This window comes from Macaca fascicularis, chromosome 5 (assembly GCF_037993035.2).
Source record: "Macaca fascicularis isolate 582-1 chromosome 5, T2T-MFA8v1.1".
Classification (NCBI taxonomy): domain Eukaryota; kingdom Metazoa; phylum Chordata; class Mammalia; order Primates; family Cercopithecidae; genus Macaca; species Macaca fascicularis.
The window spans coordinates 53761261-54049618 of record NC_088379.1 but is presented as its reverse complement, the minus strand read 5'-3'; the positions used below and the strand labels follow the sequence as shown (position 1 = coordinate 54049618).

Sequence of the window (288358 nt, the reverse complement as noted above, 5' to 3'; positions counted from 1 at the left end):
ATAGATAGAAAAATTAGACAAATAGATAGATAGATAGATAGATAGATAGAGATATATATGAATGATTGAAAGTGAAGAAAATAGCTAAAAAGAAAAAACTTAAAGGAACTGTTAAAAGGAACTTTTATAGAATTGTCAAGTCTTTTGGTAAGATGAACTGCTAGAGTAGGGTAACATTCTGCTTTGATTATAGGTCTCTTCTTGAAAGAAGAGAACTATATTTTCATTTTTCCTATGAATTGAAATTTCTATGTGTTCAACAAAGCTTTAGAGGCATCCATCTAAATATTCGTCTAGTTGAATATTTGAGAGATAGCTAGGAGTAGAATCAATGTGAGTGTAGCATTTGCCAACTTAAATCTCACCACTGAATAAACAGATGGAGAGAAAAATTATTAAACGGTATAAATGTCACCTTCACTTTTTTGATACAAGCAAAGAAATATGTGCCGGCTTGGTTAGAAGATTTTTGCTGGACAGATGTATGCTCAGATCCAGTCTATTTATTAGAGAACACTCTCAGCTCTCATTTTCAATTTTAATCACTGTGTCAATTTTAAAAGGGCAGTTCTCATTACATAAACATTTGGAAGTTATAAAGCTGAAAGGTCAGGGTATAGTCAAGACAAAAGATAACATGCCACCAGCTGGCACAAACTTCCATGAGCAAAACTTTCCTCCCAGCAAGCCTAACCCTCAGACACCAAGATCCTAGCACATACCAACCATTGTTAAACATTTTCCTGTTTCTCCAACTAAGTATTTTATTTGTGGGGACATAGTTATACATATTATTCCACCGGAAGATTATGGAGGGTAGAATTCTTCAAAAAAACTTTATGACAATTAGTATCATAATTTGACTCAACCTAGATTAATCATAATTGCTACTGTTATTCAGCAATAACTCTGTACCAATTGTTCACTCTCTGTTATTTCAGTTAATCCTTACCACATCTGTGTGAGGTAGGTGTTTTTATCACCAACATACAGAAATGGAAATTAGGATTTAGGGAATTTAAGCAATTTTCTGAATTATAATTCAACAGGTGTGTGGCAGATATAACTTTCACCGAGATCTGTCTAACTTCCAAACATGGTATTAATCTCTTTACTAGGCTATCTCCATGAATAAGTGCAGCTTGAGTTGAAGGTTTTACTTTACATACCCTAAAATTTGTACTGGAGGAGTCAAGAAATCCTAAAACACCTGGGAGAAAAGAAAGCAGGAATCTTTCACATCACAGTATTTTTATCACCTTTATCTAAAATGGTGCAATATAAATTGAAAGTTCTAAAAAGTACTGGTTGGACTGTTAGTTAAATATAGGAGAATAAAGGTCTATTTTCTTATTCTTTTTCTTTGAAACTCATGAAAAATTATGTATATGTATAATTATATATATATAATTATATACTATATATATCAGGTATATGAAATATATAGGCAAAGATGAAATTTGACCTATTTATTTCTCAGATTTTTCCTTTTTTTTTTATTTTTGAGACAAAGTCTTGCTCTGTCACCCAGGCTGGAGTAGTACAGTGATGCAATCTCAGCTCACTGCAACCTCTGCCTCCCAGGTTCAAGTGATTCTCCTGCCTCAGCATCTGGAGTAGCTGGGATTACGGGATTACAGGTGCATGCCACCACACCTGGCTAATTTTTTTTTTTTTTTTTTGTATTTTTAGTAAAGACAGGGTTTCACCATGTTGGTCAGGCTGGTCTCAAACTCCTGACCTGATGATCCACCTGGCTTGGCCTCCCAAAGTTCTGGGATTATAGGCATGAGCCACCACACCCAGCTGACTTTTCTTAAAATTAAGAAGCATTGTCTTAAATGGCCTATATGAATATCCTTTGATTGTAGAGACAAGAACTAGGAATATATCTGTATCACATGAGAGAATGGATAAGAGCCTTGTATAAACCTTTTCTGAGATCACAAAATACAAATGAACATGGAGCTGAAGGGGAAACTGTGCTGATCACGAAGTTGTATGTTCATTGTGTTAGCAGATCAAGAAAGAAAAGTACAAAGTGATAGTAGCACAGAAAGCTGTGACCTAAAAAGCTGTCTTCAATAAACCTCTTACATTAACAACAGTAACAAGGACTGGAAAGTTGCCCCCCGGACAAAGGAAAATAGATTTATTGAGGATACTTGCAACAGCAATTCCAAGAAGGTGCTGACTGGCTCATTTTACTGTTTCTATTCCTCCCCAAGTGATTCTTCAACAAATAGCTTCATTGAAAGTAATAATGACAATCCAATTAGTATGAAACTCTTTAGGCGGGCAAGAGGATAAATAAAGAAGAATCAGAACACGAGGAAAATACAGGTGAAATATACAAGAGTAAATACACAAGGAAACAGGAAAAGAAACTGTAAGAATAGTTCTTTGTAGGTGTTGTATTTTTAAAAATAAAGAAAAACTACATTTTTTTTGAAGATGAAATTACTCAAAATCAAGAAGTTGAATTGGAACCAACAGACCTTGAAGACAAATTGTAAGAGAAAAACAAATACATTGAGAGAAGAAAAACACATTAAACACAACCACCACAAAATACAATCACAAAATACAAATGTAGGAAGTGATAGGTAAGATAGAGAAAATCACATAAAATGACATTTAAAGAGATCTTAGAGAGATCCTACTTCTGGTGATACAGGAATGCCTTGTATTGAATTAACTCTTTCCATGTAAAATAGTTATAAAAAATATATATAAACATTAACAACAGGCCGGGCACGGTGGCTCAAGCCTGTAATCCCAGCACTTTGGGAGGCCGAGACGGGTGGATCACGAGGTCAGGAGATCGAGACCATCCTGGCTAACATGGTGAAACCCCGTCTCTACTAAAAAATAACAAAAAACTAGCCAGGCGATGTGGCGGACGCCTGTAGTCCCAGCTACTCGGGAGGCTGAGGCAGGAGAATGGCGTGAACCCAGGAGGCGGAGCTTGCAGTGAGCTGAGATCCGGCCACTGCACTCCAGCCTGGGCGACAGAGCAAGACTCCGTCTAAAAAATAAAAAATTAAAAAAAAAAAAAAAAAAAAAAACATTAACAACAACATTTTGAGCTACTGGAATGACTAGAAATAGGCAGAAGCTGGAAGAAAGTGGAATCTTAAAAGAAGAAAGAACTGCACTGCTATATATACATTTAACACAGCTTTTTAACTGAGGGCATTTCCCAGTTCTAATAACATAAAGAATCTAAAACTTAAACAAAAACTCATAGTCTTGAAGAATCAGAGGACCAAATTTAGGGCTGCCACAAAATTTCAGAAAAGAAAATATAAAAATTAGTCTACCAATTCTGATTAAATCTTTGGTTAACTCAAAGTTGCAAATAAATGGACTGACTCCAAAGAGAGCAGAAGGAAACACTGCTGGAAGCTTAAAGAAACAAGTAGAAATTTAATTGCTTCTGGGAAGGAGAGACAAAGCTGAAAGTTTGAGTCAAGCCCAGTTAACTACCTGCTAGAACTGAAACAGTACTCTTCAGAGGAAGGTAACAAAATCTAGAGTCTCTACAACATATTACCTAAAATGTCTAGTATAATATAAACATTATGACACCTTAAAAAAAAAACAGAAAAATGTTCACATAATAAAGAGAAAAATCAGGCAATTGAAACCAAATCTTAGATGACCCAGATGTCAGAACTAGTATATAGGAATTTAAAATAATTATTACAAATATTGCCTAAGATCAAGTAAAAGAAAGCCATAATAAATTAATGGATGGACTACCTCAAAAGAGAACTAGAGACTATTTTTTAAAAAGCAAGTTAAAAATTGGAATCTAAATAAATATCTGAAATTTTAAATTCACTGGTTAGGCTTAAGAGCAGCTTGGGAATAGCCCCAGTAAAATTAATGATAGATCAATAGAAAATATTCAATCTGAAAAATAGAAGGACTGGGAAAAGCATGTCTCAATGGCCTTCGAGACAATATCAAGAAATCAATTATAAATGTAACATAGCCTCAGAAGATGAGAGTGGATGAGGAAAAATTATTTTTAAATACTAGCAATTTGGTAAAAAACATCAACTTACAGATGCAGAAAGCTGAATGAAACCAAGCAGTCTAATAAAAAATACAGAAAAAGAGAAAATACTTAAATTAACCAGAGAAAAACAACAAATTACCTACAGAAAAGCAATAATGGAAATGATAGCAGACTTCTCATCAGGAATAACAGAGGCCAGAAGACAATAAAATAAAATCTTTAAAGTACTGAAATAATTTGATGTTCATTTCTATTTTTTTTCAAAAAATGAAAGCATAATATAGACATCCTAGAAAAATGAAAACTTGGAGAATTTTAGCAAGATACGCTGAAAGTTCTTTTGGCTGAAGGCATGTGACACCAAATGAAAACTCAGAATTACAGAAATAAATAAGGAACACTGGGACTGATTATTACATGTATTTTTCTTTTACCAATTTTAAAAAATATGACTAATGCAAAAATTACAACATTATATTTCAGGGGTTATAATGCATATTTATGTTAAGATATTTGACAATAACACAAAGGATGGGATGGTAAATGGAGTTATACTATTGCAAAGTTTCATGTTTTATGTTATGTGGTAAAACATTAACTGTATTAATGATTTGTAATGTGAGTTCCTACATCAACTACTAAAACTATACTGCAAAAATTATACTAAAAAGGCAATAGAGAAATTGAAATGCAATATTAAAAAGTGTTTGGTTACCCTTAAAGAGGGTAAAGTAGATAGAACAAAAAACTGAAAGAACAAATAAAAAGAAAATAGCAAAATGGTAGACTTAATTTCAACTAAATGAACTGATTACACTATATGTAAAATGGTTGAACATTCCATTTAAATGTTAGAAATTGTCAGACTGGATAAAAAGTAAGATGCAACTGTAAGTTCTCCATAAATGATGCATCTTAAGAGACAAATAGATATAAATAAATATGAAAACACATACCATGAAGACAATGGGCATTACAAAATTGGCATGCCTATATTAGTATAAAAATTGACTTTACAGAATTTTATTAGAGATAAAGAGAACATATTTTATGGTAGAATAGTCAAATCATCAAGAGGACATAAAAATCACAGATATATGTGCACCTAATAACAGAATTCAGAATATGTGGGAGAAAAACAGAACTAAAGGAAGAAATACTTGAGCACAGCTTCATAGCAACTCTAACACCAATCTGTCAGCAATTGACAGAACAAGTAGTGAAAAACTCAAAAAGTCTAGAGAAAATTTGAATACTACTATCAAACACCTTACTTTACTTGCATTTAACCCAACAAGCGGAGTATATTTGCTCTCTTTTAGTGCACAGGAGATGGTCACTAAGATAGACCATATGCTGAGTCAAGATACAAATTTCAATAAATATCAAAAAACCTAAAATCTTTCAGAGTGATTTTTATTAACACAGTAAAATTAAATAAGAGATTGCTTACAATGATTCCTAGAGAAGCACAGATAGAAACAACACATTTCTAAGTTACCCCGGGTCAAAAAAGAAATAGCAAATAAATTAGAAAGTTAGAAAATATTTTAATTAGAAAATATCAGAATTTGTTGGCTGCAGTTAAAGTCATGAAAATATATTGCTTTAAATGCTTAGATTTAAAAGGAAGAAAGGTCTAAATCAATGACCTAATATTTCACCTTAAGAAGCTGGGAAAAGGAGAGCAAATCAAACTAAAAAAAAAAAGTAAAAGGAAAGAAAAATAAAATCAGAAAAGCAGAAATCAATGAATAGGGGAAATAACTATGGTAGGGACAAATCAACAAATTTAGTAGGTAATTCTTAGAAAAGATTAATTAAATTGATAAAATGCTAACAGGAGTGCCCAAAAAGTAAAGGGAAAACACAAACTACCAGTAACAGTGATGAAAGAATATACAACAGTGAAATCCTAGATATAACTTAGAAAGAAGAGACTATAGTAAAACTAGTTTATACCAACAAGTTTGACAGTATAGTTAAAATAAACAAATTCCTGAGAAAAGCAAAGGATTAATTTTGACCCCAAAAGAAATTGATAATATTAATAATGCTAAATGTATTAAAGAAACTGAATTCATTGTTTAAAATGTTTTCATTAGAAAGTATTTAATTCAGATTGTTCTCCAGTAAATTATCCCGAAATTTTAAGAAAAAAGAAGGTACTCAAATTATTTAAGAAATTAGAAAAAAGACACATTATTTTATGAGTCCCAGATAATTTTTATACTTAACTGAAAAGGATATGAAGAGAAAAAAAAAAAAAACCAGACGATTCTTTTCCGTAATGATAATTGTGAAAATTCTAAATACAATATTTCTGTGAGTAACTTCAAAAGTCTTCTTACGACTTATCTTAACTACATGGTTTATATAAAATATGACTATTACCTGCCAAAAGGAATAAAACAGTAAAATGTGTTTTAAAAAATAATGAATGTCTAAGCAAACCGCATAGGTTTTGATGTCAGAATGGCATTACATACACATGTGCACACACACACACATTGTTTGATAATACAGAGTCTATTCGGTTATCTTGCTATATGCTGTTTTTCTTAGTTCTAGAGATCCATAGGAAACATAGCAACATATCACGAAATTGCATAATATGACTTACAAGAAAAAAACAGTTGATCAAAAGTTGTTCTTGATATGCTGTTTACTCAAAAAAGAAAATATAAATAAGGAAAAATTACACGAACTCTGAAAGTTGCTACAAACCACAAAATATAATGGTGGGACAGGCATAGGACAGACAATTTTCATTCCAAAAGGGAGAAACAGGAAAGAATAAAGTAGTTACTGGTCCAAAGCAAGTTCAAAACTCAACAGGGCAAACAACACTAAGTGCTAAAGCTTGAGCGTAATATTTGACTTCATGTCCTGTCTTCCAGCACACTTGCACAGGAGTTGGAACCGCAAGGCCTCAGGCAGACTTGGTCCTATGCTTTGTGGGGCTTAGTCCATGCAGCAGCTTCTACAGGTTGAAATCCCATGCCCGCAGCTCTTCCAGGCTGGTATTGTAGGCTGGTAGCTCTACAGTTCTAGGATCTTGAAGATGGCCCTGTCCCCATGGTTCCACCAGGAATTGCCCTAGTGGGGACTCTCTGCAGTAGCTCTGCTCCTATGACAAGTCTGTTAGGGCTGCCAGTCTATCTATGACATCCTTTGAAATCTAGGTGAAGAAAGTCATGTCCCACCAGCTCTTGGAATTGATGTGCTTGCAGAGTTAGCACCACACTGACTGCCAAAATTTATGGCTTGTACCTTCTGGAGTTTGGGTTGAATCAAATTCAGGGCCTGTTTGAGCCATGGCTGAGGCAGCTGAGAAGGGCTGGCCTGGAATGCAGGGAGTTGAGACTTGAGGCAGTGCTGGGCAGTGAGCCCCAAGGTCCTGAGGGTACTCTAGGCCTTCCTCTTGACATATTTGCCTCCCCCAGGCCTCAGCACTCTGGGCCTCTGTTGGGAGAATCTCCTAAGTGCCTTTAGGATCATTCTTCCATTGTCTTGATCCATAGCCTCTCGCTTCATTCTATCCATGCTAATCTTCTTGTCCAATGGTTGCTTGGCCACATCCTTGGTTTCCTCTCCTGAAAATTCTCTTTCACTCTGTACCACAGGGCTAGGATGAGAATTCTTCCAATCCCTACATTCTGTCTTCTTTTTAATTTTAAATTTGTCTTTAAACCCTTTCTCTCTTCTCTCATTCTCCTATATGCGATTAAAAGAAGTCACACAGCACCCTAAATGCTTTGCTGCTTAGATATTTCCTCGGACAGATAGCCTAGCACACTGCTTTGAAATTCCACCTTTCATAAAGTCCTAGGGGACTGGTAGCAGTTCAGCCAAGTTCTTGGACACTGTAACAAGAATGGCCTTTCCTCCAATTTCCAAAACCTTGTTCCTTATTTTCATCTGAGATCTCATCAGAATGGCCTTTGTTGCCCATATTTCCACCAATATTTGGATTACAACCGTTTAAATAATCTCGAAGAAGTTTCAGACTTTCACCACAGCTCTCCTCTTCTGAGCTCTCATCAGAATCACTCTGCCTGCTCCATTCATAGTAATGTAGCCTTTTTTTCTCACCTGCCCTTCCAAATTCTTTCATCCTCTACTCATCACTCAGTTCCACAGCTGCTTCCACATTGTCAGGTGTTTGTTACAGCAACACCTCTATTCTCTGGTACAAATTTCCTGTCTTAGTCTACTCATGCTGCTATAACGGAATACCTGAAACAGGATAATTTATAGGGAACAAGACATTTATTTCTTATAATACATTCTGGAGGCGGGGAAGTCTAGGATCAAGTTTCCAGCATCTTGCAAGGCCCTTCTTGCTGTATCATCCCACAGCAAAGAGCAAGAAGAAGGGCCAAGAAAGTACACCGGAGAGCCAGAGAGCAAGAGAAGGCCAGGCTCACCCTTTTATACCAATGCTGATCCCACCCTTGAGGGTGGAGCCCTCATGGCCCGATCAACTCTCAAAGGTCCCACCTCTTACTACTGTTATAATGACAAATTTTACCAGAAGTTTTGGAGGAAGCAACATTCAAACCATAGCAGTTTACGTTTATTTTCTATTCCTGTGTAACCAATATCATAAGCTTAGGGGTATAAGACCACACAGATTTAACATCTCTCAGTTTCTGTAGATCACAGGCTGGGGGAACATCATGACTGGTTTATCTGCTTAGGGTCTCACGGGGCTGAAATCTAGGTGTCAGCTGGGTCTAGGATTCTCATCTGTGGCTCAGGGCCCTCTTTAAAGCACTATTGGAAGAATTACTTTTTGTTGTAGAACTGAGGCTCCTGCTTTTCTGCTGGATATTGGCTTACACCCACCCTTAACATCCAGAAGCTGCCCATGGTTTCTTGTCACGTGACCCTTCCATCTGCAAAGCCAGCAACGGAGGGTCTGTCTCACATCAAAGCTCTCTCATGCTTCAAATCTCTAACTTCTTCTGTGTCTGACCTCTACAGCCAGATTTAAAGGGGTCATGAGATTAGGTCAGGCTCACCCAGATAATCTATCTTTTTAAAAATTATGCCATAGAACATTATCTAATTACAAGAATTAAAAAAATCTATGAGATTCACAGTCCTAGGGACAATGTATCAAAATGTACACCAGGAAGTGGAAATCTTGGAGGACATTTTAGAATTTTGTCTATTACAGGGTTGTTTTAAGGATTAAATAAGATGACACAGAAAAACATATATCTGAATACCTAGTCCTTAATAGGGACCTAATAAGTATCATTTATTTTGAATATGATATGTGGAGGGATGGAAGACAGTTGACCTACCAACTAGGCATTGTCATTTCTATAGACTAAAAATATTAAAATATCAAAAATTGTATATGTTTATATTTTACCATGTTTGCTCAATATAGTATTTTACAAAACTGAAGAAACACCTCTATATTGAATTTTTAGTCAATAAATCATTCATTTTCTTCATTCATTCATTTTCCCACAAGTCTGAGCTAATACTTCATACTTAGTATGAAATAACCAATAAGTGAGGCAATTTAGAGCATACATAAAAGAGAAAGACATCATCCCTAACCCTCAAAAGTTTAAGATCTAATGGACTCTGAGTCCTCATAGATTTTAGCAGTGTAGTTGATATTAAACAAAGCTGCTTCTAACAGAGCTAAAAGAAGCAACACATATAGCAATTTCATGTGTCTAACCTCACATTGTTTATAATTCTATGACAAAAACAAATGGAGAAGATAAATTTAGAAGAAACTCTGTACTACACAGGCTCTGTGACAAATGGAGTTTACAGTCTTGGCAAGCAGCCTCCAAGGTTTTTCAGCGTTGGCTGGCATCCTACTTTGGAAATACCTTTCTTAGTTTCTCAGCAACAGTTCAGATATGACAAACAATTCTAGTGTCTCCTTTTTTGGCTTCAAATAAAATAGCATAAGCATATTTAAACATCCATCTTCTTCTGGCTTCTAAACTCTTTTTTCACAGGAGCACTTAATTCATAGCTTTGTGCACCTTACTTGTGTCCCCCAAGGAGAGTTTTCCAAACATCCCTGGACATGCAAAAGCTTCCTTTGTAAGGTGACTCAGAATTCCATCCTTCTCCAATTTGTTTTTTATTATTTCTTTGGTCAGAATGTGGGCAGCTTCTGCTGCAGATACAGTCTCCAGTAACTGCCCTGCTAATGGTGACTTGGCTGAGTTATACTGTGATATAAAGACCGTTTCCAAATCTCTGCCAATCTTCCTTGTGTTGATATAATTGCAATAATAAAACATACCACAGAATTTATCTTAGACACACTCTAGTCTAATCCCCATCATGCTTTTAATTCTTATTGCAATATCCTTAACAATAACACTCACTCTCTTCTTGAATACTGGGATCGAAACGGAATTCATTAGCAAAGAACACTGCTCCTGCTTCTAATCCTTAATTTCCAAATTGGAAAAGTTATTGCTGAATTTCTGGTCTTTTGTGTTGGTTGTGGATTGGCAAGCAGAGATTTCTCCAGTCTCCCCAAATATAAACAGATTAAACTCCTGATTTCATTAGTCAAGGACACAAATAATTAACAGGAGCCAGTTAGAAACAGATATAACTTCTCTTGATGTGAATTTTTCTAGGCCTGTAATTCCCTAAAAAGGCAGAAACTAACACATTTCCAGAATAGGATAATGTCTGATATGAGAAAATAATCGAATTTGCGGTATGACAAGCCTTTTATATTTGGGGTTTATCAACTGCTATAGGCAGAATTAGGAGTCCTCAGCCCCAAATATGTCCATGTCCTCATCCCCAGAACTTGTGACTATGTTAAGTATCCTGGCAAAGGAGCAGTAGGGTTCAGATAGAATTAAAGTTGTTCATCAGCTGATTGAAGATAAGGAGATTGGCCTGGATTATCCAGGTAGGCTCAATGTAATCACGAAGGGCCTTTAAAGTGAAAGAGGGAGGCAGAAGAGGAAGTCAGAGTGATATGTTGTGAAATCTACTACCGTTTGCTGGTTTTGAAGATGGAGAAAAGGGGTGATGAACTAAGAAACATGGATGGCCTTGGGAACCAGGAAAAGGTAAGGAAACACACTTTCCCCCAGAGTCTTGTAAGAGGAATGCACCTCTGAAACACTTTGGTTTTAGTCCAGTGACATGGTTTTAACCCATATTGGACTTCAGACCTACAAGTTAATGAATTTGTGTTATTTTAAGCCGCCAAGTTTGTGGTTATCTATTACAGCAGCAAATAAAAAACTAATAAACCTTCTGACTTGGGTTGGTTTTAGGCTCTGAAATGAGGATTCGTGTGAAAGTGTTTTAGTAGGAAGTGTTCCTGGGAAAACTTGTTCAGGGAAGTAGGAAAATGAGATCAGGAAGGAAAAGAGGCCAGGTATGGGTGCCGAGTCATGCTATGTTTCATGCAGGACTCAGACTCAATCCTATATGAGGCAACAATAATACATTTTACACTTAAAAATTTGATAAGAGGGTGGATGTCATGTTAAGTGTTCTTACCACAATAAAATTTTAAAGAAAATATTTTTAATCCCATAGGGAAGCTCTGGAGAAAATGTGGGTCATTTGTCAGTTCTCCAAAGTCAAATGGCAAGAAGATTGAGTTATTCGTCTCTGACCAAACACTGCTTACACACCACCCATGGTGATGAGGTAGTGGAGTAAATTCCTAGGCAATTTTAGATCTCCATACATGTAGAAAAATGGAATCTGAAAGTCTGAAAGCATCCACCTACCAAGAGACACAGGTGTTGGCTGTTAGGAATGAAAGCTGACTGGGAGCTTACACGGCAAAGAAACCTGACAAGAGATGGGTTGAATACTAACAGTATCTGCAACAGTTTCCTAATCTATGCACTTTTATTTAAATAAATGTTAACAGATTATATTTCTTATTGATTTTGTATTAAGTTCAGCATCTACAAGGCCACACACCATCCAGGGAAAGAAAGACGCAGCGCCCAAATGTTTCTGAAAAGTATCTTCACCTTCCCAGAGATCTGCACAATTCAAATAATCAATCATCAATAAAGAGTTTAAGTATTGCTGTGTTCCAGGAATAATCTCTGAGAATCTAGTAACATACTTCGCAGGTTTCAGTGGAAGTTGTGATAAGATTACAAAAATTTAAAAAATAATAAATTATCAATTATTGTTGAATGAAATTATTTCATTATTAATGAATAATCATTTCATTATAATGAATGAAAACAATCCAATCTTTTATTTTGTCTGTCATTGTTCTGAAAGCATGATATTATGTAACTTCAGTGTTTAAGAATACCCTGACTATGTCCAGCTTCTCCTTATTAACTTTGTGAATGGATCCATCACATCACAATCAGCTGCATCGCTTTTCTAAGTCAACAGTTGTCTTCAATGGACATCATTTTTAAGATTGTGTTCAAAAATGATTGTTTTCCCCTATAGCCTCTTTTCGCAACTTCTCTTCCTTTATTAGTAGCATTACTATTATTCCGGCCTCTCAAGTTAAATTTATTGAACTTTTTCTTCTTGGTCCTTTTCCTGTTTGCCCCGAAAATACTCGCTGGTGGTGCTCGTGGCTATAGTATTTACCTGTGATCATTTTGCCATGAAATATCTCACTTTTATTATTATTTTTACATTGCTCTAGTATATCAACTTTGGAAACAAAAGGCATCATTCTATTTATAGCATTATGTTTTTAATAGTGGTCTTTCCATTTACAAAATATAGTAATTCTCAACCGCTGTTAACGGGCGCGGTGGCTCAAGCCCGTAATCCCAGCACTTTGGGAGGCCGAGACGGGTGGATCACGAGGTCAGGAGATCCAGACCATCCTGGCTAACATGGTGAAACCCTGTCTCTACTAAAAAATACAAAAAACTAGCCGGGCAAGGTGGCAGGCGCCTGTAGTCCCAGCTACTCGGGAGGCTGAGGCAGGAGAATGGCGTGAACCCGGGGGGCGGAGCTTGCAGTGAGCTGAGATCCGGCCACTGCACTCCAGCCTGGGTGACAGAGCGAGACTCCGTCTCAAAAAAAAAAAAAATAAAAAATAAAAATAAAAGTAAAAAAATAAAATAAAATGTGAAGAAATTAGTACCTTCATACACTGCTGGTGGGAATATAAAATAGGGCAACCACCTTGGATAACAGTCCAACAGATCCTCAAGTGGGTTAAACATAGGTTGCCATATGAACCAGTTATTCTACTCCTAAGTATATATCCAACAATAAAAACATAACTTATTTCAAACATTTATAGCAGCCATATAGTTGAAACAATGTCTATCAACTGATAAACTGGAGGAAATCCATGTGGAATATTATTCAGCCATAAAAAATAATAAAGTAGTAATATATGCTATAACATGGATGAATCTTAAAAACATTATGCTAAGTAAAAGAAGTCATTCACTAAAGAACATGAATTATATGATTCAGTTTATATAAAATGGCAAGAATAGGCAAACCTACAGAGACAGAAAGTAGATTAGTAGTTGCTTAGGGCTTGGGGTGGGGGGGTGGAAGGATAACTAAGAGTTACAAGATTCCTTTTGGAGGTGTGTGATGTGAATATCGTTCCCAAACAGCTGTTGCCAGAAGATTCATTTCATGAATTTTATTTTTCCAAAATAGACAATTCTGATGATTCAGACAATTTTGATGTTAGTTCTATTTAGAAATAACTCCAAGATCAGTGTTTATATTTCATTTTCACATCGAAAAACTATCAGCTTTGTTTCAGCCTCAAAGAGTGTGTTTATGTAAAATTAAATGAGCACTGGCAGTGAATTGCACTTTTTTTTTTTCTAAAGGGAAAAAGGGTTAAACCTAGTTTCAAGTTTGTCATTAAGTCTTAAGATACTTCAGGTACTTGTTTTCTCCCTGTGACCACAACTTCTGAAAATCTAAACTCACTTTTTGTTTATATTGCTGGTCACCTAATATACTGATCCAGGAAGCCTATCAGAAAAACAAAAAATATCATTTTTCTTGTCACTTCCTTGGTCAAAAATCTGCAATGAATCACTTTTTACAGTATCAGGAAATATGACCAAAATATTAACATTTTATGCATGAGGGGTCAAAGCCCCGGTCTCCTTCTGACTACTGAATATTATTCTGTTTGACTTCACCCTGTTGGTTTCCTCTATACCCTTTTCACAATTTGAAATTACATTATTTGTTTGTTACTGATTATTTTGTATTTCTTTTCTATTTCTATTTGGCTACATCTAAACTATAAACTCTCCAAGGGCAAGAGATAGACATTTTTGTTTACCACTGTACATCCTGTACCTTCTATAGGCTACTTATTGGTACCAGACAAATAGAAGGTTTTCAATCAACATTTGTTGATTTAGTGGAGAAAGGAATTAAGGATGGAAGAAGGAAGATGAGAGGAAGGAATTATTTTTCGGTTCTTCTTGAATGACCATCCCACCTACTTCCTTCCTTCTCCATCCTCACCTCATACTTTAGGATAATTTTGATGTTTGCCTTTTCTTATGCTATATCTCTACCCTCTAATATCTGCCTGCTTTCTCTCCTGGTCAAATCAAGTCACAAGTTCTCTCTCATCTCCACTTTCTTGATTTCTGCACCCATATCCTTTCCAACCAGAGACATCTCTCATGTCTTAACTTCTGCTTTAGTTTCCATCTGTATAATTTTGAGCACTTGATTACATGTTTTCTGATGTTTCCATCTAATATTTTAGCATTTGGCATTGTTTCTACACATAGGTCTTCCAGCATTTGCCTTCTGCCTATCTGCTCTCAGACTCATTCACCAGCCTTTCCCTGCTCTGTCCTCTTTTATATTGGTCTACATTTCTGAGGCTTTCTACTCTCTGGCTTTCTAATACATTTATCAATGGGAGAAATTAATGGAAAATTAGAAAGAGGGAGGAGGAGAGAAGCTGGCATATTTCTGCCTGCAGTGGCTATTCCTGCAGCAATTGTGTTTTATCCATGGTTGTAGCTCCTGCCAGGCAGTCTGTACCATGGCTCTACCTCTCACCAGATGTCCCAGTTTCTGGGTTCTGGTGATAACATCTCTTCTTGTGATTTATCTATCCATTAAGAAGGTAAGAGTTCCTGGCTGTGGCTAATCTCTAACTTGCCTCAACCTTAAGCTTTTCAGTTCTTCCATGTCATCTATCAACTACTTGTATCGAATTTTTTTCTGTTTGAAAGTCTTAAAAAATTGTTTTATTTTATTTTTCCTGACAGAACACTGACTGATATGCCTTTTTAAGCCTCCAGGAGTATTTTAAATTTTCTATGTCCTTCCACAACTGGTCATATAAAAGTTACTTATGTATGTGGAATTTTTTTTATGAATGCTTCTTGCTTATATCAGAAACAATCTTCTGGAAAACACTCCTTGTTCCCTATAAACAAGGTTCAAACAGTATATTTTCCCACAATGTCTCACTGGAGAAATGGGTTTAGTTTTCTGCACAACTCACCCAATCTGGCTAGATTTTACCTGAGAAAAATAAAGGTCTTCAAACTTTGAGGTAATTTTTACTAAACCACAGACATGAAGGGAAAAAAAAGTGTGTTCTCTGCATTTAAGTTGGTGCAAAAGTAATTGTAGTTTTTGCCATTAAGAAATGGCATATAAGGTATAGCAATGACTATAAGGTAATGAATATAAGGTATAACATTAAACAATGACAAAAACTGCAATTACTTTTCCACCAGTGTAATACCATTACACATACAATGACCTTTCTACTTTCCCTATTTTCTGTAGAGTCACATCCCAAACATCTCTAGAAAAAGTGTTAGTTAAGACACTACAGATAGGAATTATAGTTCAATTGTGACTAAAATCACAGTCTATACTTTCTGGCTTAACAAATATAATCTGGGTATCAGTCAGTAGAGAAGATTCATTTAAATAACCACATCACCAGATATAAAACAACTTCAAAGCTATACCAGCACAAATGCTTTTGAAATGAATCTTTTTTTCTCATATCATCCCACTACTGAAAGTGAATCATATTATCATGTTTTCCACTGTCTTCTACTTTCTCTGATAATATAGTTAATGACTATCCAAGTGTAAGCTAGAACTATAAACTGTGAGCGGAATGAAAAACAAGGCCCTAGATGGACCAGAAAGATTGGTGGAATGAGTACTGATCCCAGTGCGGTCTTAAATAAGTCAGTGAAATGGCCAGTTTATTTTCATTTCCTTATTTTCAACATTCAGGGCTAAACTGAATGATCTATTATGACTCTTTCACTGTGTACAGATACACACAACTGAAAAAACAGAACTAAATGGTACTTCTTTTTTGATACCAGTACACGAACAATTACAAATCCTTTGTGAATGAAGGAGTATACAGGCAGAAATAAGTAATAGGAGATTCCAACAAGAAGTTTGTAATTTTTTAACCAGTTCTTTTATAGTCAACTCAACATTGCATAAATTGAGAAATAATCGCAGTTTATGTGGCAAGAGGTAAGCAAGTTTGTAATATTCAAGACTGAAGAAAATGTAGGTTAGTAAATGGTACTATGATTTTACAATTAAAAGAGACCTTAGAACACTTAGTTCAGAGGGTTTCTGTTTTTTTGGCCTTTTTAAGAAACTCATTTTCCTACTGGAAAATCATTTGAAAGCTATACAGTCTCTTTCTTGATAAAAACAAACCATATGCAAGGCTGGCACAGAAAGACAAGTACTGTATGATCTCACTCACAGGTAGATTGAACTCTTTATATGATTTAAAAAGTTTAACACATAGAAGCAGAGAAGAGAATGGTGGTGACCAGGGACTCTAGGTAGGGGGAGTGGGTTGGAAAGATGTTGGTCCAAAGATACAAAATTTTAGTTAGAAGGAATAAATTCGAGAGACCTCTTGTACAACTTGGTGACTATAGTTACTAGCAATATAGTGTATTCTTGAAACTTGCCAAAATATAGATTTTAAGGGTACTCTTTGTAAAATAGTAACTATATGAGGTAAGACATATATACACTAGCTCAACTGAGCCATTTCACAATGGATTCATATTTCAAAACATGTTGTACTTGATAAATATGTTTAATTTTTATACATTAATTTAAAAATTAGTTAATATATTTTTTTAAAAAATAAATATATGTCCTGAGATAATTGTGCATAAAATTTCTGGTTGTTCATATACCTGCTGAGGTCTATTCAGGCAAGCCCTGACCAAATCGTTCTCAGATAACAGGTAAGAAGCTTGATACTCAAAGAATTTAAGCAGATAGTCCAAAGACACCAGGATATTTATGTAAAAACTGTACTACAACCCAGATTTCTCACTCAATTACTCTTTCTATTTCTCACCGTCTCTTTTTTGGCTAGGATTTAAGTTAACATTATTTATCTGAAAAGAAAAAGTACTACTTGAACCAAGTGGTTAAATGTCCAAAATACAGTATGAGAAAAAAACAAACAAACAGAAAAGACTTGAAGCAGGCATACAAAAAGCTCCTAGAGAGTCTGCTGGACACATATTTTCCTTAAAAAAGAATAGCTCAGAAATGTATCAATCAAAAGATCAAATCAGCAAACAAAAGTTAATTTCAAAATAAGTTCTCAAGCTTTTTACTTAAATTGATTGAATATCATGATGTAATTCTATCACCATACTTTTTAAATTCCTCTTTTCTTACATAATACAGCTACAAACTCTCCCTGGCTTCACTCTTTCTGGAAAACTAGGTGAATGGGTCCCTTGATGATTGCAGACTCATGCATCTTGTCCTTTTTCTGTTATTTTCCTCCTAATTCTGCATCAGAAAAGCATACTACAGCAGGAAATAATTTGTAAGCCAGGAGAGAATGAGAAACAGAGTATGTAACATCAGTACTGCCTTTGGCAAGGACAGATTATAGAAATCATCAACAGTTTTCATCCACTAACAATTTTTTCTAATCTGTAAATGAAAGGAAGAAACAAGCATTCTTTTTGGAGCAGGAAAAAGGAAAAATAGGAATGAAAAATAAGCTTGGAGAGAGGATCTGAAGAAAACTTGACTTTGTCTATCTAGTATTGTCCCTATGTAGTATCCCTATGAGAGCAAATAAACCACCTGTATCAGGAGCCGCTTCCAAAGGCTGCAAGGAAATATTACTGGAAATAGACAACAAAATTATTTTTTAAGAAATTTACCTACGTTATCTTTTTTCTTTTTTTAAAAAACAGCTGTATTGAGATATAAAATTAATATGCTATACAATACATCCATTTAAAGTGGACAATGCTATAGTTTCTAGTATATTTAAAGATACGTGAAACCATCACACAGTGAATTTTAGAATATTTTTACCTACAAAAGAAATCTTTCTTTCCTTTTTTTTTTTTTTTTTTTGACATGGAGTCTCTCTCTGTCAACAGGCTGGAGTGCAGTGGCGTGATCTCGGTTCATTGCAAGCTCCACCTCCTGGCTTCACGCCATTCTCCTGCCTCAGCCTCCCGAGTAACTGGGACGACAGGCTCCCACCATCACGCCCGGCTAATTTTTTGTATTTTTAGTAGAGATGGGGTTTCACCGTGTTAGCCAGGATGGTGGTCTCAATCTCCTGACCTTGTGATCAGCCCACCTCAGCCTCCCAAAATGCTGGGATTACAGGCATGAGCCACTGCACGGGCCAAAAGAAATCTTATAACTCTTAGATATTTTTCCAGGTCTTCCAGCCATAAGCAACTATCAATCTACTTTCTGCCTCTATAGGTTTACCTATTCTTGACATTTCATATAAATGGAATCATATAATACATGCTCTTTAGTGACTGGCATCTTTTACTTAGCATGTTTTAAGCTTCATCCACGTTATGGCATATATCACTACTTTATTATTTTTTATGACTGAATAATATTCCATTATATGACTATCCCACACTTTATTAGTTGATAGACATCATTTAAACCTTATGGCTACTATAAATAAATAATGCTGCTATAAATATTTGGTACAAGTTTTTATTGTTGTGTTTCTTTGACATATGTTTTTATTTGTCTTGGTTATATACTTAGTAGTAGTATATATAGTGGGTTAAACATAGAGTTACCATATGTTATATAGTATATAACACAGAGTTATACCATATATCATATGGTAACTCTGTATTTAACCCACTTCAGGATCTATCAGAGTATTTTCCAAGGTGGTTGCCCTATTTTATATTCCCACCAGCAGTGTATGAGGACATCAATTTATCCATATCCTTCTCAATACTTGTTATTACTTGAATTTTAAAACTTGTAGCCATCTTGTTGGGTGTCAAGTAGTGTCTCACTCTGATTTTGGTCTGCATTTGCTTCATGACTAATGATGCCAAGTTTCCTTCCATGTGCCTACTAACCATTTTTATATCTTCTTTGGCAAAATATCTATTCAGATTCTTTGCCTGTTTTTTAATCAGATTGCCTTTTATTATTGAATTCTAAAACTTCTTCATATATTCTTTTTTTAATTTGTTTTTTATTTGAGTAGGTTTCTGGGGAACAGGTGGTGTTTGATAACATGAATAAGTTCTTTAGTAGTGATTTCTGAGATTTTGGTGCACCCATCACCCAAGCAGTGTACACTGTACCTAATGTGTAGTCTTTTATCTCTTGGCCCCCTCTTACCCTTTCCTCCGAGTCCCCAAAGTGCATTGTATCATTGTTAGGCCTTTTCGTCCTGATAGCTTAGTTCCCAATTATGAGTGAGGACATGCAATGTTTTGTTAGGTATTCCTGGGTTACTTCACTTACAGTAATGGTCTCCAACTCCATCAAGTTTGCTGCAAATGCCATTATTTTGTTCCTTTTAATGGCTGAGTGGTAGTCCACGGTATATTTATAACACATCTTTTTTTATCTGCTTTGCTTGATGGGGGGTTGGGCTGGTTCTATGTATTCGAAGTTGCAAATTGTGCTAATATAAACATGCATGTATAAGTATCTTTTTCATATAAGGACTTTTTTTTTCCTCTGGATGTAGAAGGATTACTGGCTCAAATGGCAGATCTACTTTTAGTTTTTTAAGGAATCTCCGCAATGTTTTTCACAGTATTTGTACTAGTTTACATTCCTACCAACAGTGTAAAAGTGTTCCCTTTTCACCACATCCGTGCCAACATGTATTATTTTTTGATTCTTTGATTATGGCCATTCTTGCAGGAATAAGGTGGTATTATTGCATTGTTGTTTTGATTTGCAGTTCCCTGATAATTAGTGATGTTGAGCACTTTTTCTATACGCTTGTTGGCCATTTATGTACCTTCTTTTGGGAATTGTCTATTCATGTTCTTCACCCACTTTTTAATGAGATTGCTTGCTTTTTTCTTGCTGATTTGTTTGAGTTCTTTGTAGATTCTGTATATTAGTCGTTTGTCAAATATATGGATGGTGAAGATTTTCTCCCACTCTGTGGTTTGTCTGTTGACTCTGCTGATTTCTTTTGCTGTGCAGAAGCTTTTAGCTTAATTAGGTCTCATCTACTTATCTTTGTTTTTTGTTGCATTTGCTTTTGGGTTCTTGGTCATGCACTCTTTGCCTAGGCCAATGTCTAGAAGAATTTTTCCCATGTTATCTTTTAGAATTTTTATGATTTCAGGTCTTACCATTTAAGTTTTAATCCATCCTGAGTTGATTTTTATATAAGGTAAAAGATGAGGATCCAGTTTCATTTTTCTACATGTGGCTTGCCAATAATTCCAGCACCATTTGTTAAATAGGGTGTCCTTTCCCCACTTTATGTTTTTGTTTGCTTTGTCAAAGATCAGTTGGCTGTAAGTATTTGACTTTATTTCTGGACTTTCATTCTGTTCCATTGGTCTATCTTCATGTATTATTGATACAAATGCCTAATTAGATATGTGATTTGCAAATTGTTTTTTCTTCTTCTGTAGATTATTTTTTCTCTTTCATGATGGTGTCCTTGGAACACAAATGTTTTTAATTTTGATGAAGTCGTTTATCTCTTTTATTGTTATTTGCATACCTAGAACTCAGTACCAAATTCGAGGCCATGAATTCAAGGCCTATTTTTTTTCTGAGAGTTTTATATTTTTAGTTCTTACATTGAAGTCTTTCATTCATTTTAAGTGAATTAGTATATATGGTGTGAGGTAAGGGTCCAACATCGTTCTTTCTCATGTGGCTATCTAGTTGTCCCAGCACTATTTCTTGAAGAAACTATTCTTTCCTCCATTGTATGGCCTTGGCATCCTGGTTAAAAACTAGAGTATAGGCACATGAATGTATTTCTAGACTCTCAATTATATTGTGTTAATCTTTATGCCTACCTTTATGCTAGTAGCACAATATGTTGATTACTGTTGCTTTATAGCAAGTTTTGAAATGGAGAAGTGGTGAATCCTATTTTGTTCTTTTGCAGCATTGTTTTACTATTCTGGGTTCTTTGTAATTCCACAAGAATTTTAGAATCAGCTTGACAGTTTCTACAAAGAAGCCAAATGAGATTGTGATATGCATTGCTTTGAATCTGTAGATAAACATAGGGAGTTATATTAGTTCAATATGACTGCCATAACAAAGTACTGCAGACTGGGTGGTTTAAATAATAGAAATTATTTTCCCACATTTCTGAAGGCCAGGTGTTCAAGATCAAGATGTGCTTAAATTCTTAGTGTATTTTGGATTCTGCAGCCTCTCCTATTGGCTTGTAGATGGCTATGTTCTCCCTGTCTTCACATGCTCTTCCTTCTGTGAGCATTCATGTCTTAATGTCTTCTTTTTATAAGGACACTAGTCATATTGGATTAGGGCCCACCTATATGACTTTTTACTTAATTACCTCTTTAAAGGCCCTATAACCAAACACAGTAACATTCTAGTGTACTGGGATCTAGGACTTCAACATACAAATTTGGTGGAAAGGTGGGCCAGAAACACATTTCAGCTCGTAACCAGGAGTATTGCCATTTTAATAATATAAGGTCTTCTAGTTTAGGAACATGAAATGCTATTCCATTGATTTAGATATTTAATTTAATTTGATACTGTTTTATAGTTTTCAGAGCATATGTTTTGTTATATTATTTAATTATTAAATATTTTATTCTCTTTGATGTTATCACAGATAGACTTTCCTTAATTTTATTTTTTGATTGTTCATCACAAGCATATCAAAATATATTTTTGTATGTTAATTTTCTACCCTAGAACTATGATGAAATCATTTATTAGTTCTAAAAGAGTTTTTATCTTTTTTGGTGGATTTTTTAGCATCTTTTTATACAAGATAATTTTATCTCTGAATAGAGGTTACTTTTTTCTTTTCAATCTAGAAGGCTTTTATTATTTTTTTTTCTTTTCTATGGCCCTAGCTATAACCTCTAGCACAATGTTGACTAGAAGTTGTGAGAGTAGAAGTCTTGTTTAGTCTCTTATCTGAAGGGGAAAGCATCCATTCTTTCACCATTACATGCAATATTGACTGTGGGTTTTTGTATGTGCCCTATACAGCATGCCCTATATCATGCTGAAGAAGTTTCTTTCTATCCCTAGTTTGTTCAGTGTTATTATTATAAAAGATGTTGATTTTTGTCAGATGCTTTTATGTAGTCTATTAAGATTAACATTTGCCTCATTTTTATTCAGTTGATATGGTGTATATTACATTAATTGATTTGGGGATATTAAACCAACTTACATTCTTGAGATAAATCACACTTAGTTATGGTGTATAGTTTATTTTATATGTTGCTGGATTTAGGCTGTTGGTAGTATGTTGAGAATTTTTGTGTCTACATTCATAAAAGAAACTGGTCTGTAATTTATTTTGCTTTTTATGTCTCTTTCTGGTTTTGGTGTCAGTATCATGCTGGCATCACAAAATGAAGAGAAAAGTGTTTCCTGATACTCTCCTTTTTGAAAGAGTATGTGAAGATTTAGTATAAATTCTTTAAATATTTTGTAGAATCCATTGGTGAAGCAATTTGAGACTAGGCCTTCCTTTGTGGGTAGTTTTTAGATTGCTAATTCAATAACTTCACTTAAAGGTCTATTGAGATTGTCTATTTCTTCTTGAGTCAGTCTCCACAATTGGTGTCTTTCTAAGAATGTGTCCATTTTTATCTAATTTGTCTAATTTATTAGCATGCAATATTTTATAGTATTTCTTAATAATCCTTTTTGTTTCTGTAGAGTTGATGGTAGTGTCCCCTCTCAAATCTGATTATAGTAATTTCAATCTTCTCTTAGTCTCTTTTTTCTTGAGCAATCTTGATAAAGTTTGTCAATATTATTGATATTTTCAAATATCTGGCTCTTGGTTTTACAGATTTTTCCTACTGTATTTCTATTTTATTAATTTCCACTTCAATTATTATTATTTTCTTCCTTCTTCTGGCATTAGGCTTAATTTCTTCTTTTTTATCAGTGTCTTAAGGTGAAAGTTTAGGTTATTGGTTTGGACTTTTTTTTCTGTTTTACCACAGACAGTTACAGCTATAAATTCCTTCTAAGCACTGCTCTACTGTCTCTCCTGAGTTTTTGTGTGTTGTTTCTTCATTTTCACTTATCTCAAATATGTTCTAATTTCTCTATGTTTTCTTCTTTGACATATTGGCTAATAAGACACATGTCGTTTAGAGTTCCCTTAAGTATGAGTTTGCCCATTTTGTTTCATTCCATTGTGGTCAAAGAACATATGTTGTTTTATCCCTATCTTTTAAGATTTATTAAAATTTTGTTTAATAATATGGTCTAGCATATGATCTACACTGGATAATGATCTACATGTTATTTGTAAAGAATATATATTCTGCTGTTGGGAACAGTATTCTATATATGTCTTTAAGCTTACTCAGTTTATATTTTCATTTTACTTTTATATTTTCTGGTTGATCCTCTACCTATTCTATCATTTATTGAAACTGGGATATTGAGATCATTAATATTATACAATCATTTATTTTTCCTTCATTTCTTTTTAAAATGTAATTTTATTTTTATTAGAGACAAGGTATCACTATGTTATCCAGGCTTTTCTCGAACTCCTGAGCTCAAGGATCCTCCAGCCTTGGCCTCTCAAAGTGCTAGGATTACAGGCATGAGCCACCACACTTGGCCTTCCTTCATGTCTATCAGTTTTTGCTTTATGTATTTTGGTGCCTTGTTAGGTGGATAATGAATTTATAATTATTATAGTCTTCTGATTTATTGACACTTTTCTTATTATAAAATTTCACTCTTTATCTCTAGCAATATTTTTTGTTTTAAAATCAATTGTGTCTGATATTACTGTAGTCACTGTAGCTGTCTTGTGGTTGCTCTTTGCATGACATCTTTTTCCATCCTTTTACTTTCAATATATTTGTATCTTTGAATCTAAAGTGTGTCTCTTGTAGAGAACATAAAGTTGGATCTTAATTTTTAAAATCCAGTCTGACAATCTATGCATTTTGATAGGATTATTTAATCCATTTACATTTAATGTCATTATGGCTATAGTTGGGTTTACATCTGTCATTTTAATTTTTGTTTTCAGTTTTGTACTGTTTTTGCTCCTCTATTTCACCTTTACTATGTTGTTTGCATTAAATGAATATTTTCTTATGTAGCATACTATTTTTAAATGATTTTTTACTACACATACTGAGTTATTTCCCTAGTGTTTGTTCTATATATATATTAATTTATTTGAATTAGCTTCAGATTTACATTAACTTGATTTCAATATGATCTAGAAATGTTATTCTTGTAGCACAATTTTCTTTCCTCTTTTGTAATACTATTGTTATACATATTTCATTCTATAAATGTCTCAAGTTCAACATTTCATGAGTATAATTATTATGCAATACAATTTAAGCATTTTAAAGAAGCCATTAAAGGAGAGGAGAGCAAGTATATATTTATAACTTTTGTTATACTAGTCTTTTTATTTATCATTTCTGGATCTATTTGTTTTTGTAGATTTGAGTTACCATATGGATCATTTTCATAGCCTAATTGAGCTGTGTTTCCACCCACTTCTTTTGTGCTGTTATTGGCAAATGTATTACATTCCTATATTCATTGTATACATTTTATTTTGTTTCATCCAGTTGCCTTTTAAATCAGTTAAGAGAATAAATACGTGTTTATACTCTTGTGATCACATAATTACCTTTTCAGGTACTCTTTGTTTATCTGTGTGGATTCAAAAAATGAGGTCAGACTTCTCACTGAGCTTCTTTCTGTCTGTTGGTGGAAGCTTATAGATTCATGTGAGCAGAGAAAATTCACAGAACTAGCATTACTTTTGCCTTCTGTCTTTACAGGAGTATATTTGGCTGTTTTGTGAGATATTGTGGTAAAAAAAAAAATTAGAAATCAAAGAAAAGAAAAATGAGGTCACTTGCTTTTAGCCTAAAAAATTTTCCTAGGTGTTTCTTGTAAGGTAGGTCTACTAACAACAAATCAGTCCACTTTTTGTTTATCTTTTCATGTCATTTTCCTATTTCAATTTGATAGTTTTGCTGTACATAGGATTCTTGGTTGAAAGTGTAATGCCCAGACCGTTTGTTTCCCAAAGAAGACCACCAGAGTCCAGAGTCAAAGCCAAGCGGCAAGGATCTTTTACTGCAAGTTCGAACTTGGTCCCTCCATTCCACAGCATACAAGAGGGCCCCGAACAACGCGAGTGCTTGCCTTTTATAGCCCGATGTAAATAGGATACGTAAAGTTACAGAGGAACAAGGGAATTCTTTTGGTTACAGCACTACAATTAGTTAACATTTTAAGTTATACATTTAGCAGTTTTCTATTGGTTCCCGTGCTTTCAGTAAAATCACGAACGGCTGTGTCCCTATCGGAGACTTTCCAGGTGGTGTTTTTCTAAAGTTGAGATATATGGTAGTCTCTGAGTTGAGAAATGTGTTTGTACTGGGCTCAGGAAGTTAAGAGATATATGGTGGGATGTGTTTGTACTGGGCTCAGGAAGTTAAGAGATATATGGTGGGATGTGTTTGTACTGGGCTCAGGAAGTTAAGAGATATATGGCGGGATGCGTTTGTACTGGGCCTGTTTGTGTTGAGTCCGGGGTTGAGGAATGTGCCTGTTTTCTTTCAAAAGCTTTGTTTTTTCCTTTGAGTGCTTTGATTGTGTTATCCATCCCTTCTTTACCTCCCTTCCCATCTGTGGCCTCCATTGTTTCTGATGAGAATTTACCTTTAATCTTCTTGAAGTTCCCTTGTAAATAACGAGTCATTTTTCTCTTGGTGCTTTCAAGATTTTTGTCCTTACCTTTGGCTTTCAGCATTTTCACTATGACTTGTCTGTGAATCTCTTTGCATTTATCCTATTTGAAATTTGTTGAGCTTCCTAGATGCATAAATTAATGTTTTCCAATAAATTTGGCAATATTTTAGCTATTGTTTCTTCAAGTACTCTTTTTATTCTTTTCTTTCTGTTTTTCAGATTGCATTATCAATCTATTTTTGATATTGCTAATCCTTTCTTCTGCTTGTTCAAATATACTGTTCAGCCTTTCTGGTGAATTTTTTATTTCAGTAATTAAGTTTTCAAATCCATAATTTCCATTTGTTTCCTTTAAAAAAATTCTGTCTCTATATTCTCTATTTCTTGCAACATTATCATCACACCTTCCTTCTTATTTTATCATAGTTTTCTTTGAATATATTTATAATGGCTATTTAGAAATCTTTGTCAAACCTGATATCTGGCCATTTACACAGGTAGTTTATAGTAAGTGAGGTGTTTTTCCAGCATATGAATCATATGTTCTTTTTTCTTTGTAGGTCTCGTAACTTTTGTTGCAAATCACAATATAGATAATATAGCAATTCAGGGTATTTGTTCATCCCCTCCAGGGCTTGAAATTGTTAATGATTTTTATTTGTTTAATGACTGACTGAATTATTTTAGTGAAGTATATTACCTACCATAGCCCTTCCTGCTTCAGGAAGCTTCTAATGCTGATTTTTAGCCTAAAGAGTCTATGATTGCACTGGAATGACAATAGTTTTGACAGATATCTCTTTGACTCTTTTCCTGACCACACCCAGCTGTTAAGCCCAATAATTGCCAGATTATTGTTCTATTGTTTTCAGCAATGTGCTGGAGTATGAATTTCTCAGCAGACTGATCCAGTCAGATGCAGACTTCTTTGAAGGAATAACTTCAGAGGTAGTGTTTGAAATTTGGTCTGGCCTACGAAGCGTTCCTCCATGCTGTCTCTTTCTGTGGCTCTGTTTGACAAAGTAGCCAGTCAACATTTTATCTTATATCCCCAAAGAATCTACCACTTTTCTCCCAATTGCCTGTCACTACAATCTTCACTATTTTGAGATCACACTTAGGCTTAAATTTTTCCACACTGTGTTGCAAATGAAGTCAGTTTTCTTCTGAAGAGATTCTGATTGTTTTTATAGCCTGATTCTCCCACCCTGGGCAAAATCTGTGAGCCATGGTTCTGGACCTGGGCATAGGGATAATGTGCATTTCTCTCGCTGAGTAGCAGTTCCACTGTTTTGGAAGCTGAATACTAAATAGAAGGGCACAGGCAGTAGCTTCAGGTATTCTCAGCTTGACTCTCTTAGCCTGGAATCTCTAGCTTACAAGCCAAGGGAAAGACAGGCTCCAATATTCTAGTGGAGTTATGCCCAAGGAGTTAAAGAGTCTATGTTCCACGCATGGGAGGTTTGAGGTTGTGGAGGTGGGAAGGAAGGAGCTCTCATCGCTCAATTATACTTACACAGAATTTAACCTCAGAACAAGTAGCTATAAGCAGGATAAGAAATGCTAATGTCCTGCTCTTCCGAGGAGAATAGCACTCTGACTTGGAGCAAGGATTAGAGGCAACCCTGTGTTATTAGCTGTACAAATCTGAAGTGGAGTTTGCATCTTGCTGACATGGGAGGGCAAAGTGGGGAGTGCGTCTTGGTTCAAATACTACAAGCTCTTACTGCTTTTGCCAAGATTTAGAAGATTTTTAAAATTAATATTTCTTTACTTTCTGTATATTTTTCATTGAGCCCAGGAGGCATAAGTTGCAGTGAGCTGAGGTAGCACCACTGCACTCCAGCCTGGGCAAAAGAGTGGGACTCTCAAAAAAATAGATAGATAGATAGATAGATAGATAGATAGATAGATAGATAGATAGAGATATATATTAGTCTTTGAATTACGTTGACAAAAAATCTTTGGGAATGAAACTTTTTTATTGTATAGATGAGAAAATTGTTTATAGATGAGAAAGTTGTTTTTATTCTACAGTACAAGTCATTGCTGGGAGAAGATTTGAATAGAGTTCTTAAAATTGCAGACTTCAAAGCCCCTTCTGTTAAGGTATTATACTAGTTCATTTAATAGCAAAAGAAGATACAAGAGGAAACTGATTACTTCAAAAAAACATTGTGATAATTTACTCAAGATTTTGAGGTACAGAGGACTATTTTAACAGGTATTCTAGAGAGCAGATGTTCTGTTTTGTTTTATATTCTTAGTATTGAGGGACTGTCTAGTAATAAAGATTACTTAATAGATTAGTTGTTGAATTAATACAAAATTGAATTCTTGAGGGAAAAATTTAAGACTCCGTCCTTTCTAGTTTTCATTTCAGGTGGTGATCATTTTGAGATAAGGCATAACTCTTTCACAGATGATAAAGGGAAATTCTATGTAGAATTACATGAGGGAAAGCCTGAAAGACAAGGATACATAGGTAAAGATAAATCAAGTCCAAGAGCTATTAAGGCAATAAAAACATACATAGACTTTATATTGACTTTTGATACTTCTAGGCAATTGAGAACACATAAATAAATAGCCAGCCTGCGAGTACTAGGTAATGGCTTAAACCTTGACTAATTTTTATTACCTGTATTTGCAAGTTTTCATGCAATTTTAAGGTGATAGCAAAGTTAAACTAAATAATAATTATTTTACTTAATATATAGTAATATAGCTGCTATATTTTCTATATAATTATGACATAGGTAATATACTACATATTAATATGTAATCATACCTAAATATAATCCATATTATAAAGAAAACATTGTGCTAAGGTTGTTGCACAACTTTAACGCTTAATATAACTGTATTTTAAGCAATATTCCATATAGTTATAATAATCATTTTATATATACTTTAGGGATTTAATTTATTTTGAATATTTTTTAAGGTAGAGTAACTTTTTGTTTTTGTTTTTCTGGTTTTTTTTAGAAAGCATATACTTTTAAATGTATGACCTCTACACATTTGGCAGTTTATGGTGAATGGCATCCTATAATCTGATGGCAGTTAATGAAATTACTAGCATAATATCTAGGACAATGTTTATCCAAATGTGATACTCAGGCCATATGCAAAAGAAATTCTAAGAGTCTTCCTTACAAGTAGACCTCTGGGCATCAACCTGTAGCTTTTCCATCAGAATCTCTGGCAATGTGGTTCAGGAATTTACAGTTTTTATTATGCATCCCGAGATGACTCTGTGCACTCTCATATTTGACAACCATGGGTCAAACAAATCAAATCCTAATAAATTTACCCTAAACATCCAACCTATTCCCTAAGTACTGAATATTATATAGAAGGACATAGGAAAGAACCACTGAAGAAATTTGATATTTCTGTTTTGACAATAGACCTATAAAGCATAATAAAGTAGACCTATAAACTATGATAAGCAAAGAAACTGATTCCTCCTTTTTGGGGGTTAGGTTAAATAGGTAATGGCATATTAAAGAACTAGAATTTGGCCAGGCGCGGTGAATCATGTCTGCAATCCCAGCGTTTTGGGAGGCTGAGGCAGGTAGATCACTTGAGGTCAGGAGTTAAAGACCAGCTTGGCCAATATGGTGAAACCCCTTCTCTACTAAAAATACAAAAATTATCCAGGTGTGGTGGCACGTGCCTTTAATCCCAGCTACTTGGGAGCTGAGGCAGGAGAATCGCTTGAACTCAAGAGGCAGAGGTTGAAGCGAGCTAAGATCATGTGCCACTGTACTCCAGCCTGGGCAACAGAGTGACACTGTTTCAAAAAGAAAAAAATATATAAAGAACGAAAGAACTAGAATTCATCAAAGGTCACTTAAAGCAAAGCACTATACTTATTCACTTTTTATAGATACTAATTATGTTTTCACTCGTGCTTTTCAGTATTTCAAAATAAAATGGCTCCTCATTTTCATGCCAAAACATCTTTACAAAAATTGTTACAGATTATTTCCAATACCTTTTGCTCAGCAATTTGGCATAAACACTATTCAGGCAACAACATTCATATGGTAATAGTTAAATTTGTTTTTCACTAGGGCCCTCTCAGCCAAATTTTTCATTTCCAGCCTGCACATGCTGATCTCTAGAAAATGTTGTAATTATTTTATTGAATATGGGTATTTCTAAATCAATTAATATCATGTATGTTGCCAATTTTTTTCCTGCTTAAAGAGTGTGCATTACTCTACAAATTTCTTTCTTTTAATCTTATTTCTCAGGTAACGGTTAGACTAGATTTGAATTTCAACTCTTTCTCTTCTTAGCTGCATGGAATTGCAAGAATGTTAACCTCTTCAAAGCTCACTTTCCTCATCTCTAACATGAAAATAACACTTTTCAATGTTGTCAGGAGTAAGGAAGTTGACTGAGATAATGCATGGAGGTGGAGCAGAGTACTTGGCACATGGTAACTAATTCTAGTTTTTATTGATGCCTAACAAATTACCCCCAACCTATGGAAGCAAACACTTTACTTTGTTCCTCATTTGTTAGGCGAGGACTTGGCTAGACCATTTACTCTATGGGGCTCTGAAATGGTTGTACTCAGATGTCAGCTGGGACTGCAATCATCTGAAAGCCCAACTGGACTTGGTGTCAAAGATGGCTCACTTAAAAGCTAGCATTTGAAGAGGTATAAAAGTCTGGGCCTCTTGTCCTAATTCAGGCATTGACTCCTGCACCTGAAGGAACAATAATCAAAGATCAGAGGAAGAGAAGTCTGCAAAAGAAGAAAATGGATAAAATAATGGAAGTGGGCACAAAGTATACAAATATGCAAATATCATGTCTCGCACTAATGCCCACTGGAGAACATTCACGACAGAATAGGAAACCAACAACCAACTGGACAAGATGACCCCTCCCTTGGGTGTCAACCTTCTTATTTACTCAGTCACAGTTGTGCTGACACAATGAGTCATGAATGAAATGGCTATTGACTCAAGGATACAGGATAACCCCGACATAATGAGATACAGGACTAAATGGGGATAGAGGACTAAAAAACATGGGCTTTTGCTTACCATAAATGATCTAGTTGCTGCCACTATAGAATGCCTTGACACTAGCAGCAATGTGACACCATCCCTGAGGAGACCATCCAACTATGTAATTTCAATTGGAATCTGGGTTTTCATTTCATACCTACAGAAAATTTTTCCAATACTACTATTATTTACCTGAACCATTAATATGGTATTACATACAACATTGCCTCACACTAGTAGACACTAACAGCAAAGGAGATGTAAGAATGTGTATATATCCACAGAATCTATTGGACCTATTAGACACCTCATCACCCAGAAGCAGTTAGTCTGATGAAACAATAGGATATCCTGTTAAGAGGCTTTGCAAAGACAACAGCTCAGGGATAACATCTTGTGAGGTTGGGATGCAGTCCCCTAGAATGTGGCTTGTACTCTGAATCAATAGCCCATTGCAAGTCCTGTATCCCCAGTAGAAAATGTACACAGGTTTGGAAACCAAAGGTAGAAGTGGGATTGGTGATTTTCACCACAACTCTCAGTGACTCACTTTCAGAATGTATGCTTCCGGTCACTGCCATTTTAGGTTGTATTAGAAGTCCTATTTCCTAGGATGGAATGCTTCCATCAGTGTATCACTTTAAGAGTTCTACTATGCTTGAAGCTATGACTATCACTGGTCATGTTGAGCTCATGATGCTGGAGGATCAGCAGACAAAGAGTTAACTATGCTGGGGATAATAATTGACCTTGATTTCCATGAGGAATTAGAATTGCTGTTATACATTGAGATCATGCAAGAATATATCTGGAAAGGAAGAGATTCACTGGGTTGTCTTTTGGAGCTTCTACACTCAGTAATAACAGAATCAGCAACTTCGGCGACCACAGTCCAGCAAGGGCAAGGAAACTAGGGCTTCAAACCCTTAGTTCTGGGATCTCTCCACGAGGCATACAATTAGACCAGCCACTGGACAAATATAAGGAAAATTCAAAATGGATGGTGGAAGAGAGAAAATATTGATCATGGCTTTAGGACTAGCTATGACTAGTGAGGACTGTAGTTCATTCAACTCTACTATTAGTTCAACTCTGTTATTAAATCCTTGCAAGTTTGGCCACTATCTTGAAAAAGATTCTGTGAAGGACTGGAGGGAATAAGAATCACTGAGAGGTGAAAAAGATGAACTGTAGGTAAAAGAAATGATACCTCTTGGGCTCTACCTAGAATCTTCTTTATAGCCTACTCCAAGACTGCGGTGTTGATCAGTTCTTTGAAGGTTTCAATTAGCCTCCCAAAAGTGCAACCTGACAGCACTTGACTCAGGCCTGGGCTAAATATCTCTCAATTCCAGCTGGGGTTTGTTTGTTTGGTGGTTATACTTGGTTTTGATGTGCCTGCATGGAAATTCTGCAAGAACTTATGCATCATTCAGAAGTGCAAGGGAGTAAATATCAGTGAGGTGTTCCTTGACCAATGGGACACAGAAGCTAAAGGATGGATATCTTCTCTACTCCTTTTGGACCAATTCTAAAGCGCATACCATAAAGCGCTTCACAGTGACCCACAGAACTGGGCACTGCTGGTGTGGCGGACTCAGTAATGCATTATTGCATTTGCTTTTCCTCTTTCCTATTCAATCTTTCACCATTTCTTGCTTTTCAAAATTGCTTCATAAATAAACTGCCTCTACAGAAGCTTTGTCTTAGAAACTGCTTTCAGAAAATGTCTAAAACAAATGAATGTTATGACTGGATTATTTCACTGGATATAAAACAAAGGGTAAATACTTGAGGAGATGAATGCCCCATTCTTCATGATGTGTCTGTTGTACATTGCATGCCTGTATCAAAACATCCATGTACTCCATAAATATATTCACCTACTATGTACACACAAAAATGAAATAAAATAATTTAAAATAGAAAAAAATATGTAAACAAGTAAACAAGTGACTATTAGGGAATCTAAGGTCACGGTAAGCCAAAATAAAAGAATTTCTGGAACATGAAAATATTAATCATGTTGATGCAGTATACTTCTACACAGGGGTGTAGGAAACTTTCCTTGTTTATTACATCACGAGTTGGCCCAATTAAGTTATGTTTGAAACTTTTAGAAAAGTAACTGAGGCCATTTAATTCTCATCACATCTAAATCTAAGCCTGGAAATTATCATAATATCTAGATCTAAAGAATTCAACACATGATGTATCCAAGTCTGGAAAGATTTCAACTTGACCCTCCCATTTATGTCATTGGGATGCGTGCATGAAGAGCCAAAGACAATGCCTGGCTGCCCTTTACACAAAGGGAAGTCTCCCTGCTATGGCAGATAGACACTGACACATGTCATTTCTGATTTCAAAACACTTTCCACTCATCTCTGAGCATTTCTCAAAAAGGTTGAGAATCTGGTCCCCTAAAACAGCAAAGAAGATGCATTTGGAGTTCACAAACATTGTTTTCAACTTCCTCTGCTTGGCACATTGTTTTGAGCATTTCACAATGGCATACATGCTTCCAGGTTTTCTTTGAATAAACAAATTTTAAAACCTCAAAACTCTGTGTTGACATATTAGTTTTAATGGTTAGATGAAGTATATGATTGCCAATATGATTATCAACAAACTTTAGTTATTGAGATTTTCAGATTTGTCACAATTCAAACATTATCATGCCTGAAAGTTAAACCTGAACATTTTTAGAGTTTGAAATAAGTTTTCCAAAAACTCCTCATTATCTATAACTCCCTTACTAAGTAAATTTGGAGGGTGCTGACATTTTTTGTGTTCTCAAACTAGATAGTAGTGACAACTGTGAAATTAATAACAGAAGTTAAATGCTATCATAAACATAAAACTTATTTTAAAATTAGTGTATTCTTGACCCACTAGAAGAGAGGCTATCATTATTTAAATGATATTCATCTGAATGAATTATGATGATGATAAAGATTATTATAGGTAGCACTTACTGAGGACTTTCTACGTCACAAGCACTTTGCTAAGTATTTTACGTATATTATTCTATTTAATTATCAAACAACTGTATGAAGTAGACTCTGATATCATCTCCATTTTGTAGGTGCAATGACTCAGGCACAGAGAGATTAAAAATTTTCACAATAACACCCAGCTTGTTAATTATAAAGCAGCAATGAAATTCATTTAAAGAGTCAAAGTAGAGGGGAAAAAATTGTCTCATGTATTTCTGAGATATGCATTAGTAATTGATTATTTCAATAAAGAGGAATAAGATAAAATTAAATAACAACTGAAACATACTTTCATTTTGTATTATGGACACATCAATAGTTCTAAAGGGTCATTTTTTTAAAAAACTGAGATTTTTAAAAAATGAGTCGCAATGTGAAGAATGACACTGAACCATTGAAAGAACCCTTAAAATATGGATTTCAATGATGAAAACACAATGAGAATGTATGTATTTTCTGCAGGACTTTATGCCCTATTGTTGTATCAAGAGCATCTGTTCTTAGGCTTTGGTAAACATGTGTATCATCACATAACCAAATGTTAAAAAATATACAAAACTTTAAGCCTTGTTTACAAAAGTGTTTTGCCCTGCAATGTGGTCATACCACTCAAACTTGCATTTTGTTGTTGTTGTTTTCTTTCTCCTCACATTGCCATTGTATTTGATAAAAGTAACCTCAGGATCCTTAAGTTCACTTGGTAAAAAGAGGATTACCAGACCCTCTGTAGAATCCTTGGGGATTTTTTCAGCCATCCCTTCCCAGCTGTTCCCTCTCCACATGGCTGTGTTCCGAGAAGATGATGCAAGGCTGTGAAAGGGGGCTATGCTTGGGATCCAGCTGACAGGAAAGCATGCCGGGAAGGTCACAGCAACTTCCATGTAAACAGAGCTCTGGTTTTCCTGGCTCTAAGTTAACAGGATAAGAGGTTCTCCTCCACAGAAGAGGGCACACAGACAAACAGCGCCCAGCATGTTCTGTTCCAGATGTTCTTCCTGTCATTTATGGCACATGAGGAGGTGTCTTTGATGTTTCCCTCCTTTCTTGTCAGTATGATTCCATGAGCTTCATTATAAATTATTTTACCAAGTGATGAGTCTTATTGTATTATAATCAAAGCAGGCCCTGAGCACAATTACAGACCAAGCCAGATTCATCCACTGAAGCCTCTTCCCTTTTGATGCTTTCAATCATCATCTTTTCCTTTTCTATTAGATTTTGAATATCCTTAAGTGGCATTCATCTAATGTTAAAGTGTCATGCCTTGTGCCATGCCTCAGCCTGATGTTCCTCATGACAGTGTTCTAAATCTTATCCCAACCGAAATTTACTTGTGCATTGCCGCTTCTTCCTTGTACTATCATCACAAAATCTGTGGTATTTAATTGGCATGTAGTTTCAATAAGAACTGATGAACTAACTAGGTTCAAATGTTGGGAAGGCCATCTAAAAATAATCGATTATGCCAAAAAGCAAAGCTAAGAGAGAGACTTCCAAGCCATACTTGATACTGGAGAAGACTGTATTTGCAGCTATTTCAAGTTTTGCTATTCCTTGGCCATCAATGCCTTCTTCACATTGTGATTATGTAATTATATATTTTCACTCCTGTAGGAGAAGCCTTAAAACATTTTTAAAAATTCTTAAGTTATTGTCCCTCTATTGCACTGCAATTTTGTCAGTTGCTTAGAATTTGTGATGGAAAAATTTCCTAGCACCTTGTAATCTAGGTGTCCAGTTTGCTCAGTTAAACCCCAGCTATAAGCCTACCTCCAACTTTTTCTTTACCACAATAAAAAACTAAATAAGGGCTGGTAAGGGTAAAGGGATCACTGAAAAGAGAAACAAATCCTATTCCCTTCAAAATTATTGGATTTTTTTAAAGTATGATTTTAATTAATAATCTGACTGGCTCTAAGGTAGTGTTCCACGTTAGCCAGAGATCATCAGTAATTTTTATGGAAAAAAAGAAATTTAGGCTCAGTATCTTAGCCCAGGGGAAAAGGTATAGAACCTAGAGTCAGAAAAAAAAAAAAAAAAAGACATTTAATTCTCAGCTCTGCCACTTTTAGCTATGTGGGCTTGATCCTGTTAGTTACCTCTATAGGTCTGTTTTCCTGCTGGTAAAGCAGGTAAAATAAAATCTACTCATCAGGATTGCTACAAAATTAAATCAAATTCTATCATATGTTACACATAAGGATCTTTGTTTATTAGCACATACTTAATTTTAAAAAAAGAAACACAGAAAAGAAAAAATAAATAATAAACAACCAGGCTGAAACAAATATATGGCCTTAAATCTTCTCTGGTGAATGGCATGTCTTACAGTGTGCATCCCCTTTAGGGTTGTATGATCTATCAAGAATAAAAGACTATCATTCTGATGTAATATTCAGAAACTTCTGTGATCCAATCTCTAGCCTCTTTCCAGCCTCTTCTTCCAAAGCTTTATTTTTTCACTCTAAAGTTGTGTCATTCACACTAAACTGCCTTGATTTGCTGAATTCCCCTGCCAAATCACATCTCATTACTTTTCCATAAGCCAGTCCTTCTACCTAGAAAATATTTTTCCATCTTCATCTCCTGCAGAAGAAGCTAAGACACAACTTCTTTCTGAAGCTTTATCTTCCTTCCCAACTCTCTCTCTCTCTCTCTCTCTCACACACACACACACACACACACACTCTAAATACATATACACTGCCTCACTCTTTCATTTGTGCCCATGCTATACCACAAAGATTCTAAAAATGTGGTTAAGCCTGTATGGATTCCATGAATGACCTGCAGGAAATCTAAACCCTCTTGAAATTGTACGTAATATTTTCTTGGTAAGTACCAGTGCACACTTTTTTTTTTCCTGGAAATAGGATTTTCAGCTTTGATCATATTCTCAGTAGGGTCTCTGATCCAAGAGAATGTAAAAGCCACTCTCACACCTTTACAATGGAAATCATTACTGTATAGCAATAATGTTTGCAGAGATCAAGTGTTATTAATCTCTGTTTTCCAAGCTTCTAACATTTACTAAATACTAAAAATATATTTGATAGATGATTAATTGCATTTGCAAGAAGAGAACATTCTCAGGGTACTGCAAATTATAGTCACAATGTAACATGCAACATTTAAGCTTGGTTGATGCAGTTTACAATTTGCTAATAATTAGTGCTTTTTCTACATACAAAATTAATTATAGCATAATAAAATCCAATAGCATTTGTTCTTAATTCTCCTCTGATCTGCATTCTGTTGTTTATTCTCATTTGTTCTGATAAGGTCCGTTGTCTCTAACGTTGCTTTCTAAAGGGTAAGAAATAAATCAATGGTACTTAGCTTTTCTAACCATCTGGTCTGGCAAACATCCCAAAATTAATGTTTAAATCTGGGTGCAGTTCATGTATTTTTGTCTTGTCTTAGGGAACATCTCTGGAGGTAGGGAATGAAGGGTAAGATTTGCTCTCTGATTTCACTGAGAAATTTGGCCTTTTTATTCATATCACTCTGTAAATATTATAGATTTCCATTACATGTTATGTGGTTCAGTTTACTCAGCAAAGGCCACAATCGGTTCAAAAACTTCCACTTAGGACACTTTCTTTCATGTTTTAAAGCAGAAGTTAGCAAACTTTTTCCCATAAAAGTCCAGATAGCAAATATTTTAGGCTTTGTAGGCCATAAAGTTCCTGTTGCAATTATTCAACACTGCTGTTGAAGTGTAAAAGCAGCCATAGAAAATATGTAAACAAATGGGCATGGCTGTGTGCTGATACAATTTATTTACAAAAACAGGCAGTAGGCTGGAGTTTGCTGATCCCTCTTTAGAGTAAAGCTTTTTGCAAAACCATTAATGCTTTCCTTGATAATTTCAAGTTTCCACTGTGTAGGTTTACTGGTTGTGTAATATAAAGGGAGCTGTGTAATGTTTTTGAGACCCAGTTTTCTCATTTGTAAATCAGCAATAAAAACACAACCCTGAAGGATTACTGGAAGACTGGGGAATATGTTTTAGCATTCATGGAATCCTTACTCATACTTAGTGCTTAATAAATAATGGTGAAAACATTCCATTAGAATCTCTCTATTTGAATCTGCTTGACCATGCTCATCAAAAACTAACAGCTCATATGTACTGAGTGCTTACCATAAGATGAATTAAGGACTTTATAAAGACTATCTCATTTAATCCTCACAACAATATTATGAGGTAGGCACTACTGTATTCCCATTTTCCAGAGAAGAAAACTGAGGTATAGATATATTGTATAATTTTTTCAAGTTCACACAGCTAGTAAGTTGCAGAGTCAAGATTTAAGGTTTTCAGGATGAAAGTATTAATTAGGTATAATTAATTAGTTAATATTCACTTGGGGGAAAGAGCAAAATGGACAAGTGTAATAAGCTATTCCCATTTTACTGCAGGAGGGACATTTCTTTCTAAATAACTGATAGTTCTTTGATACTTCTCCCAAGAATTTGGTGGTCTATAATCTCCTCCCATTGAATCTAGGAGGGCTTACAACTGCTCTGACCAATGGAGTATTATGGAAATGAAGCTGTGTCACTTCTGAGGCTAGGTAAGAAAAGGCTTTGAAGCCTCCTTCTGGTTCTCATGGGCGATCACTCTGAGGAAACCTGCTGCCATGGAAGAAGTCCAACCATGCAAGAAACACTGTACATAGTCTGTAAAGGCAACCATCCTAATTGAGTTCCCAGCAGCAGCCAGCAGCCAGCAGCCAGCATGTAGTTGAGCTATCTTTGATGTCTATCCCAACTTTGTCTTGAGGTAACTGCAGCCCCAGTCCTCATCTGACTGCCCCCGGATGAGAGACTCAAAGCAACTATCTAGCTAAGCCCTTCCAAAAATTCCTGACCAGGAATTCATGAGCAAAGTATGGCAATCATGCAGAGAGACAGTTTTAACTTCCTTCCTCTCCCTGATACTCACCTTCAGCTAGCTGTCAAGACTCTTATTTCTCTTCAATATCTTTTCATCAGTCACCCTCTCTCCATTTTCATGCTACTACTCTATTTCTAGCTAGTATTATCTCCTATCTCAAACAAATTCTGTTTTTATCCATACCTTCTGTTTTTATCCATACCTCTGATCTCTCCCCAATATCATTTAATTTGAAAATTAATTTTTCTAAAGCATGTGTGTTACTAAGATTCACTTTATTGAAAGAGTATTATTAGTCTATTTTCATGCTGCTAATAAAGACATACACAAGACTGGGTAATTTATAAAGGAGAGAGATTTAATGGGCTCAGAGTTCCACATGACTGGGGAGGCCTCACAATCATGGTGGAAGGCAAAGGAGAAGCAAAGGTGCGTCTTACATGGTGGCAGGCAAGAGAGCTTGTGCAGGGGAATTCCCGTTTATAAAACCATCAGATCTCATGAGACTTATTCACTATCACGAGAAGAGTAAGGAGGAAACTGCCCCCATAATTCAATTATCTCCACCTGGCCCCACCCTTGACATATGAGGATGATTACAATTCAAGGTAAGATTTGGGTGGAGACATAGCCTAATCATATCAAAAAGAATCAATGCTGTCTTGTGCAATTAAGAATATTACTCTTTAACCCAGATTTCTTTGTTAGATCATAAAAGGCTATGCCCCTTCTTCTGGTTCTCTGGGATTGCTCACTTTGGGAAGATTGTCACCATGTAAGAAGTCCCTGGGCTCCCCCATTTAATTAAAAATGCTATTCTTTAACCCAGAATTCCAGAACCCTCGTATTGTGATCCTAGACTGCTTTTCTCACCTTTCCCTACACTGTTCCCACCATGCATTGTCAGGTCCTATATTTACCTTCTGTGGCAGTGAAACTGATGAATATAGGCATGATAAGGCAGCTGCTGCTTGGTGATTCAGTGTATTTGGATAACAAGGGGGCAAATATACAATAAGGATTCTGGGATTTCATAGTGAGACGAATAAGATGTGATATCTCCAATAGAAAACCTAACATCAGATGAGAGAATTCATTTGAACAAAAACATGTATCTATCTAATATAAAACCACTATTATGAAAATCACTCTTTTGTGCACGTCTCAGTTCTCTTGCACCTCTCTCATTTTATCATTTTAGGCTGCAAAAACCTCAGCTGGATTAAGTTCCACTCTGATTACTCTGCACCTACACTCAGCTGAACATGGCTGGAAAAAAGTACCCAACTTAAATGTATATGCCCCACTGTCAAATGGGCCCCTAGTGTTGCTCAGAAACCACATACATTTCCTGAGTCTATTCACTCTCCCACATTTCTAGAGGACCGTTTCTAACTTCCTTCTCCATCCTCGCATATCAGCATCACCTCTCCCATGTTTACTTTGGCTGTTAATCTTGCTTCTTATTTCACAAGGGACATAAAAACAATGAAGAGATAGCTCCCACAAGCTTGCATGACCACATCTAACCACCTCTCTGCCTCCATGCCCATACATTCCTCCCAGATTCCTGTCATCCTGAAATTTTGTACAAATTGCTCCTATCAAAGGTCCCTTGTACCCTGGATTGTATGACCTCTTGCCTACTCAAGTACATAGCTCCATCAATTCTTTCTCTTCTTCTGCATCACAGTTTTCCCTCTGTGCTAAATAGTTTCTAACAGTGTACATGCATATTTTTATCTCTCCAATATTAGCAGAAGAATTCTCTTGACCTCCTGAGCCCCCTTACAGCTGCTTCTCCACTCTGGTCTTTTCTTTACAGGTTGTTTGTGTTCACAGTTTTTAATTTTCTTTTTGTGTGTGTGGAGATATTTAACCTTTTATTATTATCATTATTATACTTTAAGTTCTAGGATACATGTACACAACGTGCAAGTTTGTTACATATGTATACATGTGCCATGTTGGTGTGCTGCACACATTAACTTGCCATTTACATTAGGTATATCTCCTAATGCTATCCCTCCCCCCACCCCACGACAGGTCCTGGTGTGTGATATTCCCCATCCTGTGTCCAAGTGTCCTCACTGTTCCATTCCCACCTACGAGTGAGAACATGCAATGTTTGGTTTTCTGTCCTTGTGATAGTTTACTCAGAATTAAGATAATTTTAGACCAATATCCCTGATGAACATCAATGCAAAAATCCTCAATAATATACTGGCAAACCGAATCCAGCAGCACATCAACAAGCTTATCCACCATGATCAAGTGGGCTTCATCCCTGGGATGCAAGGCTGGTTCAACATATGCAAATCAATAAATAATGATCCAGCATACAAACAGAACCAAAGACAAAAACCACACGATTATCTCAATAGAAGCAGAAAAGGCCTTTGACAAAATTCAACAGCTCTTCATGCTAAAAACGCTCAATAAACTAGATATTGATGGAACGTATCTCAAAATAATAAGAGCTATTTATGACAAACCTACAGCCAATACCATACTGGATAGGCAGAAACTGGGAGCATTCCCTTTGAAAACTGGCACAGGGCAGGGATGACCTCTCTCACCACTCCTATTCAATATACTGTTGGAAGTTCTGGCCAGGGCAATCAGGCAGGAGAAAGAAATAAAGGGTATTAGATTAGGAAAAGAGGAAGTCAAATTGTCCCTGTTTGCAGATGACATGATTGTATATTTAGAAAACTCCATCGCCTCAGCCCAAAATCTCCTTAAGCTGATAAGCAACTTCAGCAAAGTCTCAGGATACAAAATCAATGTGCAAAAATCACAAGCATTCTTATACACCAGTAACAGACAAACAGAGAACCAAATCATGAGTGAACTCCCATTCACAATTGCTTCAAAGAGAATAAAATACCTAGGAATCCAACTTACAAGGGATGTGAAGGACCTCTTCAAGGAGAAGTATAAACCACTGCTCAACGAAATAAAAGAGGACACAAACAAATGGAAGAACATTCCATGCTCATGGATAGGAAGAATCAATATCTTGAAGATGGCCATACTGCCCAAGGCAATTTATAGATTCAATGCCATCGCCATCAAGCTACCAATGACTTTCTTCACAGAATTGGAGAAAACTACTTTAAAGTTCATATGGAACCAAAAGAGAGCCCGCATTGCCAAGACAATCCTAAGCAAAAAGAACAAAGTTGCAGGCATCACACTATCTGACTTCAAACTGTACTACGAGGCTACAGTAACCAAAACAGCATGGTATTCATACCAAAACAGATATATAAACCAATGGAACAGAACAGAGCCCTCAGAAATAATGTCACATATCTACAACCATCTGATCTTTGACAAACCTGACAAAAACAAGAAATGGGGAAAGGATTCCCTATTTAATAAATGGTGCTGGGAAAACTGACTAGCCATGTGTAGAAAGCTGAAACTGGATCCCTTCCTTACACTTTATACAAAAATTAATTCAAGATGGATTAAAGACTTAAATGTTAGACCTAAAACCATAAAAACCCTAGAAGAAAACCTAGGCAATACCATTCAGGACATAGGCATGGGCAAGGACTTCATGTCTAAAACACCAAAAGCAACAGCAACAAAAGCCAAAACTGACAAATGGGATCTAATTAAACTAAAGAGCTTCTTCACAGCAAAAGAAACTACCATCAGAGTGAACAGGCATCCTACAAAATGGGAGAAATTTTTTGCAATTTACTCATCTGACAAAGGGCTAATATCCAGAATCTACAAAGAACTCAAACAAATTTACAAGAAAAAAGAAAACAACCACATCAAAAAGTGGGTGAAGGATATGAACAGACACTGCTCAAAATAAGACATTCATGCAGCCAACAGACACATGAAAAAATGCTCATCATCACTGGCTCTCAGAGAAATGCAAATCAAAACCACAATCTCACAAGAAATGGGGAAAGGATTACACGAGTTAGAATGTCGATCATTAAAATGTCAGGAAACAACAGGTGCTGGAGAGGACGTAGAGAAATAGGAACACTTTTACACTGTTGGTGGGACTGTAAACTAGTTCAACCATGGTGGAAGACAGTGTGGCGATTCCTCAAGGATCTAGAACTAGAAATACCATTTAACCCAGCCTTCCTGTTCCTGGGTATATACCCAAAGGATTATAAATAATGCTGCTATAAAGACAGATGCACACATATATTTATTGTGGCACTATTCACAATAGCAAACACTTGGAACCAACCCAAATGTCCATCAATTATAGACTGGATTAAGAAAATTTGGCACATATACACCATGAAATACTATGCAGCCATAAAAACAGATGAGTTCATGTCCTTTGTAGAGACATGGATGAAGCTGGAAACCACAGTTTTTAATTTTCTTTTCCCTAACTCTTGAACTCCTTCTGACATTTTCCCATACCATTCTACTGAGATTGGTCTTCAGGGTCACCAATGGCCTCCACATTGCTAACTTCAATGGTGAATTTTCAACATTCATCTCACATCCCCCTCTTCAGTGTTTGACACTGTTCAAACTCTTTTCATCTGCCTTCCAAGATTTCACATTCTCTCAGTTATTCTCCACCTCAATGTCCACTTCTCCTTTGGCTCCTTTGCAAGTTTCTCCTTACCTCCTCAACCTTTACACAATGAAGTGACCCAAAGCTCAGTCCTCAGACAGAGGTCTTCTCTTTTCTCCATACACATACTACCTCTAGGATTCATCCAGTTTTTTTACTTTAAGTACCATCTCCATGATGATGATTCCCCAAGCTTACAATTCATTCCAGGAACTCTTCTGAACTCCAGACACATATACTTAGACTATTGCCTAATTTATATTTTCATTTTGATGTCTAACAGGTATCTCAAACTTATTTTATCCCCAAACCTACCAATTGTCAAAGCCTTCTCAGTCTCAGTTAATAGCAACTTGTTCCTTCTCAATCCTCAATTAAAACTTTGAAGTTATCCTTCACTCCTCTCTCTGTCAGTTGCCTCACATCTTGCCTGCTAGCAAATCCTATTGGTTCTACCTGCTAAATATATCTAGATTCTCACCCCATCTTCTTCCATCTATTGCTTCCACCCTTTACAAAGCCACTATTATCTCTTGACTGAATTATTGCAAGAATAATTAGGAAGAACTTTGTCTATACTTTTGTCTGTACTTTCACAAGTCCACATACCTTCCAGTCTAGTCCCAACACATCAACCAAATCATGTCAGTCCTTCTTGCAAAATTTTCCATTGACTTCCTGTCTCATCAGAGTCTAAGCCATCATCCTTAGAAAGGCCTACAAGACTTTCTATATCCTGGCACCATTTTCTCTCTCACCTCATTTCCCACTCTTCTGTCTCTCTGGCTAACTCTCTTACAGAAGGAGCACTGGCTTCCTTTGGTTTCATGAACATCCCAGACATACTTCTGCATCAGAGCTTTTGTACTGTTTCCATGCCTAGAAGGCTCTTTCCCTCAGAGAGGCTTACTCTCTGTCTCACTTCTGCATCAGAGCTTTTGTACTGTTTCCATGCCTAGAAGGCTCTTTCCCTCAGAGAGGCTTACTCTCTGTCTCCCTTCAGGTCTTTGTTGCAATATTACATTCCCAATTAGGTCTTTACTAATCACATTTTTGAAAATTGCACCCACCCCCTCTCCACACTAGTGCTCTTCTTCCTCTTCCTTGTCTTACTTTCCTCCATAGCACTTGGCATTAGCTAACTTTTCTGTCTCACCCTACTCCGTGCAGGCACAGATATTACTGTGTAGTCCTATCAGGTTACAACTGCACACCACTGGTTCCTGCCACCATGACTGGAGTAAAAATGTGACTTAAGAATATGTGAGGTAGGCCACACCCTAGAACAGATTACAATGGACACAACAGAATTTTTCATACCAAAAGCCAGCCTAGGTCTTACAAACTATTGAAAACACTACCTCTATGCACTTCTTAAAGTGATTGTGTGGAAACAGTTTTGAAACAGATTTCCCTTTGACCTAGCCCATTGGTTAAAAAATATATATATAAGTTCAGTTTGCTATACTTTCAGTATACAAGTGAAAAAAATATTTGACATTATTGATGTTTCTCTATACCCCAACCTGCCAGTTTGTTATGCCTCTGCAAAGGTGACCCTTCTTGTGAAGAAGCAAGAACATAAATAATTTTGGTAGCATGTTCAGTTATGCCGTGGTTGGGATGTCATAACAAATGAATGTTAAAACTCTATTTTAACAATTTGGTATAACCAACTAAATATTTTTAAAAAATCTGTCTCAATATGTGCATTGTATATTTACATGTTTTCAAAAATAAAGAGAAAATACATAATATTTAGGAATATGATATGAAAATCATTTTTACAAGTTGCAGCTGCCTGATAACTCATAAGTAATGGAACTATAAAAGGTCATCTCTAATGAGTAAAAACATTTGTGATTTCACACTTCCCACATCGTTTATAAGAATTGCCTAAGATGTTTTAACATTTAAAAAATAATAATAGTACTTTAACTATCAAAACTAAATAGATATATCTGTACAGCTTGGCAATGCTAAGCTTATCTAACAAAAAGATCCTTTGGAATCTTTTAAATTTGTAGCTGAAAAAATTTTGTGTAACTCAGATCATGCGTCATAAATTCTGTGTTTTCTTTTCTAATCATCATAAATGAGTCTGCCATGAATCTTTCCATATAACAAAATATTTTTGTGGGTGTAATAATATAATTGATCTCTGAATTTAAATATATATGTATTCATAAATATATTCAACTTTTAGGTCATTTTAGGGACAGAAATCAAAAGTAGAAGCATCATAAGTTCAAAAATATATTTTTCCAACTTAAAAATTCCAAAAATCACTGGGAAAGTTCAAATTTTAAGCTCACAGCATTCACATTAATTATGTGCACATTTAATCATACAATTTCACTTTCCATGTCAATATATTTACCTTCCTTAAAACTTTTTCCTAATATAAGGAAAAGTGAGAACTTATATTCGTTCAACAATTTACTATGAAACAGTACTTACAGTTATTGTTATCTCACTTTATAGTTGTTGAACTAAGTTTCAGAAAAGTTAAGACACAATTACTCATTTTGGTAAGAATCGTACTACAAGAAAAAAGATACAGAAAAGTAAACTGCTGAAATGAGCAGGAAGCCAAGGCAGCATTTATGGCATTTAGATGGGGGCAGAAGAGGACAAAAGGGATGGAGAGACCAGAGAAGAAGCCAGTTACTGGGACAGGGTGCAATCTGGGCGTGTGATTCTGACTTCATCAATCATGGCATCACATCCTATGGCCATAGTATATATATGTGTAATTTTTTATGCAAGGGCTTACAGGAACTCTTCCATTCCCATAAGGTCACTGAAATGGGATGACACGAACTCAAGGAGGCTGCTTATGACCATATCATTTGCAACATGAAGAAAGCTTATCTGGAGTGAAAGTAAATGAGACCAACAGAGATAAGAGACCCAGAGAAATCTTGGTTACACTGCTTGAATTCTGTCAGTCTTGTACTGGAGTCCTGTTAATACAAAATAATAGTAATAATCCCTTTATTTCTTATGTTTATGTCAACTTCAACAAAAAGAAACTTGACTAAGAGACAATATAAGCATTTAATGTATGATTAAGAAAGAACTCTCCACCATGGGGAATGTGAAAGGTATATGAGTCCCTTTCTACGATGCGATGCCATGTCTTTTAAGTAAGCCATACTGTATATTCAATAAAAAGAGAATAAGCAGGATTCACAGGAGAACACAATCCCGTTTTAACTGCTGGGAAGATACTTTTAGTCATTAATGACTGAACAACAATTTGGGACACATATATGGACATTGGCCCGTTTGTGATAATGTGGTTAGGCCTCTAAGTGACAAATTGTTCCCTGTATAGAGTGGCAAGTTCATTTATAAAATTGGCCATCATGGCTGTTAAATTTGTGAGTCTGGAGGTGTGCCTCTCAAACAAGTATTTGAGGGGTTATTATGAATAAAAACAAAATTAAAATTATTCTGCTGAGCTCTCAAAGGCAGAACTATTGAATGAAAGTTATAGGAAGGAAGGCTCAAACTCAACAATAAGAATGCTTCTCTTGCATTCCTCATCACTAGAAGTTTCCAATAAGATTTTTAGGAAAATTTAGAGAGTATTCTTGAATTGAGCAGGAGGATAACACAGAGATAATTCAAATGTGGTTTGATGAACTTCTAAAATGGTTCCAACTATAAACTTCAATTTTTCTAGCCTCCAAGACCTACACATAACTGTGCAATGTGCAAATTATTCAATAGTAACATAGAATTCTGAATAATTAGCATTTTCCCACTGTTTGATATTTGTATAAAGCAATCTTAGCAGTACGAATAACTAGAATACTTCAAAGCAATGTGTTTTATTGCTTTATATTTAAAGAAACCATATCAGACATTTAAAATGAATAGCTGCTATCAGGAAAATAGATCTTGAGACACAAGAAATAAATCACAATGACTTCCTTATTTGTGGAAAGTCTCCTTGTACTATAAAGGAAAAGTAGGAGTATGGGAAAATGTCTTCCAGAAAATTACGTTTTCCCAAGGGTTATTTTAAATTTTAATAATTTAATCAACTATCTGATTCTGATTTCAAGTCAAGTGTCACAGAGGTTCATTTTATTATAAACAACAAAAAAACTTTGTAGTCATGTAAACACTGGTGACGGAGAATAACACCACTAACTGTGCTGAGCAGAAAACAGGAGTCAAGTAAGGGAAAAAGATTCTTTATGTCACTCATCAATTTAAAAGTGTTTTTCACCCCAGGACCATCCTAAAGCCAAAACTGGGGAAACATTTACTACTTTTACAAACAAAAATATATATTCCATCCCTTGCATGACGTGTGTGTCTCTGACATTTGGTTTCTGTCTAAGTGTCTAAAGAAAGGCCTTATTTAGAGCAAAATACATTTTTGTGGGCATTGATATGAACTTCAGGTCTGGGTTATCAATGACCTAAATTGAGAAAATAGAGGTGCTGTGTGGACAAAGGAGAGAGAAGAGAGCATACAGCTGTCCTGTGCCGTTGCTCTGTTCACAGTGAGGACTGAGCCATTCTAATCCCTTTGGATTTTTTATCTACCAAAACAGCTTGGGCCCATCAGCAAATTGCAGTGGCATATGGTCCAGGTTTACGAGTAATCTGGCACATGATTAAGGCAAGGGGGATGTTATCTTTCAGCAAATCCTAAAAATATTGTGGAAGAATTTGGTAGGGTTTTTAAATTTAAACTGATAAAATTGTAATTATTAAATACTTCCCCAAATCAACAATTTGGATTTTGTCAAATTAAAACTTTCTTTATTTGTAAGAAGTTACCATGTGGAAAAATAATATCCAAGATATTAAGAAATACGAGTTCTGTTTCTCAACTTTAGAATCAATAGCTGATATGCTGCTGATTCAGGATCTGATGTAGCTACACACCATGCTTGTGTTTCAGGGTGGACCAAGTTTACATTTCTCTGCAGTCAGATTACCATTGTACCAACAACTATTCTACGGTCCCAGTGAAATAATTCGGACATTTCAAAAAGAGATAAGATGTGAAGACAAGTACAATAATAGCTGATGCCTAATATAACCTCATCTATGTTTCTCAAACTAAAGTAAGTATGCAGCTATAGCAATGGTTTCATTCCTGGATGCACTCTAGAATCATCTGGGAAAATTATAAAAAGTATCAATGCCACCCACAGAGATTCAGATTAATTTGTCTTCAGTGAGGCCTGGGCATTAGCATTTTTAAAAGGTACCCTAGTATTTCCACTGTTCACCCAGAGTTACAACTCACTGAATTAGAGCAACACTCTAGTGTGCCAGGTGGTACACAAAACCACAGGATAAAAACTAAACACATCTTTCCGGAAAATCCATCTGTCTCAAAAATTTGGGAAGAAAATATTTCGTTATTTTTTGTACCACTTAGATTATTATACATGTAAGACATAAGATATGCCTTATGTCTTATACATATAAGTCTAAGATGGATGTAATGAGTAGTAAAATATAAAATTCACAGGAAGTTCTCAGACAAAACCATGTCCCAGCACTCTAAGAGGAATAAGGACATTCATTCATCATTCCTTCCTTCATTAGACATTTTTGAAAAGCTAATATATAGGATACCATGCTTTCACTGAGACTACTTTAGTGTTTTAAATTTCTCCCATATGTTTACTCATACACAGAAAGCTAGTAACTACCTACTGAAATATGTATCTACTCATCAATTTTGGCATATGTATAAGTGTTCATTTATTTGAGCTTATCTTTTAACCATTGGGAAAACATTTTTTTAAAGGATCTTTAATGCTAGACTGCATTTATGCCTAAGTAAGTAGAGCAGTAACAAGTATGATCACACAGGCCTGGCATGGATTCTGATTTTTTCACAGATTATTTAATATTTATAACTATGAGGACCCTGAATAAACAATTCAAGTGGCAGAAAGAAAATAGGTAAAATTTTACCTCTCATTTTGCTTAATATCACAGTGGTCTTTAGAACAACAACATAGCACCAACAATTTTTCAAGTTTTCAGGGCATTATAGTCTTACTCTATCAAGCACTTTCTTATTTGATTAAAGCTGGTTAGTACCAAACAAAGCCATGACCATGTAATTCAATATGCATATGAGAGAATTAAATTTCCCTGAGCCGGTACTCTCAGCATCTATCATATGAGATAGGCCAAGTTTAACTTCGTTGTCTTCTAGTCTTTTGTCTTTGCAAGTGATGTAAGTACTCCCTTCAGAAGGATTCCAGCAATGACTTCTGCCAATAACCTTCCTCACTTTTCTCCCATTTTCTCTTCGGAGTTAATTAACCTAAAAGTACTTATTAATCCATCTAAATTACAGCTTGCAGAGGAGAAAAAAAATAGGAGTTTGATTTCACTCTCACCAAAGAAATTTTTGCAAAAACTCCTACTGGGTAAAATCAACCAGTGACTATTTGGCCAGCTGCAAATTCACCATAGCAACATTGTCACCTCATCATATCAAGACCTGTGCACTGCCTGGACTTTTAGGAGGGCTACTGTATGTAGTGCTACAAAGTGACACAGAGGAACAGACATGAGAGGTTCATGGCTATGCTCAGTTAGGGAAAATGTCTCATGCCTTAATTTAAAATATTCATGTTGAATATTTATATTATTTGGAAATCCCCACAATCATAAATCCTATGCATTGGAGCAAAGCTTTGAGAAGGCTAAAAAGTTCACTGATGGATGGGGGGGAAATGAGAGAACTAGTGGCATCAAGGCAGTTTCCCACAGTGAAAGGATCCAAGTTTCTTCCTCCATTTGGCAAAATGAAAGTGAATTTTAATGACTTGCATGGAAAGTTATTTAGGTGAGCAAGAACGGTTTGTGGTCTGGATTTTTAAAGTGAGAAAGCAAAAAGATCACAGCAGGAGGAAATTGCAGGCCGGGCCAGAATTAGTGGTAAAAGGTTTGGAAGTGATTTTCCTAGCTTCCCCATGAGTCATGCACATTCTAAAGGTATTAGAGCAAGTCTTGGAGAAGTGAGCTACTTGTCTCCAACAAAGATGTTTCCAGGGCTAATAGAGAAAGAATTAGAGTCAAACCATAAAGTCAAGAAAGCCAAGAGGACAATAAGACACAGGATCCTGCAGCAAGCCCATGGAAGGAATAAAATATCAGATGGAGGTAAGATAAAGGGGTTTGCTGATAGAGATCACACCCAGAGCTATCAAAGTTCTGAAATCTTAAAGTCTTATCCACTGTTTTGAATACAGATTCCTGTACTTCTAGCTATCTCATTTCTACTGTTTATTTATTTATTTATTTATTTATTTATTTTTTATTATTATATTTTTTTGAGACGGAGTCTCACTCTGTTGCCCAGGCTGGAGTACAGTGGCTGGATCTCAGCTCACTGCAAGCTCCGCCTCCCAGGTTCACGCCATTCTCCTGCCTCAGCCTCCCGAGTAGCTGGGACTACAGGCGCCCGCCACCTCGCCCGGCTAGATTTTTGGATTTTTTAGTAGAGACGGGGTTTCACCATGTTAGCCAGGATGGTCTCGATCTCCTGACCTCGTGATCCGCCCGTCTCGGCCTCCCGAGTGCTGGGATTACAGGCTTGAGCCACCACGCCCGGCCTCATTTCTACTGTTAACATCCTTCTTTCCTAACTTCAGTGAGACTTAGAATTTACTCACCTTTCTATTCTTATCCATTCATCAGTTTCCTCTTGTTCCCATTTCTCATGTGGACAATAACCCAGCATTGAATCGCCCCTTTAACTAGTCCTCAATTCTTTTGTCTCCTCCTGCTGCATCTGCCTACCATAACCTCAATCTGGCCAATACTACAATTACTACCATCTAAAATGACAGAGGTGGGAATAAAATGTAAAGCTGAGCAGATCTGTGTCACTGCAAGTTAATGATGTCAAACTAACCCTTAATACCAGCTAAAAAATCTTGTTGTGTGTTCCTACTCAGCTTGTCTCTTACTATCCAGACTAACCATTCCTATTTTACCCACTATTCTCAAATTTCCTATCCATTAATCTCATTCTTTACTCTCAGCAAAAGTTTTACTCTCATATTTTACAGAGAAAACAGAGACAATAAGTTGAAAACTTGCCCAATTTCACACCCACCCACCCACATATTTGCTATATTTGCTTTCTGCTTATTTTTTCTCCTGTCTCTTTAAAAAAATTGATTTTATTCCCCTTTCTGGAACTAGTCCTGCTATCCCCTCACCCTCCCATCCAGAAGTTGTTCGTTTATTCTTTCTTATTGTAAATTTCTGGACTTCGCCCTCTCCATTGACATCTCTCACCTACAAGACTGTTCAAGTCTCTGTCAGGAAAAACATTCTCTCTTAACCCTCTCCCCTCTATCCATCTTTAACTACCACTCAGTTTCTTCCCTTCAAAAATTACCTAATTCAAAAAATTGTCTATACCCAAGGACTTTAATTTCTTATCATTGACTTTCCTCCTTAACTATTGCTATCTACAGCCACTGCCTCTACCGCTTCACTGAAATAATTCTTCTAAATATAGAATGACCATCTATTCTGGTTTGCCTGGAGGACTCCTCGTTTTTACTTGTTGTCCTATCACAATTATTAATAACAATCATTTGCATTCTCAAATCTTTTCTATTTTAAATGATAATTTATATTATCACCCTTTCCACTTTCCAACGTTTAACTTGCTTTGCTGTGCTGTAGCGATTGCCTCTGTAACTTAGGTTCTTTCTTTAAATTCCCTTGACTTCAGGAAACCAGACCCACACTTCACCAGCTATTTCTTCAGTGTCATTTATTATCCACTCTTTTTCTACCTGCTTCTTGAGAGATAATCGTGCTACAAGTTTATCCTTTGGCCAATCCTTCTGGATAATCTATTCATGCTAATGGTGTCAATTACTACTAAGTATGCAATAATTCCCAAATATACATATGTTGCCAAGGTCTCCCTCCCCATCTCTAGAGTTTTATACATAACTACCTTTATATAAAACTACCTGTGAGAATTTCCACTTGAATGCCTAAAAAGGCACTGTAAATGGAATGCAACTCAAACTGAACCCATCAGTTTTCCTACCAATCTTTGTCTCTTCCCAGACTACTCTATTTAGGTGAATGGCAGCACCCATAGGCATCATTGAAAACATAGACGTAAATGTCATCTTTGACGTCTCACCTTCCTTTACTCTCTCATCTCTTATCAAATTTGTCATCAATCTCAATTAATTCTATTGCTAAAATGTTTCTCACATTTGTGACACTTATCTATGTCAACTCTGACTACCTTTGGAAACTTATTAGTTCTTACTTTGTTTACTATAAAAACTTTTTAACTGGTCTTCCTATATGTACTTGTAATCACCTTTAACCTACCTGCCACACTGCTACCACTTTGATTTTCTAAACCCTACAATGGCTTCACTCACAGTGACTTCAGGTAAGGCTCTTCATAATAATTATCTTTTTTTTTTTTTTTTTTTAGACGGAGTCTCTCTCTGTCACCCAGACTGGAGTGCAGTGGCACGATCTCGGCTCACTGCAAGCTCCACCTCCCAGGTTCACACCATTCTCCTGCCTCAGGCTCCCAAGTAGCTGGAACTACAGGTGCCCGCCATCACGCGTGGCTAATTTTTTTTTGTATTTTTTTCAGTAGAGACGGGGTTTCACCGTGTGAGACAGGATGGTCTCGATCTCCTGACCTCGTGATCCACCCACCTCAGCCTCCCAAAGTGCTAGGATTACAGGTGTGAGCCACCATGCCCGGCCCATAATATTATCTATCTGCCTAGTTCTTGCACTTGCTATGTACCAGTTATACTCAACTAAAAAGTACTGGTTGAGCCAAGCACTTTTGCATGTGCTTCTTCCTTTCCCTAGAAGGACTCTTCTACCCACTCCATTTTCCAAATTAGTCTCATGTGGCCTCAATATTAGCTCCCTCTGAAAGTCTTCCAGGTGGGTTTAGGTGGCCCTTCTTACAAAGCATCTCTTCTTCCTGCCAACACAGAGCTTCTCATCCTGTACTGTAATTGCCGTCCATCTCTACTACTAGACTATGAACTGTGAGACATCTTTGCATACATGGTGCCTAGCATGGGGCTTTACACAGAGTAGGCACTCGGTGAAGGTTTGTTCAAAATAATTTAATGGGCCAGGTGCGGGGGCTCACGCCTGTAATCCCAGCACTTTGGGAGGCCGAGGTGGGCGGATCACGAGGTCAGGAGATCGAGACCTTCCTGGCTAACACGGTGAAACCCCGTCTCTACTAAAAATACAAAAAATTAGTCGAGTACGGTGGCGGGCGCCTGTATTCCCAGCTACTTGGGAGGCTGAGGCAGGAGAATGGTGTGAACCTGGGAGGCGGAGTTTGCAGTGAACAGAAATCGTGCCACTGCACTCCAGCCTGGGAGACAGCAAGACTCCATCTCAATAAATAAATAAATAAATAAATAAATAAATAATAATTTAATGGATGATTATCAGCCAACTAGAAATAATTTCTAATATTACAGGTAAAATACATCTGAATAATGCAGTTTTTAAAAATAACATTTCTTTTTCATAGAAAGATTTGAATGTTCTGCATATTCACCCTGAATATGGCCTGCTTATTGGGACCTTTTTTCTCTCCTAACTTTCGTGTTTCTGAAATACTTTAAAACTAGATACTATTATGCAGACTCTCGGTATTATGTTATTTCCGTTCTTTCATACTGAAAGGATAGGCAATAGTTTCTCTCTTTCTTAGTCCATTTGTAAAATACAGTATTTTAAGTTTTGTTTAAAAGAAAAACAGTAAAAAAGAAATTCGATAGGAATCTATGATTGAGGCGAAGAAAATAAAAGCTTCCTGCTTTAGCCATGTCATCCCGATTGGAAAGGATAAAATGGCCTGTTGCTAAGAAAAAGTCTAAATAAGCATCAAAGAGAAGATCTGATATACCATTGAACAAATGTATGTCTCGTGATTATTCTCTTCCAATAACAAGAAAAAACACTGAAATATGACACATTCATATTTAAAATGAGAGAAACTCTCATTTATTATTATGGACTGAACATATATGTCCCCTAAAATTCATGTGTCAAAGTCCTAAACCCAAATGTGACAGTATTTGGAGGGGGACCCTTTGGGAGGTAATTAGATTTAGATGAGGCCATAAGGGTAGGGACTCATGATGGAATTAGTGTCCTTATAAGAAGAGAAAGCTAGACCAGAGCTCGCTCTCTCTCACCATGTGAGGATGCAACGAGAAGGTGGCCATCTAAAAGCCAGGAAGAGAGGTCTCACCAGAACCCAAGCATGCAAGTCACCTAATCTCAGATGTCCAGCCTCAAACTATGAGAAATAAATTTTTGTTGTTTAAGCCACCAAGTCTAGAATATTTTGTTATGCCAACCGAAGCTGACTAATACATTTATACAAAACTAACTCAATTTACCCCTATCAAAAGTTTAGGATGGGAGGAAAATGAAAGAATTATTTATCTTTTTACTCAGTTTCTGTTAATAAATTGCAGAAAGCTTTTTCTTGCTGCCAAGAGACTAAGAATCTCCAAAACTGTATTCACCAAGAATTCTGCTGATAATCCATGCCTCAAAGCCTTACATAATGGTATAATTTGGGAGAAAACCTTATATACTATAAAGTCAAATTTAAGACAGTGTGAAATGAGATAAAATATTTTAAAGGTATATCCAAAGATGCCTTAAAAATCTCACAACAAAGATTGCTTAAAGAACATTTTTAAATAAATTATAATCATATGAGCAGCTTTTAAAAATCTCATTGAGAACAGGAAAAAACATCTTCCCAAGTGTGACCCCAAATGTAACTCAAACAATGAGTCTTATGCCCCAAATCCATTAAGTTATCCCATTAGTCTTTGCAGAGTCAATATCTTAGCCATACAGCACATAAGCCATACAGCATTTTCCTCTCTAATTACAAACATCAGCTATTTCATCATGGAGATGTGGTTTATGTCAGTCAACACAGGATCCACTTAAGAGGTGAAAGTCACCACTTATATTCTGACGTCTGGTACCATCTGGTGAATTCCCAGGAATTTGAGAGCATTTTGTCTCCACTAAAAGAGGCTAGCCTGCAGTAACCATTCATACAAGCTCAAAAAAGAAAGCATATCTATGCCTAAGCAAGGACAACGCCAGAATGCAAATAGCCTACTCCTCCCAAAGCAAGCTATTCTTGTGCCTAAGGAGAAGTTCCAAGCTCATTATCAATTTAAAAGATTCAAACAATTTAACTTGATATAAAAGTGAATTATTACCCAATTAACTGACACAGGGGGTTGCTTTCCTTGTCAAACAAGCCCTCAGCGCTGCTGATATAAATGACATTGTAACTAGATCATGGCTAAGAAAACACTTAGGCATGTTGAGAGATTGTTCGTCTGACCAATTAAAAAGTGGTTACAAGGGAGAAAGGATGAAGACAGGAAAATAACTAGAAAATCTCCCAACTTGATCTATAGCTTCAATGCAATCCCAATCAAAATTCTAGCAAGTTTTTACGGATATCAACAAATTGATTCCAAATTTTATATGGAGAGGCAAAAGATTCAGAATAGCTAATGCAACATTGAAGGAGAAAAACAAAGTTGGAGGACTGACACTACCAGACTTTAAGAATTACTGTAATAGTGTGATATTGGTGAAAAAATAGACAAATAGATCAAAGAAATGGAATACAGAGTCTAGAAATAGACTTACATAAATACAATTAACTGATCTTTGACAAAGGAACAAAGTTAATATAATAAAGCAAAGATAGTGTTTTGAACAAACGGTGCTGGAACAACTGGACATCCACAAAAAGTGAATATAAACACAGACCTTGTATCCTTCACAAAAATTAACTCAAAATGGACATGGACCTAAATGTAAAATGCAAAATTATGAAACTCCTAGAAGACAACATAGATGAAAATACAGATCACCTTGAGCATGACAATGACTTTTTAGATAACACACCATGGCAAGACCTATGAAAGAAATAATTGATAAGTTGAACTTCCTTAAAAATCTTTTTTAAAAAACTACTTTGTAAAAGACAATGTAAAAGAATGAGAATATAAGCCACAGACTGGAAGAACATATTTGTAAAAGACATATCTAACAAAAAACTGTTGTCCAAAATATACAAAGAACTTTTAAAACTCAACAATAATAAGACAAATTGATTCAAAATGGGCCTAAGATCTTAACAGACACCTCATCAAAGAAGATGACAAATGACCATATGTAAAGATGATCCACATTATATGTTACCAGAGAAATGCAAAAGAGAACTGTCAACATTTCATCTGTAGGAGGTTGGATTTTAGGTAAAAATAGCAGATAGCAATCTTAACAATGAGATAGCACTACATACCTATCAGAATGGACAAAATCCAGAATGACAACACCAAATGCTGGTGAGGATGTGGAGCAACAAGAACTCTCATTCATTGTTGGTGGGAATGCAAAATAGTTCAGCCACTTTGGAAGATAGTTTAGCTGTTTCTTACAAAACTAAACATATTCTCACCAAATAATCCAGCTACTGTGCTCCTTTGTATTTACCCCCAGAAAGTTGAAAACTTATGTCCACACAGAAACCTGCAGAAGAATGTCTACACCAGCTTTATTCATAATGGCCAAAACTTAGAAGCAACCAAGATACCCTTCAGAAGGTGAATGGAAAAATAAACTTTGGTATATTCAGACAATAGGATATTGTTGAGTGATAAGATAAAATGAGTTATCAAGTCATGAAAAGCCATGAAGAAAACTTAAATGCATATTACTAATGAAAAAAAGTCAATCTGAAGGCTACATATTCTATAATTCCAACTATATGACATTCTGAAAAAGGCAAAACTGTGGAAACACTAGCAATATCAGTTGTTACCAGGGTGTTGTGGGAGTAAATAAGCAGAGCATAGCAGATTTTCAGAGTAGGGCAAAAAACTCCATGATACTATAATGATGGATACTTATCATAATACATTTGTCAAAACCCACAGAATGTACAACAGCAAAAGTGAACCCTAGTGTAATTTATAGACCTTGTGTGGCAATGATGTGTTAATGTAGGTTCATCAGTTGTAACATACGTACGACATTAGTGGGGTTGTTGACAAAGGGGAAGGCCATGCTTGCACTGGGACAGGGAATATATGAGAAATCTTTGTACTTTCCTCTTCATTTTGCTGTGAACTTAAAATGCTCTAAAAATATAAATTCTTTTAAAAATATTTTCTAAGAGTGAGAGTCCAAATCGATGATGTTTTTAAAGAGAGATTTTCATATGAATTCGTGACCAGACGAAAATTCCCAAACTGACTATTAACTTTCCATGATTCATGGCAAAATAAATTGGAAGCACCACTAGGTTGGAAGCTAAAATTTTTCCCATAATATTGCAAGAAAAACATGACTGATTACTTGATTTTTAATCACATTTTTGTATTGATTTATACTTTTTTGAGTAAAGAGATAGAAAGGTAAGTTGCTCAAAATAAGTGAATTATTCTTAGAAAAATATCCCAAAGATAATAATAAAACAATCCACATTTAATGTTTGAAGCCCCAACATAACAATGACAATAAGAAATATTAAGTCTCTAATGAATCTTAAGATTCATTAGAATGAATATTAAGTCTCTTACGATGATGCTGAGCTCACAAGCTTCTCTGGTGATTTCTAAACCCTTAACTTAGCATGTAGCACATGTTTACTGAATGAATGAATGAATAAATAAATCTATGGAGGTGTTTGCCTATACTTTAGTCATGAGTAACAACGTTAGGGCTCTTACTGCTAACATTTCAACCTCAGGAGGTTGGATTTTAGGTAAAGATAGCAGAAAACAATCTTAATAATGCTAAACCAGAGGGCAATTCTGAGCACATTTTCACCTTATTCACCTCTGAAGAAAAGTGTACCCAAGGTCAAAGAAAACTCCGAGAGATGACCAGTTTTCAAAAACTAGTTAGAGATTCCTCATTCTCCTTTATACATTCACTGGCACCTATGACTAACAATTTGCTCCAAAGCGAAATTCAGCATAAGGCAGGTCCATCTTGAACTCTATCCAAAGGGGTTTAATTACCGAATCGCCAAAAAAAAAGAATCTTGTTATAAAATGGATTTACCCAAAAGGCAGCCAGATGGCTTAGTTCCAATGTATTAGTAAGGATAAAAAGAACAAGAAACATATCGTCTATCCCCCTGCCCCCACCCCACCCAAGATGTTTGTTGTGTTGCTTACAGTCAAAATCCAGGTAATAGGGGAAGTTGATGCCTGGGAAAGGAGATAAAACTGGCTTTATGACATTCCCTCAGGAATGGAACAGAATCTCTGAGGTCTCAACAGGTATTAGGGACAGAAAGGTTCCTCTAGACCAAGATCATTGTTTCCAAAAAATGTGGGTGCAACTTGCCTCCATAAGCAACTGTATCTTAGGAACAGAAATTTTAATTGACTGAAACCCACTGTGTGAAACTTAGAATGGAAATTGGGTTCTCCACCTCCGCAGCACCTTTATTTTGGGCTATGAAGCTTTGGAAGGACAGCAGGGAATACAAACTGGCTATGGGTTGTCTTCTATATTATTCTTTTATGTACCAAAAAAAAAAAAAAAAAAAAAAGAAAAGAAAAGAAAAAAAAGGCAGAAGAAGAAAAAAAGAAAAACAAAAACCTTTCCAGTTCCAAGGGAGTCACACAAAAGGTAAGAGCACTGCTAGAGGAGACTTGTGTTTGTTGGCTTGTGAAGTAAAGAGACCTTTTGTATATTTTGTAATAAAAGCAAGAGCAATTGTGATCTGTCATCTCCAGGAAGTTTGTCACCTGTGAGATTTTTATTAGCCATCTTTACAGTGTTATTCAATTCTATGTATAGATCTCTCTGAGGGCAGGGACTTTGTCCTCTTCATTCCCCAAACCAGCACAGTGCCTGTCATTTAGTAGGTTCTCAATAAAGATTTGTGAAATGAATATCAGATGAATGAATGAAATGATGAAACCACAGTTCTATATATTTCAAAACCTCAAAATATGTAGGCACAGTATATTATAGTATAGAAAGGATAAAATGTTTTGCAGGAAAAGAACTAAGACATCAACAGGCTCATTGTCTTGATTTTTAAAAATAAGAAAAATGAGGCCTCCAGAAAGTTAAAATGTTATATTGACTAGAAAAGGAGTAATGAAATCTCAAGATTTTGAAAAACATATACACAGTATGTGTTAATTCCACACTATTTCAATGATATCTGCACTACCTGGCTCTTTCTTAACTTCCAACTCACTTCTGGGTTCTCCTCATGTACATTTATTTTCTCAAAAAATGCAAACTATTTTAAAATTAGCTTCAGTCAAACCAAATTAGGTAAATCATATACCAGAATGGATTCCAAAGATACATTTGAAAACTCCTTTCATACAGCAGTTTCTGAAGACTGATAGTACTGTAGTCAATGAGCCACCTTGTTTGAACTGTCTAGGTCAGATTAAAGAAGAACCACATTTAGAGGATCTCCAAATGAATTTAGTGGTGATGTGATGTTATAAATTAGCCAGGCAATCAGATGTAAAATGCTAAGTTTAGATAACCATCACCATATGTCAAGCAGGCAGTGATTACCGGGCAATGTGCATAGGAGAAAGTAGAAGGAGTGGTAGGTCCAATTCTTCATTGCATAGACTCCGTGTGCACAGCAGCAGCCTCACAAGAAGAGGAATAGTGTCCACTTTGTAGTGTCACCTGAGGGGTCTTCAGCGTAAACCATCTTCCCAAATAATTTCCTCAGATGCCTGAAATTTTATTTCAACACAAATAGCCCTGGAATACATTCTATGCTGATTGTCTTTTAGGTTGAAAGACTCACAGCCGTGGTGGTAGATAAGGGTTCTAATGTAGGCGTCATTACCACTTTCTAGCCGCAAAATCTAGGGCAAGTTAACAAACACTTTCAACCTTAGTGCTTTGGAAGTTTCTAAATCCATAAAATAGAGATTTGAAGTCCTACCTCTCAAAGTAATTGCAAGGCTTACACTAGACACCATATGCAAAGGGTTACAAAGTTGGTGCTTAAGGAAAAGAAAGGGGCATGAGTGGGGAGATGACAATTAGCTTAGCTTGATGGTTAAGCCTCCCATCATGAGCAGGGAGATGACAATTAGCTTAGTTTGATGGTCAAGCCTCCCATGATTAGATTATCAAATTCAAATCTTGTCTGTTGTGTAATTTTGAACAAGCAACCTACCTTCTCTGTGCCTTTGCTTCTTCATCTGTAAATAAGAAATAATAATGGTACATATACCGTAACTTATTATATAAGTTCAGTAATATTATAGCGGTAATGTGCTAATATTTGGGCTCAGTAAATTGAGCTCTTAACAGCAGAAATGCAGCAGGTATGAGTATTTCAGGAGACAAAGAGGAAGCATGCCCAAAGCACAGGGAGATATAAAGCGGCCTTAAAAAGAAATGTAAATGTATATCAAGAAGATAGTGCTTATTCTAATATTTATCCAGGTCTGTGTAGGCCTCATCTTTCTTTATTTTCCTGCACCTCTCTCAAAAAACTGTTAACTACTCAATCTGTTGTCTTGGACTTATTCATTGTAATTTGTTACATTTGATTTTGAATTTATAACTAGTATTGAACCACTGGCCTGTATTTACAATCAACAAGTAAAGCATAAAAGAATTGCATCTCCACCCTTCCCAGAGAGACTATAAAGCCGAACCGCCCTTCCCTTAATAATGAGGCTAAACAGATGAGGCTTGCCCTGTGGCCTAAAGTTTAGCATTCCCAGGCTGCAACAGAAAAACAACAGAAATGAGCTCCAGAATTGAAGATTCCCCACCCTTCTAGCAGATTTCAAACTTTAGGCCTAATGAAGGCAATGTGTTCTACCAATGGGGGGAATCATGCCTCATCACAGATTTCAGTCTTAAGGTCAGAATTTTCTGACAGTTATTGGGCAATTTTTTGGACTGAAAAAGTAAGAAGTATCCAGTCATTGAGCTAGGTCCATGCTCTTGGTAGAGTGAAATACTGTTGTCATTCGAGTCCAGTCCTCTGTGTCTGGGCCCAACATGGGCTCCCAAGTGAGTCAGATTAAATTACAGACTTCAATTCTGATCCCTTTAACATTTCAGTCAGACTATAAGGCATAATTACTCCTTATTTTTGCATTTCCCCCTTTATGCTCCTCATCACATTTTACTAGTAAATATATTTTTTATTTATATATCTTATGAATAGTAAAATGTACAGAGCTTACATATAAGAGTTGGAAGAATTCTAACAATAGAACATCTGTGTAACCAACACTAAATCAAGATAGAGATTTTCTTTACCAGTTGAAAGATCTTTTTCCAATCAATACTTCCTAACCCTTATCACTCCCTAAAACTTTTTTTTAAGTTTTTATCCCTATAGATTAGTTTTTATTATACTTGAATGTCTTATAAATACAATGATACCATCTGTACTTTTATGCCTATTTTCATCGGTTCAGCATATTTTTGTTATTCATCTATGATGTTGAATATATCAGGAGTTTTATTACTGAGTATTTTTCCATCAAGTGAATATAATACAACTTGGTGTCTATGCTTCTGTTGATGGACATTTGATTGCTTCCCATTATTGGCCATTGTGAAAAAAGCTACTGTGGGAATGTGTGCACAAATTTTTAGTGGACTCTTCTTTTCAATGTTGGGTAAATACCTAGGAGTGAAATTGATGGACTATAGAATAAGTATATGTTTAACTTTATTAGGATCTACTAAAATGCTTTTCAAAGCTATTTTAGATACCTCATATAGGCCAGTCATTTTTATTTTAACAGTTCTAGTGGGTATATGGTGGTACCTCTTTCTGGTTTTAAATCATATTTCCCTGATGACTAATGATGTTGAGCATCTTCTCATGTGCTTATTGACCATTCATATATCTTTTTTGTGAAGAATTCATTTACTTGCTTTTGTGGACCATATTGTATTGTTTTGTATCATAATTGTAATGCACATTGTACTATATTGTATTAGGTTGATGCAAAATTAATTGCTGTTTTTGTCATTACTTTCAATGGCAAAACCCACAATTAATTTCGTACTAATCTAATGTATTGAATTGTATTGTATATTTAAATAACAAGTAATACATTATATTATACATGTTTGTCCTGTCTAAAAACTCTGTGCCCACCCCCAGGCCATGATGATATTCCCCTGTGGTTACTTCTATAAGCTTTGTAGTTTTAGATTTTATAGTTAGGTCTATGATTATCTCTGATTCACTTTTTGTATATGCTGTGAGGCAGGAGTCAAAGTTGCTTCAACACCCTCCATCAAAAACATTGTCTTCCCTCATGAGTTTATTTTTCAATTCCATGCTTCCTCAGTTGTGAGTCCCTCTATGGTAAAATCTATGATTGATTTATCCTTATAATCTTAGAGTAGAGCATAGTGTCTGTCTTACATGGGAGCTTCATAAATGGACCCTGAATGAATACATTTTCTACGAGCTGAAAGAAAGCTAGGTTAACACTTGAGATTTTCCTATTTTTGTATGTTTTTTTCTTTTCTCTCTAAATAAAATCCAAATTCCTTACCAGGTGCTGCATGATACAGCCCACTCTTTTTTCTAACCTTATCTTTTCATATACCTCTGCTATAAATTCATATATTGAAATCTTCATCCTCGAGGTGGCTATATTTGGAGAGAGGGCTTTTAGGAGGTAATTAAGGCTAAATGAGGTTCATAAGGGTGGGACCCTAATCCCATAAAATTGGTGGCTTTATATAAAGCAGAAGAGAAGGAGATCTCTCCTTTTCTCTCTCCACAGACACATACCAACAAAAGGCCACGTGAGGACACAGTGAGAAGCTGGAAGTCTACAACCCAGAAGAGAGACCTCAACAGAACCTAACCATGCTGGTACCCTGATCTCAGACATCCAGCCTCCAGAAGAGTGAAAAAATACAATTCTTATTTCTAAGCAACCTGGTCTATGGTATTTCATTATGGCAGCCCAAGCTAATACAGCTCCCTATCCTATTCACCGTGCTGCAGCCACATGAGCCTCCCTTTTGTTCCTTAAGTTCATCAAATCCCTCCTAGCCTTAGAACTTGCTATTCCCTCTGCCCAGAATTCTCTTCCAGGTCTTTCCATCCTGTAAGTCTTGTCCTTTAGATCTAAATTCACATGTGACCTTCTCTGAGAACTGTCCTCTGAAAACCTATCTCAAAGAGTCTTCCCAGTTACTCTCTACCTTACCCCCAGTTTATTATCTTCACACCATTTTTCCACATTTGTAACCATTTACTTTTCTATATGTGTGATATGGTTAGGCTTAGTGTCCCTATCCAAATCTCATGTTAAATTGTAATCCCCAGGGAGATTACAATTTAGGGAGAGAACTGGTGGGAAGCGATTAGATTATCGGGGTGTGTTCCCCCATGCTGTTCTCGTGATAGTGAATGAATTCTCATACGATCTAATGGTTTTATAAATGGTAGTTTTTCCTGTGCTGACTCATTCTCTCTCCTGCTGCCTTGTGAAAAGGAGCCTTCTGCCATGATTATAAGTTTCCTGAGGCCTCCCCAACCATGGGGAACTGTGAGTCAATTAAACCTCTTTTCTCTATAAGTTACTCAGTCTCAGGTATTTCTTCATAGCAGTGTGAGAATGGACTAATGCAATGAGTATTTATTTATTTAACATTTGTTACCACCCCCCAATCACATTCACATAATTAGCCCCTTCAGATCAGAGATTCATACATTTACCATTTTATTGCTAGCATCTAGCATGCTTGGCTCATTATTAGGGCTCAATAACTATTTGCTGAGTAAATAAATAAATTATTAATGAATGAAAATTATGTGATATAAATAAGTTTCTTACTTTAAGAATTCAGTTTATTGATAGACTGTATTGAGTGTCAAAATGACATTAAAAAGGAAAGGATAATAATGTAAGAATTAGGATAACAGAAGATGGAAAGAGGGGCAGATAAAAATCTGCCAGTGGTTTCCATATGATCTTAAATAAGTTACTACCATTCTGGTTACCATTTCAAAAATAGGTATAAAAATATTTGCCCAGCCTATATCAAAGCGATTTCAAAACTTGAGTGGGGCTGTGTATTCAATAATATTTCATATATTACTTATAAAATACCTTATGATTATAAGGCATTGTTTTCTGTTAGGTACTGGACACATTAAGGAAGAGAAGTAATTTAAAACATGCTGTCTCCAGGATTGAGAAATGCATTGTTCAATACAGTAATGACTGGCCACATGTAGCTATTTATATTTAACTTGATACAAATTCTTAAAATTGCGTTTTTTATTTCTCAGTTCCTCTAGCCACTTTTCCAGTGCTCAATAACTACATGTGTCTAGTCAGTATTCTGCTGGATAGCACAGATATAGATTATTTCTATCGTAGCCCAGAGTTCTATTAAACAGCAACTCTAGAGTTTACGAGACACTTTAAGAGATGAAGTAAATCTCCTTGAAATTACCCAAAAACAATCAAAATTACACACTGTCAATCACAAAGTAATATCAAAAAGAAATAAAATAAAATACTAAGGAAACATACAGGAAAAGAAGGATGGGAGAAGAATCAGAATCTGACAGATGAGTTTAAGAAGACTCCCTGGAAGATTTGAGGTTTGAAATGTCTCTTTCAGGAGGAAAATCTGGAAAACAATAGATGGATTTCAGAGCAAAGAGAGAGAAGACTTATGTTAGGAAGAGAGACACCAAGGCAAGGGTTAGTACATCTGGCATGTGAATTTCTAAGTCTGGAGACTAATGGATACTTATTTTCAGGTACTGGTGCTAACTAGTGGAATGTAAGGTGACAGAAATATACTATATGGTTTCTATCTGTGTACCATAAGGAAGAGAAGCAGACAGGCAAAAAGGCATTTAACATACAAGGCCAGTGTGTGCCACACAATTGTAACAGAGGCTCTGAGGAGCTCTGCACTTTGAAACCAGGGAAGTGTTCATGAATGTGGGACAAATGAACTGGACTTTGAAGAGCAAGTAAGATTTAGGTAAATGTGAGTGATTTCAAGGGAAAGTAATAGAGAGAGGAAAGACAGTAGGGCAAGTTTCATGAAACCGTGGACAGTCCAGCTGGATGGAGACAAAGTGCATAGATGGTAGAACTGGGAGAAATCTGGAAAATATAGGTGTGAGGCACAGTGGCTAGAAAGACACAATTCTGACCCTTACGCCAAACAAGCAGCCAGAAATCCCAATGCAAGTTCTCTGATGAAGCAGTTGTTTTGGAAGCACATAGAAAGGAGTATCTGGCCAAGACTTGGGGTCCACTGAAGGCTATATTCAGGAGGAAATTTGAGGGATGATATTAAAAGATGAGTAGAAATTAACCAGGCAAAAAGTGGAACATAATATTCAAGCAAGGGCAAACACATGTGCAGAGATGAAAAAAAGAGAGAAGTGTGTTGCATTGAAGCATAGTATTGCAGTTAGTTTGGGGCTTTCAGTTTAAGGCTAAAAGTTTTGAGAGATGGTGCTGAGGAGGAAAGCAGGAACTAGTTCATGAGAGCGACTGCAATCCACTTTCAGTTATTTAGACTCAGAAAATGCTTAAAGATGTTTATCAAGGATGAGTCTAAATCCGTTTCATTTAGTTTCACTCCCTCCCTCTGCCTTACTGCAAAGTGGATTGGAGAGGAAGAAGAAAACCAGGGGGTCAGCCAGGAGACTACTATAGCATATTTGGGTGAGAGATGACAGTGGTTTGAAAGCAGGGAGCCACTATGGAAATGAGAGAAGCAAAATCAGTGAAGAGATGTTTAAATAGTACAGTGACACAATTTAGTTATTGATTGAATTTAGAGTTTGAAGAGAAATTTCCCTTGTTTTCTGGCTTGAGCAAAGTTTTCTAGGTTCAGTTTTGGATATGCTGAACAGAGGGTAACTGTGAGCCACCCAAATGATTGGTTCAGGGGCAAATGGATGCACTATCCTGGAGTGAGAAGAGAGACCACACTGGAGGTAAAGATTTAAAACTCTTTAGCACCTGGGTGATATTGTAAGAAGATTCAGGAAGAGTGTGGCTCAAGTACTTAAATAAACTTTTTCTTCACTTTCTAATTGGATTACCTTTTGAAGATGGATTAACTCAAGTGTTTGATATTATGGTAATTGCCATGCCATTACTTGAGGTAGTTGCTTTAATTTTTTGTTTTCCAAGTTCCACCTATAGAAGAGAGTCTAAAATCTTCTGCATGAAAATTTCAAAATGCCTATTGCAACTTCAATCCTTCCACTTAACTGTTTAATTTCTCTCTGAATGTTCCAGAGACCAGCTGATATTTCCATATTGAAGGACCTTGATCTTAGCCTTGTGAAATAACCAGGCTTACAATCGAGGAGGAGAAAAATTGTCAAAGACCTGCTCTCTGAAATAACCTTCTCAAATATTTTGCGTGATTTAAATTATTTTTATGTGTGCAAGAGGAGTTAGTTCATAATGCTTCAACATAGATTAGGATTCCACAAACAGCCATGTTGAAAAATTATATTCATTACAAAGTAGTGTCTGAACAAGAAAAGATGGGAGTAAGCATTCCAAAATAATAACATTAAGTAAGGTCTTTAAGATTATGAGGGACTTTTTTCTTCTTCACATTTTCTGTACTTTTATGACTTGTGAGTATTCTTTTACAATATAAATAAAGACATATTATTGATACAGTGGTTTTACTATCATATTGCATTACATTTGTACAAAATAATATTAGCATTGGTATTGTTTTTAGTGCTTTGAATTGTATTATCCAACATTTCTTTAAATGTCTTTATTACTCAATAATTCATTTTAATTTTATTGTAAGCAAAATGTAGTTCAGGTACAGATGCTTTAAAGATGACTTAATAAGCAGTGAACAAATCTTTCAGCAATCTGGTTCTATATCCATCATGAAACTGTAGCATTAAAAATGGCCTTTATCATACAGATAAAGCTAAGAGAATTCATGGCTTTACAAGCTTCCAGTTAGTGGCAGAAATAAGACTAAAGCTTTAGTCCTTTGTACAAAGGGCTGGAAAATCATTTAATATATTTTAATAAGTCAATTTAATTGACCATCCTATTTTCAGACTCAGTATAGCTGGCAAGTCAATATTATCAACAATAATCAAAACTGCCAGCTATATGAAAGAAATCAGTCTGATAAATTGTATACAATTAAACTCTTGTTTAAATGATTTTCTAAAATTATGAAAAATGATAGAAAAAAGGATGGGAACATTTACTGAAAGTGTAAGACATGCTCTTCACTGGTAAGACTAAATATAAATTCTGAGAACTCTTCTCTTTGTTCCTTCCCAATCAAATGCCATCATGTTTGCCCTTAATGAAGAATTAAAACTGGCTGGGCATGGTAGCTCACAAATGTAATCCGAGCAATCTCGGAGCCCCTACTTTGTACTTCATGGCAGTTTAAGAAAATGATCGAAAGAATAGAAAGAAATGTTCTGTGGGCTAGCCAACAGTGTTTGAGAGAACAGTGATCAACAAAATCTGTCTTATTTTTTAAAATAGTCAAGAACTTGTTTACAAATTTTTTTGTACATAAACCAAATTAAACATCCCCTAAGAGTTACCTAGTAACTGTTATAGGAGGGCAAATGAAAAATCAGATTTGAAAAGGGCATAAAATCATTTAAGTAATTTTTTAGTAAAAATTATTTATGCTTCTGTTTATCCTTCAAAACCGTGGGAAGAAATGGTATAACTATAGTATGTGATACCTAAAACAATCTCATTTATTTCATTTCATTCTTACTAGCCTAATTTTTTGTTTTGTTTTAATCTATAATGTAATATAGTGTTAAATAACATAATTTCCTGTATTATTTCCTGCATTAGTCATAGTCCTCCAGTTTTCTACATCAAATGTTGGTGGTCAGATGCATAACCTACCCAACTCATTAATATCTTTGCCTTGGAACACTTCAGAGACAGATGTGTTGGCTGGTTTCCATTTAACTTTAGTACTTCCTTATGGAGAAAATTATTCATTTAAAAATGAGTTATAAATAGTCTATCACAATGAAAAACAAAAAAAGTCATTTTATCTCAATCACATCTGTAACTTTAAGTGAATCTATATATGGAAAAATAAATTTTTCATGTGCAAATGCATCTAACGTCCTTTTAATTTTATCTCCATCTTTAGAACTTGTGGCTTATATAGTATATTTCTCATGAAACATCCAATTATTTGCATTTTCATTATCCATTTTAACATTGTCTAATAAGGTGTAAACGATAGTTTAGAGTTTGAAAACCTATTGAGAAGGCTCAGTATAGAAACCTCTAATGGAAAAGGGAAACACTTAAGCACTCCATTTAAGATGTCCTTTCTGACAGGAGCATGAGATAGAACACTCTTGAACTGCTACTTCCTCTTGAGCAAGTGATTAATGTTGTTAGTAGAAAGACATCATCACAACATACAGCTCAGCAACTCAGTCTACTGTACCAGATTTATGAAGCCTAGGTCAATATAAATTGTTGTAGGAGACTCACAACCTTGTAATTCACTAGGGAACAATGATCGAAATGAAAACATGGCCTTGATGTTGTCTTTGCTCACTATTTTCATTGGCAGATGTATAATTGAGTAAAAAACTATCTTGGCATTTAATGAGCAGGTAAAGTATGAGAAATAGCCCTCCTTGAATGCTGTCTTTAATCTTCAGTGATGGCTCAGGCATTGGAAACAAAGGTGAGTTTTACAGGGGCAGAGTTGACTAGTTATTCCCTAAGAGGACTCCTCAGCCAGTTCTCCTGGATGAGTTAAGGTATTTATTTTCATGTTTTTACATTTTGAGTAAGAAAAATTCGTAACATGTTAGAAAAACATTGTGCATATGAAAACAATGTCTTTCAAAAGTACATAATTCAACAATTCAACATAATAGAAAAAGTTCTTTGACTTTGAAGTTTATTTTAAAGTCAAATGGAAACAACCATCTACTCTATTATTCTCATATAATTTATATCCACCCAGGTGATTTAAAGGACCTTCCAGGCCATTAGGCTAAAATAACAAAATAACTCATAAGCATGGCATCAAGTGCTTATTATCACCCCGTTGTCATCTAAAGGGCTCATTCCTTTTATTACATCTATTTCTTACATTATCCTATTTTTAAAAAGCTTTTATGCTTTAGCAAAATTGTTCTCATCAATAAAAGCATTGTCTGAATTACATGGATGTTCTTTTAATGTGGTGTTCACTCTTTTCAGTTGCTCTATGAAATCAACTCCAGAATTTCAGGCATTCAGTAGGTGTTTTGAGAGGCACATACTAAATCCTGAATAAAATAAATAATATTTAGTTTCAGCTGCAAGTATGGAGGAGAAAGAAGAAGTAAGTTCAGAGTCTCAGATAAGACTTTCAAATGAAAAACAAACTGGAAATTTAGCAGATCATTGTGGTCATATCAACTTGGATTGATTTACAACATTTCATGTGATTTTTAATGTCCTCTGTTTACCATATTAACTTCTGAAAGTTAGTTTAATTTTCTTTCGTTTTTGTTTGTTTGGTGTTGGGTTTTTCATTTGTTTTTTGAGACAGAATCTTTCTCTGTTGTCCAGGCTGGAGTGCAGTGGCACAATCTTGGCTCACTATAACCCACCTCCCAGGTTTAAGCCATTCTCCTGCCACAGCCTCCTGAGTAGCTGTGATTATGGGTGCCTGCCACCACACCTGGCTAATATTTGTATTTTTAGTAGATACAGGATTTCACCATGTTGGCCAGGCTAGTCTAGAACTCCTGACCTCAAGTGATCCACCCACCTGGGCCTCCCAAAGTGCTGGGATTACAGGCATGAGCCACCACGCTCAGCCTGAAAGTTGGTTTAATTTTCTAATAACTGTGTTTGTACAACCTAAAAGTAAACAGTGCAAAATAAATATATGCGTTGTCTTATCCATTAAAGGAAAAAGCTAGATATTTGGAAACAAATGACTGGATGAATTTATTTTTCACTTGCCATCTGAAATGAGCAGCAAGAGTATGTAAATATATTATAATTTGAGTAGCACCAAAAGGATCCCTGTTTAACTGTATTTCCAACACAGGTATTTCAAACTGTGAAGAACGTTTTCGGAGAAAGTATCAAAGATCCTGATTAAAGTAAGAAAGTAATTCATTGAGCTATTAACATCTCATTACAAATCAGCATATGAGATTAGCTAAATAGTAATCTGATAGTAATGATATTAGCTAACACATAGAGTATGTACTTTATGTCAGTCATGTGCCTAAGAGCTGTATGTATGTAAATTTAAATGATCTTCCCAATACACCTCTGAGGTAGACACCCAGAGGGTAATCATTATTATTATCCCCAGTTTACAGATGAGGAAACTGAAAGATAGTATTAAACAATTTGTCCAAAGTGGTACAATTAGGAAATAGTAGAACTGGGATTTAAATCCAGGGAACATAAATCCAGAGTCTGTGTCTTAATCACTATGGCACAAATAAAGCACCACAGTGTGGATGGTGGTACAAAGTAGAGGGGATTCCTCCTTTGCCACACACACAAACGTGAATAGTAAACATAGTGTCTCACTGACTTGCCTAGGGTCAGTGATATATAGAGGTGGATGGAAAAATATGTTTATGCATATACAAATATGTGTATATATAGACATATATATGTATACACACATATATATACATATATACACACATATATACATCCATATACAGGTATATAGCTATATATACATGTATGTACCCATATGTGTGAAATGAAATTTTATATAAATATATGTGAATATGACTGAGACACTGGTGAAAATATGAGCTAAAAGAATAAGTGTCCTAAATGTAAGGCATTAAATACCATATCAAGTTCATAGAGCTCAAGTTCTAAATATCTCTTCCACAAAATTGCATTTAATTAGGTACAAACAGATATATCACATTTGTAACTTTTTTCAAGTTTTGCCACTCTTTTCAGAAATTTTATTATCATTAATTATTATTCATTGAGTAAATGGATGACTATTTATTAAGGGACTGGATTAATTATTATTTATTGAGTGCTCACAATGTGCCAGGGACGGCTGGCAGAGCATAAAGGGACACTGTCCTCGCCCTTGAATAATTCACCAGATAAAGAGAAAAGACAGATGCACTCAACCTTAGCCTTTAAAGGTGGTTATTGGTGTTTATGTTACACAGAGAGGATGCTTTTGTGTGTGCATACGTGTGTGTGTGTGGTCAGCCAAATAATATGTGACTTACTTGACTATTTCACTTTGTCGTCAATTCATAAGATTTGGTCTTAGAAAGCTGAAATTAAAGCCATGTATCAGGCCTCATTTTCCCCCACCATACAAAAAGAAATCGAAAGGTCCATGCCCCATGGCAGGGCATCAGGACATCTATCTGCTCTCTGCATCTTGTCCTGCCCCTCTGGGGGTCTTATTCTAGCACTGCATGCCTTCCCTCTCTACTAGCTTTTCTCCCCCTTCATCTATAAATATTAATAATTTAAGTCACCTTGTTTTGAAAGGAAGCAATAACAAAAGCATAATAAGTTCTTTTTATCCAACAAAGTCCCATTGCTGACCTTTTTAGCCAGCCTTCCATTTAACTTCTTAGCCTACTGCAATCCAGCTTCTATCAATCTAGCTTCAGTTCACTGAAACTATTTCTGTTAGGTCCCTAGAGACCACTTTATTACTAAATCACATGGACATTTTTCAGCATTTACCCTACTTGACCTTCTGCAGGATTTCGCAAAGTTGGTAAGTTCCTCTGAATTGTATTAATAAGTATTTCAAATAAATACAAATATACAAGTGCTTTAAAAGACACTCTTTACCTACTATTCAGGTAAAACAAATATTGACATTTTGCTATGTTTGCTTGAACTTTAGCTTATTTAAAAAAATAAGAAATACCTAAAAAAATCCCCATTATTTCCCCATTATTTTCCTCTCTAGAAGTAGCTTATAACCTGACATCAATATTACTGATGCCTTTTTCAAAATATTCTGATCCTTTGGCTTGTGTGCATCATTCTCTCTTGGTTCTCCTCACACATTTTTGACATATAATTTTTAAAATATTTCGCTAATATCCTGTTAACATAGATAGCTCTCCAGGTTCTGTTCTTGGTGCTCTTTGTCCACCCTCCAAATTTTCTTTGAGTGATTTCGTTCATTCTTATGGCTTCAAGCAACATCTCTCCTGAGGTATAAAACTATGCCTATAACAGCCTACTGAAAATTGCCACTTGTATATTTCACAGGCAAACTAGTGGGACCAGAACTAAGCACATTTTTTTTTTTTTTTTTTTTTTTTTGAGACGGAGTCTCGCTCTGTCGCCCAGGCTGGAGTGCAGTGGCTGGATCTCAGCTCACTGCAAGCTCCGCCTCCCGGGTTTACGCCATTCTCCTGCCTCAGCCTCCCGAGTAGCTGGGACTACAGGCGCCCGCCACCGCGCCCGGCTAGTTTTTTGTATTTTTTAGTAGAGACGGGGTTTCATCGTGTTAGCCAGGATGGTCTCGATCTCCTGACCTCGTGATCCGCCCGTCTCGGCCTCCCAAAGTGCTGGGATTACAGGCTTGAGCCACCGCGCCCGGCCGCACATTTTTTTTTTTTTTCTGTGTTAGAGCAAAGTTTACTGCTGTAGTAGACAGGCTCACATTTCTCCTATATTAAGGTAGTAGTTCCAAAATATGTCCACAAATTCTTTGACACACTCTCCTTCAAAAGGTGGAGGCTAATTCCGTCTCCTTGAGTGTAAGCTAGAGTTAGTGACTCCCCTCTAACAAATATGGTGTGGTGAAAGTGATGATGCATAACTTCCAAGCTGAAGGTTATAAAAAGTGTTCTCTCTCCTTTCTCAATCTCTCTCTCTCTCTCTCACTTGCTTTGGGGAAAGAAACCTCTTACGTCATGAAGACACTAAGAGAACTCTATCAAAAGATTCACGTGTCAAGAAACTGAGGCCTTCTACCAATAGCTATGTGAGCGAATCATCTCAAAAGTGATTTCATAGCCCCCGTAAAGCCTTCACATGACGGCAACCTTATGAGATATCCTAAGCCAGTACCACCAAGCCAAGCCACTTCCAAATGTCTGACTCCATAGATGCTATGAGATAATAAGTGTTTATTGTATTAAGCCAATAACTTTTCAGGTAATTTGGTATTGTATGGGGTAATTGTTACTATAAAAATAGAATATTAATAAGTAAGTTAGAACAAAATTAGCTGCTCTAATATATAAGCCTGCATTTTTAGTCACTTAACACAATAGAAGGTGAAGTGTAACAATTTCTGTTTCCTACCCACAACTTCATACTATGGAAGTGGGAACATGAATTTTCTAGAAGTTAGTTTTCTCAGACATACTTTCATTTTCCACATTAATGAATGGCATTCCCAGTCTTTTGCAAGCTAAATTTGCCAAAGTCAGAAATCTATGAAATGTCTTGATTTTCTGACTCTCTTCATCTTATACAGGTAATCCATCACCAAATATTGTTGATTCTAACTTTACAATATACATTTTTACAATCCATTTTACTTTCGATCTCTGCTGCCATTTTAGGATAAGATGATTGCAATAATTGACTTTCCTACAAATTTTGCACCCTTCAACGTATTCTCCACACTGCATGTTATAATCTTTCTTACCTTAATATCCAGTTATATCACTTTCACGTAAAAAATAAACAAATACAAAACAATACAACCTTATTAGCCAATGATCTAATAAATATGTTCTGTATACCTTAGATTGGGGGGAAAATGTTAACCATGACATTAAGATCTTTGACTGACTTTCTAAGTTCATCTCATGACATTTTCCTTACTTCAAATTTCAGTTAATTTTTGTATAAGATTTCAGCTACTCTGTACCTCCATGATTTCCTCCTAAATGAACAATGCTCTCTTTTGCCTCATTAACCTTATATATGCCTCTTCATCTACTCTTTTCTTTCTTTATTCTTTACTCATGAAGCCTCATTTCAAGTACTATCTTTCTCAAGAAGTCTTTTCTCAGCACCTACTTGGTATTTGTTCATTCTCCTGTAACATCCTGTGCACACCTCTCACTTTCTTTTCTTTACCATCAGACTCTTTGGAAGTTTGAATCTCCAGAATCTATGCCTGGGAACACTACAGGTTTCCCCTAAGTTAGAGTTTATTTTTATTATACTTTAAGTTCTGGGGTACATGTGCAGAACGTGCAGGTTTGTTACATGGATATACATGTGCCATGGTGGTTTGCTGTACCCATCAACCCGTTATCTACATTAGGTATTTCTCCTAATGCTATCTCTCCCCTAGCCCTCAACCCCTCAACAGGTCCTGGTGTGTGATATTCCCTTCCCTGTGTCCATGTGTTCTCATTGTTCAACTCCCACTTATGAGTGAGAACATGTGGTGCTTGGTTTTCTGTTCTTGTGATAGTTTGCTGAGAATGATGGTTTCCAGCTTTATCCATGTCCCTGCAAAGGACATGAACTCAGCCTTTTTCATGGCTGCATAGAATTCCATGGTGTATATGTGCCACATTTTCTTTATCCAATCTATCACTGATGGGCAATTGGGTTTGTTTCAAGTCTTTGCTATTACGAACAGTGCTGCAGTAAACATACATGTGCATGTGTCTTTATAGCAGAATGATTTATAATCCTTTGGGTATATACCCAGTAATGGGAGTGCTGGGTCAAATGGTATTTCTAATTCTAGATCCTTGAGGAATTGCCAAACTGTCTTCCATAATGGTTGAACTAACTTACACTCCTACCAACAGAGTAAAAGCGTTCCTATTTCTCCACATCCTCTCCACATCTGTTGCTTCCTGACTTTTTAATGATCACCATTCTAACTGGTGTGAGATGGTATCTCATTGTGGTTTTGATTTGCATTTCTCTAATGACCAATGATGTTGAGGGTTTTTTTTGCTATGTTTGTTGACTGTATAAATGTCCTCTTTTGAGAAGTGTCTGTTCATGTCCTTCGCTCACTTTTTGACGGGGTTGTTTGTTTGTTTTTTCTTGTAAATTTGTTTAAGTTCTTTGTAGATTCTGGATATTAGCCCTTGGTCAGATGGATAGATTGCAAAAATTTTCTCCCATTCTGTAGGTTGCCTGTTCACTCTGATGATAGTTTCTTTTGCTGTGCAGAAGCTCTTTAGTTTAATTAGATCTCATTTGTCAATTTTGACTTTTCTTGCCATTGCTTTTGGTGTTTTAGTCATGAAGTCTTTGCCCATGTCTATGTCCTGAATGGTATTTCCTACATTTTCATCGAGGGTTTTTATGGTTTCAGGTATTACACTTAAGTCTTTAATCCATCTTCAGTTAATTTTTGTATAAGGTGTATGGAAGGGATCCAGTTTCAGCTTCCTACATATGACTAGCCAGTTTTTCCAACACCATTTATTAAATAGGGAATCCTTTCCCCATTTCTTGTTTTTATCAGGCATTTCAAAGATCAGATGGTTGTAGATGTGTGGTGTTATTTCTGAGGCCTCTGTTCCATTGGTCTACATATGTGTTTTGGTGTGAATACCATGTTGTTTTGGTTACTGTAGCCTTGTAGTGTGGTTTGAAGTCAGATAGTGTGATGCCTCCAGTTTTGTTCTTTTTACTTAGGATTGTCTTGGCTATGTGGGCTCTTTTTTGGTTCCATATGAAATTTAAAGTAGTTTTTTTTTTCCAGTTCTTTGAAGAAAGTCAATGGTAGCTTGATGGGGATAGCATTGAATCTATAAATTACCTTGGGCACTATGGTCATTTTCACAGTATTGATTCTTCCTATCCATGAGCATGGAATGTTTTTCCATTTGTTTGTGTGAGTGGTGGTTTGTAGTTCTCCTTGAAGGGGTCCTTCACATCCCTTGTGAGTTGTATTCCTAGGTATTTTATTCTCTTTGAAGCAATTGTGAATGGGAGTTCACTCATGATTCGGCTCTCTGTCTGTTACTGGTGTATAAGAATGCTTGTGATCTTTGCACATTGATTTTGTACCCTGAGACTTTGCTGAAGTTGCTTATCAGCTTAAGGAGATTTTGGGCTGAGATGATGAGGTTTTCTAAATATACAATCATATCATCTGCAAACAGAGACAATTTGACTTCCTCTTTTCCTAACCGAATACCCTTTATTTCTTTCTCTTGCCTGATTGCCCTGGCCAAAACTTCCAATACAATGTTGAATAGGAGTGGTGAAAGAGGGCATCCTTGTCTTGTGCCGGTTTTCAAAGGGAATGTTTCCAATTTTTGCCCATTCAGTATGATATTGGCTATGGGTTTGTCACAAATACAAATTTAAGTTTTAGTGACTAAGCGTATGTATGAATGAAGTGACTTTATGGACCTTTATACCTGTGCTGTCCAATACAGTAGACACTAGTCACAGGATATGGCTATTTAAATTAAAATTAATTAAAATTAAATAAAATTGAAAATTTAGTTTATCAGCCCCTCTGGCTATATCTCAAGGGCTCAGTAGATATTAATAGAGGAATAGAATACACTGATTAAATTCAGCCTTCTAACTAGCTTACAAACGCAAACAAATCCCTGGGAAAGGAGTAATTTCTTATGTGATTAGCTAAATGTAACTTTGTATGAATGGGGAGGTTGGACCATTCCAGTGTAATGCTTGATCTCATTTTATTTGATTAGGCAAATTACAGAACAACGGCATGAAATGTATTACTATACCAATGTAAACTCCAAAATGTGAATCTCATTATAGCTGTGTGGCCTTGAGGCCTTTTAATGTTGAATCAAACTAACAAGTTCAAGTAGTTCAAAATAATGTTCACACATACACATATTCACACTCACACATGCACACACACACAGGTGTTAATTAACTCTTTTGCAAAGGAAAGCTTAACCCCTTGTGCTATAATTCATGGAAAAAAAGAGAAACAGCGACATCAGTCAAGTTGTGAAAATAATAAAAGTAATCAAGCCACTTCAATGTTGCGGCAATTTCAAACATACTTAATTGTGTGATTTGGATGTAGATCATAAGTGACAAGGTTGACAGAGAGCTAGACTCTAGACTACAAAAAACATTATATGTTCTGGCAAATATTTCATCACAGTTTTGGTTGTATAACATTTGCGTTCCAATCATATAATTCAGGAATTGCATCTCCTTATAAATCTAGGTGGAAGTCACAGCCTATGTGTTTGCTTGTGGCAACAGCAGTGTCTGTATCAGACTGGTCTACTTAAAAATTTTTTGGTTAGAGATCTGACTTCAAATATTTCCTACATATGTTTGCTTCCTCAACCTGGTATTTTATTCCCCACCCTCTGATCTTTCCTCTGTATCTGTGCCTTTCATGTCCTTTCATATGATTTTGCTAGGCTCAGTCACCCAGGTCAAAAAAGCAGGCTCAGGAAGTGCTGGCTTGTGGGCTATTTATATAATTCATTTGTATAGAATGCCACAAAGAACTTGACTGACACACCTGTCACGGTAAAGTCTTTGAATTTCTTAACCTATGGACAAACTGGAGTTACTGAAGGGCTACAAGTCAGAAACAAACAAAAATGTTTGAAATATAAAATGCTACAATCCCTTTGGGGGACAGTGTGGCAGTTGTTAAAAAGTTAAAATGCATCTATCATTGTCCCATTCCTATTTACTCAAGCAAGATGCATATGTTCACACAACTTAAACATACAAAGGCTTGTATACAAATGTTCATAGCAGCTCTATTCATAACTGCTAAAAACTGTAAACAACACATATGTACATTAACAGGTGAATAGATAAATTGTGGCATATCCCTACAGTGGAATACTATTCAGTAATAAATAAGATCGACTATATATGCTGCAACTTGGATGAGTGAAAGAAATCAGTCTCAAAAGTTTCCATAGTATTAATACATAATTCCATTTATTTTTCATTCTCACAATGGCAAAGCTATAATAATGGAGAGCCTGTCAGGTTTGGAAAGGGGTTTGTGACTTAAAGGGGTCTTTTGTGGGGGTGGTACTATTCAGTATTCTGACTGTAGTAGTGTTTATACAAATCTATAAATATATTATGATTCACAGAACTTCACACATACATGCTCACCAAAAATGTCAAAATTACTCTATAATACATTTTAAAACAATATTTTAAAGTGAAAAATAGTATAAAATTGAAAATAAAAATAATTCTATGAAATTTAGTCTTCTACGCAATATATCATTAAAACTTATTAGTAGAATGTTTATTTAACATTAGAAATATCATTTTTTGAGTTTCTTTTACCTTTTCATTTTGAGATAATTATATATTCATACATAAATAATAGAGGGAGTCTGTATATCCTATATCAGGCATCTAATGGTAACATCTTCTAAAGCCATAGTTTTTGAATAGTACAATATTACAACTAGGATGTCAGCACTAGGACAGTCACAATAGAGAGAAAATATTATTGTTTCAAGGATCTCTCCTTTTGACATTTTATAGCCTCACCTGTCTTCCTCTCTTTACTTGGTCCCTTAACCTTGGCAACAACTTTTTCATTTCTATCATTTTGTTGTGCAGTATGTAACATTTTGGGATTGACATTTTTCACTCAATATAATTCACTGGAGATTCATCCAAGTTACTGTGTATACCAATAGTTCATTCCTTTATTGTTATTGAGATGTATTCCAAATGACTATACTACAGATTGTTTAAAAATTCACCAGCTGAAGGATATCTAAGTTGTTTTCAGATTTTGGCAACTACAAGTCAAGCTGCTATGAACATTTATTTTGATTTATCTGGGATAAATGCTCAATTGTGCAATTTTCAGGCCTTATAGTAATGACCTGCTTTGTTTTATAATACTGCCAAAATGTTTCCCAGAGGAGCCTTACCATTTTACATTAAACCACACAATGTATGAGTAATCTAGTTTTTCTACATCCTCATCAGCATTTGATGTTATGACTACTTTTTAGTTTAACCATTCTGATAGGTGTGTAATAACATCTCATTGTAGTTCTAATTTGCATTTCTATAATGAATAATGAGGTTGAATGTCTTTTCACATGCTTATTTGCCCTCTCTGTATCCTCTTTACCAAAATGTCTGTTTTTTGTCCATTTTATAGTTGGATAGTTTCTTTGTTGTGGGGATTTTGTTGTTGTTTTACTGGTAACTTTTAAGAGTTACTTATATATTCTAGATAATAGTTCTTTGTCAGATGTGAATTTTGTAAATATTTTCTGCCAGTGTGTAGCTTGTTTTTTCATCTTCTTAAAAGGGTCTTTCACAAAGCAAAAAGGTCAGTTGTTCTATTACCACTTATTGAAAATAATCTCCTTCTTGTATTTCATTGCTTTTGTACCTTTGTCAAAAATGAGCCAGGCATACTTGTAGGCCTATTTCTGAGTTCTATATTCTGTTTCATTCATTTGTGTATCTATCTTTCTTCCAATACCACATTATCTTGATTACTGAAGCTAATAGGGCTTAATATTGGATAGAATAACTCCTCTCACTTTATCCTTCTTTTTCAGAATTGTTTTAGTTATTCTAGGGCCTGTGTTTTTGCATATAATTTTAGGTAAGATTTTGTATGCACACAAAAAAGCCTTTCTAGAATTTTGATAGGAATAGTATTAAGCCCATAGATTAGTGTGGGGACAATTGACATCTTTACTATATTGAGTGACATCTTTATTGAGTCTTCCAATTCAATAACATGTCTTTCCATTTTTTAGGACTTTAATTTCTTTCATTAGTATTATGTAAATTTTAATACACGAAGCCTGTGCATATTTTGTTAATTTTATGCCTAAGTATATCATTTTATTGAAGTAATTGTAAATCACATAGTGTTTCAAATTCCTGTTTCCGTATTTTTATTGTTAATATATACAAATACAATTGATTTTTGTATAATCATCTTGTATGCTGTGAAGCTACTTATTCTGTGAATTTACTCATCAGCTTCAGGAGTATTTTTATAGAATCTTTAAGATTTTCTACATTGACAATTGTGTCTTCTTAAGTATGGACAGTTTTATTTCTGCCTTCCCAATGTGTATGTCTTTTGTTTATTTTTCTTGCTGAGACTATGCTGAATAAGAAGAATGTCTGACAGTAGACATTCTTATCTTGTCTCTGATTTTAAGTAGACATTCAGTCTTTCACCATTAAGTGTGATATTAGCTATAGTTTTTTTGTGATTCTCTTTTGTGAAGTTCAGAAAGTTACCCTTTGATCCTAATTTGCTGAGAGTTTTCATCAGTAATAAATATTGGATTTGGCTAAATGCTTTATTTGCATCAATTGACATGAGCATATAGTTTTTCTTCTTTTGCCCGTTGATATGGTGGATTACATTAATTTTTTAATGTTGATAGGCCCTTGCACATCTGAAACAACTACCACTTTGTATGGAATATAGTTTTTTTATACATAGATGGGTCCAACATGTATTATTTTGTTGACAATTTATTACCTAAGTTTATGAGCGATAATGGCATAGTTTACTTTTTGTGTGTCTTTTTTAAGTACATTTTTGGTCTGGTTCTGTAGCCTCATAAAATGAGTTGGAAAGTACTTCCTTTCTTTTCTAATGGAACAGATTGTGAAAATTGGTGTCAATTCCTTATTAAATATTTGATAGTATTCACCAGTGAAAGGGTGTAGAACTGGATTTGGGGGGTTGGTGTAATTAAAATTCAATTTATTTAATGGTTATTGATTATTCAGATTCTCTGTTTCATCTTAGTTGAGTTTTGGTAGTTTCTGGTTTTTGAAGAATTGGTCCATTGCTTGTCATTAAGAAATTTACAAGTAAAGCAGTTCATTATGTTCTCTGATTATCCTTTCAATGGCTGAAGAATCTCCAGTGACATCATCTATCTTGTTTCCAACATTGATGATTGTTGTCTTTTTAAAAAATCTTTGTCAGTCTTGCAAGAGGTTTATCAATTTTGTTGATTCTTTTGAAGAGTCAGCTGTTTGCTTCATTTATTTTTCTCTATTGTTTTTCTGTTTTCAATTCCATTGCTTTCTGTTATTATTTTTACCACTTTCTCTCTTCTACTTGTTTTTAGTTTATTTTACTCTTTTTGTCCTAGTTTCCAGAGGTAGGAATTTATTGATTTGAGACTATTCCTTTTATCTAATGTAAGAATTTAGTGCTACATATTTCCCTTCCTGCATATCAAACTATGTGGGATAATGCAGCCTCTTAGGAAATGATCTGCTTCAATGAATGTTCTATGGGCATGTGAAAAAAATGTATATCCTGTTGCTATTTGGTAGTTAATGCTATATATATGTCAATTAAATACTGTCAGTTGATTGTGTTGTTCAATTTTATATTCTTATGATTTTTCTATCTAGCAGTTCTATCAATTGGTGGAATTTGTATATTTGAGTGTTGAGCTGTAATTGTGGATTTATTTATTTCTCCTCTATCCAGCTCTGTCAATTTTTGCTTCATGTATTTTGAGGCTCTACTTTTTTTTTGTTTTTGGCATGTGTATGTTTAGGATGTTATGTCTTTTTGGAAGATTGACTCTTTTATCATTATATAATATCTCTTTTTATCTCTAGTAATATTCTTTGTCCTGAAGATGATTTTATCTGATTATTAGTATCATCACTTTTGGTTTTTTAAAAATTTATATTTGCATAGTATATATTTTTTCATCTTTTATTTGAAATCTATGTTATTCTATTTGTAGTGAGTTTCTTGTGGATAGCATATTGTTAGGGAATCTTTTTTTAATCCACTCTGCCAAACTCTGTTGTTTAATTCATGTTTCAAGGTGGACAGCAGGTGACAAGATACACCTACTTAAGCTTTGAACCCATCAAGATAGGTTCTGTCTCGAGGGAAATGCTAGTGTCTGTGCCTGTTGACATTCCCTGTTGGAGGTCTCTGCAGTACCCTGTCTGAAATATGTGGAACAATAAAGAAACCCAGGATTCACCTTCATATTGTTCCTCATGTCTGAGGACCTTAAGCAGTCTTGACACATTTCAGAGGCTTCTTTTGTTGTTGTTGTTGGGTTATGTCCAACAACAACATTTTATCATTGTAAGAGGGAGGACCTAGTAAGAATGGGACTACTTTCTCTTGCAGAAACCGTAAGTCTGAAAAATAATTTTCCAGCTCATCAATATATTTATTAAGAGCCTATTATTTGCCAGGCATTCTGCCAGGTGTGTTGCTAAGTAAGTAGGAAAGGAAGGAAAAAGAAGGAAGGAAGGAAGGAAGGAAGGAAGGAAGGAAGGAAGGAAGGAAGGAAGGAAGGGAGGGAGGGAGGGAGGGAGGGAGGGAGGGAGGAAGGAAAAGGAAGAAAGGAAGGAAGGAAAAGGAAGGAAGGAAAGAAGGAAGGAAAAGGAAGGAAGGAAAAGGAAGGAAGGAAGGAAGGAAAGAAAGAAAACATGCACTCATTTTCCCTTTTGCTGAAAACTTTCAGCAAACATTTCATTGCCTTCTCTAAAGAATCTAGCCAGGCTAGCCCCTTTCTATTACATGTTCTCATCACACTTCTTAATTTCCACTTTACAGAACTAATGACACTTGCATCTTATCAGTGTCTGTCTTCACTTGCAGACAAGATTGTTCAGAATAGTTATCTTTCTTAGTTTCCCATTGTCTACTGCAGAGACTGGCACAAGATAGGCATCTGCCAATATTCATTAATTAAGCTGATAAATTCTCAAATTCAAGGCAGTTTCCTTTCTCTCTCCTTTGTTCTTACTGTTGGTCTTTATCCCTGGTATAATTGCTGCATGACTGCTGACCTTCTTGGTCGGTTTTTGGCTCCTTTCTATCAGCAATAAAACCAGACTCCCTGACCTATCATCTTTTGCTTATTTGGAAGGGTTTTTCACTTCTGGTTATTGAGCACAGCTAACTTCCAGGACTCCACCCCAGACACATCATTCATGCTATTGTCCAGGGGCTATCAGAAAATTAGAGAGCTGTGGAGGGCTGTAAAGTTGAAGTGCCTGGTATCATCCAAAGCAACATTTTTCTTTACCTGCTTTGTGTGGATCAATTGGTAAAATGAGGAGCACATGTTGATGTTAAAATGGAATAAATACCTGGGACAGTTGATTATCACAAGGTAAAACAGCAAAATATAAATCTATCTGTTCAATTTTCCATTGTGAAATAATCACTTCACCATATAATCCTTGGAAATTAAAACTAAGACTCTTAATTATCCTTTCACTGTCTTGGGTTTTCTTCCCTTTCTTGTCCAATGTTAACTGCTTCTACAGTTGTGATAAAGCAATGATCTCTATCAAAAGTTCCTTCAGCTAGCCCTGAAAATAATTTCCTGGGAACCCCCCCTTTTGGCTAGGAATCACGTAAACCTTCTTAACCTCATCATTTTTATGGTATTTTGTTTTGTTTTGTTTACCCTTAGGGGATATTAAATTTTTATGTGGCTTAACTTCTCTGTACATAGACCAAAGTAATGTTTTGCAACAAATAGAATGATTTAAAAGCACTTTGATTTCACGGGAAGGCTGTTAATGTACACTGAAAATTGTGTGGCAGCAAAATGAGAAACTCTCAGCCGCACAGAGTTTATCTAGGGGCGCCTGTGTAAAACAGGCCTCATTTAGCATTGAATCTCATTTTATGTGATCAGGGTTTCTTTTTAAATGGGCAACTCAGGATTCATGCTACAAGACTTTTTTACTGAGTATCAAGAGAAGGTCCTTTCACCCCCCCCCCCACCCATTCCCTTATAATGCAATTTATCACAAAATTTGCCTAGAGTTTGGCCAAATTAGCACTGTATACATCATGTGCATCTGGTATATATTTGTTAAATAAAAACAACAAAAAATATGTAAAAACACTTTGGAAAATTATAAAATAATATGTTATTAATGTTATCAAGCGATTTGCCTGGTTTTCTCTAAACATGTTAGGAACTCATTATTTACAGGTGTCAAATTTCTTCACATGAATAATCAGGAATAGCCTTAGGATCACAAAGTGCATGAAAGTTCATATTATGGGTCATTCATAGCATTTTCAAAGGTAATTGTACTTAGAAAGGAGTGTCTGTGTGTGCGTGTGTAGCTATGTAACGTACCAAAATATGAGAGATGTGGAAACTATTCCTATTGCCTGTATACAATAATTTCTTTCTAAGAACTCAAGGTGCATGGCACATAATGTTATGTTTTAGGGAAAATCTACCTCGAGAATCTGATCCCTTTTCCTTCTTTCATTTTAGAGTTTCTCAATTTATTGATGTCTTCTTTGAGATTACTACTTGAAAAATATTTAAAATGGGTGCTAGTTTTATTGAATTTACTTATTTTTTATTGTATTTGTTTTATGAGACAGAGTCTCACTCTTGTCGCCCAGGCTGGAATGCAGTGGCGTATCTCATCTCACTGCAGCCTCCCCCTCCCGGGTTCAAGCGATTCTCCTGCCTCCGTCTCCCAGGTAGCTGGGATAAGAGATGTCCACCACCACGCCTGGGTAATTTTTGTATTTTTAGTAGAGATGGGGTTTCACCATGTTGGGCAGGCTGGTTTCGAACTCCTGACCTCAGGCAATCCACCAGCTTTAGCATCCCAAAGGGCTGGGATTACAGGCATGAGGCACCACACTCGGCCTAGTTTTAATGACTTTAAAATCATTCTCCTTTCTTTCACTTTTTTTTTTTTTTTTTTTTTTTTATTCTGGAAAAAACCATTAGCAGGTGGGGAAAGCTTTTTAAGACTCATATGTCTCTTACTGATGTTAACATTAGAATATCAACTTATTTTGGTTCTTTTTCGCTGGTGGTGTTTCAATACCTTCTAAGTAGATTTTCAGTATGACAGAAGAAAATCCTACAGGGACTGACTCTAGGTTAACTTCTGGGCATGTGCAGATAGGCCAAGTAAATGCTCCAGAGGCAACAATAACCCGACACGTGTTTCTCAGTTTTGGACGAAGTTTTTCATCTGGCAAAAATCTTCCAAGTATTTATTCCCTGGCATTTTTCCTTTTCTGAGAAAAATCACAAGTAAAATATAAAGCAGTAGAAAGGAGACAAATGGAGTTACTAAAAAAAAAAAAAAAATCAGTGTAACAAGAAATTTGGATAGGTAAGGTTCTAAAGTAGAAAGCTGAATTCATCTTGTATATCTTCTTATGGTATCAGATAGAAGGAAACATTCAATAAAATGAAAATTATTATAAGCTTTGTTGTGGGCTGAACAATGGACCCTCAAGATGTCCACATCCTAATCCCCAGAAGCTGTTGACTGTTACCTTCTACAGCAAAAAGGACTCTGCAGGCATGATTATGCTACAGGTTTTGACACAGAAAGATTATCTAGGATAATCCAATTTGGTCTAATGTGGTCACAGTAGTCCTTATAAGAGGAAGGCAGAAGAGCAGCCACAACAGGGGATGTAATGTCTGAAGCAGAGCTTGGAGTGCTAGACTTCGAGGATGAAGGAAGGGGCCACAGGCTAAGGAATACTGGCAGCCGCTAGAAGCTACTTCAGGCAAAGAAACAAGTTCTTCTCTGTAAACCTCTAGAAAGAGCTAGTCCTCCTGAAACCTTAACTTTACCTAATTGAAACAGATTTTGGACTTCTGATCTCCAGAACTGTAAGAGAATACATTTGTGTTGTGTTAAGCAACTGTTTGTGGTAATTTGTTACAGCAGCAAGAGGAAACTAATACAAGCCCTCTCATCTCAATTTAATTGATGTTCAAAGTGTTCTTGAAAAGTTAGAAATCATAAACATATGCAGTAATGACCCTGGGTTGAGATTTATCAGACTGATTTTTGAAGTTAAGGAAAATATTTTAAGGCAAAGTGATACCTTCTGTTTTATTTACGATTTTAAAGGAATAATTTGAGGAGTATGCTATTTTTACTCTGCCAGCTCAATAAATGTTATAGTTTTTAAATAAATTGTAGATTGACTTTTCTCTATTGTTTTGAATTAGAATTTAAAAAAATCATTGATTTACCTATAAATTCACCACCTCAGAGCTTTTTCAATGTTGACAGTAATACAGAGATGCTGAGCAACCAATAATGTCATTGTAATTTTCTTTTTTATTTAGTATTGTGTTATTGTAATCATGTCACTACCTCTCAAAATGACAAAAAGTACACTGAATATTCCAGGTCATAATTTAGTCTTTGATATTCTTTGAAACAATTATTTAAAATCCTTTCAAACTTTCTGAGATACCTAGCTTATTATGAAGAATTCCAAAATGTTAAAACTACTACAATTTTTCCCCATTTTTTAAAACATTAAGAATTTGTTGAAGAATTTTTACACTTGAACATATTGTTTAAAATATAATCTTTCTTTCCATGTGACAGCCTCACACAAACAAAGTATTTACAGAAGCTGCAGGTCTGTCATTGCTGTTTAATTAAGGGAGACTTTCAGAACTAGAGGATATTAAAAAAAGAACTAAAAAGAACACTTTATTGTGATAATAATAATGGCTTCATTTCACATCAGAATTTCAACTAGTAAAAATTCTATTTACAGGTGTCATCTGCTAGAACTAGTCAATCTTGTTTTATATTGTGAGTTTTTCTTTCCCCAATTACTTATACAAATCAGATGGTGGAGTACATAAGCATGCTAAGAAGTTTAGATTTGCTTCTAATTTGGCACATGATGTAACAATTTCCTTTCTCTATCATTTATGACTTTGGAAGCTTTCAGTTTCTTTGTTTGGCATCTAAATTGTTTAAAATCACCTTGTCTTTTAGTTCATGGAGACAATGCATATCTTTTTCATAGTCTACACCCTAGAACAACCGTACCCAATATTTTTGGTACCAGAGGCCAGTTTAATGGAAGATAATTTTTTCATGGACAGGGGTGGGGGGGGGGGTGGGTATGGTTTCAGGATAATTCAAGTGGATTATATTTATTGTGCACTTTATTTGTATTATTATTACATCGTAATAGATAATGAAATAATTATACAACTCACTATAATGTAGAATCAGTGGGAGCCTGAGCTTGTTTTCCTCCAACTAGATGGTCCCATCTGGGGGTGGTGGGAGACAACAACAGATCATCAGGCATTAGATTCTCATAAGAAATGGGCAACCTAGATCCCTCACACACACAGTTCCAATAGGGTTTGCGCTCCTTGAGAATCTAATGTTGCTGCTGATCTCACAGGGAACACAGCTCAGGTGGTAATGTGAGCCATGGGGAGTGGCTGTAAATACACATGAAGTTTCACTTGCTTCCCACTCATCTCCTGCTGTGTGGCCTGGTTCCTAACAGGCCATGGACCAGTACCAGTCCATGACCTGGGGGATGGAACCACTGCTCTAGAAGATTAGTTCTTGCCTTCTTGCCAATTATTTCTAGTCAAACTGAAACCTACTTAAATGTACATTTTAATAACTTTAACAATTTATTTTGGACCACCCACTGACATTTACAATGTTGTAAATATAATTCATCTAAGATACAAATAACTTCATGGCAGTTGGGAAACCCTATTTAGGGTCCACTCTTTAAATTTTTGAATTCTTAGATCACAGTATCTTTCTACATTAAGACAACGCAAACTTTGTGAAAGGCGAGCAATTGTAACATACAATGGATTCTAAGCTGTGTTCAAATTACTCAGTATTTTCCACTGAATACTTGCTATGGGCAGCACAGGCATAGTAACTGTCAATTAAGACTTTTTTTTTTTTTTTTTTTTCCAATTTTGACTAAAAAGAGAGGAGTTTAGTAATTTTTCTTTCTGCAGTATAGAAAGTAACCCAATTATTAAAACTGGTAGCATAAATATCTCATAACAATTTCTGTGCTTCTCTTGCTAAACTTATGAACCAGAGTGAAGTACATGGATACATTTCCCAATGTTTTACCCATCTTTTTAAAGATTTCATCAGATATAAGCTTTAAGTTGCTTCTTTGACAAATTTTAGTTGTAAGAAATTAACTAAGATATTATTATGACTAATTATCAACATATACTATAGTTCAAGGTTTTTTTTTTTTTCCAACTGACAGTTTACAGAGCTAATATTACCACACACTATGTATAAAGAAGTCAGTCATATTGATATAAATATGAGATACATAAATACTAAAACCTCCAACCTAACCTTATTAATAGAAATGTAGTCAGAGCCCTGGTGCAGTAGCTCATGCCTGTAATCACAGCACTTGGGAGGCTGAGGCAGGAGGACCACTTGAAGCCAGGGGTTTGAGACTAGCCTGAGCAACATAGTGAAACCGCATTTCTACTAAAAATGCAAAGTTAGCTGGGTGTGGTGTTGTGTGCCTATAATTCCAGCTACTCAGGAGGCTGAGGGATGAGAATCACTTGAACCCAGGAAGAGGAGGTTACAGTCAGCTCAGACCACACCACTGAACTCCAGCCTGCCTGGGCGACAGAGCGAGACTGTTTCAAAATAAAATAAAATAAAATAAAAAATCTAGTCAATGCTGAAAGGAACTTTTGATATCTTCATTCCATCTTCAGTCTATGGTTGAGAGTTTATCTGTTCGACATCAGCAAGCTAGTTGATGGCTGGGTCTGTGGTCTAGGACCTCTCTGTCACCTGATCCCTAAGCTAAGGCTCTTTTTGAAAACACGTTGAGTTTCAACTCTCCTTCTGTTTCTCTCTCTGTGTCACACACACACACACACACACACACACACACACAAATTTACCTTAATATAGTTATTGTAGAGCAATCTAAACAAGCATATTTTTATATAAATTTACATGTTGTACTGTGTACTTATCAGCCTTTTCTTTTGGCAGGAGAGCACAAAAATAAAATACACTAAAAAACCAGCACAGGACCTCCTACATTATGGATTTTCAAAAAAATAAAATAAAATAAGTCTTTCTTTTATCCAATCAACTGAATTAGATTCTAGTAGGAGTGGAAATACACTAAAGTGTTCTCATAAATATGTCATAGAAATTCACTAAGCACAATATTAATTTAACTCTGAAACTAGAATGTGTGCCCGCACTGACTTTATTTCCTACAAATAGACAACGGTTCTCCAGCCTCACCTGCCTGTTTCTTTCCTTAACTATGTAACAGATGTATCAAGAGTTATTCTGTTTCTAGATTATGTATTTCCTTTCATATTGAAATGATGCATATATTTCTTTCCTGTGTACATATACCCACCAAACTTTTCTAGTAATAATGAAACTCTCAAAAACTTTCTAAAGTAATGTGATGCTATAGAAAATGCTAGTAAAAGCTAACCAACATACAATATATGCATGGAGTAGGAAGTTATAATTCCTTATACTTGTAAATGTGACCTGATTACATTCTGCCTTCTTAAATTTCAAAAATAACATACATAAGCTGGTCTATCAAAATGTTTTAAACACCTAATTATCCACAATATAGAATTTGTTTCAATTTAAAAATAAATAAATGTATCTGCCTCTAAGCAGTAAACAATGGTTAGTGATACTTAGATAATAAAGTTAAGTTCACAGAAACACCCAAATCTTACATCTAGTAAGGATTTATTATAACAAATATTGAATAATTTATTATTTAAATGGTTAGAATAAAGTTCAAGGGAAATATAAGCAACCTTCTTCTTTCTCTAACAATCTGAAATACATGGGGGTTTAAACCTTCTATATTTTTGTCAAAATAGTAATTAACCATAGATGACAGATGCTGCTCCCTAGTCAATGGAGGGTCTCAAATTTTACTCTGCATCTCATTGGGAAGGAAATATAAATTTTTAAAATAGAATTAACTTGGGGAAAGGCATCAGTGCTGCAACTCTTAGCACCAAATGTTTTTTCTTGGAGCACCAAATGCTCTAAGGAAAACATTCCAAGTATCAAAGTTTTCAGATAGATAAATATTTATGGATCAAATCCATAAAGAACAGACATTGTTATGAAATATATATAGATGCCTTCAAAACTTTCTTTCTAGGCAGAGTAGACACATAAGTTAGGAGTCATTTCCCACTTAATTGTTTTTGCAACCTTATGCAACACGAATGGTTTATGTGCAAGACTTACTCATTTTTACACAGAAAGTAGATCTTGACTGACATGATGTCCAGAAAATCAAACAGAAGCTATTTCTCTATATAAAATATAAAATGTCATTAAATTTATAGAAACGGCTTTATTTTAATCTTTTTCGGTTGAAAAGTATAGGGATTTTTGATCTGGTCTTTTGGTAAGAAAATAACACTCTTTAAAACAATTTGTTTTCAATTGCTAGTTAGTATAATTGGAGAAAAGTATAAAATAGATCTGGTTCATATCTTTAAGGGCAATGAAATTCCATCAGTCTTTGAACTTTATTAATGGTATTTTTTCAGTCTACATATAGACCATTGCCACTTCCTCTTCATTAAGAGCTCTTGATAGTAGCTATATAATAATCTACAGAAAGTTATTTTTCCATTTAAAGGCAGAGGTTAATTTACATTGTTCATGCAGCAACATGTAAGTATGCTACATAATTCTAGAGAAATTTAAAGTAGTTACCAAAGAAAGATAGCTTTAGCTTCTGTAGTATTCTCAATGATATTAAAATAGCAATTGGTGAGCACTCATCAGAAATGAAGCGCCCATTTAAGGAAGCTGCATTAGATCTTGTTCCAGATGCAAATGAAGAACAAAGGGATATAATAACTCATTGCAGAAAGGGTTGGGTATACTATATTAGGCTTCCAAGTTATACTTGCATATGCAGCTACTGCCAATAGTATCATCTGTGAACATGAGGGACATTTTGGAACTGAATAGAATTCCAACCCTGAAACTAAGCAGAACAACTGCATATTCAACCCAAGAAGGCATTAGCTTTATGTAGGCTTAAAGAAATGGTAGCACAGGCATAGGTAAAATTTTTATTTATGAATGTGTGGACACATGACTTTGGATCCAGCCAGCCAGTGACATAAATAAACTTGAGCAAAAGTTTCAAGCTAGAGGATATATATGTATAGAAAATTATATATTTGTGTGTGTGTGTAAGGCCTCTTGGAACAGTGCCACAAACCTGGACACCAACCAACAGAATACTCCCATCCTTTGAAATTTCCATTAAGAGCACAATGGGGGTAATTATACCAGGATGCTCCAATCGCTCTTTCCATCTTGTGCACTCGCATGCCCGCCAAACATGAAATGTTCGCCTTCTCCCTTCCAATGTGATGGTTGTTGAACTTATTTTTAGTGTCATTTGATAAGCCTTTGTGCTCGCAGAGAGACATCCCACTGACCCAGCCACTGGTCATTGTCTATACCGGTTCACATCAAAGCAGGCGCACTTTGTCAGGTTTCCAGTCGAATATCCATTTCGCATCTGAAGTACAGTATCGAAAGTGACTAGATCATTTGAGCTTTTTTCTTCAGCTGCTGCTTTCCTCCCCCACAGTGTTTCTGCTCACGCTAACATAATTTGGCATCGTCGACGTGACACAATGGTGGTTTTTCTAAAAAATTATAATACATACATCGTCAATGTTTTGTGATGGCGATCCTCCTGAAGATTTAATTTGTAAATTGAAGAAAGGAGGTCTTTTTCCTCTACTGAATCATAACCAAGGTAGAGTGCCCCTCAAAATCCAAGTAATGCGCATACAGTAATAGGTCATTCAATGTCAAAAGGCATAAAAAAGATGAGCAAAATCTTCACAGGCTGCTGCTTGCTGTTGCTTTTAATTATATTAATTAAACTTTGAAATTTTCATGCAAAGAGAGTTGCTGGCTTGTGACGCTGAAGAGCCCTTGGAGACTTGACGAAAGAAAAAACCCTGAGCGGAAGCTTTGTGGTGACTGCTTCCTTTAAATTAAAAGCAAAACGAACTTCTAGGTATGTTTATAGCTATTCATGCTTTATGCACTACTAAATCCTAAGCATAGGAAAAGAGGAATCTACCAGTTACAGGGACAAGTTTGCAAAGCACAAGGCCCTTGCACTTCACTCAAGATCTCTGGCTAGAGGCTGTCTTTCTGTGGAATAACGCTCTATTAATTTTCTTGTCCCGAGTGCATAATGAAAGAAAGGTGTCTTCGAAAACTAAAGGGCAAAATCTTGCTTGCTACCAATACCTTGAGGCATCTTGTCTACATTTTGTCATGCGTGTGCACTTTTCAGTGTTAGAATGACAAGATTTTCCAGTCAGAAACTTCCCGTAAGGCACACTGTGATAGGGGACTTGGAAGGATTCTGTGATCTGACATAGCTATAAGGCAATGGACTTCTTTATTTACTTAGCCTGGTGGGAAATTGTATACTCTGCCTATGGATAAAGATCTTGCCACATAAAAACACAAGTGCCATGTTTCCATGTAAAAAAACTCCTATCTTCCATCATGGCCAGTTGTTTTGGTATCATCTTCATGTTGTTGCTGTTGTTGCTTTTTCCTCTTCTACACATTCAAACAAACTTTCTTGTACAAACCATAGTCTGCAGGTCAGTGTTCCTCTTTATTTTCAATGTCATAAATCACGAGTTACCACTGAGTTTCATCACCTCCCATGTAGATGGCAGAACAAATGTTTGGAAATGTTTGGTGCAAGCAAAGCAGAAGGCAGAGAAAACATTTCCTGACTGAGAGGAATTAAGCTGCTCTTCCAAAAGCTTCTGAAATGCACTTGATTTTTTCCATTTGGTTGAAAATCAGCTATGTGAAAATGTGCCATCTTCGTACCGTCTTGGTCTTCCTGCTTCCGTTTTACTGAGATGGAACTCGGGAGAAGTTTATGCACCGGCCCTGAGGAAAGAAATAAGTCCATATTGAAATATTGAAGCCATTATTAAAAAAGCATGAGAACATCTAGTTTTCCTACCATGATATAATAAACGATTACCCAAGGAAAGTCATGTTAACATGAGACATGAAGTCATAATTTTTTTTTTCTTGGTTTAAAGCATGATGGTTCATTCAGATCTTTTCCACAGTAAGTTCACCTATGAGATGGTATGGTATAATTAATATGGAAAAACAATTATGGAAATACGATTTTGTTACTATTATCTAAAATACAGCATTACTATCAAGGCCATAAAAATATCAAAGACACAACCCGATATACTTCTTTATGTAATGAATTAAAATGAAAATATTCTCTTATGCAAGCTGGTGCTCCTAAAATGCATACATGAAGATCACATTTAGTAAGCAGTAAGAGACTGAGGATGAGGAATCCCAAAAAAGGGATTGTCATCTCTTTGTAATTCCATTTCATGAAGGGTTTTTGCAAAATCATGTCTATTGTTACTGACCATTTCTCACCACTGCACACCACCATCATGTGTTCATTTCAAATGGTGACTATTTGCACTTACACATTTCCAAAGAAGATTTGCCATTCTAATTTCTTAACACTTCTATGAAAGTTGTGTGGACACAGTGTTCCATGTGTATTGCAAATAATCCAAGAAATATTTGAAAACAAAGTTCCCAATGAGTGATAAAAGATACTTTCCTTTTATCTCTTTGGTATGATACTACTGATCCACTGTACCAACTAAATCATTCCCAGATTCCTCAACCAGCCAAAAGCTAGCATAGTGCTTTCTACATTAGGGTCAGGATTATCACCCTATTGAGATTATTTGTATTTCTTACAATAGCTGCTCTCAAAGCGTTTTAGATTTTAGAGTGTCTCTTTATTTCCCTCTAAATGTAAGTTTGTTTTTAATATCCAAAACATGCTAAAATTCAAAAGCAACAAAACATTGTTGAAAAAGAATGGTTTGAATGTAAAAGCAGAATTTTTGTCCATTTTACTCTCAAAAATGACTGCTTAATAAATTTGAAAATTTCAGAAATTAATGAAGAAACAGAAAAGCACAAAAACAAAACAGAACTAGGAATTTCCATTCATTTTTTCTAAAAGACAAACATTCATCACATTATCTGTCTTTTAAATACTTTTGGAGGCAACATTATTACTACAATTGCCAATTTTTATTACTTACTCTGCGTTAATGTCTACAAATCACATCAGTGCAAAAGGAAGTAGGAAAAAAGCAGATAGAGGATCAGATTAAAATGAGGTAAAAATTCCTTACTGATACAGGTCATAGGTCATGTACTCAGACTGTATTTTTGTGTTACCTAGAACTTTCAAACAACATTTTTAGAGTGCATATTAAGTGAAGAGGTGCTGTTCTCTAGATTAGCTAAGGGAGCTATGTATGTTGCCAAAACACAATAAAACAATAAAAGTGTTATTTTCACACACATCACGTTTCATGGTTAGAAATACTTTTTCAAGAGGAACAGGTAGGAAAATGACATCATACACAAATAATTGAGCCAAAAAAAAAAGCAGTGCTTCTAAAACACGGTAGTATATATATTCAATGAGAAATAGATTTGAACTATGCAATTCAACAGTGATGAACATTTAAAATATTATCTTCTGGCAATTTTCCAGAATTGAACAAATATATGAGGAATGATATTATGACAGCAAAGATAAAAATTAATGACATATTTTTCTTGTGTATTTGTAGATCAAAAAGTAATAGTTTTCTCTCTTCTGTACAATTTTGAAAATAATTGATTATCAATATCTATTTTCACTTATGTTTTATCACTTATTAAATTGATATAGATACAAGGATTCTTCTGTGACCACTTCTTTTCTATATGCCATATTAACTTTAGTGTGTAATGACTAGTAATGGTTAGTAGATTATTAATTTACTTGAAGCAATTGGATAGTTTAACAAGTGAGATTCACAATCTACTCAAATTCTCAAATTCACTTTAATACCTAAATTGTTCCAGAACTAAATTATTTCATTTGATGTGGTTTAATTAAAGATATGGAAACTTGAAGGAAGAAAACTCTGTTGATTTTGACTCTGAGGTCCTTATTACAACTCTTTCAAAGCTTGGTATTAAGTATCAATTATCAGCTGCCAAATGTCTCTAGATTTAAGCACCAAAAACATAAAGAAAAACCTATTAAATTCAATATACACCTATATGTTTTAACACACACCCGTTAACAAAAACAAGCAAATGCTCTTCCCCCCTTCTGATCATGGACTCAGTGCTTTTTACTTTTATAAACAGTTGATAATGTCTGGGTGTGATTTTATTTTTCAAAAATTTAAAAGGAGATAACTTCGGGAAATCTGTTCAAGAGTCACTGTTAAGCATTTCCCAGTTTTCCCAGTTATGGGGCTCCTTATCCCAAAGATCCCACTGCATCTCCACTGTAGCTGTACTACATCATGCCATAATAGTGTGCTCAAATATCTAAAAGGAAAGATAACAGTGGTTAAATCTCAGCAATCTAAAGATGGAGTATATCTTCCAGCCTCTGCCACTTCTTAACTGTGTGACCATGGGTGACTTATTTAACTACTGTGTACCTCAGTTCCTTTATCAGTAAAATGAAGATTAAAAAATGGGCCTATTCTTAAGGCTGTTGTAAAGACTAAATTTGTTAAGCTTTATGAAGCACTGAAAATAGTGCCTGACATACAGCAAACTCTCAGTAAAAACCCACATTGTCGGCTGGGTGTGGTGGCTCACGCCTGTAATCCCAACACTTTGGGAGGCCAAGGTGGGCGGATCACAAGGTCAAGAGATTGAGACCATCCTGGCCAACATGGTGAAACACCATCTCTACTAAAAAACAAAAATTAGCTGGGCGTGGTAGTGCCCGCCTGTAGTCCCAGCTACTCCAGAGGCTGAGGCAGGAGAATCGCTTGAACTCGGGAGGCGGAGGTTGCAGTGAACCGAGATCGCACCACTGCACTCCAGCCTAGTGATGGAGTGAGACTCTGTCTCAAAAAAAAAAAAAAAAAAAAAAAAAAAAAGAAAAACAAACAAAAAACATATTGTTATTATCCATATTCCCTCTATGATGTCATTGCATAGGTCTAATATAGAGCAGACTCAATAATTTCGTACTTAGAAACAAGTGAATGGATGGATGAAGAATGAATGAGTTCACGATCACATAGACCTCCACTGGTGGTGGAGCCAGATCTCAAAAATGAGAAGACAGAGTAAGTATGAATCTGAGGGAGAGAAAGAGGATTACCAAGGAGAAAAATAGTGGAAAAGGAGAGAAGAAAATATGGAGAAAATACATGAGAGTAGCACAAAAGAGGAAAAGGTAAGAAAGAAGAATCAAGAAAAATGGAAACTTTTGGCTAGAGGGAAATATTTTATTCATTATTCCATCAGGAATCTTACTTCCAGGCAATTATTTCATATTGGCTGCTGCCATCTGCTTACCGGAAAATTCTAAAAACAAGGCAACGCATCCCGGCTGTAAGTGACCATGATTAGATAGCATTGTCCTTCAACTATCCCCAATACTAGCTTGCAAAGCACACATTAGTGATAACGCTAATTATGTTTAAGGTCATGGATGTTGGGCTGCCATTTATATTACAGCAAGAAGTCAATGCCAGAACACTGCAGAGCAATTTTTATTTGCAGGAAATGGAATATGACAAGGCTTACAAGTCTGTCATATCCTCATGCTTATAATGTCTACACAATAAAGGTATGTTATCAAGGTAGCAAACAAAGCCATATAAAACAGCTTGAACATGCAACTCATCAAAGAACTGTACAGAATGGAAAGTCCCTAATGTTTCTTTTTTCTGAGACTATTTCACTTTTATAACAACTAATACAAGTGCTAAAAATAACAAGTTAACTAAATGGTGTAATAAGAAACTATTAAATTTAAGCTAAATATATAGAAGAATACATATAGACCTATATTTATTATAATTTTAATACTTTATTCTCTATATAGAGGCTAATACTAGTATCAGGTGACAGGATTACATACCCTCTAAAATAAACCATCCTAACGTTTTAATATGCCAAAATAGAGGAACATAAGATTTCCATGAGCAAGAGTTAAAGTGAATGAATGTATAATATTATGCCTGTATTTCTTTTTTTATTTTTTTGAGACGGAGTCTCGCTCTGTCTCCCAGGCTGCAGTGCAGTGGCCGGATCTCAGCTCACTGCAAGCTCCGCCCCCCGGGTTTAGCCATTCTCCTGCCTCAGCCTCCCGAGTAGCTGGGACTACAGGCGCCCGCCACCTCGCCCGGCTAGTTTTTTGGATTCTTTAGTAGAGACGGGGTTTCACCGTATTAGCCAAGATGGTCTCGATCTCCTGACCTCGTGATCCGCCCGTCTCGGCCTCCCAAAGTGCTGGGATTACAGGCTTGAGCCACGCGCCCCGCCTATGCCTGTATTTCACAAAGTAATTCGATAAACTGGAACTCAGGTGGCATAAGTGTTTAGAGAATAATATAACATGCAATATATGTTATTATTATAAAGAAAATATTAATTTTCTCTATTTTCTGAAGATTTAATTAAATATTCTTTCTAAACAATTTTCTTGATTTAAAATCATGCCCTAATCATGCATGTAAATCATGAGTAAAATCTAAATATACTATTATTGTAATGCTTTAGGTAGCACCCACACTACTTACTCAATTAGGGAATCAATACAACCAACTTGAATTTGATATCATGCCTTATAAATCACTGAATCATAAACTTTAACAATAACAACATTTAGTCAAAATAAAACTGAATTAAATTAGTATTTGCATTAGTTTAAAATGAACTATAAATATATTACCTTATTTTGGTTTGGGAATATAATACTCTGGATTCAATAAAATCATTGTTAAATTTATTAATTTTGCATGACATAAAAATTTAGAAGTAGAATTTATTAAATATTTATAAAAATTAAGGTTCGGCAGAATAAAGATAATTTTATCACTGACTTTATGCTATAGTGAAATACATTTAAAATACATTAATTTAGGAATCATAGTTATTCAGATATGTTGTAGTTGACCTTTATATATTACAGAATTAGGCAAATTAATCTAAATAAGATTACTCTGGGTATATTTACCAACTTAAAATTTGTATAGCCTATAAGAAGTGCATTTATATATTAATAATTGAATCATTAAATTATGATCTTTTTATGGCAACATTTTATTTGCCTAATATAAATTATGACTTTAAAGAAACAAAACTGCTTCCCTTCTGAAGAATACTGTTTTATGCAAACTTATATTGAAAACATTACATAATTAGTGAGTTTCTGTGGCAAGAAAAGAACTCTTGTGCATTGCTAGTGGAAATTAAAATTGTCAAAAACTATATGATAAGCATAGTATAGAAAAAATGGTCTTTAAAAACTTACATTCTTTGACTCAGTAATTTCACTTTAGGAATCTAACCTAATAAAATAGGTAGACTGAGATTTCAAATATTCACTATAGGATTTTTATATAGTCAAAAATATACTCAATTTGTATTTATTTCTGCCCAACAATCAGGGACTAGTTGAATGAATTCAGATTCATCTATTTTACTCTATTATGTAGCCATTAAAATAAGGAAACTTTCTAAAGATGAAAAAAATGGTAACTAAAAATATGATATGATTGTACTTATGCAGAGACTTTAATAGACAATACACCAGCATGCTACAGGTAATGGAACAGCATATGGCTTCTTGCATTCTATGTTTTATCTTTTCTGCATATTCAAATATTTGCTAACTTAAAACGTAACATTAGTTTTCAAAGAGTGAATTCATTCAGCAAACATGCAATCATTTTTCAACATCTATATTTATGTCTTTAAAAGTCAGCCCAAGAACTTACTAACTACTCACTCTCTGGAATCACCACCAACTTCCAGCTATGCCAAAGCTTTTCAGCACTGTATGTGCCCATAAGTTAATTCTTTTACTCATCTTTGAGTTGTATTTTACAATTACTATCCTGGTGTACCCACTGTAATGCAGTTCCACTTCAGAGCACATTTATATGGTAGAAGATTTATTAATAAATCTTATAATCTACCATCAGCATTTTCTTCTTATCATACAAAATTATAAGAGTTTCAATAAAATGCCTGTTAAAGCATTTGGCAAGGTCACAACTGGCTATCTAATTGTTAAAAATGTTTTTGTGTGTATGTGTATAAGTGCATGTCAGCACACAGGTACAACCTACCTTATGCCCTGCGCATGCTGGAGTTCATTACATTGAAATAAATATAAGAGAGGCTCTTTAATTTTCACACCACATCAAACTTTTAACCACATACCCAATATCTAGGGCATATAATTTCTCTATGCAATTAATATTATAGAATATTTATACCTCAGGTATTTATCTGTAATAATGTTAGAATCCTTTCTCTCCCTATCAGTTGGCAAAACTACTCTCAGTTGACTCTAAGTGGAATGCTAGCCATTTATTTCTCTAGGTCAATGGTTTTTTCATTGTGTAATCCATGAAGTCCTGTGGCTTTTCTGCAAGGTGCCTCAGAGGTCACTGTGGCTGGGGCAGTGCATGAGAAGGGAACAAGCAGGCACAACTGCAAGCCTCTCAAATCTAATGCTCCACTCTCATCTATCTTTTAAAATTGCAATTCAGTATAAGATTTTGTCTGTGCTAAAAATGTAGTTTGATAACTAATAGTCCAGATATTTTCACACCTGTGTCAAGTCAGATCACTAGTAAACTATCTGTATATATAGACTTGATTTCTTTTCTTTAGATCTTCTCATAGATCTACATAAACAATACAGCATTCTCTCTCTCTTTGGTTATATGAAGAGCCCTATGAATTCTGGTCATATGAAGAGAATTATTATTTTGGAAAATTGCTATTAAGGATACTGATATTAAGGGAATAATTCTCCTTGGTGTTTAGAGCCAGGAAAAAGTTTGTCAATTCTGGTAAGCTCATATGTTTCCCTTTTAATATATAATGACAACTATACAACTTAACCTCTTTCTCTTTATGTCTTGGCTTTTAGGAAGCTCAGATTTATAAGATGTCCTAAAAGCAATTGCTAGCCTTAGTGTACATTTTCTGTTATAACTATATCTTGACTTTGGCTTATTATTATTTCCCTATTTTTATTCTTCTGAGGTTTGACTGTATTTTTTTTCTCAATACTTCTTTAGAAGTAGACTAGGTACAAGCAAATGCCAACTAATAAAGGTTTCTTTCTTGATTCTTAACCTTCTCAGTCCTGGAGAATATCTGAACCCCTCTTAACCTCTACAATCCTCCAATAAAGAACTGCCTAAACCTGTACCTTATGCAAAAAGACCATATGCTTTCTATGTTGCTTTTTCTTATTCTCTTAGGGTTTAATGAGGTACTCTGTGGATAGATGATGCCAAATTATCACTAATTTGAACTTAACCTGAACTAAGTTGAAAAATTAATATGAACTTGAAGTTTATACAAGCAAGCATGGTGAAACTGTACTATTCTTCACATAATCCCAAGGTTCTTCTATGATAATACATCTGTCTGAAGACTGAAAACTTCATTTTCTTTGCCTACTAGGCCAAAGTAAGCACAATATAATTCTTTACAAATTGGAATGTATTAACAGTTTCAATTCATCACAAAGACTACCGTTCTGTGTGGAAGCTTTATTCTATTACAAATGTTTCTTCTGTAAAAGAAGAAACAGAATGTACCAAGGATATGACACAAACAAAAGTCTGATCATAATAAAGGCTAAACTCACAATCAGAACCTTAAACTTCACTCAAATAATTTTCAGGCAATGATTAGTATATCTTAGAGTGAGAAGCTTATTGACATTTTCCCAGAAATCATTGCTGGCAAAACCTTCTCATGAGCCTCATAGTAAGAAAGAAAGGAAAGGAGATGCCCTGAAGAAAAATGTCTGATATTGCATTACTACTCTGCAGTTAAATAAACCAAGAGGTGAAAATATGACAAAAGTAGGAACTGACATATTTGCTGTTGCCTAGGTATAGAGACCCCAACTCCACTGCAATATTTAAAACTGACTTCACTGTCTCATTTTCACCGTAGCTGGTAATAGCAGCATTAACCAGAGCAAGTGCCATGTCTCCCATCTCTTGAGCATTAAAATTCCACTGGCATTAACACTTGTAAGCTCCTTTACTAGCTATCTGCACAGGATGTATTTCACTGCTATAACTGTTATAGTATTATGCTCACCTCATAAATATCCATTGACAAGCTGAAGCAAACAACTGCACTTTAGTTTAGACTTTTCAAACACAGATAGTTGATTTATTTATACATCACTTCTAAAAAAAGCTTACTAAACCTTCATGTTCCGTACGACAGTAAAGAGTGTTTCAAATTTAAAATTGTATACAAAGCACCCATACACATAGACACAGAGACAAATCAAGAGGTCCAGGAAATCACTGATATAAGGAGAGACTTGAGAACACAATAGGCATTTTGAGCAGAGATTTTCTGTAGCAAATGGAGATACAGGACTGAAGAAAAGGCATATAGTATCACATCCTTCTCTCTGTCTCTGTCTCTCTCTCTCTCTCTTTCTCTCTCTCTCTCTCTCTCTCTATATATATATATATATATATATATATATAAAGAATCTGTGCTATCCTTTGCTCTAAATAAAACTGCAAAATTTTGAGCTGAAATATAAATTCCACATACTCTTTTCTAATGGAAGCTCAACCTATAAATGTCCAATTTTACAGTAAAGACCACGCACCATATGGATATTCAGTAGATGTCATGAAGAGAAGTTCTGAGTTTGGCTGAAAAATTTACCTTTAAATGTTTTTTGTTCAGTCTCTTTAATCTGTCATGGCACCTGAAAAATTTTAGTGACTCTATACATATGGTCAATATTTATTTTGCAAATATCTATGTTTTTAAATATGTGTTGAAATTCAGGCATACAGTTGGCAGTTAATGATACACCTAAACCACACCTCATAAGATGAAATAGATGCTTCCAAATTATTAATTGCAAGTAAGATACATATCTAGATGTAGAAATAGATACCTATAAAAATCTTTGTTGGAAATACCTTCTTTTCTTTCTTTTTTTTTTTTTTTTTGTGATGGAGTCTCTTCTGTCGCCCAGGCTGGAGTGCAGTGGAGCGATCTCAGCTCACTGCAAGCTCTCCCTCCAGGGTTCACGCCATTCTTTTGCCTCAGCCTCCCCAGTAGCTGGGACTATAGATGCCCGCCACCACACCCGGCTAATTTTTTGTATTTTTAGTAGAGACAGGGTTTCACCATGGTCTCGATCTCCTGACCTTGTGATCCACCTGCCTTGGCCTCCCAAAGTGCTGGGATTACAGATGTGAGCCACCACGCCTGGCCAGAAATACCTTCTTCTGTGCTTCCTAATAAGTCAAAATGGGAGGCAGATGCCCCAAAAGTATTAATAAAGAGATATAGACATAATCAGGACAGAATTCTGTATACCTTTTTAGTTGCTTAACATTTATTTTGTTATAATAGATATGTAGAAATTATTTTCTGCTTTCTAATCTCAATTAGAATACAGATCATTTCATAGATCTTAAATCAATAGTAAAAAAAATTTTTCATAATATAATCTTAAAGCAATAAAAAACAGAAAGCAATATATGCATATTGTAGCATTACTGGTGTTAACAAAAGATTGAAAATGATCCAAATGTCCATCAGTAAGAGACAAGTTGAATAAACTAAGATATAGATAGAAAACGGAATGCTATAAATAATATATATCTGTTAGAAAGAATGAGGAAAATTTCTATATACCATCATGGAGTGATGGACAGGATATCTGAAGCGGATTAAAATGAAGGAGCATATAGTATACACACTATAGCATCTTTTATATGACAAAAAAAGAAAAATACACTGGCATTAATATATGCTTAATTTTTAAAGAGAAAGAAAAAATCATTTGAAAATAAAATTGGTTAGCAACAGGTGAGAGGTACAGAGTAGACTGAATAAGAATGTAAATGAGATAAATTTCAATATATCTTGTTATATGCTATTAAATACAAACATGTAAATGTTTGACTTTAGAAAAACAGTTAAACAATAAAAAGAAATTCCAACAAATTAAAATAACCTTCACTAAGTGCAAGGCAGAGGCCTGCCAAAAGCACAGAATATGGCAGGAAAGCTGGTGTGGAGAGGTCCTATCACAGTATCTGAGACTTTCCTTGAGAGCAAAAAAGTAGTCAACTGAAGGCTGGGAGAAAGACAAGAAGGTAGAGAAATATTTCCTTCTCCAAAGGCACATGGAGCCTTCCCTAAGGGAACAGAAGCAGCTCACTGAAGGTTTGGAACATGGCAAGAGGAAAGAAAAAATATATAGCCCTGAGGGACCCAGAGCCTTCCCCAACCACAAGGTAGCAGCCTGCTGAAACCTGGAAGCAAAACTGAGAAATATCCCACTGAAACTGATGGGGCCCTCTCAGATTGCAAGTCGTTGGGCAGTCCAAGTCTGCAGGCAGAAAAATCAGTTTGAAAATGGGTCTTCCAAGCTACAGAAAGTTTGGCCAGGTAAGGGAATTGTGGCAGTTAGAGAGAAAAGAGACCTCCGCTGCAACTTTAGAAGCTTGCAGATGAACTATAATGGAAAGAGAGAGAGAGAGAGAGAGAGAGAGAGAGAGAGATCACTCTCTACTGAAGGGAAATCCTTAATCCTATCCTCAAATTCATGAAAGCTACTAGTGAACTAAAAATAAGTAAGAGTAAAACTTAACTACAGATTAGCAACATGACAAAGAAGGTGGTATGTACTTTTCTAAGGGTAAATGTTACCTAGATGGGTCTCTTTTTTAATTCCCAATATCTAGCATAAAATTACAAATTGCGGTACACACAAAGAAGCATAAAAGTATGACCCATAATCAATGAAAACACAAATAATATAGGGAAATCTACAGATGGTTTAGATGTTGCAGTTAATAGACACGGACTTGAAATAGCTATGATAAAAATATTAAAACATCTGACCAAAAAGGTAAATAACATGCATAAAGATATTGGGAACATCAGAAGAAATGGAAACTATAAATAAGAAACTGTAATAATAGGATACCAAAACTAAAGAGAAAATATACTATATCAGAAATACAGAATGTATTTGGTGTTAAAGTAGAATGGACACAGCAGAGGAAACACTCACTGAATTTGAACGTAGGAGAATAGATAATGTTCAAATTAAAAAATAAAGAAAAAAATAACTAAGGAGAATCTGAGCCCTATGGGACAATATCCAATGGTTTGTCATATAAGTAATGTGTCCCATAAGGAGAGGACAAAAAATGGGGCTAAAAATCAACTTAAAAAATAAATGCTCAGAACTTCCTAGAATTGATGGAAGACACAAACTTACAGATCAAAGAAACTCAGTTAACCCTGAGAAGGATAAATACATAGAAACGCAGGCAATATAGAGTTAAACTTCTGAAAACCAAGAATATCATGAAAGCATAACTTTTTCCCCTTCCCCTTCCCCACAATAAGATATAGAGAATGGTGATAAGCATGACAGTTGACTTTTTATTAGAAACAATGGAGGACAAGAGGCTATGGAACTCTCTAAAATAGTAAATAGGGAAAAATGTCAATTAAGATGTCTACATTCAGAGAAAATACTCTTTAAAAATGTGGGCAAAATAAAGACATTCTCAGACAAACAAATTCTGAGACCATTTATCCACAATAGCTTTTAACAAGTGCAAAAAGTTCTTGAGACTGAAGAAAAAAGACACTATGGGGATGGAAGCTCAGGTTTGCAGGAAGAAATAGAGAAACAGAACAGTAAATATGTGACTAAATACACAAGTAACATAAAGAAAATAAATCTTTATGACACTATTACTTAAAGGAATAAATAATAACATAATGAATTCATAACATATGTATCAGTAGAGTACATGACAAGAGCATAAGGAACAGAAAGAAAAAAATGGAAATTATACCACTGCAATGTTTGCATATTGTTCTTTAACTACTTTAATATTATTTGATGTTATATTGAAAATTAAAGCATATTGTTATTTCCAGAGCAATCAATGAAAAACAAGACAGAGAAATGGCTATAAAGATAACAGGAGATAGAACATAGAAGAAAAAAAATTAATGTTAATCTAAAAGATGAAAAGGAGGAACAGAAGAAAAAAGAATGGATATGGCAAATAGAAATCAAATACAATAAACTTAAGAACTGGAACAAATAAACTGGACACAAGACCACATACAGAAAATAAATATTTCAAGTGACTTAATGCAGTATTTTACCTGTATAGCAACATTAGAATATGAACTAAAGATAAATAGAGAAGCAAATAAATGTTTCACTTAATTCACCAGTCTCAATTTTACTGATATTTATTATGAATTCATAGTTATATGGTGTGATGGTTAATATTGAGTGTCAACTTAATTGGATTGAAGGATGCAAAGTATTGTTCCTGGGTGTGTCTTCAAAGGTGTTGCCAAAGGAGATTAACATTTGAGTCAGTGGACTTGGAAAGGCAGACCTACCTTCAATCTGGGTTGGCACCATCTAATCAGCTGCCAGCATGGTCAGAGTAAAAGCAGGCAGAAGGACATGGAAAGACTAGACTGGCTTAGTCTTCTGGCCTACATCTTTCTCCCATGCTGGATGCTTCCTGCCCTTGAACATCAGACTCCAAGTTCTTCAGCTTTTGGACTCTTGAACCTTTGACCACAAACTAAAGGCTGCACTGTCAGCTTCTCGACTTTTGAGGTTTTGGGACTTGGGCTGGCTTCTTTGCTCCTCAGTTTGCAGATGGCCTACTGTGCTCATGTGAGTCAATACTACTTAATAAACTCCCTTTTATATATACATCTATCCTATTAGTTCTGTCCCTCTAGAGAATCCTAATACATATAATATATATAAATGGTAGGGCAGATAAGTAATTACAATAATATTGTTAAGACTAAGATTTTTCATGTTGGAAAAAACAGATGCAAGTATAAATTCAAAAACATTCAGTAAAATCCTTTAATGCTAAGCTGCAATTGTAAATACACTATTAACTCACCATTTTTTCCCCAAAACTACTGTATTTCCTAGTTCTGCCTGCTGAAAAGGCCTAAAAACAATGACAGTAAAAATGAGCACCCCTAGTACTCAAAATGTTTTCTCTAAACACCATTATCTACTAAAAACAAATCTAGGACTCCTTGGAGTTGAATCATTGATTCCAGTTTTGGAACAGAAAATGTAAAAGATGCATCTGGGACATATTATGCCAAAATGAAAGAAATTAATCAAAGACTAATGGCTTCATGTCAAAAATATATAGCAATCAATATGATGGATCAGGCTTTTTACTACCTGCCTCCTCTGATCAATCTTGGTATCATTAAACATGTAACATCTTATGTGATGCAATATAAAGTACATAGCACCACCTATGAATAATCTATGCCAAAATTAAAAGGCAAATCTGAATCAAAGGGTACAGAATATCAGTGTATACATGTGTTGGGGATAAGTGCTGGAGAAGTTGCAATTTTATAAAAAGTATATAGGTGGTAGAGAAACCATCAAGTGCAAAGGCTGTGGGGAAAAATGTCTTTGTCATATCTGTGAAAAAGGCAAACAGATAATGTGGCAGGAACACAGAGAGCAATGGAGAAAGTAGAAGATGAGGTCAAACAGAAGGCAGAAATCTTACTATACAAAGTCAGGTAGCAGTCACTTATAAATCTTCTCTATCTAAAGCACATTACTAATTATACAAAATTAACATCTAGATCCATTCTCATCTCTTTTACTGCAGATGGAGGTAAGATAAGTGACTTATGTTTCAAATTCTTAAGATTCACATGTACAAAGCACAAAACAAGCAAAAAACACCCATGAGACAATATCAGACTAAAGAATCCAAACTACAATCTTTATGTCAAATAATGGCTAATTGCAAACAAAATCTGTATTTGAATCACGCATTTAGAAAAAAATCCAAATGAAAGGCATATTACATCACTATCAGGTGGGAAATAGAATAAATTAGTTTGCTTAGAGTGGAAGAATGTTAGTATGAAAATAGTAATTTTTTGCTAGAGTATTTCTAGACTCAAAATTTTAAACCTCACTTGTTAACACCACACAGCAAAAAGTTTACGTGCAACTCATGTATTTCTTCTTAGAAAATTAGGCATTAAGATAATCCACTTGCATTACCAAGTTGCTCTTGGCACATTTAAAGAGAAATTCTGAATGTTTATATATCAACACTGAAAAACATTTATTGAGATTTTCCTAATGTATATGGCTCTAGTGATGCAATGATTTATTCCTACCTTACTTAGGTTTCTAAGAATTAAATCCTCACTTCTAGGGCTCTAAAACAATGTATATTGTCCTAGTAAAAATTTTGATAACTAAAAGCCTCTACTGGATCCATATAGATTTTCATTAGCTGTCTCTACTTAAAAATATCCATAGCTCTTTGGGTCATTTTGCCAAACAGCTAAATTCCTATACAATTTGAGACTAACTGATTTAGCGCAAATATTTAAAAACTTCACTTTAAGTTTCTGAACTGATACTTTATGGATAAGACTTTGTAGAAATGTATAGTTTTTAAAGCTTTATTTTGAAGGGCAATTATGGATTACTTTCTGAAAGCTTACAAATAAAAATTTTTATTAAAAATCTGCCTAAATCTTTAACTGAAAACCTATTTACTGTGATGCTGTGTTTTGTTTTGTTTTTTTTCACCACAGCAAGTGTTTAGTGAACACATTCCACATATTTATTTCTAATTGAAGAGGTGTGTATATATATTCAATTTTTGGACAATTGATTTATGCCTTAGGTATTTTTATTATATTTCAGAAAAACAATTTTAAACAACTACCTAGGTCATTTATTACATCTAATAATAAGATGTAATTTATTACAGATGTATGACATAAAATGATATATATGTTTTAATAACATAAAAGTAATATGGATTAAAACTCTGCACACTATACTTCCACATTCTAAACTGCTAGAGCAGCAGACAAATGACATTTCTTGCTAAACTTATACCATGCAGAGCAAAACTTCTAGGAAACGTGAAATTGTATACACTAAAATTAGGCTGATAACAGAATGAAATCCCTGCTTTTATGTGCAGATGCAAGTCTAAACAAGCCTTTCATTCATAGCCATAGGGATTTATATTGTAAACATAGATGCCACTGTGACCCAGATGTCATTTCACTGATCAATGAATATACAATGGCATTTAATGGTGATTCCTTGCTCACAGTTTGTAAAGAAACTAAACACACATCAATTTTGTCCTTAATGAATACAGGCATTCCTAGTCTAAACAACTTATATCAACTAACATGAGTAAGTCTTAAAATAATTATGGAAATATTAAACCATCTCTAGAGATATAATTAATCCCATTGAAATGAAAAATGTAAGCTTCCAAAGTTTAAACATTTAGCACATACAAGCATACAGATACATTCAAATAAGTAGAGACATAATTATGATAGTGTTTCAAAATACTAATTGACTAAAAACTAGTATGTATTAAGTTACCTTTATGTGCAAAGAACAGTTTGCTTCTTGATCCAGTGAACTAAAGAATGCTGAAGACATATACAGGTAATAACTCAACATAAATCCAAGAACATGAAACTGAAATTTAGGTCTACCTACAAGTCAAATATTGGGTCTAGAGCTTGTGCAGATACATAGATAACACAGACATATAGAGACAGAGATACAAATATAAGGTTAGCTGCAAAAAATTATATTATAAGCCAAAATGGCTTTCTAAAACAAAAAGAATATAATTAACCTATTATCTTAGATAAATCAAATAATATAATTAGACTTTGGATAACAGCAAAGTTGATTCAGTGTTAATAACACTTCTCATTTTTTTTAACAAACAAATCTAATTTGTTTAACATCCATCTTCTTTTCCCAGATTGTAAGCTCCCTGTTTCTTTTTCACTATCATTTTACAAGTGCTTAAAACAGTGCTCATCCTATAGGATGAGTGCTTAAAAATATTAGCTGAATGATCACTACTGGGCTTGAAATATTAAATTTAATGTAGGTAGTCAATAGCTATCTAAAGCATATACTTGATATTGCATCTGTATGAATATTGAAAGTTTCAGTGCAATAATACAATGACTAGCAAGCCATAAAACAAAATACAATGGTCGACTTGTCTAGAAATACAAACATGAAACTATAAAATGATATTTCAGTTTTTGCTAACTGATGTGTAACGAAACGATAGTGGTAAACATTCCACAGGCAAAAGTCTTCCTGGCTTATGTAGTCACGTGAGCATTCAAGTAGGCCTAGATGTCCTGCTTCCTGTATGTGTGGCCCAGTAATTAATAGGGAAGTGGCTGAACTGCAGGATGCAAGTGTTCTAAACCAGGAAACAAGTAAGCATCAGAGAGGGGCTGACCTTGGCATCAGTTCCAAGGAGAAAGCAGATGGTAGGAAGTGGGGTCTGTTTCATGCTGAAGCTACCAAGAGACAGAAAAGATGGGGATGAAATATATATTCTAAGGCCATTGTGAGTCTTAGATCGAAATACAACACACACTTTGACAAGCAAAAGTGGTCATTACCACATGTACACGTATCATGAAGTAGTGAAAGTCTTTAAAGCAGTGCACAAGTTAACTGATTTCATAGGTATTTATTTTCCTTTATGCCTCTGTTATTCCCTGTCAAATAAATAAATATTTGAAGAAGCAGCATGGTTTTTCTTCACACAAGTGGCAGAGCACATGCACTGTCTCTATCTGTGTTGATACAACTCCAGACACCAAGTCATGCATCAGGGAGGAATCCTCCTGCATTTATGGATTATTAACATTATTAAATTTGGAAAAGAAAACACATTCATGAAGATTTCCAAAAACACACGCATATATTGTTTTAATTGTAGATTTGGGGAGTACACGTGCAGGTTTGTTATATGGGTGTTTTGCATAATGCTGGTGTTTGGGCTTCTAGTGAACCCATCACCAAAATAGTGAACATAGTACTCAACAGGTAGTTTTCCAACCTTTTCCCTCCTCTCTCCCTCTCTTCTTTTGGAGTCCTCAGTGTCTGTTACTTCCATTTCTATGTCCATGCCCAAATACATATTTTTTAAATGCTCTCAAAATTGATAGCATTTGCTGACGAGTGTAAAAGTTTAAGTACTGGGTACTTCATCAACAAGTAAAGATTTGGAATTTTTAAAGGGTTAAGAACATTCTTTAAAATAATGAAAAAGGCCAGGTGCAAAGTGACTCAAGCCTGTAATTCCAGAATTTTGGGAGGCCTAGGCAGGAGGACTGCTTGAAACCAGAAGTCTGAGGCTGCAGTGAGCTATGATCACACCACTGTACTACAGCCTGGGTGATAGAGCAAAACCCTGCATCTAAAATAAATAAATAAATAGAAATGAAACATAACTTGATAAATCAATTTCAATTACTATAGCACTTTTAAAGTTCATGAAAAAGTTCTTAATCTCTAATGCATTATCAGAGTTGTTCTTCTTTTGGCAAGAGATTATTAGAAAAATTATTAACTCCATGGCAGGACTAGAACACAGAGATTCTTTAGCATTAGGAACATGAAAGTGTAGAAAACTGCAACTACAAAAAATCTAGTGTTCACAAAGCTTACTTCCTTTAAATTTAGCCTCTGCTATAGTTTTTAAGTGAAACAACTCAAATTCTATTTCAAAATCTTTTCACTTGAAAATACATCTTTGGTGACTGAAACAAACAAAAAAGCTCCTAGTATTCATGTATCAGTACAATACCATAATAAAAATTGTGCTGAACTGTCATACTCTCACCTAACATCCTATCATTACAGATAGAAAAGCTATATGAGATGACAATGTAACATTTTGTTTGAATGGCATCCCTGAGAAAAATCCAACCACAGCAGCACATTTTTTAGATGTAAACGTGAAAGATCGGTCATTCTAAATACATATCATTGCATTTTTTCATCAAAGTCAACACCAATCTTTTGAACTTAGAGAAGGCTGAATGAATAAAATATTCTTGTGCTGGCAAACCCCAAACCTGGACAACTGTATCAGCATTTTTATGTAGTTTCTTCCGACAACATCAATGCACCTTGCAAAAAGCAAGCCAGCTGTTCATTCTATTTGAGTTTCTTCCGACAACATCAATGCACCTTGCAAAAAGCAAGCCAGCTGCTCATTCTATTTGGTACTATTAGAAGTCTGTTTTACAGACTTAAATTAGAGTCACTCTTTCGTTTTTTTTTTTTTTTTTTTTTGAATGATGATGGCATTAAAGCCTTTAATAATAAAAAAAAATTTATGTGGGTTTCTTGGGTACTTCTATTTTTAAATATACAATTTAACATATGTTTAAAACAGAGCATATGGAAATATGAAAAAGCAAATTTGAATTCCAGGCACAAACCCTGGTTCAAATGCTAACACCATGTAAATGTATTATTTTATAGTAACCTTCAATCGGGCAGGTTATTGAGACTCAAAATTAACAAAAACAATCTCTTCGCTGTAATAATACTAATTTTCAGGACCTACATTTTCCACAGTTGGTTTGTCATTGTTCAGGTTCTACAAAATTTATTTCCAGTTTTTAAAAGGTTATATCAAGAGAGTCATTCTCTTTGTATGACTGGGGTCACATCTTATTGAGTGACATTAAAAATAACACCTTTACAAATCAGTCAGTGAATAAATTAATTAGCAGTAACCACTGAGTACTATCAGTGTAACAACGTTCATCTATCTACTTAATTGCATTACCACAGAGGTGGTGTCTATGAACAAGGTAAGTTTTAAGCAACTGAAGTCTGACAAATAAAATTTTAATGTCATTCAGCTGTTCTTCAGACATGAAGAATTTTTAACGCATTTTTCTTTGGTTGCTTTTCACATTTATGAGAAAAAGACAAACTATATCTAAGAAAGTGGACTGAGAAAATATCTACCATCAATCAGAGTATCCTTTAACAATGACTTCAATGTCCTATGCTCTTAACCTTGGGATAATTTGAACATCAAAATTGATATTCAAAATAATGGCTATGGCAAACTTTCTAGATTATTAAATTTCTGCTGAATTAATTAAGTGATTAGTTTATGTTCAATAAATCATAAATACTTTTAAATAAGAATATGTATCCAATATCTTTAAGAATTAAAACCCTATTTTGGTTCATATGTTCTTGTGTATGTTTTTGAAGGAATTTAGTTAACCATGATATTCAATTTACCAAAACGTAGCAATCCCAACCATTTCTATAAAAAAGTTTGTTATACCATGCTATCAATGAGACAAGAATGTGCCTAAGTTGATGTCAGAAGGCTCTAGCTCTAATCCTACCATTTCCCAAACCACAGGTCAAAGTTTCCATCTAGCAAGTTGTGTTAGCTTACATGGGTGGAATGAGGAGGAAGATGATTGCCATATCAAAGCAAGTAAAGAAATCTGATTTTAAGCTTAGAAAGAAAAATGAAAATTTATAAAGATTTGTAAAGACTTGCATATTAAAGTAACTATTATTTTAAAAAAACTATTTCATCAAATGTGGAAACAGTTGAACATATCACATCTGTAGGTATTTTAAAATACAATAAGAAGTCCAACTACATTTCTTATGTAGGAAATCTGCTGTGAAGTTACTATAACTTATTATCTAAGTCTTTTATCTTTGTATTCCTATGCCAAGCAAAAATGCCTGAGCTGGGTATGCACAGTAACTGTACAGGTATCAGCATTCTGATGTTGATTACAGTCTTATTCACAGTAGCCAACATATGGAAAAAACGTAAGTATCCATCAGCAGATAAATGGATAAAGAAATTGTGGCATATAAATATATAGGAATATATATTTCTATATATTATTATTCCTGTGTGTGTGTGTATATATATATATATATTATTCAGCCTTAAAAAAAAAAGGAGGTACTGCCATTTACGACAACAGATGAATCTGAAGGATACTGTGGTAAGCGAACAAAAACAGATATAGAAAAAAATACTGTACTATTTATTTCACATATCTAAACAACAAAAAAGAGTTAAAATACTGTATTATATACTGGAAATTAGCAAAGAGAGTAGATTTTAGGAGCTCCTACCACACACACACATGCACTCACATGTGCACAGTAACTATGGAAGGTGATGGATATGTTGATGTGTTTTGCTGTATTAATCATTTCATTATATACAGTTGTTCCTCAGTATCCACAAGGGATTGGTTCCAAGACCCACATGGCAGATATCAAAATCCGCAGATGCTCAAGTCCCTCATAAAAAAATCGCATAGTATTTGCATATAACCTACTTATGTACTCCTGTACACGTTAATCTCTAGATCACTTATAGTGTCTAATACAATGTAAATGCTATGCAAATACTTTATACTATATTTTAGAAAATTGTATTATTTTTATTATTATAGTATTATTTAGTTTTCCCAAATATTTTCAATCCATGGTTGACTGAATCTGAGAATGTGGAACCCACAGATAAGAAAGACTGTATGTGTATATTAAAACATTACGTTGTATACCTTAAATATATGCAATAAAATACAATTTTAAAAATGCAATATACCTGTTTACAGATAGAAAAAAGTAGAAGCTGAAAAGAACTGCCATTATCATACTTCGCACCTGTTAGGATGGTTGCTATTCAAAAGAACAAGAAAAAAAGAAAATAATAACTGTTGGCAGGAATGTGGAAAGATTGAAATCCTCATGCATTGCTGGTGGAAATGTAAAACGGTGTAGCCATTGTGGAAAACAGAATGGTAGTTCCTCAAAAAATTAAACATAGAATTACTACATGATCCAGTAATCCCACTTCTGGGTATACACCTAAAACAGCTGAAAGCAGGGACTCAAACAGACATTTGTACACCCATATTCATAGAAGCATTACTCATAACTGCCAAAAAGTAGAAACAATTCAAGTGTCTCTCCATGGACTAATAGATAAGATGTGTCATATACATACAATGAAGTATTATTCAGTCTGAAAAAGGAATGAAATTTAGATACATATTACAACATGAATGAACCATAAGGCAGTATGGCAGGTGAAATAAGCCAGACACAAAAGGACAAATATTGTATGATCCCACTTATATGTGTTGCCTAAAACATTCAAATTCATAGAGACAGAATAAAATAGTGGTTACTAAGAATTAGGGGAAGAAAAGAATTGGGAATTATTGTTTAATGGGTAGGGAGTTTCAGTCTGGGATAATGAAAAAGAGAGATGGATAGTGGTGACAGATGCACAACAATGTGAATGTACTTAATGCTACTGAATCATATATTTAAAAATTATTCAAATGGTAAGTCTTACGTTATACATATTTTACCACAGTAAAAATATTGTCATTATTTATAGTATTTTAAAATCAGCTGAAAAATTATCATAATTCATAAAATGGAGTAATATGGTACATTCCAGATATATACAAATTTAAAAAAATCTATATGGCAGTAATAAGTTAAGAATAGTATGAAAGATTTGTGTTTAAACAAAAAACATTTACTACATTCTTTTAAAAGTTATGATAATCTTTTTTCATAAATTACTAATGCATGGTTATCTACAAATATAGTTATTATAGTTATTTATCATGCAGTCAATTCATTTTAATGTAACAAAACTAATTAGGGCATGTACAAAGAAATTAGTGCTTTGTATGTATGTATTTGCAAGGCAAAAAGCCAAGAAAATACCTGACATTTCGAAACTCAAGTGTAACTCAAAATTATATTTTAGAAACATTATTATCCTAATCCCAAGAGAATGCTTAACAGAGTCCAACAAAATCTTAGCTCTATGTAATAATTAGAGAAGTAATTCAGGGTATGATTATCCTAACAATTTAGAGTGCGGGACAAAAGAAGTGCTGTTTTCTCACCGGCCCTCCTCTCAGTCCTTTAAGTTGGCTCTAATACAAGTCTCCCTGTCTATTGCCTACAATTTCTGGTGGAAATAGATAACCACTACTGGGCTCACAGACTTGACCATCAAAAAAAAAAAAGGCGCGGGGGAGGTGGGGGAGGTGGGGGAGGCGGGCGAGGGGCGGGCACAGTGGCTCACCCCTGTAATCCCAGCACTTTGGGAGGACAAGGCAGGTGAATCACTAGGTCAGGAGTTCAAGACCAGCCTGGCCAAGTGGCAAAACCCCATCTCTACTAAAAATACAAAAATTAGCCAGGCGTGGTGGTGGATACCTGTAATCCCAGCTACTCTGGAAGCTGAGGCAGAGAATTGCTTGAACCCAGGAGGCGGAGGTTTCAGTGAGCTGAAATTGTGCCACTGCACTCCAGCCTGGGCAACAGAGCAAGACTCAGTCTAAAGAAAAAGAAGGAAAGATTCTGAGTGTTGTCAGCGAAAGAAGAGAAAGAATAAAGTTGTGGCTAGCTGTTCTTAATGTTGCTGCTAAGGACAAGATTCTCAGATGAGACAGGACCCTAGGCATTTTACATTATGGCATCTTTCCCCCTACAGCTAACAGAACAAATACTGTTGTGATTCTGAAGACCTTTCCAAACTGATATATATGTAAATATACAAAAAAAAAAAGTAAAGCAGGGAAACCAGTTACAAACATCTTTGAAAGTATAATTTGAACTATAACCTTCTAAGTTCCACAGGTATATAAAATAGTTTTCTGACAACAGCAGCAATAATACTAACGACTAACCATCATACAATGTAGTCCTTTTTATACCCCAAGTTCTTCTCTAAATGCTTTATAAGCTCTGGAACCATTTAATCATTACAACGGTCCTGTGACAAGTACTATTATACTGAATTTATAGATGAGAAAACTGATGCTCAGAGTGGGCAAGTCATTTACTCAAATCTTCCTAGCAAGTAAATGGCAGGTCCAGGATTTGCACACAGAAGAATCAACTCCAACACCTATAATCATAATCACCACAGCACTAATGAAATTCTGTCTTGGATATTTGTATAGATCTTTTAAAACTACATTAGAGATAATAAAATATTATCAAATGAAAACAGGAAGAAAAGCCTACCTTTATTAAACATACATCCAGGGGGAATACAGAAATTAAATACATTATAATTTAAATCTGAAATGTATTATGAAGATGAATATGAGATATATTAGGAAAACTTATATAAGAGAGACCTTACCTATTTTAGACCACAGAAAGTGAACTCTGATCTCTAAAACCTACAGTACAACACAAGCTAGTACACAAGGAAAGCTGCGGATTAGCTACATTAAGCTCTAAAAGTATATATTTTTCATTTTGGATAGAATTCTTTTGAAGAACGTACTCACATTTCCATCTTCCTGAAATGTGTTGTCTGCACATGCTTTCATACTGAAGATAAAGTTTTATAATTATGAACACTGATTATCAGGATGTGGTCCATCAGTGCCGTCAGGGCATACTGGGGAATAAGCAGCTGTCTCTTCTCGCACTAAATGACCCCATATTGCAGTGCTTGTCTGAGTCGCGTGTCTGTCCTTTCATTCTCTCCTTTTCCTTGCAACTATTACGTCCCACTAACGTGTAGTACCCATCTTTAGCAGCCCCTCTGCCCCAATTCTATTTCCCTGCCTCTAATTTGGAAGCAGTATGGAAACCAGATAATCAAGCATACTAAAAGTAGGTATAAGATAAAAATAGATACAGTGTAAACGAGCTGAAACTTTTCAACATCTATTTTTACTGATTGGAGAATTATTTATCTATGTATTTCCACTTACAGCTCTAGAGTGTATTATAGATATGAGAGTTGTTGATCTATTTTACAATACAATTTAAAATAATATAATCCCAGAAAGATTCTACAGAATTCAGTATCCTGATTATATGTTGAATATAGCCATAATTTTCCTAAATAGAATTGTAATATTATTAAGTCTACATTTCAGCACATTTATCAAAGTTCAAGTGGTCTACCAAATCTAATCACCTAAACCAAACCTCATATTAAGTATATTTGTCATATAAATGCACACATATTCAAATTGTGTACATAATTTTGCTCAACTTGAAAATCTTGCAAATGTGCTTTGTTGTACTTCCTTATTTAAATGTTTGGTTTTAGCTTCTTTTGCATATCACTGCCTAAAAATAAATAGGTATTATATTTTATTTTTTAAGAAAGAGCAAATGAATAGAGTTAGCTTTATAAGGGTTTAAGTCAGGGACACCAGCTGCAAATATTTTTTGCTTACCAATGTGTCTTCTTTCCTAAATTCCACTTGTGCCAACAGTGAGTAAAATGTTCTAGGATTTCCTCGCTGCTTCTTCTCTATCTCTCTCTCTCTTTCTCCCCAACCACCACCCCCCAACTCCAACTTCCAGATAAATGCCAGTCATTTGGCCAGGGCTAACTCACAGAAGGTGCAGCAGGCACAGATGGCACTAATGCATAAATGTAATCTAGTAAAAGAATGCCAATGCCAACCCCGAAAAGATTCCAAATAACGCAGTGCACTTACAGGAAGTCTGTGATTGGCAAGGTTAAAGCTGCAACTGTGAGAGCTCACTGTCTGTTCCCAGATCAACAATAGAAATTCTCAAGCAAATGAGCATATTTAATTTATTTGCCACAAATGCATAAATTTAGATGGTATTCAGATAAATGATATATCCTTACAAATATGGATAATTTGATTTGTGCAACTGTCAGAACACACTCAAGTATTCATGTGTATCTGAATAGCTACTGACTCTGCCCAACCATTCTTTATTTCCTTATTTTTTTCTCTATAGTACTTGCTACCTGATATCATTATTTGCTCATTAATGTACCGAAATACGCCTCCTACAGATACTCTCACTCATATCACTCTTCAAATTACTTCGAATTCCATGGGTATTCTGAATTTTTTTATCTGCCTCTTGAGCTAGAGGTAAACCCGACAAAAAGAGAGACTTGATATATCTTGTTCACTAATCTCTCACAGTGCCTGGTAATAAATTGTCAATTAAATGAATATTAAAGAAAATAAAGGGATGAATAAAGGCACTCATAAATAATATATGCTTACATGTTAAATAACACTAATATACATTTGAATTTATTGTATACTGTTGATATGTTATCCTGAGAATAATATTTTCTCTTTCTTTTTTTTGACCAAGTCATATTACCATACTCTAATTGAAATGCCCACCACAAACCAAGGCCTTAAACGTGCATGTTTTGTTAAATTTTAAATACAAGCAAAATATTAATAACATTAATTCTGGTTCATAATCTTGCCTGTATCTATCCCATGGTAAAGTTTCTTGAAGAGTGGCAGCAAGAAGAGAAAAGAGTTAAAAATTTAGAATGTGATGGCCGGGAGCAGTGGCTCACGCCTGTAATCCCAACACTTTGGGAGCTGAGGCTGGTGGATCGCCTGAGGTCAGGAGTTCCAGACCAGCCTAGTCAACATGGTGAAACTCCGTCTCTACTAAAAATACAAAAATTAGCTGGGAATGGTGGCGGGCGCCTGTAATCCCAGCTACTTGGGAGGCTGAGGCAGGAGAATCGCTTGAACCTGGGAAGCAGAGGTTGCAGTGAGTCGAGATCATGCCATTGCACTCCAGCCTGGGCAACAAGAGCCAAACTCCGTCTCAAAAAAAAAAAGAAAGAAAGAAAAGAAAAGAAAAAAAAGCATGTGATTCAATCTACAGAGAACTAGAAGATTAGTGAAGGAGGCATTGCAGGAGGGTAGCAACCACACTGCAGAAAGGATTCTCTTGCATAATTATTTAAGTGGCTCCTCACTCCTTAGTGGCATAAAAAGGAGTGATACATTTTTCTTGGAAAAAGATATTCCTTCCAAATTTTCCATCACAAACCTATTTATTTTCTCCTTAACAATACCCTCACTTAAAATAAAAGTAATCATTGCTGCATTCGTTATAATGGTGCCCTCCTACCGTGAAAAACTATTAAACATCCGAACACAGAGGACTGCTAAGTGGACTATAGTAAATCTGGTAAGATGTTAGGTGACTGCTATCATGAAAACCACATAATATAAAAACCAATAATGAAATAATTTAAAAGTAGGACAGAAATCAGTATTTATATTGTATGGGTTCAACTATGTTTTAAAAAACAGATTCTGTTCAAAAAACAGATTCACAGGAAAGATCAGGTGCCAATTATTTCTCCTCTGTCCTTCAGAAACTTTTGCAATTTGTCTTTTATATAGTATTTGTTTTGCATTTTAAAAAGGAAAAGATACCACCTTAGTTATCTGTATGTTTTACCCCATCTCATTCCACAGAAAAAAATCTGAAGTTACCTTTTATCCATTGTAATCTCACCAATGAATCATACTGTTGGAAGAAAGATATTGGTTTGGTTTTTGTTTTGTTTTGTTTTGTTTTTCTTTTGAGAGGGAGTCTCACTCTGTCACCCAGGCTGTAGTTCAGGGGGTGATCTCGGCTCACTGCAAGCTCTGCCTCCCGGGTTCACACCATTCTTCTGCCTCAGCCTCCCGAATAGCTGGGACTACAGGCGCCCAAAACTATGCCCAGGTAATTTTGCTTTTGCGTTTTTAGTAGAGACGGTGTTTCACCGTGTTAGCCAGGATGGTCTTGATCTCCTGATCTCATGATCCGTCCGCCTTGGCCTCCCAAAGTGCTGGGATTACAGGCATGAGCCACCGCGCCCAGCCAATTGTTTCTATTGTTAGAAACTATGAATAGCCATTCATAATTCTGAGTTTTCTTCTGAGATATAAGCTGTAGCATATAAAACTGTGTATGTAAAATGCAATAAAATAGTTTCTGTGACAAGAGTATCAGTAAATGACCATCAGTGCTTTTGAATAGGATGACAGGAATTGTCAAGAATGCAGGTTTTCTTTTAAAACCAAATCTGGCCCTGTGCGGTGGCTTATGACTATAATCCCAGCACTTTGTGGGGGCAATGCAGGCAAATCACTTGAGGCCAGGAATTCAAGACCAGCCTGGCCAATATGGCGAAACCCCGCATACTAAAATACATGCCTGCCATGGTGGCATATGCCTGTAATCCCTGCTACTTGAGAGGCTACTTGGGAGGCTGAGGCATGGGAATCATTGAACCTGGGAGGCAGAGGTTGCTATGAGCCAAGATCATGCCACTGTACTCCAGCCTGGGTGACTGAGCAAGATGCTGTCGAAAAAACAAAACAAAACAAAATAAAACCTATCATTTAAGACTCTCTTGATGTTTTTGCCTTATTTTCCTCATTTATAAAATGTGGAAAGTAATAGCAGTTTACCAGAGGGTTGCTAGGAGAATTATGAGAATATGCATGAAGCTTAATGCCTGATACGTGATAAACATTAAAGAAATGCCATGCATTGCTACTATTTCTAAGAGATCTGAACTGGAAAATAGTTTAATACATAGACTTGTTTTAAATAAAACTTTAAAATATATGTTGGGACAAAAAACTCTTCCAAGTAGTCAAGTTTCAAAAAAAAAAAATCTGTCTACTCAGCAGTTCTTTCATGAAGGATACACACCAGTCACTGGAAAGAGATCTTGTCTGCTTTCAGGAACTGACTTTGGGCCTTCTGTTAAGAAAATAACTGAACAGTGCTGGCCTTAGCTAAGAAATTTTAGATAGGTTTGTAACATGCCCTTAAAATTAAAGTACATGCCCTCTACAAAGGTGGAGAGTTTAAAAATTACGTCACTGCCCCCCCCCTTTTTTTTTTTTTTTTAAGGCACTACCATTGGCCAATTAGAAAAAGCACCTTTTCCTCCAGGCTGGATTTCAGCAGTCCCCCCACCCCCACCCTCTCCATTACTCCCTCAGTTTCCATCTTTATGCAGGTCATAATTTGCTCAACTATAAACAGCATTCTTGAAATTATATAAAGTTTGTGGGTTACATCATGGATCACAAATATGAAAATAAATTAGTGACAAAAGACTTGGGGCCAGATTGTCTAGAGAAAAATACTGAAAATCAAAAGAGGAGCTCAAAGTCCAGCTGAACGGGAAAAAAAAGGGGCCATAAAACTGGAGAAAATGTCAGAAGGAGCAGGGTGAAGCCTGAGTCAAAACATTAATAAGAGGAAGCAAAGTGCAAGATAGTACACTGACATTTATTAATATAATTGCATGGCTAAGGCATGTGGGATAGTGAGAAGAAAGTCTTATTTATTTTGGATACAGATATTGTAATGTGAAGAAATTTTAAAACACTTCTATACTTAAATCAAAGGACTTAGAAATCTAAGATGAATTAGCAACAGTTAGCTGTGCCCATTTGTGTGTACACTGGCTACTTGTGTTTGGAAGGAACATTGATATTTCACATTCATTGCAGTAAAATACAGTACATTTCTATTGTTCAGCTGTCCAACTGTTGCATAGCAATATTAAAGAGTGATACTTGGGCTGATGTACTCTCAGGAGATGACTCTGCTCCCAGTGGAATCTCTCTTCTGAAACAATAAATGCCTGTTCCAAAAAAAAGAGCACCTTAAACTATGATTCCATTCCAAAGTTGTAAGGACATGGAATTAATTAGGATTTAGCAAGTGTGCAACCTCTAGCCAGGGGTCATATACTCTAATCTCGAGATATTATTCATAGTTCTCAATGCAGAAAGTAACTACACATTATTTTTACTATCACTACAATACCACTTTTTTAAAGGGTTCAGATGTTTTAATCATCACTATTACACAAGTACTACAAATGATATAATTAGTTACAGGGGCATTCTTATTTGCAGAATATTTTATCGATCTCTCTTCAGATAAATTTTTAAATGACATACTGCTGTTTAACTGTCTTATTTTCAGACCTTCTGTCATCAGAGCTTAGCTACTCTCTTTCAAAACCATTACTATTCTCCTTCACAACCTACCACTAAAACTGGTTGCACTGCTTTAGAACTTTGCTTAGATACTTCCTACACAAGTTTTCTCCTTCATCTCACAGCTAAAACCTAAATGAACAATCAAATTATTCTCACGTTTTTCTAATTCTACAAAAGTTTCCTTTTCTTTTAAAATAATTTAAGTTCTCATAAAAGCTTAGGTATAATTGCTGATGGGAGAAATTAGTGAAATATTTTGACAGTATTCGAGTTGGTCTCAGGGACTGGGAAATAATGCAAAAGGAACAAAAATCCTTTATTAAACCTAAAAGGGAAGAAGGAAAGACTAACACATGAAATAATTAGAAAGCAATTAATTTAAAAATTATTGCACAATATTTAAACTAATTCACTTTGAGTTCTGATTATTCATTGCACTATGGGTTATAATCACCTTTTTGTACTTATAATCATTCCCACCTAGTACAATGGTACTACACTTGTAGTACCACACTAAAGGTACTACACTTTACCATTGTACTATACAATGGTAAACACTACACTTATATTTTCTATCACTTGCATAATGCTAGGCAGAAAGTCAGCAAGCAATCGATAATTATGTATTAATTCAATCATTTTAAAGCATTTTTTCATTTTAATCTTTGTTGCAAAGAAGAAAACGTATTGATAATTTTTTACTTTTAATAAATACATTAGCTTTAACTTTATACAGTTTTAAAACACTCACAAACTTAATGAAGCTTTTAATTCAGTTATAAATAGGAATCAATCACTGTATTCTCAACAGTAGCATTAAAAAAAAACAGGTGGCTATTTCATATTCTTAATGAAGCAATTGCTAGTAATAGGATAACCTCAAAAGATTCACATTCGGCTCAACTAAGTTCCTTGAAACTTAATTACATATAATCATCTAAAACAGCACACAATTGGGCAGAAGAAAAAAATTTTTGGAAGAATCTTTGCAATATCCATAAATGTTTAGGCTAGTTTGGCTGATTTCTGATTAACTGCATTTGGACATTATCTTCATTGAAAGTTTCACTGTAACATACTCACAGAAAACTTTTTATCTGCAAGTGACTTTTTGTGCCACGTGCTTGGGCCACTTTTTCCCAACTCTAATTTGCAACTTGTATCTATCCTGAGAGAGGTACTGCCTATCAGGGTATAGTGCCATACTCAAACAGATGTGTTCCATTATCTAAACTAGAAATAAATAAATCATAAGATGTTATGTGTCACTAACAAGGTAACAACTGGAAAGTTTAACTATATATTATGTACCCAGCACTGTGCTAGTGTTTTTAAAACCCCCTAAGAATACTAAATAATTGATTGCTTTTAAGCAAAAACAAGAAATGATATTTGATGTCTGGTTACTGCTTTATCTAGTTTTTAATTATAAATGACTGCCCTATCCAATCCTCATTTCTAGGAATTGGATATTTCAACTTTGCAAAAGTTATCATGAGTTTGATTATAAACATAATTATTGACCATTTAGATGAAGATGGTCAAAACGTAAGGAGGACACTGAACAAAATGGCAAGTTCTCTTGCTAAGTCTGAAGGCAGAGTGTCATTCATTTCTGAGTTTGAATCAAGCTAATTAAAACCTGCCAGAGGCTTTGCAAAGCCTAATGTCATTGGTAGTGCTGCTCATACAAATTACGAAATATTTTCCTCTAGAGGATATCTTTGTGAAGCACAGAACAGTGACAGAAAGGCAGAAAAGAGGAGAGAGTTCTAGAATTCAAGCCCATTAAATGTACTCTAAATGCTTCTGCATTTTCATGCCAAGCTCTCTATAACTAATTCAGCCCCTACAGAAAAATTTAAATAATGCTGAAAAAGTAACACATTACCTTAAGTATTGCTACTTTGTTATCCATTGTGACTAATATATTGTATTATATATAGGAATAATTACTACTGTTATACTCATTAAAAATCATTAAATCATGAGACCATTTTAAACTGCTGTAGTAGGAGAAAAATGTTCAGATTTTTACAGTCTCATATTCTGGCACCACACCAAAAACATGATGTACTGCACTGCTTGGGGGAAAAATGTGAACATGAGTTGTTATACGTAAGTGTATATTTCTAATTTGTGTGACAAATAAACGGTATTTTTTTCAGCCTTCACAATTAAAAAAAAATTGCCTATACTATGCCTGTCACAATATAAAAGCCATTGGCCTAAGCTGTAACCCATATGGTTGGTGCACATACATTTCTGAGTTTGGTACAACATGCTTTGTGTTGGCAATTTTAATTTCAATGGCCCATTAATCTTTTAAATACATTAAGCATGTCCACCACTGCTGGCAGACTCTTCTACCCTTCTGAATCTCCTTTCTAGCCCAATGTTTTCTCCCTAGAGTTTGACCTTTCAGCATACAAAGTGACTCCTGCGAACAGGAAGATAAAGAAATTTAATTAAAATTACAGAGTTGTTTTGTAATTGCTTAATGACACCACAATTTTCTACTCTAAGTTTTCTAAAATCAAGCATAAATGCATTTGAAACAGAAAAATTTATGTTTTTAAAAATACTACCCAAATTATTTAACTCAAGATCTGGGGTTGATTTCAAACAGCTTTATTGGAGACAGACTCTTCTATACCAGAGTTATTTAACTAATGAGTATGATGTGCCTTTTCCTTTCTGCCACATTTCTTATATAAAAAATTGTTCACTGAAGGCAATGGTGAGAAAGCAAATATGCAGCAATTTATTGCCCAATAGAAGAACACTAAGTAGGTTAAGCAATATGTACAAAAGTCTAGTATGGAAATCTCTTTTTTAGGAACATGCCCCAAAATTTGATATTTAGCAATAGTTAACCTAACCCTGGAATAATCTTATCCTTTAAAATTCCCATTCCAATTTCAGCTTTCAGATTTTCATTTCAACCATCATTCATCTTACATCATTTTATTAGAAGAAATTCACTGACTGTTTATGTATTGTTATTAATGGCTAAAATAATTCTTACGCATTTACTCTATGCCAGGCAATCTTTTAAGTGTTTCACAGGTATTAACATATCTAAACTTCACAAAAAATAAAGCAGGGAGTTTATACAACATAAAATAAACCTGAGAAAGAAATTTTGTATTTTCTGACTTGAGAGCTCCAATACCTTGAAACCAAAATATGTAGTTTTTGTTAGATACCTTGGTATCACAGCCATTCAGAATTATTTTATAGTATTCATTTGACATCTTTCTCTAGAAGATTTAGTCATCCCACCTCTGATATGATGAGAATGGATAAAGGAGCCCCATAGAGTCAGAAAAGTCTAAATTAAACCAACTAGAATCTAAATCAAATGTATTTTAGCCATCACAGTAAGTCCTACTTTAATATATTTGTTCCTACAAATAAATATATGCCCTAGATATGCTCACTGCATAATGATCCTAATTTTTTTTTTTTTAAGTTGAAAGCAGAGAAATTTTTTTCAAAGTAGAAGATGTAAAATGGCAAAATGCAAGATGAAGGTAAAAGTGAGAAATAGAGATACAAATTTTGGAATTATAACTGTAAGCATGGTAAAACTAATAACAAATATTTATTAAAAACCTTCCAAGTTTTAGTCACTAAACTTTATGCTTTATTATCTCATTTAATCTTCAAACAACCATGTGAGGTAAGTGTTGTTATATATAACAATCCCCATTTAAAATATTTAAAAGAAGAAAAGGAAGTTTAGAAAGACTGAAAATTTGCTTCAAGGCACAAGGTTAGTAAAAATTACAATCAGGAATTGGAATCTAGATACGGCAAGATAGTAACATGGGTTACTAAGTTATGTCATGGACCTCTGCAAACAAACTCTAAGAGGAAGATTTGTGTGTGAGAGGTTTCATGGGGTAAGTTTTCAGAAACAACCCGTTTCTGTGAAATGCAGCAGGATTGGGCAAAAGGAGAATTTGCACGGTGTCACATTTGTAACAGAGGTCTCAGTCAATCCCAGGTAAGCTCTGAAGCTGGAATGGCCTTTCATGCTATTCTTAATTAGGGCAGGAGGCCAACCATTGCAATCTCACATCAATCAATCATTGAATATGGGCAGCCCCAGGCAGGGGCTGTAATCTTGGGTGCAGGGGAATTTCCTGAAGAGGAGCTTAACTGCAAATTGTCAGTAGCCAACGCTTCTGGCAGCTGAGGGAATGAGTGTCTCCATCCTGCAGGGTTATCTGGTAGCACATCATAGTACCCACTACAGTTATATTGCATCAAATTGAGAAAAGCGAAACACTTTCAATAAAATACATTTATAAGAAAAAAAGGAATAGGTGATGAATCAATAAATTCTCCCTGTTTTTGTTTTTAATTGGAGATATTTATTTGTTTAGAATGGTTGCTGTTGCCTAAAGTTAGAGAAAAATATATACTATATAGTTTATATCCTATGAGCTAAGGGTACTAATCCTGAAACCTTAGGCTCTAGATACCATACAAAACAAAAGGGAAACCATGCTTTAGCTTTTCTTACTAAAGATTTAAATGCCCACGTAGGTAATAATAATAATACAAATTGCTCTTAATCTCTTCTGTGTTTAAGCTACCTGCTTCTTTTGGCCAGAAGCAAATAGGAACTCAGCTGTATTAAATGAATCAAAGGCCTCACTTCTCAGTCAGATGAAGCTGTTTTAAGAGCATTAAGAGAAGCTACTCCCAGTTCTTCAGTTCTGCCCATTAAAATAGTTTGTCCTTCGAATTTCAGGCTAAATGAACCATTTATCAGTTTTTAAGCTAGCTCATGTCAACAGGAAAGAAAGTTTTCATAAGCAAAATATGAAATTGAAAGAAAAAAGTAATTATCCTGCTTTGTATTGCTACCTCCTCTTATAAATGAATCTGTTCTTGCATGTTAGTTCAGTGAAATAAATCTGATTACTTGGGTAGCAAGGTCCTATTCACAACAAGCATTGGTTTGGCATGACCATCATTCACATTTTAAGTGCCACAAAGATGAAACAGCAAGACAAACTCACAATGTTACAAAAAAAAAAAGTTTTTTATTTTGTCCCAGCAGAACATTTTCTGACCTATAGCTTCCAATCACCCTTTACTGTGGGTGATGTCAAAAACACTTACTGCATAAGCAGAGACCTGTGTTTCCTTTGCCACAGACAATAAATCTTTAGTGTCTTCTCCTGATACGCATCACTCCACTTGCTCTCAAGAGGCACTATACGTCTCTCTTGCCTTCCCCCTCACCCAGCAAGGTCACTTTTGAGTGATAGCACAACTTATTGCAAAAATGTATAGACATGCACAATAATTAGTATCCACTTGTAAGTACTTGGTCAGTAAATATTATAAAACTCTGGAAAAGACTTCTTCCCAAACATAATGTATTCATAAACTTAATTTCGCAAATACAGATTTGAATAAGCCCATGTAAAAACAGATTTTGACACTACCTTTTCATTACTATTATAAAATTATACTTTATCCAGAAGGTATGCATTTGAGAAATTAATTTTAACTTCATAGAAATCTCCTTTTCATTGAGTAATACAATAAATTGCTAGTTGACTGTACTCACTTCTAGCTTGCAAAACCAAAACTTTTTCTCAATTAATGATAGAAACAGTGGCAAAAAAATATGTAAGATGGAATTATTTTTTAAACTATTAGCCTTTCTTAACCAGGATTCCATGAGTACATTAGGACTGAGTGCTCAAAGCCGTCTGTTATATATTAAAAACTAACTTCTCATCAAAACCTTATGCTAGTTATGTGGCACCCTTTGGAGAATTGGGAAAATACCCCTCAAATTACCTTCTCTGTTCTGTGGTTCAGATAAGAGGACTTGGTTGAAAAATGCTGTTAAAAAGTGACTCAGGTTATAGAACTCAATCAAAACCAACAAGCAGGTAAATTAAAAAGCTGACATTTGAATCTGAACTTTTGAAAATAAAGCTGAAGTCGCATAATAAATACAACACATGTGTTACTCCAAATTTCAGGCATGACTTATTTTGTTTTCTTAAAGTGTCAAATTAAGATACACAGAAATTCAGAAGCACATTTTAGATTAACTCTTCTAAGTAAAATAAACCATAACAGATGCCTATGAATAGGGTTTTAAGGAAAACAAAGATTATACAAATCTAAAAATAAGTTTCAACCTTCAATCTCTGAGACAAAGAATTTCTAAACCCATTCAATAAATATACACCACTATGATGACTTAAATTCGTGATTCAAACCATGATGGAGGTTTCTTCCATTTCCGCTTTAGTAACTTAGTGAATTCCCTGCCTGTCTCTCCTGTCTCTCTTTCAAACTAAATGCAAAGAAGGAGAACCAAGGGGAGGAGGAGGGAAAGGAGGAGGAGAAACAGAAACAGAGAAAAGTCTCTGTAAGTAACCTAGATCTTTGAACTAAAGCAAAGTTTTCAATGTAGGCATTATAATACACTCTGCACATGATTTATACACTTTGAATTTCATCATCATCATTTCTTTGAGTCAGCACTATTATTCCTTTCTCTGATTTCTCCTTTAGTTCTCCAATATTTTTAATGGGATAAAGAGATTCTAAATCCAGTGGCCATACTTTATGTTCAGAAAATATTACCTCTTAATAAATGTCTGGCTATTATTACAAAACTAAGAAGAAAAATCCTTTTAATATGAGTGGCAGAATGAAAATTCATCAATTTAGGTATAAAATGTATTTGAACACTATAAAAAAGGAAAGACAGAGGACACAAGTACCCACAAACAGGATGAGAACACACAGATAACGGGTTTGGCACATTATGACATGACGCTTACATGTCTGGGATGACTAAGAGTTATCTGTTAAATAGAGGGTGACGGGTAGTAATTATTCCAATGCAAGACACTGTACACTAAACATCCTAGGATGGCTAGGATAAAGTGTCAAATGCAGGTCATTAATGATGACAAGGACTGGATTCAGCTGCAGCAGCTGTCACTGTCCCAGGTGGGTGACCATACTGTCATAATCCTTATCGCTATGGAGGTCTTCCTGGAAAAATACATATCAATATGGCAGGTTAAAAAAGTGTAAATGATAAGTATTGCTTACAGAAATGTATTCACAAAATCTCAGTGTCTTCAATGCCCCAGGAATTTATTTCTTGGTAGATTATCTTTTTAAGTTTCTAATTCCAATGTAAGTGAAGCTTTGATGTCAGGAAGCTCTGAGTTTAAATGTCACAACTTACCAGCTGTTTAACCTTTTTTAACCTCCAATGTACATAGTGGAAAGCCTACTTCATATGAGGAGTAAATGAGAAAAGGAATGTAAAATAGGTGGCATATAGAAGGTATAGATAAATTTTAGTTTTCTCCTAAGCCAAGTTCTGCCCTGAACAAGTTGATCAAATCTTGCCTGAAATTACTTTGTTAGTAAATAAATTTCATTCTTGCAAACGTTTGCTGCAGATACATCAGTTTACAAATACTATATTATCATTAAAAATAAAGTATATAACTGATTATTATATTTGAAATTTTATGATTAAGGGACAAGAACTGCTATCATATTAGTGTTATTGTCTTTGAATAATAAAATCTATAAAACTATTAGAAAACTTCCATTTCTAAAAATTTCTGACTCGATATTTATTATTTTGTTCAACATCTGTTCACTTCTTTTAAACTAGTCATCTTAAAACCACTGAATCATCAATCCTAAAAAGTTGAAGAAATACAACTGAAAAGTACTTTATCATCTCTATTCATATTCTTTCTGCCGTCTTCTTAAGAATTTAATAGTTACTATTTGTGCTATTCCTCACAAATGTCATTATTTTATTTAACACCCATTTTTCAGATACCATGGCCTATAAGACCCTGTAGACCCTCATCTCTTAGTTATTACCCTTGTCGATTTATAAAACCCTCCACCATTTTTGGAAGAAAAAAGGCCACATCTCCAGTGGCTACAAAAGTATATCTCTTGAAAGAAAGAAGCTATGAAAATAGCTGCTGCAAGTTAATAGCTTCAAAACATTCCAAACCAAAGCTACTATTTATTCTCTCCCCTCTCCAGTCCCATTGTGGATTATTCTGATACTTCAGTTTTTGTACATCCCATGTTATCAAAAATGGCAAAAAATTGGAAAATAACATTATGCCAAGAAGAGGTCAAGATGCTATTTCACACTTAAAACAAACAAACAAACAAAACAGATGCCACTTTTGACCCATGAGAGAGAAAATATCCACTATTCAAGTAGACCAGACTGATCCTCAGTTCCTTAAACACTCTAAGTTTCAATGATCAAAAGAGCCTCTTCAGTTTGCATGTCCAAGCCTGACGTTCCTGCCAAATCCAGTATTCCTAACTTTCTACTGAGCATTTCCAATATTTTCTTTCAAGCTCAACTCTGTGGCACCAGCCTCAGGTTCTCTATCCTCTCCCTCTCTTCTCTGCTACACACCTAGCACCACATAGTAATCAAGTCCTGTTAGCAGCCCCCTTTCAACTCAGATTGTCCCTTTCTGATGGAGTGCTACTGTCTCATGGGTGCCCTAACAGGGTGGTTCCTGCATTAGCCCAGTTGCCTTCTGCTCTTACCTTCAGTCCTTCCAAGAGTATACTGTCTGTCACCAAGATAATACTTATAGGAAAACAAAACAAAACAAACAAAAAACCCAGCTTGTTTTCATGAAGTCTTAGTACAAAATAAGAAAACAAAATTCAATAAAATATTTTGGTCTGATGGGACACAGATTTATTTAAAATTTTAAAGTTGAGAAACAGCAATAAATATTTGTTGGACATTCATAGCTAAGTGCTAGTCTAATGTACTAGATTCTCCAGAACTGAACAGGACTCTGCTGGGCGTGGTGGCTGGCTCATGTGGAATTATAATTGTGGAGTTTTCAAATATATATATAATAGGTATATATAAACTATTTGCTGTTTATATATAAATATATATCTTATATATTTATATATAACATACATCATATTTTATATATGATATATATTTTATATATCATATATTATATATAATATATAATATATTTTATATATAATATAAAAAACATTTTATATATATGATATAAAATATTTTATATCATATTATATATAATATATAATTCTAATTAGATTAGATTCTAATTAGATTCTATTTAGAAATTAGAATCCATCTCGACTATACAACTGGCTTTATCTTCTGCTTTTATTTGTTAATTGCATTTTGCTTGCTCTGCTTTGGGTTATAATTTTTGAGGTTTTACTTTATCCCCCACTCCATCTAGACCATGACAAATTCCTAGCAGGTAAGGATTATCTAGTACTCGCTAGATTTTTTAAAGAAAAAAATTTTTTCTCCTGAGAACCTGTTGATAACTTGTAGCTTATTTTCCTTTGTCTAATCTTACTAGAAAATATTTTCACCAAAAATTTAGAAAAGTCACAAATGTTTAAATGCTCATATGTTAAATGTTCCAACGTGCCAAAAACAAAAAATTATAGCACTTATAATTTCAGTTTTAATATTCATCTGTAATCTTATAGAGAATATATTGTATTTTCATTAACACTATTAATTAATCCAAAATTTCACTTGTTCATTATTTCTAAGATTTCAGAAACAAAGCAGTAAATGTTTATAAATGATTAGAAAAACTGTTTGCTATAAAGAGTATAAAAAGTCTTAAAATGTAGTTTATATGGATATTTTTCTTATGCCTTCAGTTATAAAAACCGTCTTGTCATTACTATTAATAACGGTAATATTATTATTTTATACAACAGGGAATACAAAGAATGATGCCCTGGGAATAAAGGAGACCTACTATTTCTTATAATTTGATAAAACATTTTTTTCTCAGCAATATATTATATAATATTAGCATGCCACAACATGAAAGTCTTTCAAGATGACTCATCAAAATAACAAGTTCTATGACAGCTGTATCATGGGGAACCCTTGGCCCCTCTATGTGAAATAAGGAACGAAAGGACTGAGGTGTCTACCACAGGACCTAGTGTTGAAGGCAGGCACACTGAAGAGGAGGCCGACCTTCTGATGCTCAACCCTCAGTTCCCAGTACTCACACACTAAGGATTTCTCATTAAAAAAATGGCTGGCAGCCCGTTTGCCTCAGTTTTCACTAACGTACCTGAAAAGATATGAATACTTTAAAAACCATTTCAGGGTTGAATTTTTGTAAGATGACTTTGGGCACACTATTTTCAGACAGATCAAAGAATAAATTTGATAAGTGAAATCAGTTGTCCCATAGATCAAAATAAGAGCTCAAGCTCTCAGAATGATCTGGGAAATAAACAGTAAATTCAAAGTAAATTTAATGGAATTCTAAAATGATGAAAGATTCTGAAAACTAGATTTTAAGAGGGAATTATAAATAATAAATTATGACTGTGCCAACAGTATCCTAAACTAAAAGTGATGCCTTTTCCATAGTAAATCTGAGAGCTTTGATATTTGAAATATATAATTTGAGATTGTGTCATAATCTTAGCCTCCAGATAGAACTCCTTTTGCTTTGATTTTACAGGTTAGAAATGACAATCAATTTTAATATTTTAATATTAAGACTAACATGTTGATTTACTTTCTACCACTAATTATATTTCATTTTTGTAAGTAAAGTATACTACTTTACAATTATTCTTAAGTATTGGCCTCTGGACAATATCTGTAGGTGCTTAAAAATCCACAAATAATTTTCTGGTCCCAAATTTACAATAATATGACTAAGATACTTAATATTTATGTATTGTATATATTATATTTAAATACTCACTAGTGATTCCTGTGTTATGAAAATACTTCACTAGTACTTCCCATTTATATGTTGGCCTTTTCAATTTAATTTTATTGTTAAATTTTTCTCAGTTCAACGCCTGGGGCTTATAACTTATTGACATAACTAAAACACTAAACTCTAAACTGCTGTGCATTTTCTGTAAAACTGACCAATAAACTTTGAAACATAAAGCAAAATCTACATGAACTAAAGTTTTCATTAACATATTTAACTTTAGAGTTAATACCACTTATTACCTACCGACCTGAATGAATCTGGCACCTTGAGATCTCTATATAGTTGTTGTTGTTTGTTTTTGAGACAAGGTCTTGATCCATTGCCCAGGCTGAAGTGCAGGGTCACTGCAGCCTCAATCTCATGGGCTCAAGTAGTCCTCCCACCTTGGCCTCCTAAAGTGCTGAGATTACAGGTATGAGCCACCATGTCTGGACTTACCTGACATTTTAAAGTCTCAGTTTCCTTATCTTTAAAATGGCAATATAAATATTTTACTGTGAGCTGTTTTGAGAATTAGCGTAACATGATACGTATTTGAAATATTTGAAATATTAAGCGCCTAAAAGTTTGTAATTAAAACTGGGCCCAGTGACAGGCATCTGTAGTTTCAGCTACTCAGGAGGCTAAGGTAGGAGGATCACTTGAGCCCAGGAGTTCAAGGCTGCAATGAGCCAAGATTGTGCCACTGGACTCCAGCCTGGATGAGAGCAAGACCCCAGATTTAAAAAAGAATGAATTTGTGATTGAAATAATATTAATTCAGGATTTTGCTCCATTTATAAAAAATATCTGAAATATACTTTCATCTAATTAATAAAGAATACGTCATATAAGAAAAAAATCACGATCTGTACTGAGAGGTTTTTTAAATGCATTCAGAAGCCAGACCGGAGGTCAAAGGCTGGAGGTCAGAGGCTAGACAAGTGTTATTTGTCATCTAGTTAGCTGTAGGTAAAAAGACGACTTAATAAAATGAGTGTTTTTAGCTCATTTAAGTAAAAGTAATCGATTTTCATTTAACATTTGTCCATCATTGTTAGGTCAAGTTGGAAAATCAATTTCAATGTGACCCAATGGGAGAACAGCTCCGTGTATCCATATATATTTAATGACAAGAACACATTAGTACTCATTTGCTTATAACAGTATTAAATAAAATGATAGCTTGTGTTTAAATTATTTTACAGTTGTGACACAGGCAGTAAAATACAGCATATCAAAATGACAATGGAGATCATCTAATATCACAGATTGATCTCTTCTTATTTTGAAAGAAGAAAATCAGTGAGAAATAGGCAAATTTTATAAAGACAGGAAACTGGCATAAAATTTAAATACATATACAGATCTCTTAAAATCTTTATTTCCCTTACTCTCTTTCATATGCAGTTATTTTCAAATTATTTTAAAGCATAACCAGTAGCAAGACATCCATTATGGATCTAGAATCATAATGTGTTTATAGTCACTTGAACATGTCTTCAAATACTATGCAGAATATATGTCATTTTTTAGTCTTAAAGTAACTTGTAAAATGTTTATGTATTTATTCATTATTGCTGGGCTCATGAAATGTCTATTTACTTTAAAAAGTGTGAATTAATTTAAACATATCCTAAACAATAAGCTAGAATTTCCACCTGCATGAATTATTCTGTTCAAATATTGTTAAAGCCTACTCTCTGAGGGCAACGTACAGGATTTTGGGGATACCCTTTTGAGCATAGGAATAATCTCATTTTCATAGAGGTGGGTTGGTTGAAATTAAAAAACAAGACTGCTAGAATTCAAAGGGATCTTTCTGATCATTTATTTTTCTATACACAAATGAGAAAACAGAGGACCAGAAGGATTAGAAAGTTTGTGCCAGACTGAAGCTGATAAGTAATAGTATTGAGATACCAAGGTCCCTGACCCCCAATGCAGTGTTCTTTCCAATATGCCACCAAGGGCTCTAGGAATGGCTCTAATTTTTCCTTCTTCATATAACTCACTTTCCCAGCTCCTAATCTCTTGCATAACTCACTTTCTCAGCTCCCAGTCTCCTGCTACAGTTTGAAAAGCAATGTGCAATTCCTGGAATATATAAGCTAGTTCATCCCCCTTGTGCTTTTGAACACACTTGTCCCTCTTGGAGAGAACTGAAGTGGGGATGCCAGTTGCAGTATACGAAGGCGTTGAATTACACAACTTCTAAGCTTCCTTGTGATGTAAAAATTCCTTATTCTGTATAAACTTGCTGTAGAATTTATTGCCACTTCTAAATATTAAATATTATTTATAGATACCTATATAATTAAATGTATATTATATAGGTGTATTGTAGAGTAATATGCATGCATTCTGAATATACGCCAAAGTAACTTATCAGTAAAAACATAGACACAAAGTTGATAACTTAGGCACCAGAAGCATCGGGTTCAAAATTGACATTTTAAAAGTGCCTCCTACATGTATAATTGCCCTAAGTCATTCAGTTATTGCCTGAATAGGCAGAGGAATCAAGTGCTGCACTGTAAAATGACAGCATGGAATAACGAGCACTCACTGGATTTTAAAACCTGACTCTCAATCTAGATTCTGTTACGTTTGGCAATGTACCCTTGGGAAATTCACCAAACATCTCTAGATCTCAAACTCTTCATCTGTTAAATGAGGACAATATGACACCGAACTCAGCACACATAGGACAAAAATGTGATAACATAATTAAACATACATAAGACATAGTAGGTGCTCAGTGTTAGCTGACTTGGAGTTCTGAACCTTCCCTATAAAAATAAAGTGTACTCCCCTCTCCTGAAATTATGAGTTCCTTAACGACTACAATACCTTACCACCTCCCATTAGACACATAAACATCACCACGCACACAAGTATATGTATGTGCACCCGCGCGTGTGCACGCACACACACACTCATAGAAACATTGGAAGTACTGGAAACCCAAGCTTCTATTCCCTAGAAGCAAGGAAGGAGACCCCTGCAAATCAAGAAAAACAGCTGAAGCCAATAACCCCTGTTTTTCAGTTAATGAACCTAAATTTGTGTTCTAAAAAACAGAGTGGATTTATATTAGGAAAAAAGTGTTCTTTCACCTAAGAATCCACTTGATCACTTGACAATCCACCAAATCCACCAATTTGACCTGTTATATCACATATAATATGACCTGCTATATCATAATTTTTATGTGATTCCTTTTGGACCTACAATGAAAGGCTATCTACACAGGCAGAAACATTGACATAGGGCTAAGTTACTCAGGAAAACACATATTATTTCCATTCCATTTACAAATTTGAGAACTCTCCAAGAGTCTAATTCTAACTTCTTTTGCATCACATTATTATCCAATTCAAAGCTGTTATTATTCACAGACTACAAATTGAAATCTAAATCCTTAACACCCGCAGATTTTTGTATCTTTGATAATTAATTAATAGGTACAAAATAAATTGGTTGATAAATGAAACAAATGAACACTATTTCATTTGTATGTTTTCCTACTTACATTTAAAGATAATCATTAAAGGAAGAAAACACTGCTGCAAAAAGTATATCTCAAAGCCAAATTTGTGATTTTAAATTTGTAGAAAACTTTAGAATATTTAAGCTACTGATTACATTTTACTACTGAAATTTACTTTACTGTCATTAGAGGTAAGATATGTGTGAAAACTAAAATAATTCAGTGTGCTCTGTATTTTCATTACAGAGCTTTTCTTTTTATTTTGTTCAAATAAATGGAGAATATGAGATATAATCTGGAAATCATATTTTTGAACTTTTGAGCCTTATCTGTTTTTTAAAGATTTCCCCTTGAGGGGTTACAAGACATTTTTTTTGTAGTCAAAATTTTCATAAACAATATGGTTAGTTGCAATTTTACATTGAAAAATATCAAAGAGTAATAATATAGACTTAATGATAAAAAGGTATTAACTAGACAAACATTAGTGGAACAGCAACAGGGAGAGGAAGGGAAGGAAAACAAAATTTTAAGAAAAGACTGTTTAGTCATTTCAAGTTTCAATCTGTTTACTTCCAAGTGCTCAGGGCAGCAATAGTGAAATATACAACCTTAAAAACATAATTTATAGTTTATTATTTAAATAACACTTCATTTTCCTACTGCCTGCAAATTATTAATTAAAATAATATCTCTTCCCTATTCATCTTTTTTTCTTTTTCTTTTCTTTCTCCTTTTCTAGCTCTTGATTCTCTCTCCTTCTATATCAACTCATAGTCTGATGTTTCCTCTTCAGTGAAGTATTTTGTATGCTGGTAAACATGAAAGTAATATTATTCAGATTTACTGCTGGTGCTGTACCTAGGGATTTTATTTGAATTTATTGATACTTGTCTGTCATTCCTAACTACCCTACAGTAACTGTCAAAAGGTGAAGTTCTGAATATTAACCCAAGGAAATATTTGAAATATGTAAATGAAAATATCACACACACACACACACACACACACACACACACACACACACACACTTCTCTCCTACCTAAACTTCTTATCTCATAAAAGAGCATCTGATGCTAGAGCATGAAAAGTGTATTAAGAGCTTAACATCAGTATTAATAACTCAGATTTAAAACTCTTAGTAATTAATTAAGATTAATGACAACAGTCATCCCCTTTTCTCCAATGTAACACTTCCTCACATTTTTCCAATCTCCCGTTCATGAGCCCCTCCATGCTCATTTCAGGCTGTGAAAATCAAAGGTCCTGAAACTTTGATCCTGTTATCTGCTGCTTTTTGTATCTGAGATTAAGGAAGTAGACATCGGCAAATTTACAACGAACAGTTCAGACAGCTGTCCTACTTTAAGCAGTTAATGGAAAAGGAACTAATCTAGTTAAGAGCATAAGACTAGTTCATAAATCTGGATTCAGAGGACAGTTAAAACCGTCCCACCTCTTCTGGAGAGTAGTAACTGAATTAAATTCTCTTCTCACTGTTTGTTGAGAAGAGCCAGCATTTCTGTAAACTGGACTAATGAGGCACTCAGAGTTAACATAAGCCATATATAGGCCAGCACCATAAATGATTATGCAAAAGATTAATTAAGATTAAAATATATGATTTGGCTAGGACAAATACAGATCTCACAAGAATTCCGATCACTGAAAATTTTTCTTAAATAGAATATGAAATAAAGATCAAATCTGTTTTAAAAGAATGAAAAAAACGCAACCGCAAGCAAAAAAAAAAATTCTGAAAAAGACAATAAAAATCAAACGCCTTCATTTGTTCAAAATTTAGCCTAAAGGAAAATAGTTGTGTTGTGTTTTTATAATTCAGAAAATGTTCAATAGATTTAATTATAATTTAAAAATTAATCATCCAAAATGACTAACTTCAGCCCCATATAAATAACATTTTTATGTATCAGCATTCTCAGCCATATTTTTGTAAATAATTCAAACTTGTTAAATTTCAGAATTGTTCTGTCTTTTCTCAGTAGCTTAATTTTATAAGTAGTAAAATAATAAGTATAGGTAACAGAAATGTTTAAATTCTACAAATTCAAATGATATCCCTCTTATGAATCACTAGGATCTAATGCACATATTCATTAATGTATAATTTATACTCAATTATAATAAAACTAAGAGGAACGCTAATATACAAAATTCTGTTCCTCGAATCAATATCTCATGCATATTACAGGGTAATTATGTTATCTGATGGCATAGGACACTGTAACCAGAATTAGAAAGTTAAAATCTTGACCCTGCTCATGGAGCTGTGGGAACCACAGTGGTGTGCTTAAGTCTCGTGGGCCTCAGTTTAGATACATCTGGTGAAGGATAGAGCAAATGATTGAGAGAAAAGTTATATAACTACAATCTGAAAAACATACATGAGGAAAATGGCTAAGTCCCGTTAAACACAGACAATGTAGTGACAACAGGGCGTCGAAGCGGAAAATTCATATAAGCTCTCAGAGACACGCAAGTGGAATTCAGGAGGGAAGGTCGCATTGTCTAAGAATGATGTCTAACGATGTCTCTAATGATGAGGACAAAGCAGTGGAAGTCTCAATCAACGTTAGGAAGTCAGACAAGGGAGAGAAATGAAAGAATTAGAGAATGATAATGGGAGAGTAATTCCTCTACTCCAGAAATTTATCTGTATGCTATGTATGTAAACATGCTATTTGAATGTTTTATTGAAATGTTTTACAGACTTACTAACTCTTTCAGGCAACTAATGTTTGAGATGGTCGTATGTGCGTGTATCTGTGTGTGTGTGTCTCACCAATCTGCACTAGGTTCGGCCTTAAAGCTATTTAAATAAAATACAGTGAATTCATAATTAACTATTAAGAAATCATTCATGTCAGGAAATGGCTCTAGGAAACAAAAGTGCTTGATTTTAAAAAAAATTACAAAACTCTAATATGATTCAAAACAAAAGTATGATTAGTACTGGATATGATTATGAAATTTAATATATATTGTGTATTATTTTCAGTATACTAACCTGCTTGCTAAGAAGCATTATGGGAACCTAAAGTATCTTTCTGCCACATTTTCCAAGTAAAAAGAGCTCTTCAAGGAGAAAGAGATGATGTATATTAGAGAATGAAATTATTGTGAAATGGCAATGAGTTTGTAGAAACTATCCCAACTTTATAAGTTTTTTAAAAGCATAAGGAGAAAAAAATCTTGTAATTATTTGAAATTAAGAAAGTGTTAACTCAAAGTCAGAAAAAATAAAATGGTAAACAAATGTCCACGGGTATTCTTTCATTTCTCCTTATTTTCTGTTTGCTTCTCTTTTTTTTGTTATTTGCAAAGTTTGAAAAATAAATTATTTATTTTATACCTCAAAATTATATCAGTTTCAAAATTCTTAAATGTGTGAGGTTGGAATTTGATTCAGAGTACAATTAGTGGAAAATATAAATAAAAATGATATGGAAAAATTTGTCAAGAAATTACTTAGAGAATATAATTATTACTATTGAATACTACTATATATTAGTTTCTATGTTATACAAATCCTAGTGTTTTATTTATAAATAAAAATGAAAGATATTTAGCAAAGTTAAAAAGGCATTTATAAGTACATTTTTAGGAATAAAGGGACAATAAAAGCTTCCTACTCAAGCCAATTTCCTTAACTGAGTTATAAAGCTTTCCTTAAACTAAACTTATAAATGAGGTTCTGGTAGACATAAAGGCACCATCATAATGCAACAAACTGTCTACAAAAAAATGCACTTTATTCCCCCTCGGACTGGGTCTTCTGAGCTCTAAATTTAAAAATGAGTATTTAACGCATGTAGAATCATGTAGATTTTTGTAAATTATTAGAAATTATAGTAATTTATTTAAATACATATTTAAGCCTTTGTAATAAAAAGTATATAAAAACTATACACAAAGTAACCAAAAAACAGGGGGAAAAAAGGTTAAAATTGTATCTGTGTTGACATTTCTGCTCCCCATTGGATGATTTAATTCATGTCTTCAAGGTATTCTACATCACAGGCATATGTTGAGCCTCAGAAAATAATGTGTTTAGTCCTGGACCACCAAGACATTTCAAAAGTTTTTTTTTTTTTTTCAGATAGGATCTTGCTTTGTCACCCAGGCTGGAGTGCAATAGTGTGATCATGGCTTACTGTAGCCTTGACATCTCTGGCTCAAGCAATCCTCCCACCTCAGCCTCCCAAGTAGCTGGTACTATAGGCATGTTCCACTCTGTCAGGCTAATATTTTGTAATTTTTGTTTGTAATTTTTGGTCTCCCTATGTTGCCCAGGCTGGTCTCAAACTCCTGGACTCAAGGGATTCTCTCATCTCTGCCTCCCAAAGTGTTGGGATTGCAGGTATAAGCCCCACACGCAGCGAACAGTATTCCTTCAGAGTGCCAAAGCTCACTGATGATGATGGAAAGAAGTTACATTTCTAAAATCAGTGCATTGAGAAGCGGTATTTACACTAATCATTTTTTGTTTCTTGTTTATCAAAAATTTGCTGATTTTTAATCAAGATAAATATTTATCTAAACTTGGAAATTAATACATAAAATGTATATGATTCCACTAAATAGCTAATAATGCCTATATGGGGAGGGAAGACAACCAAGTACCCAAGTTCTATTTATAGGTTCTTTGAAAAAAAATAAATTTTTTGGTAATTTAAATGATTAAATTTTGCATATTCTGCATTTCAGTTCAGGAAACCAGACTGAGTCAACACCTTTGCCAACTTATATGCCTAATTAAGAGATTATTTTATTGAAACTAAGAAATGTTATCAAAAAACATTCTATTTCATGAATTTGTTTTCCACTGATACAGTTGATGATATACACAGTGAGCAAATATGTTCTATAAGAATATAGACATAGTTATAAACATGCTATATGCACACACTCCTAAAACAGTCAGTGGGACAGTAGTAATAATGGCATGTTCATGAGATGGATTTTTCTTGTAAAAATTTATCTTTCAAATATGCAAAAACTTAAGTTAATTACTTCCATTAATTTAAACGGAATATGATGGTATTTTAAAGATGCCCCGAAAGGTAAAGGCCAAAGATAATAATAATTAAAGATAATATAAAGAACGGAAAAGTCTAGTGGTATTATTTTCCAGCTTTGTTGCATCAGAATTGCCCTTAAAAAAACTATAACAAATTTCAGATCTTACACAAATAAAAGGTTTAGAGTTTTTTAAACATTTTACGTTTTCTACTCTCACTTTAACATGTAGAAGGAAATGAATAAAAATACATGGGCATTTTATGTATGATAGGACTGACTCAATTAGGCTACAATAAAGGGCTTTTTTTTTTTCTAAAGCCCCTAAAATCTGTTACAAAGTTCAGCTATATGGCACAAAATATTTGGATGGAAACTAAAAACTAAATCTAAGAACGTAGTCCTTTTTAAAAACAATGATTTATGGGGTAATAATATTGACCAGCCCAGGCTATCAATGTAAATATATTTTAATGATTTTTTTAAAGAATGCAGTCATTAGCAGCATAATTCTAGGCACTGAAGACATTTGAAGCATCAAATCAATTGAGTGAAGGTTTCAATCTGCTCTGAAAGACCCACTAGTGGTTACACTTCGCAACTGTGTTGGGAACATAATGGCAGTATGATGCAGAATCCCTACTATCCAGATGTTTATTCTACTTGAAGATGACGTGGTTTAAGAGTGTTAAGCACTGGGTGATTTGTAAACATAATGGAGTACAGAGCCATCCTTGAGAAGGCTGGAATCACTTAAGAAGCTACCATTAAAAAGGGCAAGGCCAGTGTGAGCCTGAAAATTCAGAAGCAGGACTGAAAGGCACGAACAGAAGTCTAACTAGAGATGTAAACAAGAGGTAGAACCCAAAGCCTTTGCCTTTGAGGTTATCAGGCTTCTCTGGTTCCTTTTAAGTGACCTGTGCAACCTACCTTCTCTGATATTTTTGTGGGTTTTGCTGTACACTTAAAAAATTGGAGGATTGAGACAGTGTTCTGTCAGACTGAATATTCTTGAGAAAGCAACCGCCATCAATCATTTCAAAAAAATGAAATTATCTGCATAACTGACAAAAGTCCTCTCAATATACTGAAAAATATTTATGTTGCTTATTTCAACAAGACATAAAAACTTTGCCACATACTACCATCTGCCCTTAGGCCATTGCTCCCTGGCTACTTCCCTCTCCAAAGGATACTTTTGAGTCAGCAGCAATCCTTTTTCTCAAGAAGGGGAGCCTGAATTATACAAATGATAATAGCTTACGTTACTATAGAATCTTTATTGTCTTACCATTCCCAGCATCTCTTTCGTATCAGGCTAATATTTTTAACTAATTCTATTATGCCATATTTACGTGTGCAAAATTAAGGAGTTTTTGTAGTATTTCCATTGAAAAGTCAACAAATTCTTGAATATTTTGTATCTGGCTGAATGTAGGTAGTAGAGGAGGAGAATCGCCCAAAAAGAAAATGTTTGCTTACTTCTGACTTAACATTTTATTTTTTTATATGCAACTATAGGAATGAAGTCTTTATGAATAGGAATCAATTAAAGTCAATATAATTTTGTAAATTTTGTTTTACTAAAAAATTACATCCATCTGCAAAAAATCTAATTCAATTTCATCTCCGTGTAATAAGAAACCTTTTAAGTTTAAAAACAAATGGTGGATGTACTTGACGAGTGTTACTAGGATTCTTCAACTGCTGTATACACACTTTTATGTCTGCTTGCTGGTGAAGGAGGGACTGCCTTCTGAAGGTTAACATAACCTCAATTACAGCCAAGAAGCTCCTTGGAGATTTAATTGGTTTGTGGAACTACTCCAAAACTAGTGCTGCGCTTTCTTCTTTCTTTGCCTTTCTGCTTCTCTAACTCTCTCTTTTCAAATCAAAAAGGAGAACGCATGGTAATGCATCATTTATAAATTACCTTGTTACTGCGAAAAACAAAACACTGCTTTGAAAACCAAACAAACTCCTGCTGCGGACTCCGGCATGTTTGATGGAGGCCCTTCAAAAGAGTCCACGGCTTAATGGAGGTTGTTTATGTGGAGACTTCGATCTGTACCTGCTGTCCCCTGTCACTCCCTGGAAACTTGGCGGCAGATGTTGCAGCGTTAAGTTGTCTCTGAAGTGGTTTTCTGTCCTCGTCTCCCCACCGCAACGAAGTCAAACTACATTAGATCTCTTATTTGTGCCTAAGGCAAGTTTGGGAGCGCAGCTGTGTCCACCCCTACTCCTACCTTTGGTGTTTCAGGCCTCCAGGCAGCGAGAGTGAGACCAAAACGGTTCTGCCGCTCTCAACTACCTCCGCTGACAATCCGGCCGCTCGCTGCGGGCTGGGGAGGCCGCTGCCGCCGCTGCAAACAGATGTCAGCGACAACCTGCTGGCTTACACCTGGACGCGCGGCCCTCACCTCGCGCGCCGCGCTGAAACATTCATGACTCGGAGGACTTCCCGCCGCAATCAAAGCCCGGGCCCGGCGTGCGGCCCACGGACCCCGCCACCTCAGCGGGAGCTGCCGCGCGGAAGAGAGCGCGAGAGAGGGCCCGAGCGGGAGACTGCTCGCCTGCTTTGATACTTTATGCCTGAACTTCAATTACTTGATCAAGGACTTCAATTCAGCAGTGAATTCTTCCGCAAACGAGCTCGGTGCGACCTCCGAGCCATAAAAGGGGCGCATTTGGCTAGAAATTCACCGTGACGGGACTTACATAGTAAATGTGCGTGATTCTGGGTTGAATTCTAGGAACGCTGATTTGTTTATACAACTAAACCTGAGTCTCCAGAGGCAGAATCTGCAGTAAACAATTATAAATAAATGACATGATTGTTTTCCTAGGTAGAAAACATGCTGTTGACTAGACAGAGGTAGTGTTATTTAGAACCATTAGCCACAACCTGAAAACAACTGTTTTATTGTCTCTCAAGTGGCATGAAGTTTGTTTTGCCTTTTTTTAGTCACTATCACTTCCTTTAAAAATCAGATATGAGAAAGGATTCTCATTTACTTCTTGACAATACACATCAAGCTACATCCATTTCTATCTTAAAAAATTGTTTAGTCTTCCTGATTTCTAAAGTGTACAAATTCCTTTATAATCACATACATGGAACTTGTATACCTGTACAAATACTTCATAAGAAGCATAATCAAAAGTAAATATTATGCATTTATACACACACAAACCATTATGAGCACAGAAAACACAGGAAGATAAAATTATTTGCAAAATATATTCACCAATTTATATGTTGATAAGAAAGTTTATTTTTAAAAGAATTGACTTTAACAGACAATAACATTTGTTCCAGTGAACTTTTTGCAAATGCAGAGACAATTCTTTTAGAGGGAATCAGTGTATCTAATCTAAGCAGATACAATGTTATTTACAAATTTCCTAATATTCCCAATATCAGATAATTTGTTGAGAAGATAGATTTGTTGATATAAAAGTGATACACACTTTCAAAGGGCAATGGACATCTCTTAAAAATATAAAATCTTTCATGAATTGGTCTAAGCTCAATGTTTTTCATTTAATCAGATTGTGATTGACATTAGGGATGTAAGTTTGCAAATAATAGGATTTCACCCTTGTTTAGAGCCCAATCGTAGGTGTGTGTGATTATTTAAAGCTAACAAAAGAACTCTAGGACTAATTTTTCTCATTCAATGAATGACTATACTAGGACTTAGACAGACAGACACACACACACACACACACACACACACATACACTACTCTGAGGTCAATTCATTTTCTCCTTTCTTCAAGCAAATATAAATGTAGATGGATAGGCAGTTATTCAAAGAACAGCCAGAGAAGTAGAGGATACTACCACTTGGGCATTGTAGTTCCCTAATTTTTAATTTTCTTTAGTCCATGTAATTCCATGAGATAAACCACATCTATATAAACTAAATTGGTAAAAACCATAAGGTTTAGTAACTTTAATTTTTTTACCAACTAACCACAGTAAGTAGAAGGTAATGGTGAGCTATGGATGTCTTCTCATGCATAAAGCATTACCAAAGCAGATCATCCTATTTTAATATCATGCATCAAAATTAGCTGTGCCAAATATACTCTGAATTCCTGATACTCTTCCTGCCTCTGGGTCATTATTTTCTGAATAGGTAAATTACTGTAAGTTCCCAAATGAAAGATAACTCTAAAGCAAAAAAGAACGGAAATTTAAGAAATATTATGTGCTCTTTCTACAAAATAGAAATAAAATTTGTAGGATATTAGAGTCTCAATACAGATTACATCACTGCCCCATGCAAAAATAATTTTACTGAAACAAATAATTAAATATTACCTTTTGGATCATATTTTTATGTTTGCATTATTTTAGACACTTAAAATTCACTGAAATATTTATCATGATTAAGTGCCCTATGATTGCTGCAGATTATTTTTGGCATAAGTATCACAGAGTCAAACAGTTGCCTTTGTCAATAAAGATATTTACTGTGCTGGTGACTATAAGAATAGGACAACTAAAGGCTTCATTTGTTCACAAGAAGCCAGCTGAAAATTAACATGAAAATGTATAAACTAGTATAAGAAACTGTCAAAATAAAGTGAAAGCATAGTGGAAATAAATGTATTTAAGAAGAAACAGAGAAAAAAGAAGGAAGGAAGGAAGGAAGGAAAGGAGGGAGGGAAAAAGGGAGGTGGGAAGGAAGGGAGGTATGATAGCATTTTAGAGACAGTGAAATCAAAACAGTACGATTTCTTAACACATCCTGTAAACTTAAAAAACGTTGGGCCCTTCAATTTTCCTAATAATGTACAGAAAGCTATTTCACTAAAGTAGTGGAATAATTCTTGCTGTGTATTTTTATGATCTAATCTCTGGAAAGATGTAGGTTAAGGTTTATATGTGTGTGGGATAGGGAATTTAAATGGGAGTTAATTTTATGAAATAAAGAAGACCTGGTTGATGATGTAGAGTTGACATAAAATCAGATTTTTTTTTTTTTTTTTTTTTTTTTTTTTTTGAGACGGGGTGTCCCTCTGTTGCCCAGGCTGGAGCGCAGTGGTGCAATCTCAGCTCACTACTGCAACCTTCACCTCCTGGGTTCAAGTGATTCTTCTACCTCAGCCTCCTGAGTAGCTGGGACTACAGGTGTGCCCCACCACGCCTGGCTGATTTTTATATTTTTTGGTAGAGACAGGGTTTCACCATGTTGGCCAGGCTAGTCTCCAACTCCTGGCCTCAAGTGATCCACCTGCCTTGGCCTCCCAAAGTACTGGGATTACAGGTGTGAGCCACCACACCTGGACACATTCGGATATTCTTAATAATTTTTTGTGAAACGTTGAAAATGGAAAGCTGGGGAATAAAAATGTTGTGGGGGTGGGGGCAAAGATTTCTCAAGTTGTCTAAAAGGTAAAGGTCATATGCTGATAACTACAGACTTGACATAAAACCTCAGTCTAAAACAAAATAATAAATATTATAAAGAAAAACTAGCAAGAAACATAAAGGCAAAACAGCAAATCATGCCAAGCTTACCTGATTTTCTTGAGTGAAGAATGTGTGGTTGGGTTTGGTTGGATGGGTGAATAGATAGATACACTTATACCTTAAATTCAGCAAGGAATTTAACAAAATTTATTAAATATCCTTGTGAATCATGTAGTAAACTGAATTTGTACTGTTGGGTAGGTTCCTAGCTTTAACATAGTAATGTCACTTAACTGTGCAGCATCCATCTGTGAGGAAGGGCTCTCATGGGATGCCACACTGAGGTTTCAACATTGGCTTGAAATAAAAATTTGCAGGTAAGAAAACATCAGAAGCACTAAAGCTAAAATGAATAGGTATGACGATAAAAGATTAACTCAGACTGCATCAGGCACACATAGAATCATAATATGTATCTGATAAAAAAAACAAATCAATTAATTGAATCAACAACTGATGTTTACTAAGCCTGAAGTCCTGTACTTAAGTAAAAACAAATTTTTCAAAAGGCATAAATAGCATAGATGTAGAGTAGAAAAAGTGGGGTTTTAATTAACCTCACATAATAAACGTCAACTATATTTTATTGATACCTCTGAGGTTCAGAATCTTTCAAAGCTGAAAGTTTTATCCCACATTTGTCACCAAAATTCATTTGGAAGCAATGAATTTTATAATTCATATATATTAAAATATAATAGAAAAATGTCTGAATAATATGGTTAGGAAATGATGCTTTACATAATATTTGATACATAGACTATATCATATTCCTAAAATCAGAAAAATCCTGAATTTTGAAATAATATGACCTCAAGAGTTACAAAAAAGGCTTTGGACTTATCTTAGACAAAAGTGTGACCATATCGATTAAAAAAAGAAAAGAAAAGAAAAAGGAAGAAAATCTTGGTCAAAATAATGGAAAGGGAAGTATTATTCTTCAAACATGAAAAAATAAATAATTTCACCTGCTGGGGCAACATTTGAAATATTACAGCATTATAAATTAAGAAGAATGTTAAATCCATTTGGTATCTAACAGAGTACCTGATATATGTTAGGTACTACGTAAATATTTGTTGAATGAATGACTACAATGCATCATTTTAAAAACTAAACATACCAATTTATCGAAACTCACATTTCTTCTTTTCTATTCCCAGTGAATCTTTCTGGTTTTCACTTCCGAACCCCAGATTATCTAGCAAACCATGAATCACTGCCTCAGTGACTTTGCTCATGATGCCACATCTATGGAAATGCTCATTCTAGCTATTTCCTACCTATATTCAAAGGCAGAGCACCTATATTTTTGAAGAAGCTTTCCCTAATCTCTCCTTAGGGAGAGCTAGTTTTTATTTTTCTATTCACTCAAGAGTACCCAGAACACATTCCAGAATAAACCTTATTTTTGCACATATCTTGTTTCCCAAACAAAGTTTAGGTTTCTTAAGGGCAGAGGCTGCTGCTTGTTTCTACCCTTCGATATCACCTGATGCCATTGCTTGTACATATTTATAATCCAAAAATTATTGAATTGAATCAAAATTAATAGGAATAACGAAAGACTATAAACTAAATTGCAATCATGACAGTTAAAAGAAAATATAAAGTATTAGCAAGAGAGCTGAGACCACTGTCTGTTTTTGTTGGCTAGTATATATTCAATGTTAGCTCAATGCCCAGCACTTAATAAAGTGAAAATTATTGAACAAATAAACTAGTGTCTAACCTGGGGAATAAAAACTAAGATGATGCATGAAAACAATTTGAAAACACATGAAGTTAACATGTAGCATGTAGAAGAGGAAGAAGAGTTAGTACATGTTGTTCCAGAACAGAACTCCGGATCACAGATGAATTTTAAAAGATACAAATGTCATTATGTGAAAACTTTTTATGAAGAACCACAGTGATTGGATAATGAAAGAGGCTGCTTTATACACCAACTAGTTCTCTCTACTTATGGTCTTAGCAAACAGTAAATGATGATCCGTTGGGAAAATTCCAAGAATAAATTTTCTCAAATTGGATTTTTTAAAAATCCCCTGAAGCTGAAGTTCATGAAGCTTATTCCCTTGTTAAAACAGAGGAATGTTCATGTTGACACACAATGAACCAATTCTACTGAGGTAGGAGGCAGTACTGGATTCTGGAGGTGAGGCTTGGACACCAGACCTAATTGCTGATTAACTAAAACAGGGACAGGGCAAAAACACTTTCCCATACGACACACTGACGAGGGTGCCATGTCAGTTTGCCATTGCCATGGCAACACCCAGAAGTTACCACCACTTTCCATGACAACGACCCAACGACCCAGAAGTTGTCACACCTTTTCTAGAAATGTCTGCATGATCCACCCCTTAATTATCATATAATTAAAAGTGGATATCAATGTGACTACAGAACTGCTTCTGAGCTGCTCCTCTGGGCACACTGCCTATAGGGTAGCCCTGCTCCGCAAGGAGTAGTACCTCCGCTGCTGCTATGCAGTGTCGCTTCAACAAAAGTTGCTAACACCTCTGGCTCACCCTTGAATTCTTTTCTGGATGAAGCCAGGAAACTTCCGGGGCTAAGCTCCAATTTGGGAACCCTCCTGCCCTGCATCAGATTCCTTCTTAGGTGAAGTTAAGAACTCTCCCAGGCTGAGCTTCAATTTTGGGGCTCACCTGCCCTGCATCACTACTGTTATGAACTGTACTGTCTCTGAACCAAATCTAACCATTGTTACATATGAAAAGGTTTTAATCAATTTTTCTTACATCAATACAGTGGAAAATAGTACTAGTATATTACAGAAATTACAGAACTAGAGGAATTGTAGCCACATTTCCAAACAAAAATATAGCTTCAGACAGACTTCCCTGATGGGGAAAAATATATACATATACATATGTGTGTATGTGTGTGTATGTTTATCACCATCACAGATTTTTATAATGCTTTATAACTTTAAAGACACTTTTACATAATAGTCAAGAAATTTGATAACATCAATTGTTGAAGGCGGGGAACATACTTATACCTATAAAACAGATTCTGAGGCCTTTGCCCTAGGCCTTATTGCTACTAAATGCAACTAAATGCTAGAGAAGGACTTCAGCTACTAAATTCCAGTCTGTTGGAACATTGTATCTTCAAAGTCAAGGGCTGATGCAATGATTGTGCTTATTAAAGTATGTGTACAAATGACCAGAATTGTAAAGAATTACTTGAAAAAGGAATGGTGTAAAAATGTAGTTTGAAGATGCATTCTAACAACAGGTACTTTATAGAAAACTCTATGTAATAGAAATCTACACTTGACAGTATTTCCTTCCTCAAGTTCAATAGGGCTCTAAAATCATTTTTTATTACTATTTCCCTGCCTTCATTATACTGACCCAAGCAGTTAGCTCTTTCTCAATACATTCCCATATACAAACCTCATCTCCTTCCTGAGGTCGCATCAAAGAAACCCGGTCATACTGCCGCCTCAACAAAGCCCAGAGAGCATCAAGACGACCCTAAGGGAAAATGAGACTTGTGAATTCCCAGAGAATGTACTCAATCTCTATGTACTGAATAAATGAAGACGTAAAACGAAGAAAATAAAATCTTCTTTACCTTCATTTCTTTCATAAGGTAAACTAGTAAGTAATAAAAACCTGGAGGTTCTTATTGCCAAGAAAGTATTCAGCTGCTAAGAGTGTACAATGAACGTCTGCAATTTGATCTACCCTCTTTAAAGTAGTTGGCGAGACGTGGTACTAAAAATGTTACAATGTCTCCAGAAGTTCTGAGTTAAATTACACAAAATTTGGACACGTACCTTAATTGGCGTGTACCATTTTGTCTGTGGAGGCTGGTGTGTGGGTTTGGGTCGCGGTGGTCTAGGCCTGATGGGTTCCTCTGTTTCTTCAGGAATCTTCACCACAGCATTTTTGGCTTTCTCTAGCCTTGCACCTTCCTCAGTAGATCCTTTATCACCCCAACGAACCTGTAAAACAAAGAGAGAGTACTGTTATAAGACATAAAGTGTCCTAGAGGAACAGGCTCTTATTGAGTCTATGGTCCTTTAGTTCACATCTCAGAGTAAAAAAGAAGATGAGCAGGTATCCTAATTCCTAATTTCTCCTCTTCTGAGGCTGAATAGGTTTCTCACCACTCCTTACTGTATTTAATACTAAGATCCAAAAAAACAAAAAGACCCTTTGCAAAAATCTGAAGCCAACTAAATTTGAAGCAACCATTTTTCCATAGTTTTAAATAAAGAGTCCATTTGCGGTTTACATATGAAATGCATGACAGTGTGTAATCCTGTTCTCTAATTTGGTTTGCTCCCCTGCTAGCTAAACACATACCCATATGTAGTGATGACACTGGAAGAAATATATGAAAATGATGATAGTTAGCATTTACTGAGTGATTACTATGTGTCAGTCTGCATTTAATCCATACAAAAATGCAGTGAGATAGAGATTACATTTTATTCTTTCCAGATGAGGCACAAGGAGGTTAAGTGATGTGCCCAGAGCCAAACAGCTAGTAAGTGACGGGGCATGGATTTGAACATGGATAGACATGGGTTAATGAGTTTCAAATGGGTTTGAATTTTACAAATGTATTTTATACAAAAGAGTTGCTTCTGCCAAACTTTTCATCACATTTGTTTAAGGCAAAAAGTATGATCTGAACATTTAGTTTTTGAAAGTAAAATAATTATATATGAGTTTTCTTTACTTTTTAGTTCTGCTTTGTAATGTAGTGTTCAGCCTTTAGTTCCCAAGTTCATCCGAGTATGCTTGTGTGGCGTATGATTTTTTCATTGAGGAGGACAAATCTGAAAAGACTGCTTTGAAACGAAAAGTTCAGGAACAGTAGAGAATTCCACAAATTACAGCAAATTTCCTCCTCTGAAAAATCTTGACATTGAAAAACCATATGATCAAATGATTGCTTTATTTTTCAATAGGCAGAAATTAAGAGCTAAATTTGAATCAAACGGGGCATGTAAATAGGATGCAGCCCCTGGAGAAGAGCTTGTCCAACCAGGAGTAGTGGAAAGTCCTACAAAAACCAAGGACATCACCAAAGATGGGCAAGGTCAGAGAAGTGAAGCTCTAAAAACCTGTACTAAGACGTATCCAGGGCACACTATGACACACCAGAGTTAAGTGATTTCTAAAAAGAAAAAAAAAAATCCTAAGACTTCCTAAAGCATTTTAATGATCTGAATTAGTGGGTAGGGATAGAGAAGATTACTATCCATGGAAAGAACTATTCAGTCTTTTTGATAAGGCTTACTTAGGTGTTTTTACCTTTTTTTACTACAATTTTAGAATGGGCTTTCAATTTCAAGTGGGCCCTGTTGAGTCATTAAAATGTATCTATATCTTTCAGTGTGATCAATGATACTAGAATGTTTTTTATGAGGTTGTTAAAATTGTTTTAAACACCATTAAACCTTTAGAGCTAGATAGTTGGCTTTCTTTCCAGAGAAATGACCTTCTCTTTCCAATCACAGTGTCATCACCTAGATAAACTAACACTTATAAAATATTCAGATACAGCTAAATTGTACTAAAAACTCTAAAATCAGGACACATACCCTTGTAGTTGTACAGGCTCCATTTTAAGGAAAAAAAGATACACAATTAAGTAAAGACACAAATGTCCTAACTTAGAGAAGTCATTCAGGGTAGAAAAAGAAGTAGATACAATTTAGATCCATTCAGAAATGATAGGCTTTACCATAGACAGCTCCCTCACCTATGTTTCACAGTTGATATTGCAAAGGTCATGATAATCATATTCTTCTTTCAAGTTTCACTAGCACTATTCTCAGATTAAAAAAAAATATGAAGCTAGTTAAACTAGAGTTCTGACCGAACATGGCATTTCTAGGTACTAGACTATAAAATGACTGTACTTGAGAAATGTAGTTGCTGAGGTCTAAAGAAGATTCATTAAATAAATTCATTAGTTTTAGTTCATGAGGGAGCTATTTAATCATCATTAACATCATCACCACCACAAACACCACCACAAACAACTCTCACTTACTCGAAGTCTGAAACTAGAAATTATTTGAGTTTTCAAACTCTTAAAAGCAATTAAACATATATATGTGTATGTGTATGTATGCATAAATTTTAATATTTTAGTTTGACCACATTGAGACAGTGAAAAAGGACAAAAGAATAACAAGAATAGACTGCTAAAGGAAGCCTTGGCAGAATTAATATATCGGGCTTTATTATGGAAAAAAAAAATAAGTGTAAGCTTGATAGCTAAATTCTTCCAACTCCACTTGGCTTTCATTATAAGCAATAAAATTCCATAATTTCCAGAGCATATTTGGATGACTAGGAGGTTATATCATTGAGGAGCAATTTCAGAATCGAGAAAAGAAACAAAAACAGTTTCATACTGAATTGGCAGAAACACACATTTGAAGTCATTAGGTATTGTGGATCAGTTGTGCTAACAGCTGTTATTAACATCATCTCAGTTCCAGCTTTCTAAAATTCCCATTACCATAGTGTTTAAATATTTAATTTAAAGAAGAAGGAAGAAAAAATATTCTAGGTAAAAATCCCTATACTAGCTTAAATAACCTTAGCTTAAAATAACCTTAGCTACAAAAATGTGTTCTGTAATTCACATGTGCTCATAATTTCTATAATTCCTTTACTTTTCCTAGTTTAAGAGCTTTTTTTTTAAAAAAAAAAAAAAAAAGAGAAATACCTTCCAGGTTTGAATAAGCATGCTTTTAAAACAAATTTTGTTTGCATGGCGGCACCTGCCTATAGCCCCAGCTACATGAGAGAATCGAGAGAATCACTTGAGCTCAGGGGTTCAAGACCAGCCAGGGCAACATAATGCGAACTCCCCATCATCCACTCCACATTTCTTAACAGATAAGCAGATAAATGAAACATTGTGATTTTCTATTTTCCCTCTCCACATTTAAATAAATTCATGTTTGAAAAATGTTTGATGATGCTTAATTCTCAGTTCAATTGTTATTGTGTATTTTTATATACAGGTTGCGTATAGTTCAAAAATCTAAAATTCAAAATGCTCTAAAACCTGAAACCCTCGGAGTGCCACTTAGCAGCATAAGAGGAAAACTCCACACCTGACCTCATCTGTTGGGGCACAGTCAACACTTTGTTTCATGCACAAAATTGTTTTAAAACATTGTTCTATTTTAAAATTCATTTATGTTTGTATATTTTGTTTACAAAATATATAAGCATAACATGCATTTATGCTTGTGCATTATGTTTGTGTATTTATTGCATATTTTAAATTCATTTATGTTTGACATACACCTTATACACATATTCTTCTTATGTGTATATAATGAGTATGTCAAACATATTCCTCTTATGTGTATAAGGTATATATCAAACAAAAATAACTTGCATGTTTAAACTTGGGTCCCCTCCCCAAAATATCACATTAAGTATGTGCAAATATCCTGAACTCTGAAAAACATCCAAAATCTAAAACACTTTTAGCTCCAATCATTTCAGGTAAGGGATACTCAACCTGTATTGTGTTTCCCCTTTGTAACATCCACACTTGCTTTTCCATTTTTTTTCTTCATTCTCATTCTTATTTCCATCTTATTGATGGAATACTTCATGCAAGGTAGTCAAAATTATCCAAAACTAAAATGGACCCAGATTTATTACAAGTAGGCTGAGGTTTTTGGTCTCAAATTTTGTTCAACTGAAAAGGATGGGTGGGCAACATAATTTCACATATTAAGAGTTAATAACTCTTGAAACTTGAACTATCGCTTAGTTAGGGATGTGTGTGTGCTCTTGGCTCTCATAAATATAAACCAATAATGTTCCTTTTAACTCAGGACCCATTCAGGATCTCACTCACACATTTCCTTTCCTTTAGAAAGAGACCTCAATCTTTGGAACACTGGAATATTGAACTAACAAAAATTTGACATATTCCTAGTTTTTTAAAGCAAGAATATTATTTATTATTATTTATTATTATAAATTATTATTTATTCAATTACGGCTCACATACTAATATCCTTACTTTATTATCATGCAGTATTTTACATGAGTGAATTTCAAAATGGTATTAAGCTTATTATTCTGAATATGAACTACTACATGCTCAAATACATTTAAAAAATAAGTAAATATATAGCATAGATTGAAAATTTTCCATCCAGAGAAACCTACTCACATTTTTGGTATATCCTATCAAGTCTTTTTTTCCCCTGTTATACAGATCTTTTTACACACACATTTTGGAATGAGGTGAAATCAACTAAAAATAAGTTGTTACAGATCATATTTGGATATTTGATTGTAACAGCTTTATTTAAAAGTGTATGTTTTATACATATGGGAACATCCTATATACTTTCTTCCCACCCTTCCATGTCTAGAATGACACAACAAAGGTAAGAAAGGAAAATAACCTTCCGTGTCAAGCAACAAGAACTTGCCTAGCCATGTTCTCTTATATTGTTTGCGATTCTCAGTTTCTAGCACACAAAAACACAGGCAATAACTTCTCCAAAGACCAACTTAACTGCATCTAGCAATTGCCTTTAACCACGAATAATTGGCAATGAGGTATCCGTCTCAGAGGATATTTCAACAATAAAGGGCAAGCTCTCAGGGAAAATGTCCATTGTTTCAAGATCTAATGTGGTCCAGAAAAGTAAGAATCACTGTCAGATGACCTTTATAAACACTTTGGGAATGACAACCATGTTCAGTATGTCTGGGCAAAATTTATTCTGAAAAGGGAAACTCTCCTCGGGAATCTGAATTTTATTTTAACGTATAAAAGAAGAAAACTGCAATAATTGTGGGGTTGTTCATTAGGTTATCAATTTTTGCTGGCACAAAGCAGATATGACAATAGGAAACATGTGCAACAATGGTAAAATGCATAAAACACATTCTAATTGGAAAGGAAAATTATAACTAATAAGGAAGGAATGCCAGGATTTAATACTAAAGTCAATGTGTTCATGAAAAAAATTCCTTGAATTGCTCCTTGGGATGGGATGTAGGCCTGTTTACACTGTTGTTAAGAGCTCAGTGCTGGTAATAATTGCTTATTACTAAATAATATATCACTTTGAAAAAATAGTTCATGGTGATAAGAAAACCTTATTTGATTTTTAAGATATAATATTAAAAGTTCAATGTTAATCAACACTTTGGACTAGTCCGAAAGTTCAATGCATTCTATAAATGATATATAATATCAATTACAATAGTTCATAAGTGGCAACTAACAAAGTATTAAATGTGCTTTCTCTATATTTGTGATAAGGTCAGATCCATGCTATTGAATATTTTAACATTTTCTTCTCAAATAGTAGATTACTATCGGATCTTTACAAAGAAGAACATTGTTGCAACTTGAAGTGGCTGGCTTCTTCAAAGTTAACATTCTATGCAGTAATTTTTTCCAAAATAAGAAAAACCCTAGTTTTGTTTTGTCCCTTAGAATTCAGAGGTCTTATCAATGCAATCCTTTGACTAAGGAAACCAGTTCTTCTAGGCCAGCTTTGCAGTGGCTAGGATGATTCCATAGAAAAAAAATGTATCCAGAAAAGACCCAGTGTTAAGCACACACGGATGATATTATAATATTGAATTGTGAAAAGGAGAGTTACCATGGCTTAATAGTCCTAGGAATACATACTCCAGATTAGCAGCTTCTATTTTTTTTAAGATACCAACCTCCATTCTTTTAATTCCTCCAACCCCTCGACCACCATAATAGGAGGCATCCACAGTTGGCCACTTCTTAGTAGGCAAAGGTTCTTCTTCCTCCTGTGGAAATATGTTTTATAAATAGTTTTTAATTAATTTCTTAAAATACTGTTTAGTCAGAACTGGCTCATATTTAAATATTTTTCTGAATTACTCCATTACTATGGGAAAAAAACTATATGTAGAACATGTGGATGTATTTACACTTACACGCATAAATTTCAAGTGGAGTTCCACAGGATATGAGAACTCCTTTCCCTCCTCAAATGTTAGGAATCTCTCTTACATCATCCCTAGGTAACTAGAAGTTGCTCTTTAACTATGGGAATCATTTGGTATTTCAAATCTTTCATCACTTCATATTTAGAAAGATAAAATATTAAAATTAGGACAGCATTTTAACAGTCATTAAAGCATCAATGTATGTGTAGGTTTGGACTCTATGAAATTTGAACTGAAAAGATAGGCAGTTGAGAAGCTTTGAAAATATTCAATACCTGCACATTCCTTATTTCATGTTCCTAACATGATTCTGGCTAACAGAATTATATAAAAGCACCAAGAATTTTGAAGAAAGTAATAGGATCTTTCAACTGTCAGCTTGGATCTTTTTTGTAAATAACCTAAGTGACATCAGAATTATTGATATAGCAGTATAAAAAGTATATTAAATCTTTATATACTATTGATTCCAATGGTCAGTTTATATCTAGCAATATATGAAGGTCCCATTCCTCTAGCATATGAAATAAATCATAAGAGGATGAAAAATAACCACTGATTTTTATAAATTAAAAAGTCAGTGCATAGGTATCACAGTTATCTAACAGACAAAATTAATCGAATTTGGATAAGGTATCTGCATATGGGAAAATAAAAACAGCCATATCAGTTTTTTAGGCACTCACCTCTTTTGGTGCAGGGGGCGGTGGTGGTGGAGGATCCTTGATAACCTGTCAAAAAATATCAAATATAAAAATTTCTATGGCATGGGGGGAAATAGTAAAGATGTGTAAAATAATCAGATTCATAAAATACTGTGGTAGGTGCAAAGAAGTCCCCCAATGAACCTTGCCACCCAATATTTATGCCCCTCTCTTTGAATCTTGGAGCTTTCGGCCAACAGAAAAAGGTAGAAAAGGTATTATGTGACTTCTGAGGCCAGGTCAAAACAACTTAAGTTTCCCTGACATCCATGGAACACTCACTGTTGAGGAACACTGCTGTCAGGTCAGAAATCTACCCCAAGACCATCAAGCTGTGAGAAAACCCAAACCAATCTAGGCTGGGTGGTGACAGGGAGACATCAGCTGATCCCCAGCTATTTCAGCCATTCGAGAGGAGATATGGGACATATAAGAGAAAAGTCCATCTTGGACACCCAGGCACACCGAGCTTCCAGATGACTCCAGCCAAACTGGCACCTGACCACAATGAGACGCCAACTGAGAGTCTCCCAACAGCCTGTAAGGATACAAACTGTTGCTTGAAGCTACTTGTAACAAATCAGCTTCTTAGCCAAGATTCCTTTCCTGTGATGCGTTACTCATGAAATCTTTTACAGTTAACTCTTTTTTTTTTTTTTTTTTTTTTTTTTTTTTTTGAGACGGAGTTTCACTCTTGTTACCCAGGCTGGAGTGCAATGGTGTGACCTCACCTTACTGCAACCTCCACCTCCCGGGTTCAAGCGATTCTCCTGTCTCAGCATCTGGAGTAGCTGGGATTACAGGCACCCACCATCAAGTCTGGCTAATTTTTTTTGTATTTTTGGTAAAGAGGGGGTTTGACCATGTTGGCCAGGCTGGTCTCAAATTCCTGACCTCAGGTGATCCACCTGCCCCAATACAGTTAATTCTTCTCGTGAATAGAATGGAGCCTAAGGCTTAAGTTGAAATGACCTTTACTGGTATTGGGCTATCTGGATATTCACACCATCATGATGGAAAAATCTTTGACCAAGTGTCAATGGCTTCAGCCACTTCAGGTACACATCAAAGTCTCTATATTAAGAGGCAAAACTGAAAATGTTCCAGCTTGATGTCATCTGATGTCAAATGTTTCAACTATGCTGTTAAATTTTCAAAGGTTTAAAACAATAGTAACTTTGAAAATGTGGTTCCATTTTTTCCTCATCAAAGAATTATTTTTAATGTGTAGTATGTTACTATGATCATGGATATATATTTAAAGACTGCTTGTCTTTTAAAGGTATGCACAAATATCTCCAGGTGAAATGATATGATTTTGATATTTTCATCAAAATAATTTGGGCGTTGGGAATTGGATACAGATACAGATGAAGTAAGATTGACAATAATGTTCCACCGCTGCACACACACCAGTGGTTCCCCGCTGTCCTGTTGGTTCTCACTTGTGTGCATCTCACACCATCACCCCACTAGTGTGCACTCTCTGGTGACCTCCTCCTTCAAGGCATTCTCCTGTGGTACCCTGCCCCCACCACTGGAGCACTTTTGCCAACAGCCCCCATCAGAGTGTTTTGCCAGCAGTCTGGGAACATCTCAGCCCTTCCAGTGCAGAAAATGCTTGACCTCGAGAGGTCAAAGAACAAAGCCACATGCCCAGTCCCAGTCCCCCAGGCACTGGCATGAAGCTCAGGAGTGCTAAGCTGAGCCTTGGCCTCCTGAAAGCATCCAGAAATGAAGTCAATCAACTAAATACAACTTATACTGCCTTCAAACCCTCAAAACATCAAAGAATATAAAAGCAAATAGCTTCATCCAAAGGACAGCAATTTCAAGAAGTAAAGCAAAATCAGCGAACACAGATGAGAAAGAACCAGCACAAGAAATCTGGCAACTCTAAAAGCCAGAGCGTCCTCTTACCTCCACATACTACCTCAATAACTTCCCAGAAATGGTTCTTAACCAGATTGAAATGTCTGAAATGACAGATACAGAATCAGAATCTGGATGGCAAGGAAGCCCAGTGAGATACAGAAGAAGACTGAAACCCAATCCAAGGAAACTAATAAAATGATCCAAGAGCTGGAAAATGACATAGTCATTTTATGAAAAAATAAAAAAAAATTGAACTTCTGAAAATTAAAAATTGCTATAAGACTTTTATAACGCAATTGGAAGCATTAATAACAAAATAGACCAAGCTGGGAAAGAATCTGAAAACTCAAAGACTGCTCCTTTGAATCAATGCAGCCAGAAAAAAAATTAAGAATTTTTTAAAATGAAAAAACAAACCTCCAGGAAATATGGGATTATGTGATGAGATCAAACCTATGACTCACTGGCATTTCTGAAAGAGATAGAGAACAAGCAACTTGGAAAATATATTTGAGGTATTGTCCACACGAATTTCCCCAACCTCACTACACAGGTAGGCATGCATATTCAGGAATTTCAGAGACTCTTTAAAATATACTGGGAAAGATAAGATATCTAGTCATCAAATTCTCCAAGTTCAACACAAAGGAAAGAAATGTTAAAGGCAGTTACAGAGAAGGGCCAGGTTAAGTACAAAGGGAATCCCATCAGGTCAACAGTGAACCTCTCAGCAGAAAGTTTACAAATCAAAAGAAATTGGGGGCCTATATTCAGCAACTTGAAAGAAAAGAAATTTGGGAAAAAAAACCAAGAATTTCAAATCCAACCAAACTAAGCTTCCTAAGTGAAGGGGAAATAAAATCCTTTTCAAACAAGAAAATTCTAAGGGAATCCATTACTATCAAATATGTTTATAAGAGGTCTTAAAGGGAACACTAAACATGGAAATGTAAGGCCTGCCACCACAAAAACACACTTAAGTACATATCACATTGGCACTATAAACAATTATATAATCAAGTCTATACAAAAACTAGCTAACAACATGACAAGATCAAATCCTCACATATCAATATTGACCTTGAAGATAAATGGGTTAAGTGTCCAACGTAAAAGGTACAGAGTGGCAAGTTGGATAAAGAAGCAAAACCCAACTATATGCTATATTCAAGAAACTCATCTCACATAAATTACATATATATATGCTGAAAGGAAAGGAATAGAGAAAGATCTTTCAAGCAAACAGAAAACAACAACAACAAAAAAGTAAGAGGGGTTGCAATTCGTATTTCAGACAATACAGACTTTAAATCAGCAATGATCAAAAAGGACAAAGAACGGCATTGTTTAATGATAAAAGTTTCCAGTCAACAAGAAGACTTAACTCTCCTAACATACACTCCCAAATTGGAGATCCCAGATTCATAAAACAAGTTCTTAGAGACCTATGAAGAAGCTTAGATAACCACACAATAATAATGGGAGACTTCAACACTCCACTGACAGTATTGGACAGATCACTGAAGCAGAAAACTAACAAAGATATTCGAGACCTAACCTCAACATTTAACCAAATGGACTTAACAGACATCAACAGAATACCCAACAACAAAATATACATTCTTCTCATCTGCGTATTCCACATATTCTAAGATCGACCACATGCTTGGCTGTGAAGCAATTCTCAACAAACTTAAAAACAACAAAATCATACCAATCACACTCTCAGAACACAGTACAATAGAAATAGAAATCAATACCAAGAAGAGTTCTCAAAACCATACAATTACAGGGAAATTAAACAAACTTGCTCCTAAATGACTTTCAGGCAAAGAGTGAAATTAAGGGAGAAATTTTAAAATTCTTTGAAATCAATAAAAACAAAGATTCAACATCCCAGAATCTCTGGGACACAGCTAAAGCAGTTTTCAGAGAAAAGTTTATGGTGTTAAATGCCTACATGAAGAAGTTAGAAAGATCTCAAATTAACAAGCTAACATCACACCTAGAGCAACTAGGAAACCATGAGTAAACCAACCCCAAAGCTAGCAGAAGAAAAGAAAACCAAAATCAGAGCTGAACTGAAGGAAACTGAGATATGAAATCTGTAAAAAAGATCAGCAAAATCAAAATTTGATTCTTTCAAAAAATAAGATTGATAAACCACTAACTATATCAATAAAGAAAAAAGAGAAGATCCAAATAAGCATAATCAGAAATGACAAAGGGGACATTACAGATCCCACAGAAATACAAGAACTCTCAAACACTATTATGAATACCTTTATGCACACAAACTAAAAAATCTAGAAAAAAATGGGTAAATTCCTAAAACCATACACTTCTGATTATTGAATAACAAAGAAATATTTATCCTGAACAGACCAATTACAAGTTCTGAAACTTGATCAGTAATTTTAAAAAATCCAGAAAATGCCCTAACAGGACAGATTCGTGGCTGAATTCTACCAGACACATAGAGAAGGCCTGGTACCAATCCTACCGAAACTATTCCAAAAAATTGAGGAGAAGGGACACCTCCATAACTCACTCTATAAGGCTAACAACATTCTGATACCAAAAACTGTCAGAGAGATAATGAAAAAAGAAAACTTCAGACCTATATGCCTGATGAACATAGACACAAAAGTCCTCAACAAAATACTAGCAAAACAAATCCAGCAGTGCATCAAAAGGTTAATCCACCATGATCCAACAGGCTTTATCCCTGGCATGCAAAGTTGGCTCAACACATGTAAATCAATAAATATGATTCATCACACGAACAGAACTAAAAACAAAAGCCACATGATCATCTCAATAGACTCAGAAAAGACTTTCAATAAAATTCCACACCCCTTCATGTTAAAATTCTCAACAAACTAGGCATCAAATAACATACCTCAAAATAGTAAGAACCATCTATGATAAACCCAAAGTCAACATTATTATTAAACAGACAAAAGATGGAAGCATTTCTCTTAAGAAATAGAATAAGACAAGGATGCCCACTCTCACCACTTCTATTCAGTGTAGTCCTGGAAGTCCTAGACAGAGAAATCAGGTAACAGAAAGAAATAAAAGGCATCCAAATAGGAAAATAAGAAGTCAGAATTATCCCTCTTCACTGATAATATGATTCAATATTTAGAAAAACCTAAATATTATTTCAAAAAGTTCCTGAACCTGATAAACAACTTCACTAACCTTTCAGAATACAAATCAAATGTACAAAAATCAGTAGTATAGCTGTACATCAATAATGTCCATGCTGAGAGCCAAATCAAGAATTCAATTACAACAGTCAAAAAAAGAAAAAGAAATTTAAAAAAACCTTGGAATACAGCTAACCAGGGAGGCAAAAGATCTATCAATGAGAATTACAAAACTCTGCTGAAAGTAATCAGAGATAACAAAAACAAATGAAAAAGCATTCTATGCTCATGAATAGGAAGAATAAATATTGTTAAAATAGCCATATTGCCCAAAGCAATTTACAGATTCAATGCTATTTCTATCAAAATATCAACATCATTTTTCAGAGAATTAGAGAAAACTATTATAAAATTCATATGGAACCAGAAAAGAACCTGAATAGCCAAAGCTATTCTAAGCCAAAAGAAAAAAGCAGGAGGCATCACACTACCTGTCTTCAAACTATGCTACAAGGCTAGAGTACACCAAAGCAGCATGGTACTGGTACAAAAACAGACCTGTAGACCAATAGAAAAGGTTAGATAACCCAGAAATAAAACCACACACCTACAATCATCTGATCTTCAACAAAGTTGACAATAACAAGCAATGGGGAAAGAACTCCCTCTTCAGTAACTGATTCTGGCATAACTGGCTAGCTATATGTGGAAGATCGAAACTAAACCCCTTCTTTTCACTATACATAAAAACCAGCTCAAAATGAATTAAAGACTTAAATATAAAACCTAAAACTCTAAAAGAAAGCCTAGGAAATACCATTCTGGACACAGGCTTTGGCAAAGATTTCATGATGAAGTTTCCAAAAGCAATGGCAGCAAAAGCAAAATAAACAAGTAGGGCCTAATTAAACTGAAAAGCTTCTGCAGAGCAAAAGAAAGTGTCAACAGAGTAAACAGATAATCTACCGAATGGGAGAAAATATTTGAAACTATGCATCCAATAAAGGTCTAATATCCAGAATCTGTAAGGAAGTTAAATCAAAAAGCAAAAAACAAACAACCTCATTAAAAAAAATGGGCAAGGGACACGAACAGGCACTTCTGAAAAGAAGACATATACATGGCCAACAAGCTTATTTTAAAAATGCTCAATATTGCTAATCATTAGAGAAATGCAAATCAAAACCACAACAAGATACCACTTCACACCAGTCAGAATAGCTGTTACTAAAAAGGAAAAAAAAAAAAAAACAGGAGTTAGCAAGGCTGTAGAGAATGGGGAATGTTTATACACTGCTAGTGAGAATATAAATTAGTTCAGCCATTGTGGAAAGCAGTTTGAAGATTTCTCAGAGAACTTAAAGCAGAACTACATTTAATCCAGCAATCCCATTATTGGGTATATTCCCAAAGGAATATAAATCATTCTACCAAAGACACAGGCACTTGTATGTTCATCACAACACTATTCACAATAGCAAAGACATGGAATCAACCTAGATGCCCATCAACGATAGACTGGCTAAAAAAAAAAAAAAAAAAAAAAAAAGTGATACAGATACACCAGTGAATACTAAACAGCTATTTTTTAAAAAAATGAAATCATATCATTGGCAGCAACATGGATGCAGCTGGAGGCCATTATCCTCAGAGAATTAGCACAGAAACAGAAAACCAAATACCACATGTATTTCTTATAAGTGGAAGCTGCACATTGAGTACAAATGGACAGAAAGATGGGAGCAATAGACATCATGGCCTACTTGAAGTGAAGACTTAGTAAAAAGGTGAGGGTCGAAAAACTACCCATCAGGTACTATGCTCACTACCAGGGTGATGAAATCATTTGTACACAAAATACCAGCAACACATAATTCACCCCTGTAACAAACCTGTACATGTACCCTTGAATCTAAAATAAAAATTGAAACAAAAACTGACAATAAGTTGAGAATCATTGAAGCTGAGTGATGAGGACTCAGTGGGAAGTTCATTATCTTAGTTTTTTAAATTTTGTTTAATTTTAATTTTTGTGGGTATGTATATTAGTCTCCGTCTTCATAAATATTTGACATTTTCCATAGTGAAAGGGTTTTTACTGATGTTATTGATAATGTTTAGAGAACTGACCCATAATTTTCTGTGTGTATAATATTCTTCTCATCTAAATTTTAGTTTAGATTCAAACCTCAGGGAAAAAATACACAGACAATAATGACGAAAATACAGATACAACTAGACAGTAATTAAATTTGACTGAATCTCCCTTTGAATGTTACAAAAAAGCCATTATTTCTATTTAATTCTTTTATTTAATTCAATTTTATTTTTTCAATAATCACAAAATTCCAGTAGATTTTGGTAATCGTGAAAGATAAAACTTTATGACTTTTTATAATTAGCCCAGAAATAAATGCCAGTAGAGAATTAAGATTTAAAATAATACAATAATAAAATAAGTTCATCCAACTGCAGATATATTTCTTCTATAAAAAAAGAAAGCATGTCATATGACTATGAACTTGCATGTCCAAAACAATTAATGAAAACCAAATCTGCTAGCATTTTATAACAAAATCAAAGCTAACTTAACCATCTTCATTTAAAAGCTAACACTCCTTCCAATCTTCCCTGTTCCGTTCAAGTGAATAACTTTTTTCAGTTGCAGCTTCAAAAAGTTGGCATAATCCATAATCTCTTTTCTCCCTTCTAATGACTTTACCAAACCATTTCCATGCCCAATACATTCTTTGAAATATCCCCCACCTTCCTTTCTCCCTGATGAATTCTCCCTATTTTCCCAAAGCATATGATTCTCTTGATATGCACAGATGCATTGTTCTCTCCTAGAATTTATCCAAGTTTATTATTTTATCTACCAAAAAAGGGGTAAGTTTATTAATTTTATCTACAAAGAAATAGTCAGTTTCACGGGAACAGGTGTTACATCTGCTTTGCTCCTCACTACCTTTCTAGTATTTAATAGAATGTCTAGCACAAATTAGACCTTCAAGGAAGTAAGGAAAGTTAAGAAGAGAGGAAAAGGAAAGAAGTGAGAAGGGGAGAGAAGAGGAGGGAGGAAGGGACAAAGAAAGAGAGGGAAGAATGAAGAAAGGGAAATTAGGAAGAGAGGGAAAAGGGCAGGAAGAAAGGGAGAGAAGAGAGGAAGAAACAAATTGAGAGAGTGAAAAAGGAGAAAGGGAAGGAAGGAGATGGACTGCAGAGGGAAGGACAAGGGAAGAAGAGATTCTTTCTTTTTTTTTTTTTTTTGTGAGATGGTCTCGCTCTGTCGCCCAGGCTGGAGTGCAGTGGCCGGATCTCAGCTCACTGCAAGCTCCGCCTCCCGGATTTGCGCCATTCTCCTGCCTCAGCCTCCCGAGTAGCTGGGACTACAGGTGCCCGCCACCTCGCCCGGCTAGTTTTTTGTATTTTTTAGTAGAGACGGGGTTTCACCGTGTTAGCCAGGATGTTCTCGATCTCCTGACCTCGTGATCGGCCCGTCTCGGCCTCCCAGAGTGCTGGGATTACAGGCTTGAGCCACCGCGCCCGGCAGAAGGGATTCTTTTCATCTTCCCGGGTCACTCCTAAAAGCATATTCTCAAGATTCTTTGTACCTTAAATGTATCTAGTACAACATTGTTTCAACTCCTCCAATGCATACACAATCAAAACTTCAATACTTTGAAAACTTCCACCAAGTTGTAGCCTATGTTTGAATTACTGCAATAAAGAGAAATCCACTACCTTACAAAGCAATTCAGTCCATTGGCAAGGAACCCACATCATTTGAAAGTTTTTCCTCCAAATGAAGCCAAAGCACTTCCCACTCTGTAGTTTCCAGTCTTTAATCTTGATCCTAGAGTCTGGCAATACACCACACACACACACATACACACACACACACACACACACACACACACACACACACGCACTCTTTCTTTCAGAGGAGACCAGTTCCTATTTTTGAATGCTGGGATAGTTACCATGTATCTATTGAGTCTACCAATTTGGAACCTAAATATATCAAACATTTCTCATGAGATAGTTCTGAGTTATCTGGTTATCTTGGTCAGTTTTTTTTTTTTTAGCACATATTGATTTGATCAATATTTCAAAGTGTGGTTTCTAGAACTGATAACATTTTAAGTATGGCTGAGCCATTAGAAATAAATGAATGGTGCTCAGACAAAGGAGATGCATCCCCATCTTTTCTCACCACCCCATTCTAAGAATTTTAATTATATTCACAAAATTTATTGATGGTTGTAATTACCATAGCCATTTTGCATCAATGACTAAATGCTCTACTTGTAGTTAAATTAGACATCTAACTTATTTCTCTATCTCCAACTGATTCCCCATTTTAACCTATGTAGCCAGGTCAATATTCTTCTAACAGAAGCTTAATCCACCATTTCCTGGTAAAAAAAATGAATAAATAGTCCCAGTGTTCACAATTTGAATCAATAAATTACTAAATTTTCGTGGAAAGGCCTTACAAGTAATGCTTCCACTCTTAGTTTTGTGAATTTCCATAAACTACCCTCTGGAGTTCTCTCACTAGAAAAAGATCAAGGTACATCCTTCCATTCCACTAAGTCTGAGAATAATATATCTGAACTCATTTTCATTTCATCGTGAGGACTTCAAATTTACTCTTCTTATTCCATGTACATCTTGCACTGTTATATAAATTTCTGAGGACATAAATAGTATCCCCAACCCTGTTCTGTATTACATTCTCCTGAGAATTACTCAACATCCCTCTCCATAACTCTTCCTTTTTTAAAATGTCATATTCATTATCCCATACAGCATCCAGTTTAACAACGATATGGGAAAACTGAATTTCAATTTAAAATCCCCATATGACCACTGTTGTCAAACTCACATAGTATCATGGGAGACATCTTTACATTCCTTCTCTTCACTGGAGATCGTTTATCTAATACAAACTGCAAGATAACGTATCAAAGCCCCTTTTGCAGCACATAAACATGAGCCAGTTTTTCTGTTCTCATTGTTAAAATGCCTCAGCATGGTGTCAGTCCCTCCACAGTTAAGGCCTAACATGTACCTACAAACATCCCCCTGCATGCACCTCCTCTCTAGCCAGCCTGATGATCCTGGTGCTTCCCCCAAATACAATGATCATTTTCCTGTTACATCCCAACCAGCCTTCACAGAGTAGCCCACTAACTTCCTGTTGTTGCATCTAGAAGACAAAACTTTTTAAAGTATATGTTGCTGCACAGTTGAACCATTTATGCCTCATTAATTTGGGTTTATATGTTGATTTTGCCATTTTTAAATTATCACTGAAAATTACAAATTTCTTAATGACAATAATCATTTCTCCACATTTACCACATGCCATCATGCCTAATAAAGTGCTCTGCACACAGCAGATACTGAAGGTACTAAAAATGTACTGAAAATGAAATTGATGGAACTGAGAATGTTCACAAAAAATTATAGCTGGTTTCCAAATGTGTAAGTAAAATATTGAGGAAATATATACAAAAATAATAAACAGATAGATTTACATGAAACAAAGTATTACTAGTCCCTAAGAAAATGAAGCACTAAATTTTTTCCTCAATCAATAAAGTCAGATAACTCAACTGTAGAAGGGGAGATAGAAATATACTAAGTTTCTTCATCTGGGAAATAAATTGGATTAACTGTAAGTCCTTGTCAAAATGACAATCTTATAAAATGATAAAAAATACATATTACAATGTTTCCACCAGGTTTTTGTCTCTATGCCTTTCCATGGTTAAATATGGCCATATGTCTATATGCAATTGTATTCACCTTATTCCAGAAAAGAACATTAGAGTTCTTTTCAGTAGCATGCCATTATTCTTTTGTGTGAATAATTCATGATTTATTATAAATTTAAAGTGAAATAAACTCCTGACAAGTATATTTTCTACATTGTTAATAATGAAAACAAAGCCCTCAAAGCTCTACCTAAATCAAATTTTGATCTGGTAAACTAAGAGACACAACCACCATCCCAACAAATAACAGCACCTTCAGAAACTGAACCAGAGCTAAGGCTCATCTGTGTGTTGTTAACACTATTAACAAGAACCACCCTTTATTGGTGCTGCCAGATGCCACATACGCTGTCTCTATAGTTCTCTTATTTTCATAATAACTCTGTGTAATCACTATATTTATCCTCATTTTAAATATAAGGAGAGGAAAGGTCTAACTTCAATAACTCGCCCAAATACATACAAAGAGAAAACACAGAAATAGGATTCAAACCGAGGACCAAGTCCACCTATCTCCAAACTCTGAATTCAACTTCTGCCATATGACATCTTTTTAAAATAAGGTTTAGTTTGCAAAGGGAAAGGGTGCAGAAGAAAAAGCCTATGATCTGTTGAGTAGTTCTTACTTACTTGCATGGATGGATGGGTGGATGGATGGATGGATATACGGATGGATGAATGGATGGGTGGATGGATGGATGAATGAATGGATAGATAGACGATAGATAATTACACAGGTAGTTACATTTAAAACTTTTAATAACTATGTAAGATAGAGTTTATCACCATTTTATATAGATACAACATTTAGCTAATATGCCCAATGTCACCCACATAAAAATTTGGGGACGAAAAACAAAATGGTTTTCTTGTGATGTTTCAAAACGCTCCCTCTCTCCACTCTGCCACACAACCTCATGAGTAACAAAGAAGGGTGAAAATAATCTGAAGCCATTTGGCTCAAAAGCCAAAAATGGCAAAAATCTGTGTTCAACTGACATTCCTACATTTCAGTAAAACTAGTTCAGGAGAAAAGATTTACTGTTAGTAAAAATACATTAAAAACTAGAGTCATGAGAATCCCATTCTTATATCAAATAGTGCAAGAATACACATTCATTTCAGAAAAGAATGTATTCATATGCACCATATTTTATGAGAATTTGCAGATTTTAAAAGGCATAATATTGCCTAGTTGCCAGAATTTTTTCCACTTAGCATCCTTCAGCTCTGTATTGAAGATTCTGGAAAACACTTTCACCACTTTATGAACCATATGCAGAGTTTGATTCTTCTCCAATTTTTTTTTCATTTGTTATTATCATCATCAGGGAGGATTACATCTCATCTACTTAGCTGCTAGAATGAAGATTTCAGTTTGGAAGACAGCCGATTTCTTTAAAAAAAAAAAAGTTAGCTGCTTCAGGCAACAGTCCTTTTGATCTGCTCATTAACACTTTTCAAATGTTCGAGTGATATGGGCATTCTTTGCGCTAAAAAATGTCAGCACTGGAGCCTGCAGCCAGCTTGATGCAATCATATGTTCCAATATTCAGAAAAGAGTGAAAAGAACTGTCAACATTGAATTGCCTTGGATTAAAAAAAAGATATTGTACAATGACTGTAGACCAAGTAGTATTTCGGAACTGATTTTTGCCAGTGACAAAAAAAAATGCCCAATTTATCAGCAATGTCATCTAGGTGCCTAGGGACCTAGACAATAGAGAAACATTCTTAGTATTTACAAGAATTTGTTTAAAATATATGGGGGTCTTCCTTTCATTCTCCCTTTTCTTTTTGATAAGATGAGAGAGGAAGTAAAATGCCTTTCTTTTGACACACGTAAACACATAGTTCTTATGTTATTGCTTGCGAGGTCCTGCTTTTCTGAATCCCACAACGTATCTAACTTCAACATCTAGCCTTCAACATCCTGACCAAAATATGATTCAAGTTATCTCTTCCTCTGCTTTTTCTTCCTCCTTGACAAACTCATCAATGATCAAATAGTTCTACTTTGAACAAGTAAATAAGTAGCCTGAAATCTGGACAATAAATGTAATTTAGAATGCTAAATGAGGACTGAGAAGAACAGTGTGTATTCTGCCAGGAGTTAAGTAAAGGTGCTTCTGTCAAAGCAAATAAACTGAGACCAGGATGAGTTTGATACTATTTCGTAAAAGATGCTCTGTTGGAAAACATCACCATGAAAGCAGTAAGACCTAACATCACACTCTATTTCAAGAAGGCAACCAAACATAAATCATTTTAATTAATGGTATAAGGAAGGCATATTAAAATTTAAATTACTTCTATTTTATTGTGCATTCCAAAAAAGAAATCTCAAAGTACCTCAACAAAGGTACCAGGAGCCCTCCTCAACAATAAAAAACAAGTGCAATGTACAGCATTATTACTATTTAGAAAAGAACAGCACAGCTGTTGCTGGCTAAGAAAATGATTCTATAGAGTTCCAGCTAGACATATCCTCGTAGCGTGAGATCAACTTACTTATAGGCAAATTGGGCTTTAAAAATATAAAAAAGACCATTTGTAAATGGTCTTTTAAATTAAAATTTATGAGATCTTTATGTAATGTCTTAAATGCACTAAAGAAAAATGAATTTGCAATTTTCCCTTGAGGCTCAGAACATTGGCCAAGGACACTAAAGCAAGTGAATATTTGTCACTTTCAGCATATTCAGGTATTTATTTGCAGCTGTATAACACAATCTAATTGACAACACTCCAGAAAGCCTTTGTTTGCCACCTCATCTGTAATTCATCTGAACTGTCTGGTTACCCCAAACTATGCAACTATAGGACTGTCATTTCTCCTATCCTGATTAGTAAAACAAATTTGCTCTTACCTCAAAATATCCTCTAATCTAAACAATGATGAAAACACCCATAATTTCTGATGTAACTAACAATTCACAACAGGATAAGTTTTGTTTTAATGCCTCCTGCCTTTTTAACCTAGGGAAAAAGATAGGAAGCTGATGACGGCTTTGTTAAAGAAAGGCAGTTATAGAGGATGGATATAAGGAAGGATAGTCAATGAACAGGATACAGACTCTTAAACAGATGTTAAGACATAATTTTTAAAAAAATGAGAACTTTTCCCTTCATGGAACAGTTTGAAAACTGAACACAATCTATCATTCATTAATGCTAGTGCCTAAATATTCAAATGTACATAAGGCTCCTTTTTTATAAGGCTTACTAGATAAAGGTCTCCAAATATCATTGGTTTAGATTTATACGTTTGTATGGAAAGCCCAGACACACAGAGGACACTATCTGCAACATTTAAATGACAACACATCTCTGTCATTCTTGAAAACAGTCTTTAGTATGAACCGAAAGATTTAAAATTTAAAAATATTCTCATATTTTCATTTTAAAAGCATCTTGTCTGACCAGATCTTCTATGGCAGGAGTTTTTCCTTAATCTTTTTTATTATATGCCCCTTGATAAGGTTTGGCTCTGTGTCCCTACCCACATCTCATCTCGAATTGTAATCCCTATAATCCCCACATGTTGAGGGAGGGACCAGGGTGAGAGCTGATTGAATCATGGGGGTGGTTTCCCCCATGCTGTTCTCATGATAGTGAGCGAGCTCTCACGAGATCTGATTGTTTAATGAGGCAGTTTTCCCTGCTCTTACTAGGCCTCTCTTTCCTTCTTCCTGAAGAAGGTCTTTGATTCCTCTTCACCTTCTGCCATGATTATAGGTTTCCTGAGGCCTCTCCAGCTACGCAGAACTGTAAGTCAATTAAAGCTTTCTTTATAAATTACCCAGTTTCAGGCAGTTCTATATAGGAGTGTAAAAATGGACTACTACATTGTCCTTAGCAGTCTGGTGAATCTATGGACCAGTTCCCATAATAATTATTCTAAGTTAAAAGGCATTTTAACTTAGAATTTAAAAGGGTCCTAAGTTAAAGGACCCCAATCATATTGAAATGTAATTTTCAAATTTATTTTTTAAAATATGAGATATGGAAATATGTATGTTTCTTTATTAACTCATTAAATAATAAGCTCTTGTAATAGGTCTAGAAACTATCATAATTTTAAAGTAGCAATGCCTGTAAAACACATTTCAAAGATATCTGAACAGTAGCCACAAGTTACGGTGCATGCCTATATTCCCTGATGCTTGGGAGGCTGAGGCTGAGATAGGAGGATCTCTTAAGCCCAGGAGTTCTAGGCTGCAGTGAGCTATGATCATGCCACTGTACTCCAGCCTGAGTGACAGAGAACCTGAGTCTTAAAAAAAAATCTGAGCAACTATAAATGTGATATGGGATACATGTGATTGCTGCTGGTGACAGTTTTCATAACTGTTAATATTTTTGTGGGCAGGGTAAAAAATTAATCAATGAAAAAATGATGAATTTCAGTTAGAAGGAAAAAGAAAGATGTATTTTTTTTTCCATATAAGTTCACAATTCTCAGGTGAGACATCCCTGTGGAGTATATGTAGCAGCAACTAGACAAAAGTTAAACCGCTTCTACTTCAGAGTTTCATTACAATTAAGAAATTCTTATGTAGTTGTATCTTAGTTCCTACTAAAAATGATTACAAAGGCCACATTTCCCATTGTACATATATTATACAGAACAAAGTTTAAATGAAGTCAATGAAAAATATGTCGAGAGTGATTGTATCATAAATTTTCTCAAGCACAATACTTCTCCATAATTGACAGAATTGTTTACTATAACCAGCAAAAAGGTACTCTATTTTGAATTTGATTTCCAAGTAAAGCAGTATCAATTTTCTCAATTTTAAGAATTGGGATAGGTCAAGAAGATGCATTCAATAATAAGTATTCACCATGCAACATGCCTGGTTTACAATGATGGGTAGAATACACACAGTACCTGCCTTCATGAAATTATTAGTCTGTAACGGGAGAGAGATTTTAAACAAATAATACATAAATCATTATCTAATTATAATTTTTACTTAAGTATCACCAAAAAGGTAACATTTGCTCACCTGACAGGGTGATGTTATAAAAATTTTGGCTAAAAATTTAATATAAAACATCACAGAAGGGATGTTTCTGACTTTGATATGTTTCTTTTTCCTGATATAAAACTTGTACAGCTAACCGGGTATATATTATAGTTTCACAGACACAGTAATTAGTCAAATGTTCAAATTTTTGGCTTTCCTTCATAGAGTGATGGTCAATTTCTAGCTTTTAAGGGGTTCAATAGTTCAATATCTGAATATGAATAAAATTGCACTGGCTCCTCTAGCAAATCATTTCACCCCTGAGAAAGCTGTCCATGGATCTCTGTCGTCAAATGATTCTAATAACATATATGCGTGAGACACTTCTGAAAATTGTAAACCTGTTGCTTCCAAAAATCCCTTGTTGCTCTAAGATAGTACGTAAATTCTATTCAGTATAGGAAGCATTATGCATACTATCTTCAAAGTTACAAAACAGAGGGGTTATTCTAATTTTAAAGGATGCATATTGGTTTTAATAGCCTTGGTACCATTGCAAATATTTTGAAGAATATTTCATTGCCTCTCATTTTGCAGTTGCTTGTACCCTATAAAAAGTTCAGGGTTTTTGTTTTCTTTTCTTTTTTGTAATGAGTTTGTCTGAAAACAAAAATTCCCCAACTCTGGGGAATATCAGAAATGGTCAAGAAATATATAGGTTTCTTCTTGCTGCTATAACAAATTATCATACACTTAGTGTCTTAAAACCACAGAAACTTTTTTTAATACTTCTGAAAGTCTGGAGTCTGAAGTGAGTCTTACAGGGTTAAAAATCAGGTGTTGGCAAAGCTGGTTCCTCCTGCAGTCTCTAGGGATGGATTTGTTTCTTGCCTCTTCCAGCTTCAAGTGACTGCCAGCATTCCTTGGCTCGTGGCTGCATTGCTCCAATCTCTGCCTCTATGGTTACATTGCCTTCTTTCCATCAATAGTCTAATCTCCCTCTGTCTCCCTTTTATAAGTCTTGGATTTCATTTATGACCCATCTAGATCACCCTGAATAATGTCAAAATTTTTAATTTAATCCCATCTTCAAAGTCCCTTTTGCTGTATCAGGTAACATTACAAGGTTCCAGGAATTAAGACCTGGATGTCTTTAGGGATCTTTATCCACTTTGTTGAAGGAGGCTCTTCCAAACTGCATGACCTCTGGAGCTGCCTCAGTCTAACCAAACCCCCTTCCTCTCTGGGAGAATTGCCACCATTGGAAACCTGGCAGCCACTGTTCGGAAAGACTTGCTGTTATTTGAGGCAGAAAAAAAGAAAAAAAGACCTGAGAATCACTGTCTAAAATACAAGTAACATTGTCATCACTGACTCATTGATTAGAGGTCTATGAGATTTTAAACTGTGGATGTTGAATGATTCAGTCATGTTATAAAATATGACTTAGTATTTCATATTTTGTCATTTTATAAAATATGAAATGACTAGATGAAGAATATGTGACAGATATTGAGACTTATGTTCAGGGAGTTTTCTTTACATGTTCTCTGTATCGATAAGAGCTCCTGAGCATATGACGCTCACAGAGGTGGACAGCTGACACACCATAAATATGCCTAAGAAGAGACATTTTAAGTTCTTTAGTCATGTTTCAGTTGAAAGATTAGATTTAAATATTTGCCACTAGTTCTTAAAACCCATTCAAGCAAAAAGACATTTGCCCAACACCATGTTGAAACAGATGAATTTCATTTTCTACTAAAAAGTTCATTGCTAGGAATGATAGTCAAAGTCAAATTGATCCCCAATAATTTAACACTACTAAGAATTACTTAAATGGTCACATCCTAATTTCAGCATTGCACAAATATATAATCTAAAAGGAACAAAATAAGATAAACACCCTGCAATTGTACTATAATACCCTCTGAAAACTCAAGATCTTTTTCCACAAGGTTATCATCACACTATCTCCTTTTTACATCATGTCTTCATTTTTCTCTAGTTCACTTAATTTCAGCTTAAGATTCCAGCTATCTATACTTTGTTAGAAGTCCTTTGTTCTGGCCATACTTAAGGTGCAATATCTGTCACTGCCTTTCCATTTCCATTGTTAATGGAACTCAGTTGGATACAGTCTTAAATAGTTTTTGTCAGGACTAGACTTTAGCACTACTCTGAAGCCAGCAAAGTTTCTTTCAGGTAATTAGATTGGTCGAATCTCTCCAGTGGCTTCTCATCATCCCTGGGAAGAGATCAGACTTTCTATTACAAGACATAGGAGGTCCTCCCCAATGGGTTCATGCCAAAACCCAAACCATCATTCACCTAGCACAGTAGGTCTCAGCCTAGCACTTCTAAAAGCAATCAGAATAACTCATGATTCCACATGCACTTCATCTGAAATGTCCTTCAAGAACTGCCAACATCTTATTCATGACTCAGAACTGAATTGGGGGTCATCAGGTCAACCAGGTTTCTCTGAAATGCTCCCTGTAGTCTTGGCAAACCCTTCCTCCTTTATGTTTCTACGGTTCTTTACACACATCGCTACTGGGACTTCAATGACCTTCCATTTACACTTATTTGCACACATTTTTATGTTTCCATATTAAAATGTGAATTTCCATATCATAGTATAAGCATTTTTGTATCCCCAGTTCCTAGCACAGTACTGACATCTACTACATAATCAACATTAACCAAGGGCTGAATTCACAAGTTCACCTCTCCTTTCTTCCTGCTTTAAAATCTACTTTAGGAAACATTTGCTACCATTCACTTATACCTAGGTATAAATGTAAGTTCATACTTATATGAACTTATAAGGGCTAATTGCTTTTTAATCTATATTTCTAAGGGTAAAATAAAGGTGGTCTCCTCTATTAAATAAGGTCAGGAAATTAATAAACATCCAGGATGTTTCTGAGGATAGGAAGCCTTTCTGACATCCTGATACTCCACCATTAAAGGGCCCCCTTTATGCCCTGTAGAAAGTAACTCCATGATTTGAGACCTGCATAGTCCAAGGCTTTAGAGTCCCATGTGCCTAGTCTCTGATCTAGTCACCTGATGATTGGTTCCTCTCCTTAATATCCAAAATGATGGTCAAAACCCATATTTGAGCACATTTCATTTTGCATATGTCTTTTTTTAAAAATTGACAAACGGGATCTAATTAAATTAAAGAGCTTCTGCACAGTAAAAGAAACTACCATCAGAGTGAACAGGCAACCTACAGAATGGGAGAAAATTTTTGCAATCTACTCATCTGACAAAGGGCTAATTTCCAGAACCTACAAAGAACTCAAACAAATTTACAAGAAAAATACAAACAACCCCATCAAAAAGTGGGCAAAGGATATGAACAGACATTTCTCAAAAGAAGATATTTATGCAGCCAACAGACACATGAAAAAATGCTCATCATCACTCACCATCAGAGGAATGCAAATCAAAACCACAATGAGATATCATCTCACACCCGTTAGAATGGCAATCATTAAAAAGGCAGGAAACAACAGGTGCTGGCGAGGATGTGGAGAAATAGAAACACTTTTACACTGTTGGTGGGACTGTAAACTAGTTAAACCATTGTGGAAAACAGTGTGGCGATTCCTCAAGGATCTAGAACTAGAAATACCATTTGACCCAGCCATCCCATTACTGGGTATATACCCAAAGGATTATAAATCATGCTGCTATAAGGACACATGCACACATATCTTTATTGCAGCACTATTCACAATAGCAAAGACTTGGAATCAACCCAAATGTCTATCAATGACAGAGTGGATTAAGAAAATGTGGCACATATACACCATGAAATACTATGCAGCCATAAAAATGGATGAGTTCGTGTCCTTTGTAGGGACATGGATGCAGCTGGTAACCATCATTCTCAGCAAACCATTGCAAGAACTGAAAACCAAATACCGCATGTTCTCACTCATAGCTGGGAACTGAAAAATGACATCACTTGGACACAGGAAGGGAAACATCACACACTGGGGCCTATTGTGGGGAGGAGGTAGGGGGGAGGGATAGCATTAGGAGTTATACCTAATGTAAATGACAAGTTAATGGGTGCAGCACACCAACATGGCACATGTATACATATGTAACAAACCTGCACGTTGTGCACATGTACCCTAGAACATAAAGTATAATTTAAAAAATTAAAAAATTAAAAAATAATCATACACTTTGACACTTCTGAGCCCTCTGGTCAATGCTAAATGAAATTGCAAAGTGATAAAAAAAAAAAAAAAGGTGGGGGAATGCACCACTGCAAACTTTAAATTAAAAAACCAAGGAAGACAAATTACATTAGGGCATCTTTTTGCTTTTTAATGTGATACTCAAGAATGCTAGTCACCCTAAAATAGCCATAACTAGATAATCAAGATCACAACAGGAAACTGAGCATAAATTGCTATGGCAGGAAACTGATTAGTTCAGCAAAGAGACAGGATGCTTCTTGTCTCTACTGTTATCTGAGTTAACTGTATGCCTCCTCCATGGGCCAACTGCTCTGAGATAAAGAATTGTAAAGTTGCCTCATGAAAGCAAACTGAAGTACAACTAATAATAAATGCAGGGCTAAAACAAAGCCCATCTGAAATTGCAAGGATGATGAAATCAGTCAGCAAACACGAGAGCAGGGAGGAAAAGGCAGTCTTGCAGTATTATGTAAAACATTACCATGAGCTACAGAATATTAAGTTCTACATAATGTGCTTGTAATAAAAGGAATATTCTCAAAATAAGTAGTAGGCATGATTTGGAAGAGGGCTTCCTTAAGATAATTTTTTTTCTATGAAACCTGAACAATCTAAATTGGATTGCTTGAAATGTGTAGAATGATGCCCCCCCACTAACATGTCCATAACTTAATTACCTGGTACTGTGAATATGTTATCTTGATGGCAAAAGGGATTTTGCAGAAGTGATTAAGGTTCAGGATCTTGAGATAAGAGATGATCCTGGATTATCTAGGTGTGTCCAAACTAATCCCATGGTTCCTTAAAACTGGAGGACCTTCCCCAGCTGGGTTCGGAGTTACAGGGAGATGTGACCACAGAAAAATGGTCGAAAAGATGCAACACCTCTGGCTTTGCACATGGGGAAAGGGGGGTATGAGGCAAAGAATGTGAGTAGCCTATAGAAGCTGGAAAAGGCAAAGGAATGGCTTCTTCTCTAGAGCATTCAGAAAGAAACACATCCCTGCCAACACCTTTTAGTCCAGGTAAACCCAGTGAGACTCATGTGAAAGCTGTGATTAGACAGCTGTTAGATAATAAATTTGTGTTGCTTTTAATCAACATATGTGTGGCAATTTGTTACAGCAGCAATAGATAACTGATATACACCCATATTCTTTCACAGGCTTTATACAAACACACAAAAATGACACAAACTGAAACTCCTCGTCATTACTCCAAAAGTAGCAGTTTAGCTGACAATTGTGCATGACTAATTTCTGAACAAGTATTTTTCAGTAGTAAACAGAGAAGGTCCTGAAATGGCAGACCGTTCAAAGAGGAAATGAATAATTTAATGAGCACTTAAAAAAACTGACAAATTATCAGCTCCTCTCAATGAACCCAAAATAAAACATCAATTTACTTGAATTTCTCTTGCACTTGAAGGAAAATACCCTTTATCCCAACTACCTCCCCTATTTTTTTCTCCCCCTCTTCCCACAAACCTGATTTTAAAGTGCTTTTTAGATGAATTTTTTAAATAAATATTTACTGACCTGCATGTTTTCTATAATTTATTATAGTAGTGAAGACAAAATTCATTTTGCAAACTGAAACTTTGCTGTTATTGAGTAACATGGCATTTATTCACATTTCAGACCTTACTTTACATTTTTCTAATTTTTTTTAAGTGGAGTTGCAAATCCTTCTTACTCACCACTTTGCAGCAAAGGGGCCAAAACCACCACATCAAACCGATCCCCAGGAGTAGCAGTAACACCAAAATAACAATGATGGCTGCGATCCCATTAGACTAAAGTAGGCAAAAAGCAAAAACAAAGCAGTCAGCACAGCTTATGGTCAAATTCCAAATGTATATATATTTTAAGGAAACACCAGAAAATAATGCAGAAAGTATAATGTCAAACTAGATTTTAACTGTTATTTTAATTTCTTGAAATTCTACAAATTTATCTTCTATTTAATATATATTATGTTTTATGTTATGTTGTTGTGACAGGCAATAATAAACACAAACTTTCTCAAAATGCTGCAGACTCTTTACAAATATATCTGAACAGAACGTAGGAAAAAATCACTAATCAGGATTAGACTGGTCCCTATCTTTCATGTAAGAATTATTTTGGTTCAAAGCATAATTATCCATAGGCAGAATTTAGGCAGAATCCTCCAGACTTTTTGATGGTGAAACACAATCAATTGCATGTAGTTAAATAATAAGATGAATATTTAAAAAATTATCAAGTAGATGACAAACCAACAATGGTTCTTGTTAGGAAATGGTATATACACATCAATGCAAGAATGTAATCTCCTGCATTCATATATCAGATGTTCTCTCACTGCAGCTGAAATATGACCTACACAGAAACCACAGTGGTGTTCTTTCCCTTCCTAACTACTGAGCTCCTTCAGCCTTAAGGCACCTACTCTGGGATCTGTTCTTAAACCCTTTCATATAAAACCAACGTACTCATTTTACAGGATTCATATTAAGTCACTTCATGGAAGTCTTCCTTGGACCCTTTGACTATAAATGCCCCTTTGATTAAACAACTCACATTTCTCTATACTTTAATCTTTAGTGCTTATTACAATGCAATGCAATGAATTAATTATGAATTTTGTGATTATTTGTTTAATTTATATTTTCTACCATGATTTATTGTAAGCTCTAGGAAGTCAGGGGCTACATCTAGCCCACTTAGCACTGTATACTCCATGTCTGGCATTTAAAAGCTACTTACTGAGGCCAGGCAGGATGGCTCACGCCTGTAATCCCAGCACTTTGGGAGGCTAAGGAAGGCAAATCATGAGGTCAGGACTTCGAGAACAGCCTGGCCAACATGGTGAAACCCCATCTCTACTAAAAATATAAAAATTAGCTGGGCGTGGTGGCGGGCACCTGTAATCCCAGCTACTAAGGAGACTGAGGCAGGAGAATCGCTTGAACCTGAGAGGTGGAGGTTGCCATGAGCCGAGACTGCACCACTGCACTCCAGCCTGAGAGACAGAGTGAAAGAAAGAAAAGAAAAGAAAACAAAAGAAAACAAAACAAAACAAAACAACTCACTGAGAGAATGAACTCTAAAGAAAAAAGACAGCAAAAGACATGGATACGAAGAAGAATGTTTACTGAACTTTTACTATAGAGATAGTTTCCAAGGGAATAAGAGATATCTCCCAAATGCCTAATCTCTAGGATCCTCAATAATAATGTTTTGTGTGTGTGTGTGTGTGTGTGTTTTAAGAGAAAAAATTCAGGGAAGAAAAGAAAAAGAGCAAAAGAGAAAGATTAATACTAATACTTTATAGAAATTTTCAGGCAAATACCTAAGTAGCCTGTTCTTAGAAAGAACATTCCAAAGTGCATCTTTCTTTACAAAATTCTAAATATTCATGAATAAGTCATGCTACCATCCACAGGCATAAACACATTAAGCTCTAAAATCTAGGCAAACAAGAATATAACGGAAAAAGGATGTCACAGAAACGCATGGAAAACTGTGGTACCCTATGGGAGAAATATTGTCAAATGTATAAATCTTGATCTCACCTTCAAAAATATGGTCTTATGTAAGACAGCCTCTAACTTGACTGTCCATGTACAGAAGGAATACATTTCTCACCAGGCCTTTCCCACATGAGGATCCAGTCACAGCACTCATAGAAATGGCACACCATTTGGCTGTGCTATGCAACTTTCAAAAGGGCTCTATGAACATTTGGTTTCCCCTTTTCTTAGAATTCACACCCGTGTTCAGAAATAAGGACATGCAACTAGAGGCCATGAAACTGCTAAAAATTTAGTGGTTAGTTTGTTTCTTCTATGCATGTGCCAAGAACAGGAAAATCAGAAAATAGCACTGACAGAACATAAAGTAGATGGGCTAGCCCTGATAGATCCTTAAAATTTTTGATTTTTCCCTTAAAAAAATGCCTTCATTAGTAGCATTGACAAAATATTATGCACCTCCAGATACAAATATACATTTATTATTACAATATTATCATATCAACTGATTCCAAAGATTTGTCTTTAAAAAATTTAAAATGGCCAGGCGCGGTGGCTCACTCCTGTAATCCCAGAGCTTTGGAAGGCTGAGGTGGGCGGATCACAAGGTCAGGAGATCGAGACCATCTTGGCTAACACGATGAAACCCCGTATCTACTAAAAATACAAAAAATTAGCCAGGCATGCTGGTAGGTGCCTGTAGTTCCAGCTAGCAAGCTAAGAACATTTCTACCTTGTTCAAGAAAAGTGATATTTGAGTAGTAAATATTTATTAGAACTTTTTGAGTTCTAAAGAGAGGCATGCCTATGTAAAACTGAGAAGCTTCCAAGTTCGCTCATGATACAGATCTATGTGTAGTCAAATCTAGTTTCATACTTTTCTTCATCTGACTCTTAAGTCCATAGTTTGCAACACGGTATCTGATTACAAGACTGAATTCTGTGTGTTCCACCTTTCTCCAATATGTTTATAAAGTTTTGTGCAAAATGAAACTGTTTTTCTTTCATGACTAACATCTTTCTTGCTCTGATAGTGGCTCTGGCTATCAAAACAAACACAATGGGAAAGCCGGAATTTGTACCCAGTTAACTGAGCTGATGTCTGGGACGGGTGTATTTAGGGCCCGTGTCATCTGCATCTAATTTCCTTTTCTTCACTAAAAGCCAGTTATAGAATAAAAAACTTTATTCTGCCAAATATAACTAAAATTCTAGCGAAGAGAATCATAGAGGTATTAAAAACAAATCAGAGTGACTCCTGCCCTTGCAACATAACTATGGGAAAGAGGAATCACTGGAAAGTTTCAAAAGAGCATTAGTTGTTATTGCTGCAATCTATCTAGAAAACAGTGAATTCCCAGCAGCCACATTACAATGAAACAGACACAGAACAGGGAAAATGGGCCTTCACAATTTTGTTTCATGAATTTAGAGTTAGGGAAAGAAAATAGAGTCATGAAACAGATGATTACTTCATTTACTGGATTCTTTTTGGAATATTTGGTATCAGGAATTAGGAAACTATGGCACAAGGGTCAAATCCAGCCAATCTATTTGGTAAGACCCCAGCAAGCTAATAACTTTTTTTTTTTTTACAATATTACATAAAGCTGAAAAAAATCAAAAGAAGAATATGTTACAAGAAATTCCAATGTCAGTGTACATAGTTTCATTGAACACAGCCGTTTACATAATGTCTATAGCTGCTTTTGCACTACAATGGTAGAGTTAAGTAGTTGTGACAGAGACCATATGGCCCCCAAAGCCTTAAGTATGTGTTTACTATCTGGCCTTCTACAGGAAAAATTTGCCAACCTTTGTCCTATATAAATCAATGTAGAATCTGGTTTAAAAAGGCAGACTGTGGAAGTGTTCAGTGAGGGGGTAGGGGAGACAGATGTGGGTTCAATTCTCAATTCTAGCATTTATCAGACTGCAAAACTGGGCAAGTAACAACCTTTCAGAGCCTCCAGGCTTCAAGTATCCCTTTTGCAAGGACAGTAAGGACTGAAATCACCTGATGTTACACTCATCAAGCCATGTACCTCTTTGAGGGTTGGGTCCACATAAGAAGAAGTACCTTCTAATGTATTTGGATAAATGTGCACTGAATATTGGAGGTATCTTCCTGTTTTCTCATCTGTAAAATTAACATAATCTGAACAGCCTCCTCTTGGATTGTGAGTGTTAAATGAAGCCATAAAGGATTTAGCACATATACAGCAGTGCTGAGCACAGCATCTGGCACTTAATACCTGCTCAGCAAACAGGTTCTTGGTATCGTTATTGCAAAAGAGTCAGAAGATCAGTGATTTCAAGAGAAAAAAAAGGACATCTTTCCATTATTATTATCATCTTTTTTTTTTTTTTTTTTTGAGACGGAGTCTCGCTCTGTCGCCCAGGCTGGAGTGCAGTGGCGCGATCTAGGCTGACTGCAAGCTCCGCCTCCCGGGTTCACGCCATTCTCCTGCCTCAGCTTCTGGAGTAGCCGGGACTACAGGCGCCCGCCACCCCACCCGGCTAGTTTTTTCTTTTTTGGTTTTTTTTTTTAGTAGAGACGGGGTTTCACCACGTTAGCCAGGACGGTCTTGATCTCCTGACCTCGTGATCCTCCCGTCTCGGCCTCCCAAAGTGCTGGGATTACAGGCTTGAGCCACCGCGCCCGGCCTCCATTGTGTTTTTAAAAGCAGAGATCCATTTTAAAGATCTTTTTGTCCGGAGCTGCATGCCCCGGCCATAGCGAATAATAATTGAGGATTAAACGCCTGAGCTATATTCATTTCCACCCCACACCTTCTCCCTATCTTTGCCTTTTTTCCCCTGTACTAATACCTCATTAAAGATGGCGCTCTTCCTGCTTCTTCTTCACTCACTTTTCCCGCACCGGGGAAAATTGTTACTTAATAGCGCAAGCGCAACATGACGTCCGACCGGAGAAACCGAAACTAACCTGGCCACGCCCTCGGCAATGAGATCATTTCCGCCTTAGCCCAACCCCTTCCCTTCCAAGTGTATATAAGGCAGTGCATTACCGCCATTAAACGAGACTTGATCAGAGCACTGTCTTGTCTCCATTTCTCGTGTCTCTTGTTCCCCAAATTCCCACCCCCTCCTCCAGGGCCTGCTCTGACTATCCCGCGGGCCGGGATACGTGGCACCCGAACAGGGACCTGGAAACGAGGGACTCCGTGAGGAAGAGGACGCCAAAGGACGGTCGACCGCTAACGAAGACAAAAGGAGTCAAACTCTTCCTATCACCGTGGGAACCTGCCGCGTCAGAATCGAAGGTAAGTGACGCGTCCGAAATGGGACAAGAATTAAGCCAAGATCAAATATATGTAGGACAATTAAAAGAGGCTTTAAAGATACGAGGAGTAAAGGTTAAAGGTAATGATTTGTTTAAATTTTTTGATTTTGTAAAAGACACTTGCCCTTGGTTCCCACAGGAAGGAACTATTGATATTAAAAGATGGCGTAGAGTAGGGGATTGTTTGCAGGACTATTATAATACTTTTGGGCCAGAAAAAATTCCTGTAACCGCCTTCTCTTATTGGAACCTCATTAGAGATTTAATAGATAAGAAGGAGGCCGATCCGCAAGTCATGGCTGCGGTCGCTCAGACAGAGCATATTTTAAAGGTTAGCTCCCGCTCTAACCTCACAAAGCCTCCGCAAGATACGGAGGAAGATCTCATTTCCCTCGAAAGTGATCATGAGGAAATTAAGTCTCCTTCTGTAATAGATAAAGAAATACCACACGAAAACAAACCAAAAAAATACCCAATTTTACAGATGCTTCAAAAGGAGGAGGAAATTAATAAGCCTAATCAATTGGATATAAATTGGGATGATTTAGAAGAAGAGGCGGCTAAATATCACAACCCTGATTTGCCTCCCTTTACTTCATACCCACCCCCATATAATAAGACACATAATGAGGCTTCTGCGCCCATTGTTATGGCAGCAATAGATCCCAAAGAAGAATTAAAGCAAAAAAATTGCTCAACTAGAAGAACAGATTAAACTTGAAGAGTTACATCAATCATTGATAATTAGGCTCCAAAAGCTAAAAACAGGAAATGAAAAAATACCTAACTCAGACGCTATGGAGGGTTCCTTGCGCCCACTTCAGTGGCCTGGACAACATGTTCCAAGAGGGGGGTTAGTTGCTAGCCGACATAGAGAAGACTCCTCCCCCAAAGACGTTTTTCCGGTCACGGAAACCATAGATGAACAGGGACAGGCTTGGAGGCATCATACTGGATTTGATTTTACTATTATAAAAGAGTTAAAGACTGCTGCCTCTCAGTATGGGGCTACTGCTCCATATACTCTTGCTATAGTGGAATCTGTAGCTGAGAATTGGCTCACTCCTACAGACTGGAATACCTTAGTCAGGGCAGTTCTTTCTGGGGGAGACCACTTAATTTGGAAGTCAGAGTTCTTTGAAAATTGTAGAGATACAGCTAAAAGAAATCAACAGGCAGGAAACGGTTGGGATTTTGATATGTTAACAGGTTCAGGTAATTATGCAGACACTCAGGCCCAAATGCAATATGACCCTGGACTGTTCTCACAAATCCAGGCTGCTGCTACAAAGGCCTGGAGAAAACTTCCCGTTAAAGGAGATCCAGGGGCCTCGCTCACAGCGGTTAAACAAGGACCCGATGAGCCATTTTCAGACTTTGTGCATAGACTTATGACCACGGCAGGTAGAATCTTTGGAAATGCAGAAACGGGTGTAGATTATGTTAAACAGTTAGCTTATGAAAATGCTAACCCCGCCTGCCAAGCGGCAATCAGACCTTATCGAAAGAAAACAGATTTAACAGGATACATTCGCCTTTGTTCAGATATTGGGCCCTCATATCAACAAGGCCTAGCAATGGCCGCCGCTTTTAGCGGCCAAACAGTAAGAGATTTCCTCATTAACAAAGGTAAAGATAAAGGGGGATGTTTTAGATGCGGTAAAAGGGGACACTTTGCAAAAGATTGCTGTGAAAACCAAAATAGGAGTCCAGAAGCAAAAATCCCAGGCCTTTGCCCAAGGTGTAAAAGAGGAAGGCACTGGGCAAACGAATGTAAATCTAAAACTGACAGTCAAGGAAATCCTTTACCCCCCAGGCAGGGAAACGGGATGAGGGGTCAGCCTCAGGCCCCGAAACAAGCATATGGGGCAGTCAGCTTTGTTCCAGCCAGCAACAGCAATCCATTTCAAAACTTAGTAGAGCAACCCCAGGAAGTGCAGGATTGGACCTCAGTTCCACCTCCCACACAATACTAACACCTGAAATGGGACCGCAAACCTTAAATACCGGAATATATGGACCCTTACCACCTAACACTTTTGGGCTACTTTTAGGAAGAAGTAGTGTCACCATGAGAGGCTTACAAGTCCTCCCTGGAGTTATTGATAATGATTATGAAGGAGAAATTAAAATTATGGCCAGAGCTATTGATAGCATTATTACTGTCCCTCAAGGAGTTAGAATAGCTCAGTTACTCCTGCTACCTTTGGTTAAAACAGATAATAATATCCAATACTCTAATAGAAATATAAAAGGTTTCGGATCATCAGATATATATTGGGTGCAACCAATTACAAATCAAAAACTCTCTCTAACCTTATGGTTAGACGGGAAGGCATTCACTGGACTAATAGACACAGGGGCTGATGTAACTATCATTAAACAGGAAGATTGGCCCTCTCATTGGCCTACTACAGAAACTTTAACTCACTTGAGAGGAATTGGACAAAGCAGTAATCCTAAACAAAGTTCTAAATACCTAACATGGACAGATAAAGAAAACAATTCAGGCCTCATTAAGCCATTTGTCATCCCTTACCTACCTGTTAACCTTTGGGGGCGAGATCTACTCTCTCAAATGAAAATTATAATGTGTAGTCCAAATGATATAGTTACTGCACAAATGTTAACTCAAGGATACACCCCTGGTAAAGGTCTTGGAAAAGGAGAGAACGGTATCCCACAGCCTATACTGGTTTCAGGACAACTTGATAAAAAGGGGTTTGGAAATTTTTAGCTCAGGCCACTGACATACCTGCACCCCAAAGGTGCGCTGACCCCATTACTTGGAAGTCAGATGAGCCCGTTTGGGTTGATCAGTGGCCTTTACTCAATGATAAACTAAGTGCTGCCCAACAGTTAGTGCAGGAACAACTAGCAGCAGGACATATTGAGGAAAGTAATTCCCCTTGGAATACACCTATTTTTGTTATTAAAAAGAAGTCTGGTAAATGGAGACTCTTACAAGATTTAAGAGCAGTAAATATCACTATGATCCTTATGGGTGCCTTACAACCAGGATTGCCTTCACCGGTTGCGATTCCTCAAAAATATTTTAAAATCGTTATTGACCTTAAAGATTGCTTTTTTACAATTCCCCTTCACCCTGCTGACCAGAAAAGATTTGCCTTTAGTCTTCCATCTACAAATTTTAAACAACCAATGAAGCGCTATCAATGGAAAGTCTTACCTCAGGGTATGGCCAATAGTCCTACCTTGTGTCAAAAATATGTAGCTGCCGCTATAGAGCCAGTCAGAAAAACATGGGCACAAATGTATATTATACATTATATGGATGATATTTTAATAGCAGGAGAAATTGGCGAACAAGTCTTACAGTGCTTCGCCCAACTCAAACAAGAGTTAACAGCAGCCGGACTACAGATAGCCCCAGAAAAGGTACAATTACAAGATCCATACACTTATCTTGGTTTCCAGATTAATGGACCCAAAATCATTAATCAAAAGGCCATTATACGTCGTGATCATTTAAAAACTTTAAATGATTTCCAAAAATTACTGGGAGACATAAATTGGCTTCGACCGTACTTAAAGCTCACCACAGGAGAGTTAAAACCTCTTTTCGATATATTAAAAGGAGACTCTAATCCAAAATCCCCCAGGTCCATTACTAAAGAAGCATTAATAACACTCCAACAGGTAGAACATGCCATTGCAACACAATTTGTTACCGGTATTGATTATTCTCAGCCATTAATATTCCTTATTTTTAACACAACAATAACCCCTACTGGCCTATTTTGGCAGAACAATCCCATTATGTGGGTACACCTGCCCTCCTCCCCTAAAAAGGTTTTGTTGCCTTATTATGATGCCATAGCTGATCTAATTATCTTGGGAAGAGAAAACAGTAGAAAATACTTTGGAATAGAACCCTCTACCATTATACAGCCCTACACTCAATCACGCATCCATTGGCTGTTACAAAATACGGAAGCCTGGCCAATTGCTTGCGCTTCTTATACTGGCGCGATTGACAACCATTACCCACCTAACAAACTTATTCAATTTTGTAAACTTCATGCGTTTGTATTTCCCCATATTACCAGTAAAGAACCTCTCAATGACGCATTACTAATTTTCACTGATGGATCTTCCACAGGACTTGCCGCTTACACTTACAATAATGTAGTCGTTAAATTCCAGACCACTTATACATCAGCTCAGCTGGTCGAATTGCAAGCTATAATTGCAGCACTATCAGCTTTTCCTTGTCAGCCACTTAACATTTATACAGACAGCGCCTACCTGGCTCATTCAATACCCCTCTTAGAGACCGTGTCTCAAATTAAACATATTTCAGACACAGCTAACCTATTTTTACAATGTCAACAACTTATCCGAAAAAGGACTACTCCCTTTTTTCTTGGGCATATTAGAGCACATTCAGGATTACCGGGACCTCTAACACAAGGTAACGCAACAGCTGACACGGCAACAAAAACCATAGCCACAGTCACTACAGACAATTTGCAACAAGCGCAAAAAGCACATGCCTTACATCATTTAAACGCCCAAACCTTAAGACTTATGTTTAAACTTACCAGAGAACAAGCTCGACAAATAAACAATGCGCCAACTGCATAACATATTTACCTGTTCCCCATCTAGGAGTTAACCCCCGAGGACTCATCCCCAACGAAATTTGGCAAATGGACGTTACTCACCACTTAGAATTCGGTCAACTATAATATATCCATGTATGCATAGACACCTATAGTGGATTCATCAGTGCAACTCTCCAAACAGGAGAGGCCACCAAACATGTCATAGCTCATTTATTACACTGCTTTTCTATTTTAGGAATACCCAAACAAATCAAAACAGATAATGGACCCAGTTATATATCCAAAACCTTCTTACAATTTTGTAATACCCTACAAATTAAACATACCACAGGCATTCCCTATAATCCCCAAGGACAAGGTATAGTAGAAAGAGCTCATCTGTCATTAAAAACTATTATCACAAAATTAAAAGGGGGGAGCTGGTACCCCGTGAAGGGTACCCCCAGGAACATACTCAATCATGCCCTGTTTATCCTTAATTTTTTAAATTTGGACAGTCATGGAAAATCGGCTGCCGACCGTTTCTGGCATCCTGAATCTCAAAAAAAGTTTGCAATGGTAAAATGGAAAGATCCACTCGATAGTTCATGGCATGGCCCCGATCCAGTTTTAATTTGGGGAAGAGGCTCAGTATGCATCTTCTCACAAAAAAATGATGCAGCCAGATGGCTGCCTGAAAGATTGGTAAGACAAATAAATCATAACCATTGTCAGTCCAGGGAAGATAAATCTCCCTGAGAAGTTCTTTCCTTCTTGTTTTTCAGAAAATGAAGCCTAACATGAAATTCCTTTGGAGAATAATCGCTCTATATAACATAGTGACATTCTATGCAGGTTTTGGTGACCCTCGTAAGGCAAGAGAATTATTACGAAAACAATACGGCCAGCCTTGTGACTGCAGAGGGGGACAAATATCTGAACCTCCGTCAGATAGAATCACCCAGGTGACCTGCACGGGCAAGACAGCTTACCTAATGCCAAACCAGTTATGGAAATGTAAGTCTACCCCAAGAGATACCTCACCTAACGGGCCGCTCCTAGAATGCCCTTGTAGCTCTTTCCAATCTTCTGTACATAGTTCCTGTTATACTTCCTATCAACAATGCAAATCAGGCAATAGAACATATTATACGGCCACGTTACTAAAAACACAAACTGGAGGCATCGATGACGTACAAGTATTAGGATCCACTAATAAACTTGTACAATCTCCTTGTAACGGCCAAAAAGGAAAGCCTGTTTGTTGGAGCACTACCGCCCCCATTCACATTTCTGATGGAGGAGGCCCATTAGATATTACAAGAATTAAAACCGTCCAGAAAAAATTAGAAGAAATTCATAAAGCTTCTTATCCTGAACTCTAATATCACCCTTTAGCCCTTCCTGAGCTTAGAGGTAATTTTAGGCTCGATGCCCAAACCTTTGATATCCTCAATGCTACTTACAATTTACTTCAAATGTCCAATACAAGCCTGGCCCACGATTGTTGGCTTTGTCTTAAAATGGGCCCCCCTATTCCTCTAGCCATACCTAACCTTTCATTGCCCTATGTCAATTACTCAAATGAATCCTTAGTAAATAATTCCTGTCCTATTACCCCCCCCCCTTAGTTCAACCGATGACGTTTTCTAATTCCTCTTGCCTCTTTTCACCATCATATAATAACACTAAAGAAATTGATTTAGGCTATGTTGTGTTTGGCAACTGTACCTCCATAATCAATGCCACCAACCCTTTGTGTGCTATAAATGGCTCGGTTTTCGTTTGTGGAAACAACATGGCATATACGTATCTACCTACAAATTGGACAGGGCTTTGTGTTCTGGCCACTCTTCTCCCTGACATTGATATCATCCCTGGAGATGAACCTATCCCCATCCCCGCTATTGAACATTTTATTTATAGACCGAAACGAGCCATACAATTTATTCCCTTGTTGGCTGGACTAGGAATCACCACTGCTTTTACTACAGGAGCCACAGGCCTAGGAGTCTCACTAACCCAATATACTAAATTATCCAATCAATTAATCTCAGATGTACAGACCTTATCCAGTACTATACAAGATTTACAAGACCAAGTAGACTCGTTAGCTGAAGTAGTTCTCCAGAATAGAAGAGGTCTAGATTTGTTAACGGCAGCACAGGGAGGGATATGTTTGGCCTTACAGGAAAAGTGCTGTTTTTACGCCAACAAATCCGGAATCGTCAGAGATAAGATAAAAACTTTGCAAGAAGAACTAGAAAAGCGCAGAAAAGGCTTGGCCGCCAATCCACTATGGACTGGACTCGATGGACTTCTCCCCTATCTCCTGCCATTTCTTGGTCCTTTACTCACTCTTTTACTCTTCCTCACTCTCGGGCCTATAATCCTTAATAAGCTTATGGCATTTGTCAGACAACAAATTGAGGCCTTCCAGGCCAAACCTATACAGGTCCATTATCATCGCCTTGAGATGACTGAAAATGGTGAGTCTTATTTACCTTAATAAGACCACCTCCCCTGTGTGCTGAACTGGACAGTCAATGACGGGTAAGAGGACACTATCTCCATCGGAGCCTAAGACAGGAGGGCCGCCCTTGCTGCTGCCTTATCCCATGACGGGCCTAGAAGGTGGGGGTGAATTGACCCAACCTAAGACAGGCGCAGTTCCCGAGGGGTTTTCTTGTCATAAAAATATAAAAAGGGGGACCTGTCCGGAGCTGCACGCCCCGGCCATAGCAAATAATAATTGAGGATTAAACGCCTGAGCTATATTCATTTCCACCCCACACCTTCTCCCTATCTTTGCCTTTTTTCCCCTGTACTAATACCTCATTAAAGATGGCGCTCTTCCTGCTTCTTCTTCACTCACTTTTCCCGCGCCCGGGAAAATTGTTACTTAATAGCGCAAGCGCAACATGACGACTGACCGGAGAAACCAAAACTAACCTGGCCACGCCCTTGGCAATGAGATCATTTCCGCCTTAGCCCAACCCCTTCCCTTCCAAGTGTATATAAGGCAGTGCATTACCGCCATTAAACGAGACTTGATCAGAGCACTGTCTTGTCTCCATTTCTCGTGTCTCTTGTTCCCCAAATTCCCACCCCCTCCTCCAGGGCCTGCTCTGACTATCCCGCAGGCCGGGATACTTTTGAGGAGAGATGAAGATAAAGGATTGTCTAAATACAAACCCCCCTCAGACTCTAATCTTAAATCTCTTACATCTAAAACTTAGTTTCCCCATTTTAAACTACATATATGGTTACTTTCAATCATTCATTTACAGAATAATTTTGGAGCACTTGCTCTGTCTAAGGACCAGTGGTGGGAGACGGGCAATGAGCACAGCACAAGCCCTGCCATCAACATCTCAAGGCTGGTAAGAAAGGCCCAGAAGCAAACAGGAACTCATAGCTCAGTTCCTAAGGGCCTTAACAGGACTGAGCTCTGGATGTTCCTGAAGCAGACAGAAGAGCTTCTTTATTTGTGGGATTTTAACAAGGACTAATCAATGACTAGAATAATAGTGTTTTACTTTGTTTGGCTTTCAAATGCCTGAGCAAGTAAAAAGCATTATCCTCACAATGAGCAATATCACTAACGGCATTCCACCTGTTCGTGATATGCAAATATGACCGAAAGACTAAATATCATTTAAATCCAAGGTCCAGGTATTTATCATAATATTACCCACTATACTCTTCTATTTTCAATAGATATTCCATGCACAAATCAGCAGGTGCATCTCATCAGCGCAAGTCTCATTTTTCATATCTATGAAATGGTAATATTACTCCCACAGGCAACAGGTATTTGAGGTTAAATACAAAGCAATGGTTAAATCTAAGGAGAAAAAATAATTATCCTATAATTACTGTCAACATGAAAAAGTGAACTACAGTATTTATTATCCTGTAATAACTAGAGGAATAATAAAAGTCACAGGGAAGAGAAGGCTTCAAGTCATCAGCCTTGGCGGACACAGGGAGATCACCGGTGACCCCTCGGACTTTTTCTCAGCCCTGGCTCACCTTGGCCTCTCCCAGGCACCTACTGGTGCCCTCTCTTCACCTTGGAATTCGAACTTCCTTTGTCTTCTTCATTCGGTGTCTGGTCTTCCCAAGTCTTGAGCAGTTCTTTCTCTTATTTCTTCACTTACTCTATTCACCAAGACAGCCTTACCTATTTATTCAGTTTGATTAAACTTTAAACTTCAATCAAATCAGGTTTCTTCTGACTGTGGGTCTTGGATCTCCCTTTTCTTTAAGAATCTACTTTTAAAAATTTGTGACCGGGTGCAGTGGCTCACGCCTGTGATCCCAGCACTTTGGGAGGCCGAGGCAGGCAAATCACGAGCTCAGGAGACTGAGACCATCCTGGCCAACATGGTTAAACCCCGTCTCTACTAAAAATACAAAAATTAACTGGGCGTGGTGGCACACACCTGTAATTCCAGCTATTCGGGAGGCTGAGGCAGGAGAATTGCTTGAACTCAGGAGGTGGAGATTGCAGGGAGCCGAGCTCACGCCACTGCACTCCAGCCTAGCAACAGAGCAAGACTCAGTTTCAATAAATAAATAAATAAATAAATAAGTAAATAAATAAAAACTTCTAATCACAAAATATTTCTCTACCTTTTGAAAGGCATTTATTTTTTTTTTAATTTTTTTTTTTTTTTTTTTTTTTTGAGACGGAGTCTCGCTCTGTTGCCCAGGCTGGAGTGCAGTGGCCGGATCTCAGCTCGCTGCAAACTCCGCCTCCCGAGTTTACGCCATTCTCCTGCCTCAGCCTCCCGAGTAGCTGGGACTACAGGCGCCCGCCACCTCACCCGGCTAGTTTTTTGTATTTTTTAGTACAGACGGGGTTTCACGGTATTAGCCAGGATGGTCTCTATCTCCTGACCTCGTGATCCGCCCGTCTCGGCCTCCCAAAGTGAAAGGTATTTAAATCTCCTTTAACTCTGAGCAGTTTTACAGACCCTGGAAGACTATCTTTCTCAAGGCCCTGGGAGCTATTCCTTTGAGATCATCAAGGGAGATACTACCCCTATCACACGGTCTCTGTAGAAGGGGAGAAACCTAATATCAGTGGCACCTTGCTCCAAGTTTTGCCACTACCTCCTATTAGGAAGGTAGGAGAAAGTTTACTTTTCCTTTAGGTAAGGTCAATTAGCAGATACTGGTGGCCTATAATTCCCACCATCCCAGCTTTGAAAATTCTCCAGATTTTTGTTTGATCACAGTTAAATTCAATCACTCTTCCCTCTTGCAACAGTCTTGAATAAGGTCTTCCTTGCCTGTTTAATTTTGTCCAGTGCATTTTTTTTCTTTGACTCTATGTATGCCTCCCCACTTCAAAATGACATTAACTCTAAATTCTCCCATTTTCCCTTCCCTTCCTACAACCTCAGCAAAAGTAAAACTTAAATTTTTACTTCCAGCACTGATCACTCACTGAGATGTGAAACTATAGCTACAAGTACCCGCTTGACACTGCTAGCCTCACTTACAGAACATGTCTACAGTGAAAATTCTTCCCATCTCCAGATTCACCTCTCGCTTTGGATGTTTCCAATGGCAGCATCATTCTTCCAGCCCATGAGATTCAATATTTTGGAATCAAACATTCCCCCATAACCACTAGTAAGTCACTTTATAATATGTCTTTCTTCATTAATACAATTTACATGGCTATTTCTAGGACTATTTCTACCACCATCAGTCAATTTAGAAACTAAAGTTTTATGCCTATATTCTAGCATTTGCTTCCTAAAAGCTTTTTCTGTGCCTTTTCTTTTCCTGTCCTTTCTCTTACATGTCACTACTGATTTAATCTTCCTAAAATAGTATGTTTCACCATCACATGTGTGTCCAAAGCCCTTTAAAACCATATTATTATTTATTGGAGTCAGACCTTGTGATTTCTCAAGCCAATAAAACCTGAAAAAAAAGCTTCTCACATAGGCTTGCCAGCTAATAATTCTGCCAAATAACAGCATACAAGGAAAAAGAGAAAAGAAGAGAAGAAGCAGGAGGAGGGAGAGGAATGTGAGGAAGGAAGAAGAAAGGACTGAAGGAATAGGGAGAAGGAAGGTGGGAGAAAAGAAAGAAGGAAGTATGGAATGAGGGAGGGAAGAAGGGAGGGAGGTAAGAAGGGAGGGAGGGAGGGAAGGAAGGAAAGGATAAAGGAAGGAAGGAAAGGATAAAGGAAGGAAGGAAAGGAGGGAGAGGTCGGTCCTGACAAATTAAGTATATTTCCTCAATCAAAGGATATTTTAAAATTAAAATGGGACAAAGAACAATTTCAAAATAAAAGAATTATTTCAAGTTAAATAAATCTAATAATATGAAAAATATAATCCATTTTCTTTCCTTTTTTCGTTTCAGCACCGTAGAATTTGGGAATCACAGCCTGTCGGATGAAACTCTAAATTCAATTCAGTTTTTTAGGTTGTTGATAATCTGGTCTAAATTTTCTATTTCCAATCATTTCTTCCGCTTATTTCTACTCCAGTCAAATGCATCTCCTGTCAATTTCATCAACACATTCCCACCCCATTTGCTCTTTCTCTATAATATGCTCCCTGTCCTCTTTCTTTGCTGACATCCTAGTCTCCCTTCAAGGCCCTGTCTGAATTAGTTCCCCCACAACCATAAAACCTTTCTCTGGTACTCTTTCCCTTCTTGCTCTAAGCTCCTGGAAGCCATTATTTCCCAGTAAATATTATGTGGAATTTTGTTGCCTAATTTATTCCATCCATTTATCAACAACTAACAGCTCCAAAGTTTGTACATACAATCCAGACCTCTCTCAGAACTCCAGACTTGCACATCCAGGGGCCTGACATTTCCACTGCGATGTCCAATAGACATCTCTCGTTCAGCCCCACCACAACTGAACTCCTCGTTGTTCAGAAACTGCTGTGCCTGATGACAATTCATCCTTCTGTTTGGCAAAACCACGGTTGCTTTTGCATAAACCTAATAGCTGCTCAAGCAAAAACACTTGGAACTATTCTTAATTTCTTTCTTTCTCTCACATCCTACATCTAATCTGTCTAGGGATCCCATGGACTTCCCCTGTAAAATATATTCTAATTCAACCCTTTCTCACCATCTCCACTTTGATCACCCCAGTAGGGCCATCCTCCCCTGGGTGGGGAAGGATTCTTGCATTGCTGAAATAGCCACAGAATTGGGCTTGATGTTTCCACGTTTGCTGCCATTCGCAAAGTCTGTTTTCATAAAGCAGCCAGAGTGATCCTTTCAAAACAGTGAATCAAATCATGTCACCTTCCAAGGTCTTCCTGTTTCACTCAGAAGAAAAGCTCAGGTCCTGACAATGACTACATACCCTACAAGATCTGCCCTGCTCCTGCCACTCTCTCCTCCTTATCCGGAGGCTCCCACTCTCCCTGACTACTTTCACTCCAGCACACTGGCTGGTTGCTCTTCTTGAAACTTGCCAGAGACTTGTCACCTCAGGCTTTGCTCTAGCTTCTCCCTCTGTGTGCAGGACTCTTCCCTTAGATGGTCTGCAGAGCTCACTCCTTTACCTTCAAGTCTTTTGCTCAAAGCCTTCCTTCTTAGTGAGAATCACTTTGACCCCTTCTTGACTTTTACAGCTTGCTCCTTTCCCCTCACTTCAACACTGACACACCAATGATCCTTTTTCTGAAATCTCCCCACTCTTAAACCATCTTGAGTCATATTACCCTCACTCAGGAACAAGACCTAGAAAGTGTTCCTTAAAGCACACAACCTATACATCCCAGACGAGTCATTTAGCTTCAGCATCCTTGCATGTGAAAATCATGCATTGTTATAGGATAGGAACAAAGACCTGTTTTCCTGCTTGCATGGAAGAAAGGAAGAAAAAGACGGTTTGGAGGTGTAGAATAGGAAGACGGATGAGGAAGGAATGCCATTTCAGTGAGCTAAACACTGAGAAACTACAAACCACAAATATTTGTAATTTCAACCACATCCTGAGGGACCAGAAAACCAGCAAACTGCAACATCCACAAAACCTACAAAATGCAACAGGCGCTAGAAATGGGAGAAAAAAAAACCCTCCTCAAAAAGCACAAACACAAAAACAAAAAACCTAGCTATTTTCAAAATAGAAGTAGGTGTTGGCAAAGACTTATCCAAGGAGTTAAAAAGTGACCCAAGGGTCCATAAGATATTCCTTTTACCTGAAGCATTGTCTTACAATGAGAAATACAACTACCTCTATACAGATAACATTGAATTGTTTTTGTTTTGTTTTGTTTTGTTTTCTGTTGGAAGGGTGTCTCCTGAATTAGTAGATCAAAATACAAAACCATGAAACCATGAGATGTGAGAAAATGTTTAGATTTAGGATTTTGGTCTTTTGGAGGGCAGGAATTTTTCTTTTTTGCTTTGATTTATATACATTTTACAAAATATACTCAGAAATAATAACCACATGGTTAGTCCTGTTTAAGGCTTCCTGTTTCTATGTTCAATAATATAATATTAAAACTTTCTATAAATCCACAAAATTAAATAAAAGGAAGAAAATGTGTACTGAATGGAGTTTATATTTCAAAATACTGCATTTAGGCAATGCAAATCAGTAGTCTCAAAATATACATTTCATGTGGTTACAAACTAAGATAGTATCAAGCTGTCAAAATCAACCTTCTTATTCAGAAAGCACCAATATTTTAAATGAACAAAATAATAAAGTCACATATTAAGATACAATAATTTGATTTCAAACCATGATAAATGTCTTAGATACTGGAATCTAACCTGGAATCTACAGAAAACATAATTTCTATATTTAATGTTTTAAGAAAGAAAGTGCTTCATTCTCAGATTATTCTCTTACCTTATCTTGATTTTAAATATGGCTTTTGAATTCTATAAATATCAAAATCAAATGCATACTACCTTAAAGTTCCTATGAAAGGCAGCTCAACATAAAATAAAGCAATGTCACCCAAAACAAATTCTATACAAAATTTTTCCTTATAGTGGTCTCCAATGTTATTGTTTGCATCTCCTTTACTGTAGTCTGCAACAGCACCAAAGATCCATAGATTATTTCTGGATGGAATTAATTTTAAAAGATAATCTTTATGCAAACTTTTACTTACACATTCTGTGGCTGTGACAATTAATGAGCCTGAGATGACAGATTTTCCTCCATTAAAGCTCACTGAAACATCAAGAGTTCTGAAAAAGAAATGAAGAAACAATAATTTTATATACAATTAAAACCAGAGGAGGAGGAGATTTTTATTTCCTTACATAATTCAAAACCAGCCAGAAAACATACTTAAAGAATAAGGGTCTTGAACTCCTGACCTCAGGTGATCCACCCACCTCGTCCTTCCAAAGTCCTGGGATTACAGGCATGAGCCACCACGCCTGGCATGGCCAACATGGTGAAACCCTGTCTCTAGTGAAAATACAAAAATTAGCCGGGTGTGGTGGCAGGCGCCTGTAATCTCAGCTACTCAGGAGCCTGAGGCAGAAGAATTGCTGGAACTTGGGAGGCAGAGGTTGCAGTAAACTGAGATCATGCCATTGCATTCCAGCCTGGGCCAACAACAGTGAGACTCAGTTTCCAGAAAAAAAAAAAAAGAGTAAGAGTCACAGCTTTTGGTAAATTATGCCAGCTTTTTTCTTCCTTAGTTCTAGTCTGTACTTATTAGTAAGGCAAACTTATTAAGTGGTTTAATTGTTTCTTTACAAAGTAGTAACAGAAATACAGACATTAAGAAATTTCTCAATCCAGAAAAATGCCGAGGTTGTTTCAGATTCACAAAAACCTACAAAGAAAGAAAAGCTTTAGATCCCATTTAGCCTATTTTCCTGTCTCTAGGTATTACTACTAAGAATATGAAACTGGAAGCAATAAACCAGTCAAAAATAAAATATAAAGAAAGTGAATATGAAAGACAGCGACAAAGAAAAGAAAGAAGAGAGAAGGATTTATTTGCAGGTATTTGTTGTAGATGGTCCCAAGATATTAAACTATCCCAATGAAGGTACAAAGAAGAGATAATTTTTGTTCCTAGCTAATAAATATTATAGTTAAAATATAGTTCTTATTTTGAAAATATGATTTCAAATTCTAAAACAAGTAATAATCATTAAAATTTCATTAATTTAGATTGATTATTTGGGATTAGTTAGCCTAGAGTTAGTAACTTTTTATTAAAACAATAACTAAAACAAGATATCAAAGGAGAAAAACATGACAAGAGGCTTTGTACGGAAAGAGCTCTTTTCCAAAATAGTTTACAAAGGATATTATCATATGATTGGTTTGCAAACAAATCAAAGCCATCCATCCATAGGCCAAGCATGGTGGCTCACGCCCATAGTCCCAGCACTTTGGAAGGCTGAGGTGGGAGGATTGCATGAACCCAGGAGTTTGTTGTAAAAAAACAAAACAAGGCAGTCATTTCTTCAGAATGAGCAATTAGGTTTAAGTTTTCTTTCTTAATACGCCACTTGGCCTTCTGTGTTGGAATAGTTCAAAAGTACAGTTAATTAGATGTAAACATCCAGAATTCTCATTCTTTTCTGGATTTAGCTAAACCATTTTTTTTTTTTTTTTTGAGATAGAGTCTCGCTCTGTCGCCCAGGCTGGAGTGCAGTGGCGTGATTTCGGCTCACCGCAACCTCTGCCTCCCGGGTTCAAGTGATTCTCGTGCCTCAGCCTCCCGAGTAGCTGGGATTACAGGCACGGGCCACCACTCCTGGCTGATTTTTGTATTTTTAGTAGAGACGGGTTTTCACCGTGTTAGCCAGGATGGTCTCGATCTCCTGACCTCATGATCCACCCGCCTCGGCCTCTCAAGGTGCTGGGATGACCCTATCTCAAAAAAAAAAAAATGGTTTAGCTAAATCCAGAAAATAATGAGAATTCTGGATGTTTACATCTAATTAACTGTACTTTTGAACTATTCCAACACAGAAGGCCAAGTGGCGTATTAAGAAAGAAAACTTAAACCTAATTGCTCATTCTGAAGAAATGACTGCCTTGTTTTGTTTTTTTAATGACTAAGCATAATCAAATAAAATATTGTCTTCCCTAGTTCTTAATTCCTCTACTTTAAAGCATGTGGCCGGAATCATCTGACATGTTGGCATGGTTTTATTTTTTTGGAAAGATAATTTTGATTCATAATAATATGTGATTCTTGCAGGTAATCTTACTGACTCAACTTTAAGGGATCAGTAGACATTGACTGAAGTTGTTTATAATGGGACAGTTAAAATTCACCAGAAACAAACAAGTTCTCTAATGAAGGAAACATTCAAACTTTTAATGCTTAACAAATGAAATGAGAACAGAAGATATAATTTTAAAACAAAGTTTACTCTTTCCTATAGTAGAAATGCATGCTGATATGATCTTGTAACTGACCAAAATAACTGCATTCTCTGAAAATCTCAGTCTAGTATAATGTGGCTGGTGTAAAAAATAAATAAATAAATAAATAAATGAAACTGAGTTAAGTCTCCACAGATATAGAAATCCACTTGATGATATATGATGTATGGAACTGAAACAAGAATATCTTCCTCTTTTTGAGAGTAGTAGTAGCAGCGTGATCAAAATGTAACCATAAACACCACTCACAATTACAGGCAATTGTTGATTTCTTACTAAGAACCAGGCACATTAATTCATCTTCTCATTTAATTCTCACAGCAACCTACTGAGGTCAGCACTAGCATCATCTCCATTTTGTAAATGAAGAAACAAGCTTAAAAAGGTAACTTGCCCAAATATTGGACTTCACTGACTCTGTACTCAAAATGCTTTCACTTCTACAACATACTACTTTAATCCTCCACATGTATTTTAGGGTCTTATATTTACATTTCTCTCATTAAAATGAATTTCAGTTGAATCTTCCAGCCTTTTACTACATTCACATATTTCTCATGGTTAACTAGAATGGCATTTACTATATGCTAAAGCAATATATTTATTTGTGACTATATATATTTATGAATATGTGTGTATAGATATATGTATGTTTTCTGTGAAAATTTTTCAGAAGCGTTGCAAATATGAAAAACACAGTTACATCAGCTTTTAAACTTTGCTGCTTCTTTTAGAAAAACATTTTTGAAATTATTGGGATGGTATTGGCACCATCATTAAGCTAGTGCCTTTGCCCAAAGCTATGCTACTCCTTTTCTGGCACAGGTTGAGAAAACCACCCCCTGTAATCCAAACCAAATTCTGTGAGCTTTCTTTGCCTCAAGACTCAATGATACATATTTAATGTTTTCTGTCATATTTTATGTCATTTATGTTACCATCTATGGATTGTTATTCCTACTATTACATAACTTCTACTTCTGGTTAGTATGTTTCTGACAGTGGAAACCATACTGTCAGTTACAGAGGCTTTCTTATGGGCCAAGTATTAAAACAACATTGTGTTTACTTAGGTGCAAACATATATGGGAGGCAAGAGAGCAGTTTGTTTTTATGTGCCCCAAGGATCTAATAATATTGAAAAAAGGGATTTCGGCAAATCTGGAGTCCTGAGTTTGAACCCTCATCACTCCATTTTTAATCTTCCATTTCTCAATGTGTAAAATGGGGAGAACTGTACCTATTTCAAAGTTGTTTTGAGGAAAAGAGCTTGGTAAAATAATATACATAAAATATACAACACAACACCTGGGACACAACAAGCACTCCATAAATTACTGTTAACACCTGGATATTTGTCTAATGGATTATTTAGAATATCAAGGTACTTTTTAATAAACCTTTTAGATTCGAGCTAAGAAGCAATGTATACAGAAGGAATAAAATCATTATGTGATACCTTTTGTTTAATTTAATAAATTTCTATTCTGCTTACTGCCATATAAAAATACTGTAAGCTAAATTATTTTTAAAATGTCTACCATATAATGTCGGGAAATTTCATGTAAAATTTTTTTTCAACGCTATATTCTTCCTGTTATAAAACATGACCTCGATTAAATCCAACATTATAGCTATGTTGAGCTCTGTGCTTAAACCTCAGGCCTAAAATCACACTCCAAATTGGTTTAGGAATATTTGCCAGTAAAATCACTCAATCAGTCACTTATTTTATTACTAGCTAATTGAACAAGTACTTATTAATTGATTGTAGTAGCGATGATAATTGGGCTGTATTGGTAAAAGGGCTGCTGTAACAAATAATACAAATTACAATGTAAATAAAAGGAAGCCCCATAAACAATTAGAAAAGAATGTGATATTAATAAAATAGGTCTACGTACAGGGGTTCTAGAGGGTCATGTGGGAGATACAACAGACTTGGCCTTGGCATGAGAGCATTAGCAAAGTTTTCCTGCAGGAAGTCAATGACAGGATGAAGCTTAAAGAATGATCAGAAGTTAGGAAAAGAGATTAGAAAGGAGTCCATGCAGATGGAGCACTCCGACAGGGTGGAAGGCAAGAAAGGGACAGGGACAGAACAGTCAAAGAAGTAAAAGTGATTCAGTACTCCAGTAAAAAAGAGGGTGAGCGTAAGAATGAAATAGCTCCAGGTTGAAAAGGGGAGCAGAGGAAAGATCATTGAGTCCCTGGATGCCATCTTTAGACATCTGGAATTCGTCTTAAGAGTTTTAAGTTTGGTAGAAATATAGTTAGAATTGTGTTTTACAAATGTCATTCTTGTTACAGTGTAAGGCAGGTGTCTGAAGAATAAATTTCAAAAGTAGAAAGACCAGTTAAGAAAGTCTCAGTGTACTTGAAATAAGTACCAAAGTAGAATTGAACTAAAATAGTGGCAATGAGGCTAGTGTGAAAACAAAAACTGAGACATATTAGGAGTCAGAATAAAAAGGACATGGACATTTATTGGATGTAGGAGGTGAGGAAGAAGAAAAAAGGATGACCTCAAAGTTTCTGTCTTACACAAGTAGGTGGGCAGTCTTGCATAGGGAACACAGAAGGAGCAAGTTTGAACAGAAGGATGTGAGTTTAATTTGGGACCTCCAAGTTTAAGGTGCCTACAGAAAATCCAAGTGACTTTGTAGACATTTGGATAGTAGACATTTGGACAGCAGACTTAAAGCTAATAAAAAGACCTTGCCAGGAAATTTGGAGCTCATCAGGAAGAAAAAGGGAGACATAGAAAGGGTGAGTTTATAAGTCAAGTATCCTCAACCACAATAAAAACTGAGGGGACACTGGGCACTGTGACTCACACCTGTAATCCCAACACTTTGGGAGGCCAAGGTGAGTGGCTGGCTTGAGCCCAGGAGTTTGAGACCAGCCTGGGAAACATGGTGAAACCCTGTCCATACAAAAAGTACAGAAAATTAGCAGGGCATGGTGGTACATGCCTGTGGCCCCATCTACTCAGGAGGCTGAGGTAGGAGGATCACCTGAGCCAGAGAGGCCCAAAGTGCAGTGAGTCAGATCATGCCACTGCACTCCAGCCTGGGTGACAGTGAGGCTCCATCTCAAAAAAGAAAAAAAAAAAAAAAAAAAAAACACTGACAGTTAAGAGACTGTAAAAAGAAAAGTAGTCTAAAGAGATATCTGAGGAGAAAGAGGAGAAACAGCTAGGGTGAGAATATGAAGTCACAAAAGACAAGGGAAAACCTTCTGAGACAAGAGTGGTACCTGGTGCAGATAATACAGGGAGGTAAGGGAAGATAATGCTGGGAAATGGCAACTCTTTCAACTTAATTTTCTATAAATTGTTTCTACATTGTTTAATATTTCTTACAAATATCTTAATCCATGCTTTGCTCCATCAGTAAAATATGTTTTTTCAAAGTAGGATAGAAGAAAGCTTAACAACTTAACGTAACAAAAAGATTGACTGAAGTACACTTTCATGTCAACTGACAATTAATTGTAATAAAATTAAATTCAAATGTACTAAAGTCATTTCACATGAGAAATTATTAAATAGTACTATGATATATAATTAAGTAAATAAAACTCATTGAGTCCTAATAGTCACATACTTGTATTTAACGTCTAAAGACGCATGACTTCCAAAACAGGAGAATGGCTCAGTGCCATATGTCAAAGCTACTCTGATCTGAGAAATGTTATACTCCATGAATTATGATTGACATTTCAATCCACAGTAACCTATTTGCAAAGTATTCATTTGCTTCTGACTTTATGCATATCCAATAAAAGATTGTCATTTTATGATCCATTAAAAAGGATGAAAAAATTAAATAAAATTGTGAAAGACATTTGCTGGAAGTAATAAATGATTTACCTCCAATTTGCACATACTGAAAATTAAACTGGCAACTACTCAAAAAGTTATTACAATTATGGTGACTTAAGATATTTTGAAATCAAGTGCTACTATTTAATGCTCTGCAGTGCTTTTTAAACGATAGTTTTATGTATGATAAAGATTTTAAGTTGGAAGATAAGATTCCATATTCATCAATAGTTTAAAGGCACCCCTTCTAGTAATGAGTTTATATGTAAATTAATGTTTTGACTAAGGATACTTTTTTTTAAGCGGCTAAAAGATTTTTGAATTAAACGACTTATTTTAGTATATCTCAATATGTGTATATAGGTAAAACAAAAATTGCAGTTAGCAAGATTTCTAGATTTCAGAAGGAAAAAGAGCTATATTCAGAGATTTACTGGACATCACAGGAAAGCTGTATTATAATTGTGTGGAGTATTGCACTAAATATAAGCACTTACTATTTGTTGTGTGTTTTTTTAATAATATTCTTAAAAGACACTTAAAAAACCATCCAGTCAATTTAGTGCCTAAATGAATCAAATTTAGCGCATTTTATCCAAAAATTTCAAGTGCCTTAGTGATATGGTTTGGCTGTGTGTCCTGACCCAAATCTCATCCTTGAATTGTAATTCCCATGTGGAGGAACCTGATAGGAGGTGATTGGGTTATGAGGGTGGTTCCCTCTATCCCGTTCTCATGATGGTGAGCAAGTCTCACCACATCTGATGGTTTTAAAGTGGCAGTTTTTCCTGTGCTTGCACTTCTCTCTCCTGCCACCATTTGAAAAAGGTCCTTGCTTCCCCTTAGCCTTCTGCCATAACTAAGTTTCCTGAGGCTTCCCTAGTCATGTAAAACTGTGAGTCAAACTTCTTTCCTTTATACATTACTGAGTCTCAGCAGTTCTTTATAGCAGTGGAAGAATGGACTAATACATTTAGTAATAATGAAAAGCTTTGATAATATAAAATTTAGAAGCAGATATGTAAGAAGATTTAAGTACCTATTTCAGGAATATCCTCTACATCCTCATATAGGTGTCCATCTTTAAATACTTTTCATGATCCAAACATCTACCAAATAATTCTAAATTTTAGAAAGTTCTTCCTTATTTTGATCTGAAATTTGCTTCCCCTTAACTCCCACCCTTTTTCCTCCTGTACCGATAAAGAGTAAGTCAAATCTGTCTGTTATGTGACAGATCTTCCAATGTCTTGAGAGTTAATGCATCACATCTGAATAGTATTTTTTTCAATATTTTAAATTGTATCCATTTAACATTTCCATATGTGGTGACATCTTATTAGCCACCCCTCCATGTGTTCATGTGTTAAAAGACATTTCCAGAACTGTATATAATACTTAGGATGAAGAGGCAATGCAATTAGGTGAACTTATCACATTGATAGATATAATCTGAAAACTGCACCATGTGAAGGAAAAGAGAAATGTTCCACCAAGGAAGTGTGGGGTAGAGAAACAGAGAAAGCCTTTTGCTTTAACCCATATCATCATGATTCTAGTGTTTATATTCAAATAAAGACATAACTAATGTCTTACTATCCATGATTTTTCAAAAAAATAAAATCTCATTCCTTACAAGAAGCAAAAGGAATAATGTGTGGTTGTATCACCTGCTACTAACATAAGAGAATTAGGGATTGTATAGACACACACACACTTACAGATGTAAGTATGCTTTTGGAAAGAACAGAAACTACAGTAAAGGTAGAATTTATCTAACCAAGAAAGAGAAAGAGAATTAATCAATTTTATTCCAGGAAAAATAGATTGGGCTTAACACAGAAAAAGAAAGTTGAAGAAAATAAAAAGATTCTATTACGAAGCCAGGCTCTAACCTCAACTCTGCTACACTGTTCATCTCAATGATCCATCAGTTTTCCTTAAAATTTTCCACATACAGTGATGTCCCACCACTTCTTACTCAAAACACTCTGTCAAGTGTCTTCCCACACTGCCTTTTAAGAGAACTAATACTATCAGTTTCATTTGATTTAGATATTTATTTCATATTTGCCAGAAGATTCTGGCCAATGTTTTTGAAAGCACATTTAACTATACCATATGCCTCCTTAAATCATCTCCATCAAACAAACTGTAGGATAAGACTCCGGTTCATTCTGTTCTGTTTTTCTTTCTTCACAATGTGTTTATGTATATTTACCCAATTTGTTCTGTTCTTCTTGCCAAATTACAGGTTTGAGATCTCAAGTATTGCAGAACAGCTGTGCTATTGTTGATGTCTCACAGAACAAGGGTCAGAGAATAAACCCATGTTGCAAATACTTGTAATACTTGCACATTAAACTGTGAGGCTAGTGCCCTGGATTAGGGAACATCCAAAGAATGTCAGAGAATGCATCCTATTCAAATTTAAGGAAGACAATTTGGCACAAAGGAACCACTTTTAGAAATAAATTCCTAAATAATCTGCAGAATTTTCTTGGTAAAACAGTATGTTTAATCATAAACCATTTTAAAAGTAAACTATGTTCAACAAAAGAAATAGAAAACAATAACCTCACTACTATGACCATTCTTTCTGTTTAAATACTAAGAGTTTGTTCATCTTAGCCTAAATATCTATATCAAATAAAGAAATTTAATAAATACAGATCTCTGTATTTATCAGACAGGTCTATCAAAAAAAAGTTATTGAAAGATCCATCTGAACAATGCTCAAAATGATATACCTGGATAGGATTTGCTCAGATAACTTTAACTTTCCTTTACTCCATAACATTAAATTCCAAATGACGACCTGTGTCCTAGCTACTCGGCTACAGTCTTAGTCCTCGATCTCCCACACGCTCTTTTAAACCAAAATCCACAAGCCTTAAGTTTTTACAAGAATAATCCTCAAGCAAAGTGCAATTCATGAAATAACATAAAGATAGGAAAAGAACAGATAGAGCAGGCTAATGAGATGAGGCACATGCCCATGGATGCAGCTCTGAGACTGTGCATCTGGCTTTGAGGCTCTCTGTCTAGGGTTACTTCACCAGCATGTTGTTAATTATTTAAGTGAGAGAATGAGGGGAAGTATCACCACATCTGTCACCCTCACATAGGAAAAACCTTCATTCATTGTTGGGCCAGATGTGTTTATTTGAAACATAGACTAACTAGCTACTTAATGGGTCTGAATCCTTAGCCAAAAGCTAATTAGGCAAACATATTAAGCATCAGTCACCTTACAAGGCTAAACTGTTTCAATTGCGTTGATTTCGATCCAATCTCATAAGAGAACTCATCACCTACAAAAGTGTCTGAAGAAAATTCAAGGCACAGGAAAGGCCCAAATTACTTGCAACATACTAAGTAAAATAAATAATGATGTCCCCAAATACCCAGTACATTAACAAATAAAATCTAAAGCTTTGCTTCAGTAGTATCATGTACCTGGTCCAGGAAAGAAGGCAAAAGTAATTCTTTTAGACACATCTCTGTCCCAGAACATTCTCAGTTTGCTTGTAGGTGAAATATTAATGTCAAAATCTAAATGAATGATGATTTTTCATGTCTGATATTTATTATGCTATGTGTGATTTTAAAATGTATCTCCTGGGTATTTAACCTATCTACAAATAATTAAAGTATATCACTAGCCTCGATGGTATTCTCTTCAAAAGAAGACTGTGCCCAAAGGCAAATTCTAGAGAAAACAAAATCAGTGCCTGGGATAAAAAAGGCATAATGCATTTTATAACTACTTCAGAGAAGAAAGTAAGTTACTTTCCTTAACTAGTCACTATTATTTAAAATAGTGGTTGTTTTTGTTTTTGTTTTTTTGGTTTTTTTGTTTTGTTTTGGTTTTGGTTTTTTTGCTGCTTTAAATAGTATGGCCCCCAAAATAAAATTCTGACCATTTTCCTCCATCCTGGTACAGGTACCTGATCCCAGCAATCAAATGACCTCTCAGATTTTTATGTTAACTGGTAAACAAGAATATTTGAGAAAAATTCATTCATCCTTTTATCCACCAAACATTTAGTAAATCTACTATGAATCAGACATTGTGTTAAGTGCTAGCAATACAACAAGAAACAAGATAAAACATGTTCTAGCAGGAAGTAGAAACATAATAACAGACAAACAACTGGCTTTGGAGAAAAAATAAAACATGAAAAAGGTATACAGGTTATAGACTCAAAAGAGAAAGATTGCATGATTAAATAGAGTGATCAGAAAAGGGTTTAGTGAGAAGGTGACATTTAAACTAGACTTAAAGAAAGAGTTTATGTGCTCCATTGACATACAGTGTTGGTAAATCATAAGTTAGGATTTTTTTGTTTTACTTAGACTAGGTTCACATATACAGTTCTAGATCAGGGAAAGAGCAATCCAAGCAGAGGCAACAAGAAGTATAAAAGTGCAGGAGCAGGAGTGCGCAGATGTGGTCAAGAATAGCAAAGAAGCCAGTGTGACCACAACTGAGTAGAAACAGCAAATAGAAGATGAAGTCTGAGAGGGAGTGAGAGACGAGACCCTGTAGAACCTGGTATAGTATTACACTAATTAGACTTTTACTCCGAGTGGGGTAAAGAACTCATCACCGAGAATCTTAAGTGAAGAGATGACATAAACTGATCTGTTTTAACAAGATCACTCTTGTGAAGGATGGAAACAGAAAGACCAACTGAGAGACTAACACTCCAAGCAAGAGATGACAGTAATTTTATTTAGAATGGTAGCAGTAGAGGTAGAAAGCAGAGATTGGATTTTGGATAAATTTTGAAATTAGAGTTGAGAAGATTTTTTGATAGACTGGGTCTAAGATAGAGAAAGAAATCAATAGTGACTCCAAAGATTTTTACCTGAACAACAAAAATGATGAAGCTGCCAATGGCTAAAATGGAAAATACAGTTTGGGAGATAGATTGGGGGAGTAATCAGGAGGACCAAACCTGGAATTACAGATTCAATAAAACAAGACTAAACTTAGAGTCAATAGATGCATCATGGCTAATATAGACACGATTACTCAGAAAGCCATCGAGTCCTGTGGTGTGCTTGGGGTTAAGATGACTCCACAAGAAACTGACTTGCCTCAAATTCCAATGTCAATTTAATTTACCTATGGTTAAATTAGTACATGATACAGAAAATGAATAATACTCTTAGTTTTGTAAGCTATCTTATGCAGCTTCTTTGAATCTATTTAAAATAGAAAGCTGACTCTGTTCCAATTTACTTGCATGACCAAAAGTGATGTACGATAGATATCTTGAATACTTAAGTATCCACAAAAGATAAATGTTCAAGTCAGCTTAAAAATGCTAGAATGATTTTCTTAGTTTCCATAGAGGAAAATATAATCTTCAGTTTCTAAATACTAATCCAGATTTTGGATTGTGGCCTTGTATATGTAATTTTTCCCTGCTTTCAGTATCAGATCTATATAAAGAGATCCTAGAAGACTGTATGCTATTAACTATCTTAAACATGCTCTACTGTTGGGCTAGAGAATATTTGAACTATTTGTAATCGTTTGCTTCATCATAGAACTGAAAAAAATCACAAATGGGGACACTAAATTACCAGTAGAATTATTTGTGTATAAACAGTTCAAATAAGACTCCTTCATCCAAACTAAATATATTTTTCTTTTTAGCAGATATCGTGGTTTTTTTGGCCACACAAAAGAAGATGAGAAAATAGACCTTAACAGAAATGGAACACAAAGCACAAGTTAATACAAATGTACAAGCATTTCCTAGTGCAAGGTGTGCCTTTTTTTTAGCCATGTTCTTGATGCTCTTTAATAGCAATATTTATTAAATACTATAGTAATTATTGAAAATCTCACTTTTGAACTGTGTGTGTGTGCATGTGTGTGTGTTTAAAATAGCGTTTATGGCTCTGATTATTTATAGGTTCTAATAAGAGTTCTCAAACCCATCCAGATAAATATTCATAGAGCCTTTTTAATCAGTATTGAAGAAACTAGATAAAACACATTTTAGCATTTTCAACCTACTAAGAGTATAGCTGAAGTACTAACTTGCTTGCCTAGTACTAAGTGGCTTGCCCAAGGCTTACTTTTTAATGCTCTGTATATCGAAAAAAAGATAGAATAAAGTGACCAGTGTATATGTCACCATTTTTAAATAATTTTTTACTAAAAATGTTATAAAATGGTTTTAAATTAAGTACTTACTCTCCAGCTTTATTCAGGATAGGTGCAGGACAAAGCATAGAATTCAACTGTACACTTACTGGTTTTACACCTAGAAAATAAAATGCCACTGAATTAAAAAAGGGTTTTATGCATCTCACACAGTTTCATTAATAATATGAACAGCATGCTTCAATCAGAGTTCAAATGTGGAATACTAGATATATTAATATAAAACAACTAAAGAAAGAGAAGTAAAAGGTAATGAAAAATGGAAAGAAAGATTATATGCTCTGTTGACATATAGTTCTGGTAAATCATAAGTTAGGATTATTTTGACTTAGACTAAGTTCACATACCATTCTAGATACTATAAAATATATTTTATCTTAAATTTTTTAAATATCTCAGATTTTTTTAAATAAATGCTCTGTATTATTTTAAAGGCACACTTTGGAAAAGATGAAGGAAGATGAAAGTTAGATGTCCAAAGGAAAATGAACTTATTTCACAAGTTTAATAAAACATTTGTGTCTACAGTAAATAAATACATTTTATGAAGTCGTATACTTAAATTGCCCTTGTAACTTTAATAAAATACAAGAAAAATGATTTAGACTAGAAATATGCAGAAAAGTTACTTAGTCAAATTGATCCTTCTAGAATCTAAAAGAGGAAAATACCAATTTCATTTATTTGAGGATTTACTTTAACAAACTTAATCTTATGTAGCTAAACACGAAATATGTTTATTTTATAATGATCTCAAATATGTAATCAAAAGGAGCTAGGCTAAGCTAATGCTTAGATACAAATGACTACTGAATAAAAATAAAATTATTTGTCCTACTCAATTGTGGAACCTACTATGAAGAGAGTTTGTAAATTTTTGCCTTACTAAAATTGTGATCTTAATAGAAAAGAAAGGAATTAATTATAATATTTACTATGCTGAGATCCTCACCATTTTAATTCAATAAACACATATTGAATAGGTACTGTGTGTATGGCCAAAGCTGTGTTAATTGGAGTGTTTACACTCAGATAAACAGCAAAATGGCAGATGAATGTAAAAAAAATAACTCTACCAGAATTTACAGAGTTATAAAGTCTGCCTTACAATATAAATTTTGAAGGGCAATATAATAATTAATAAGAAAAAACATTTATATAGATACCCAAGATGCTCATAAAATTAAGATCTATTTAAGAGGGAGGGTTTTTTCAGAATGAAAATAAAAACTTACTCTTGACTTTTTTAAAAGTGAAGGACAGGGAAAATTAAAACTCAATTCAATAAATATGAAAATTATCAACCAACACTATGCTGGGTGAGAATCTGAGATGCAAAAATCTATAAGGCAAAAAGACTATCTTCAATAAACTAACAAATTATTGGGAAATCAGATAAAGAATACAAGTGACCAAAAAAAAAAAGAAAAAAAGGAAGAAGTAGGAGAGAAGCCAAAGATAATTAGATTTTAAGGCAAGTGTGACAAGAAAGAAGCCTGAGGAAAGAAGCAATTAAATCATGTGGTTGACGCAGTAGGTACCGAGTACGGTCAGGAAAAGTGGGTTCAAATATCAGCTCTGTCCATTATTAGCTGTGTCACCACATACAAGTAATTTCATTCTTTTAGCCACAAACCATCATCTCTTCAATGAGGGTAGTTAGGACAGGGTCCAGCATTTATTAAGTTATAAACAAACGTTGCCTTTATTAAATAACTATTAAGTAATTATCACTACTATTTGCATTATCATTCAGACTTCATTTCTTTCTTCTTTGATTAAAAAATATGTCACAGCTTTAGTTGGAGAAAAAAGAAAATATTTCATGCTGATGTGCTTTGCAGAGATTAAGACAACACTGAGATTACTGGGGACCTACTTTTTGTATATGTTTCATTTACAGTGTAGGTGCAGAGAACACTGCCATTCCGACTGCCCAGCATGAATCCTCTTCCACTTAAGACAATCTGAAATTCCTCTAGAAGTAAAAGGAAAAATAAACATTTTAATCACTGCTTTATCAAAAAAAAAAGACAAGCTGAAATGAAAGCATTAAGGCACATAGAATAATTCTTTTCATGAATGTTAATAGCAAAGAAGACATAGTTCTATATTTCCAACTATGCTGGCTTTCTTAGACCCGCTAGGTAAATGTAGTGAAGATACCATTCACTGCCACATGGGGATGCATTATTTTATTTTCTAAACAAAGTGATTCCCAGTAGTGACTGTGAATGAAAGCATTAACAGTCATTCCCAGACAGATACTATACAAACCTCTTCAATTTCCATCCTTAGGAAAATACCAGGGAAAAAAAAAAAACGTTATTTGTCCCTACTCTCAGGTATTAAGATTTGGGAATGTAAATAAAATTAATTAATTATGTATGTTCTTTGTTCTTAGAAAAGTCATATGTAATACTTTCTTTAATCTATGCCTGTTCCATACAGAATTCTTCTTTAACCACTTCTTCACCTTACTAATCCTGATTCATTTTCTATTTCAAACTTATAAATAATCAAAAGATCATGTATTTTGGATTGCTAATAATTGATGGCCAGTCGCAAAAGTTGATGTAACTTACTGTACCATTATTTATAATAGAAGCAAGCACCAAAAAATGTTAGAGAGTGGAGAGTGAGAGAATAGGCTGGAATGAAAGTTAACTGATCAAATATCTTGACAATGAATGCTTACTGCTAAGCTGCAAGATAGTATATCAACTATTTTAATAGCAATTAACACTTGTTTAGAAGGTTAGTTGAAGCACAAATAAAATTTTAAATAGTTTATTTGAGCAGACAATTCTTGAATTAGACAGATCCAAATCAGAAGTGGTTTGACCGCTCTACCAAGGGAATACAAGGGGGAGGCTTTTATAGAACCAGCGTGGAAGTAAACCAAAGAAAATATTTGATGGGTTACAGTTACACAGTTGCCTTATTTGGTCTATCCCAGTGGAAAGTCCCTAGTTATATAAGTTTGTTAGTTGTTTTTGATTGGTTGCACTTAAATTCTATTTTTCTTAATATAGGCATTTGCAATAAATAGTTCAAATTAAGTTCCAATTATATTTGCAAATCAAGTAAGGTTAAGGCTACTTATGAGGCCTAAGTGTTTTTGCCAGCTTGGGGCTTCTTCAGGCCTGTTCTCCATTTTAATTTAACATTACCAATCCTCTAAAACTTCTCATATCTAACATAATACAAGTATAATATAGTCATTAACTATGCAAGAAACTACTGCCAACCCACTTTTCATTTACTGTGTTATGAAAGGAATTTTACTTGCAAGTTAAAATAAAGTTCAGATAAAACTTAAAATGTGATTCGGTAAGAGTATGGCCATTAACGTCAGACAGGCAAGGGTCAAACAGGGTAATTACTAGGAGCAAGTACTGAACCTGTCTGCCTCAGCTTCCCCATCTGTAAACCAGGGATGTATAAAACTTTCAAATGGTGTTGTTATAAGGATTAGGTAAAATTATAAATGCAAACAACCCAGTATACACTCAGCACAAAATAGGAGTTTAATACATAATAGTTACTACTTTAATGTCATTTTTCCATTTATTTTTCTTTGTTATGTCTAGAAATGTATTAACCTTCACTTTTAGGAAAGATAATCCTTCCCTGGGATGTTCAGATGCACTACTTCCCTTAAACATCTCCATATTCATTCATTAGGGAATCTAGAAGATGCACAGTGTGAGATCATGCACAACAGGCTGGGAGGCTCTGTGGTAAATTACACAACATATTTTCTCCCCCACCAGACCCAATATTTTTCCTTTTTAAAGTAAAGTCAGGTTAAAATGAACTGTAGGTCAGGCTTGAAAAAGAAATAAAATAGGCCAGAAAGAATCACACTCTGTCTGGGCAAGGATGGCTGGGAGGTGTGAAAACCTGAGTATGTGCTTAGCACCAGCTGATGAAGCCACCTGCTTCCTTCCTGCCATCCGTCCATAAGTCACTTCCTTATGTGCCCGGAGCTGGCAGATTCTGTACTTTGGCCAGGTCATCAAAGCATGGAGCTCAAAGTCTACATATATCTGACTGTTTGTATAATCAGACAAAAGAAACGATTTCATATTTTATTTTATTTGCAATAAGAAAGGTCTCAAACGTGAACTAAATATACAGAAGATTCTAAAAGCCTGTCACACAATATGCTCATTATTTAAAATAACATTCCAATCTTAAAAATTTGAATTTAAAATAGAAATATTTCAAGGAATTATTTAAAAATTCTTACACAAAAAAGATGCCAAAAAAGTTAATTTTGCTATTCTTTTTCCAACATGAGTTTCATATCATATATTTTAGCTAGGAAAAAAAATACAATTTCTTACATGGTATTTTTAAATTCTAAACACTTACCCCCCACACAGACACTTGAGGGCTGCAATTCTAGGATTTCAGTACATGACTGAGCTAGTATCTAAAAAAGAAAAAAAAAAAAAAAGATTACCAAGCTATAGATCTAAATTACAATGTTAAGTAAATTATAAGATTAGTAATAACCTTGAGGTCTTCTCCATACTTCAACAGATCGCAGAGAAAATCTATTAACTATAGCATATATAGCTACCAAGTTCTTAGGAAACTTCTGCAGTGTATTTCAGGGTATATCTTAAGATTATGTACTGTAGGATCCTTATTTGATTAAAGTAAATTCAGATAAGCACAGGAAAAGCAAGCATTGTCTCAAAGTCTGATGACCTTTGAGTATGAATAGATAACTAAAATTTCCTGCTGCCACAAAATCTATGTTGACCTTCCCAATCAAGCAAAAACAAGGTAACAAATCAGACCCCCTGTTTAGTAATGCTGTTACGTTTTCTGTTAAGAAGACCAATACGGTATCAATAAAAAAGCACTGCTGACTGGGTGTGGTGGCTCAATATAATATCAATAAAAAAGCACTTCTGACTGGGCATAGTGGCTCATGCCTATAATCTCAGCCCTTTGCGAGGCCGAGGCAGAGGGATCACTTGAGGTCAGGGGTTCGAGACCAACCTGGCCAACATAGTGAAACCCATCTCTACTAAAAACACAAAAAATGAGCCAGGCATGTTGTCTCACGCCTTCCCAGCTATTCTGGTGGGGGGGTGAGGCAGGAGAATTGCTTTTACACAGGAAGCGGAGGTTGCAGTGAGCCAAGGTCATGCCACTTCACTCCAGTGTGGGCAACAGAGCAAGCCTCCGTTTCAAACAAATAAATAAATAAATAAAAATAAAGATAAAATGTAAAAAGCACTTCTCTTCATTGGACAGTGGCATTTCTATTCCATTTCTCAGGCTTAATTCTTATGGGTGCTATTCCCTCTTACATGCATAAAAAATTACAATTGCAGAGCACAGACTCCTTGTATGAGCCAATATTCTTTTCAAAAACACAGACTCTGTACTCAAGCACTCCCAGAACACAGGAACAGAACTGCTCTTCTTAGCTTGTTCTGAGAAACAGAAACCACCACACAAGGGACAAGACTACAGCTGAAAAACAATGATGAAATAAGCTGCTCCTCATGGACAACAATCCTGTCTTTATTTTTAGACCTGCTTTGCACGATATTGTCAGTCAGACAAATTCCAGATGATCTCCAGAATGCCTTTCTTGACATTCCTTTCTTGGCAGAGGTTGAAGACAGATGATGTACAGCAGTTTCTAGCATCTCCTGTTCATAACTAGAATAGGAAGTAAGGACTGTAGCAGGAAATAGACATGCTTTCCATGCTTTCTTTAATAACAGCAAAACTATAAGTTCTCAGCCCCTAAAATCAACTGTGTCAAATCATGGAACATTGTTGCTGAATATACATCTCTGAAAACAGGGAATCATTTGTACTTTTTAAGATGACTTTCCAATAAACTCAACTTTTCACATAGTGATTAAGGATTTTGTGATTAGAAAATACACCTTGTAAAATTTTATATCTGAGAAACTGCAGATGAGGCCTATTTTAAATCCAGAAATGACCAAAGAGATTCCATAGGCACTCAAAGACCTTTCTGCACCCAAATACCTCCTCTTGGTCTGCTACTTTATCTACAATAACCAACATTCACTTTTATGGATTCAAGAATTAAGAATCCTTGTTAAAGGTTAATGTGCCCTCTTGGAAGGGTAGTATCTCAAATCACTAACATCTTTAAAAATTTGGACATAATTCAGATAATAAGACTCTGAACAAAATAGAATAGAAAAGATCTGCAAAGGAATATGAAGCTGAAAATGTTCCAAATAACAAAAATGGGCATTATCGTTATAGCTTTGGCCAATCTGAAATAACAGTGACAACAGTGAACCATCAAAATGAAAGGTCAAAGGAAAACACAAAACCCCCAAATCTATTTTGTCTGTTATCAGTCCTGAAGGAATTTGTCGTAAAACAGATCTGTTAAGGAGACTAATTGCATCTTTCAGTTTACAATCTCTTTATTAGTTATTTAGCCATAGCTTTATCAGCATTACTGAAAAAATATTTCAAGTACCCAGGAAAATTATGAGACATTTAAAGATTACATCTATTGGCAACAGAAACCATTTTTCTACAATTCCTTAGAATAAAGTAAATTTAAAAATTACAAAAGGATTTCCTAAAGATCATGTCAAAAAATACGCATCCAGAATGACCTCAGTGAATTTGTAACATTATATTTGTTTTCTCTCTTCTACCAGTACTGACCATAAGTCAATCAGATTTCACAATATTTAAGATAATTGTGCATATGTTGACTTGGTCTTTTAATTTGATCCAATCCATCAAAACATTTCTAAATAAATGAGAGTTCCGAAAGCAAGGTCAAATGAGCAATTCACCTAAGGAGATCTCCTTAAGACTGAAGAACAAACACCTTCAAGGACTATTGATGATCTGAATCTTTGGAGCTAGCCCTGTATATCCCCTATAAGGTATTTTAATTTTAAAGAAGAGGTTCAGGATGATTCAGCAATTTATGTTCCATTAAAGTATGAGTTTAAAGAAATCAAGTTAAATTAAGCAGAGATTAAGGATAGCTAATGTTAGATATATCCTGCAGTAAACTGTATAGCATATATTTGTTAATAACAATACATTTACATTAATTTAATATTCATAATTAATTCTTTTAATCAAATATGTTTTTCTAAAAATAATATAATTGAATGGAAAAGTGACCCAGGTAACACATTCATTGAAAAGCAAGTAGTCTGATCACAAGTATAACATTGGTGTCACAGTGTAATGTTATCTAATTGAATTTCCATGGTATGTGCTCCTCTCTAAAGTTTGTTTTATTTTTTAAAAATCTCTTTGGACCTTAAATTATATTATTTGAGCGCATAACTCACCTCTTCTACTAGAAAACAAACTTTTTGAGGAAAGTAATGAGATTGCAATATACTATACAGCACATTCAGGGCCTTACACGATGTTTTGTGCCTTCAGTACAACCAATAAGTGCTTACGGAATAAACATTGAATACAAAAATTAATGAGGATATTAAAAATGTCTTATTAAAAAACCAACAATCATATTAGGACACAGATGAGCCAGGATAAAGTTAATTTATGTGATAAAGCATCTAGTTCTTGCATAAATTATGAACGCCTGAAATCCAGAAATCTATAATTTGAAACAAACTTCACCAAAACCATTTCCAAATGAAAAATAGAGAGGAGGGAGAAGAGTAAGAAGAGAATTTATGCCTTTTTAGAAAGTAAAATTTGTTCTAAATTTGTCTTTTTCCATCTAGAGTTTACCATGTTCCAATATTAAGACAGCAATAACTAGAAATCAAAATAATTTGATGTCTGAATGCAAACAGTTTACACCATGAATTTTTTGAACAGTTTTACAAAAACAAAAGTTAATAGTCTATTCCCACCAAGTAATTATACAAGTTGAAGTGTTCAAGATACGAAAATGGGTGAACAGACACTTCTCAAAAGAAGACATACAAGTGGCCAACAAACATACAAAAAAATGCACAACGTTGCTAATCATTAGAGAAGTGCAAATTAAAACCACAATGAGATACCATCACACACCAATCAGACTGGCTACTATTAAAAAGTCAAAAAAACAACAAATGCTGATGAGGTTGTGGAAAAAAGGGAATGTTTACACACTACTAGTGGGGATATTAGTTTAGCCACTGTGGAAAGCAGTTTGGAGAGTTCTCAAAGAACTTAGAACTGTCATTTGACCCAGCAATCCCATTACAGGATACATATCCAAAAGAAAAGAAATTCTTCCACCAAAAAGCACTCGCATGTTCATCACAGCACTGTTCACGGTACCAAAGCCATGGAATCAACCTAGGTGCCCTTCAACAGTGGACTGGATGAAGAAAATGTGGCACAGAGATACCATGGAATAAAACACAGCCATAAAAAAGGATGAAATCATGTCCTTTGAGGCAACATGAACGCAGTTGGAGACCATTATCCTAAGTGAATTAATGCAATAAAATAAAACCAAAGACTGCATGTTCTCACTTATAAGTAGGAGCTAAACATTGGGTACTCATGGACATAAAGATGGGAACAGTAGACACTGGGGAAAACTAGATGGAGGAGGAAGGAAGGGAGATGAGGGTTGAAAAACTAGCTATTGGGTACTATATTCAGTACCTGGGTGATGGGATCAACTGTACTCAAAACCTCAGTATCATGCAATACACCTAGGTAACAAACCTGCACAACCTGCACATGTACCTCCTGAATCTAAAATAAAAATTAAAAGGAAACAAAAAATAGCATAAACAAAAATAAGTCTATTATATTAAAACTGCCATCTCTATACAACTGACAAAGAGGGGAAATGTTCTAAACACTCTAGTTAATTTTTGCCAAATTAAATAATATTACTGACTGACTGAACATTGGATCAGGTGTCCCATCCACAATAAATGACAAATTATCTTTAATACTTTGCAACTCCATCACTTGTACAACAGAGAAAATTGTAAGGACTTTTCCTCTAATATATGCTGTCATCTGTCTTTATTATGTTTCAATGGTAAAAGAAAATAGTTTCTACTAAATATAGCCTTAGTTGACGTTAGAGAGAGCTAACAGCACGATAGACCAATAGGTCAAATTTAAAGATAAACCAAGTGCTTAATAAAACTAGGGTAGTTTATGTCATGCACACACTAAATGCTAAATTTCATCATTTGATATTTTGTGGGATATATGCCCATGCATAGACACATACACACACATATTGGCAAAGAACTTGATATCACCATGAAAAAGTATACTATCAAAGCATCTGTTCACCCAAAAAGTAATATTAGTATTAAGGAGTATTTACAAATAAAAAAAATACCTTATTACCTAATCCCTAGTTTTAAGTCCTCAAACACTAACATAGATGACAAAAAGTCAAATTTTCTTAATTAAATACAAATATCAGTAGTCTAAAATTCAAAAGAATTTTGAACATGATAATAGGTAACCATTCGTTGGACACTTATGTTCCAGCAACGATGCTAAGTGCTTTTTATGAATTTTTTCAGTTAATCCTCATAAGTCTAATAAATAAATATTTTATCTATGTTTTATAGATGAGGAAACTGGGGCTTAGAAAGATTTTTTTAACTGCCCTAGAACAATTAGCTCTTAACTATGTTGTTCCCAGGTTTGATTGAGTCCAAACCCCATTCTTCTAGCCAGCGCTTTCCACCACCCTCCAGGTTTGTGATGGATAATCTAACCATTACAAAATCTAACTCTTAACAAACTAGTGAAATGTATCTGCCTGTTTGTCTGGACTCCTGTAATGCTACCAAAAATAATCTAAAATCTGGCTTATTGCTTATCCTCAAGAGTATATCACTAAGCTTTCACTTTTATTTGTTGGGATTTTTTTTCCTTTTTTCTCAAATTTTTTTAAATTTGTTTTTAAGTTCTGGGGTACATGTGCAGGTCAACACGTTACATAGGTCAACATGTGCCATGGTGGTTTGCTGCACCCATCAATCTGTCACCTAGGTATTAAGCCCAGCATGCATTAGCTACTTTTCCTAATACTCTCCCTCTCCCCACCCCACTCCCAACAGGCCCCAGTGTGTCTTGTTCCCCATCCTGTGTCCATGTGTTCTCATTGTTCTGCTCCCACTTATAAGTGAGAAGGTGAAGTGTTTGGTTTTATGTACCTGTATTAGTTTGCTGAGGATAATGGCTTCCAGCTCCATCCATGTCCTTGTAAAGGACATGATCTCTTTCCTTTTTATGGCTGCAGCGTATTCCACAGTATATATGTACCACATTCTCTTAATCCAGTCTATCATTGATGGGCAATTGGGTTGATTCCATGCCTTTGCTATTGTGAATAGTGCCGCAATAAACATAAGCATGCATGTATCTTTGTAATAGAAAGTATGTTTGTTTTTAAATTCCTAATGCCATTGACTTTGGATAAATTAAAATGTTTAATCATTCTATGAATTTGTAACTTATAGGATAGCCAAATACTTAAGGCTCTCTCTCTTATTATTATGTTTCTTTCTTGTCTTACTCTATTAATGCTTTCTACCTCAAATTTGTTTTGCACAGATAAAAACACGTAGTTTTTACTTCTTAGCTTCATTCAGAACCTAAAAGACAATAGAAGTCATACTAGAATAACAAGCTACCACAAGCCCTAACTCTGGTTTGGGAAGACAACAAGCACTTAGAAAACTGCAAAACTCTGCTTATAAAAATTAAATTTGTTATTTGATATTAGAACACATTTCCTTCACTAACTATGTGAATGACATCTAGGTTTCATAGTTCTAAAATTTTAGAATTCACCTGAATTGGGAACAGAAAAGACATTCAGAAATGTGAGGCCAAAGTTTGGGGGTGTTTTTCTTTCTTTCTCTATACTTTTTCTGGACATGGAGCAGACATTGGGTAAATTTTTCATATGGAATGTTAGCCTTTGGTCCCTTCCCCCTCACTGTCTCACCTAGGTTGTTAGACACACACAGTAACTTCTTTTCTAAATATGCTCTCTATATAGGTTTCCTTTATCTCCCAAAATACTCCATTTCAATGTACCTATTCTTATCTCATGAACTCATTCATACTTTATATTGAATGTGAATATGTGAATTAATATTGTAAACTCAAAATGATGTTTTTTAAGCTATGAAAAATAACTGTGCATGGAAATTCAGGCAGTCTAACAATTTTAAAGCGAGAAATATGAGCAGCATGAAGGAAAATCTTCTAAAACGGGATCCCAATATTGGAAAAACAGGTCGACCTATAAGACCAATTTCTCTGTTGTTCCTTTCTTAGTTTCTTTCCCTCTTATACTTGTGAATCAGGGGGTATCTGAAACCTTTTTAACCTATGGTTGTTCTCATAGGGCACAGGTTAGGCAGAAGATAAAGGTATGAACTTCCAGGAGGAATCCGTCTAGGCAAAATAGCTATTGGTATACACAATACTATTTGTAAGACTTGTGCTTTTAGTCTGCTGAAAATATACAATAGAAAAGAGTTAACAAGCATGGGGGAGAGAGGGGAGTGAAGGGTGAAAAATTACTTAGTGGATACAATGTATCTTATTCCATACTAAAAGCTCTGACTTCATCCTGAAGCAAAATATCCATGTAACAAAATTGTACTTGTACCCCAAAAATTTATACAAATACAAAATTTTAAAAAACATATTGAGTTCTAAATTCTGATATTTGGTATAAAAAGTCTGCATTCCAACCTATTGTGCCCATGAATTAAATGCCTAAAGATAGTTTTAAATATTTGATCTCTGCAATAATAGTCACTATCCTTTCTCATTGAAACCTTCTCTCCTATTTAAGATGTATGTGTCTTGAATGCCTCCTTTAAAATGTATGGTAAAAAGTCTGTCATGTATTAACATGAGAAACTCAAAACCCAAGTATTTTCCCTTTGCAGAGTTTTTGGGATAAAACTGCTGATGGAAGAATAACATTAACCCCTTATAAATTATAATGACATTTTCTGTTGCTTCAAACTGATCATATAAAATTTTGATGCATTATTTTTACAATTCAGATAAGCAAAATACTCTCAATAGTTCAGTGAACACTGCTAATTAATTTCATGGCATTTTTCTATTTGGCAAGGGAGAGGTGTAGGATAAGATAAAGTTGCTTATGTATCCCTCTGGGTTTGTTTTCAGTTAGCAGCAAGTCCAGAGCCAGCCTTAAGAGTCAGCTATGACTGCCCTGCCTGCTGGCCTCCTTGAGATTATAGATGTTTGGCAGCAGATGAAAGTAGATTCCACTGTTGTCTCTTCTCTGAAGTCCAACTTGAATGAAGCATCAGAACAGTGTTTAAGCCTAGACACTCTAGGAATGTCCCAAATTAATTTGCATCAAGTCTATATCTAGTGTAATACGGTCAGGTTGCATGGTTTCACCGTAGGCCAAATCTCCTTTCTACGTGACAAGAAGCAGAAATTCACTCTAGAATTAGAATTGGCAAGGTTTGCTGGGGGATGAGAACCAATGCTGAGTCAGAGGGACAAATACGCCAAGAATCCAACTGGTTACAAAGAAGTTTCTTATCTTGCTTGTCTATATGGTTACCATCAAGTTTTTATAACTACTGAATAATAACTGATGGTAAAGACAAACTGCTGGTATTATCAAGGAAACATCCATAGCAAAATTAACCAGAAATCATCAGAAGGCATGAGTTTTGTGAGAACCTTGACTTAATTACTTCTTTCTTAGAGGATTCATGTGGAATCATACTTTGATTGAGATCTTGTAAGTTCCTGAATATGTTTACATAATAGACACATGCTATAATAACAAACGTAGGACATATAAGAAATAATAAAAGCAATACCATGGCCTGAAAAACATATACAATGGATATAGCTATGGCCTTTTCTTCTGGTATTTAAAATAATACGGGATTTGTGGAGAGTTGTTATTGGTGTCGATCCAAGATAATAATGTATCATGCAATAAATTAAGATGGGGAGATAAAATCAAAATATTATTTAGGACCTATGTTGTCTTTGAAGTTTATGTTGAATTTGAGAGAAAAATCTAGGAGCTAGACCTTAGGACTTGAAGATCAACCATCCAGCTTGACCAAAACAAAAACACTTCCAACAATTAACATAAGCCTAGACATATTTTAAAATCCATATTTTTTTTCTAATTCCTAAGTGGCAACAGGAAGGATCCTATATCTGGAAAATAGAATGCAGCCCATTCCAGAAGAATGAAATAAAAACTTTTAAAATGAGTAATACTACATATTGAAAATTCAATCTAATATAAAAAGTACATAGCACAATATCTTATGAATAGCAGCTGCTCAATGAATGTTTATTCTATTTAATTAAAAAGCAAATGCAAAACTTTTTAATAAGAAGCATGGCCATTATACTATAAGATAAAAAACAGAGCATATAACACTAAGAATTATGCATGTAAAAAGATACAGAGCTTACTGAGAAGCTATTTGAATTAATCAAATCACATTTTCAGTTATGCAAAATGAAAAAATATTATTTGGATAAATTCAAATTTTGGCAATTAATAGTACCTATAAGGCATATCGGACCAGATGCAAAAATAATGAAAACACAAACAACATGATAAGAAACAAACTTAAGATATGTGTTATCTTTTTTTTAAGTCTTATTTTAGGTAGAATATATAAAATGAGAAAAAGGGTATTAAATCCCATTAACTAATTTCCTCTGTAATAACTTTTTTTAAGATCAACTCTAAATAGTAAGGCTTTTGCCTCCCCAAAATAGATTATTTCTTTACATATACATTCACATATGCTACCTAAACTTCTCCAAAATTTTTACAAATCTATTAAAACTTCTAAATATTCATCTCAGCAATGATTTTTTTGACACTGATTTTGGATCTGTAACATCATTGGCAACCGATCTTCACAGATAATTTACAAGTGTTCTAGGTGTGGCCTTAACAGATAGAAACTGCCAATTTCCATGACCCACAGCATGTCAGAAAATATTGCTAAGGGTAATAAAGTCTAAAAAAGCAAGATTTTATTTTTCTGACTCATTGAGCAGCTTTAAACACTACAGGATTCATCCCCAATACAAAAGATTTAAAAAAAAAAAAAAAAAAAGATTTCAAGTTTAAATCAGGGAAAAATACATGAAAAGTATTAGTTTTAAAGTACCAACAAAATGAAACTTTTGTTATTAGACATCCAACTGCATAAAATAAGTAGCAAAAACAACTGGAAAGGTGTTTCTCATCCTTTTGTCTTGTTTCCTTTTTATCTTTTAATATTCAGATGTGTGATTTTTATTTTTTTCTATGGCTTTCAAACATCCCAGGCAAATATATTTTTCTCTAAGACGTAATGCTTCAACTAAGAACAATTGCTATTTTATAATCACATGTTTTGGTTGAGTTCATTCCTTAAAAATGCTTAGAGCTTCAAAATATCAGTTGTTCAATATAGCACACACCACTCTGACCAGTTTCTAAATATGGATTCTCTTCTGCCTTGCAAGTAAGCAAGTAATAAAAGCACACATGACAAATTTCTAAGCAAACTTTTACCCTAAGAGATCTGTGGAAGAAGGTAAATCATAATCATCGTCTTTTACTCTTCTGAGCTCCAAACAAAACAGATGGATAGTTCTGATTACACTGTCAATGAACATACTCCCACATGATAAATCTTTTTTAAAAATTTACTTTCTTCCACATCTCACAATTCTAATATTAAAATAACTCATATTAGCAGTCTTGTTCTTTCATTACAATATAGAAAAGAGTGCCAAAAATGGATAGGTTGTGATTGGAAACAAGTTTATCTGCCTCTACTTTTTGGTTTTGTTGTTGTTGCTGTTGTCTTTGGTCACCACAAACTCAAAATAATCCATTAATGCTATAGCTTAGGAACATAAATAAGTTTCCTATAAAAAATGTCTTGAGTTTATGAGATAAAATAACAATAAATGGAGTATTTCAGAATTTAAAGAAATTGGTTCGTGGCATAATTTTCACTCTGATGCAAACATTATTTTATATTAGCCCTATTTGTCCACTTTCTTGTTTTACTAAGACAAGAAGTATATCTGCCAAGCAGTCTAAGTCTATACTTATTCCATTTGATTTTTCAGAAATCCAGGATGGCAAATGAAACGTTCCCCTATGCAACAATAATAGAAAAAAAAATGTTTTATTAATTCTTCTATTAATTTTCCAAACACGCATCCTAAAAATTGTAAGCTCTGAAGAGTCTGGGGGCCATATCCATTTTGGTAACACAAAACACAGAAAAGTGTCTTGAACACAGCCCAATACCCAACAAACGCTTCTGAATAAACTGAGAATTATTATATTTGGGGAAAATGAAGTATAATTGAGAAATTATACATTTTCCCTCATTATAATGTACACCAAATGGTACATTTGGTCAAAAATATTAACCATTTTCTCCACTTTTTCAATTTCCTTCCACTCAACTGAATCTGCTTCTAAGAGCAGGTAAGCCTCTATAGGACATCTCCTTTTATAGTCCAACAGGTTAATGTTAAGAAATTAACATTTGGAATTTAATTTTATCTGTGTAGCCAAATGTCATCAGTTTAGTTTAGTTTTCTCACAAACTATCACAAAGCGGTACTTATTTATTCAAAGTGGATTTGATTTTCTTAAACTACAATCCCAACCACATTTTTTAAAAAAAGGAAAGAATAATATGATTAGGGAACATTTTCATGCAAATACAAATACAGCTTTGGACAGTAGAGGCCAAAATAAGATCAGTTAATAAAATGAATAATTTAAAAGAAACTTTCTATGTTTATTTTCAAGTGGGATTTAGAAGGAATGAGGTGTCTTCTTAGAATACATGTCAAAATATTTTAAATGTATTTGAATATAGTGAGCTGTCATCGCTACTGATTTTTTTGTTCCCACCCTGGACACTTTTGCACCCCTACACTTCTATGAATAGTTCCCCTTTCTATTTGGGAAACTGTTTTCCACTCCATGTGGTCCTAGTGAGGCTGTGAATCATAGTACCTTCTTCTTCCTCTCTCCTTTGCCTCCAACAGAACTGGTACAGGAATGAGCTCATGACTCAACTGAATCTATTAGAGTTCTTATCTGGGACCCTATATGCTGATGCAGAGACAACACCCCTCACTTTCCAATGTACTTGCTGAGGACCAGGTAAGCCTCCTTTTGCAATTACAGTTCACCAACATTCATCTAAACAAGGAATGAGGCAAACAGAAACATAGGCAAAACTTACTAAGAGAGAAGACCCTAACAACATGATTGATTCCCTGGATCCAGCTGTACCTGAGGTAATTTCCCTCTCTGGACCACCTAGTTAAAGGCCTGTAACATTCTTTTTTTCTTTTCCTTAAGCTAGTATTAACTGAGTTCTTGTCATGGGAAATCAAAAGGGTCTCAATACAGTGAAACACAAATATGAGGATGAAATCAAATTTATATGAAATCAGAGGTTAGTTATCTAATGTTCAAATGTACCATAGCTATATTAGAAAAATATAAAAACATTTTTAAGAACTTGCATAGATTTTTATTCATTCATTTTATTTACTTATCTAATGCATATGGAATCAGAGGTTAATTTTTAATGCTCCAATATACCATAACTATATTATAAAAATATAAGAATATTTTTTAAAACTTGCATAGATTGTATTTACTTATAATTCAGAAATATGAATTAAGCTAAGAATTAAGCAATGACTACTTACCCAACACTATATTAAGCATTAGGTGAAAAAAAAACAAAAAACAAAAAAAAGAAAAAACAGGAGTTGGGGCAATATAGTTTCAACCTTCATATAATTAATGTGAAAGTTATTATAATGACACACCTCATCTACATTCAGCACTAATGATCCTTAGACAAGAAGAAGCCTAGAATAATCTGATATACAGTTATTCTTACATTATGGACAGTCCTTTTTAACAGGAGTCCTGAAAATTGTTTTCCAGTTTTGAGTAAGGCCTACCAGTTTTGTTTTTCCTATGAATGTATCTTTATAGTTGCTCAGACTTTGAGTTTTTCATCAAACCATGATTTTACAAATAGAAGTTTTCACAACTAAGTGGTCAACATTCATAGCAGGGTGTGCTAAAATCACTTAAGCTAAGGTATTATCAGCATGTTTATTAGGTACTCTCTTCTATGAAAATGATTTGCCTTAAGAGAAAATGTGTTTGCAATGTCTTCTCATTCCATTAAAATATAATGTTAGACACTTTTCTTTTTAGATATTTTTCTAAGAACAAACAACAACAGAAATTACTGAGAAAAAAATTTCACTCTAAAAGTGAAATGAAGCTTATATCTCCAGCACTATGAATGAAGCTACTTTTTGAAATTTCACTTTTCCCTTTAGAAGCTATCTAATTGAGTTTTATTTAAATGTCCTAAATGTGTGGATGATCGTTCCCTTCCTATTTATGCTTGTATACTTTCCCATTAAAAACTTAGAAACTCTGGCATTAACTACCATCACCCAAGATGTAGTGTTCTCAATTCTTCTGGACCAGGGTTATTTATAAAACATGCTTCACAACTGGTTTATCTCTTTCTGCTTAATACTTTCTGAGGTATTCTTACAGAAAAAAAAAAAAAAATGTGGGAATAATTCCAAATAGTCAAACATCCCACGGTCCTGTTTTTACAAAAGGGGAGGAAAGGCACAGAAAATTTTGATTTTTATTCTTTCCATATTATTCACCAATCTGTGGTTTTCTTTTACTTTTAATGTTTTCTTCCACATTCTGCATTATGAAACATTGAACTAGAACCCACAGGGTACTCACGTCTCAGTCTGACCTTTACTAGCTCAAAAAAAATTTCATTTTCAAATATAAGCCATACAATCACCTTTCCAAGAACACAAAAATAATTTAATATTCTAAGTTTTTAAAGATAATCTGCAGTGAAAAATGGAAAATAGAATATATATGTGCTTGTGTCTGTGGACAATGGGAGGGGAGAAGGAAAAAGAGGAAGCAAAATGACTCAGTCCTAAGGTTTTCTAACCTTTCTATTCCACCTGGCCTCTAACTCCCTAAAGGATATCCCCCACTGGGCTTTTGTTTTCAAGCTCAAATCAACTTCTCCCTCTGCCCTATGCCTTCTTCCATTTTGTACAATAACCTGATTGCCCCTCTGTAAAAACAGTTTTCCCTCTAACTATTCTTAGTCATTCACCTTAGTCAGGGACAGAATGCCCAAGTTACTTTTGCCTCCTCTCTCGCTCTCGAACCCTATAGCAAGGGAGCTCTCAAGTCCTACTAATATTTTAATGCTTCCCAGATTTAACGTTTTACTTCCAGTTTCACTGCCCGTACTAATAGTAACAACTAACATTTGACAGCTAATATTTGTCATGTCCCTCGGAGCCCAGCTCAACAACAGTCAAAGATTTTATACCTGGAGGTTTAGCCCCACCCTGTTCCTGACATGATTCTTGCCAGAATAAAGAGGTTATTAGGTGCTTCCCTCATGATCCTTGACCTAGTTTCATTGCGAAAGACAGGATCCCAGTGCCAAGAATAATCCCTAAGGAACTATGATGATCCATTGTTTCTCTCAAGACTACTGAGTTTCTTCTCTGAATTTCTAATTAGTACTATAAGTCCCACCATAGGAATTGTGTCTCTCCTCTGAATGTGGGGTCCAGAAATTCTACATAGCTTTTGTTGTGGGAATACTGAATTTTGTTTCCAAGTTGTTGCCTAGGTCCTGATCCTACGGCTTGAGGATTTAGTACCAGAGCACATCCACATGCTTGACTTTGTGTGCTACACTATCTAAAAATCCTTGCTGTCATGACTCACATGCTAAATTTGATCCTCTTACATGTCAGTGCCATGTCCTTTTGTACCTAAGACTTTGTTCAAGTAGACTGGGGGTCAGCTCTCTCAGTGGACTGCCCTAAAGAAGGATCAGGAGCCCCATCACTAGCCCCGGGTTAGTTTCCTGCCATGCCTAGCTTTCTACCAAATGTTTTAAAGCCAAGCCCTTCTGACTTAGGTCATTCTCAATTGTTACCTCATTTAATTTAAAAAACAAAACAATGAAATGGAAATCACTATTCCCATTTGACTGAGGGTTTTAAAACTCAGAGAAATTACATTACAGGACATACCCCAGGTTACTTGGCGAGACAGAGTTGGAATTCACACCCAGGTTTTCCTATTCCCAACTTCATTTTGTCTCCACTATGTTGGGCTTCCTTTCACTGTGTCTCACAAGGATAACGGCAAAAGACTTACAACACATCATCATCTTCCAAATCATCTTGTACATTATTATAAGAGTACTCTTCCTAAACCTGCATGGCCATTATATAAATCCCATGCTCTAAATTAATCTTCCATAATTTCCTACTTATTTATGAAATAAGAGCCAATTCTCGAAACAAGTATGTGAAAGTCTCCATAATCTGGATTCAGGAGACCTGTCAATGTTTGTCCCCCATACCCTCTATGATCCTAGTCAAACCACACTCCAGCCTACACCTCAGCTACTCAGCCCAGATAGTTCTTGAAGTTCTGTGCTCTTTGTTTCTGATTAAGTCTATCCCAATTGTCAGAGTCAAGTTCAAATTTCACAATGAAAGGCCTCCCATAACTTCATATAACTAAACCTATCCTGTCTTTACGTCACCTTACACTACAGTCACATTGGCATTCAACACCAATTGCGTTATAAGATTATTTTTTATCCCCTAGGGTGACTCACTGAAATTTTCCTCCTCTAAATGTCCACAACACTTTGTAAATCTTTCAGGGGACTGCCACACTCCAAACCTCAAATAATCATTAATTTCAAGCCCCTTTAGAGAGAATATGTCTTATTTAAGTTTACATCCCTTCTTCTAACCTTAGCACAATGCCTTAAGAATAGTAAGGGCTCAGTAAATAAACTAATGAAAGAATGAGCTCATTGAAGAAAAAAAGGAGAAAAAGAAGAAATATTTTCTTCCAGCATATACTTGAGATATTGAATTATAAACCTTCATATGCAACTAGCTAAGATTGGAAATTACATCAATATTCCCCCAAAATGTTACATACCATGTTTGCCTGAATAGAAATCTAACAATACTAAAACAATGCATTTTCCCCAAAATTAAAATAGAATGTTTAAAATGATTTTCTGAATCAAATACATGTTAAAGGAGGCATTAAAATTTTAACACGCAGGATATTCGTAATAAAGGCCTTTTTCAGCCCCTTGATTTTTGAGTTGTAAAAGACAGAACTACTACAGTGTTTCTTCTTTATTTTTAACCACAATGAAGAAAGGCTCCAAAATAAAACTTTGCTATTAAGAAATTAATTCTAGACAAATGATGTCTTAACAATATATGATATCCTACACATTAAGGGGACCAGACCATCTTGGTCATTGGATTTTAGAGGGGAGAGAGAACAAACAAAACAATAAAAACCATGTTGTAGATTTTTTTCAGGGATTAACTTCAAACAAATTAATGCACTGACAATGAGACTGGATGTATTTTAAAAACCACTAGCTGGAAAAAAATTATTTTTTATTTCTTCTATTGACTTAGCTTTACATAAATACGTTCCACAGTATAATTTCACCCATTAGCTTGATAAATCATAAAGAACAGAGTATAGTCTCTTCTATCTCTCCTAACCCTGGGATAGAAACACTGTATTGGTTTTAAAGATCAAATATGTATATTTTAAAAATCAGATGGTACTGTGCAATTATAAAGCACAATTCAAATTTAAGGCAAAATTATAGTTTTTGTATACTATGAGGGATGGAGCAATCTTTGCCCTTGAAGATACATGAAAGCTTACATTGCCTTTAATTTCTACAAAGTGGGCAAAAATCTCAAACTATCATCACATTGATAAAAATCTCAACCATTAATGAAACCAGGTTTGGCTGTAATGGCTCCTTCTTTCTACCTGCCAACTCTGCCAGATACTACAGGGTTTCCCCAAAAGGTGACTTTTCTAAGAATAATTTACTCTTCCCTCTGTGAGCACATAGCTGAAATTTAACTGTATCGACATGAAAACTATACCCATGTTTTCCCTCCAAACAACACTCAAGAGATTTTCTTGGCAAATTGTGGCTAAAATAATGCAAATTTTCCTAATTTCGTGCAAAATCTTTCAACATAACTGAAGCTAAAGTCCATCAAGAACTTTAGGCAAAATGGCCATACTTAGAACTGACATTCTAAAGGTTTCCTAATAAATACAGAAGAATTAAGTGTATCAAACAAACATAATAAAACAATGATAATGATGTCTTCTGGAACTCAGCTACTAATTCCTTAAAGGGGAAATCTATAGCTATTATCCATAAAGATAGAGTTTTGGAAACCTAATCCATCATCTGGGTAATTCTGAGCTAAACCTTTTACATATAAAAAAAAAATTCCAAAGGAATAGCCCAGAGAGGTCCTTTCTCCTTCCCAGCATAATTATAAAAATCATTACAAATCCCAGAGCAAAATAAAATTCTATTTAAAATACAATCCACTGATTTGTTTATTTAGAGGGTGAAATTATCCTCCTTTTTACTTTGTCAGTACTGTATCCTGTATTTTAAAACTTAAATCACAGTTGTATCAGTTTTACTTATCCTGAATTCAGCTATAAAATTATTTACTATTTTTTACACTGCAATTTTTCCCTAAAACCTAAACACAACAATATATGTAAACTACAAAAACAATTGAATCTCTGTTCCATTCTGCACTTACATTTGGTTTGTCCACTAGACGTACGGATATGTGATGGAACCAAATTATGTTTTCTCTGAAAAGCTCCATTAATTTTTTTAAAAGCCTACATGCTACTAAAAACAAATTCAATAAATCTTACTTTGTGTTTCTCAAAAACATGATCTCTAAAGAGAAATTTAAATTCCCAGAACCAAATGTTAGAAGAAACTGATATTTTTCCCCTAAAGATTTTTTTTTAATGCTTTGGCTTGGAGAATATATATTATTCACTTCCATTTTAGGATGGTGTTTACCAAAATATCATAAATACTTAATAGCAACTGTTCCTAGTGCTTGTAGCAAAAGGCAGTAAAATGAAACATAAACCTCCGCTCTGAAAGCCCAGGAGTTTTGCTTTGCATTTCATCACTCTCCTTCCCCAAACCCTGTTTAGGATAGCCCAGATTCTAATGATCACCAGAGACAGCACAACTGAATTCCAAACAGAAATATTATGGGCTCTAGTGAAACTATTAATCATTTAAATGGAAAGAACAACAAATGCAGTCAAATAGCCACTAGTTCAAGTTGCCTGACTGATATAGTTAACAGATACTATATTTGGAGAAGGGAGTTATCACACATTTCATTCCAAATTTTTATTTTAAATTTCTCCTGTAAAACCTATAAAACTTTCAGGATATTAAGGCAGTTAACTCCATAATCAAAGTGTGAAAGTGTCTGAAACTTAAAATCTTAAACTTGAAACCACAAACCCAGTCTCACAGAGCCCAAGATGCAAGAATTAATACCAAATGTCAGTTACAAACAAAATTCAGATCTTTAGAATTACACTGTTTGCAATACTAAACAAATCTCTTTCTTAACCTCTTTCCTCTAGATAATGACCACCTGCACTGGATATTAAGATTACTTCTTATAGTTTAAAAAAATATACAAAATTTTGAGCCCTTCCTGCTCCCAGAGAAATACTCACAGAATTAATTATTCCTTTAAGAGCCTGAAATCCACCTTTGACAGGGAAAACTTGCTCCTTGGAATCAGCAATTCTCTCAAGCTTTAGAAAGAAGAGGAAGACTTGATTAAGGAATGGCTGATACATACAACAGTTTATAAGCTTCATTACATTTCAGTTATGTTCATCTGAAAAATTACTCCACAGGATTAATTTACCAGTGTGATCTGTGTTCAAGGCCAGGAATTGAAGGTGATGATACTAGTGTTACTCTAAATGTATTACCACAAAATAAATTGAGATCAGTCAGAGTACCTTTAAGGTGACCCCAAGTGCAATTTCACAACAGTGCAGAACTCTAATAGCTGTCAACAGCATAAGCCTCAGGAGTCTAAACCATGCTCATGCAAAAATTTAAGTGTAAAATAACTTCGTGAGTGAAATATTTTCAAATATATAAACCCTCAAGTCTCATGAAAAAAATGGTTTTGTAAGAAAAATGATCAGACTTCCATTAGATGGACTTCTGAAATTCCTGCATACCTGAGAGTCAAATTTTAAATAAAATAGAAATTCTAACATTAGAATGACTATATATTATATATATAATAACATTTCATTAGTTTAGTTAAAAAGAAATATGTGTATCATTTCAAGCCAAATGTTTATCTTATATTAGTTTACCAAACCAAACAATTGCGAGATTTAAAGTTTCATTTTCAGTAGCAAAACCTATTAAAATTCTTACATTATTAAGGTAGAACTCAAAACCTACAGCCACTTCTAAAAAAAATCTTTAACAATCGACCAGTGTCACAATGTCATCAGTGAAAAGAATTTGTTAAACTATCCTTAAGACAATTATGTGGTTCAGATTAAAGTTTGCAGATCTCTTGTAACTCACCTGAGCTTGTTCAAAATCAAGGACACCAACACAATAAACACTAGCCCCAAGTGACCTGGATATCTTTGCCTATGGAGAACGAGGAAGGAAAGAGAGAGAAAAAAAGAGAGAGAGGGGAGAGGGAGAAAGTGAATTATTCAAATATCAAGCTATACATTCTGAGACACACAGCAATGTACAGCGGGGTGTAGAGAACAGTCTCAGTTCAATACTCACCTCTTTCTCTGCATATGATGGCACCAGACCGTCCAACTTGCCATCTGTCAGAGCAATTATGATACTGGAGGTTTTCAAGCCTCCTGCTTTCTGAATTTGTTCATTCGCCTGAAAATGAAGAATAATTATCCAACTCACAATTTAATTTTAACTTTTAACCAGCATGTTCCATCAAGCTGAATTTGTAAGTCTGACAAAATCAAAATATTACTGGCTAGCTTTTAAAACAGGGTAATTTGTGTTAACTATTTTATTTGAAATATGCATATATTCACATTACAGAGTAGTTACTATTGGTTTTAAATTATATAGATTTTTAACTGTGACTGCTTAATCTTAATATAACCACAAGGGCCCAAGGGAAATGGAAACTTCCTTAAAAGGCAAAATGCCATCTTAATTTTTCTCATCACCAGAGTAAATAATTTTTTCTACTTGTCTCATCTCTAGAACAACTAAAAGCACTTAAAAAACTTTAAGATAAATATGTAATGAGGTTATTGAGCTTTGCTAGAGGGTTATATTTCACCACAGAAAGCATTCTCTCCCATACTTACAAATGTAAAAGAACTTACTAGCTTTAGTCCTTCATGGATATATGTCTCTCCTACTGGACTAACACGTTTTAAATCCTCCAAGCCTTTACTGATTTTGCCTCTGAAAGTAATATTAAACAAAAGAAAAAATGAGCAAAGAGCAAAGATAACAATAAACACTTCTTGGAAAACATGGCAGTATTGTTAACTAAGCTTTCTTCAGTAGGAAGCAGAGGAAAGAACATGGGCTTTGAAAGCAGATAACTTCCTATACTTTTTGTCATTTTGGTAAGTATTTAATAACTTTTGTATATTATCTACCAAAAATAGGCATTGATGTGCTAACAATGTCTTGAAAAAGCTTAGCATATTCTAGGCCTTCTGAGCTGAGATCAGATATCTTCAATCACTCTTGTTTTCCTAAAAGGAGTAAAACATACCTTCCCTCATCCACAAAAATACAAGAATCGAGTAGCTCAGCTTCAATGACAAAGCATTTCTGAAACACTCACTCCATCTCCCTAAAAGTGGGAAATTTTCCTTGTTATCTGCGAATTGCTAAAGCACATTATTTAGCCCTTACTTACAGAAATTAACATTTTTTCTTACTGTCTCCCAGAGTCACAGGTCTCATGATTTTTCTGCTTTTGTGATACCTTCTCACCCATCCAGACACCTGCACATTACCTTGAACACAGTAGGTACTTTTAATACATATTTCATGAATGAATGAAAAAATAAGTTGATGGACAGATAGATGGATGAATGCATGGATAGATGGATGAAATAGAAGGTAATGAATTCTTGGAAGAGACACTATGAATGAAAAAAATTCAAAACTATAGAATAATTTCTTTCATGAACGAAATTATTGGAATAGACACTATGAATGAAAACAACTAAAAACTATAGAATAATTTCTTTCATCATGACTAATTCACTATTCCAACTGAGTTTGTCCAAATGGGGTATGACTACAATATTATTAAGAGCTATTTTATGTGTATAAGTTAAGGGAAGACCCTATTTTTAGAGTTTTTAAAATACAGATTTGAAACCTCCTCGAAAATAAATAAAACCACTTATCTTAAGAGATAAGTAAAATAATGTGGCAAAATTATCCAAACTAAATTCAAAACTTGTTTTATAATAAATTTAAAAGATCAGAAAAGATCTTAAGATATTATTTTAAGACTTTTTCAATATAAGCAAAAAAAAAATGCCTTTTTAACTGGTGAGAATGGATACTACACTTGATCTTAGCCAAAAGGCTGAGAAGTGATAAGAAGTGCATTTTAAAATTCTTGAAATGATAAACTGAATTATAAAATTTTAAATAACACATGAAGAGTACTCACTCTTACTGAGGATGACAGATGAAGGAGATTAAGTATAAGAAGTATCATCTTAACATCAAGGAACTTACTAGGGCCATATACAACATTTTATATGTATAGGTATATGTGTGTATACATTTACATTACATGCTGTTATAAAACGTCGAAAAAAATTTCAAAACATTTTGTCATGTGGCAATATTGTGTTTCAAATAATTGAAATAAATAATCCATTATCAGAGCCTTATACATGTTTTAAAAGTAACTTCTTGATTGTATTTTTATATCGCAATAAAAAATATCACCAGGCAAGTTTTCCATATCATAAAGTTTCCAGGAAACAGAAGACAATGTTCAAGGTACGACCCTAATCCTTCTCTTTCCTGGTTCACTCATCTCTATTAACTCTTGTTAATTGTCTTTTTAAATACTTGGTTTAAAGTCCTACTCTGAACCTTTCTTTAAGTTCATGACACTCTTTTTCTGAGTCACCCCAAGCTTTCTAGCCATACTCATATTCATATTTTACCACGATAAAAAAGTTCTCTCCTAAAAACATTCAACTTTCTAATAATTTAACTAATTTAATTTAATTTAAATATTCCCTTTTCAACTATGCTGAAAGTTTACCTTAGGCTATTACCGTGTCTTTTATTTATGATGTATTCCCCTGCTCTGTACTTATTTTAATGTCATTTGCAAAGTGAGTGTTCAATAAATTTTTCAATATACCATAAAAAAAATTATAATATGATAGCATAAGTTATGTAATTCATAAGCTTGTTTTATCTAAAATATTTATGTTTGGTAGCTACAGAAACAACTTGAAATTGATTCTGTCTGAATGCAGATAAAAGTCAAATATTTGGTGCTTCTCAGAAATGAGTGGCAGTGTGTCCTCAAGCATTAATGTTTGCTGCCAACAAGTGAAATGCAAGTTTACACAAACAGATTTTGCATAAGACAGACTTCTCCATTCAGTTCAAATCAGCTCACAATTGCTGCTGAGGCCCAGACAACACCAGCACAAGACTTTAAGCTAAAGGAACTTGCCAAACATGGATTCAAGGTTTTTTTTGGCACAGGCAGATATGTGCTAGCTTATTACACTGGAAGAGAGAGAGCACTTTGTGGTTTTTCTATCCATACCTATACCTGCACCATAAGATTCCAAGCTCCACTTAATCCCATCATTACTTTTGCAGCCAGCTGCATGACCCTAAGAGGAAAGTGACCCTTTTCCATAGCCAAGAAAAACACAGGTGAGTCCTGGCCTTGTACTCCCTTCAGGGTAACTACCTGAAGTCTGTCAGCCTCTTATCAATCAACAAGGTGTCACTTTAGGGGAAACAAAGGTCAAAACAAGACAGGCAAGACAGATCTCAGACCCTCAAAGAATCCCAAGCAACTGAAAATAAATATTAAGTTTTTCAACTGGTAAACAGTTAACGGGCAAAAAGCAAAATAATGTGGTAGGTTAAAAACAGAAATCAGTCATCCACACTGTAATGTTAAAAAAAAAAAAAAAAAGCCTCTAAATGAAAGCAAGGGAGAAAATGACTAAAATTTTAAGAAGAAGAAGAAAGAAAGGTTATGTTATAAAGATAAGTTCAACTCCTGGGATTCAACATCTTAGAAGATCAGCTTCACTGAGCTCGTCTTTAAAGTTATGTCTTCAACTACACGGAAAAGCAATATTGAAACTACTTTGTATTTGTTGTGAAGCAGTTGTCAAGGATGTTGCTGTCATGACACGCATCATTCCCTATAACGTCTCAAAGCAGAAATTTCTTTGTAACCCCTAAGTAGTTGCTATGTACTTCCTCTTTTCAGCACTTGACAACCATGCAAACTTATTTCTTGCACTGACTACTGGGGAAGCCCACAGTAAATTTCCTACTCATTCACACAATTCTGTTAAGTTCCTGTGGTTATCATAGTGTTTCACCCCCTTTTCCAAAATCTTAGCACTCTTCTTTTTATATTTTATTAATTTTCTGCAACACTATTAATTTCTATGCAGCCTCAAATATTTTTTTGAAAGAGACAGGAATTGAACAAACAAAATGTTATATTAAAGCCCTGGGTTTTTTTTAATTGAGAATCGGGGCACCAAATTCCATTATCAACTGAAGGGGAAAAGAGGAAGAGAAAGAGGAGACACACAAACGCCATATATATATATGGTGTTTTCCTTGTTTTCATTTAGAGGCTTTATATATATTGGAGACAGGGTTTCACTCTGTCACCCAGGCTGGAGTGCACTGACACAGTCATAGCTCACTGCAACTTCAAACCCCTGGACTCAAGCAACCCTCCCACCTCAGTCTCCCAAGTAGTGGAGACTACAGGCATATACCATTACACCAGGCTACTTTTAAATTTTCTGTAGAGATGCGGTCTCACTATATTGTTCAGGCTGGTCTTGAACTCCTGGTCTCAGGCAATCCTCTCATCTTGACCTTCCAAAGTGCTGGAATTACACACTTCAGCCACGACGTCCAGCCTTGGCTAATTTTTTAATGTATGAAATTTTCACTTTCAGCTCTGTTTGTATCTCCCTAATTTCTTTGCTGAGAAGAGCAGGGAAGAGAAGCAGAGGGGAGGAGAGGAGTGAGGAAGGGAAGGGAAAATAGCCACCACAACTGCCATGCACTGTACTATATCAGTGACTTTTCTCTGAAACACTTGTATGTGGAAGGTATGCATGGCATTATAACTAAAATAAAGATAGGCTGAAATTATGGTGTCATAAAATAGTTTGCAGAGAATCCTGAATTGACCAACTAACAATGAAGCCATAATTTTATTTTCAGTATCTCCTAGTTTTTCTTTCTATGATGTGTCTGTACAGTACTTGAACTTTCCAATGCACATCATCTTAACTTTCCAGATTTCAAAGCTCTTTCAGGGTTTCAGTCAATGAGTCTATACTTATCTTTTGAGCATCTGTTATATGTGAACACTGTGATCCTACACAGTGATGTGAGAATTCCTCGCACTCAGTCCAGGAGTCACTCAGCTCTATAGATGCACTGTGGTTCTCCACCCTGGCTGGACACTGGAATCATTTGAGGGGATTTTTGAAAACTCTTCTGGACTCTATTTGAAGAGATTCTACTTCACAGGTTTGTGATGGGTCAGGGTTATCACTGGCCTTTGAAAACTCCCCAGAGTATTCTAATGTGCTGCCAGGATTAAGAACCTCGGATCTAACCTAATTTTAAAACATTCTTGTGTTATGGGAATGCGTTCTGCATTACCTATTTTGCCAGTCATTGCTTCTGTGTAAGAGTTTTGGGTAAATAGGATAATCTCTTAAACCATGAATAGTTTCTGGGATGGTATGGATGAAGATTTACATGAGCTTATAGATAGAATAGAGATTAGTTCCAAGCTCAACCTTGTTTCTTCATTTATAAAATAGGAATATAAATCTCTCCCCCATGGGGCCACTGTAAGGATTCATTACAGTATATTGTTATAAATGTCCTATTTGGTTATTAGTTATGGTTGTTAATCTCTTACTGTGCCTAATTTATAACTTAAGTTTTATCATAAATATGTATAGAAAAATACACCACATATATAGGGTTTGGCACTACCTGTTGTTTCAGGCATCAACTGGGGTTCTTGGAACAGACCTCCTTCAGATAAGGGGAGTCTAGTGTACCCCAAAATTAGTGGTATCAGCAAAATTGGTTGTTTCTTATGGCACTGTGCATTGAATGAGCAGTTCTCAGGCTTCACATGCCACCAGTTGAGCCACTGGAATGGCTAGAAGCAGAATGCCTTCGCATGGTTAGCAAGTTGGTGCCAGTGCTGATACTGGCTATTGCCTAGGAGCTCAGCTAGGACTGTTGACCAGTCTTGATTCTCCTCCACATGGTTTCTCCACATGGCTAGGTTGGGCTTCTCCCTAGCATGGTGGTTTCAGAGTAGTCAAAGTTTTCATATGGCAGATGGTTTCCAAGAAAATGATAGAGGAAACTACCATGCCTTAATAAATCTTAAGCCTGGAACTGAAACTGGCAGTTTCATGTTCATGTCTGCTGCATTCTACTGATTGAAGTAAATAAATCACAGGCCTAGCCCCAGATTTTAAAAAGTAAAAAGTGTGTGTGCGCGCACGCGTGCGTGTGTATTCTATGCTTTATTAGAAGCCACCAAAGACATAATCTACCACTAAAACAAAAAGACTCACACACTCATGTTGTCAAATGCCAATTTATATAATTGCAGGAATGCTATAGGTATTTATATCCTAAGTAAATTATTTTCATTACTCTCAATAGATTATTAGCCAGAGACTTAATGTGCTTGAAATAAACAGTAATTCCAAAACAAAATGTAGTAATACATAAGCATTTTATGATAATTAGTCAGTTAATAGCATCCAATTGAAATGTTTCTTTTAGGGTAAAATTTAATAGATTGAGTAGAATATGAAACAAAAATGTTCTCAAGATGTTATTTATGACTATACAAAATTACTAATCATTTATAATTCACTTAGAATTCACTTACAATTGTACTTTACCTGAGATACTGCATATGAAGAATTTAGTAAAATATCTAATATATAGTACCTGCTCAATAAACTTTGATACTTCTATTGTCTCCTTCCATTAATAAACCACAAAATTAACCCGAGTGAGAAAAACAGAGAAAAACTGTATTAAGAGAAATATGTTCATTCACATATATCTGCTCTATTTAACTGTGTTACTATATACTACTGCACTACATACTGCTTAACGGATGAACCTCTAACAAGTAATTTGTTCTCACCGAGTTCCTCAACTTAAAAATTGTTTAAAGGTTTCAAAGAGTGAGATTTTTTCTAAAGATACACATTACTAATACACTCTATAATCCTGGGAAATAATGGGTTTTAGCCATATCTTATCATAGTTTATGTAAAAATATGCTTTTGTTTATTTAACACGTCATTCTAATGCCAACATATGCCAAGGTTTCTGTGGTCCAGAGTCCAGACCAGCGAATCCAAGGTAGCAGTCATAGATCCAGAAATATCTGCTCACAAAATACCCTGTAGAATCCGAATTTTGTCAGAAGTGTTCTCCAGTTTGGCCTGCACCTACCAAAGTGTGGTACTCAGTTCACACCTGAAGTTCAGGCCTGCTGCATTTTGCATATTTTTACTCCAATTTCCCACTTACTGCCTTACTAAATCATGAAAAAATCGACCCCTGCATTTTACCACTTCCATATGCCAGGTCTGTCTCCCAGGCATGAGTAACAGTGTACTTAATTTTCTAGAACATACTCATAAAACAATGTGGGACTTCAGTGAAAGTGACCGCTAACATGTCCATCACTGGAATCTGAGTTGCTCCCCTGCCTGGACCCGTCAGGGTTAGCACAAGGCGTGGCCAAAACAGACTTTTAAAAACAGGAGTAAATACTTCCCTAATGGAATTTTTTTTTTTTTTAAGCTAACCCAACTATTGTCTCATCTTTTCACCCCCTCGCTAGTTTTTAAGAATAGAATAAATTTAGGGAATGACGATGTTTTTGAGTTGTGACAAATTCTGACAAATGTGAAACCTGGAGAAGGGGAACCTAGAGAGTGTGAGTACAGTGTGGTGGTGAAGTGCTCACGCTCAGAACAGGCCTGGGTGTGAACCTCGGCTCTAGCTGCTTAGCAGTGTCACTTTGAGCATAGTCCTTTGATTTCTTTAAACATCTGTTCGAATCCTGGCACATCATGATGAAAATAAGGATGGTGTCCACTGATAACTACCAAACCCCATGTTAGCCTTGGCCTCCTTCCTATCCAATCATCAAAACAACAAGAAGAAAAGGAAAATGAAAAACTATAAATGAGAAAAAATTAAAAGGTAGTTGCAGATAGGTGATAGAAGCAAAGAAATAAAAGTGAATTGATAAAGTTATAAATACCCATTGTGTTCTTCTTACGTGTCAGAACCACAGTTAGTCCTTCTCATGCATTATACACATTTCCTTATCTCAAGATTGCTGTATGGTAGCAATAATTCACTCTTATTAACTGGCCCAGGAACTGGGCAGCAAGAGGTTAAGTAATTTGTCAGAAGTCACACAGCTAGTATGTAGCTCCTATGCCTGTTCCGCCCAAGGTCCAATCCCCGTCTTTTCATTAACAGAAAACCTCAGGACTCTCCATAGTAATGGTTGAATATGCTCTATTCCTGAATGCTTCTTCTTGTTTCCAACCTGTGAATTCCATTTTGATTCCAAGATAGTAACATTAATTTCAGCATTCTTTTTTTATAAATAATACATTCTTGTTGAAATAAAATCAAACCACATATATATATAAATTAAAATTGTGAAGGATTTTCCCACCTTCAATATCATGCCTAAGACAGTGTCATTGTTAACAATTTGCTGTATGTTCTCTAGACTTCTTTTCATGCATCTTCAATCACATACACCCCCCAACATATGAACAGTTAAGGATTTTGTTTTCTTTTTATTTTATAATAATAAAATCATACTGAGTATCTGCAACTTGCTTTTACACTTAATATATCTCCTATAGATTTTCTTGAAAATATGTATTGATTTCTTAATAACTGCATAGTATTCCATCCTATGTATGTTCTAATTTAACTATAGTATCATCAATTGATAAGCATTTAGATTGAATACAGTTTTTCACTATTATGTACAAATGCAGTATCCAATTTTGTATATAGCCCTACCTTTCCATGCTAATGCTAGTATTTCAGTAGGACCTAGTCCCAAAAAGTAGACTTACTGATAGGAACCTTCTAGACTTTTATAGAAACTACCAAGTTTCCTCTAAAAAGAATGTAGCAATTAATAAGTTACTTACTATATATAAAGAACAATTTTTCCACAAGTAAAATTTTAATTCAGCTTTTAAGAAATTAGAAAAAAAAATTCTAATTAAGAAATTAGAGAAAATTAGAAAAAAAATTCAAATAATAGAAATGTGTATATTGTTCAAAATTAATTAAGTGACTTTTCTATAATTTCCTACAAGTTTGCCTATGGAACATTTTTTTCCCCCAGTAATTCATTATTGTGCTCAGGTCAAACAAGTACAGGACATTTTCAATTTGGGGGCAAGTGTAATGAAAGGGAGTTGTAAATATTTATAACTGATTTGTAAGAGTAGGAATAAGAAAAATAGCAAATATAAAATTATTTATTATGTGGTATACTCACAAAAAAGACAATCTATGATGGCAGCCAATAACTAAGGTTCTGAAGTCATATCAGCTCAATCACTCATTCAGCAAATATTTATTGAGCATCTCCTGAGCATCAGGCTCTGTTCTAGGTATTGGGATACATGAGGGAACAAGACAAATGACGACTCCTGCTTTCATGTTTACATTAGAGTCATTAAGATAAAAATTAACTAACAGGACAACTTGAAAATGTGATAACCAAATACAGTATTGTAAGAGATTACTGGGGAGGAGAGGTGGGGTTCCTTTAGACCTGGTGGCCAGGCAAGGCTTCTCAGAAAAGGTGACATGTGAGATGAAACCTAAATGACGAGAATGAGCCAGCTAGGGGCAGATCTACAGCAGAGAAAGGTCCTAATGTGGAAACTAGCTCGGTCTGTTCAGGGAATGGAAAGACCACTTGAGCTAGACTGTGCCACACGATGTTGCAGGAGAGGACTGGCTGGGGCACTAGGATGGGGCGTTTAGGCCTTTGGGAAACACTGGCTTTCCAGTCTAAGTGATTAGATTGTTTTAAGCATGAGAGTGGAATATCTGCTTTAACTTTAAAAGATTATTGTAGCCAATATACTGCTTGCAACTTGTTAACTGTGTGTGCTTGGACAAGCAGCTTTTTCATTGTCAGTTTTGATTTCTTCATTTGTGAAGTTGAAGTAATAACAGTATCTATTACATGAAGTTCATATAAGGATTAAGTGAAGCAATGCATGGAAAGTATTTAGCACACTGCCTGATGCATAATAATTGTTCAATAAATGTTTTCAACTAAATCTCTGTTACAGTATTAGCATAATATAGAACTGAGTTTAATTCACTATCCCCAATTATGCAAAATAATAACTAAAAATACTTTTTTATTAGTCTTGATTCCAAATTCTCTACTATTGAAAGGCTGGGTATTTTCATACTGAATCAACACTTGGCATTTTTCTCTTACCTAACCCTATAATATATCCCTGGGCTATTTATGTGTATGTGTATCCCTCTACTCACACTCACACTAGATTACTTATCTTTGTGGTACCCCAGGTTCCACAGTACTCAATGCATTGAATATAAGATAAGCAAGTCTTTAGGTAGGTGGGTGGGTAGGTGGATGAATGGCCTAACAGATATATGGAGGGTAAAAATCATGAGAGCAAGAGAAAAGAAGGGAGTGTTTCAAATTAAAGTATTGAAAAGAATAAGGTTTTTAAGTTATGAGTATATAAAATGCATAACATCATCTTGGCATGTTTATTACTTTATTCATACATTTACATAGTACCGGATACCATGCTGAAAGCGTAACAGAAGACACAGCCCTGTGGTATGTATTTACTACCTTCTAATCTTGCTTCATCTCTACTGAGAATCTTTAGCAACACTCTGAGAAATATGAAAGAGCTACCTATTTACCAAGATTGTGAAGAATTATGAGTGCTAGAAACAAAATTGTGAAACCTGCAGTGCTTAACCTTTGGTTTTCTTTGCTTAACCTTTGCTTTCCTCACACACCCTGATCTATTCGTGAGGGTAATACATGACATCAAGATATTAATAGTTTGTATGTAGAATTCCAATTTCTAGGCTTTGAAACAAAGATTCACAATAGTTGTGGAAACATCTGTTTACTGATCTGCATATAACATGCAAATTGTTTTTTCACACTTAGAAGTGTGTAATGGAAGAAAAGTGACCCTATATCCAAATATAGAGGACCATAGAATCTTGAGAAGTTACTGATTTAATTAAATAAAATTAGTAAAACAGCAATATAGAAGAAGAAAATAATGTCCTTTATTGGAGGTTGTTCTATGCTATAGAAAGTAACTTTATATGCATTATCTTATTTTGATCTTCACAATAACTCTAAGAAAACATGGCAGATTTTATGTCCTGCACTTCATGGACATAAAAACTGATACACTGATATACAATTTGCCCCAAGTTTACAAATCAGTCAGTGGCAAACTGGAACACCAGCCTAGGCATTCTCAGTGTTATTTTCTGCCACCCTAAACTAGTTAAAAATGCCACAAATAGCGAAATTTATTAAAACTTCAAGTTTTTATATTTAGGAAGAGACGGAGGAATCAACTATGTATAAAACAATTTGCAAATAGTGTTATTAAAATTCCTCTTGGAATATTATAAATCCTTTTAAGCAGGGCAATATTTTCTTTATGTAAGCATGATTCTTGTCGGATCATTAAAATACTGTATACTGCCTAGCTCCAGATGATAATAATAGTGATAAAGCCCTTATCTCTTGAAAACTTATATACGAGACTCTGTTCTAAATACTTCACATTCATCAACCTTCATACATGTAACAATTTTATGGGGTAGGTATTACTAGCATCATCTTCATCATTGCCGTCATTACATAGATGGAAAAACAAGAGGCATACAGAGGTTAAGCAACTTGTCCTTAACCATTTGGCTAGTAAATTGGAAAGCCAGGATTTACACACAGGTAGATTCGGTCTAGTGACTCTTAGCTGCAACATTATGCTGCCTCTTGAAAGAAAGGCCTCTTCTGTAACCTATTTCAGTGTCTCCCCTATTAGATTCAACCATTGATGAAAGAAGAATCACTAACGCAGGTTAAAGATTTAAACCCCTTCCATGCATGTCTAAGCAACACCAATCTGGTCACCCAGTGACCTACACTTCATTTTCAAAGTGCTGAGGAACTGTATGCAAAGTGTCTAGCAAAGAACCTGGCACAATGTTTGCAGCTATCAATGACTGAGAGTTTCTACAAGTCTGGCATGGTGCTAAGTGTTTTTCTATATATAGGAATGCCATAAATGTTAAAATGGTTCTTTTTTTTTTTTTTTCTTTGGATAGGCTGGATCCAAAGCTGTTTCTTTGGAAATTAAGCTAGGCAATGGAGAAAATTTATTTTCCTAAAGGCAAGAACTGTTAAATCACTGGGTGTAGAAAGCTGCCACACATGGGTTGTGGACTACCATGGCTCAGGCTCCTGATGAGATTCACATCCACGCAAGAAAGTAAGGAGGGCCATTATCCTCAGCAAACCAACACATGAACAGAAAACCAAACACAGCATGTTCTTGTAAGTGGGAGCTGAACAATGAGAACACATGAACACAGGGAGGGGAGCAATGCACACTGGGGCCTGTAGGGGCTGCAGGGGAGAAAGAGCATCAGGATAAATAGCTAATGCATGGGATGGGTTGATAGATGCAGCAAACCAGCATGGCACACATTTACCTATGTAACAAACCTGCATGCCCTGCACATTTTTCCCAGAACTTAAAATTAAAATAAAATTAAATTTAAAAAAAAAGAAAGAAAGGAGAAGTATCAATGGGAAGACAAGATCCTAGGCTACACTCAGCATCTGCAGAGAGATTTCCTCTCTAGGAAAAGGAAAACTAAAAGCGCAAAGATTAAAATCTTATATGGATAATTTTCTAAATCAATTAAGTGAATTATAAACAAGCTCTCTCCCCCAGTTTCTTTAGATATCATAATATCTTTCTTGACCTTTTCAAGGGAAAATTTAATTTACAAAAAAACTGTTTTTACAGTTAGCTTTTCAGAAATTCACATATCATGCAAAACAAAGTATACCAGCTTCGCTTGCTAAAACTACAGTTCGGAGAAATTTTATTTCAAAATAACAGGAAACCACTCATTCATTCATTCAACAAGAATTTATTGGCCAAAAACTAGCTTACATACTCTGTGTTAAATAAAGTAGACATAAAAATGAAGAATGAAAGCTCCCTCCCACTATGTATCCCATTCTTTAAAATATGTCAGTGAGGTGGGGTGTGGTGGCTCACACCTATAATCCCAGCACTTTGGGAGATCAAGGCAGGCAGATCTCTTGAGGTCGGGAGTTCAAGATCAGCTTGGCCAATATGGTAAAACCCCTATCTCAACTAAAAAAATATAAAAATTGGCCAGGTGTGGTGGCATGTGTCTATAATCCCGGCTACTCGGGAGGCTGAAGGATGAGAATTGCTTGAACCTGGGAGGTGGGGGCTGCAGTGAGCCAAGATAGCATCACTGCACTCCAGCCTGGGCAACAGAATAAGACTCTGTCTCAAACAATAAAAAGAACATAAAATATGTCAATGACTATTTCTAACTTGTCATTGACACTGTTTGAATGACATAGAAATGGTCTTATGAAACACTGTGACATTGGTTTGGAAAAAGACACCTTGTAAAAAGCACTAAGGTGATCAGATAGATAGATAGATAATAGAGTTATATTGATATACATATTGATATATACTGAGTTCCTTTATAAAGGTGAATACATTCAGCATCAGTGGACCTCAGAAAAAGACCAGAAATCCAGGATGTCTGCTGAATCTAGGAAATTATCCAAAAGGATCCATATCTTTCTCCCCCTCAATGTTCTTCAAATTCCTGGTTGATTAATATATTATGTCTAAACAAGAAAAATGCAGAACTACTTACAGTAACAGAGAGGCCGGGGAAGGTAGGAAGTAGTGAATATACAACTAAGGGATCTAGATTTCACTGCACATTCCACAGCCACTATAAATGATATTGACTTTCAGATTAACTGCTCTTTTATAGTACTCATACCTCCTTTCCCTTCTATTAGAGAACTGAATTGTCTGTGCATCTGCTCGATTCCACTGAGAGGCCTGAATCACCACTTGGAAATATCAATCACGCCTTTAAAATTCATCTCTACTAAAAGCCTGCAGTGAAACGATAATGCACTAACCTGTCTCCAGTTAATGGCAAAATAATAGTTGCTTGAGAAGAAAACACAATGAAAGATAATCTCATTTCAGGGCTGCAAAATAAGAAAAGAGGCAGTTAAAACATTTTTAAAAAGAAATACTGATACAATACAGATGTATAGTTACGGAGTTTCATTTAAAATTGGTCTCCCTGAATGGTCCAGTCTTCTTTTAAATGGCATTTCCTAAGTAAATAGATGAACTCTGCTTAACATTGTTGCATAAGTCATGTTGGATTTAGTCAATGCTTCCCAGCACTCACATACTCCTCCATGACCCATAAGGACTTGCATTTAGAAAGAGACTAACTGAAAAGATAAATTCTATGCTGATGTAAAATTCTTTCATAGAAAATTCCTCTTCCCTTGGTGTTCTACAACATTTCCTTTAAAGGAGGCCAGGCCCTTCAAAATGATTATGGTTATCAATACTTAGGGCTGGAGAGTACCCAGTTTGACTTAATGACCATAACTGCGATATGAGTCTATACAAAAGTCATCCTGAAGTAAGACTACTTAAAGAGTCATGGAGAATGTGAAAGAAACTGATAAATCACTTTCTGCTTAGGCATTTTTTATTTTCTAAGTCTCAAGCATCCTATTTTCCATTGGCAACAAGTGCCCCAGTCAGCTATTTCTTTCAAGTTTTAGGCATTTCTCTCACAGAATGGCTCTTGCTTCTCAGACACTCTCTGCAACTATTACTAAGGTCCAAAACTGAAGATATGAAACTAGAATCTATAAACTGAAAACCAGAATGCTCTCAAAGGCTTCTACATGTTATAAAAGTCAGTCTCTTCATTAGTCACCCCTTATTCACTTCCTACAATATATTGTTAGTAACTGAGCAACTAGGCTTGAGCCAGACAACTGTGTATTATAGAATTCCAACTTAAAAACCAGATCAATGAGTAAGATAAGAGCTTGCTTCTTTAAAATGTTGTAGTGATGTGATTCATTGCTTTTGATCAGAATCTACATGACACCCTTTGCACATTGAAGGATTAAATTAGAAAATTTATAAACAACTGTTTGTTCTGCCTTTGACATTTAAGGATATAGGATCTTGTTTGTTTTTCTTTCCTAGACAGCTTTACCTCAGACCCTGTCCAGAAATGAGTGTTAAACTTGGCTTCTTAAGCAAGGGACTGATGATTGAACATGGACAGGCATACATTTTTATAGGGATAACTTTACTGCTGCCAATAACTGAAAGCAAGGATTGCCTAGGCCTCTACAGATTGTTTGAAGTTACTTGCAACATGACTTTCAAAATGTTTTGATCATCCAAGCCTGTTTTACAGAAAACATTTGGGCTAACAAGACTGAAAGAAGCAATATTTAATGATACAGTTCCTATTCATGTCCTTTCCATTATCTTGATAAACTTGTGTTTGCTCATTGCATTTTTTCTTTAAAAAAAAAAAAAAAAAGAAGGAAAACGCCTCAAAAGCCTAGTGTCCTGAGGTCCTGAGGTTATTTTTAAATCGGAGATGCCACTAATTCCTAGTTACCTCTAAATAAGAGAGTAAGCTGGATTTCATACCAGTAATGCTTTTTATAGGAGAGGAAACCAGTCTTTCCTGGTGATGCTTATTGCATATATAGAACAGTTAAATTTTAAACCAACCACACACCCACACATTGTGTAAACACAAGTCGTTGCTTTAAACACACACACAAGTGCCTTTTCTGGTAGTGGGTTATTAACACATGTTCATTTGAAGTTTTCCAACACTTTTTGTTTGTTTTAATGAGGACTTCTATAATGCTAAGAAATGTGTGGAAAGGAAAATATATTATGGATACTATTCGCATAAAATTTATTTTTTAATGTGATAAATTATGAGAAAGCATAACTGAAATTCAAAACAGATGAAAATTCGGAAAGAAAAAGACATTTGGAAGAGTATTTGAAGATGCTTCCTCGGAGTCTGAGCCAAGTTTCTGGGATCCAGATGAAATAATCCCTCAAGGATTGAAGGGCTGTCCTAATAACACCATGTGTGCAATAACGACCTTGAGGCACTTAAAAGTAACATTTCAGGAAAAGTTTTTCCCATAAAAGGTTTCAGAAAAGGGAAATTCTACACTTTGCTCTACTTCTCCACTGCCTAGAAAAGTAAAATAAGAAAGATACCTCACAAATCTCTCCGCAAGTTGCTGGACGAAATTGTAAATTTCAATCCAGTTATTTGCCACACTCCCAGACCTGAAAGATGAAATTGAACTGATCAGAGAAACAAAACACGGAACTGAAAAGTAAACATGTTGAAATGGTTCCTTCTTCAATGTCACGAACATGGGGGCACCTGGCCTCTTTGTCAAGCTAAGTAAGGGTATCTGTAGCTGAAACTTTGGTGCTACCAAGAGTTAAAGAAGTCAGCCCCAGAGCGAGACTCCATCTAAAAAAAAAAAAAGAAGAAGAAGAAGAAGTAGTAGTAGTCCGCTCATTTTCTGGGGGCAATACCTGCCTGCTAATTGTTTATAGTGGAACCCAGCTCTTCAGAGTAAACACAGAAACCTTACTTCGCAGGAAATGCAAACCACATTGGGCATGTTAACCCTAGGCTTTTCCTGGCTCCAATGAAAGCGCTATGATTAGGATAAAACCAGGCAAACTTTAGCCTGCATACGAGCGGGGGTCGAGGAGGTGGGTAAGGACTAAGTGGCCGATGGAGCTGGCCCGCAACAGGCCACATTCCCATTTCCCAAGAGGCCCAAAGACTGGCAAACAGTGAATACCCTAACTCCCCAAAGAGCCAAGTAGCCCACGGCTCCAATCACTACCTCCCACCCCACTGATCTCCGCCTACACAGATCCGAACCGCTTGCCCTTTGGAAGAAGACAGCAACAGGGCACCCCTCCGCGGGTTTCCAACACCACTCCCCGGGGCGCGCACACGCATCTCAGCCTCAGCCCCAGCTGATCCAGTGCAGCCGTCACCAGGAGACCCTGGACGTCCCTCGCACACTCACTTGTCCAGGACGAAGTAGAGATCAAAGGCTCTTCTGCAGGAGGGCTGCTCCTGGGCGCGCAGCAGCCCCCCGGGACCGCTGAGCGCCAACAGCCACAGCCCGGGGAACAGCCAGCTCCCGAGGCTGCGGGCCCGGGACCGCTCCGCCACCATCCTGCGGCCGGGGGCCTGAGAATCCCTCCCGCTCGCAGTCTCTTCAGCTCGGGAGGGTCGCAAAGGTGCCGGGAGTCACCCGGGACGCACTCTGGGGCGGGGGGCGGCGAGCAGCTGAGGCGCCGGCGCCTGCGGCAACGGGACCCACCAGCTGACAGAGGGAGGGAGAGAGGGAGGTCCTGAGAGGACAAAGGCAGTCTCCGCCACCGCCGCAGCTGCCGCCGGAACTCTTGACGAATCCCAGTGGAAGCGCGATCCAGTCCTCCCCCTCCCGATTCCGGAGAGTTCCTGCAGACAATGCGGGCCCACGGCGACAGCTCGCGAGATGAGTTCCTCTCCGGCCTCGGGCCGAGCCTCCAGCGCCCGCCTCGGACCCGGACCTGGAGCCCACCCCGCCCGGAGGGCTGAAGTTCCCCCGCTGCCGTGCGCTTCGGGACAAGGGGTCCCTGGGACGCGGCAACGGCAGAACAAACTAGGAGTGGAGATCCTTCTCCTCCCGCTCCCTTCCTCCGGCAACCCCAACTCCCTCCGCACTCCGAAACTTTCCTCCCGGTGCTGGACTCTGGCACTGCGCTGACGGGCCGTCCCCTTTAGGGGAGGAGGCTAGCTGGCCCTGGGACTCCCGGCTGGAGAGAAGCCACGCCGAGGCCAGGAGCGCGCTCGGGCCAGGTCTAGGCTGCGTGTGTCAGTGTGCGCCCGGGGACGAGGGCGGGGCCCCAGCTGAAGCCTCCGAGCTACACACGCACACTTGTGGGTTTCTGCCGAGTTGAAGATGACTAACGCTTGCCAGATTTGGGAAAAGGAAGAAAGAGTTTAGAAAAACAAAAGTTCTGTAGAAACTAGACATACCCGTATATCCTGCAGGCCTGGCCTATTTTAGCAGCTGTGCTAAAACAGCCCCTTTGCGTGGTTTACAAATCCAAGACTAAGGATTCCATGGGAGGTGACGGCCTCCTCACTCCTCACTCCACCCCACCCCCTACTACCACAAACACTCTTTATGAACTTCCTCTTTTTTTTTCTAAAGAAACCTGCTTAGTTTTTGGGTTTTTTTTTTTTTTTTTTTCTAAAAAAAAAGCCAAGCCAAGGAAAGGCCAGAGTGGGGAGTGGGAGGGTATAGCAAGCCTCTTTGGGAGTGGAAAGTTGTACCTCAAAATATTTCAGCCCACTATCATTCCCTGCAAGCTCCAGTTTTGGAGAATTTCAGCTTTGGGCAAGCTAGGTCTCCTTTGCAAAACTTGTGCAAGCACTCAAGTTGGTGCACAAATCCTCTGTCTACTAGTTCTGCTCTCCCTCCCTCCTCTGTCTTCTCCTCACCTCCGTGACTTCTGCCCTCCCTTAGTCAAAACTGGCTTTTAGAACCTACTACCTTTTCATTTTTAACAAAATCAATGCTTTATGTAGTACTTACATATACATCTCTTCTGTTTGTTGCCGTATGTATTTAACTTTTCATTTATTATATTTGATATACAACCAGATATGTCAGCTCTTTGAAGATAAAAATCAATAACTTTAACAAACATTCACTGAGTGCCTATTATTTGCTAGGCACTATTCCAGAAATGGAGGTTAGTGCACAGAACAAGATAACAAGCCCTTGCCTTCATGAAGCTGACAGTCTGGCTGAAGAGTGAAAGCAGACAATAAGAAATAAATACATAAGCAAGGAAAACATGTCCATATTAGAAAGGTGGCTTGCAGAAACTTAAAATATTGTGATGATAAAGAATGACTGACTCGGTGACTAACAAAAAAGACCCAGTCATTCCAAGAGCTCTAAGAGGAAACACTTGAAGTTACTGCAAAGGTCCATAGACATTAGCTTAGCATATTCAAAAAAGAAAGAAAAAACTGTGTGGCTGGAGCTTTACAGGTAAGATGATGTAAGAGAAATAGGCAAGGGCCAGATTATGTGATGCTTTGTTTACTGAGATAAGGAATTCAGATATTTTATATTGAGTGTGATAGGAGACAAACAATCCTGAGGTTCATAAATTTGGAAAGGAGAACTTCATTTCTTATAAAGGGTTACAGCTGCAGGCTGGACTTCTTGACAGGCTGGGAAGTGTAGCCTCTGGCAGAGATAAAAAGCAGGCACTCTGAGGGAGGTAAGGGTGGAACAGGAATTTATGCTGAATGAGTTGGCCAAATATACATATTCAACAGGTTATAGGAGGAACTACGAATATTCCTGAAGCAAGGGGTATATGAGCTATGCATATTTCTGAAGCAGGTGGGTTAAGTTTTCACATCAAAGTGAACATGGGACATATACAACATGCATGTTTAGTAAGCAAACATGCTTTTAAACATATAAACATGCATGTTGCCTATGTCTCATGTTCACTTTGAGGTGGAGACTTAACAATTAAATGTATTATATTTAGGCCTTGTATGTCAAGAGGTGAAACAGAAGACATGAAGGCGCTCAGTGCCACAGCCTCTATAAACCGGCCAGAACCAGTCTGTGGTCAGTGGTCTCTTATCAGGAGAAAGTTATTAAAATCAGTCTCTTGTCCAGTCAAAGCTGTAATTATGGCTCATAGAACAGGGGTAGGTGTGGAGGATTATTTAATTAGTGTCTTGCAGCCAGTAAGATGCAATTGTTTCAATATTGGTTATCTTGAGGCCAGTGTTTGTTTAGATGCTAGAGAAAAAGAAAACCCTTGTGGCAGTTAGAATAGAGTTTATTTTTTTAAGTGTAGTGGTAGTTTGCCTGGCATGGTCTTAGGTCTTCTTTATAATTTGATGTCTTATGGACACAGAGTACATTCTGTCAGTCTTATCATCTCTATTTTAACAAAGGCAAAATGAAATGGTACCTTGGACCATCATCACTATAACAGCTAACCTGAGAGTTACGAATTGATGAAAACTTCAATATATACAGGCAGACCTCCATTTTGAAAATATGCTCACTACAAATGTCAAAGATTGAATGGAGGGTGGCTAACATCCCTTCTCACTCTTTGCCGACTGGTCACTTGGGGATGGAAATTCCACCACTATCAACTGCATCAATCTGCCACTTTTTACCTGATGGAGTGAGGAAGATACTGAGGGGCAAGGGGTTAACTAGATGGAAGATAACTTTCACTTTTGTAAGAAGGAAACATACATTCCTTCTTTTCACTTTTGTAAGAAGGAAACTTCCGTTCATATGTTTGAAATATAATTTTCAAACAATGAAGCCCTAGAAGAAAGTCCTTAATTAGTCCTAAGACTAATTAAGAAAGTCCTAAGAAAGTCCTTAAAGCACCTTAATTCTGTCCTCCTTGGTTTCATCTTTTCTTGAGGTTCTGACATTCTGATTACTTCTGTAGCCCTCCAGTCTCCAAGTATGTGTTGCCACCTCTCATTTCACATTTGGGTCCAACCCGAATGCATAAATCTCCTTGACCTCCCATAACAGAACTGAAACAGGCTGACATTTTCAGGAAATTTCTATCAACAGCTTATTCAAGTTTGGAAGATTTTTACTCACTGCTGGTTGAAATTGGTTTCCATTTTCAACTTTAATCTTAAGACAGAATCAAAGACATTATATGCCACATCAGCATGTTATTGAATAAAATCTGGGGAAAAAAAAGTATGCTAAAAAAAAGTGACAATTAGTTTCATGTTAGAAGGAGACAGAAGGCAAAGAAATATGAGACATGATCCTAACTATTTACTCTAACCTCCTGAGGAAGTATTTTGAAACTCACATTTGTTGGTTTCCTTTATCCCTAGCTTCTTGACTAATTTCCTGCTCATCTTCTGGGACTTCCCAAGCTGTTCTAAGAATCCACCTTGTCCTAGGCTCAAACTAAAGCAAAACACCTCGAATTTAAAACTCATTCTTCCTCAAGATTCTCAGGCCTTCTGAGTACCCCCACTCAGTTCTTCTTTCTTGAGTACAAGGCTAGCAGAGATTATTGACATACCAAAAAATAGTACCACTCTTTTGTTTATCTGTTTGCTTGGGTAAAGAATTCATCCCAGTCCTGAAGCATTTTTCATCTCACTGGCTTGCTCGCGTAAGATCTACAGCAAAGCAAAAAATGGCCTCATCTGGCCCAGACCAATAACTAATCAAATCACTTTCATTTAATAAAAATTAATCAGAAGATCATTAATTACTGGGGCGACCAACTGTCCTAATTTGTCACAGACTGAGGGGTGTCTTCCGTCCCATGGACATAGGATTTTCCACACTACAACTAGGGCAGTCCCTGGGATAGTTCCTGGCAAGCAAAACTGTTGGTCATTCTTTTCCTAAGCAATAATGAGGGAAGGTGAAAGCAAAAGCAGACATGAAAATCTCTCCAAGCCGTGAAAAAGAACTGGTAGCAACAGCAGTACTTTCCCTTCTCCTCCATCAGTGAGAGTACTCCAGGAATTATATCAGCTGGAGAATAGCCAGATAAGGTTTCAAACTGACTTTTGTACCATGACAGCATGCTGGGACCCTGTTTAACTTTCAATTTGATGTCAAGAATGGGAGGGATAATGCAAATTTTTTAAGAGAGAGAAAGAAAGAGAGACTCTATATTGCATTATGTAGGTAAATAAATCTAAAATGTTTCTCTTTTGTCGAATTATTTGTATGTCCACTGAATTATTTGGCTTTACAATCCATGAATGCCCCCACTCTTTGAAAATTATTATTTGTATTAAATCAAACTGCTAACTCAGTGTTAGAATGTATCACCTTATTAATAAAAATGCTAATGAACCTCAAAACATTTTAAATACAGTTTAATGCAGTTAGAATAGCTTGAGATTGACACCTGATGATTTAAAGTCTTCACTAGACCCCCATCATTGTCCTTTTTTTTCCTACCTGCAGAGCTCCGATGGACTACATGTTAAATTACATTTAATTACTTATTTACTGGTCTTTTATTACATTTAACAAATGTTTACTGATACCTACTGTGTATCTGGTAATGTTTTAAACACAAACTCTTTCTCAAGCAGTTTGTATTTTCAATCTCCTATCGCTAATTTATTTCTGTCACCCCATACCCCAACAAATAAACAAACAAAAAGGCAAATAAGCAACAACAATAAAAGTATTCTTTATGTGTAAAAAATTATATAATCTATATTATTTACAAGTAGACATCTTTTATGGCATGCACGACTGTAGACGTGACTCTCCTGGAAGTTGAGTACCACACTGAAAATGATTCATATTCATGTCACATGGGAAGTGATTCATTATATAATGTCTACAGTGATTCAGAGGAAGAAAATAAATTTTCACTACCTGTAAGTGATAAAGCTTATTTCAACTTTTATCAGGTATAGTCATTAAAGAACTAGATTTCCTCAATGTCTGAACTAGCTCCTGAGAGTGAATAAAATGCTTTTGGAAGGTGCGATTGCGTCTAAATTAATATCTGCATGTATGACAATAGGGGTGCTAACTAATGTTAGAGAATGATTACTAACATCGGCATTTGGGACCAAATGTGTCTCAAATTGAGTTTCTCAGAAACAGACTTGAGATTCGGAGATTTGCATGCAGGAGGTATATTGAGGCATGTAGCAAAGCCTCAACGAAGGGATGAGGGAAGCAGGAATTGTCAGAAGGAAACTTGAACTATGATGGAATTCCAAAGGAGGCTTCAGCCAACCACCAAAGGTAACTCTGGAGCTGTGATAGCCTTTCATAGTTGCCCTGAATTGAGTGAGACAAGGGAGCCAGGGTTTTGTTTCCCCTCATGGATCACTCACTAAATGTGGGCTTCCCCTCCACAAGGGGAAGGCATAACCTTAAACAATGGCAGCTTCTTTTAGCTTGGGGCAGTTATGAGGAGAGTTGTGAGCAGTTAACAGAAAAATCCTGGCTGTGGGGAAATTAGTGTTTCAGCCCTGAAGGAGGAATCTAGGTGAGGCAACTACAGCACTTACAACTACAGCATCCAGAATATCCAAAAAAACAAAAAGCCAAGACACCTGGCAGCTAGTTTGATGAAAGTCCTATCTCATGTGCAATGTCAGACCTTCACAACGCAGCTCAGGCTTGGATTGGCATCCTCGAATGCTAAAGTCATGTAACTGCTCGCTTCTCTCATGCCCTCTACCTTAGCCTTGGTGCAGGTCAATTTCTCAATTCTCAAAGGAATTACTCTAATAGTATTCTATTCTTCCTATACCTTCTCCATACTTCAATGTAATTAATCACCTGAAGTATAAAACCAATCGTATTAATCACCTACCTAGTTACTGCAATGGAATATGGTTTCCTAACAATGGAAGGCCCTCCACGATAGCATTACAACTTAGCTTTGTATCCTTACCTCGATCAAGTCTAGTCCCTTCATATACTTGATGCTCCAGAGAAACCATGAGAGTCACTGCTCCCCTTCTATGCACAAGTATACCTTTTGGATTTACCTCATATTGTACTCCCATTTCCCTGATACTGTGTTCTAGGTATCAAATGCTATCTCTTTCTCTTGCCTTCCATTCTCTTACTGAACAATTCAGGTCAAAAGCCATTAGGTGGGCCAAGCACTGGATGCTAGGGTGGAGCAGAGCTACAGTAAAGTAGTCCAAGCAATGTGCCCAAAGCCAAGCAGGGAAAGGAGAGTGTCCCCATGGTGCAGGGAAGGACAGCCTGGCGTGAAGCATTGGAGGCTGAGAAGGGTGAAGAAAGTGTCTACCTGGGAAGGTGGCCCAGCATGAGGAGTAGAGAAATAAGCCAGCGAGCCGATTACCTGGAGGTGGGAAGGAGGTGAGGTTTCTGACCATAATTAAGATCAGGAAAACAACACTGTCTTTGAGCTGAGTCGAAGTGGACGCTTTGAGCGCAGCTGCCCCACAGCCGCCGATCCCTGCATCGTTTCCTGTGGAACTCTGGGCCTGCTTTGCAGCTTTCCTTCCTTTGTCTCATAACCATATCTACCAATGAGAATGCCAATATACCAGCTGCCTGACTTAACAGATTCAAGAACAAGTGAAAAGACAGCACAGAAATGAGGTGTCACAGAATAGAAATCAATGTGAAGCTGAGGAAAGCTAAGAAGGATGACCAAATGCTGGAGGAGAAATGCAAGCTCATTTCCTGATGCTGCTGCTTCTCTACTGGAGGAAAACCTCAAAAACCAGGGCACAGTAAATTGGTCTGTTGATGACATTGTCAACAGCACAAAAAGCAATAATGTGGAAAGTCAGCTCCAAGCTACTCAAGCTGCCGTGAAACTGCTTTCTAGAGAAAAACAGTCCCCCACAGACAACATAATCTGGGCTGGTTTGATTCCAAAATCTGTGTCCTTCTTGGGCAGAACTGATTGTAGTCCTATTCAGTTTGAATCTGCTTGGGCACTCACAAACATTGCTTCTGGGACATCAGAATAAACTAAGGCTGTGGTAGATGGAGGTGCCATCCCAGCATTCATTTCTATGTTGGCATCTCCCCAGGCTCACATCAGTGAACAAGCAGTATGGACTCTAGGAAACACTGCAGGTGATGGTTTAGTTTTCCGAGACTTGGTTATTAAGTATGGTGCAGTTGACCCACTCTTGGTTCTTCTTGCAGTTCCCGATATGTCATCTTTAGTGTGTGGTTACTTATGTCATCTTACCTGGACACTTTCAATTGTCTGCTGCTACAATAATCCTGCACCCCTGTTAGATGCTGTTTGATCAAATTTTTCCTACCTTAGCTCGACTCCTGCATCATGATGATCCAGAAGTATTAACAGATACCTGTTCCTGTTAGATGCTGTTGAGCAAATTTTTCCTACCTTAGTTCGGCTCCTGCATCATGATGATCCAGAAGCATTAGCAGATACGTGTTGGACTACTTCCTACCTTACTGATGGTCCAAATAAATGAATTGACATGTTCTTGAAAACAGGAGTTGTGCCCCAACTTGTGAAGCTTCTAGGAGCTTCTGAATTGCCAACTGTGACTCCTGTACTAAGACCCATAAAGAATATTGTCACTGGTACAGATGAAGAGACTCGGGTTGTGATCAATGCAGGAGCACTTGCCGTCTTCCCCAGCCTGCTCATCAACCCCAAAACTAACATTCTGAAGGAAGTTACATGGACAATGTCAAACATCACAGCTGTCCATCAGGACCAGATACAGCAATTTGTGAATCATGGATTAGTCCCATTCCTCACAACATTCTCTCCAGGGCAGATTTTAAGACACAGAAGGAGGCTGTATGTGCCGTGACCAGCTATACCAGTGGTGGAACAGTTGGACAGGTTATATACCTCATTCATTGTGGCATAATAGCACCACTGATGAACCTCTTAACTTCCAAAGATACCAAGATTATTCTGGTTATCCTGAATGCCATTTCAAACATCTTTCAGGCTGCTGAGAAACTATGTGAAACAGAAACTTAGTATGATTGAAGAATGTGGAGGCTTAGACACATTGAAGCTCTACAAAACCATGAAAATGAGTCTGTGTATAAGGCTTTGTTAAGCTTAATTGAGGAGAATTTCTCAGTAAAGGAAGAGGAAGATCAAAATGTGTGACAGAGACTACCTCTGAAGGCTATACCTTCCAAGTTCAGTGTGGAACTCCTGTAACCTTTAACTTTTAGATCATGTAGCTGAGGTATGTATTTGTTGTGCACTATATTTTGTATTTTGTCTTACTGTCTCTCTGCTAAGAACTCTTTTTAAATGTGGTTTCTTATTGTAGCACTTTTTACACTGAAACTATATTTGAGCAGTTCCAACTGTACATACTGTATGAAGCTTGTCCTCTGAATGGGTTTCTTATTTCTATGTGGAATTTCATATCTTGCAGTGTCCTGTAAATAAACATTAAAGTCCGTACTTCAAAAAAAAAAAAAAATTAGGAGGACTTCTGCATGGGGGAAAGTTCACTGTGGAGTATTTGGAGCCCAAACATGGCCCTCCATGCAGGCGGTCATTCCCACACAGGGTGTCAGAGAATAAACAGAGAGAGAGAGTCAACACTGGAAGGCAGAAGCTGTCTTAGGATGCCAGAGCATGAGAGGAGTGAGTAAGGCTGTTGCAGCAGAGCACAGGGTATAAGAACCAAAGCACTTGAAGAGGAATTCTGGTCAGGGAGAGAGCCTAGCTGAAGTATGTAAACACAAGCAGAGTAAGGAGAGCTTCAGAACAGGGAGAAGCTTGTCAAAGGAATGACTGACTGACTGACTGACACCCAGCGTCGTGTGTCATAGCCCAGGTGGGTTGCCTAGGTGGCAACCAAGTGCAGCATGTCAGAGCTTGAGAGAGAAGAGGAAAGGCTTCAACATGGAGGGAAAAGGTACGTAAAGCCTGAAGTTACAGGTAGAGATTCAAGCAAGATGAGGAGAATGTCCACCCAGGGTAGGAAGAGGCAGCTCATGACTGGGGCCAGAGCCTGAGTGAAAGTGCAAGGTGGTGCTCATGTCAGAACTGAAACAAAATGAGGGAATTTGTGTTGGAGAGGGCAACAGTGGTGATGAGAAATTGGTTCACTCAGGAAGTGCCTTCGTCCATTCAGGTTGCTCTAACAAAATACCATAAACTATATGTCTCGCAAACAACAGAAATTTATTTATCACAGTTCTGGAAGCTGGGAAGTCCAAGATCAAGATGTGAGCAGATTTGACATCTGATGAGGATCTTCTTCCTGGTTCATGGGCAGCCATCTTGTCCTCAGATGGCAGAAAGGACAAGGTAACTCTCTGGGACCTCTTTTAAAAGGACACTAATCCCATTCATGAGGGCTTCACCTGCATATCCTCCCAAAGGCTCCAGCCCAGATACTATGACATTGGAAATTAGGTTTCAACATGTGAATTTGGGGGAGATGTAAACTTTCAGACAATAGCAAGGGATTAAGTCAAAATAGTATAGATAATGGGAGTTACCATCAGAGAAGAAAGCTGTAAATAATGAAATAGAAAAATCTAGAATAAATCCTGTGGTGCTAGCTTGCAATTGGAGATATAAGTGTGAATTCATATATATAATTACAGATATAGATGTGAGTGTATGTGCAAGTGCAGTAGTCCTTCCCCCTTATCTGCAGGAAATATGTTTCAAGTCCCCCAGTGGTTGTCTGAAACCATGGGTAGTACCAAACCCTGTATATACTTGTTTTGCCTGTACATACATACCTATGATAAAGTTTAATTCATAAATCAAGCATAGTAAGAGATTAACAGCTAATGATGAAATAGAATAATTACAGCAATTTACTGTAATAAAAATAAAACAAGGGTTCCCTGAACACAAGCACTGTGATCCCTATACCAGGACAGTTGATCTGGTAATCGAGACAGCTACTGAGTGACCATCAGGTGGGTAGTATATACAGGGTGGATATGCTAGACAAAGGGATGAGTCACCTCCTGAGAGGGATAGTGCAGGGCAGTGTGCAACTTCATCAGGTTACTCAAAACAGTGTGCAATTTAAAACATATGAATTGTTATTTCTGGAATTTTCTATTTAATATTTTCAGACTGAAGTTGACTGTGGGTAACTGAAACCTCAAAAAGCAAAACCAAAGAGACTGTTATGTATATATATGTAAAACAGTATACACAGTATATATATTTATATCTATATATGTGTGTGTGTGTATATATATATGTGTGTGTGTGTGTGTGTACATGTATATGCAAATATATAGCTCTGTCTACTTAGATAGCCTGAGAACCACAGCAGCAATGGGCATACCTGATGCTTATTTCTTGGTTTTAAATGTCACTCTCCACTGAAGTGAACTAGGAATTCTTAAAGATATGTTTAAATTCAAAGTGAGTCAGGAATCGATGAACTTAGAATATCTTGTCCCAGAAAGTAAGAGGTATTCGAAGAATGATGGGGCATGACCAAAAGATGCAGAAGTCAGGTTGAAGAAGCTCCAATCCAAAAAATCTAGGATAATATGAGCACCAAAATGAAACAATTCAATTAGAAAATGAACAATATATTTAAACATATATTTCACCAAAGAGGATATACAGATGACAAATAAATACATAAAAGTCATTCAACACTTTTAGCCATTAAGAAAATGCAAATTAAAACCACAGTGAGATACTGCTACATGCCTGTGAGAATGGCCAAAATAAAAAACAGTGATAACAGTAAATGCTGATGAGAATGTAGAGAAACTGAATATCTCATACATTGCCAGTGGGGATGCAAAATAGTACAGTTGTTCTGGAAAATAGTTTGGCAGTTCCTTTAAAAACTAAAAATGGACTCACCATATGGCCCAGCAATTGCATTAGTGGACATTGTAGAGAAATCAAAACTTAGGTTCACACAAAAACCTGTATATAAATGGTCATAACAGCTTTATTTATAATATGCTCAAACCAAAAATAACCCAATGTCCTTCAGCGAGTGTCTTAATTTGTGCTGCTATAACAAAATACTGACTGGATAATTGATTAAATATATATATTCCTCACAGCTCCGAAGACTGGGAAGTCCAAGATCAAGGTACCAACAGGTTTGGCATCTGGCGAGGGCTCTCTGCTTCAAAGACAACCCCTGTTGCTGCATCCTCACATGACAGAAAGCAGGGCAAAAAGGCCTGAACCTGCCCCCTCAAACCTTGTTATAAGGAAACTGATCCCTTCCCTGAGGAAAGAGCCCTCATGACCTAATCACCTCCCAAAGACCCTACCGCTTAATACCATCACCTTAAAGTTTAATTTGCAACATACGAATTTTGGAGAGACACGTGCATTCAAACCCTAGCAGTGGGTAAGTGATTAAAGTGTGCTACATCCATGCCATAAACTATTCCTCAACAATGAAAATGAACAAATTATTGACATATGCAACAACTTGGGATCCATCTCAAGGGAAGTATGCTGCATAAAAAGCTAATCTCACAAAGTTATATACATTATTATTCCATTCATATAGTGTTCTGGAAATAATATTATAGAAATTGAAGTTAGATTAATGGTTGTCAGGGGTTTTGGATTTCAGGGGAGAGGATGTAGGGGTGGTTATAAAGGGGTAATTCTAGGGAACCCAGTTTAATGGAACAGTTCTGTGCCTTGATTGCTTTCATGGTTATATGAAGTTACACAAGTAATAGCATTGCAGATAACTATACACACATGTAAAACTGGTGAAATCTGAATAAGTTTTGTGAATTATACTAATGTCACTTTCCCAGTTTTGATCTACCACAGGGGGGAACTGGATGAAGGACACACAGGGCCTTCCTGTGGGTTTTTTTTTTCGTAATTGCCTTTGAATCTCTAATTAATTCTGAATTAAAAGTTTTTAAAAATTAATGGTAATAGAAACAGATTATAATATATTGGGTAAAATAGAAAACCATGATTTCATACTGATGTAAATAAATACATGAATAAATTCAAAGTTTTATATAGAACAGAACACTACATAATTTATCTCCCCAAAATACTTTTGCATGACAAAGAGAAAAAAAGTAACTTCACATAGGATAAGCCTCTCAGATATTATCTTAATCATGTTATCAAAATTGACATCACCAATATTGGTACAAAACTAAGTTATGTTCTGTTTGATTGGTTGTAATGAGAAGAATACAAGATCACTTTGGTAATATTCCCACTATAGTTGGATGAAAAAGCATCATGTATACCCAAACCGAAAGCCATTCTACAAAATAACTGACCTGTATTCTTCAGTGTATCAAGGAAAAACTGAAAAACTGTTTCATATTAAAGACCAAGGCAATATGGCAATTACATGTAATATGTGATTTTGGACTGGATAATTTTGCTCTAAAGGACTTTATTGTGACAACTGGAAAAATATGGTGGTTACATGAAAGAATTCCTTTTTTGATGAAATAACACTGAAGTACTTGGACATGATGGGCCATTATGTCAACAACTCAGTCTCAAAAATGATTCAGGAAACACATTTCTTTGTTCTTGCAATTTTTCTGTAAATTTAGGATCGTTTCAAAATTTATATAGGAAGAGGAGATAAGGAGTCATGACAACAAAATGTGTGGTTTCCTGAATTTGATTGTGGAACAGAAACTATTTTAGGGGAAGTTTGGTGAAATTATAATAAAGTGATTTTGGTAATAGTATTAACTAGTGCCAATACTATTAGAGTAGCATTGTACCTGTGTTAATTTCTTTTTTTTTATTTTTTTATATTTATTTTATTATTTTACTTTATTTTATTTTATTTTTTAATTATACTTTAAGTTCTAGGGTACATGTGCACAACGTGCAGGTTTGTTACATATGTATACATGTGCCATGTTGGTGTGCTGCACCCATTAACTCATCATTTACATTAGGTATATCTCCTAATGCTATCCCTCCCCGCTATCTCCTCCCCACAATAGGCCCCGGTGTGTGATGTTCCCCTTCCTGTGTCCAGGTGATCTCATTTTTCAATTCCCACCTATGAGTGAGAACATGTGGTATTTGGTTTTCTGTTCTTGCATAGTTTGCTGAGAATGATGGTTTCCAGCTGCATCCGTGTCCCTACAAAGGACACGAATTCAACCTTTTTTATGGCTGCGTAGTGTTCCATGGTGTATATGTGCCACATTTTCTTAAGCCAGTCTGTTACTGATGGACAGAGTCTCGTTCTGTTGCCCAGGCTGGAGTGCAGTGGCGACATCTCAGCTCACTGCAAGTTCCGCCTCTGGGGTTCAAGCCATTCTCCTGCCGCAGCCTCCCAAGTAGCTGGGACTACAGGCACCCTCCACTGCTCCCGGCTGATTTTATGTATTTTTAGTAGAAACGGGGTTTGACCATGGCCTCGATCTCCTGACCTCATCATCCGCCTGCCTCGGCCTCCCAAAGTGCTGGGATTACAGGCGTGAGCCACCGCACCAAGCCCAGCATTAATTTCTTAGTTATAACAAATGTACTATGGTTATGTCAGATGTTAATGGCAAAAAGAACTCTCTAGTGTATTTACAACCCTTTTACAACCCATGCAGGAACTCTGTAGTATATTTACAACCCTTTAAATCTAAAATTATCCCAAATTAAACATTTATTTTAAAAAATTTAATGCTTTTCAGGCTTCAAGTTCCATTTCATGTAGCCAGAATACTATTCACCTTCTAGGCCTATTTCATATACCCTCTCTTCCATATAACTTTTTCAATTCATCATTACTGCTGGTATTATCCCCAGTCCATACCCCCAATTTCAGCCATAAAAGTTTTTGTTTCATTTACATTATAGTACTTTCAGATAGTCATTACCAATCTGTTACTAATTTCTTAAGGAGAAGAATTGTGATTTACTAGAAACATATAATAGAGGTTTTACTAAACATTTGCTGAGCTGTGTTATTGCAGAAGGCTGGAATACTTTTTTTAGTATTTAAATTCTGTCTAAAGATTCTGGAAAGGTGAAAATTCTTTATGAAACCTTACCTAATTGTTTCAGCTCACATTGGTCTTTCCTTTATATCTCAATGTATCTTGTAGCTATTCTTCTCATAGGTCCTTGAGATATCTTGACACCACTTGGTTCATAACCCAGTTTTTAAATTCTAGTCATTTTGCTGCCTATCAGTATCCCAGCAGGGGGTGGGCAGGTAACAAAGAAAGTAGAAAAGAACTGGACTTAAATGGTGGTCACTGTGGATGAATTCATTAATACTGATACAACTCTCCTCTAGGATGACTTTCTGCATGTCAGAGAAAGCTTTAAAATGGACATTTCCTAGACTGCCCTAGAGGTAGATTTCATCATCGTTTAGAATCCACCCAAATATACTCATGCCAGATTTTGAATCAGAACCCAATTACATGAGGGTAGAGGCAGGGTATGGAGGGTCTTTTTTGCTGTTTCAGAGGCAGTGCATGGCAGAGCGAGCACCTCCCTTGCCAAGGACTGGAGTGTGGTTTGGGGAGTTGTTCCTGAAATTCAGTCCTCACTCTTCTTCAGCAATCCAAATGACTCTGAGTTATTTATCCTTCTTAATACATTCCTTTCATTTAAGTTAGCTAGAAGAGATTCTGTTTTGAAAGACGTTGACACGTCTTAAGGTTCTATAATCTCTAGGAACTTTAAATTAGTCATTTTACCAGCAGTTATAATTACAATAAAAAGTTATAAATCGAAGGGAAGAGATAAGTAACTGTATTTTTAAATTATCCATAGCATTCGCTTGATATTATTCCTCTCCTTTGTAAACTTGGATACTCTGGGGTGGAGGCAGGGAAGCAAAATTAGATTTAAAAGGAAAAAGAAGGAGGAGGAGGAGGCAGAGATTCAATAAACTTCTTTGAGAATTTTGCAAGACAAGAAAAAATCTTTTCAGCTACCTAAACACAGAACACAGACATAGGGATTTTAAATTAAAAAAAAAAAACAAAGAATGAGATTGTTTATAGATAGCAAGAGACAATTCAGAAGGGAAACAAAACAAGTTACAGCTAAGAATGATTAAAATTGCAAAGGATATAAGTAATCTTTCAGTATCCCACTCCAGATTAAACAAATAAATTGCATATTTGTATCTACTTCTAATAGGTTACAATATAGAATAAATTAGAGGAATTTAAATTATAATAGACATGTTTATTTTATATGTTGTGGTCATATAAAACTTGGAAAATAAAAGTAGAAAGAAATTCAAATGACGATTTGTAGTTTTTTTAAGGTGCTTCTATATACATTGTCTTTTTAATAAACACATTTTTGGTTTATAACCCGCTATATTTTGATGCTGAGTGAACTGAAAATTTATGGTATTCAAAAGAAGTGGTAAATCTTTGAGGGGATGGATAGCTCAATTACCTTGGTTTGATGATTATATAGTGTATGCATGAACCAAAATGTTACCCATACCCCATAAATATATACAAGTATTTTATATCAATTTTAAAAATTAACAGTCTTCAATCCTAATTCCTCATATCCATCATCTTCCTCAAAAGAAAGAAACAAATAAAAAGACTGAGTTATCCTGGGAATGGTACCTAAATGATGATGGTCCTAGCCAATGCATTCAGGTAAGGGAATTCAAGGTTGGCTATCCTTTTTCCTTTGCCTGAAATCTACCATGGGAGAAGGGCAGCTATCTTAGTCTATTTGAAGTTATTATAAAGGAATACCTGAGGCTGGGTAATTTATAAAGAAAATAGGTTTATTTGGTTCATGGGTATGCAGGCTGCCCAAGAAACATGGCACCAGCATCTACCTAGCTCCTGGTGAGGGCTTTTGTGCTGCGTCAAAACACAGAAAAGAAGAAGAGAAGGTCAAAGAAGACATAAACACAGGCAAAGAGTGTCCAAACCCAGGGGGTGGTCCTGGCTTTGCAAAAACCCACTCTTGCAGAAACAGATCTATTCCCTTGAGAACCAATTCAGTCTTGCAAGAGTAAGAACTCAGTACCTGTAACACTAAGACATTCATGAGGGAATCTACCCCCAAGACCCAAACACCTTCCACTAAGCCCCACCTCCCAACACCACTGGAAATCAAATTTCCACATGAGATTCGGTGAGGAAAAACAATCCATATCCAAACCATAGCAACACCCTGTAACCCTGTAACTATGTCTTCATCACTTTCAAAAAGAAAAAAAAAAAAAAAAAATCTCCTTTAGTCTAGGCACTAATTTAAAGACTTTGTAGGCAGCATAAAAGAGATAAAACTTTTTTTTGCTTATTTCTAACTTGTTTATATAACATTTTTAACAGTCACAGTTTGTCTGCTCCAAGATATTTAAGCTTTAGATATTTAACTCCCTTTTTAAGATAAAAAAGTTTGAAATGTAATTTTGCTCTTTGGAGTGACTACCATAAGTACTACAATTAAAAAGATTTTTTATATTTTGGAGGCCTTGTGTTTCTCATGGAAACCACTTGATTAGTGCATATCCAACTTTATTTTAACAGCACATATGGCACATAGATTATCTATCCCAGTTTTCTTGGGAAGTTCTTCGCAAGGAGCAGTAGGAAAGTTGTCAATCCCCAAATGGCCAATGGGTTTCATATGTAGCAAATTTGGCTAGCAAAAATACCAACGTAAGTTCAACAATACTGGACCACAAGTGCCTGAGGATATTTTTTAAAGATTAGTTAATCAGGGGTTTGCTTTTGACCTTGATCTTTATACAGAGTTAACACTTCCTCATCAAACAAAAGTATCTTTAATTTGAAGAAAATCATTTTTTACAAATTTTAAAAATTTATTAATCATTTAATGCCTGCTCTCTGCAAAGCACTGATCTGTGCTTTTGAGAATATACAAAGTCTAGCAAGTGAGATATCATAGTTGGATCTTCTAGTTATTGAGCTAAGCTACATTTTAAAATAACCATAATACCAAGATTGAAATGATGTGATGGAATGCAGTAGGAATTCTCAAGAGGGAGAAATCACTTATAGTTGGAGAAATAAGGGTTTATAAAGGACAGGGAATTTAATCTGCATCTTGAAGGATGGGTCATGGTTTTAAGATTATCACAGGTGAAGGAAAGAAAACACCCTAGAAAGAAAAAGCATAACAACTTCCATCTGAGGATGGGAGTTGAAAGGAGGGCATCGTTATTTGGGATAGGTAAAAGAGCACGAGTATTTTTTTAAAAAGGTGCACCCCTTTGATTACCTTCTCGCCTCTCTACAGTTAATAATAGTATTACCTGTTTCATAGTCTTACTATTGTTTTAATCATGTATTTTATTATGCTTTTTCCTGTATATTGCCATCATACACTTAACAAGCAGCATGACAACATATTGCCTTAAAGTTAACCTAAAGTCACCTCTTATGTAAACTATACTTCGAGAAACACCAGTCTTCCTACATCCTCCTCCAGCCCCATCCCAGGGAACAGAAGCATAGAGCAGTGAATGTATAGAGTACCTAATGAGCACAAACAGAACCTGAATTTCAGTGGAGCCCTGAGTATGTGAAGGGTGAAATAGAAAATAAAACTGACAGACCTGGATAAGGCCCAATCTGTAGGAGCCTGTAGGTCAATCCTGCCTACCACCTGTTTTTGAAAGAAAAAAAAAACCAGATTTATTATTGGACATAACCGTGCCCATTCGTTCATATATGGTCTGTGGCCACTTTTGTGCTACAGTAGCAGAGCTGGATAGTTGAGGCAGAGACCATGTGGCCCACAAGCCTGAAATATTTACTAGGTAGCCTTTAATTTAAAAGTTTACCAAAGTCTACCTTAGCTAAAAACCTTTTAGTGTGCAAACGCTTTTGTGTAGACAAAATAGATAGCATAATAAATTTAAGTGGCAGAGGGGTTTGAGCACAGCTGTTCTTTAAGAAGAATCATCAGGTTGCTGTGGCAAGACAAATTAAAGACGAAAGACGAGGAGGAGCTGAGAGCACTGAAAATTGTATTTTAAACATGTAAAATTTACTATTATTGTATTGCTTTTTATTTTGTGCTCAGTGAAATATGAAAACCTAGAAGGATCCAAAATTGTACATTTAAAAGCAGAATCGGAAGAATGACACTGAGGGTGGGAAGGCAAGGGGATTTCCATGCCTCAGAGGAGTGTGCGTAGTCTGAAGGTCGGCTGTGCCTGGAAAAGCAGTGGAGACTGGGCGGTGATTGTACATGAGACTGTGGATGGGAAGGATGAGACAGAAGAGCACTGGGGGAATCTCATTGTTGGAACAGTGTCCCACAAGATCATGACAGTAAATAATAAGCCTGCCACTTCTAAACCAAAGTTTTCAATTCAATTCATAGGTTTTACCCACAAGAAAGAAATTTGATTTTAGTAACAGATACCAGTGTAAACTAGATAAATACAAAAGGAAACATCTTACTAAGCTAAAAGGGTCCCATGGAAGCCACAGAAGGGGTCATAAAGGACTTGTGGATGAGACTGGAGTCTAATGCAAGACCCCACACCTGACACCGAGAGGACATTTCCTAAAGATGATATGCTGGGAAAATTCCTCAAAAGGTGTCTTTCACAAAAAGAGGGGCCCTTTGTTTATGAAGAGTATGACTGGGAGAACAAGATTTACTTTCCAAAAATTCTACTTACAAGCTAGTTTTTTGGGACATCTCAGTTCCACACAGTACAATATTTGTACTGTTTATGCTGATCATATTCCTATCTCCTCTCTGTCTAAAAGATTTTGCTCTCACATTTACCACAATTAGACTAATAAAAGGCTGAAAATGACTGTAATTATTTTAAAATTATAGTAAACTTTTTGATAGATAATCTAATGAAATAATAAAGAGAAATAAAATGCAGTGCATGGTCCAACCAACCAGCTGCTCTTTGTGAAATTCTGACCTTGACGAATTTGCATTTTAAAGGTGTTCATTAATGATTTCTCTTTTGTGGTACAAATGTTAAATATAAACCCAAGGAGCCAAGTAGATCCAAGCATCAATATGTAGAGTCTATTGCAGATAAATTCAATGTACCTTGAAGTGATTAGTTTAAAACTCATTGAATTTCTGATCTTTGAATTAATGCCTTTTTTGCTCATACATGATATAGTACAAGAAGAATCATGTGGCAGTCAAAACAATTAGCTAACCAACTTGATATCTTCACCATTCATCATTTCCATGACACTTCTATCAAAATGGTTTTCCACCCTGAATTGACAGTCAAACCAGAAGGACTTCACATAGAATTTTAAACTGCATTCATATTAGATGGTATCACAACACAATACCAAACTCATGAGATCAAACAAATAATTTATCTTTTCCCTGATGCAGACTTAAGACATGCATTGTCCCTTTTAACTGATAATTTTTTTACATGAGTAACTTGTAGGAGATAAAGTACATTGACATTCTTTGTACATAACTTTATGCTGGGATTTAAACTGAAACCTTGTTCCATTGGGAAACAAGGCAAAAAACGTTTTTAAGTCTTGTGGCTTAGTAAGAAATTCAACAGTGTAGACAAAAAAATTATGTGTCTAAAATAAGTTTCTGAAGAAATATAATAAAATATTTGCAAACAGCCCCTTGCTAAAAGCTGGGAGCTATTCCATTCACAGTTTATGAGGAGGATGGACCCTGTAATTGTGTCTAATATTTAATATTTAATATTCTTGATCCTAATGATTTGGGCAAAAGCTTTGGAGTTATTTCTTGGTATTTTTTCTCTCCCTTTCTGTCACCCTGTCTTTCTAATTTTGCTGACTTGACACCAGATTTATACACATGTATCTCTAAAACATCTGTCTGTGATCACATACATGCAGATTAATCACCTTCCATGGAACAATAGACACTGATGTCTACTTGATGGGGAGAGTGGGGATTGAAAAACTACCTATTGGGTACTGTGCTCCCTACCTGGGCGATCAAATCATTTGTACACCAAATCCCAGTCTCACACGATCTACCCATGAAACAAACCTGCACACGTACCCACTGAACCTAAAATAAAATATGAAAGAAGAAAACAAAAATCACGTCCCATGCATTAGCCATAGGATGTGGCTTCAGAAAAAAAAATTTTTTTTGCATCCTCTTCAGATTAAACATTTCTTTAGACATCCTTCAACCTGAAGCTCTGTGCTTGGAGCTTCTATAGAAATGAGGTCATCTGATTCTCAAAATTACTTTCTGAAAAGGTATAATATCTTCTGGCTGAGAGAACTGAGTCCCAGAGAATCAAATGACTTGTACAAGAGTTAGCAAGAACACTGCAAAGCAGGATTTCAGTGCAAATCTATTGATGGGACGCAGCATGTAGTTTGTTTTTGTTTTGTTTGTTTTTAGGTCTTCCTTGGCCCTTGCTTTACAGGGTCTTCCCAGGCAGGCTGTCACATCACACTGTCAAAGGCACAGCTTCTATCAGGAAGCCCTCTTTACACAGCTCTCTGCTTCTACGATCTACTCGTTTCTGACCTGTTCCCACCCAATTCTTTAAATCACCTTTCCATTAAATTATCCAATTTAAATATTTTCCAACTGTTTCCTGTTGGGAACATGATCGGAATAGCCCACTCCTGAACAACAATATTCAACACTCTGCTAATTCCCAATCCTACATCACATTTCTACCATGCTCCTTCTTACCTCCTCTCTCCCCTGCTTCCACGAAAGTACCCATTCCTTTGTTTCTTGCTCATAAAGAGAAAACAATCTGATGAAAAATACATTCACACTAATATATGCATGATGTAAATATTTAAGGTATTACCTTTCCTTCTATGCCATCTCTAAAATGACCAACAGTATCTGAATGTATGCTGTCATCACAAATGATACCTAATGGCAGAATACCAGACACCTGTTGTAGGTGCCTTAGAGTCAGATAGTTTTGACATGTAGGTTCAAAGGTCTGTAGTTAAGGTGAGGGATTGTTGGCTATGGCTGAATTTCAAAGCTACTTTTATAGCACCTAACTCAGTCTCTCCCTACTTTGAGTCTAGTTGGTGATATAAAAACTTCTACTAGACACAAACTGAGAAGTAATATGTCAATATTAAACAAGAATTAAAAGGGCAAGTTTTGGATGGAAAGCTTCAGGAGGACAGAACTTTCTGTGTAGAATTTTTATATGTGATCTCCAAATCTAAGCACATGGGAAATGTACTAAATTAAAAAATGCGATAAGATAATATAGTCAAATATTTTTTCAATAAACATATTATTTATCATTTTATGTAATTATGATCTTCCTATGTAATATAAATGATGTCATATGTACATTAATAGAATCTTAAAACTATAATCTCATAAAAATTTCCTGTGGACTTTTTTTTACTAGGCACATTGGAGGATTGAAGACTGAATTGTCTGTACATTATCAAATAATAACCCAAATAAAAATATGCTTCCAGACATGTACAGATGGCTGTTTTATAATCACTGAAACTTAAGAAATGATGAAATATGGTTGGCCTTTAGGTTTCCTGGATGAAGTCTATTACAGGATGATTTAGCATCTGAGGATCCAGAGGATGTATAACAAGTGTTATCACCAAAATAATGTTGGATAAAGTCTTCAGAGCAGAAGTAAGAAAGCAGCCTGGGGCCTTGGGAACCTTCTGTCTGGCCTGTGGCACCGTTATCTGCCACAGTATCTAGTCTGTACAGAAACCTTATTTTAATTTCACTTGGGATCCATATGTTTCTGCCGACCTTTCCTTGCAAAGATGACTTTTTTCCCACATTTTGCTATTTTCTGCTTTCTAAGCATGTGGGTAATTTTTTTTAATTCTTTGGGTTTTGTTGAAGTGACATTTCACTAGCTAAGACAAACAAAGCTTCTACCATAAGGGTAGTGATTAAAAGAGTTTGGTAGTATCTTAAATGTATACACAATATCATAAAGAATGTCACAGACTGTGTATTCTATATTCTGACACTAGCACCTATGCTCCTGATGCCATATTTGTTTAATCCAATAGATCAATCGTCTTTAGCTTCATTCTTATCAAAATGAAGTCAAGTTCATTTTAGTCAATTATTGGGTGTTTTTTAATGTACTTATGAAAATATTAGAAAACCATATGGACACATTACTCATTTTTAATCCTTGCAGAAACTGAGTTTTCAGAATTTCATTTAAAATGTGTAATGTTTATCAAGAAGGCATGCTTGGAATGTGATTTGATATAAGAGAAGGCTTTAACCTCACCAACTGTGTTGAAATATAGTTGGAGAATAAGTGTCAGCAGATGGTCTGCATGAAGTCAAAGGGCACACTTCTGTCAGTGCAGTTTCAGCACCACACAGGGATAAAGGTGCCTTAACCAGCTGACATGGGTATTCTGGTTGGTTGGCAAATACAGCCTCAGAGCTTGCTCGGGGACATCATGCACCATAATTTAATGACAATGGCCATTAAGGTCATCCCATAACTGTGCTCTGATTGCATTTCTACTAACCAATTTTAATTTCCCTGGAAACTTTTGTTAACAAGGGAGAGAATGTAAAAACCAGGTGACATCAGTATTGCAGTTTATCTGGCAGTTACACTTCTCACTGAAAATTAATAAAAATTTCTCACACTGAGTTCTAAAAATAGTTACTCATAACTAAATTATTGTCTCTGTCTTGCTTCCTTAGCTATGCTAATGTTTAGGCAATTTCTATAGTTTTCTTTCTTTTTTACCACTCCTCTCCATTTCTTTCTTCTATTTTTTCTCCTTTACTTAGTCCAGGGTAAAACTGAGTCTTCCTCATTTCTTACCTTCTAACAAAGGCAACTGTAAAGAATTATCTGACCTATTCTACAGGGCAATCATGAAAATCAAGTGAAAGAATATAAGTGAATATTTGTATAAAATGTAATAGCCATACAATTCTACAATTACAACTAGCACCTAATCAGGAACATTGTAGATAATTAATCCTTGGAATTTATTTATATGACTCCTTGTTCCACAGAGGAGTTAAGGCAAGTCAACAAAAGATTATTTCCCAAATGTATCTCTCTTCTTTCTTGCTAGAATTGGCATTGCTTCTCTTAGTTTGTTTAAGACAAATAGAGAATATAAAGGACAAATGTAACTGCCCTTAGAAGCTTTACTGTTCTTACCCCTCCCCTTCCGTGTATATAGTGTGTGTGTGTGCGCCTGCGCACGCATGTGTGTGTGTGTGAACTCAGAGTCAAATACTCATTCCTCCCCTTACTCTGAGTTAATTTTTCTTCTCATCTTTCACAAAGCATTCTCATAATAGTATTAATTAAACTTACTTTAGTACTCTATGTACTTAAATACATTATTTCACTTAATATAACCCTAAAGGCCTCATTTTTTTTAGTACTTTTTGTGTGCTTGATCTTATTTTTCCATTTACCAAGGTGAGAAAACTTAAGCAACATGACCAAAGTTACAAAACTCATAGGTCAAGAAGCTGAACATTGAACCTAAATATGTTTGACTCGATGGTACTATCCTGATTTCTTTTATTGTCAAATTTTTATAATGTAACACATGTTTATCATTTTTCTACTCCACCCCTAATCTTTGATAAGAGGAAGAAAATGGATAAAGCTATTTTCAAGTATTTTAGGAGCATCTTATATCATCTCTTTATTTCAAATAATATGTAACGTCAAATAACATGTTTATTGTGACATTTCCTGATTTTTCACTAAAGACTACACGCTATGAAAGACGGAAATTTAACTCCTTAATAACATTTTTCCTCCCCCATCTTCCCAGAAGATCTCTATTACTAGCAACAGCTGTAAGTCTTTTTCATAGACTTTTATTTGCCCAGAGAACAATTCTACAATCTCCTGCCTTAGGAATATAAATTTGCCCCAAGTGCTGTGGACGTTAAATACACCAAAGGGTTCTGAGGGTCTCATACTTCAGAATGTAAACTGTCATATTTTCCCCATTTGTATTATTGAAATCGGAACCCCTCCTTATAACACTATCCACCTATCCTCCTGCTTTCAGCCACACCCTGCTTTCTCACCTTCAGAAACACCTCGTACTTTCCATTCACGAGCATTTCCAGAGCTCAGCAATTTTAATTAGCTTATCGGTAGGTTGTGTTTCAGCTTTCCTAGATCTGTGAAGTCAGTTACCATTCATCCATCTTCTTGGCAGCTTCCAAAATTATCAGTTATTCCCAAAATGTACTGGAATGTTAAGTGAGTAATTGAGAAGTGAGGTCATATACTTTGAATTAGCAAGCCAGATCAACCAATGAAAACACACTTGCCCACAGTGTTCTGGGTGTGTTGGCCCCATCCAAAGCTATTTAGGGAATGAGAACGTTGGTTGAGAGAGGAAATTACAGATTATCCCATTTCCATTTGTCTATAATTAAATAACCTTATGCAAAAAATCATTTGTAAGAACTATACTCCCGTCACTCTTATTTCACATAGAATCTTAGCTTGTCTTCTTGCAAGCAATTTCTCTCCCTAAATCACATATTCTTCTTGTCAGCATATTCCCAGTACCTGGCATGCTGCCTGACCTATAATTGGTGTTCAGTAAATGTTTGTGAAATGAATGAGTACTAAGACCTATCCCTCAGTTAGAGGTTTAGTTCAGTTTAGCAAGAAAGATCTGGGGGTTATTGTCATTGTTGTTTTCAAACGGAGCTTTGTTGCACGGCATCGATATTAGCAGTACGATTATAGAGAACAGGAATGAAAACCTCATGAGAAAATTCCCTGTACTTCCTTGTTTACAAGTATCACAAAATATGCATCTTTCTTAAGATATTTTACATGATTTTTACTTTAGATGGTGTCTCAGTCCATTTGGGCTGTGATAACAGAATACTATAGACTAAGTAGCTTATAAACAGCATAAATGTGTTTCTTATTATTATAAAGGCTGAGAAGGCCAAGATCAAGACACCAGCAGATTCAGGGTCTGGCGAGGGCTCACTTCCAGGTTCATAGATGGCTACTCTCTCACTGTGTCCTCATATAGTAAGAGGAGTGAGGGAGCTCTCTGGGGTTTTTTTTGTAATGGTACTAATCCAATCTAATCACCCCCCGCCAAAAGCCCCACCTTTCAAATGCCATCACCTTGGGGTTTGGGATTTCCACACTGAATTTTAAGTAGACACAACATTCAGTCTATAGGAGACAGAATCTGGAAATTCAAGACAAGAGGAAAAATACATGTAATGTGTAAGTGTTTCATATTTGAACCTTATCCTCAAACTCAGATATTCAAGAATTTCATATTATTTATTTTGTTCTAACTAGTGAATTTCTACTGCAGCAGAAAGTCCCTGGAGTGATAAAACCATTTCAGTTAATCCTGTGACTCCCCCATCCCCTTTTCTAATATTTATCTACAATTATAGGGGTTTCCTCAGTGACCAGGCATATATATGTATATCTGGAACCAGTGGAGGGAGAACAAGCAGAATCTGGTCTTCAGTGTCATCTGTTCATATGCCACATGCCAACCAGCATTATTCTGAAAGAAGGGAGGGAGTGGAAGATTAATTTAGGAGAAAGGATGGTGGGAAGGAAAAAAGAATACAAAGAAAAACTTGATTAATATCTCAGAAATATTATCTCACTCTTTTTAATTAGAATGCCGTATTCCAGTTTTTATTTTATCACATCTCTACCCAAACTTCTTCCTTGTTCTTATTCATCTTTCCACAAGCTCTCTGTACCCCATTTCCATTTTCCCCAGGGGCTGATTTCGCCCAGCTCAGGCTGTCTGTTTCTGTCTCACAGTTGTCCTGCTGCCAATAGGGTGGGATGACCAGGCTGGGCCAAGCTATCCGGATAATATCATTCCTGGCAGGAAGAGAGATTTGCAACAGTAACACACATTGCGCCTTCCTCACATTCCGGACACTCCCAGGAATCATGCAGGGCCCACTTATACAAATTTGGCTCTCCAGTTCATTCATCTGGCAGCCAAGACCCATAAACTAAATCTGGTTTCCAGCAACAGCAGTGGTAACATCAATATCAAAACTGGTTTGGTGCATTCTACAAATATAAAAATTTGCTTTTTTGGGCTTTGACAAGTACTCCTGCAAGCAGTGTTTCTGGAAACCACCCCCAACCATTATTTTTACTGAGAATTTAACTTCTTATGAATCATAACAATAATAACAACTGACATACAGTAAGCACTTTTCTAGGCTTAGGCTAAATATTTTACATACCCTCTCTCTCTAAATTCTCATTACAATCTCATCTCCATTTTACCAATAAAGAAATAGGATTTGGATGGGCGCAGTGGCTCATGCCTGTAATCCCATCACTTTGGGAGGCCGAGGTGGGTGGATCACCTGAAGTTGGGAGTTCGAGACCAGCCTGACCAACATGGAGAAACATCATCTCTACTAAAAATACAAAATTACCTGGGTGTGGTGGCGCATGCCTGTAATCCCAGCTACTCGGGAGGCTGAGGCAGGAGAATCACTTGAACCCGGGAGGCAGAGGTTGCAGTGAACGGAGATCACACACTTCACTCCAGCCTGGGCAACAAGAGCAAAACTCCATCTCGAAGGAAGGAAGGAAGAAAGGAAGGAAAGAAGGAAGGAGGGAGAGAGGGAGGGAGGAAGGAAAAAGGAAGGAAGAAAGGAAGGAAAGAAGGAAGGAGGGAGAGAGGGAGGGAGGGAAGAAAAAGGAAGGAAGGAAGGAAGGAAGGAAGGAAGGAAGGAAGGAAGGAAGGAAGGAAGGAAAGAAAGAAGGAAGGAAGGAAGGAAGGAGAAAGGATTATACAGAATAGTTTAGCTACTTGCTTAAGGTCACACGACCTGCAAATATTGAGTCGAGAATTAACCCAGAATTATGCCAGACCCTGAACTCATATATAGATGAGGTACAGGTGTACAGGTGTCTTTTTGATATAAAGACTTCTTTTCCTTTGGGTAACTACCCAGTAGTGGGATTGCTGGGTGGAATGGGAGATCTATTTTTAATTCTTGAGAACTCTCCGTACTGTTTTTCACATAGGTCATACAAATTTATATTCCCACCAGCAGTGTATAAGCATTTCCTTTTCACTACATTCGTGCCAAAATCTTTTTTTTTTTTTTTTTTTTTTCAGCTTCTTAATAATGACTATTAGGGACCGGGAGCAATGCTATCATCCTAGCAATTTGGGAGGTCGAGGTGGGTGGACTGCTTGAGTCCAGGAGTTCAAGACCAGCCTGGACAACATGGTGAAAACCCAGCTCTACTGTGGTTCCAGCTACTCGGGGGGCTGATGCAGGAGGACCTCTTGAGCTCGGGAGGTGGAGGTTGCAGTGAGTCAGGATCACACCACTGCACTCCAGCCTGGGTGATGGAGCAGGACCCTGTCAAAAAAAAAAAAAAAAAAAAAAGGGCCATTGCAGTTGGGGTAAGGTGGCATCTTATTGTGGTTTTAATTTGCATTTACCTGATGATTAGTGATGTTGAACTTTTTTTTATGTTTGTTGGCCATTTGTATATCTTCTTTTGAGAAGTGTCTATTCATGTAATTTGTCCACTTTTTGAGGGGATCACTTGGTTTTTTTTTTTTTTTTTTTCCTGGTTGGCTTGAGTTCCTCATAGATTCTGGATATTAGTCCTCTTTTGTATGCATAGTTTGCAAAGTTTTCTCTCATTCTGTGCGTTGTTTACTCTAATGATTATTTCTTTCACTGTGCAGAAGCTTTTTAGTTTAAGTAGATTTCATTTGTTTATTTTTGTTTTTGTTGCATTTGCTTTGGGGTCTTAGTTATAAATTCTTTGACTAGGCCAATGTTCAAAAGTGTTTTCTTTGGTTTTCTTCTAAAGTTTTTATGGTTTCAGGTCTTAGATTTAAGTCTTTAATCCCTCTTTAGTTGATTGTGTATATACAGACCCCGAACTCTTAACCACATCATATTGGCCAACTAAATTGATACAGAATTTGTGAAATAATCTGTAACCTAAAAGACGATATCAGCAAAATCAATGTACTAAGAAAAAGAGAAAATTAGATTTGTATCAATTGCTCCGGTTTAAAAAAAACATTTATTTCTCAATGAAAATACCAGCATAGATTTATAAATAACACTGAAACATATCCTAAAGATTTATAACTGTCACAATGATGAAACTAGTAACCGGAAAACCAAAAACAAAACAAAATAAACAAAAAACCTATTTCATTATATTTCCACCTTTACTCCTTTTTATAATTTTCTCCTCTTGGTACTTAGGGAAAAATACTATGGATATGTTCGTACTGTCAGTTAAATTTTAAAAATAATAAAATAACTGTGGAATGTGCATTTTTTTATCCTCACGCTATGAAAAGAAACCCTGAGGTAGCTGAACCACCACTAAGCCAGGAATTAGAAACTACATTTAGTGAAAACTCAACCACTAACTGACTATGAAAACTTAGTAGACACATTGCTTAATCTCTCATAACTAAAAAAACATTCTGCAAAATCAGAGGGCTGGACTGAACAAGTGTGCCAGTTCCTTCAAGCTTGAAAATTCTATTACTTCAATTATGTGGCTCAAATTACCAACATCCCTTTTCTGAACTAACAGGCCCAGAGGGAGTTCTTAAAGAAGAAAAACATACCAGGAAATTAAAAATAATTAAGAATATCATTAGAGATTAAGCCCAAAGTTCTACATTTCTAAAAGATCAGTAATTCTACTCTCTCAACTGTTGATGTCCTATAAATTCAGTTGAAATGACCCAATAATAGAATTTTTATGTAATCAGGGGACATTTATCTTAAATATCCCTCCACCTCCTTTATAGTACTGTCTTATTTGTCCTCATATTGAACATAATTTACTCCAAAAGTAAATGGTGTAAATTTTCTCTGACATCCTCTGGAAAAAAGATAAATGTATCCCTTATGCGCCCTAGTACTCTGTGTATTCCCTGATACAGATTTTTAATGATTTATTGTGATATGAATTGACTCTTCTTCCAATAATATCATAAACTCCATCTGAGAATCTTTCTGTTTTTCTCACCAACACTTACAACAGTTCCTGCCACATCGTAATTGTTCAATAAATGTTGACTAAAATTTTCTGTAGTGTAATTTCCTCATTTTACAGATGAGAAAATGGGGCTCCTGGACATGAATGCTAAATGCCAGTAAAGAGCTCTTTTCAACACACACCACTGCCTCTCAAACTTTGAAGTATATATTATATATTTTCAGAGTAACTTTAAGTAGAAATAGGCATGATAATAATCATAAGATGCAAATATGATAAGATATATGTGGAGTTTAAAAATCTTGCTCTAAATAAATATGAGCAGAAAAGTTTCTGAATTGCTAGCTGTGATATATAGATATAATCAAATAAGTTGGTGACAATTACTCAGCTTTTAAATTATATCATAACCATAACCACTTAACATAACATAGATGTTTACCTCCAGGTCATGGCAACAAGATGAGAAAAAACTCAGAATTATTGGACTTAGAAGGAAAGAGAAAGTTGGAAACTTTTAACATCTAGTTAATAGATGGAAAGCAATAATTTGTAAGCACGCGCACACACACACACACACACACCACACCACACCACACATACACACATATACAACTCTTTTAAAAATATTCACAGGTATACATGTGCATTATACAAAAATATTCTGCCTAGATAAACTCTATAAAGTTATAAAAGATTAAATGAGTCATCAATATAGGTCTACTGTGACTCAAACACTATACACATGATTTTATTCCTAAATCTGACTCTGACTCATTGAATCATTTTGAGTACTTAAGTTCCCAGAGTCCTCCACAGGCAAAGTGTAAGAAGCCAGTGCCCATTTACTGATATAGAGCCATCAGCCCACCTCCAAAACTGAAGGGAGAAGAAGGCTGCAGTGGAGGATAAGGAAGATAAGATAGATATTAGGTTGGTGCAAAAGTAATCACGGTTTTTGCCCTTAAAAGTAATGGCAAAACCCGGGATTTGTTTTGCACCAACCTAATGTCAAGAGAAAGAAGACTAAAAGAAAGCAGAAATGGGTCCTCAAACAGAGCCCAATTCCACAGCAGCCACCTGGGGCCCATAAGAAAGTGCTATGGGAACAAAAGCCAATGTTTTAAGGATGGCAGAGTAAAAGAGGAAAAAAGGGTTTTGACTATCACTTGAAAATGTTCTTATGATTCAGTATAGTTTACTACAACAGAAGAATTCATTGAAGAGAAGTGATTTATATTCTAAAATCAAACTATGTAAATCTCACTAGAAAGTTTTAAATAAGCACCTCACACAGATAGTTCATTTACAATCTAGCATTCATATATACTTATAACTAACAACATCTAACTGGTAATTACCAATGTTAGTAATTTGTATAGTAATTAAAGTATATTAATTTTTGTTTTTGTTGCGTTTGCTTTGGGGTCTTAGTCATAAAGGGAAACTTCTTTCCTATTTCTTTTGAGAATCCTTCCTTTCTTCTTATTTGCAAATCATTGAAAAGTTGTCTCTTTCAAAAGCTTTTGGAAGGAGAACAAACATACCTCTCCCCGTGTAAACAATCCAATAATTTGGTTATAAAAATGTATCCCGTGCTACCCTGAAATTCACAAGTGCCAAGGTCACTAGGATATGTAACCAAGTGTGTGTATCAAAGGCAAAGGGTTTATATTAAGACAGAAAAATATGCCTTCCACACTGGAGATTTCTTACAAATATTTAGAATATTATGAAATAGTGTATCTGCTTTGATTTAGATGGTATAAATCAACTTACAATAATAAAAATAGGACAACTGTGTATTTGTATGCAAAACAATGCTTGAAAAATAAAGACTAATTTTTTTTTAAGAGGCAGAGCCTCGCTATATTGTCCAAGCTGGTTTCCAAGTCCTGGCCTCAAGCAATCATCTCTGCTCAGCCTCCTGAGTAGCTGAGATTACAGGCATGTGCCACCATGCCCAGCTATAGATGCTAGATTCTTTAAATTGTATTCTTTAAAGTATAAAATATGTATCACTTTAAAATATGCTTCAGTTTCAGCAAGGTAAAATAAACCATCAAAACTTGAGAGATCCTTTAGATCACTTTATAAAAAGAAAACTAGCAAATTATGTGACTAAAAGTGAAAGAACTCCTCAATTAATGCTTATGTAGAAGATTTTTTAACTTTAATCACTAAAGCAAATGGCATGGCCTAAGTTCGGGTTATCGCTTCTTTAAGGCCATGCTATCCACCTCACCTAATTTGACTTTCTGTGCTTATTAGTCTCAAACCTTGAGGGGATTCTTACTCAAACTCTGTCTCTGCTTCTCTGCTCTGTCTTCCCCACAGCTGGGCTGGGCGTATTTTTTGTTGTTGTTTTTGCATTTTTAGAAAAATGTACCAAATGAAAAGCACTGCTTCCTTCTCATTGCCGTTTTATGGAATTTTCAGGTTATAAGATTTTCCTCTAAACTTCTGTTGAAGAAAGAGGAATCCTTAAAAAAAGAAGTGATCACTCCTTCACCAGGAGTAGATATGGCAAGAAATAATAACCCAAGGGAGAAAAAGTGATAAAAAACAACTGCTTATAGTGGTGTTTGGAGAAAATTATGTAAATATTTATGCAAAGACAGCTTTGCAGAACACATCGAGCTGCATTAGAACTGCTCGTGCCAGTGTGCACAGGCAGCCTCACAGTTGGATCAACAGCCTGAAAAGCAGATGTGCCAATTTCCTGTATTTGATTATGATGATTCCTAATTATGCCAAAGCTGTGGCAATGTCCTTCCCTAGAATGACTCTTAATTTTGTTTTGCTAAACCACACACACAACCGTTTTGGATGTGTAATTCATTGTCACGTTAAGTCTATGAAATACTCATTTGTTTGCTTAATAGTTCTGAAGACAATAATTCACAGGGATGCTTTTTGTTAATTTTTGTATTCTCAAGCACACAGAGGAAAAAAGAAAGAAAATATGCATAGTGATATAGCCATGCTGTTTAAAATCAGTGAGGCACAGACTTTCCCACCACTGTCTACAAATTAAGGGAATACTGTTTTATGGTTGTTCTTCAAAGGCCAGTTTTCTCATTTCACTTGTTTACATTGACAATGTCATTACCAACAACAAAAAAAAAAACCTCAGCATTGGCCAGGCGCAGTGGTTCACGCCTGTAATCCCAGCACTTTGGGAGGCCGAGGAGGGTGGATCACCTGAGGTCAGGAGTTCGAGACCAGCCTCAACATGGAGAAACCCCGTCTCTACTAAAAACGCAAAATTAGCTGGGTGTGATGGTGCATGCCTGTAATCCCAGCTACTCGGGAGACTGAGGCAGGAGAATTGCTTGAACCCGGGAGGTGGAGGTTGCCGTCAGCTGAGATTGTACCATTGCACTCTAGCCTGGGCAACAAGAGGGAAACTCAGTCTAAAAAAAAAAAAGAAAAAGAAAAAGGAAACCTCAGCTTTGTTTCTGATTAGGCATGAACCGTAAGTTGTAGAAAACTGGTAAGAACCATATCAGATGTCAAAATTAACAAATAGCTTGATCATTTAGGTACATAGAACTTAATAGTATGATAGCTGAAGGGGTAAAAAGCAAAATGTGATTAATTAATAGAGCCATAAAACCTTCCATAAGAGCCGTGTATGCTTATAGGAACATTTGCTAACCAAGACTTTAACAGATACATTATTTTGCAGCTCTGATCCCCCAATATTCATATTTGCAAATATTCATATTTGCTTTATAATTTAAAATGTGCTTTTCACTCATAATTCCTTTTTACTCTGTACAACAATCCTACAAATTCAATACTGTTGATATTTTTATTTATAGATGTAGAAATGATTTCAAAGAGGTTATATTACGCCTTCAAAGTAAACAGTAGAACAAGGACTTAAGCTTTGACCTGTATGTAGATCATCAATCATTTATTAAGTACCTATTTGTTAACTAGGCTTGATCTATATGAAAGTTAGTGACGGGACAAAGCTTAAGTTTGGCACCGTCCCATTTCAGACTTTTAATGAACTGAAATGGCATGTCTGTCTCTTCCAGGGCTCTAGTGCCTTCCTGCTGCTCCATGTATGAGGAAGAAACTTAGGCCCTTCTAAATCGGGGAGTGACCCATGCTTTAGATATTTCTCTCCAATTTTCTCTAAATTCCATCTACTTTTCCTATTCATAAGCCTAATCCAGACTTCTTCATTGTGGAGAAACTTAGAGAACTTGATTGTGATTTGCACTCAAATGTAAGCTTGATGAAGAAAAATTCTTCCTTTTCTTTTATCTTACATTTCCAACAGAACCTCTAATGTGGACCTGGAGATACTGTAGGCTTAGTACATTTTTGTTAAATAAATGTAGTTGTAGTCCATCCTTAAACTCACAAAGCTGGCTACCTGCCTGTCTTAATTTTTATTTTTAAACAAAGTACATTTAGAAGAAAGAATGCAATATACAAAATTAAGAACTTAATGTAGGAGTTGAGAATATATAAAAAACCAAAAGAGGCTGAGATAAGGGCCTAGATAGATGTAGTTTATACAAAAAATATTCTCTAGAAGCAGGGATGAGGAAGTGTGTGGAGCAAAAAAAACACCCAATGTAGAGTTTTATAAGCAAGATTGCCATTGTAGGTGATAGGACCTTGACTCCCTCAAAATACCTTAACAATGTACAGAACACATTCCAGACTGTCCAGTGACAAACGAAAGGTTGAAGGATTCATCTGTGAGCTCCAATGATGGAGGGCCACCATCACAGTGTTAATATCCCTACACTTCCAATAGCACAAGCAGGTTCCCAAAGCTTTGTAGAAGGCCCTGACAAGGAAAGTAGAAAGACAGGATAGTGGATACTATTAACATGAAATGAGTCTGAACTTACATGGAACTAAACGTGGCAGCCGCAGCTAAAATTTAAGGTTGGTGGAGAGGATGTGACACAAAGAACTAAAGGCATCTGCTCCACCAATACAAAAGAAAATCAAAAGATATTAGTGGTATAATTCTTCTAGTTACTGAAACTAGAAGAAATTTCCAGAATTCTTGGAATTCACGAAGAAGACTATCTTCTGATCACTGAATTAACCAAATATCTCAAGCATTGTTACTTCTCTTTTCAGCTATTCACCAAAGTTGAATGGCTCCAAAAAATCAGTTCAAACTTAGAGAAATGCTGCAAGCTTACCAACAGGATTCTTAAACCATATGTTCAAGCAGAAAAGAGAAATCCAGGGTATATTGTCAAATTAACTTCCACCTGAAGACTGAAACATACATTTCGGAATAAATAAGATGCGAAATCTAAAATAGTACTTTTCGGGCATGCAATCAGCTATAGCATTTTATGAAGGATTGAGAGTGTGTAACATTTGGATACTAAACTAGAATTTATTTTAAACATATACATTTAGAAGAAAAACTACAACATATAAAATTAAGAACTTAATGTAGGACTTGAGAGCACATTATATAAAAAAGGAAAATAATCTTTTTCATTTAGAAGGAATCCCCACATTACTTAAATCTGAGAAAGGTTAACTTAGGCTGTAATATGTACCCTGGACCAATTTCCCTACCAGCTTTTAAGAAGACCATGAAGGCTTAGGGTAGATTTACATGGTTCAGGTAACTATTACATACAAAACCATTACATGCAAAATTTCTGGATGCTGCAGAAATGATAAGGTGAATAAGTCAAAGTATCTGATATAAGGAAACCTACACTTAGTTTGGAAAATAAATCTCTTGCTTTTGTACTAGTAGTACGGTCAATGCTTTATACTTGCTAAGTAAAAGATGAGGGAATAATCTGTAGGAAGCAGATAATGCTATGAACTTGGTTGTAAAACATAGCTTCATAAACAAAATTAAATTTGGACTAGGTATAGAAGAATGAAAAGAATGAAGATTTGGAAGACAGAGGAGAGCTTTTCAGGCAGGAGAAACCTAAATCTTACTGTTGAACAAAAATCTTAAAAATAAAATAAAAGTTTAAAATAAATAAGTGAGTAGAATTGCATCCCTGGAGCATTAGATAAATTTTTCTCACAAAATGAAAATATATTTTGAGGAAAAAGGGAACATAAGATTGGAAAGCTAGATAGGAGTCATATTTAAGAGAATTGTGAATGCTAGCACTGAAATTTAAAGTTTAGTCTCTGGACAATAGTCATTGAAGATTTGGGGTGGGTGGTGGAGCGAGAGGAAAAATATTGTTTTCAAAATATTGGAACAATGTCAGTGATGGCTAAAGGGAAAAAGATCTTTTGTAGACAAACTTCAAATGATCCCAAAATCTCCAACTGGATTAAAGGCATAGCAAAATGTCTTTAATTTGAAAAACAAATGTAAATCCTCTCTGGAGAAAGATACTCTTTCTCAGACCTCAAATTATGTCTACAACGTTTCATATACAATGACAGACATGCAATTTAAATTAATAAGAAAAAAGCTACAACCTAATCAAAACAAGACAAAACAAAAACATGAAAAAAATAAAAAGAGAGCTATGGGATGCCAACAGAAGCTTTAAAAAACTATGTTTGATAAGTTAAAGAGAATAAAAGTATTTTGACAGGGAACTAGAATTTATTCTAAACAAAGTAACATTTTAAAAAGAAAAAATGCAGTAAACAAAATTGAGAACTCAATGTAGAGTTTAGAGCAGATTATATAAGTTGAAGAGAAAACTAATGAGCTAGAAGGTAGATCAGAAGAAGAGATTCAGAGAGAGTATAAAGAGACAAAAGTGTTTAAAAAAGAGAAAGAAAAACATATTAAAATCATAGAAGAGTAACAAATAAATATCTAACATATGTATAATTGGAGAACCAAGAAGGAAAGAAGAGAGATAATCAGGAAGATGAACAGAAATGTTGGAAGCCAGAAGAACATAAGATGACTTCAAGCTACTGAAAGAGTTTGACACTAAGGAAAAGTATCTTCTAGAAACTGAGGAGAAATAAAATTATTTTAAGACAAATATAAACAGAGGATGTGTTGATTTCAAACCCATATCCAATTTTAGGAAATTCTGAGGAGTTTTCTTTACACTGGGGAAATATCACCCCAGATAGAAATTCAAAAATGCAATATGAAAATAACACAAATTGGCAAATGTATGAGTAACTCTAAATAAATATTAACTGTTCAAACAACAATAATAATAATGTCTTCTGAAGTTTAAAATTTAACAAGAATGTAAATAGATGGCAATATAGCATAAAAATTGTGAGGGAGATAAATGGAATTAAAGTGTTCTAAGATCCTTCTATTATTGAGAAAAAGAAAGTACTAATTTATATTTATTTGATAATTTAAGGATGCACACTAATTTCTAGGATAATCACCAAAAGATAATAAAACAATGCATGACTTTTAAGATAAGGCGGGGGAAAAATAGAAAAATTGGAAAATCTTGAATGAATCCAAAGAAGAAAAGAAAAAAAAAAAAGACAAAAAGGAAAACTAGACCAGTTGGGATGAATAGAAAAC

The 288358-nt window shown here is 35.7% G+C and overlaps 1 protein-coding gene, 1 long non-coding RNA gene and 2 pseudogenes across 4 annotated transcripts; 2 read left to right on the top strand and 2 right to left on the bottom strand.

Annotated features, from left to right (window-relative positions):
• Window positions 1–10976: 10976 nt before the first annotated feature.
• Window positions 10977–63755, top strand: LOC123573578 (uncharacterized). 2 transcript variants are annotated; one of them, XR_010586642.1, is made up of 2 exons: window positions 10977–11109; window positions 63601–63755. It is a non-coding gene; the product is annotated as an uncharacterized lncRNA (long non-coding RNA). The 2 variants fall into 2 exon arrangements; XR_012435317.1 differs by lacking the exon at window positions 10977–11109 and adding an exon at window positions 50715–50893.
• A 27919-nt stretch (window positions 63756–91674) lies between these two features.
• Window positions 91675–252519, bottom strand: ANTXR2 (ANTXR cell adhesion molecule 2). 2 transcript variants are annotated; one of them, XM_005554964.4, is made up of 17 exons: window positions 252442–252519; window positions 250602–250673; window positions 248444–248515; window positions 235197–235278; window positions 234622–234729; window positions 234406–234474; window positions 233523–233603; window positions 215195–215255; window positions 212694–212792; window positions 210845–210914; window positions 198550–198628; window positions 179726–179821; window positions 157994–158038; window positions 157053–157145; window positions 151139–151306; window positions 150753–150833; window positions 91675–93561 (listed from the first exon to the last, which is right to left on the bottom strand). In XM_005554964.4, the coding sequence occupies exons 3-17, from the start codon at window positions 248506–248508 to the stop codon at window positions 93523–93525; spliced, it is 1236 nt and encodes a 411-aa protein (XP_005555021.1). In that variant the 5' UTR covers window positions 248509–248515; window positions 250602–250673; window positions 252442–252519; the 3' UTR covers window positions 91675–93522. The 2 variants fall into 2 exon arrangements, with proteins under 2 accessions (XP_005555021.1, XP_005555020.1); XM_005554963.4 differs by lacking the exon at window positions 252442–252519 and adding an exon at window positions 251441–252159.
• Window positions 236325–236440, bottom strand: LOC123573838 (U2 spliceosomal RNA; annotated as a pseudogene).
• Window positions 252520–258269: 5750 nt separating the features above from the next.
• On the top strand, window positions 258270–260475 carry LOC102140661 (importin subunit alpha-1 pseudogene; annotated as a pseudogene).
• The last annotated feature ends 27883 nt before the right edge of the window (window positions 260476–288358 follow it).

What these genes read in the sequence shown, in the direction of transcription:
- ANTXR2 (XM_005554963.4), bottom strand. Translation starts at nt 251,592, where the DNA reads ATGGTGGCGGAGCGGTCCCGGGCCCGCAGCCTCGGGAGCTGGCTGTTC. An exon ending in TTGCCATTAACTGGAGACAG is followed by an intron (nt 235,279 to 248,443) that starts GTTAGTGCATTA and finishes TATTACTTTCAG; the next exon opens with AGGCAAAATCAGTAAAGGCT. An exon ending in TCCATGAAGGACTAAAGCTA is followed by an intron (nt 234,730 to 235,196) that starts GTAAGTTCTTTT and finishes CTTCATTTTCAG; the next exon opens with GCGAATGAACAAATTCAGAA.